This window comes from Camelina sativa, chromosome 9 (assembly GCF_030686135.1).
Source record: "Camelina sativa cultivar CO46 ecotype springtype chromosome 9, ASM3068613v1".
NCBI classification, from domain to species: domain Eukaryota; kingdom Viridiplantae; phylum Streptophyta; class Magnoliopsida; order Brassicales; family Brassicaceae; genus Camelina; species Camelina sativa.
The window spans coordinates 23,517,539-23,799,516 of NC_141888.1; the positions used below are offsets into that span (position 1 = coordinate 23,517,539).

At 36.6% G+C, this 281,978-nt stretch overlaps 29 protein-coding genes, 10 long non-coding RNA genes, 4 other non-coding genes and 5 pseudogenes across 56 annotated transcripts; 24 read left to right on the forward strand and 24 right to left on the reverse strand.

Annotated features, from left to right (window-relative positions):
- Positions 1-3,410: 3,410 nt before the first annotated feature.
- On the forward strand, positions 3,411-5,521 carry LOC104711187 (UPF0481 protein At3g47200-like; annotated as a pseudogene). The gene is made up of 2 exons (XR_015565528.1): positions 3,411-3,903; positions 3,990-5,521. The product of XR_015565528.1 is annotated as a UPF0481 protein At3g47200-like (transcript).
- Positions 5,522-21,440: 15,919 nt separating this feature from the next.
- Positions 21,441-25,767, forward strand: LOC104711188 (phosphoinositide phospholipase C 9-like). Of its 4 annotated transcripts, none has more exons than XM_087464273.1 (8): positions 21,441-21,838; positions 23,492-23,682; positions 23,793-23,931; positions 24,030-24,319; positions 24,434-24,551; positions 24,804-24,953; positions 25,030-25,113; positions 25,212-25,767. In XM_087464273.1, the coding sequence occupies exons 1-8, from the start codon at positions 21,536-21,538 to the stop codon at positions 25,503-25,505; spliced, it is 1,569 nt and encodes a 522-aa protein (XP_087320399.1). In that variant the 5' UTR covers positions 21,441-21,535; the 3' UTR covers positions 25,506-25,767. The 4 variants fall into 4 exon arrangements, 2 of the variants coding, with proteins under 2 accessions (XP_087320399.1, XP_087320400.1); XR_015565633.1 differs by having other exon boundaries at positions 21,493-21,838; positions 24,434-24,547; XR_015565634.1 differs by having other exon boundaries at positions 21,493-21,838; positions 24,434-24,547; positions 25,052-25,113.
- An 888-nt stretch (positions 25,768-26,655) lies between these two features.
- On the forward strand, positions 26,656-27,213 carry LOC104711189 (protein PSY2-like). Its single transcript, XM_019230189.2, has 2 exons — positions 26,656-26,861; positions 26,964-27,213. Exons 1-2 carry the CDS (start codon positions 26,774-26,776, stop codon positions 27,092-27,094), a joined length of 219 nt encoding a protein of 72 aa, XP_019085734.1. The 5' UTR covers positions 26,656-26,773; the 3' UTR covers positions 27,095-27,213.
- A 55-nt stretch (positions 27,214-27,268) lies between these two features.
- Positions 27,269-28,419, reverse strand: LOC104711190 (selT-like protein). The gene is given in 6 exon segments (XM_087464922.1): positions 27,269-27,481; positions 27,579-27,859; positions 27,862-27,896; positions 28,077-28,141; positions 28,233-28,300; positions 28,303-28,419. Coding segments are annotated over 6 exon segments (636 nt in total). The 5' UTR covers positions 28,397-28,419; the 3' UTR covers positions 27,269-27,388.
- A 214-nt stretch (positions 28,420-28,633) lies between these two features.
- LOC104711191 (asparagine synthetase [glutamine-hydrolyzing] 1) lies at positions 28,634-32,341 on the reverse strand. Its single transcript, XM_010427872.3, has 10 exons — positions 31,756-32,341; positions 31,174-31,312; positions 30,986-31,081; positions 30,559-30,891; positions 30,300-30,461; positions 29,889-30,191; positions 29,666-29,800; positions 29,410-29,577; positions 29,207-29,314; positions 28,634-29,106 (listed from the first exon to the last, which is right to left on the reverse strand). Exons 1-10 carry the CDS (start codon positions 31,833-31,835, stop codon positions 28,873-28,875), a joined length of 1,758 nt encoding a protein of 585 aa, XP_010426174.1. The 5' UTR covers positions 31,836-32,341; the 3' UTR covers positions 28,634-28,872.
- Positions 32,342-44,081: 11,740 nt separating this feature from the next.
- Positions 44,082-44,884, reverse strand: LOC147938609 (uncharacterized). Its single transcript, XR_015565059.1, has 3 exons — positions 44,764-44,884; positions 44,512-44,560; positions 44,082-44,201 (listed from the first exon to the last, which is right to left on the reverse strand). It is a non-coding gene; the product is annotated as an uncharacterized LOC147938609 (long non-coding RNA).
- Positions 44,885-49,072: 4,188 nt separating this feature from the next.
- LOC104711192 (11-beta-hydroxysteroid dehydrogenase-like 2) lies at positions 49,073-52,440 on the forward strand. Of its 2 annotated transcripts, XM_087467570.1 has the most exons (4): positions 49,073-50,904; positions 51,018-51,208; positions 51,320-51,405; positions 51,691-52,440. In XM_087467570.1, exons 1-3 carry the CDS (start codon positions 50,818-50,820, stop codon positions 51,393-51,395), a joined length of 354 nt encoding a protein of 117 aa, XP_087323696.1. In that variant the 5' UTR covers positions 49,073-50,817; the 3' UTR covers positions 51,396-51,405; positions 51,691-52,440. The 2 variants fall into 2 exon arrangements, with proteins under 2 accessions (XP_087323696.1, XP_087323695.1); XM_087467569.1 differs by having other exon boundaries at positions 51,320-52,440.
- Positions 49,421-49,506, forward strand: LOC147938610 (small nucleolar RNA SNORD25). The gene has a single exon (XR_015567723.1). It is a non-coding gene; the product is annotated as a small nucleolar RNA SNORD25 (small nucleolar RNA).
- On the forward strand, positions 49,544-49,700 carry LOC147938611 (small nucleolar RNA snoR136). Its single transcript, XR_015567731.1, has one exon. It is a non-coding gene; the product is annotated as a small nucleolar RNA snoR136 (small nucleolar RNA).
- On the forward strand, positions 49,747-49,821 carry LOC147938612 (small nucleolar RNA snoR64a). Its single transcript, XR_015567674.1, has one exon. It is a non-coding gene; the product is annotated as a small nucleolar RNA snoR64a (small nucleolar RNA).
- On the forward strand, positions 49,957-50,050 carry LOC147938613 (small nucleolar RNA R38). The gene has a single exon (XR_015567705.1). It is a non-coding gene; the product is annotated as a small nucleolar RNA R38 (small nucleolar RNA).
- A 7,859-nt stretch (positions 52,441-60,299) lies between the features above and the next one.
- On the forward strand, positions 60,300-100,295 carry LOC147938614 (11-beta-hydroxysteroid dehydrogenase-like 2). Of its 2 annotated transcripts, XM_087467567.1 has the most exons (6): positions 60,300-60,514; positions 98,976-99,168; positions 99,275-99,360; positions 99,639-99,770; positions 99,864-99,990; positions 100,087-100,295. In XM_087467567.1, exons 1-6 carry the CDS (start codon positions 60,332-60,334, stop codon positions 100,293-100,295), a joined length of 930 nt encoding a protein of 309 aa, XP_087323693.1. In that variant the 5' UTR covers positions 60,300-60,331. The 2 variants fall into 2 exon arrangements, with proteins under 2 accessions (XP_087323693.1, XP_087323694.1); XM_087467568.1 differs by lacking the exon at positions 99,639-99,770.
- On the reverse strand, positions 77,569-78,450 carry LOC147938615 (uncharacterized; annotated as a pseudogene).
- LOC147938616 (uncharacterized) lies at positions 80,561-90,932 on the reverse strand (annotated as a pseudogene).
- LOC147938617 (uncharacterized) lies at positions 93,284-95,843 on the reverse strand. Its single transcript, XM_087464055.1, has 11 exons — positions 95,695-95,843; positions 95,487-95,553; positions 95,280-95,403; positions 94,976-95,066; positions 94,814-94,903; positions 94,586-94,726; positions 94,372-94,489; positions 94,063-94,226; positions 93,856-93,970; positions 93,561-93,746; positions 93,284-93,478 (listed from the first exon to the last, which is right to left on the reverse strand). The coding sequence occupies exons 1-11, from the start codon at positions 95,841-95,843 to the stop codon at positions 93,284-93,286; spliced, it is 1,440 nt and encodes a 479-aa protein (XP_087320181.1).
- Positions 100,296-101,251: 956 nt separating the features above from the next.
- Positions 101,252-103,503, forward strand: LOC147938618 (11-beta-hydroxysteroid dehydrogenase-like 3). Of its 2 annotated transcripts, none has more exons than XM_087467565.1 (6): positions 101,252-101,553; positions 102,218-102,410; positions 102,553-102,638; positions 102,762-102,893; positions 102,979-103,107; positions 103,205-103,503. In XM_087467565.1, the coding sequence occupies exons 1-6, from the start codon at positions 101,371-101,373 to the stop codon at positions 103,409-103,411; spliced, it is 930 nt and encodes a 309-aa protein (XP_087323691.1). In that variant the 5' UTR covers positions 101,252-101,370; the 3' UTR covers positions 103,412-103,503. The 2 variants fall into 2 exon arrangements, with proteins under 2 accessions (XP_087323691.1, XP_087323692.1); XM_087467566.1 differs by having other exon boundaries at positions 103,064-103,107.
- Positions 103,504-104,168: 665 nt separating this feature from the next.
- LOC104711194 (small ribosomal subunit protein uS10y) lies at positions 104,169-105,481 on the reverse strand. Its single transcript, XM_010427875.3, has 4 exons — positions 105,280-105,481; positions 104,995-105,128; positions 104,633-104,746; positions 104,169-104,485 (listed from the first exon to the last, which is right to left on the reverse strand). The coding sequence occupies exons 2-4, from the start codon at positions 105,104-105,106 to the stop codon at positions 104,343-104,345; spliced, it is 369 nt and encodes a 122-aa protein (XP_010426177.1). The 5' UTR covers positions 105,107-105,128; positions 105,280-105,481; the 3' UTR covers positions 104,169-104,342.
- Positions 105,482-115,626: 10,145 nt separating this feature from the next.
- Positions 115,627-116,387, forward strand: LOC104711196 (pectinesterase inhibitor 11). The gene has a single exon (XM_010427877.3). The coding sequence runs from the start codon at positions 115,694-115,696 to the stop codon at positions 116,297-116,299; it is 606 nt and encodes a 201-aa protein (XP_010426179.2). The 5' UTR covers positions 115,627-115,693; the 3' UTR covers positions 116,300-116,387.
- Positions 116,388-117,846: 1,459 nt separating this feature from the next.
- LOC147938619 (uncharacterized) lies at positions 117,847-118,905 on the forward strand. Its single transcript, XR_015565031.1, has 2 exons — positions 117,847-118,141; positions 118,593-118,905. It is a non-coding gene; the product is annotated as an uncharacterized LOC147938619 (long non-coding RNA).
- Positions 118,906-121,215: 2,310 nt separating this feature from the next.
- Positions 121,216-123,252, reverse strand: LOC104715360 (ribose-phosphate pyrophosphokinase 3, chloroplastic). The gene is made up of 7 exons (XM_010432773.2): positions 123,117-123,252; positions 122,580-122,895; positions 122,374-122,469; positions 122,204-122,272; positions 121,827-121,955; positions 121,637-121,736; positions 121,216-121,534 (listed from the first exon to the last, which is right to left on the reverse strand). The coding sequence occupies exons 1-7, from the start codon at positions 123,245-123,247 to the stop codon at positions 121,401-121,403; spliced, it is 975 nt and encodes a 324-aa protein (XP_010431075.1). The 5' UTR covers positions 123,248-123,252; the 3' UTR covers positions 121,216-121,400.
- A 3,213-nt stretch (positions 123,253-126,465) lies between these two features.
- On the forward strand, positions 126,466-127,450 carry LOC104711197 (uncharacterized). Its single transcript, XR_755218.2, has 2 exons — positions 126,466-126,830; positions 127,164-127,450. It is a non-coding gene; the product is annotated as an uncharacterized LOC104711197 (long non-coding RNA).
- On the reverse strand, positions 127,226-127,725 carry LOC147938620 (uncharacterized). Its single transcript, XR_015567025.1, has 2 exons — positions 127,605-127,725; positions 127,226-127,403 (listed from the first exon to the last, which is right to left on the reverse strand). It is a non-coding gene; the product is annotated as an uncharacterized LOC147938620 (long non-coding RNA).
- Positions 127,726-128,393: 668 nt separating this feature from the next.
- LOC104711198 (uncharacterized) lies at positions 128,394-129,557 on the forward strand. Its single transcript, XR_755219.3, has 2 exons — positions 128,394-128,523; positions 129,223-129,557. It is a non-coding gene; the product is annotated as an uncharacterized LOC104711198 (long non-coding RNA).
- A 347-nt stretch (positions 129,558-129,904) lies between these two features.
- On the forward strand, positions 129,905-133,266 carry LOC104711199 (riboflavin biosynthesis protein PYRR, chloroplastic). Of its 2 annotated transcripts, none has more exons than XM_087467334.1 (10): positions 129,905-130,337; positions 130,554-130,929; positions 131,021-131,160; positions 131,240-131,339; positions 131,424-131,549; positions 131,637-131,950; positions 132,100-132,219; positions 132,304-132,555; positions 132,643-132,768; positions 132,856-133,266. In XM_087467334.1, exons 4-10 carry the CDS (start codon positions 131,327-131,329, stop codon positions 133,114-133,116), a joined length of 1,212 nt encoding a protein of 403 aa, XP_087323460.1. In that variant the 5' UTR covers positions 129,905-130,337; positions 130,554-130,929; positions 131,021-131,160; positions 131,240-131,326; the 3' UTR covers positions 133,117-133,266. The 2 variants fall into 2 exon arrangements, with proteins under 2 accessions (XP_087323460.1, XP_010426181.1); XM_010427879.3 differs by having other exon boundaries at positions 129,932-130,337; positions 131,026-131,160.
- Positions 133,267-133,959: 693 nt separating this feature from the next.
- LOC104711200 (putative pectinesterase/pectinesterase inhibitor 33) lies at positions 133,960-136,470 on the forward strand. Its single transcript, XM_010427880.3, has 3 exons — positions 133,960-134,836; positions 135,236-135,571; positions 135,657-136,470. The coding sequence occupies exons 1-3, from the start codon at positions 134,092-134,094 to the stop codon at positions 136,352-136,354; spliced, it is 1,779 nt and encodes a 592-aa protein (XP_010426182.1). The 5' UTR covers positions 133,960-134,091; the 3' UTR covers positions 136,355-136,470.
- A 521-nt stretch (positions 136,471-136,991) lies between these two features.
- Positions 136,992-137,774, reverse strand: LOC104715361 (uncharacterized). The gene has a single exon (XM_010432774.3). It carries the CDS (start codon positions 137,727-137,729, stop codon positions 137,070-137,072), a length of 660 nt encoding a protein of 219 aa, XP_010431076.1. The 5' UTR covers positions 137,730-137,774; the 3' UTR covers positions 136,992-137,069.
- Positions 137,775-139,464: 1,690 nt separating this feature from the next.
- LOC104711201 (putative glycerol-3-phosphate transporter 1) lies at positions 139,465-142,619 on the reverse strand. The gene is made up of 3 exons (XM_010427881.3): positions 142,142-142,619; positions 140,322-141,360; positions 139,465-140,218 (listed from the first exon to the last, which is right to left on the reverse strand). The coding sequence occupies exons 2-3, from the start codon at positions 141,322-141,324 to the stop codon at positions 139,641-139,643; spliced, it is 1,581 nt and encodes a 526-aa protein (XP_010426183.2). The 5' UTR covers positions 141,325-141,360; positions 142,142-142,619; the 3' UTR covers positions 139,465-139,640.
- Positions 142,620-167,094: 24,475 nt separating this feature from the next.
- On the reverse strand, positions 167,095-168,732 carry LOC147938621 (uncharacterized). The gene is made up of 5 exons (XM_087467437.1): positions 168,597-168,732; positions 168,214-168,343; positions 167,832-168,125; positions 167,529-167,750; positions 167,095-167,443 (listed from the first exon to the last, which is right to left on the reverse strand). Exons 1-5 carry the CDS (start codon positions 168,665-168,667, stop codon positions 167,111-167,113), a joined length of 1,050 nt encoding a protein of 349 aa, XP_087323563.1. The 5' UTR covers positions 168,668-168,732; the 3' UTR covers positions 167,095-167,110.
- A 2,597-nt stretch (positions 168,733-171,329) lies between these two features.
- LOC104711202 (uncharacterized) lies at positions 171,330-172,305 on the reverse strand. The gene is made up of 5 exons (XR_755220.3): positions 172,085-172,305; positions 171,869-172,005; positions 171,732-171,774; positions 171,521-171,623; positions 171,330-171,423 (listed from the first exon to the last, which is right to left on the reverse strand). It is a non-coding gene; the product is annotated as an uncharacterized LOC104711202 (long non-coding RNA).
- Positions 172,306-174,602: 2,297 nt separating this feature from the next.
- LOC104711203 (peroxisomal membrane protein 11B-like) lies at positions 174,603-175,926 on the forward strand. Its single transcript, XM_010427882.3, has 2 exons — positions 174,603-175,086; positions 175,337-175,926. The coding sequence occupies exons 1-2, from the start codon at positions 174,899-174,901 to the stop codon at positions 175,833-175,835; spliced, it is 687 nt and encodes a 228-aa protein (XP_010426184.1). The 5' UTR covers positions 174,603-174,898; the 3' UTR covers positions 175,836-175,926.
- Positions 175,927-176,083: 157 nt separating this feature from the next.
- Positions 176,084-177,300, forward strand: LOC104711204 (putative aquaporin TIP5-1). The gene is made up of 3 exons (XM_010427883.3): positions 176,084-176,365; positions 176,460-176,710; positions 176,800-177,300. Exons 1-3 carry the CDS (start codon positions 176,227-176,229, stop codon positions 177,178-177,180), a joined length of 771 nt encoding a protein of 256 aa, XP_010426185.1. The 5' UTR covers positions 176,084-176,226; the 3' UTR covers positions 177,181-177,300.
- LOC104711205 (NO-associated protein 1, chloroplastic/mitochondrial) lies at positions 177,264-180,517 on the reverse strand. The gene is made up of 13 exons (XM_010427884.3): positions 180,022-180,517; positions 179,734-179,919; positions 179,564-179,650; positions 179,405-179,484; positions 179,226-179,307; positions 179,088-179,108; positions 178,804-178,849; positions 178,501-178,619; positions 178,296-178,409; positions 178,110-178,211; positions 177,931-178,020; positions 177,724-177,833; positions 177,264-177,641 (listed from the first exon to the last, which is right to left on the reverse strand). Exons 1-13 carry the CDS (start codon positions 180,412-180,414, stop codon positions 177,392-177,394), a joined length of 1,680 nt encoding a protein of 559 aa, XP_010426186.1. The 5' UTR covers positions 180,415-180,517; the 3' UTR covers positions 177,264-177,391.
- Positions 180,518-180,646: 129 nt separating this feature from the next.
- LOC104711207 (structural maintenance of chromosomes protein 2-2) lies at positions 180,647-187,469 on the forward strand. 2 transcript variants are annotated; one of them, XM_087467438.1, is made up of 21 exons: positions 180,647-180,745; positions 180,857-181,197; positions 181,287-181,967; positions 182,046-182,189; positions 182,271-182,561; positions 182,651-182,836; positions 182,908-183,072; positions 183,153-183,212; positions 183,306-183,368; positions 183,820-183,911; positions 184,029-184,125; positions 184,572-184,688; positions 184,823-185,041; positions 185,173-185,313; positions 185,391-185,558; positions 185,824-186,008; positions 186,145-186,238; positions 186,318-186,406; positions 186,490-186,715; positions 186,892-186,966; positions 187,093-187,469. In XM_087467438.1, the coding sequence occupies exons 2-21, from the start codon at positions 180,880-180,882 to the stop codon at positions 187,204-187,206; spliced, it is 3,525 nt and encodes a 1,174-aa protein (XP_087323564.1). In that variant the 5' UTR covers positions 180,647-180,745; positions 180,857-180,879; the 3' UTR covers positions 187,207-187,469. The 2 variants fall into 2 exon arrangements, with proteins under 2 accessions (XP_087323564.1, XP_010426189.1); XM_010427887.3 differs by having other exon boundaries at positions 180,659-180,745; positions 180,828-181,197.
- Positions 187,454-188,882, reverse strand: LOC104711206 (chlorophyll a-b binding protein 4, chloroplastic-like). The gene is made up of 4 exons (XM_010427885.3): positions 188,577-188,882; positions 188,232-188,380; positions 187,880-188,146; positions 187,454-187,788 (listed from the first exon to the last, which is right to left on the reverse strand). Exons 1-4 carry the CDS (start codon positions 188,786-188,788, stop codon positions 187,655-187,657), a joined length of 762 nt encoding a protein of 253 aa, XP_010426187.1. The 5' UTR covers positions 188,789-188,882; the 3' UTR covers positions 187,454-187,654.
- Positions 188,883-189,853: 971 nt separating this feature from the next.
- LOC104711208 (putative calcium-binding protein CML47 pseudogene) lies at positions 189,854-190,570 on the reverse strand (annotated as a pseudogene). Its single transcript, XR_015567079.1, has one exon. The product of XR_015567079.1 is annotated as a putative calcium-binding protein CML47 pseudogene (transcript).
- Positions 190,571-196,697: 6,127 nt separating this feature from the next.
- On the forward strand, positions 196,698-199,342 carry LOC104711209 (uncharacterized). The gene is made up of 4 exons (XM_010427890.3): positions 196,698-197,304; positions 198,469-198,507; positions 198,845-198,929; positions 199,038-199,342. Exons 1-4 carry the CDS (start codon positions 196,840-196,842, stop codon positions 199,118-199,120), a joined length of 672 nt encoding a protein of 223 aa, XP_010426192.1. The 5' UTR covers positions 196,698-196,839; the 3' UTR covers positions 199,121-199,342.
- Positions 199,343-203,532: 4,190 nt separating this feature from the next.
- Positions 203,533-205,665, reverse strand: LOC104711210 (cyclic dof factor 3). Its single transcript, XM_010427891.2, has 2 exons — positions 205,242-205,665; positions 203,533-204,911 (listed from the first exon to the last, which is right to left on the reverse strand). Exons 1-2 carry the CDS (start codon positions 205,395-205,397, stop codon positions 203,700-203,702), a joined length of 1,368 nt encoding a protein of 455 aa, XP_010426193.1. The 5' UTR covers positions 205,398-205,665; the 3' UTR covers positions 203,533-203,699.
- A 1,307-nt stretch (positions 205,666-206,972) lies between these two features.
- Positions 206,973-208,302, reverse strand: LOC147938622 (uncharacterized). Its single transcript, XR_015565509.1, has 3 exons — positions 207,995-208,302; positions 207,633-207,712; positions 206,973-207,503 (listed from the first exon to the last, which is right to left on the reverse strand). It is a non-coding gene; the product is annotated as an uncharacterized LOC147938622 (long non-coding RNA).
- Positions 208,303-209,913: 1,611 nt separating this feature from the next.
- LOC104711211 (uncharacterized) lies at positions 209,914-211,769 on the reverse strand. Of its 4 annotated transcripts, none has more exons than XR_015567092.1 (6): positions 211,394-211,769; positions 211,039-211,175; positions 210,631-210,749; positions 210,384-210,451; positions 210,214-210,296; positions 209,914-210,107 (listed from the first exon to the last, which is right to left on the reverse strand). It is a non-coding gene; the product is annotated as an uncharacterized LOC104711211 (long non-coding RNA). The 4 variants fall into 4 exon arrangements; XR_015567094.1 differs by having other exon boundaries at positions 211,039-211,318; positions 211,394-211,676; XR_015567091.1 differs by having other exon boundaries at positions 210,062-210,296.
- A 10,414-nt stretch (positions 211,770-222,183) lies between these two features.
- Positions 222,184-223,232, forward strand: LOC104711213 (uncharacterized). Its single transcript, XM_010427892.2, has 3 exons — positions 222,184-222,534; positions 222,633-222,691; positions 222,812-223,232. Exons 1-3 carry the CDS (start codon positions 222,450-222,452, stop codon positions 222,923-222,925), a joined length of 258 nt encoding a protein of 85 aa, XP_010426194.1. The 5' UTR covers positions 222,184-222,449; the 3' UTR covers positions 222,926-223,232.
- Positions 223,233-228,030: 4,798 nt separating this feature from the next.
- On the reverse strand, positions 228,031-231,116 carry LOC104711214 (uncharacterized). The gene is made up of 4 exons (XM_010427893.2): positions 231,032-231,116; positions 230,018-230,097; positions 229,621-229,932; positions 228,031-229,525 (listed from the first exon to the last, which is right to left on the reverse strand). The coding sequence occupies exons 3-4, from the start codon at positions 229,696-229,698 to the stop codon at positions 228,158-228,160; spliced, it is 1,446 nt and encodes a 481-aa protein (XP_010426195.2). The 5' UTR covers positions 229,699-229,932; positions 230,018-230,097; positions 231,032-231,116; the 3' UTR covers positions 228,031-228,157.
- A 2,532-nt stretch (positions 231,117-233,648) lies between these two features.
- On the forward strand, positions 233,649-234,518 carry LOC147938623 (uncharacterized). Its single transcript, XM_087465691.1, has one exon. The coding sequence runs from the start codon at positions 233,649-233,651 to the stop codon at positions 234,516-234,518; it is 870 nt and encodes a 289-aa protein (XP_087321817.1).
- A 5,794-nt stretch (positions 234,519-240,312) lies between these two features.
- Positions 240,313-242,118, forward strand: LOC104711216 (malate dehydrogenase, chloroplastic). Its single transcript, XM_087467440.1, has 2 exons — positions 240,313-240,561; positions 240,850-242,118. Exon 2 carries the CDS (start codon positions 240,868-240,870, stop codon positions 242,083-242,085), a length of 1,218 nt encoding a protein of 405 aa, XP_087323566.1. The 5' UTR covers positions 240,313-240,561; positions 240,850-240,867; the 3' UTR covers positions 242,086-242,118.
- Positions 242,119-242,256: 138 nt separating this feature from the next.
- LOC104711215 (uncharacterized) lies at positions 242,257-243,036 on the reverse strand. Its single transcript, XR_755224.3, has 2 exons — positions 242,817-243,036; positions 242,257-242,684 (listed from the first exon to the last, which is right to left on the reverse strand). It is a non-coding gene; the product is annotated as an uncharacterized LOC104711215 (long non-coding RNA).
- A 3,167-nt stretch (positions 243,037-246,203) lies between these two features.
- On the reverse strand, positions 246,204-247,197 carry LOC104711217 (uncharacterized). Its single transcript, XR_755225.3, has 2 exons — positions 247,083-247,197; positions 246,204-246,941 (listed from the first exon to the last, which is right to left on the reverse strand). It is a non-coding gene; the product is annotated as an uncharacterized LOC104711217 (long non-coding RNA).
- A 521-nt stretch (positions 247,198-247,718) lies between these two features.
- On the reverse strand, positions 247,719-249,598 carry LOC104711218 (pentatricopeptide repeat-containing protein At3g47530). The gene has a single exon (XM_019230358.2). The coding sequence runs from the start codon at positions 249,517-249,519 to the stop codon at positions 247,750-247,752; it is 1,770 nt and encodes a 589-aa protein (XP_019085903.2). The 5' UTR covers positions 249,520-249,598; the 3' UTR covers positions 247,719-247,749.
- A 15,577-nt stretch (positions 249,599-265,175) lies between these two features.
- Positions 265,176-267,947, forward strand: LOC104711219 (uncharacterized). Its single transcript, XM_010427897.3, has 8 exons — positions 265,176-265,365; positions 265,602-265,887; positions 265,985-266,056; positions 266,423-266,487; positions 266,908-267,061; positions 267,178-267,261; positions 267,373-267,462; positions 267,565-267,947. Exons 2-8 carry the CDS (start codon positions 265,630-265,632, stop codon positions 267,688-267,690), a joined length of 849 nt encoding a protein of 282 aa, XP_010426199.1. The 5' UTR covers positions 265,176-265,365; positions 265,602-265,629; the 3' UTR covers positions 267,691-267,947.
- An 8,888-nt stretch (positions 267,948-276,835) lies between these two features.
- LOC104715365 (putative pre-mRNA-splicing factor ATP-dependent RNA helicase DEAH2) overlaps positions 276,836-281,978 on the reverse strand; it is a 10,977-nt pseudogene continuing 5,834 nt past the window's right edge.

Genomic DNA, 281,978 nt, shown 5'->3' on the forward strand with positions numbered 1-281,978 from the left:
GCCTGTGACAGATCATAAAGGGGACACCATCGCTGAGCATCTGAGTGCATGTCTACAAGAATGGGGCATTGAAAAGGTATTCACCGTGACAATGGATAATGCTAAGGCCAATGATAAAGCACTTGGGAAATTCACAGATGCTTTTAGGATGATGGGGCCTGACGCATTAGTCAGAGATGGTTCATTGATCCATATGCGTTGTTGTGCGCATATACTGAACTTGATAGTCAAGGATGGTTTAGCAAAGGTAAATAAGAGCATTCTGGGCATTAGAAATGCAATCAGGTATGTAAGGTCATCAGGGGACAGACTGAAATCATTTCAGTTGAGGGTTGAGACAGGTAAATGCAGTAGAGGAAGCTTGTCTTTGGATTGTGCGACTAGGTGGAACTCTACATATCTCATGTTGACTGCTGCATTGAAATTTAGGGTTGCTTTTGAGAAGTTACTCGCAGAGGACAAGCTATACAATGATTACTTCGACGAAGAAGTGCAAGAAGAAGGGAGTGACCGTAAAACTAAAAGGGTTGGACCTCCAACTTCAGAAGGCTGGGATGAAGTGCAGCGGTTAGTCAAGTTTTTAAAGATGTTCTTCAATTGCACTTTAGCATTTTCAGCCACTAAAACGGTGACATCTACAATATGTTACCATGAGATAGTGCATATTGAGAGATGTTTGATAACATTGAGCAACAATGAGGATGTTTTTTTACGGCTTGCAGCAAAGGAGATGAGGACTAAGTTTGAGAAGTATTGGGATGGCATCATCAATATGAATCCACTTGTGATCATCGCAAGTGTGTTTGATCCAAGGAACAAGATGCAATTTGCTGGTCTCTGATTTGATAAGCTCTATGGAAAGGACAGTATAGAGAGCAATCATCTAAGAAGTTCAATTCGGAAAGTGATGAAGAATATGTATGAAGAGTATGTGCAGCGATTCAGTCCCCATTCTCAAGCTGAAAGTACAGGAACTCGAAGTGAGAATGTGCCTGAAACAAGTCTCCTTTTCGAGGATGATGATGATGACTTGGAGAGCAGAGATTCTTTGTATGAAGAGATGGAAACAGAGACAGTAAATGAAGTAGTTACAAGTGAGCTTGACATTTACTTGATGGAGAATCGTGTGCCAAGAAAGAGAAACCCTTTGGGTATGGATTTTGATGTCTTATCATGGTGGAGATGCAATAGTCATAAGTTTCCAACATTGTCAGAGCTTGTAAAAGATGTGCTTGCCATTCAAGTGTCGTCTGTAGCTTCAGAGTCGGCATTCAGTACAAGTGGAAGGATTTTGGATCCTTTCCGGAGTTGTCTATCTCCTCACATGGTTGAAGCTCTCATATGTACTCAACAATGGCTGAGAAATACCATCCAAGCAGAGAAGCTTGCAAGTTTGGTTCAAATGTTGGATGAACTGGATTTTCATGAGTCTTTGGGTAAGAAAGTTTGATGTTTGTCAATCTTTCTTATGATATACAATATATGGCTGACTTCTTTTATCTTTAATTGCAGCAACTAAGACGGTGGAGGATGTTGATGGAGGATGTTGATGGAGCCATGGAGACCAAACTTCTCTTTTACTTAGTCTCTAACTCTCTATTCTCTATTCTAAGATCAAATGGTGGATTATGACTTGGTTTGTTTTTTTTTTGGATATTTTGCTTGTGATTCAGTTTTTTAGATTTGGATATTGATGAACTTATGATGACTTGTTTGAGTAGAAAGGATATGATTTCAGTTGCATTTAGGTGATGAAAACATGAATTAGGCAGCATAAGTGATGAAAATACAGGTTTTCGGTTCAGTTCGGTGGGTTTTCCAAAATTCAAATTACCCGAAACCCGAACCGAACCGAACTGAAATGAATTTCGGGTTTTTTCAAACATTTTTCTAAATAACCGAATAACCAAAAAACCGAGAAACCCGACCCGACCTGACCCGAGAACCCGAACTTGCAGGGCTAGTACTACCTTTCTCGGGACCGAATATACCTCTTAAACTTCCAACGTTTTTATAACTTAACAGTTCAATTAGTAATAAACTAATGTGTCGTTAGTGTTGGAATTGACTTCCCAACTAACGATTACCGATAAAATTCTGTTCGACGATAGTCCCTTGTTCAAAAAAGTGCTAGGAATTAGTTGGGTGTTTGGAGTGGACCTAACACTTATGTATATATATGTATAGTTCTACTCTTATTAGTAAAAGGAAAACAAAATAAAATACAAAACTATAATATATATTGTTTATAAAATGAGAAATTGTTAGAAATATCGATTTGCAAATATTTTTTTTTTAAATACTATTTTTTGAATATTTTCATTTTTGCCATTTTATACACAGTTACAATATGTTAAAGTTTTAGATTTTTTTTTCGGTTCATTTATGATATAGTTTTGAGAGGGTATAGGATTTAGTATTTAGATATTAGAATTTAGAATTTAATCATTTTCTACATAGAAGAATGTATTATTGAAAATAGACAACAAAAAAATATTTTTGCAGAAAGCTAAAGAAACAAAAAAATTTGCAAATGCCCCTTTTAAAATTGCGGTAAACTCATGAAGACAAAATTTTATCATTTTTATTAAAAATTTTAACATAAATTATTATAAAACATCACCAATTCTCAAACACAACTCGGGTTTACTTATCATAAATTCATATGCCAAATGAATTTTTATTTTTAATAACGTGAATTCATATGTTCTAACCCAGGGGTTCTAACATAGCTAAATTAATCTTATTGGTCTAGTGATTAAAACTTTAATTCTTACACATGTGATAGATGAAATCTAATCTATGGTCCAAAGAACAAAATAATGAGATTCCAAGGAGATTTTCGGTGTTTGATCCTATACGACCATGACGTCATTCTGAGTCTCAAGACGAATTTGTCGGCAAACTGGCAATTAAACCAAGCGACAAGTGGGTGCACAAAAAAACAAAAAAAATAAAAATAAAAATAAAAATAAAAAAAATAAAAAAAAAACCAAAGCGACAAGTGAAAAGCAGTCGAGTGTTTCAAAATGATCCACGCCCGACTTCGTACGCATGACATGATATCCTAGGCCCTAGAACCAGAACCGGCCCAAGACCCAAGTTGATGAAGCATCAGCTTGCGGCCGCAAATTATATAGTCTAAATTCGGCTCTATTTTACAGAAATTTTGTTTAGCCTAGTGGTATAAGCAGTGGAAAAGAGAGTAAGATGTCACGAGTTCGACTCCCAAAACTCATACTTATTTGTGTTTTCATTTTTTTTTTTTTAACAGGCGTAAATATGTTTTTGGGTTTGTGGCCTCATAATTCTCTGCTACGGCTCTGCCTAGAACATGACTAGTTTGTCCGCTAACTGGCAATTAAACCAAAGCGACAAGTGAAAAGCAGTCGAGTGTTTCAAAATGATCCACGCCCGACTTCGTACGAATGACATGGTATCCTAGGCCCTAGCACATGACTAGTTTGTCGGCTAACTGGCAATTAAAAAAAAAGCAATAAGTGAAAAGCAAGTGTTTCGAAATGATCCAAACACGACCCGACTTCGTCCGCATGATATGATATCCTAGCACAGGATAGGTAAAATTTTGTATATATTACCCTCTTTCTAACAAGGTAAGTTTTTTACTTTTTACTTTTTACTTTTTACTTTTTTGAGCATTTTCAAACTTTCTCAAAACAGTTCACCTTTTTTTTTTTTTGCTCTCGAGACTTTGGCTCATTACCTTTGCGACTACTTTCCGGTCATCATCATTCTGACTGTTTTTGGTCAAACTGTCAACCACTTTGAGTCATTTTTCCTTCCAAACAACTATTTTCTACTTCTGCCACTTAATCATCTTTTACCGAATAGAGATGTCACAATTATATCATCGCTAATGGAGATGCTCTAGACGAGCTCACGGTAACCCTCACAACAGTAAATTTTTCGCTTTAACTCGAATCAAAATCTCGATTTGATTTTGAATCTGATCTTGTCTCTTAACTCAGGAAAGCAGGATCCTGTAGTGGAACTAAATCATGGCAGACAAGACGGAAATAATTTCATCACTTTCTGATAAAGCTTCTCTTCCTCTATCACCACTACCTACAGAAAGTTGTATTATATCAACTGAGCTCAGAAACTACTTATCTTCAAGATGTAAGGAACCAGTGCTTCTCTTGGAATCAGCTGGTAAGGAATCTTGTTGCATCTTCAGAGTCCCTGAAAGCTTCGTAGCAATGAATCCCGAAGCCTATAAGCCCAAAGTTGTTTCTATTGGTCCTTATCACTACGGGGAAAAGCACCTGCAAATGATTCAACAGCACAAGCTTCGATTTCTGAAGCTTTTCCTAGACGAGGCAAGAAAGAATGGAGTGGATGAAAATGTCTTGGTGAAAGCTGTAACTGATTCGGAAGAAAAGATAAGGAAATCTAATTCTGAGGAGCTTAGGGTTGACGACTTGGAACCCAAGGAACAACACAGTTTAATGTTTCTAATGGTTTTGGATGGGTGCTTCATTCTCATGTTATTTCTTATCGTGTCTAGCAACATAGGACTGAACGAGGAAAATGATCCACTTTTTACGATCCCCTGGATTCTGCTGTCCATTCAGAGTGATCTTCTACTGTTGGAAAATCAGGTCCTTTTTTTTGTTCTTCAAACTTTGTATGTAAAATCCAAGATTGGTCTCCCTGGTGATCTAAACAGGATAGCGTTTGAGTTCTTCAAACGCTCAATAGATAAACAAGGCAGTTATTGGGAGAAACACAGAAACTTTCAGGCAAAACATCTTCTTGACCTCATCCGTAAGACCTTCTTACCTAACATGAGATCTGTGGGTGAATCTGAAACAACATCATCCCAAGATGTTCAACTCCATGAGGGTAACTCTGGAAAAGTATCCTCCTCAGATTCTACAGGGGTAGTGCCGTTGATATTGTCGGCAAAAAGACTTCGCCTTCAAGGGATAAAGTTCAGGCTAAGAAGGATTGAAGAAGAAGATTCCATATTAGATATAAAATTAAAGAAAAACAGGCTTCAGATACCACTGTTAAGATTTGATGGGTTCATCAGCTCATTCTTCCTCAACTGTGTTGCCTTTGAACAGTTTTACACAGACAGTTCCAACGACATAACAAGCTACGTAGTTTTCATGGGATGCCTTCTAGATGGCGAGGAAGATGTAACTTTCTTGAGAAACGAAAAGCTCATCATAGAGAATCACTTTGGTAGCAATAGTGAGGTATCCGAGTTCTTCAAATCTATCAGTAAAGATGTTCTATTTGAAATACATACAAGTTACCTAAACAATGTATTTAAGGGAGTGAACGAGTACACCAAAAAATGGTACAATGGATTATGGGCAGGCTTTAAGCACACACACTTTGAGTCACCATGGACTTGTCTGTCATCGTTTGCTGTTGTTTTCGTTATATTTCTTACCATGCTACAGGCCATTGTTGCGATTCTTTCCTTCCTAAACGACAAAAAAAAGATGATGGAAACGCAGCTCCTCCATTGGGTCTTCCTTAGTGAAAATCAAATATGCTCGAGTTTATGAAGAAACAATGCAAACAAATGCAGTCTTCTCTTCTGCACACAGCATACCTCATTGTTTTCCACGTCTCTATATGTTTTACCATCAGTTTGAGGTCCAATTGTATTATATATGTTGTGGATTTATCTTCTGTACGTGTATGGTTTTATGAATTTTTCATATATGCTTGTGTAGTTGTATCTGTTACTCTCGTTACTTAGCAGAAATTAATCTCTCTCTCAAATATTTTTAATAATACAGTATTGTATAATAGACTATATATGAAATAGCAATAGTTATTATTAAAACAAATAAAAATTACAAACAACTTAACCACGTAATATTACATATTACACTATATTAGAACCTGCCCAATGTGCCGATTTAAAGTTTTGTAAATAAAATTAAATTTAGTAAAATTATATTAAATTTATTGTAAGTTTGTTATAAATTTTCTTTTTGCTAAATAATATACTAATTTATATCTGTTTACAAAAATCTTTTATGTATGTTAGCTAAGTATATTGTATATTACAGATATATTTTTTACCACAGCCTAGAAAATGTCTCTATGAACATAATAAGCCAACTACCATATATGTCTCTTTACTTTCGCTTTAGCATAGATTCTTTAAGTACTAAAATTGTTGGCACAAAAAACATTTCGAATAAAAAATATATTACATTGTATACTAATCAATGATGTATCATCACAATAGTGTATGACTAACCATGGAGAGAACCTCGGCTCTGCCTTTCTTACTTATGGAGAGAACCTTGCGTCCAACCTCCTCCACCATGGAGAGAACCATGACTCTGCCTTTCTCCATTGTGAAGATAAACTTGTGTCTAACTCCAACTTCCTCCACCATGGAGAGAACATCGGCTCTGCCCTCCTCCTGTTTGGAGAGAACATGTTCACCTTTTTTAGCTATCTCAAAGTGGCTTGCTCCGGCAATCAATGAAACTAAAGACCCTTTTTCAACGTTACAAAATCTTTTGATAGTAAATAATGTTAAATTTCCTAATGTATTCGCGGAAGTATCTTTGACACACCATAATGTAGCCTATGTCTCCTATGGATCTATCAGCAACGATTTATGTTTTTCCAATCTATCTATCTATTAATTTATGTTTGTTGTAAGCTTGTGTTTGATTAGCCTATTGTATCCAACCATTAAGTTAATGATCTTCTACTCTTTATGTCCCTTTGGGATTGAATGAATGGTAACAATTATGTTTGTATATTAAAAAAAAAATCTATGACCAACCAATCAAGATTACGAAATTATAATTATATTAATTTGACATAATTAAAGAAATAATAGAAAATTATAAGCACAGTAATATGAATCTAAAATAACTCAAAAATGAAAATATAAACTAAATAAAACAATCTAAAAATACTATAATAAAATTGACAATACAGTATTAGAAAAATAAGACGCGTATATTTATCTTACACTTTTTTTGGGTCAATATATTAATCTTACATATTCCAAGCTGAGAAAGTATGAGAAAGTATGAGAAACTTTTGGTTAAGAAAAAAAAAATTTACCTTCCCATTAAAAGAGTTTTACCAATATAACAAAGTTGAGAACAGTGTTTTTAATAAGTTATTTTGTTAGATGAAAAATATGAGATAATTTATGAATATTTAGAAGTGAGTATTTAATTTTTTAAAAATTAATAGTTAACTGTATATTTTCCTTAATCATTTATCTATTTTTTAGAATTAATAACTTAAAATTAAAAATAAGTAACAAATGTTATAATTTCGAATTTTATGAAATATATATATATATATAATCTCCTTATAATTATTTTTTTTAAACTGTTTAATTTTTGTATTTTGTTGATAATTTTTTTTTTAATTAATTTAGTTTTAAATAATTTTTTTTATTTTTTGTTGTAATCTCAAATCTCTCCTATTAAATATTAATATATACACATGTCAAAATCTCAGATTGATAACTTGACATGTATCAAAATCATGTTAATGGCTAACTTTCAAAACCCAACTTTATATAATAAGATGAGCAGTTAAATATAAATATTTGTCAGTATTCCAAATTTATATTCATATGTATTCAGCAATTAATTTTAGAATAATAAGAATAAGTCCTATATAGAATCAAATGTGTTTGGTAAGAAAGATAGCATAAAGATACTAATATATAATATTAGATTTTAAATAACAAGAATAAAATAGTATTTTTGCCCCAAATAAAAAAAAAGAATAAAATAGTGTATGACAATAAAATGTTTGGTAACAAAGATAGAAGTATTAAATATCCCACCAAAAAAAAGATAGTATGTAGTATTAAATAAATGAAAAAAAAAAAAAAAAACTGAGAATAACTTAAGCATCAATGATTCTCTTTTAATATATAGAATAGAGGATGTGTGGAAGTTCTCTTGATCTAGTGATTGACCACTGATTTATTAATACTTTTACATCATGTCTACGGTTTAATTTATAGTGAATGCAGATTCTTGCAGAATGCAGATAATGGTATAAACTTTATCGAGAAGTCCATAATGCCGCATGTATAGGCGTTTGTGGTGGTCTCGTATGTTGTGGGGAGAATTTTTCCGTCACAGAAATATAAAAAATGTAAGACCGAATGTTGTAGATCCGAGTATTCGGGAGAGAACTGCACCATGTAATTATTGTTTATTTATGCATCATATCTTATATAATATCAAAAGGTTTTTCTCAACTTCTTCTAATAAGATGACACATGGCTTCTTATATAGTTGACACATGTTCTCATTCTCAATTTAATTCAACTATAGATTAAAAAAACTTAGATCCATCTCAATTCTCTAGCCAACAAGACATAAACTTATTTCCATTTTAATTCAAAACTATGAAGCAAAGAAACCAAAAAAATAGGTCTGTTCCCTAGCCAGCATGACTAATTAAAAAAGTTAAATATATTTTCTTTCTTCTCCACGCCTCTCTGCTTCTACGAACTTGGCATCATTTCGAAGCATCAACTACATAATCTGAGAAGGTATTAATATTGTACTTATGGTTGGTTGTCCCTCATTTCTCACATCATCATCAATTCTATCTTTGATGACCTAATTGGTTAAAAATCACATTATTTATTATATAGAAGTATTCAGATTTATCTTCCTCTACCAAATCTTTAATTATTTTTGATTTTTTAATTTAGTATTATTTCATAGCAAAAATCTCTATAGTTTACTTTTGTTAAAGAAAAAGTAATATATTTTACAAAAATCTATTTATTCTAATTTGTTTTTACGATTTATAAAATTTTTACTTATTTTTTTATCGCAACCGGAACTTTATTACTTAACTATTTTTATCAGTTTCACATGTCAATATTTACTATATATTAAACTATAATAAAGTAGAGTTGTGAGAAGTTGTCATTTGGTACCCCTCTGTTTTTTTTAACATGTGTCATTTTTTCAATTTTAATGAAATAAAAAGACACATTATTGCTAATCTAAAACTAATTTGTCTATACACATTTTTTTAATTTGGGACATTTTATTTGTTCAGTTTCTTTAGATTTACATTTACTTCTCTCAATCAATTACCTTTATGACATTATGGGTGGATGTTTTCTTTTGTTCAAATTGTTCATGTTGCAATAATGCATATGACCAAATTAATTACAATTATTATGCTTTATAACTGTATTTATTGCCATGAATGTGATTACTCAGAATAATGTGTCAATGAAATTCCTTACAAACTTCAAACAATGTTTAGCTATATGTCTTTCTTTCCCAATCATTTCCCATGGTATTTTTTCTTAATATTATTTCTTATGAAGTTTTTTTTTTAAAACATGAATGATGATTAACAGATTAATTTCTCTAGACTATTTGAAGAAATCGTTTACAAAGCCATGTCAATGTTTTTTTTTTTTGGCATCAGAGTCTTGTCAGTATTTATTAGCCTCTTTCAAAGGATTATGTTTTATGATAGTCATGATTAAAGTTTTTGCATTGTTTTGTAATGTGGTTTTTTTTAACTTTCAAACTATAGTTGGAAGTCTTAAGTGATGAAGATGAGCCTAATGCTTGACTCCTAAAGCACAATCTCTTTGGCTTTGAACATTCACTTATAATATTTTAGTTGTAAGTCTCTTAGATTTCTCCTCTTAAGTCCTCTGATCTTCAACTACAATATATTTCTAAGTTTATGTTTTGTAAATTTGATTTGCTTTTCATTTTTAAAAGTTCTTTATCCCCATTACAAAAAAATATTTTACTTTGCATATTGATAAAAAGATTGAGCCTAATTTTACCGTGTAATGCATATATAAATGGTCAAAAGATCACATATTTCTTTATATCTTTTTGGAATCACTTCCCAAACTTTACAACATCTTTTTGCATTACACGAAAAAACATTACAAAGACCTATTGTAAAATATTTAATATATACATATATATATATATATACATATTGTAACCTCAATACTTTCATCAAAGACATATGTCAATCATTAAAAGTGGTCTAAATTACAGTAGATTAACCTGTACAAAAGCAAAACTACTTTTATATCGCATTGGTATTGTTTGAGTTGCCAATCATACCTCATGTATATTTTTCTGTAACCCTTAATCCATCCGTCATTATACCAAAGCTTACACCATTTCCAATAGTTATCTATATTTTTATATTTTATATTTAGGGTATAGTTTTGAAGAGATTTGGTTTAGTATTTAGAGTATAAGATTAAAAGCATGATGCTATTTTAGTATTTTTAGAATTTAGAAATGATTTGCTAAATTTAAAACCAAAACTTATTTTTATGCAATATGTGAAAATTGTTCTTCTTTTAACACACTTCATAATTATAAACTTATAAATGTATGTATTTAAATTCTTTTCAAGACATATCTAAATAATACCATGAACGTTTCATATATAATTTAATGAAATTTTATTTTACATACAAAATAATTGATTTTATAACACACGCATCGCGTGGGTAACTTTCTAGTATGTATATAATGTAATGTAAGTAGTTGAATATCATCATAATTATATCAAATATTCTTAATTATAGTTAATATACAAATATGAAACATATATATATATATGAAATAACAATAGTTATTAATAAAACAAGCAATAATTTAACCTCATAACAAACATGGGTCGCCCCAAGCACCCACTTATGTACTTACTTATTGATGAAATCTATTCTTTTAATTCTTTTTAGTTAAACGAGCATCAGATGTCCAAGATTAAAAAGAGCGAGGAAGTATCGGTAGAGAGGGAGAAAGAGATACAACATGCTAGTGCTTTAGTCTGTGTTCGTTGTTGTTTGTTGCTCACCGATCGCTTTTTCTCACGCAATCAATCACAATCTATTTTCTTGTTCTTGTTCTTGTTCTCTATCATTGTCCAGGCTGTAGCGTCACAAGATTTGTGGATATGGCACACGTTTTTTGGACCTCCAGGTACGTTAAACGATATCAATGTTCTTGATCGCTCTCCGGTTTTTGATGATATATTACAAGGTCATGCTCCAAAAGTTAATTACTTTGTCAACTGTTGTACCCACGATCTGCCATCTCGGGCAATAGGCAGGAGGGCCTAGGCCGGGCTCGTCTACTGGGCCAAAAGCGAATTAGCGATCGGCCCATCAGGCCCAGAGAAGGGGAGAGAGAGCGGAGATGCTTCGTGCTGGTCAGCTCGCAGCTCGGTCCCGGTCAAAGATTCCCGCATTCAAGAGGATTAATTAGACCGCGCAAATCGCGTCCTATTAATGGTGCATTAATTTAGTAATAAATTGGTCGGTATAAATATGTAAAGGGGAGGGGGGGGGGTCAGTTGTAAAGGATCGAATATTTTTTCCAACAGTAGCAATACAAGTTCAAATTCTCAAATTCTCTCAATTCAGCTCGGAACTGTTTTACGGCGATAAGCTCCTCCACAATTTTAATCACTTCAGAAGGAGAAGCTCATTCTCAGTTCTCACATTTGGCGCTAGAAGGAGGGGAGTTATCGCCTGACTCTCGTTAGTTCCGACTTCATACGCAAGTACGCTTCACACAACCACCGCTATGGCAACCAGCTATCCCAATGAGGCATCCTTGGAGGTGATCCAGAAGCTCCTGCAGGACTTGTCCGAAAAGTCCGACCGTCAGCAAGCCGCTTCTGCCGCTCTCATTGAACGATTCGACAACTTGGAGGGTCATATCTCCACTCGTCTGGAGGAAGTTACGACGTCCGTAGCAGACCTCTCAGCCTCCCACCGCGCGTACGCTGCTCGGGTCGATCTCCTGTCCACTGACCAAAACCCACGTCGACGTGCTTTGGATTTCTCCAGCGTGACTCCACCTTCCACCTCGCAAGTGGCAGCAACAGATGCCACTCCGGGAGATTCGTTCCCACCTCAGACCAACACGCAAGCAGCGCCGCCGCTGGTTGGTGGTGGCCACATTCCGTTGCAGCCCGGCGTCGTCCGATCTTCCGAGGTCCCAGTCCGCCTTCCTCTCCCCGTGGATGGAAACATTTCGACTTCGGGGTATGCTACCAATCCCGAGATCTTCCGCATGCAGAGCGAGATCCGAGATATGCGGTCTGTGATGCACAGTGCAACCACTTCTGCTCCAGACATATTTTGAGTGATCGAGGAGTCGAGGCGAACTCCTTTTTCCGATCAAATAGCCCGGGTCCGAATCAAGGATACCGGCAAAATTAAGTTCTCGAGCTACGAAGGAAAAGGAGATCCGACCAATCATCTCAAGACTTTCCTGCTGACAGCTAGTCGGGTGGACCTCGAGCCCCACGAAGCAGACACTGGGTACTGCAAGCTGTTCGCAGAAACATTTAATGGACCGGTACTGCTTTGGTTCGCATCTTTAGCAGCTGGTTCCATAACAAACTATACCGAGCTGTCGACCTCGTTCGTCAAGCAGTATTCTAGCCTAATCGAAACTGCGGTGACGGACGCTCAGCTTTGGAACTTAAGCCAAAAGGCTGGAGAATCTCTCCGGTCTTACATAACAAAGTTCAAGGAGATCTAGGTCAAGATTCTCGGACTCTCGGACTCCACAGCCCTGGCCGCGCTTAAGAATGGCCTCTGGCACGAATCTCGCTTCCGCGAAGAGCTGTCTGTGAATCGGTTCCCAACCATTCAGGACGCATTACACCGGGCTTCGAACTGGATTATCGCGGAGGAAGACAAAATCGCCGCTGCACAAAAACAAAACGCTCCGCTGACAGGAAAACCACAGTTCGAAGCGCCCGCCAAAAAGACTCCGCCTACGACTCCGAAGTCCGGGCCGAGCACATTCGCAGTCACTCAATCTCCCAAAAAGAATTCTCCAAAGAATTCACCATCCAAACCTCCATTCTCACCGCGCTCCAAGAGTGGTGAACTCCCAAGTAACAAGTGGGAAATGCCAAACGTCACAATCGAGGAATTGGAGCAAAAAACGATTCCCGAAGTGGATGAGGATGCTCCACCTTCAAAGAAACCAAAGCAGTCTGATGGAAATGAAGCTCCCAAGAAAAGGATCGACGTGATAAAGGGAGGATCGCGTCTATTTCGGAACTCCATCAGTGCGATCAAAGACCATCAGCGGAAGCTCACTGGTCCTCAGCCGAAGCGAGCTAAGGTAATAGCAAGTGATCTACCTGAAATTTCTTTCTCCTAAAAGGAAACTGAGGGGTTGGACACTCCGCACGATGACGCGCTCGTCATCTCGCTTGACATGGCGAATCACAAAGTCTGCCAAATCCTAATTGACACTGGGAGTTCGGTAGACTTGATATTCCTTGAGACGCTCACCAGAATGGGTATCGGGAAAGAGCACATCGTCGGACCGCCCTCACCTTTGGTCTCGTTCACTAGCGAAACGTCAATGTCTTTGGGCACAATCACATTGCCGGTGTCCACTCAAGGAGTGGTTAAAATGGTGGAGTTCACGGTTTTCGACCGGCCTGCGGCCTATAATGTTATTTTGGGAACTCCCTGGCTCTATCAGATGAAGGCAGTGGCCTCGACGTACCATCAGTGCGTCAAATTTCCGACCCCGCAAGGAGTCCGGGAGGTTCTAGGAAGTCAAAGGACGGCAAGGAGCTGTTACCTCGCAAGTCACAAGCTCCTGATCCAATAGCAACCACAGCTCGAGGTCTCCAAGAATCAAGTTCGGAAGCAGCTAAAAGGTGACCTCACTGAGTCCATTTTCATCAATGATAAGTTTCCGGACCAGGAAATCAAGATCGGGATTGGATAGCGAGCTCCGCACCAGTCTGGTAACCTTCCTAAAAGAAAGAATGGCCACCTTCGCGTGGTCCGTAGACGAGATGCCTGGCATCAGCCCGGAAGTTATCTCCCACGAGCTGAATGCGGACCCTACGTTCCGACCTGTGAAGCAGAAGCGAAGGAAGTTGGGCCCCGAGCGAGCTGAAGTCGTTAACAAAGAGGTCGAACGTTTGCTGAAGGCGGGACAGATACGCGAAGTGAAATATCCTGAGTGGCTCGCAAACACAGTGGTAGTCAAAAAGAAGAATGGAAAGTCACGAGTCTGCGTCGATTTTACCGACCTGAATAAGGCGTGCCCCAAAGACAGCTTTCCACTTCCGCATATTGACCGCCTAGTTGAGTCCACTTCGGGTCACGAGCTGATGTCTTTTATGGATGCTTTCTCTGGCTACAACCAAATCCTAATGAACCCCGATTGACCAGGAGAAGACTGCATTCATTACGGACCGCGGGATTTTCTGCTACAAAGTGATGCCTTTTGGGTTAAAGAATGCGGGAGCAACTTACCAGAGATTGGTGAATAGAATGTTCGGGCATCAGCTCGGGAAGACCATGGAAGTCTACATCGACGACATGCTTGTAAAATCAATGGAAGCTGGCTCGCACCTTGCTGATCTGAAAGTTTGCTTCGACATCCTTGATCAGTTCGGGATGACGCTTAACCCCACAAAGTGCACCTTTGCAGTCCCTTCAGGGGAATTTCTGGGGTACATCGTCACAGAAAGAGGAATTGAAGCGAACCTGAGGCAGATTAATGCTTTCCTGTCTACGAGTTCTCCTAGAACCTTGCGCGAAGTGCAACACCTTAACGGACGGATCGCAGCTTTCAACCGCTTCATTTCTCGATCTACGGACAAATGCCTCCCTTTCTACCAGCTATTACGGAAAGGGGGAAAAACTTCTTATGGGATGCGAAGTGCGAGGAGGCCTTCGCTCAGCTCAAAGCCTACCTATCTGAACCACCGGTCTTGGCTAAGCCCGAGTTCGGTGAGCCGCTCTTTCTTTACGTAGCCGTATCGGACAGTGCAGTCAGCGGAGTCTTGGTTCGTGAGGAAAGGGGGGAGCAGAGACCAATTTTCTATATCAGCAAGTCCTTCACTGGGGCAGAGTCCAGGTACCCTATGATGGAAAAATTAGCCTTAGCAGTGGTCACTTCGGCAAGAAAGCTGCGGCCTTATTTCCAGTCCCATACAATCGTAATCCTCACGACTCAGCCACTTCGAACGGTGTTACATAGCCCGAGCCAATCTGGGCGGTTAACTAAATGGGCCGTCGAGTTGAGTGAATACGACATCGAGTTCCGGACTCGAACCTGTGCTAAGGCGCAGGTATTGGCTGATTTCTTGATCGAACTCCCACTAGCCTCTTCGGTTAGCGGCAATGTCGAAGCCCCGTGGACATTGTACGTTGATGGTGCTTCTTCCAAAACGGGAGCAGGAATTGGGGTCCGCCTCACTTCTCCTGCAGGCGAAGTGATTGAGCAGTCATTTCGCTTGGCTTTCAGCGCGTCCAATAATGAAGCCGAATACGAATCCTTCCTAGCTGGCTTACGCCTCGCAGTGGGGATTGGTGTCCGAAGATTTCGAGCTTTTTGCGATTCGCAGCTGGTCACCAACCAGTTTTTGGGGGAGTACGAGACAAAGGATGGTCGTATGGAAGCTTATTTGACCGCAGCCCGGGAGTTAGTCACTAAGTTCGAGGAGTTTGAAATCACTAAGATCCCACGAAGTGAGAACTCCGCTGCGGACGCTTTAGCATCTCTGGCATCCACCTCGGATCCCGCGATGACAAGGATTATCCCCGTCGAAGTCATCCAGTTCCCAAGTATCCGTCTAGAGAGTTCAAACGTCGTCACTCGGGCGATTAAAAAACAGTTGGCAGCTGAGGAAGCAGCTCGTAAGGCGGCTGTGGACTCCTTACCCTCGGAAGATCCGACTCCCGTTATGCCCACTCCGATGGAAGTTCATCCACCTCAAGCTGAGCTAGACGTGAGTTCAACTCCGGACCAATCGAGCTCACCAGTTGACAATCGAGCTATTATCCCACATGCTGCTCCGAGCGGCACGAATTCTAACAGCTGGGGGGCAGATAACTGGCGGAGCCCGATCTGGGCTTACCTGGAAAAAGGGGAACTCCCAGCTGACAAATGGGCAGCCAGGAAGCTTAAGGTCGTCAGTGCGCGATACTGCGTTCACAACGGAATACTTCTATGCCGAAGTGTAGCTGGTCCTTATTTAACTTGTGTGGCTGGTAGAGAACCCACCAGGCTGATGCGAGCTGTCCACGATGGTCCCAATGGAAATCACTCCGGAGGGCGGACTCGGGCTTTCAAAATCAAACGGCAAGGTTACTTCTGGCCTACCATGGTCACGGACTGCGAAAAGTATTCTCGGACTTGTGAGAAGTGTCAAAAGCACGCCCCGTCAATTCATCAACCTACCGAGCTCCTGTCTTCAGTGTCCGCACCTTACCCATTTATGAGGTGGTCGATGGATATCATCGGTCCGTTACATCGGGGACCAGGAGGAGTTCAGTACGTGCTTGCTCTTACTGACTATTTCTCCAAGTGGGTGGAAGCGGCAGCCTATGCGAAAGTAACAAGCGACAAAGTGGAACAGTTTGTGCTAAAAAGTATAATCTATCGCTACGGGGTCCCTCACGAAATCTTCACGGACAATAGTCCGCAGTTCATCTCCTCGAAGTTCGAAGAGTTCTGCGCGAAGTGGAAGATTCGACTCAATAAGTCAACTCCGCGTTACCCGCAAGCTAATGGGCAGGCCGAGGCGATGAATAAGGTTATCCTTGCTAACTTGAAGAAACGGCTCGACTCTCGCAAAGGGCGCTGGCCAGACGAGCTGCAGGGCGTTCTTTGGGCAATCCGAACAACACCTCGCCGGGCCACTAGTGAAATACCTTTCTCCCTGGTCTACGCAGTCGATGCCGTAGTCCCAGCTGACATAGAGGTCCCTGGAGTCCGTGCCTCGCTGAACCCACTCCGAGCTGAGAAAAATGAGGAGTTCCTACAGGATACTCTCGATACAATCAACAAGCGTCGGGACCAGGCATTAGTTTTGATCCAGAATTACCAGAACGCGGTAGCTCGATACTATAACTCCAAAGTCCGAGGCAGACCCTTGGCAGTGGGCGACCTCGTCCTCCGGAAAGTCTATGAAAATACCGAGGAGCTCAATGCAGGAAAACTAGGAATTAATTGGGAAGGACCATACAGAATTTCTCGCGAAGTCCGAAATGGAGTTTACCAGCTCGAGGATTCAGAGGGAAAACCAGTCCCGAGGTCTTGGAATTCTCTACACCTTAAACTTTTTTACAGCTAATTTATTTGTATCGAACTACGATTCAGCTTGATCCCGATAAGGGTACGTAGGCAGCCCACTTCGGGTCCAGCTATCCATATTAATAAAACTTAAAGTTTTCTTAAACTTTTTTGTTAATAATGGTACGCAAAAAAAAAAAACAAAAAACCGAAGTCTGACTTCGTATCCATCAAAGCCGAGGTTTAACCTCGCAAAACCTAAACCGAAATACTCACTTCGTACTCAGCTTTACTTTAAAAGCTTATTGTTGCGAAAACTCTAAACCGAAGTTCTCACTTCGTATTCCGCTTTAAAATCAAAGCTTAGTTTCGCAAATTTCTTTTTAAACCGAAGTATTCACTTCGTACTCAGCTTTACTTATTAGAGTTGGGGTGCCATTTTCGAACTATTTAACCGAAGTACTCACTTCGAGTTCATTTCTGCTCGTCATCTTTTCAAAACCAAAGATTGTGGAAATTTAGTTCGCATGGCACAATAAAAAATTTTTATGGAGTGGTCACCACGACCAAAACACTCCAGAGAAGTCTGAAAACAAAAATTACAAACGGGGGGCAACTCGTGCCAAAACAACCCCAAAGTAAAAACTAAGGGTTAGGGAGAGCAGGATCTGACGCCGCTTCGGATAAGGCCAGGCCCATTTCTGCGAGCTCCCCTTCCGACCTGGTGTTCGCTAGATAGTCGTCCACCCCCTGATTCGAGATTTGCCCGAGGTTAGTACCAGACTCATCGATCGTGACGCTAAGCGGATGCTCGTTACACAAGAGATCGGGCGTATCCGCCAAGAGGTCTGAGAATGCAGCGAGGTCGAAATCACGGGGGGTTACCTTTGAAACCTTTTCGTCGGCTTCCTCCTCGTCAGTTTTCAGGAGCCCGAGCTCGGCCTCCATATCTTGGATCTCGCCCCTGGAGATCTCCTCGACCAGCATTCGGTTAGCCCTGATCTCGGCAGCTCGGATCTGGAGCGGGGCTAGTTTCTCCCTCTCTTCGAAAGTGACCTTTACCTCCTCAACCAAGGGGCGGAGAGTTCGCCTCATCGCCTGCCTTTCTTCCCTCCGTACCCTTTCAATCTCGCAGCTGTTGCCAGCTTCGAGTAACTGATTGCGGAGTTCGATCTCGAGCAGTCTGTTTTTTGCTGCCTTGGCATCTTCCGCCGCCTCAAAGTAAAGGTCCACCGCCTTCTTCAGCTTGTCGCGGAGGTCTTCATTAGCAACCCCGGGTCGAATGTAGCTCCTCATTAGATCGGCTGGGGATGCAGGGGGGACTGAAAGATTTTCGAGCAAAGTCGTTTCAGTCAGGTATAAAAGTAAGAACAAAATAAAAAATAAAAAATATTCACCTCGGGCGGAATGACGTTGTTCCCTCAGAGGGTTTCTTCCAGAAGAGTCTCCGGAGTCCTTTGGCGGTGGGGCCTCCTTAGATCTCCTCTCCGAGGAGGGACCCCTGTCTTTCGAGCTAGATCTACTTCGCTCATCCCCTGATGGGCCGGTCCGGGCTCGCCCCTTTTCACGAGAAGAGGAGGCGGTTTCAGGCTCCTTCCTCTTCTTTGATGAATCAGTTTGCTGACAGGAGGCCTCAGAAGAGGTTTTCTTCGGCGCTGGGGGGGAAGCAGCGATCTCCCGTGGTTCATCACTAGAATCAGCAATGACAATCACAGGAGGAATCGAGGGGCCAGCAGGACCCCTGGTTGATTCTGTACCAAGCTCGGGAGAGCCAGTTGGAGGCACGGAAGTCCCACTCACCTCGGGAACGGAGGAATTCCTGTTAGAAATGCGAGCTTTGCCTTCGGCGAGGGCCATCGCCATCTGTTTCTTTGCCTCTTTTTCGGCAGCTCGGCACGCCCTTTCTTCTCTGTAATTCATCTCCGAAACGCTTAAGGGGGTGGAACAGACGAGAGAACGCCTTCCGAGCCTCGCCGTGGACTCTCAGATTCTTTCGCAAGAAAAAGAGTCCCAAGCAATCTGTCCCTGGCTGCAGAACCTCGAGAAGAACTCTGCGAATGTGGGGCAAAGCAATCCGCGCTCGAAGTGATCTGAAAAAGAAACAGCAAAAAGGTGAGACGGAACGTCAAGCAACACCTAACCTGGACCTAGCAAGGAACTCCATTCTACCGATTTTCGAAGTCCACTTTGATACGTGCGAACTCACGTGGTGGCCGAAAGTGAGCTCGTTAACCGGGAAGAAGAAGTAGGACTTCCGCCACTTTTCATCCTTCTCGGGCAGGTCGTCAAAGACCTTTAGCACGGAAAGCGGGCTTACGTAAAGCGTGCCCTTGGTACGACCAGTCTTCACCGTGTATACCTGGAGGAAGTCGGCCAATGATAGCTGGTAATTGAACTCCTCCCCCAGAGTTTGAAGGCACAAGACAGTCCGAACAAAGTTAGGGCACATCTGAGGAAGAGCGAAGCCCAGTTCGAACATCATCTTCACGATGAGTTCGGGAAGGGGGAATGACAGACCGCACGCAGAGAAGAAAATCTCGAACGCGCAGCAGTACCCTGGAGGGGGGTTCTCCGGAGACTCATGCGCCTCCGGGAATTTGATTTCTACCTCCGACGGAATCCCGGTGGATCCTCTAATCTCGGCTATGTTCTCCGCAGAAAGATTCGACGGTTGGTGGGGGCCGAAAACGCCCGGAATCAAGGGTTTTGCGGTTTTCCCCGATGAGGATTTCGGCGGAGACATGCTTTTCCGGTAAAAGTAGCAAGGAAATACAGGAAGAGTGAAGGGTTTTCCGGCGAAAGTAAAGAAGTTTACAGAGGAAAAGAAAGAAAATTGGAGAATGGAAAATACAAGCACAATTGGGGATTAAGAGTGAAAGAGAGAGAAGCCGAGTTTACCTTTATACACGGAACCAGGGAGCAATGATTATCTGGGGAAGTGAAAGGTCTCGCACCTTTTTCTCTCTCTCTTCTAGTTAACACGCCACCTAGTGGGCCCCGAGTCTTGTTCGGGAAGGCAAATCCCATCATTACCACGATCAAATCGTGGAGATATGGGGAATATTCAGTTTCCCGAAATTGACCGCTTGAAGGTTAAAAGTCCCCCAAACTGTTCAGCTCGGGAGACTTGGGGGGCAACTGTTGTACCCACGATCTGCCATCTCGGGCAATAGGCAGGAGGGCCTAGGCCGGGCTCGTCTACTGGGCCAAAAGCGAATTAGCGATCGGTCCATCAGGCCCGGAGAAGGGGAGAGAGAGCGGAGATGCTTCGTGCTGGTCAGCTCGCAGCTCGGTCCCGGTCAAAGATTCCCGCATTCAAGAGGATTAATTAGACCGCGCAAATCGCGTCCTATTAATGGTGCATTAATTTAGTAATAAATTGGTCGGTATAAATATGTAAGGGGGGGGTCAGTTGTAAAGGATCGAATATTTTTTCCAGCAGTAGCAATACAAGTTCAAATTCTCAAATTCTCTCAATTCAGCTCGGAACTGTTTTACGGCGATAAGCTCCTCCACAATTTTAATCACTTCGGAAGGAGAAGCTCATTCTCAGTTCTCACATCAACGGCCGCAAGTATCATTTGGCTTACTATCTTACCGATGGTATTCATCCAAAATGGGCTACTTTTATCCAATCTATTCGGATTCCACAAGATCCAAAGGCATCCTTGTTTACTACATATCAAGAAGCTGTCCGTAAAGATGTCGAGCGTGCTTTTGGAGTCTTGCAAGTTCGCTTCGCCATAGTCAAAAACCCGGCTCTTGTCCATGATAAGGAAACAATTGGAAAGATAATGAGAGCGTGTATCATACTTCACAACATGATAGTAGAAGACGAACGAGATGGGTATAGACAGTTGGATCCAACAGAATTCGCACAAGTAGAAGCACACGGAACTTCACATGTGGACTCTACATTTTCAACTGATATACCTTCAAATGTCATACCTTCAAATGACCATGCTCAGCAAGCGGAAGGAAGTTTGTAGTCAGAAAAAACATCAACAATTGAAAGATGATTTAGTTGATAATATCTGCAAAAGTTTGCCACAAATCAAGATTACAACTAAACTTTTTCCCCATATGTTATTTTTACTTCTATTTTAATATGTTTTTGTGTTTTGTATGTTTAAAAGTTTATGAAATGCAATAATAAAATTTTCATTGTTTAAACATTTAAACATTATTTTTCTTTTTCAAAACTAAGAACCTCATTTATAAAAGCTTACCATTGGAAGAGTACAATTTTAATTAACAAACAAAAAGTTCTTAATTTATAAAAATATACTTTTTAATACTAAAAATTTTAAGAACCCAAAAATAACAACCTACCAATAAAGATGCTCTTACTTACTTTTTCATTATGCCTCGGAAAAAAAAATAAAAAAATTCTGTCAACAAAAAACAAAATAAAAAACAAAACAAAAACAGCTAGAAAAAGAAGTTTGGATATCGTCCATTTTAACATGGTGAAAATAAGAGTGAAGTTTGAGCCGAGACAGGCGAATAGGCGGGATCGCGTCCCAACTTATTTCAAGAATGAATTCCATGGCTACGATGACGATATGCCGAAGTCGTTACAAAGATTCACGGAGTTGCTGGATAAAGAGAAGGACGGAGATGGTGCCGGATTGAAGGCCGCAAAGGATATCGTGGCGGCGTTGCGCCGACAATATGGTATTCCCAAGTTCTGCAACTTGACTCTCGAGCTTCCTCAGTTAAAAGAGTTTCTGTTTTCTACGGAACTCAATCCGCCGATCGGTGACCAGGTGAACATTTTCTTTTGCTTCTTCTTGTCAGATAGGCCGGTTTGCTTCAAGAGCGGACTCAAGTGAGAGAGATTACCATTAATTAAAAAAAAGTTATATAGTGTAGATTTACCAGTTTTTAATACAATTTATTATAATGAACCCATAAAAAAAGAGTTTTTTTTTTTTTTTGTCAACCATTGGGCCACAACTGGCCGGCCCATTAGCCAAATTCCTACATTCGTAGGAGCCGGGACTCGATCCCGGGTGTGATGGTGCCTTCTACAAATGGACTTACCTCCTGCCACTGCACTAAGGTCACTTCACCATAAAAAAGAATTTATTAAGTCTAAAAACCATAAATCAATTTGTTTGTGTTTAAAGAGGTGAAATTCTTAAATAAAAGTCAACATGTGTAATTCATTGTAAATTCTTTTTTCTTTAGTAATGTAATCATTTTCACTAACCAAACCTAATTAATAGTATAAATTAACTTAAATTTTCAGTTCCAAATTTTGGAGATATATATTTAGAAAATGCTTTTGACATTCATAAGCATTTTGGTCTCACATATTGCTTCAAAAAAATCCAGTTAAATAAAACACAAAAATATCTTGAAGAAATAATTGATACGATTGGAAAACTATATCAAACAAATGTTAGATAAATGTTAAATATGAATGAATCAATGTCAAGGAAACAATTCTTTGATTTTTTTTAGTCTCCAAAGTTTGAAAATAATACTCAGAAAAAAAACAAAAACTCAAAACTTATTTTAAAGGTCAAGTTTTTATATATAAACAAAGAAGTGTAAAACAAAAATGTGTGAAAAATAATATGTGCGAACATTAAAACTTGGGGTACGACGAAGAAACACAATTTTTGGAAGAAAAAAATCTTGCAACTTTTGGGATCATTAACAAATCTAAACCGATATATGAGAGAACTAATCTCATCCGTTAGATTAAAGTTGACACAAAAAAGTGGGTTTGCTATTATATATAGATTTTTCATTAGCCCATTTAAAAAAAAAAAAAAAAAAAATTGTATTTCTAGTTAACATAAATATAGAAAGAAAATAAAAATCGTACTCTTTTTGAATTATCTTTTTTTTTTGGTGAAAGAGAGAGGACAAATTCCCTTTATTTTATTAAACTATAAAGAATTACATTCGAACTCGACGTGAAAAAACAGTTTCATTTGCATCCTCCAACATAATCGGAAGAATAACATCCGGACAAGATTTAAATAAATGCAAACCTTCATTCAAAAAAAACATAGTTTGCTAACTCATCCGCTATGCGATATTAACTCTAGTATTAAGTGATTTTACATATTGTCATATCACATAAAAGCAAAAAGTACAAATAAAAAAAATCAATATTTTCTAATTTTCTTTCTTCAACAAATCAAAAACTTCTAAACATATTTGACAAAAGAAAAAAAATAATTATGTCAAAAATTGATTTTTTAGAGTTACGTTTCGACCAGGTAAAAAAAAGTTTCTAGGTCCGGCTGCCATACATTGAATCTTAGCTTTTTGTTTCACCTGAAGCTGATTCCATTGTTGTTTTCTACGTATTGGTTGTTTCCTGCTTGCAATGGAACCCAACTTCTGAGTTGATTTTTGAAAGTAAGGACACACTTTGTAAGAATTTGGTTTATGTTCTTCAGGTTCATCATGACATGAATGCTCCACTATCGCATTACTTCATTCACACTAGCCTCAAATCCTACTATACGGGAAATGTGTTTGGGAGATACAGCATCTTGCCCATCATTGATTCACTTAAACAGGGTGTAAGAGTGGTTGAACTAGATCTGTTTCCGTGTGGTAAAGACAGCATTTGCGTTAGGCGAAGATGGTATTCGGTTTCGCACTCTTTTACTTCATGAATTGAAAATTTGTTTTGAGTCAGATTAGTTCTTGTTTTGCTTTTGCTATGAACTTTTGTTTTAATTATGCACTTTATAGGAAATTTGAGAAGCCTCTGGAATTGCAAGAGTGTTTCGATGCTATCAAAGAACATGCCTTTACTCCCACGAGGAGTTATCCCGTGATAATTACATTCAAGGACGACCTGAAACCGGATCTTCAATCCAAAGCTATTCAGGTTTAGAATGTTCTTTTTTTCCTCATTTTCCTCTTTATCATAATATATGGTGTATCTGATTACCTTGACATGGTATGAATATGTTGTTGCATATGTAGATGATAGATCAGACATTTGATAATATGGTGTATCACCATGATCCTCATAGTTTGGAGGAGTTTCCTTCACCAGCACAACTACAAAATAAGATACTAATATCACAAAGACCCCCAAAAGAGTTGTTATATGCTAATCACGATGAGAATGGTGTTGAAATACGACAAGAGCCCACAGATGAGAATTTCCAGAGTCTAGTTGGCTTTCATGCTGTGGAACCAAGAGGCATACTACAAAAAGCTTTAACAGGCAACATCCAACAACCAGGATGGTACGAAAAAGACGTTATAAGGTACTATGGAGCAAAATAAGTTTATACCCTTACTCTGGCCTCGACATGTTGAGAGTAGTTGGCTCGCAAAATACTAAAAAGTCAACTGATTAGGTAATACTTGACAATAAACAGCTTCACCCAAAATAGATTCTTGCGGACACGTCCAAAACGCAGTTTTTTTAGCAATGCCCCCTATAAACCTCAGAGAGCTTGGATGCACGGTGCACAAATGATTGCACTAAGCAGGCAGGTGTGCCTCTAAATGTTTATTTCTCGCTATTTTTGATGGTTTCTCTTGCTCACTGATATATAGTTGCACAAGCATGTACGCCACTATGGCACTATGTGGAATCAGGGCCAGTCCATAGTAGTGGGATGCCTAAAGCAAAAAACAAAAAAAGATTGCCCATAAATATAAACGGTTCCTGTCTTTGTTTTGTTTCGGGCTTACCTATTGGCCTCCGTGTCATGAATACTAACATGTTTTACCACATAACTACAGGACGACAAAGAAAAACTTTGGTTGATACAAGGGATGTTTAGAGCAAATGGAGGGTGCGGTTACGTCAAGAAGCCGAGTTTCCTTTTGAATGCAGATTCTAGTGGAGTTTTCTATCCAACAGAGAACCCAGTGGTGGCGAAGACATTAAAGGTTGGTCATCCTACAACAATTACATTATGCTTCTATTTTTCTCACTTAAGATGGGGGATGAAATTATATCTTGCAGGTCAAAATCTATATGGGAGAAGGATGGAATGTGGACTTCAAGAAGCGCATAGGTCGACTGTCTAAGCCGGATTTATACGTTAGGGTAAAATATTATCGGGAGATAATTATATATGCATAACAAATAACTTTCTTGGTCTGCAATGAGTTTGATTTTGGTTCTTTCAAAACGCAAATGCACAGATTAGTATTGCCGGTGTGTCCCATGATGAGAAGATAATGAAAACGAGGGAGAAAAACAACGAATGGACTCCTACTTGGGGAGAAGAATTCATATTCCCCTTGACCTATCCTGACCTTGCTTTGCTTAGTTTTGAAGTTTATGACCACGAAGTATCGAGTGCAGATGTATTTTGTGGTCAGACATGTCTACCGGTATCTGAACTAATAGAAGGAATTCGAGCTGTTCCACTCTATGATGAAAAAGGTGAGGCATGCAGCGCCACAATGCTGCTCATCCGTTTTAAGTGGGCCTAACCTACAAGTTTCTTCTCATTACCAAGAGGCTCTTGGTGTAGTGGAGTTTCTTAGAACCTTTCAAAAGTTACGCTTTCTAGAACCCCTAGTTCAAGTTCCACTTGGAAGGGGGAAGGGGTTTAGGCAAAGCTTAGACTCCAAGACTGAGAGATAAGGTCTTGGTCCAGAACTCCTTGTTATTATCATTATTCAAGTTTCTTTTTTTCTTTTTTTTTGAATGAATGTTAAATTATATTCAAATCAAAAAAAGTCCTTGGTACAATATATGCATCCTTTGTGCTGAAAGTTTTTGATAGTGCTTAAATCTGAAAAAAAGGTCTAGAGTTTAGGTTCTGGTAGCCAGCCAAACTTGCAGAGCATCGGCATGCTTGGTAGGAGAGACCCGGTGAAGAGACAAGAGCTTGTTTCGAATAAGTCGGTCGAGGAACTGAATCATACGATCTGGTAAGGTCGGGTTGTCCCCATGACGTCGGTTCCGCTCTAGCCAAAGAGTGTGGATAGTTGCTTGGAAAAGAAGCCGGAGGACATAACTAGTGGTCCCAGAGAAAGTTGTTGACGACACCAAGTAGAGGAGCTGAGGGAAACTTGCTTGTATTGTTGAATTTCGATTACTATCTTTTATTTTGTTTCTTTTTCTATTTCCTTTTATTTGTTGGTTTTGAAGACTGACTTTTTTAAGAAAGGAAGGATAGTTACAAGTGTTCTGTTTTACTTGGGGCTTCACTTCAAAAACTATTTATCATTCTTCTCCAAGTTCTTATCGAGATTGGTTCAAAACAATAATTTTTTTTTGGGGTCATACTTCTTTAGGTTCAGCCGTTCAGGGTACCAACTGCTGATGAAACTGAAACCTAGTGATGAAGTAAAATACCCGTTCTTCATTTGTGGTCTTACTATACATATATTTGTAAAGGTTCAGATGAAAGTTCAAGTATTAATTTTTCATAGCAGATCTATTTAGGTGTAGAATTTTGGAAATTTTGCCCCTCCAAGATGTGACAAATGTGGCGACAATGCTAAACCACATGTCACTATTTCCTTGGTCATCATCTGACCATTAATACACCATCTCCCAAACCAACACTCTTCTTTAAGACACACAGAAAACAAAAACAGCCTTAAATGTTTAGTCTCTTGTTCACGTGAAAAAAAAAACAAAACAAAACAGATTGCATTTGGATAGCCACAAGCAGAAACGATTTTGATATCATCATATCTATATATATATATATACGACGTATACATATTACCTCTCAAACCAAACTGAGATGAGTTTTGGATCTCGTCTTCTTTTGTTTATCATACTAACCCTTCCACTCGTTACATCGTCATCCCGTAACACTCTTTCTATTTCAGGTTTCATCTCTTTTTTGTTAATATTTCTTGCTTTATGTTCTGATTCATTGAATTGTGATATTCTGATTCTGTTTTTGGGTTTGAATTGGTTTCATTTGTCAGGAATTGGGAAGACAAGGACAGATCATAGAGTGTTGATGGTGAGCACCGAGGATTATGGTGATCCATCTGCAAACACCAGACACGATCCTAGCGTGCCGACCAATGCAAAGGCTGACACAACACCACCTTAAAACTCTTTTGAGTTGACTTGTTTAGTCTTTGTTGAATACTATATGTTATTTACTTCTGAATGAGTTGAATCTGTAATATATTTGTCTGAGTAACAAAGCAAAAAAAGCGTTAGAAACCATGTGAGCTCTGTATTAACCAGACAATTTAGCAAAATATTCAGACATGGTGTCGGTGCTAAGACAAAACATGGACAATTCCTGCAGCTGTTAGACATAAACACTGGTGGTCTCTATGTTGTGGAGCTTGATGTAAGGGTTTCAGAACCTTCTAGAGTGGAAGACTACATAGTAGCTTCATGTGACGAATGGTTTCGTAAGGGTTCTGCTGATGAGATCTCTCAACTCGATCTCCCCTGGAAAACTACCTTCTTTCAATTTAGAGAACACCTGTGCAAAGACCAAACATCGGATTAGCTTTTACCAATAGCACAGTCTCAGTATTATAACTAAAGTCATACATACTGACAAGAGAAAGACAACTGACCAATTCCCCATTGCAACTAACTTCAAAGGCGCCTGAACTTTGCAGGAAAGACTGCAGAAAGTTACCAAGAAGCCAAGTGGAGGCCATGGACCCGAATCTATTCGCTCTCAAAGAGTGGTACCAAGCAGGAGGATGTGCAATTCCCATCATAGGAAATATATGTTCACCTCCCATTATAAGACCAATGACTCCCATCTGAGCAACTGGCACAACCTTAGCGAAAAGCCGCTTCACCGCTGGTGCAGGGTAGTTCGCAAGAAGTACATCTAATCCAGGAAAGCCGTCTCTAACATCTTCTTCATGGTTACTGCAGTTCCCCTACAATAAAAACGAATGTGCAGGACACATCAGAACCAGTCATCCAACAAGGAAATGAGAATCTGATCATTTCAAGAACTGATGCAGCTAAAGAATAAATCAAAAAGTGATGGGTTTCACCATTTATAATACATAAAGTGGTGAAAAAGCCAATGACTTGTAAAAGAAGTCGAAACTTACTTGTAAGAGCAGGAGACGCAGAAATTGATCTCTACGGTGTTTCCAACTCCAACACCACTCGACTTCTGCAAAAACAGAGGAATGATTATTAACAGAAGTGGTGTGAGACATTTAGTAGGAAACAAAGAGAGAAACTGTCTATGAATTTGAATTTACCTGTAATGGGAAATCTAGGGTTTCTGGAGTGATCACAGCCTGACGCTGCGGTTGAGAGATGGGTGGTGTTGAGATTTCGACAGTGGAGGAGTGAATAGATTGAAGATATCAGTGCAAAACAAGAAAAACGGTAGTCCTAGCAAGATCAGTTGTGTTTTGTCCATGGCGGAAATTGAAATCTCAGAGAGGGGAAGAAATGAAGTTTGAATTTGAAGAAGTGAGATCGATCGGGGAAGACAATGTAAATTGGTGACAACGCCCAATATTTCTGTTTTATTATACTCTTAACCAAACATAATAACCATGTTTTGAAATTCCAATCAGCACCCCCACCATTGTGATTAGATTACCAACACAATATCAATATCATGAAAAGTTTTGTGAGACAAGAACAAGTGTTATTTTTCGCCAATCAATGCAATACAATATTAAATAATTGATACAAAGATTGATGTACGTAGAAGCGGTACATACGAATCTTACCCATAAACAACAAACTTTTACAAGATAACTAATACATTCAAATCTTCATAGGAAAAAAAAGAGCATAATCTTATTATTAAATCATACAAAATATTTCACCCATTGGGAAGATAAAGTGATAAACAAACACACAGCTCCTCCATTTCCCCCTTCTAACTTATGTCTGAATCGCAACTCCTTGACCCATCATCATCGGCATGTCGTCGATGGCCTTAAGTGGCGGGGGCATGGGCAATGCCACGTTGCTGCCATCATAGGCGGAGAGGTGAACTCCGATGGCGGCTCTTCCTGATGGATCCATATTGTTGGACCAGCTTGCATCCCACTCCACTGCCTTTGCGGTCGAGCAAGCCACGGTTGCACCTCCTGGAACAGTTAGCCTTGCAGAGTTCTGCCATAAACACAAACGTAACACAAAAGTTTGTGAATCTGTTAAAACAAAACAAATAGGAGATTTGCTACATCAATAGAGATTTATAAGTCTATCTCACCTGTGGGAAGAACCTCTCGAAGATCATTCTGTAGTAGTAAGCTTCTTTAGTGTTTGGAGTGTTGTGAGGGAAGATATGCGCAGCGTTTGACATCATCTTGTCATTAACCTTAAGACAGAACATAAAAATATCAGACCCTGAACCTGAATCCAGATGTTGTATTTAGCTAATTAGAATGAGATATGAGATCTATTTGTGTGTACATTTCGAGCAGCATGAGCTTTGAGACCATCGATCCAACTATAGCCGACACCATCACTAAATTGCTCTTTCTGTCTGTAGAGAATGTGTTTTGGCAGATAAGGACGTTCTTCATCGTCAAAGGCTCTCCTTAGAACCCATTTCTCAATCCTCCCTTCCTCTGGCTTGATCTAATAAAAGACCCATACAGAAACTTTGTTCAACATGTGTATGTTATAAATTGTGAAATTGAGTTTGTGATCTAAGTTTTATGGTTACCATTTTGCATTCAGGGTCTAAAGACATGGCGGTATTGATGAATTCTTTGTCAAGAAAAGGAACACGGGCCTCTAGACCAAAGGCAGAGGTAGATTTGTTGGCTCTTAAACAATCATACTTGTGAAGAGCCTTGATCTGCAAGGCATCGTCCAAGAATAGTAAGTTAAAGACCTATGTTTTGGATGATATCATTTTGTGTGATTAAACTTGAATAGATAGATACCTTGCGACAGGTTTCTTGGTGAAACTCTTTCTTGTTAGGTGCCTTGTGGAAGTAGAGATACCCTCCAAAGATCTCGTCGGATCCTTCACCGGAGAGAACCATCTTAACTCCTAGAGACTTGATTTTCCGGGACATCAAAAACATCGGCGTGCTCGCTCTGATTGTAGTCACATCATAAGTCTCAACATGGTAAATCACATCCTCTATCGCATCGATCCCGTCCTGCACCGTGAAATGGAACTCATGGTGCACTGTCCCCAAATATTCCGCCACCTCTTTTCCCGCCTTTAAGTCCGGCGAGCCCTAACAGAATAACAAAATGATCCTAAGTTTGAGTTTCAAATTTTTAAAAAGACTATATTTCATCCAACCTCTGCTTTTATAACAGAGTAACTCTGTTCTATATCATACCTCAAGACCGACGCAAAATGAATGGAGCTGAGGACCCCATTGCTTAGCAGCCTTAGTACCAGCCAAGTGACGGGCAGTGATGGAAGCCACAAGGGAAGAATCAAGACCACCGGAGAGCAAAACTCCAAATGGAACATCAGTCATCAATCGCTTAATCACAGCCTTTACATAAAAAGACAAACACATTAATCTCTCACACCACAAACTTTCAAACAAAAGTAAGAGACCTTTAAATTTGTTCAAGGGTATGTTTTCTTACGTTTTCAAAGGCGCGTCTAATAGCGAGAGGCTCATAAGGTGTGGAAGGAACAGATTCATTGAACCAAGGAGGATTGTACCATTGCTTAAACCCTCCTAATTTGCTTGAATAAAAATGACCTGGAGGAAACGCTTCGAAATGCTCACAATCATCGTTTAAGCCTTTCATCTCCGAAGATATCCAGACAGATCCGTCTAATCCCCAACCAATGTAGAGCGACGTAACACCAACCGCATCACGAGCCACCATGAAGGAGTTATCTCGTGTGTCAAGCAACACAAAGGAGAAGATTCCATCCAACATATCCACGAAGTCCACACCGTACTCCTCGTACTACATATCCCACAAAGACACATCAAACTCTAATCAAAACTTAATAAACCAGTTTAACAAAAGCAAACATAACGAAATACACACAAATACATACCAGGTGAGCAATGACGTCACAATCACTACCAGTACGGAACTTGTGATTCTTCAGACGTCTTCTCAGCTCCTCATGGTTGTAAATCTCTCCATTAACCTTCCAAACAAATCAACAACAGAAAAAGAAAAGTGTCAGCTTCAAAAATATCAGAGGAGTTATTGTATGACACCATAAATTTAGGAGCGTACCGTGACAACAATGGTCTTGTCCTCGTTGTAGAGAGGTTGATCACCGGAGGCAGGATCGATGACAGCAAGACGCTCATGAGCCAAGTAATTGTCTCCGTTCTGATATAACCCACTCCAGTCAGGTCCTCTGTGCCTCAACCTATAACAAAAAAATAAAAAAATTAAACAAAAAACGATTACATTTATTGAAATTCAAACCATATACTATACCATTTCTGATACCAAAATTTGAAATTTTCTTGGGAATATTCCACCAACAAACAAAGGTTAGATTATTTTTTCACACATAAACTAAAAGGGTGACGTTTGATTTGATCAACCATTACTGTTCATGTCACGTTCATCAAAAAGGTCCCGGAAAAAAAAAACATTGTTATAAATACTACAAAGTTATCGTGTAATGAAATGAGGTCACAAACAAATCTTAGTCAGATTTAACATGAAACAAACATACGATGTCTTGTCTTATGTCAAACATTAAACTAGTCCTAACTTTGGATATGCAGAATTCAGAATGTTTTAACGTGACAAAAACCCAAAAGAAATTGAAAAGAAAAAAAACAGAGGAAAAAAATGTATTGCCTGCGAGAAAGCTCAAGAACACGAACTCTCTTGGCCTGAGAATCATCGGAACATCCTAAAACGGCAAGTATTCCACACATGTTTATTTTTTACTTTTTTTGTTAGGTAAAGAAAATGAAAGATCGCGAAGAATGAGGAAAAAGAAAACAGAATATTCCGAAACTTTAGGGAGGATGGGATATCAAAACCCAAGGAAAAAAATAGAACAACAAAACAGACAGATGTCGAGGAAGAGAAATGAGAAAATTGCACGTAGTGAGAGTGTTTTATCGATATTTGAGTTTTCTGATGTCTTGTTTCTCTACGACCGAGTGCTCTATTTATAGACACTATACGGCGCCGTGATGTCGCGTTTTGGTTCTGAATGAGTCGTGCCTTGGGGGACCAAACTTTTGTATTACCTGAAACCGGATAAGTTACCGGATAACTCTGACCACCTGTTTCCACGTGTTCATTAACCCTTCTTAGTTCTTACGACTTCTCCGATGTGTGTTTTTTTTAATTATTTTACGTTCTCGATCGGTTTTCTCTGTTTTTTCACTGTGGGGTAAACTCCGGTTAAGGTTTATCCGGGGGCTGAGTCAGCAAGTGGATATGTACTATCTGACGGTGTATGAATAGTCCAATGGAACTGTTTTGATTTCTCTGGAGCCGTACACGTGTTATCACAAACTAGTGGTGGGGTCACTTGTATTTTGATTATAGATAAAACATTTTTTTTTTATCATAATGTTTGTTTCGAAGAGTAAATACATTTTCAACTGCAAATGACTCTGTTTTAAAAATCTTCGTCTGCCACCGATTACACTCCACAAAATCGTTAGGTTTATCTTAACCGTTGCTTCGATTAATGACTAATCCCCATCTACCATCAATTATTTGATTATACATATTTAATTCAGTTGTATCTACTTAATTCGATTATCACCCACCTAAAATTTAGTTTTAAGTTTACGATTTTATGTGTTTACTGTAATTTTAAAAATAATACTATAGTTTTATATTTTATTTGATATTTTTTAAACATAAATAGAATTATACCTATATTTAATACTATATATTATTATTTTATCATTTATTTAATAAAACAACTTTAAAACTAGTCTCCGGTTAATCCCGTTTAATCTCTGATTTTCTCGCTAGGCACTAGGTCCACCTCAACCGTCCGACTAACGCCTAACAATTTTTAAAACATGATAAATAAAACATTAAAACTTTAGAGTTAAAGACTATAACAAATAACTTACTTATTGATGAGGTTTAATATTCAGTATTGTTTCACAAATTACTAATCTGTATATGGTCTTTAATAGTGCACATATATTATCAAGTTGGGGATTGAGTTAATAACATTATACAAAATGTGATTCAAAACAAGACCCTATATGATGACAAACTAAGGTGTGGTTACTAATCATATTTTGAAAATACATTTACTAATGATATAAACAAATATCTTTGTTATAAGTAATATATTGGTAAATTTAGAATTATAGTATGCAAGGGTGAGAAGATAATTATATTTAAAATTTGAAAATACATTTACTAACAACATAAACAAAGGTCTTTGTTATTTATTTTATAATTAACCTTGCTTTGGACATGTGTTACGTGGCTGGTCGCCATTCGAAACCGAAACTTGAGAACGATATATAACAATTAATTATATAAGAGATATAGGATCATATGATACTTCCGGAAATGAACAAAGGAGAGCTGTTCCGTATTCGAGTGTATCCATAGATGTAATATTATAAATTAAATCACATGTTTATTCTATGTATAGGCATCGCACATGCCTCACACGTTGCTACAATGTGCAAGGGTAGAGACGAGAGGATGAATCTCACTTTACAACCTTCGAATTTGGATAATGCTAAATCAGAAAAATACATCATAATTATTGAGCAAAATAAAAACAGATCGACATATTTTTTCTTGATTGGCCAAAATGAAAAAGATCGGGATTGCTTTATTCTTGAGGTAGCAGCAAGCCCCAATCGCGAGATACTACATTTTGACCCTAGTTCTTTTACTAAGACTGTAAAATACATCTCCAACTAGTTGGGATTCTAACGAAGAAAATATATAACCATAGTAAAAATGATATGGTGATGATTTAGGGGATTTGACTATTATTATTGTTTTATCATTACAAGCTTGAATGACGCTAATAATTGGAAGACCCATGGCGTGTATAAGGAAGTTTTGTTATCAAATAAACAAAAAGAATGAAAGAAGATTCGTATATTTTAGAAAGAAAATAGATCAATACTTGGGTTCACCCCTAGGGGTGAACCTTATCATTCACCCCCCTTATAAAATAAGGAAAGAAAATCTGTAGATATTATTTTAAAATTAACTGACAATCTTATTTGTAAACCCAAACCGACATATAATTTCGTTCTAATTATAAAATATAAATGCTAACCATCTCATTTGTAAACCCAAACCGACATATAATTTCGTTCTAATTATAAAATCTAATCCCTAACCATCTCATTTGTAAACCCAAACCGACATATAATTTCGTTCTAATTGTAAAATCTAAACCCTAACCATCTCATTTGTAAACCCAAACCGACATATAATTTCGTTCTAATTATAAAATCTAAACCCTAACCATCTCATTTGTAAACCCAAACCGGCATATAATTTCGTTCTAATTGTAAAATCTAAATCCTAACCACTTTATTTGTAAACCCAAACCGACATATAATTTCGTTTTAATTGTAAAAACTAAACTACCCAAACCGATATATAAAATTTAAACCAAGCCAATATTTGACTTTCCTTAAATAAAAGTATACAGAATTTGTTTCCTTAATTTTTTTTGTTTTTAATTTAATTTTGATTTAATTTTTAAATGAAATATTAAATAGAACATTCTGATTGGTTAAGAGGAGAGGGGGTGAATACAAAGGTTCACCCCTAGGGGGTTCAAGAAAATAAAAGAACAATACTTGGGTTCACCCCTAGGGGTGAACCTCTCCACTCACCCCCTTATAAAATAAGAAAATAAAATCTGTATATATTATTATAAAATTAAAAATCTTAAACCGCTCTTTAATAAACCCAAACCAACATATATAAAATCTAAACCCTAACCATCTCATTTGTGAACCCAAACCGATATATAATTTCGTTCTACTTGTAAAATCTAAACTCTAACCATCTCATTTGTGAACCCAAACCGACATATAATTTCGTTTGAATTGTGAAATCTAAACCCTAACATCTCATTTGTGAACCCAAACCGACATATAATTTTGTTCTACTTGTAAAATCTAAACCCTAACCATCTAATTTGTGAACCCAAACCGACATATAAGTTCGTTTGAATTGTGAAATCTAAACCCTAACATCTCATTTGTGAACCCAAACCGACATATAATTTTGTTCTACTTGTAAAATCTAAACCCTAACCATCTCATTTGTGAACCCAAACCGACATATAATTTCGTTATAATTGTAAAATCTAAACCCTAACCAGCTCATTTGTAAATCCAAACCGACATATAATTACGTTTGAATTGTAAAATCTAAACTCTAACCACTTCATTTGTAAACCCAAACCAATAAATAATTTTATTCTAATTTTAAAAATCTAAACCAAGCCAATATTTATCTTTCCTTAATTAAAAGTATGCAGAATTTGTTTCCTTATTTAGTTTGCTTTTAAATTTAGTTTTGATTTATTTTTTAAATAAAATATTAGATGGAAGATTCTGATTGGCTGAGAGAAGAGGGGGTGAATGGAGAAGTTCACCCCTAGGGGTGAACCTAAGTATTTTACAAAATAAAAAGAGATGACGTATAAATTGTTTGTTTGGTGAATCTTCCCACACTTTGATCTTATGTTAATGTAACTAGGCTTGAATCCAAACGGTGACATGCATATAGCCAACATTATTACAATCCGTTAGGCTACATGGAGAATATATATGTGTGCATGAGCCTTTTTATATGTTTTTTTTTTTTTACTTTTTTTTTTTTCGGCAAAAGTGAACTTTATTAATAGTTAAATTTGTCAACATACAGAGGCTCCAACATTCAAGGAGGTGGATTAGTGCAAGCAGTATATAAATCCGTGTTATTTTTTTTTTTTTACTAAGAGGTTCTGGGTCTTGCTTTTCATCCGAAAGAGTAAGTAAGGATTTAAATTACTCGCATGCATTTTTGGGATTGATATAATTGAGCCAAATCGTTCAATTTTTTTTTGTTAAAAAAATAAATTATAATAATTTTATCATTTTTATATTTTTAATTAATTAAGCTCAATGGGGATGTAGCAAAATAATTGCTTTTATAACACTATCGTGTTGTGTATTTTATGATATCCTCTAGTCAAATATTATGATGTAAAATGCAAAAAACATAACGAATATTGTGTATATTTTTATTTTAAAAAGAAAAAATTAGTTAAAAAGGTACCCTACAGTGTTAACCAAAAGTAGGGAGTTTTTCACAATGTCCCTACTTGAGTGGCTGTACCATAATTTGGAGAAGGGTATAGGCGTAGGTGAGGGAGATTGGGCCACTATGTTTGCACTGGCCGCTTGGTGGGGGTGGAAATGGCGATGTTGTGATGTCTTTGGGGTGAAACTGGTCTGCAGGGATAGAGTTTCCTTTGTAAAAAAGCTTACGATGGAGGTGACTAAGGCACAGTCGCTAAGGGGGAACCAGGCTGGTGTACGAATAAGGGTGGTCAGAGATATAGGCTGGGTGGCACCAGATCCTGGGTGGTTCAAACTCAATATTGATGGAGCGTCAAGGGGGAATCCAGGTATGGCATCTGCAGGAAGGGTACTGAGGAATAATGTGGGTGAATGGTGTGGTGGTTTTGCAGTACGTATTGGGCGTTGTTCAGCGCCGTTGGCAGAGCTGTGGGGCGTCTATTACGGGTTGAGCTTTGCTTGGAAGGCAAAGGTTACGCGTCTGGAGGTGGAGGTGGATTCGCAACTGGTGGTTGGTTTCCTTACGACAGGGATAGGAGACTCTCATCCGCTGTCTTTCCTGGTACGCATGTGCCATGGCTTTCTTACAAGGGACTGGATAGTCCGTTTTCGTCACGTTTATAGGGAAGCTAATTATCTTGCCGATGGTTTAGCTACCTATGCTTTCTCTCTTTCTTTAGGATTTCATGTTTTTAACACGGTTCCAGAGTCTGTTGCTGAGCTGTTGCGTGCAGACGTTACTGGCCGCCTGTGCCAGAGGTATATTAGTGTGTAATTGTCTTTTGTTGTTCTAATAAAATCTGGGTAATACCCCGGCCGTTTACCCCAAAAAAAAAAAAGTCATTTTGAAAGTAAAAGACTTTTTAAACACCTCATTGTTCTCACAAAGCGTCATCAATAGTTAATTTATGTAAATCAGGTCAATTTTTAATTAAAGTAAGTGGGATTGTGAGAGAGAAGACCACGGTAGTTAAAAAATACTGTAAAGAAAGAAGAGATTAGCACGTTTATAATAAGGTTGGACATAATTAGAAAACGACTCGTCATTCGTCATTCATGTGGTCACGATTCTAGTCCCGCAAATCATTTATCTACGAGCTCTCTGGCTAGTAAGAAATAGACGCTATGACACGGCCGTGCCATGCTAATTTAATTTCCTTACCTTGCTTTTCTAGAACCGGGACTCCTCTTCGGACACAAAACAATCCGAACATAGTTAAATTAGCTGTTTTTTTATTTTTTGTTCTCTCCTTGAAGTTCAATATAATTGTTTCTTTGTGAGTTATATTGTTGCAAAAAAAAAAAAAGATTTATTCTTCCTTATCAATTAAGAAACCCAATATAAAAGTTAATTTCAAAGATTTAAAAATTATTTTTAGAAAAGGACCAAATGGTGATAAAACTCGGTCGTCACTTAACACTGATACAAAAAAAAAAAAAAAAAAAAAAAAAACTTGGTCGCGTAGTCCATTAATTTCGATCTCACTGTTCTATATTGAAGATTAATTTCTGTTACTTTGATAGAAGCAACTGTAAAATACTTTTCCCTTAGTGGCGTGCGGTGACACGGCCAAGTTTCAGATATCTCAGCTCTTCTTGATATATGATAGTATGTCATACAGTCATACAGTCATATGAGTCATATCCATTTATTTTTGCTTTATAAAAGTCAAACTAATGCCTCTTTTATCAAACAGATATTTTATCCATTCAAACTGTTGAATTTTTTTTTCTAAAAAAGGAAAGTAGAATCTATATACTTATTTAAGCAATCATTTAAACAAATAACCTTACGCCGTGTAAAATATTACACAAAATGTCATTGTATTTTAATATAAAATATAATAACAGAATCTTAATATTAATTTGTTGTAACCTGAAAATGATTATCTAAAAAATAGTAATTATTAATTTATTAGATTACAAGAAATCATTAATAAAATAATTTCGAAATTATTTAATAAAATAATAATAAAATTATTTTGAAGTTATGTAATAAAATAATTAAATAGATTCTATTTATTGTTTCAGAAATTTTAGGAAACAATAACAAACTATTTAGAAAATTATAAAACTTAAATTTATTTATAAAACTAAGATTAAATATTTACATATCTAAATCATTTAATAATAACAAATATATATTAAAAATTAGGATACAACATTGTTTATATTTTTAAAATATATCTATATACTTATTTATGCTATGTTGTTAAAAATTTAACCAGTTCTAATGTGACATATTACGAAAATACTATTATATTTTAATTATTCTAATAACTAACAAAAGAAAAGTTTAGATTTATTTACAAAATAATAAAACTCTATTTATTGTTTCATAAATCTTAGGAAATAATAACAAACTATTTAATTGGCTAAAACTTAATTGTTTATACACAATATTCACTATATAAACAATACTAAATGTATAATATTGATAATATACATAACCTAATTGTAATTTTCACCTATAAAATTAATATACAACATGTTATACCAATAACTTCAATTTGTAAATTTGGTATATTAAGATCTCTAAACACGATCACATCAATTTGTAATACCAAATCACGGGTCAATACATGTTTTGTTAGATTTTTTTGGTTTTACCGAATGTATAATTAACGAATTTGATATTGCACCAAACCAAAATAGTAGTACCAACTACAGGTCGAAATCAGAGTATGACCTTAAGTAAATTAAATATATGATTTTATAAAATGTATAGAATTAATAAATTTTCTACTATTATTTGGTAACAAACAGATTCAAATTTACATAAATATTTCCTCACGCTGGTAACATTATTCTACAAAATATTAACATGTATTTATGAGTCGGGTAATAAAACGGGTAATGAGACGGGTAACGAGACGCTCAAAAATTAAATTAATATTCGATACTCGATCATTATTCATGGATAATATAATTATTATACCTTTCACTCGACCCTAAAGCTGCGGATACCATTTTTTGGGACGGATACAAATGGAAAAACGGATCCAATATGAGTATTGGTAGTAGTTTCCAGGCCTACTTATTAGTAGTTTAATATGAATCAAAATTCACCATATAGTACTATAATATAAAACATGTAAATGAATGATACAACATAAACATAATATTAACAAGGATGAGTTACTAGAATATTGCATAAAAGCTTCCTTATTACAAAAGTAACATACAATTGTTTGTAATTACTAGACTAACACATTGTACCTATACTACCCCTGAAACTAGTGTTGGGAAAAAACGTAATTACGGCTAATGCCATTAGAAAAAAAAAAAACATTGGAAGTTGGGACTAAGTCTACCGATCCTTTGATGGTAGATTTATACACGTGGACTGATTAAAGGTGTACGTCAGATATTTTTGGTATACTTAGTTGTAGTCTTGGTACACTTATCGGTCAACGTAGATGGCACACTTAGTTGTAGTGTTGGTACACTTATCGGTGGACGTATATGTGTATCAAAAACTAAGTGTACCAAAAATATCTGACGTACACCTTCAACAGTCAATATGACCCAAAAGATATTTATGGTAGACTAATGGTCTGTTGCGACAGATTTATGCGACAGCCTTCTCTCGTTACAGATATTTTTGGTATACTTTGTTTGTTTTTTGAAATAGTTTTCGTTGTGTTGTGGTAGGCTTCTTGTCGGTGGTAGATTTAGTAAGCAAGATTGACAGCTGTAAAGTCTTACCAGAATAACACGAATTTGTTTGAGCTAGCAAAGACAGTCTAGCGTTGCGATAGACTTATTGGAGGAAGATCTAAACACGTTTGCTGTTCTTCCGAATAATGGTGTTCATGTAATAAAGTTTGTAGCAGATTCATCAATCGTCTTCTGTTTGTCGGCCGGGGCAAACGTCTTTTCCTACTCAGTTTCAAAAATCTTTCCTCTGGGTTCATCCATGGAAGAGCAAGATATCGTTTCAGAAATCTATATAACTCACTTTTTATAGGTTTTTAATTTAGAAATTAGATGTTGAGACGAAAATCTATAATAGTTGAGTAAAAACCCCACAAGTGAAACCAAAAAAATAGACAGAAGTCGTGAAAAAATAAAGTGAGACAGGGGAAATTAGGGTTTTCAGTCGTATGTTAGAGGTATAAGACGAGAATATTATGGTAATTTCGGGTTCATTAAGCCTTAAATCGAACGTGTACGTACATATAAACTTGTACGTACATATGAACGCATACGTACATAACGTTCTTGAGATTAGTCTACGTACATAACGTTCTTTTGCTTAGTGTATAAATCCGTTTTAATGAACGATATTATTGTAATTTTGTAGTCATCTTCAACATATCTTCTTCTGTAACCCTAGCTAATTGTTCACCGGAAATGGAACAAGTAAGAGATGTTGCTAGAAAAAGTAAGAGATGTTAGTAGAACAACCTATGTAATTCGTAATTGTTTATTTATTTATTATATTTTCGAGAGGTAATGAATAATAATCAGACAAAATTACATTTTAACTATAGAGGGTAATATTTAGATAACATAAATATATAATACTCAGTTCAACTAGGTACAACTAAATATATATTTAAATTTGCATTTATATTTAAAATATGAAAATGATAATTAAGGTTTATACGAATTTCTTTACATATTGAACTATTAAAGAACCATGTTTAATCAACAATACAAGAATTTATCACTTTCTAATACATACTATCGTTTTCACATAAGACACTCTTTATAGTATAAGGAAGACTTAGTAAGTGATCACCTCAAATGAAGCAAAAGAGGTGAAACCCAAGTTTTTATGAATATTGTGTTATGAAAACCTTGTACATGCTAATTAATAGTGTTAAATCTTGTGGCCAACTGCTAATTAATAATTTATATTATAGTCCAACTGGAAATACGAAAAAATGCAAATGATCAACTATGAATATGAGAGTACAACTGGACAACTATGTATAAATTATGTGTATACCAAATAACCTAACAAATAGTTTCATAAGTTATAAAATCCCAAAATATCAACTCATCTCTAATTAGTCTTAGAATCAGAGTTGGCTTGCAGAAGGTGCAGTTGATGATATGTCTTCAACGTGAGCTTCCTTAGCTTCCTCACTGAGCCGCCTTCTCTTTGCCTTCTTTAGACTGCCAAAATATAAATATAGTCAAGAGTCTCTTCTGAATTGGTTAATTTGAGCTTTGATAATATTAGTAAGGTTTATTGCTCTGCATATATATAAGTCTTTGAATTTCTGCAATACTTAGCCATTTTCTCTTCTGTTATGCAATGGATATTCCTAGTTTTGCGGCTATGTTTTCTGTTCGTCAAAATCTCTTCTTTAGTCTCAGGTCATATGTTTCTTCTCTTACAAAGAAAGCATATTTATTGTTCTCTTGCTTTCTTCACAAGTTTGTGCCTTTTGTCCCCCTAAATAACGTCACTTTTGAGTTTTTATCAGTTGAGATGTGTAGTATCGTTTCTTGTGTTTACCATGATTTTACCATTGCCCACAACGTAAATTTAATTTATTTTCAAGAATGATGGATTGAAGGAAGAGAATAGTCTGTAGAATGTAAAGAACCTAAATAGAAGAACGTTCCAGTTCAAATATTCAAGATGTTCCAGGTTGTAATCACTCTGAACATAACATGACACAGATTCAGGATCTCTTTTGCTAGGCTAGAAGAAAAAAACTATGTGCTTGATTACAACCACCATTTTGGTGCAACTTTCTCTTCGCTTCGGTTCACAACCACCATTTTAGTGCAACCTTTAGCAACCAAGTGCTTGATTACAAGCTTCCCCATCTTTCCAGCACCAATTACTAACATCCTAGCAGATGATGCATGTGAAAAATCTGGAAGCTTCATGAGAGCAAGTTCGACTGCAGCAGAGCTAACGGAAACAGCTCCAGCAGCGATATTTGTCTCTGTTCTCACACGCTTCCCAACCGTGATAGCGTGTTTAAATAGCCCACTAATGTTCCTCCCAAATTCATTGCCTCCTTGACCTACTTTAATAACTTGTTTAACCTGTGCAAGTATCTGACCTTCTCCTAGGACAAGGGAGTCCAAACCAGCTGAGACTTCGAAAATATGTTGTGTGACGTCCTTGTTGTACAAGAGAAAACGGTGCTGACAGATCTCCGAAACTGGGATTCCACTTGTCTAGCAAAAAACATAACAAACGTCAGCATTTTGCCATTGAGATTGTAATATAGCGATGAGAACATTTGAAAGAGAAATCATCAGATGGGAGTTGTTGTCACAGGTAATGAAAAGTGCAATCTTAATGACCGAGTGAGATTAAAGCATGGTAATAAAAGGGAAAGACCTTAGACATCCACTCAGTAACTTCTTTGACACCACGATGCTGAGAGAGAGCCAAGACATAAATCTCCTTAGAAGATCAGCCTTAGGAGATCAATAATATATCGTAAAGATGATTGCTTTTACATCACTTTACCCTGATCATCTACCTGCAGATCTAGAGGCCAAATTTGCTTTTGACTAGCTATATCTTTCTTGATACCTGAATCACCATCAGTGCCAACAATCTCATGTTGCCAGACTTTTGAAACAGTCAGATCAGGATAAGGTTCAATAGTAAAACAATGTATGTCACAATCTGTCAACATGAAAAACTGCCAACAAGACTCTCTTGCCAATCCTTGTGAAAAACGCCAGATCAAGGACCTTGGATCCCCTCACTTACGGAGGAAGAGCTAATGTTCAACTCTACTTGATTACTTTTAACACCTGTAGGACTACAAGTATATTGCCATAGCTCACCATTAGAACTGCAAGCAACAGCAATACAAAGGCGTTCGGCTGCAGCTACTGCAGTAGTAATCAAAGAATTGAGATTGCTATATTCTGCTCTACCGCTTCTAATCCCACTGTAGGTGAACGATAAACAACATGTTCATCAGAAGATCCAATACTAGTCAAAGGAGCAGCTTCCTGACCAGAAAAGATGTCAGACCAATACACAACAGCTCTAGTTTTCCTGCTACACATAACAATACCAACATGACTACGAGATCGAGCAGCCCTACTTGCTGCACCAGCAGAGGTATCCCAAGGAACAACACTAACCAACCAGCTTTTACCATCTTGTAAACCACTACCAGACTCTTCATTAGTCAAAACACAAGAAGGAAGTTCAAGAACAACGCATTTTCTCGACGGTAAGGTCGTCAAGTAGACTCCATACAAAAAGTTTACTTCCAGTGATAAACCAAGAGAGACAAGTTTCTGTATCCATACTACCAGAGACACAAGCATCACCTGGAGAAGATTGAAAACCACAAACTAAGTAACATTCCTCAAAGAAACTGTTCCTACTTCTATCTTAAAGAAAGGCAAAGAAATACTAACCAGGATAACTTTGTTCATCTCGCAACAATTGAGGAAACTCTCCAACGAATACAGGCTTCAATTGATCTGTATCATCTCCTCTTTCACCATTGTTTACAGGAGAAACTCTTAACGACCATGAACAGATAAAATCAATACGCCAAATCGAAGGAACAAAAAAAAAAAAGTAGAAATGTAAGCAAAATTCGTCACAGGGAGAATGATATACCTAGCGAGAACAGATTAACGAATCTTTTAACTACACAAACCAGACACTACATTGAATCTTTTAAATCCATTTCAACAACTCACTTTTTGCTCTAGAGAAGAGTTCTTGGCGAAAGTCTCAGTCCAGTAGCGAGCTGTTGATAAAAGTATTTGATAGTTCTTGATATACTGTAAACATCAGAGATAATGTATTGCTTCAAAGTGACTAAAAAAACAGGGAAAAACAGAAGATTATGAAGGTTGATGTAGAATATTATAACCTGTTCAGCTACAACATCATCTTGAGGGTCTTTGGGCTCTGGTGCAGAGAGTAATGCCTGGACTGAAACAAGAGCAGTCTTCAGAGTAAGAGCTGGACTCCACTGGTCTTCCAATATATCGAAGCATATTGCACCGCTCTGGCTACTAATATTTGGGTGCCTGTAGGTTCGATTAACATGAATTATCAACAAAGATTGAACAAACTAACATACAATCACATCAGTAGTAACCCTTAAAACAACTTTACCAGAGATTGAACTTTTGACCACAGATAAAGACAATTATCAAACAAATACCACAAGGACATAGATAAACAGTTGTGCATCATAACAATGATTCAATCTCTATGAACTTCTATAGTACCAAGCTTAAGTTCTCTTACACATTTATCAATCACAATAAGAAAACTACACAGATTCATAAAATTTGCAAATGATTAACATAAGAATCAGAGTCAACATCTTCTTACCAAACTCTGGTTGAAAACTGCATCTTTGGAGGCTCAAATGGATACCCTTCTGCAATTTTTTATAAAAAAAGATCGATTAGGAACACCAACACAATACAAATCAAACACCCATAAACCCTAAAATCTCAACTCCTACACCAATCGAAACAAAATCAAGTGAATCCAATAACTACATAATCCCCAAAAACTAGGTTCTGGGTATTAGAATTTTCACAATCAAAGGCCTTAAAGTAGAAGAATTTGGGATCGGACCTGGCATGGTGATATCGATCTGAAAGGTTCCGCCTTCCTAAGGAGTACCGATAGGACCAGGGATGGTTCCGGTGAGTCGGGTGAGATTATCGGCTTTTGGGCTGACCCGTATACCCGAAGAATCGTTGTCTCTGACTGAAATCTATCATCTTTTTTGATATCTCTCCTCCGATTGAAATATCCCAAAGAAAAGAGAGAGGAAACCCTAACAAGAAAAAAAGATTGAAACTTTTATTTGGTGGAGAAGTAAAGCTTCTTTTCTTGCATCTTTTAGGGAATTTATCCAACAGTCCATTCTTTTCTTGCAGAATCAGAGTAAAGGAGACAAAAAAAATCAAACAAACATCGATTCAAAAAGAAATAAAAACAAAAACAGGGAAACAAGAGCAAGAACATGAGATCTCAAGTTTTTTTTCGACCAAATTTAATTATAAATGGCAATACAGTAATAAAACACACAACTCAGATATAGAAGTAATTTGCAAACTTTTATGTGTTATTCTAGTAAGTCGAAAATTTCAACGTGTTAGTCTAGTAATAAACCTACTTTTATGTAATATTCTAGGTAATTTCCCTATTAACAAATAACAAAATAAAAAAAAAAAATCCGTGCTACCAGCGCGGGTTATTATCTAGTTGTATTTATAATTTTACAATGGAAGCAAATGTTGGTAGAATATGGCCCAGATTTACATAACACCATATTCAGTAATATTTGGTATACTTTAAATCATTTGATACAAATAATATAGTCTTATATGATTATGTACAGTAGAACCTCTATAAATTAATACTCGTTAAATTAATAATCTCTATAAATTAATAAATTTCTCCGGTCCCAAGTTGGGACTATTGTAATTTTAGACACTATTCGATAATATAATAAGATAATAATTTTTTTGAAAATCCTTTGTAAATATATGGTCCCATCAATAATATAAATTAATAATTATACAAAAATTATCTAAATATATGTATATATATACACATTAACTTTTATTAGAGTTTATTTTTAATATTTTTACTATATAAAAATCTTTGAGTGATATCTTCAAAACATGATAATTGTTATTTTCCTTATAATTGATTTTATAAATATATTAGTTATAACGACTAAATTTTATTTTTAAATATTTTTTACTAAATTAGGAAAGACTCTCTATAAATTAGTAATTATTAATTTATCGATAAATTAAAATCTCTATAAATTAATAGATTTTCATTGTCCCAAAAATATTAATTTATAGAGTTTTTACTGTATTTGTATTTTATCTCGATCAGAATATTCTGTTCTTCAAATGGGGGATGTATACTAAGGTCCACTGAATAATTACGAAATGCACTTGATTCGGACTCTGCAGCTTAAGGTCTTGCAACGAGATGGTACATTCTGCAAAAACATCACGTTTCCATGTATATGGTGACTAGACAATGAGTCGAGATCTACTTTGATCGTTCAACAGATATGTTACACGGAAACTCACATAGTTTAAAAATTTCATTAATAACAATGTTTTCCCAAATTTAAGATAATTGACAGCCGGATAATGACATTGACATGTTCACCAATGTAAACTTCCAAAAGTTTGCACAAGTGAACCAAACAAAATTAACAACAAAGTGTCCACGCTTTAAACAAAATTGATTAGCAATTTACATTAGTGGTGCATGGTACTCTTAACACAATTACAAGTGAAATTGTTTCTTTCATGGTTGATGAAAAATGGCTTTCGCTCTCATACACAATTGTTGTTTGAATTTGATTCAATAACTTGTCATTGTACGTATGAAATAGTTGGTCACCGTCCGTGTAAATATAACAATCACACATCGATGTATACAGCTAAGGGTAACCATGTAACAGAGTATGTCATCGGAGAGATATATTAACATGTTTTTTTCTTTTTTTTTTTTTTTTTTTTTTTTTTAATTTCAAAGCACCCTAAAATCCTTATTTTGTGGGTTAAAGTCGTAATCACAAAAAACTTAAAAAAATCATTGTTCAAATCTTATTATATAAACTTTGGTTCTCAAAGTTAGTAACTCACCAGATCGTGACACGTGTTAGTTTTAACGATCCGAAATCAAAATTAAAAACTCACCAGATCGTGACATGTCAATTTTAACGATTATAAATTACAGTTTTCAAGTTGGTAAAACAAATCATTAGATAATTGTAATCTTATTATATTAAAAAAACAACTAAGGTAAAAATACTATGTGCGATCCAAATCAAAGTTTCACTGTAGACGGAAATAAAAGTATACCGATGAGATGTTGACACATGTCAAAAAATAATTATTTTTCAAAACAGCTAATTAAGAAAATAACATTAAATCTAAACAAAATTTACATGTTTATGTCTAAAAAAAATTCCAAATCAAAAAGAAAAATTAACAAAACTAATATATTTTCCATTGTACACTACTTATATTATACATGTTTTCTTAATAAGATTTTGACATGTATAAACAAAAAAGTCAGTCACTAAGCATGTATATTATTATTAATAAATAAATAGTGAATAACAAATTTAAAAAGAATAACATAAGTTATGTCAAAAGAATTATTATTTTTGAAACATAATAGAACATCTAATTAAGAAAATAACATTATATCTACATGATATTACATGTTTATATCGAAAACTTTGATCTTTGATTTTTTTTTCTGATAAAGTTTTACCGATCTATTGCGTGGGTCTTTGATTCGTGCGGGTTTTTCAATAGAAGCTATCAGATGCAATAAAATGAAATCAAAGTATATAATGTCAGCTAATTTAATCGAGGATGGAGACACTAATGGAGGTTCCAAAGTGATTATACAGTTAGTAGCATTATAAGTTTGGAAGATAAGTCGGTGGTTTCTGGTCAAAATTTAGAGTTTTCTTTTCTGAATAATGTTGATGATTCTGGTACTGAAACAATAGCTGCTTGATCGAGTAATTGAGAAGCGGTTTCAAATTTGGGAAGTTGGAACGGTATACCATTTTAAAATTGGTTTCAAACCGAACTTATGTGGTTTTCTAACAAATTAGGTTCGTAAACCGTTTAAACCAGGTATATGGAGAAATATATGAGAACTTTTGATTCGGGTAAAAATAAGTTGAGAATTTATGATTCGAGAATATTTGAGACGAGGTCATAGCTTTAAGTTGTTTTGGTACATTGGATACTTTTAAAGAGTAAATAGGTCGTTGATCCTTGATTATGACATAAGTCATGTTTTGGATTGTATATAAAGTTTCTATTTTGTATATCTGAATTATCTAAGATATATATACCATCATGATTATAATTTTCAAATTTTTATTTTATTATATTATATTAACTTTTTCAGGTTCTCAACTTTTATTGGGTTAGTCATAAAATCATTGTATTCGAGTAGATAATTTTCACCAGTTGTTCATTCAATATCTTTGGAGTAAAAAATAACATCATGGTTAAAGAAATTATGTCACAAAACAATTTTAGTAATTATAAGCACTATATATGTTGGCAAAAAAAAATAAAAATAATTATAAGCACTATAATTATGCCAAAATGAAAATAAAGCAACATAGAATTTGTTTAATTTGTTTAGAAGACATTTTATAGGTGGTGATAAAGACCATACTTTAACAATAAAATAATTTTGGGTGTAAGAACATGTTTTTAATGGTAAAACATAGAGTAAAATTGTACATGATTACTTATTAGATGTTGCTTTGATAAATTTGTTGCATGTAAAATATTTTGTGAATAAGTTGTGAAACGTTTTTGAAATTTGAAAATAATAATATTTGTAATGATGAGTATCTGGCAAAAAATTTTAGTAGGATATTATTTAGCTTTAAATTATTGTAATAATTGTTAAAATATATTAAAAAAATATATATATAAATAAATGTATGAAGGTAAATACAAATATTCTCTAACTTAAATTATTTATATATTTATTTTAGGAAATAAAATTTCTTTATATATTTTTAAAAAATTGTTTAAGATTTAGAATTTATTTTTTTCAATAATTTTTGAACCCGCACATCGTGCGGCCCCTTATCTAGTCTACCCTAAAATTTGCCTATCTAATTCAAACCGTACGAAAAAAAAAAAAAAAAAACCAATTTCAACACAATATTGGGCTTCAAATAAAAGACAAATACCTTCAATACTGGGCTGTAACAAATAACCAACCACAAAAAGAGGATTTAACACAACCTCAGCCCAAGGTTACTTTCGTCATTTAATCCGCCACCTTAAAAAACCCTAATCTCCAATACCGACTTATAAACCTATATAAACACTTCCACACACCAAACCTAATCTCACACTTCTTCAGCCGATTCATCCTCTAGGGTTTAGTATAGCTTGTCTTCGAATAAATGTCTCTGTTTGCTTTGTTCTTGATGCGATTAGTTCTTAGATCTGGAATAGTTTTATATATGGCTTCATCAGATAGTCGATGTGGATTTGTCCGTTCCCATATGATTCGTTCCCTTGAAGCAAAATGAATCGTGTTGCTCGTAGTTCTATATAATCGCTCTCTAATCACTTTAGTAATCATTACTGTTAATTCTAGTATTGATACTACTGATTAGGAAGCAGTACTTGAGCAGCTACATATCTCTTTATTAGGTTTTGTCTTAAATTCGTGTTTTTATTTTGTTTGGTATGGGAAGAACAGTGATGAGTCAAGTTTACAGACCTGTAATGATTGCGGTAATGATCGCATTATTATGAACATCTAAGGGACTGAGTTCTTCCTTGTTTGATTTTGATTTTGTCTTAAAGAGTTTAGGGTGGCTTTTACATGATAATAAAAACTCATGCTTTGAATATTTTTTATATGTGAAGCTTGTTGTGAAGTGTATTAGCCTACATCAAATTTAGTTTCCCTCGCTATCCTGTTCTTCAAATTTTCAATGATGTTTTTTAGGACGTCGGGGAACAATATTTTTTTTTTTGATTTTGTAAAGTATTTGCAATGGGATTCAAATGATGAACACTTTGCCAAGTTGTTGAATGCTCAGAGATTTCTGAGTATTATGAATAACTCTTGTATAGGAAGATCTGATGATTTCCTCTGTTTTTTAAAAGTTTTTGTTTGTTGTTGGTTTGGAAGCCTGTGATGATTAGATTGAATGGTTGCTGAAACTTGAGTGTTGAAAAGCATCTTACTTGACTAGGACGGTCTGAAGTTTATTTGTGTGGTGGTTGTGAATGATGAGAAACAAAAATCAAAATACAGTTATCCCTGGCTTAGGCTTTTAAAGCCGTTGCTGAGTCTTTTGTAATCTGACACACTCCACAACGTTTTCCTAGCTTAATCGGTTTTATGTTTTTCCATTTCGCTATCTTTTTTTTTACAAATGAAATATCATCAATTCCTGGTTTTGATATCTTCATAATGTCCTGATACCAAGTGTAATTAACTAATTATTGCCTTGTATGAATTGCAAGACAAATGGGTTTGCTGGCTTAATGTAGAAATTCCATTTCAGGTCAACTATGTTTCAATATCGAATTATCATATCGTTTCAATATAGTCGCGTTGTTACAAAGTTTTCAAGACGTGTCAATTGTCATACACAGATACTCTTCTTGAGCTGTCGGGAGGAATTCTAAATTCTTTTGTACTTCAGTAGCATACATTTCTGGAACATTAGTAGTTAAATTATTTTGTACTTGTAAGTCATGGAATGTGAAAATTGAAAATTCAATTAAATCATGTTGAGAATTAAAATGTCGTGCTGTATTACTTTGCATATTAATACTCTTCAACACCATGTCGTTACCAATAAGTTCGGTTTTAAAAAATAACCGTAAATAACGGTTCATTACAGAGGAACGTTATTTCGATAGGCTACCATACTACAACTACTTAATGGGGTTGAACCATCTCTGTATTTACGTCATCTACTCGGCAATAACTAATTTTCCTCTCTTGTGATTTGTGAAGTAAAAGTTTGAACAAAACATGGATATAATTCACACCATTCTCAATCTTCTTCTCCCTCCTCTTACCATTAGTTTTCTCGTTCTATTTTAGCCTCTTTATCTTTTTATCAAACTCATGAGTTGTCTTTACAAGCACCTTTGGTTTGAAAATGTTGCCGGAAAAGTAGTTTTAATCACCGGAGCTTCCTCCGGCATTGGAGAGGTTAGCTTGTTTTGGATGCTATGCTTTTATTATTATCATGTTCAATCATTGTTATTATAGTCTTTATGTCTAAATATTATTTGAATTGTTTTGTTGGGTTCCAAAAACTAAAGCATTTGGCATACGAATACGCAAAGAAAGGAGCATGTTTAGCTCTTGTTGCTCGAAGAAAGGATCGTCTAGAGATAGTAGCAGAAACACTACGTCAATTAGGATCGGGTGATGTCATTATCATACCTGGTGATGTTTCTAACGTTGAAGACTGCAAGAAGTTCATCGATGAAACGATGTCATTTCGGAAAATGTAAGTACTAAATATTGTTGTAATTGTTATGATTATGAAATTCTAGCTTCTTATGATTTTTTTAGTCAAATTGTAACTCATTATGCTAATCAAGTTATCATATCTAAACAGTGGACCACCTTATCAACAATGCTGGGGTACCTCAAACTATACTTTTCGAAAATTTCACCCAAATTCAAGACGCTAATCATATAATGGTGAGTTTCTTTTGAAATATCCATTTACAATTTTATTAATAGTCCCTATATTAAGAAAAATGCTTAGCTGTTGTTGAACATGATTTTGATTGCTTCAAACGCAAGTATTAGTTTGTCCATTGTAGTACATTGGCTTAATTTCTCTTCGAAGGTATTAGTTTGCTTTTGCGATTACTCGTGAAAATGTTAAGTTCATAAAAATACAACTTTTTCAATAAATTCTAGTTTTCTATACAAAAACATTTCACCTCAGTTTTATCTAATTTGTGTGTATTGTACATTAAGGATATCAACTTTTGGGGCTCAACATACATAACTTATTTTGCCATTCCTCATCTTCGAAAAAGCAAAGGAAAAATCGTTGTGACTACTTCTGCTTCAGCAAATATACCTTTGCCATCGGCAAGCGTCTATTCAGTAAAATTTTCTTTACAAAATATTTTTCATACTTCTCATATACAGAAATGTTTTGTATATTGATATATCTTTGGTATGATGTATAGGCAAGCAAAGCAGCTTTATTAAAATTCTTTGAAACGTTAAGAGTTGAGATCAGTCCAGATATCAAAATAACAATTGTTATCCCTGGATTCGTATCTACTAATATGACCACTCCTCTATTTATAGACATGGTCAGTAGTAACATTTGTACAATTGTACATAACATTTTTTTTTCGCCTCATTTGTAATACCTTATATATATGACATTAACTAATGTCAGAATCAGTGAGTAAATGCACAAAATCGATCTTCAAAGGTATTGCTAGAGGAGAGACATACATAGAAGATCCATCTTGGATAAAATGGATCTTTATGATACAAAATGTTTGTCCTGAAATCGTTGACTACGTACTCAACTACATATTTGTTCGCTATGGCAAACCTTACTTCAAGCGTGATTGATCATAACGGTCTATCCAAGATCTCTGGTCTTCAACTATGGTTGTCTTACGTTGTCAATTTGTTCATATGGACATGAAGCAAACACTTTGTGATATATTACGTTATTGCATTTAAGTGACTAAGTCTTTTACTTTATCCTTTTCCCTTTCTTCTGATTTGTTTCAAGTTGTTTTACTGTTGTTTGTGTGTGTTTCAAATAAAACGCTAAATGTTATCATACTAGTATTTACCCCGTGTTATACCACAGATCCATTTCTTTTATTTTTTTTGTTTGTTTTATAAATCAAGAGATAATCCCATGCATTATGAAGAAATTAATTCAAATATTTATAACAAATATATCAAAATTTAAGTTATATTTATGTGTTAGTTTTGTTTAGTGTAAGATTATATAATTGTATTTGACTGTTAATGATAGGATTTAACCCACAGTTTACTGCAAAATAATGTGTTCTCTACATTATCATAAATTACTCAATTTAATATATCTAATATTGATAATGTTAGTAAAATAATGAAATGATAAATTATCTGTGTAACATCAAATTAATGATAATTAAATTTATATTCATATTGATCCAAATCATTCGCACAATATAATTTTATTGCGTGTTATTTAACTTTTAATTGTAAATATTTATTATATATTAAAATAACTCAAATGTAAAATAATATATATATATATATATATATATATATATCTGGAAATACTTGTTTAGTTACAAAAATCCTAAAACAATTTTTAAAATATATATCCGTTTTTAAAAATTTAAATCATATCATATGCTGAAAAAATCTAAAATTTAATTAACTCTATGTATTAAATAGTAATTCAAATAATTAAATATAAGATTTAATACCCATAAAAAACAAGAGTCTTAAAATGTTACCCATAAGTTATTGTATTCGTTCTGCAAAAGAACATGGATCTTAAACATGAAGTTCGGGAAAGAGTTCTTGTCTCGGTTGGTGCCAGAGTGGCAACAAGCTTACGTGGCGGTGCCAAAGAAATCATCAGATTCAACCAACAATGCACATCTTCCTCATGGTGGTGCCAAGAACAGTGGAGGATTAAACCCAAAAATGACTCTGTACATTGTGTTTAGCGGTTTAGTCTCGACCCTGGAAGACATAAACGCGGTCATACTCATGATGTCTAAGAAGGTGTACAGTTGACAGCAACGTCGACGATGCCGGTCGAGCCCGGTTCTTGTTAACACAACCTCGAGTCACGGTTGCGAGACAATCTATGGCGACCGAGGAAGGAGGAGAGTACAAGCTAAATATGCTCGCTAACAAGTGAGACGAGTTGTGATCTTCAATAAATTATTTTATTTGTCCACTTGAACATGAGTATTTCACATATACTTCCCACTGAACTGTTTTTTTTTTTTTTTTATTTTTTTTCTAATACGGTTGGATTTAAATGAAATCCTCATTTTAGTTAATGATTCTATAGTATAAACTTTAAAGTAAAAGAGTGCCTATCTGGTGATTATATTCACCACAAGGTGCCGTTCTAGTGGTGCTTTGGTGTTTGATATTGATTTTAACAAACAGTATTTTTAAGAACAAACTCTTCTTATGAAACCTTTATTGCTTTAGAAAAATAACTCAAAAATTAAAGCTCTCCAAAACTCTCTAATCTCATAAGTTGTGTCACAACCTTGACACCTCCTTATATATAGAGAAGCTTAACACAAAGTCCTAATCATAATAGAATTAGTTATGTAGATAACTCCTAAATAAGTTAGAGCTAATCCTATTCCATAACTTGGTAGGATTAGTCTTTTCTCTCTTTTACCCTTACTTGTCTTTCAAACTTAAGCCAATATTCTCCCCCTTAAGCTTGATCCCTTCTTTGGTTGTGTCCTTTACACCAACAAGTTCTCTCATCTCCAAGAACTTAATCCTCCCTAATGCTTTTGTGAGTATATCAGCCATCTGCTTGCTCCCAGGTACATGCTCCACCTCTACTAGCCCATTCTCAACACATTCCCGGATAAAATGGTAGCGTCAATGTATATGCTTACTTCTACCATGGAAGACAGGATTCTTAGAGAGAGCTATAGTTGATTTATTGTCAATCCTTATCAATACCATCTCACAATCTCGTCCTGTTATCTCCCCAAGAAGCTCCTGAAGCCAAATGGCCTGCTTTGCCGCCTCTGTTGCCGCCATGAACTCTGCCTCACAAGAAGACATTGCCACAGTGTCTTGTTTTTGCGAGCACCAAGTGATCGGGCAATGGTTGAAATAAAAGATGTGACATGTAGTGCTCTTCCCATCGTCCTCATCAACATTATGGCTGCTATCGCTGAAACCAACCAACCCTGTTTCATCATCCCGAGTCCGACTAATTTCGTTGTAGCCAACTAACTCTGTTCCCTTTGACCGAGTGTAGTTTAGTCCAAACATGAGTGTTCCTCGCAAGTATCTCAGTACCTGTTTCAACGCTGATCCATGTGATACTTTAGGTTCACACATGTATCTGCTCAACACACCTACACAGAAAGAAAGATCTGGTCGTGTGTGTAGCAAGTATCTAAGGCATCCAATGTTTCTTCTGTACAGTCTTTCTTCGATTCCTTCTTCCTCTTGTGACTTAGACATTTTCAAACCAGATTCCATAGGCGTGAGTACTGCATTACACTCCCTTAATCCTGCTTCCTCGAGAATCCTCCCAACATATCTTTCTTGTTTCATCATAATACCATTCTCATGTTGAATTACCTCGATCCCAAGGTAGTATGAAAGTTTACCAAGATCACTCATTGCAAACTTTGCAGCCATCTCAGCTTTAAAATCATTAATCACTTTCAAGCAAGATCCTGTGATAAGTAGATCATCAACATACACTGCCACCAGCAGAAGATGATCTTTCACCAGCCTGCGATACAGAGAAGCCTCCTTCAAACATTTCTCAAACTTTAACTCTTTCAAAGTTTGATTCAATTTCGCATTCCAGGCCCTTGGTGCCTGCTTTAAGCCATACAAGGCTTTCTGTAACTTGTATACCTTCCTCTCACTTCCTGCAACCACAAAACCATCAGGCTGTGAAACATAAACTTCTTCTCTCAGATCGCCATGAAGAAAGGCTGTCTTGACGTCAAGATGATGCACTTCCCATCCTCGTGAAGCAGCCAAAGCTATAATCAGTCTAATAGTTTCAATACGAGCCACTGGAGCAAAGACTTCATCAAAGTCTATACCAAACCGTTGAACATAACCCTTGGCGACTAAACGTGCTTTGTATTTGTTAATACTACCATCTGAGTTTCTCTTGATCTTAAAAACCCATTTTAAACTGATTGGTTTTGCTCCTGGTGGAAGATCAACTAACTTCCAAGTGTTGTTCTTTACTATCGAAGACAATTCTTCTTGACAAGCATCACGCCATACCTGCAGTTCTTTCGCCTCTTGATAGTCCCATGGTTTTTCATCGAGTGTAAGTAACAGCCTTTCACTTTCTAGTTCTGCTAAGAAATCATACTTCTTCTCGAGCTCAGCTAAAAGGATATAATCTTCAAGATACCCTGGCTTGACTGATATTCGTGAGGACCTTCGGAGTGTAGCCTGTGATTCAACATCCTGTACTTGTTTTCCATCAATCTATGTCACATCTCTCGCAACAGACTCCTCTTCTTTACCAGGACTAGAATCCTTATCCAACATGGTAAACCTTTTATCATCACATATCTCATCTCTTCCTTCCTTAGACGCTTCTGCTTCTTCAACTTCAATCAGGTCTCTTATGCCATTATTACCAAATTGTCCGAACACAATCTTGAACATACTTGAGTCGATATCAGTCTCATTACTATTCCATCTCCAACTTGTATGTTCATCAAAAACGACATCCCGATTCACAACAATCCTCTGCTTTAGCGGATCAAGTAATCTATAAGCCTTTGATCCAGGTTCAGTGCCAAGATGTACCAAAGCTCGAGACCGATCATCCAGTTTTTTCAAGTGCTGATTCTCTATCTTAGCATAACCAATGCAACCAAACACACGTAAATGTTCCAGATTTGGTTTCTTGCCTTTAAACGCTTCATACGGAGTTTGTGCTGACAAAGCCTTTGTTGGCACTCTGTTTATGAGATAAGTAGCATGTCTCACCGCCTCTCCCCACAAATAATTGGGTACTTACATATGTTTAAGGATGCTCCTAGTCATGCATAGTAGAGTTCTATTTCTCCTCTCAACAACACCGTTTTGTTGTGGAGAATAAGGAGCTGTTAGATGTCTTTGTATACCTGAAACCTCACAAAAACTTTTAAATTCCCCTGACAGAAACTCTCCACCACGGTCAGTTCTAAAAGTTTTTATTGCAGCTCCGGATTCTTGTTCAACAGTTGCCTTAAACCGTTTGAACCGTTCAAACGCATCACTTTTGTCTTTCAAGAGCAGAGTCCACATGTATCTTGAATGATCGTCTATTAAAACAAAAATATAACGATTTCCAGCCGGTGTTGCAGGTGAGATAGGCCCACAGAGATCACCATGAACAAGTTCTAGCACTTGTGAAGCACGATACGTTGCTGCCTTTGGAAATATATTCCTTGATTGTTTACCGAGCAAACATGAAGAACACAAGTCCTTATTGACCTCAAAACTTGGTAGCCCTGTGACCATATTGTTTCGTATCATAGTTTTCATCCCTTCACTCCCAATGTGTCCAAGTCTAGCATGCCATCTTGAGGAATCACTAGTGACTTTAAGCTGTAAGCAGCGAGTAGTAGTTTCGACTTCCATAACCACCTTGTATAAGCGATTCTTGAAACGATTAGCCCTTACTAGTAGCTTGCCATCTCTATCATATACAGTTAAATAATCTCTCCTCACTGACATCACAACCAGACTCTGTTGCTTGACCAAGACTGATAATATTGCTCCTAAGGTCTGGTATGTAGTAGACGTCTATTAAAATCTTCTTCTCACCACCATCACAAACAAATAAGATCGATCCCTTCCCTTTGATATCAATTCGAGAGTCGTCACCAAAACGGACCTTTCCTGTAACATTCTTGTCGAGCTGAAAGAAGTAACTAAAATGTCCACACATATGATTGCTGGCTCCATTATCTAAGTACCAAACGTTGTCTTCTGCAGAGTGTTTCTCAAGTTTATCTGGTTTGACCTTCTGTTCGTTTAAGTACACAACCTCATGCATCATTAATTCATCAGCTTCCTGGGTATTGTCCGCTTCATTTTCCTCTGTTTCTTGAAGTCTCAGCAGCCTATCTGGGCAGTTGGATGCATAATGACCTGGCTTGTCGCATCTAAAGCAAATAATATGAGATTTATCTTTCGGTTGATAGCTAACACGTCCACGTCATTCTTCCTCGCCCAAATCTTCCTCCAAATCTTCCACCGCCTTGTCCTCTTCCTCTGAAACTCTCCATGTTTCCTTGAAAAGACTGAGATTCCATGTTCGAATACATAAGTTTTCCTTGATCATCCTCTTGTTGATCCTCTTCGTCACAAATTCTCTCTTCGTAGGCTTTGAGTCTGCCTACTATGTCTTTGAAACTAGTTGTGTTTAGATCAAGCACTTGTTCTAAAGCCGCGATGATGTGTATATAGCGCTTTCTTGGTAAGCTTTTAAGAAACTTCTTTACAAGCTTTGATTCTTCTATTTCTTCCCCTAACGCTGCAGATTTAGTAGATATCTCAGACAATCTGCCGACAAAATCATCAATCTTATCACTTTCTTTCATCTTCAATCGATCAAAATTGGCCATCAAAGTCTGTAAACGTGCTTCTCGAACCCTATCAGCACCAACATGTCTTGTTTTCACCGTATCCCACACAGCTTTTGCAGTAGGAAGCTTACCTACTTGTAAAAGTAGAGCCTCGGGTATGGACTGTTGGAAAAGAAGTCATTTAGCCATGTCATTCTTATCTTGGTTCTCGGAGCTAGATTCTATAACTTCCCAGACCTTGTGAATTCGTAACAAGATTTCCATCTTCATGGACCAGACGGTGTAGTTTGTGGCGTTGAGCATTGGACATTGAATTGAAGAAGAACCACTCTCTCGTGCCATATTTGCTAGGGCAACAATAGCTCCTGCATCTTTCTCTGAATCACCCATGTTTCTACCGTAGACTTTGTCAAGAGCGACTTCTCTTGGTTTTGAAGAATACGGTTTCTCTCTTTAGCTTCACAGATACTTTGAATGAGAAAATCAATAGAAGCTCTGATACCAAATATTGATTTTAACAAACAATATCTTTAAGAACAAACTCTTCTTATGAAACCTTTATTGCTTTAGAAAAATAACTCAAAAACTAAAGCTCTCCAAACTCTCTAATCTCATAAGTTGTGTCACAACCTTGACACCTCCTTATATATAGAGAAGCTTAACACAAAGTCCTAATCATAATAGAATTAGTTATGTAGATAACTCCTACCTAAGTTAGAGCTAATCCTATTCCATAACTTGGTAGGATTAGTCTTTTCTCTCTTTTACCCTTACTTGTCTTTCAAGCTTAAGCCAACATTTGATTGTAAGGCAAATGATATGATGACGTTTTAAGGGATCTAATTGTCCATGTGTAGCTGTTCCATTTCAGGCTTTGAACCAACACGAACAGAATTAGCAATTCTCCCTTGAGAATTCCAAAAATTGCAAAGTAATCCCAATATTAATGACTTCCGGATGTGAGTTGACAAATTTATTTGTACTAGTCTTCTTTTTGACGGAAATTTTTTGTGTAACGTTTTGATTATCTTGATTATTTTGATCTTCAAAATGGCGTACGTTTTGTATTGGCACTTGCACATTGCTATCAAATTTTTAACTCTTTTCAATGAAGGTTCTAAGTTCTAACTGCCTCCATTATGTCAAACGCATGATAGTCACACACATCAAGGCATATAGATTAACTTCTCATCACTTGATATTCTTTTATAAAAAGATATTATCGATGAAGGTTCACTATATGAGGTCCAAATATTTAGGGGGTTATTGGTTTGGGATTTAAGGAGAATTTTAATGACTTTAAAAGTTATGTAAAATATGTTGTTATTCAATCAAGACTTTTTAAAACTCTTTTAAAATTTGGTGTTATTGGTTGTGGATTTATAAAAAGTTATCTAAAATCTTGATAAATCTAGTGTTATTGGATTAAGAGTTTTATAAAGTCATCAAAAGTTTTATGTTATTCAAGTAAAACAAATAAATCTTGGATTGTTAATGAATTCAAATTTTATGTTATTGGTTTAGGATTTTATATCATTTTCTTCATAACAAAAGTTATGAAAACTCTTTCATCAAATAGAGAGATTGTGACATAGAGTCCATGACTTTTTTTTTGTGTGCACTTCGTGAAACAGAGAGGTCAATGTATAATATATTCATCTCTCACTCTTTCTCTCAATTTTCACTTCGAGTACCCTCTCTCTCATCTTCTTTCTTTATCTCTCTTTCTTCTGTGTGTGTGTGTGCATGTTTGTTTATGTAAGGATCATGACACCCTTTTTGTATATAATAATGACACACACAACGAGATCGCCACAATTTATGCAATTTATATAGATCAGAGAAGAAGAGAGCCTCCGTTTATGGCTACCACCACCGTCGTGTGTGGCGATGTTGAAGGTTGCGATGTCGAGAGAAGAACCCTGAACACAAAGAGATTTTTTTTTTTCACAGAAGTGTTGAATCAAAAGAATATTGTGCAATATTTGTTGAGCAAGAATTTACAAGATTTTATGAGAGATTTTACAAGATTAGGAAAAAAAAATCAGCAAAATTTTAAAAAACTTTCTAAACAATCAATAAGAATCCTCAACTTTATACTTTCCATGATTTTATTTAAAGTCATTAAACTCTCTTAAAATCTCAAACCAATACCTCCCCCTTATTGAGGTCCAACAAACACCTTTTCATTTATGACTCGGCAATAACTAAAATTCCTCCTTCGTTTCTACTAATAGACTTCTATTGTAAAGCACAAGTTTGAGACATCGAAAAAACAAGTAGAGTAGTAGGTTGTGTAAACCAACAATAATAATATGGATATGCTTCACATTATTCTCAATCTTCTTCTTCCTCCTCTTACCATCAGTTTTCTCGTCCTGTTTTATCCATTTTATCTTTTGATCAAACTCTTGAGTTGTCTTTACAAGCACATTTGCTCTGAAAATATTGCAGGAAAAGTAGTTCTAATTACCGGAGCTTCCTCCGGTATTGGAGAGGTTAGCTTGTTTTGGATGCTATGCTTCTTTTTTATATATATAATTATTATCATGTTTAATCATTGTTATAAGTCTTACATAAAAGTTTATCAACGGATGCGCGCTTAAGCAATTATTGACTAGTAATTCTAGTCGTTACATTTTTGTTCACTATATAATTTGAGGATTATCATTTTAAAACGATATATAGGTTAATATATACATTATTATCGATTTAACACAGTTAAGAAATTTATCATTTATATATCACATGAGATGATTTAGATTTGGTTTATATATATACTAGCAATTGACCCGCGCTACGCGCGGGAGTTAGATGAAGTGTACTTTAGGGTTTTGTTGTTTTTATTATTTTTTGGTTATGTAAATTCATATTTATGTCTGTTTTTTATTTGATTTGGGTGCTTATGTTGTTTATTGGATATTTTTAAAAATAATAAGTTTTGCAGGAAGTATAATTTAGTGTGTTTTATTTTCTTTTCAAAATTGTAGATCATCTTCTGTGTGTTTTTAAATGTTTTTAAAATAATTAGATTAAAGTGTATTACCAGTTTTGTTGTATATACTATTATGATGGTCTGGTTATTTATTTTTTTTTCTTTTCTTTTTTTTGTTAGATCTTGGTTCCTTATGTTTTTTTGGTTGGCCATTTGTTTTTTTAAAAAAGCTTATGCAGGAAGTTTACTTTGGTTTGTTGTTTATATTAAAACAATTTTGTTTTTTTTTGTTTCAATGTGAGTTGTATTTTATGGTATACTTATGTTGTCCTTATCATTAGTATTTCTTAATCTCTTTAGTTGAGTAAAGGTGTGTTCATCTATGTCCTCTAATATTCGCCGACTTTATTTTTTACGACGATTGTGAGAAGTTTGTTCAGATAATACTTGAAGACTTTTGAAGGAGAGTTCTCGTTATGTTTAGGCTTCATATTTCGGGCGTTGCTACATTATTTGTCTACTTAATTCTCATATCCTAATAAATTAAGTGTTTTTAAGACAATGAGATCCGATAATATTGAAAGTTGACGAAATCTAAACATACATGTGGGAAGTTAACAAAGTTGACAAAATAACAAAGAGAATAAATTTTAACAGTACAATCTTCAATTAGCGTTTCCATATCGTGAGGATCCTTCTACTTTTGGGCGTTTGTTTTGGATGTCTCGGACAATTCTCATGTATATTGGATCAATGTCTTCTTCGTCTTCCTCGATGCGTATTAAGTAGCCTAGGTGAGCGAGAGATTTTCTGTACTGTAGCCTTGTTATCTCCCTCACATCATCATCCGCCGGACTTTCTTCACCTTGCTCACCTTTTTGTTTGATTTTCGGTATCACGTTCTTTGCTGGGAGGCCACATATGATTCATTTTGCTTCCATTGAAATCCTTTTACAATCAATAACACTGATTACTATAGTTTCGGTTTTTCTTTCTATCAACAATCAATAACAGAGATTAAATCGAAACAAAATTAAGAAAGTTAACGCAACCAATAATTACATACTTTTACAATCGATGCACCAAAAGAGAAGAACGACAACCTGAAAATGATATGAGAAGTTCGATTACAATCAATTGACCAAATGAGATAAAAAAAGAGAAACCTAGTACATGAGATTTGTATTGAACAAAGAAGGAAACTATAAGATTTCTAGATCCAAAACTTGAAAAGGATAAGAGTAGGAAAAGGGGGATGAGGCAATCGTCAGATTTTGGAGAGTGAAGAAACGTAATACCTTTTTTTAATCCTGCAGAGATAGGCAGAAATCGAAGATAACCTTTTGGATCTTGCAGAATTGCGGCGAAGTTTAAAAATCAGAAGGAAGATAACATAAGTAATTGTTTTCGAGTTGTTTAAAAATAAGAGAAGAAGGGTTAGGTAAGTGTTGATTTATGACCGTTATATTATTTCTAATTGACGGTAGATATGTAAAATTTGGTGATCCACACATTATTTAATTAGCCAATGAACATTATAGCTTTGGATTTTTTTTGTTTTGGTTGTTGTTTGTTTTATATTTGTTGTAATTTCTTGTCTTCTTTTGAGGTTGGCTGGTCTGTGTTTGTTTTTAACAATATTACAGTATGATGTAAGAAGTCATAAATCTATATATATATATATATATATATATATATATTTTTTTTTTATTTTTTTTATTGCCTTTTAATTTACAAATAATAATAAGTAATTTATAATATCGGAATTTTGAAGACAAAACATATAATTTGTAAACCAAAGAGACGGAGTTGTTAAGCAAATTTTTTGGATATTAATTTTACCATGGTTCATAAACTGACCGCTATTTTATATTTTGGGTTCATATATAATTTTTGTAGGTTTTATTATTATATTTTGGTTGCTTATGTTGTTTTGTTGGATAGTTTTTTTTAGAAATAGGTTTTGCATTAAGTATAATTTAGTTTATTTTATTTATTTTTTTGTAGAGGAATATGATTATTTTTATGGATTTTTTTTTTTTGTAAATTAGTTATACTAAAGTGTAGAGACAGTCAAATGAGTTGGTATCTTTTATAAATATGAGAATTGATTATTTGTGTTAAAAGTACATAAGATTATATTTTTGATATATGTATAATTTACTAATTACAGTTAGTATTGTTTACAAACTGATTAATTTACAATATGTGTTTGTATTTTTTTTTTAATTAATTTACAATAAGGTTTTTAATTTTTATTTCATATCTAAGATTCTAAGGGAATCTAATTACATAAAATTACATTGCAATTGACACGCGGTACGGGCGATAGTTACTTTAAGGTGTACTTTTACTTTTGTTTATTATTTGATTCTGTTTACGTTAGATAAAGATATAATATATGGTTGTTGTTTAATTTGTTTTTTAGTCTTTATGTTGTTTCCATTGATATTTCATATAAGTATCGGTTTTGGATTAAGCTTAATTTACTGTGTTGGTATTTCTTTTAAAGTTGATATTTTTCCTATAATTTCTGCTAGTATTTTCTCTCAATACTTGTGTATTTGGATTAATTAGTTAGTGCAGTATTCTTAAAGTTTTTTAAAAAATTTTATTGCTACGTTTTTTTTTTTTCGCAAAGTTTTTTATTGGGTTGACGGTGTTGGACCTTTAATTTCATGTCGTTTTAGGCCCTTGAGTGGTTCGATTTTTGTATCCGTAATACTTATGTTACCTTTTTATAATTTGTGGCGTCGTTAACGGTATGCCGACCATCGATTCTTCTGATGTACATGAGAGGTTGAGCTCTCAAATTTTGATTGTTGCATTTTCATAAGGACCATTGTAAGGTTTACAATTCTATCCTCTTTCATATTCGCTCTGGGTAACCGTATTTTGTTATTTGGAATTAGTAATTATTTTCTTTCTCTGTTTTTTTAACGAAATGAGAATATAGATGTCGATCTGTACTCTTGAGCTGCTCTTGATAAGTTTTCGAAATCTACTATTTCCATCAATCTCTAACAATTTCTGGAAAGGCTGATTTTTCATACATACTTTATGCATTTTGATTCCCAACAGGCCGCAATTTGATCTAACTGCGAGCGATTTGATCATCGGTCTGACTGCGAGCGATTTGATCTTATCGTTTTATGGCCAGGTAGAGTTTCGTAGTATTAGTTAAATTGTCAGCTTTAATTTTGTTCGGTTTTTAATTATATTTAACTTCACTTTGTTTATTCCACCGGCGCAGCAAGAGAAGTCCTCTTATACGAGCTTAGGTGAAGATATAAATAATCAGGTCGGAACATGACTTCTACTGTGAAATTCATCTCCATATTTTACCCGGCATCGTATCCTTGAACTAATGGTATGCTGATCTTTTTCATTCTCTATGTTTGCTGATTATTTTCTCAATTGGTGGCAAGTTATGTTAATTTTATTTTGGTTGTCCTGATGGTCTGTTACTTGGCTATTTTTTCTTGCCTGAATTGGTGGCATTTTTTCCAAATTATGTTGGTTATCTATGTCCTGTTATTGTTTTCATGTTAATCTTTGTTATTTTTCTCACTCGAAATTGTCTCTTTTGTTGTCATATTTTCAGATTTCGTTTGCTCCTCCTCATCTTTATTCTTGTTTCTCTCATTTTGTTAATGTATACGAAAGACGATGAGAAAAAGATTTTATAAATGATTTTCTGATTTCAAAATAGAACATAACATTGGTTAACCTTTTTCTCAAAGCTTAAACTAAACGAAAAAGACAAACTTGATCATTTGTTTGAAGCAGTAGCAGTCTGGGCATCTAGCATTCATGTTATTGATGTTGCAGTTGATATTTGGTTGGACTTCTGCCAATGTATTGTAATAGCACTGCAGTTTGCGTACATTCACTCTGTGCAATGACTTCTTGATATCAATCCAGCATTGATCACCCTTTGCTTTGTTTTCTTTCCAGCCTAGCTTCTCAAGCCAATATTGCCCTTATGCTGTGTCACCCCTACACAACTTGACGATTCCAAAAAGGTAAATACCCTTCTCGTAGTTACCTTCTGCTGCCTTTTTCAAGTGTGTCAAGCCTTCTTCTGTGTTGTTTTTTTGGAAATATTCCTGGATGCCTTTGATGTAGTGTGCCTCCACATTTCCACTTGCAATGCATTTCTCCATGAAGTCTTGGTATTTCTTTAAGGCTGCTAAGGGATTGATTGCTAGCGGCTGCTGGTTGATTTTCTTGTAAACTCTGTGATCTTGAGCTGCTTTTGCAAGCTGTGGTGATGCTTGCATAACATGTTTGACTGTCAGCCTTGAAACCTTACCAACTCGAGAGATGATATCTCCAAGGATGTCGTTTGGTAGTTCTTGAAGGGAATAGGGTTTTATGGTATTCATTTTTTGCAAGTAGTGGGTGATATTGATCTTTAGACTTTTTGCAGAGTTATTTATAGGGTGGAGTTGTTTTTCTGTGCCGTTTGTGTTTCTTTGAGTACTTTTTGTTGGCCTCCCTTTATTCCCTTACAGTTCTCCCTTTCATATTCACATCATAATTAGCTTGGACGTTTTCTAATGATTCATTAATTTATGGCATAATTGTGTGTGTAATTTGTAGGTGTGGGGTTTTGTCTTTAATATTTCTCTATTTCTTATAAAATTGTTTTAATGTTGATATCATGTTGTAGATAGTTTTTCAAGTGAAATAGTAACAGCTGTGATTAACTTATAGAATCCCTTGCCTTGGTATATTATCTTTTGTACATTACAGTTTCTAATGTATGATAACATTGGGTTATGTTTGGTTTGTTTAAATAAACGAACAACACTAGTAGACAGCATTGCGAGAATTAGTCTAATTTTTTGGGTGTGTTTGTTAACCGTTGATGGTTATTAAAAAGCTGGAACTCCATTTCTTCTTATTTTAATATAGTATTGTAGCAAACATTCTGTGTCTTTTATTCATTCCGTAGGTTCATGTTTGTTTGTTTTTAATTAGGGCCTCGTCTTATTTAAATTAATGGGGTGGTTATTTGTAGGACTTTTGCAGAATAATGATATATCATGATTTTTATGGTTTTTAACCATGATATAAGGAGTCTTTTAGTATCTTTTCATTTGTTTCTAGATTGTTTTTGAGTCTTTACAGGTTTTTAGCATGAAAGGAGCAAAGTGGAGCAATTTGGATCAGTTTGGAGCAATAATCCGCAAGAAATCAACTTGGAATCGATCAGAGGAGATGGTGTCGATCGACACTGCCTTAGCATCGATCAACACCCAGTCCAAACCGACGAGAGAGCCAAATTTGGAAGTTTTACAAAGTTGCCCAAAGTTTTCCATATTTGCAAGACTAGTCCCTGACGTGTTTTAGGACATATATATATAGTTTTTAGGTTTACCAAACCCTTAAGTTTTATTCTATCAAGTTTTATTTTTCTGGAACCCTGAGAGATTTTTGAGAGCTTTTGGAGAGAGAGAGATCAGATCTGCTTTGTAGAGAAGAATTCTTGAACTCCTTCTTATTCTTTTAATCTCTATTGCTTATTATTCAGAATCATGTCTTGTTCTTCATTGATTATGTCTGAGTAGTTTGCTTGTTAGGTTTAGGGTTTTTCACAGGGATTTTATGAATTATTAGATCTGTTATTTAGGATTCATTATCTATCAAGATCTTCATCTTAGGTTGTTCTTCATATTAATCCTTGATTGGCCATCTAGAATTAATACTTTAGGAAAATAAATTGATATGAGAATATAATTAATTTTCCTGATAAAACCTTTTGATGAGCAAATTTACTTTTACAAAGAGATTTGATTAAGTGATTTTGTGGACAATCTAAACCTAATTTTATTGCAGATTTTTAACCTAGAATTTTACAAAGAGATTTGGATTTTCTGGTTTTAAATTTAGATAATATTTGCAGTGAGAACTGATTTATTTTACAAAAGTGTTTAGAGTTCTAGATCTGTTCTTAATTGTTTGAATCCTAATTTATTGATTGATTTAATATTTCATAATTTCCTGAGAAATTCCCTAGGCCTAGCTGTTTGATCTTCTGAATTTTCACAGCTCTTATTTAATATTTTGCATTGCTTTTCTTTATTTAAATCAATTTGTTTAGCATAATTATAAAACTCTATAATCCATTGTGTGTGATCTTGAGTCTCTGTGGAATTCGACCCCTAAGTACTGCAGTGATCTCTTAATTTGAGAGAGTAGCTCTAGGGTTAATTTGGGCATATCAAATTTTGGGGCCGTTGCCGGGGACTCTTTGATCTACCATTAGATTTGAGTTTTAGATTTTGTCTAAATTTTTCTTTTTATTTTCAAACTAACACGCTTTTGTTTTCTTCTCTCTTGTGTATTTCAGGTGTATGCCTAATAAGCCTAACACAAGGAGCAACAAGACTGGTCCAATTCTCAAGCTTTCAAACCAAGAGTTGGGAAAACTAGAGCGTGAGAACAGAAAAGCAGCCAAATTTCTGAAGATGGTTAATACGATCATTCTGATGCGTGATGAGGCTGGTGTTTTGAGGGATCAAGAGGGCCATTTGCGCAATGAGCAGGGCCAAAAGCTTGATGCAGAAGGAAACATGATTCCTGAACCTGTTGTCAACGAGCAGGCTGTTGTGAACCAGCAAGCTGGTGTCGTTGATGATCCAGATCTTGGTGTCGATCGACACCAACTAGGTGGCATCGATCGACACCCACCTGCAGACGTGCGTGGAGCTGCCAACCACGTACAGAACCCCGTTCGACGACAGGAGAACAACCGGGATCTGATCAGGACCATTGCTGACTACAATCGGGCTGATCTAGTGTATGAGAACCGGTCTGCTATTGTTCCTCCCCCTTTTCAGAGGAATGATTTTGAGTTGAAACCTGCGTACTTTCAACTAGTTGGGCAAAGACCTTTCTCTGCTTTGCCCAATGAGAAGCCTCTGGACCATATTGAGCATGTTGAGGATCTTGTGACCAGTATCAAGGCTAATGGAGTGACTGAGGACTTCATATTCTACAAGCTCTTCTCTTACTCACTTGCGGGAGAGGCATCTCAGTGGTTGAAACAGCTGCCTGCTGGATCATTGACAAGCTGGCGTGATGTCAAAGTGGCTTTCCTCAACCATTTCTATGATGATGAGTTGAGAATCAAGCTGTCTTCTTTCAAGCAAAGACCAGATGAAGCCTTCAAAGCAGCTTGGGTGAGATTCAAGGCTTACCAAAGGGACTGTCAACACCATGGTTTCTCAAGGGTTCAATTGCTAAGTATCTTCTTCAGAGGGTGTGACTGGGAGTATCAGTTAGCTTTAGATGCTGCAAGTCATGAGAATTTCAAGACAAGAATGCCAGAAGATGCTGAATTGTTGATTGAGAACTTAGCTGCTAGCAATAGTACAAAGAGAGCAGATGCTGAAAGTAAGAGATTACATGGAGGATATGATTCAAATCAGCTAGCTTCTGTTAATGCTAAGCTTGATTCAGTGCACAATCTTCTTGTGGGAAAGAAGTCAGTCCAATTTGCTGCTGAAGTTGAGACATTTGAGCCAGAGCCAGAGAATTCAGAGGAGAATGTCAACTATGTGTATGGAGCTGGGTATCAGGGACAGAGATTCGGTAATCAGCAAGGAAACAGGCCTTACATTGGTGACCAGAAGCAGCAACAGAACAATGGCTATACAAGGACCTATGGGAACTCATCTTATCAGTCTCCACCTCCTAAGAATTCTTCAGAGAGTAGAATGGAAGCCATGCTTGAGCAGCTTTTGCAAGGACAGAAGCATTTGACAGTGACATTCAATGGAAAGATTGACAATGTCTACACTGAGCTGAATGGAAAGATTGAAGCATTGAACATTCATGTCAAGAAGTTGGAGAATCAGGTTATTCAGACTGTTGGGTCTGTCAAACGACAAGAGGGTTTTCTTCCTGGAAGAACTGAGTCAAACCCTAAACATGCTTGCAATGCCATATCTGTGAGGGATGAAGATGCTGTTGAAATTGCTTCTGCCGAACTGGGTGAAAAATCGACAAAATTCTCGGTTTCAGATGATGGTGTCGATCGACACCACCAGGGTATCGATCGACACTCATCTCAGACGGAACCAAAAGCTGCGAAATCTCAGGTTCCAACAGTTGAAATGGTCTACAAGCCTAAGGTTCCATTTCCCAAGCCAAGAAAGTCTAAGCAAGAGATGGAGGAAGCTAGATGCAAAGCAATGATGGACAAGGTGATGATTGAGATGCCTTTAATTGATGCAGTAAAGCTTTCACCACCTCTTAAGCGGTATGTGAAGAGAATGGTATCCAATGGTTTGAGCCCTGAAGAAGGAGCACTGCTTACTAAGGATGTCAGTGCAATTCTGTTAAACCAACCTTCACAGAGGAAGAAGGAGAGAAAGCAGGAGGTGGTTGTCTCTAAGGAAGTGAGTGAAATCATTCAATGTAGGACTGCTAAGAAGTTACCAGATCCTGGAAGCTTTGTACTTGATTGCTCTATCTCAGCAGGAAGGTTTTCTCACTCACTTTGTGACCTTGGCTCTAGCATCAACTTGATGCCACATTCTGTTGCTGTGAGACTTGGGATGACAGAATTCAAGCCAACTCAGATTTCTCTTATCTTGGCTGATCGCTCCCGAAGAATTCCCGAAGGTGTTTTAGAGGATATTCCAGTTAAGGTTGGCAACTTCATGATTCCCACTGACTTTGTGGTGCTGAAGTATGATCAAGAGCCTAAAGATCCTCTCATCTTAGGAAGATCTTTCTTGGCTACAGCTGGTGCCATCATAGATGTGCAGAAGGGACACATAACACTGAATGTGGATGGATTGAGTATGCATTTTGAGATGGATAAGCTGAGGAGGGCTCCTACTATTGATGGATAGACTTTTTCTGTTGAAAAAGTTTCTGCAACACGGGCATCAGGCTCAGTGTCGATCGACACCAACAAGGAGGCATCGATCGACACCCCTCCACATCCGAGACAAAGCTTGTCCAAAGTTGAAGCTCCAAGACAGAAACCTGTTCCCAAACAGAAAGTCTCCCATTCCACCCTCCAGAGTCCTCAGGTAAGGCAAAGGTACACCTCTTCTGCACCTAATCCTCCTCCTACAATCAACAAGAATTTCAAAGAGAGAAAAACTGTTTTGCAGTTAACCAAGCCACGAGATTATCGTAGAGCGCTTGTTTCTTCTGTTGATGATTTTGCAGGACATAAGAGATACCCTCCCATACCTAAGTTCCGCCCTGGTCCTGTTCCTCACATCCTTGGCAAGTCTCATGCACCTAAAGCTTATACACCACCTTGGATGAAGAGGACTTCAATGCCATGTTTTGCTCCTACGGATGCCTGAACTCCAACACAGTCAAGCTAATGACTGAAAACAAGCGCTTAGTGGGAGGCAACCCACTGGTAGGTTTTTCTTTTTCTTTTGATTTTGATTTTTGTTTATTTTCTTTTTATTTTTGCTTTCCTCTTACTTGATAACACTGGGGACAGTGTTGTTTAAGTCTGGGGGAGGTTAGTTACTAACTATGATTTCTGTTTTTGAGTTTCAGTTGTGTCAGTCAAAACCATAAAGTTTGAGTCAAATTTTTCAAATTTTTCTTTTTATCTTTGGGAATTATGATCTTGACTAATGATTTCTCTTATTTGGCTAACACTCTAATGATTACTTGTTTATGCTTGATCTCAGAACTGAAGCTTAGAAAGACTATGAGCCTTATCAACAATCCTGAAAGCCCTTATTCAATGGATATCTGATTGATCTAACGTTGTCTCAACTTTTATCAGGATTTTAACCGGACTTAATCGCTTACTTTGGTGTTGGAAATCAGTGGACTAGAATTTTTCTTCAGGCCATACAAGATAATGCAATTTTTCAAAGTATGTCTCCCCTCTCTCTTCCCTTTAGTGCTTTAAAAAAAAAAAAAAAATCAGAAAAGAGAGAATAAAAGATGAGATGATTTTGATCAGTTTAGAGAGGTAGGTAAATTACCATTGACCTCATTATTCTACTCTTGAGTCAAATGATCACACAAAGCTTGGAAGCGAGGGGTAGGTAAATTACCGATGACCCCGATATTCGCTTACACCTTTGATTAGAAGAAAAAAATATTCAGAAAAAAAAAATTGGAAGGGAGAGGAAAGGAGATGTAAGAAGAAAGTCTTGACCTGAAGAGAGTCCACATGCCACTGATCAATACACCCAAGATAAGAATTCACCTTATTTATGCTTTAATATTGACTAATGAGATGACAATGGAGATTTCCGAGATTCCAAGGGATTGTGGGATTTGAGTAAGGAATGTTGATGCTTATCATGGTTGAGTATAAGAAGTAAGTTCTTGGGTTAGGTAAATGAAGAGTGTGAATAAGAATAATCTGCAGTTGAGTGAGTTCCCTGTTTTCAAACCTCTTTCACAGGTCTAAGTTTATGTTTTGCTTGAGGGCAAGCAAAGGCTAAGTCTGGGGGAGTTGATATATCATGGTTTTTATAGTTTTTAACCATGATATAAGGAGTCTTTTAGTGTCTTTTCATTTGTTTCTAGATTGTTTTTGAGTCTTTACAGGTTTTTAGCATGAAAGGAGCAAAGTGGAGCAATTTGGATCAGTTTGGAGCAATAATCCGCAAGAAATCAACTTGGAATCGATCAGAGGAGATGGTGTCGATCGACACTGCCTTAGCATCGATCGACACCCAGTCCAAACCGACGAGAGAGCCAAATTTGAAAGTTTTACAAAGTTGCCCGAAGTTTTCCATATTTGCAAGACTAGTCCCTGACGTGTTTTAGGACATATATATATATATATAGTTTTTAGGTTTTCCAAACCCTTAAGTTTTATTCTATCAAGTTTTATTTTTCTGGAACCCTGAGAGATTTTTGAGAGCTTTTGGAGAGATAGAGATCAGATCTGCTTTGTAGAGAAGAATTCTTGAACTCCTTCTTATTTTTTTAATCTCTATTGCTTATTATTCATAATCATGTCTTGTTCTTCATTGATTATGTCTGAGTAGTTTGCTTGTTAGGTTTAGAGTTTTTCACAGGGATTTTATGAATTATTAGATCTGTTATTTAGGATTCATTATCTATCTAGATCTTCATCTTAGGTTGTTCTTCATATTAATCCTTGATTGGCCATCTAGAATTAATACTTTAGGAAAAGAAATTGATATGAGAATATAATTAATTTTCCTGATAAAACCTTTTGATGAGCAAAATTACTTTTTACAAAGAGATTTGATTAAGTGATTTTGTGGACAATCTAAACCTAATTTTATTGCTGATTTTTAACCTAGAATTTTACAAAGAGATTTGGATTTTCTGGTTTTAAATTTAGATAATATTTGCAGTGAGAACTGATTTATTTTACAAAAGTGTTTAGAGTTCTAGATCTGTTCTTAATTGTTTGAATCCTAATTTATTGATTGATTTAATATTTCATAATTTCCTGAGAAATTCCCTAGGCCTAGCTGTTTGATCTTCTGAATTTTCACAGCTCTTATTTAATATTTTGCATTGCTTTTCTTTATTTAAATCAATTTGTTTAGCATAATTATAAAACTCTATAATCCATTGTGTGTGATCTTGAGTCTCTGTGGAATTCGACCCCTAAGTACTGCAGTGATCTCTTAATTTGAGAGAGTAGCTCTAGGGTTAATTTGAGCATATCAAATAATAACTAAACTGTAAACGGGTAGATCTCCTTTTAGTACGTATCTAATAAATATTATATGTCTGTTAATTTCTTTGCCCTGTATTAATATTATATGTCTGTTAATTTCTTTGCCCTGTATAAATATTGTATACACTTGGAGGTTTCCTTTGAAATTTATATGTTTGTATTTTTGTGCCGGTTTGTTTTCCATCGAACCTTGCTTCTCCTTTTCCTTGATTAAATGGCAAATTAAGTTCACATTCATCTCAATAACTGAGTAAGACAATGTAGGCACAGTTGCCTATATTGTTTCTTACACTATATCTTTTATAGATTAGTTGCCCTACATATAGGACAATTTCTACTCTCATATAGCCAAGTGATAATACAGTGATGGTCGTAAATATGGTTACATTTTAGTGTGTTAATTTCGTCTTCCCCTCTAAATGTTTCCAAACAAATTACGCAGTCTTCCTCTTCCTCTGTTTTGCTTGGTGTCCTGATTGATGATTGTAGATTGGCAATGACCATCCCAGTGTTGAGAACGTGGTTTCCCTGGAAGTTGTAATCTTTTACTGTGAAGTGTAGAAGGAAAGTCCTATTGCTTTGAATTTTTGTTTGTAAAACTGCACCTAGAAATTGCATGAACCATCCTATCCTTCTTCTTGCTTCGCTAACTTGAATTGCATTTCTTGCAAGATGGTATAGTAAGTTACCTCTGAAGTGTGCCAATGTTGGCTCGTCCGCGTTATGTGGGTAAGGTATGTAGACCTCGGTTGCTTGTCCTCCCGTCAGTGGCCTTTGGATTGATAAGAGGATGGATATTTCGCTCAGTAGAGGGGTCGGCACAGTTTCATATGAGAAAGTATACTCCCGATTTTGGTTGGTGGCCATTTTTCTGGTTTTTTATGTTTTCTTTTTGTGCCTTCGCTTATAATTTTACGAATAAAGTATAGAGTTGCCATATAAATAGATCTAGTCTACTCGTTAGTTAAGAGTCCTCCATTAATTAGATTCTTAATGTTGGATGGATTTTCCCATATTTTTCAACTCTTGGGCGTTTCTAATTGCTGTAATGGTGGACTCGTGATTTTAAAGTGACTATCATACGTGCGTCAACTTTGTAACCGATTTGAAGATTTGGTTAATAATAATATATTTTTGGCTTACTATTACCTTTTAATTTAAATATTTCCTGTATGTGTGTCTCATTTAACATGGTTCAACCGGTTCCTTACAATTTTAAAATAGTTCCCTGTGGTTTAATTTATGATCTATGCCTTTGGTTAATAGTCATCAGCCCAGTTATTGTCTTCTCCTCGAGGGTTTATAAAGTTTGAAATGGCTGTTTTTGTAAAGCTTTGTAGTTGAGGTCCATCTTTTATAGTGTAGTGTCATTCTTGGCCCAAAAGTGATATATTTTTCCAAGATTTTCTTAGCATCGATCTTTATTCATTGATGTTGTCTTTAGTTTGTGCTTTGTGTTTATTCATTTTCTGATGTTTATTGTACTACTTAGTTCTTTAAAATAATTCGTATTTGAGTTTATTAGTAGAAGATGTTATTTTTCTTGTACTAATTTTTATGTACAAATGCTCAATCATTATCAGCAAGATGTTATTTTGTCTTTAGTTTGTGCTTTAAGTTTTTAAACCATTATCAGCATTGCAAGTGTACATTATGTCTGACAAAAATGTTGTATGTCCACCACTGTGGTAATGGTGTCTTCAGTAATACCTCGTATTTGAGCTAAATTCTATTTTGTCATGGTTCAATATACGTAAGTAGGAGCGAACCTGTTCTTGGCGGATATTAATATTTGTCCAACTCTAATTTTTAAACTTTTAAAATCAAAACAGCTTGAGAAGAAACTTGTTATTGAAATTTAAGATGCAAGTATTTCAGACATTTGGTTTTCTAAAACTCTTTTTCAAATACGGTTTACAAACTTTCTCATCTGTTTGTAGTAGTAGCACTTCTTGCACCTTGTATCCATGTCGTTAAGTTTGCATATCTTGTTTGGTTTGATGTCTCTTATGGATTGGAAGTAGATGGGTTGCATGGTGATATTGATGCCTTGGAGTGATAATTTGATATTGGTCCAACAACGATCAGACCTTGTTGTTGATTTAACCCATTGTAGCTTATCCAAATATTGTTTACCCGTGTCTGTTTCTCCCCTGCAGAACATGAGAATCCCATATAGATAAATGCCTTTTTCATACAAACCTTCAGCAGATGCTTGGAGATGATGAAGTCCTAAGGGTGTGTTGTTGTGGTAGAAATACTGTTTCACACCTTTGATGAACAGTGCTTCTGCATTACCGTATTGGAGACATCTCTCCATTAGTCTTTGGTAGTTGTGTACTGTTGCTAATGGATTCATGGCCAGCTGCTTGAGGTTGAGTTCTTTGGAAACTCTTTTATCCTTGCAGGCTATTGCTAGTTCATGAGAAACTTGGAAGCACTGACGAACATGGTTGCGTTCAGATTTTGCAACCCTGGAGATAATCTCGCCTAGAAGATCTTGTGGGGGGCTTTCTAATGGTGATAATACTTTGGAATGTGGCATTTCTCTTTCGTTTTGCTGGTGTGACTTTGAGTATTGCTTTCTTCGTGTGGTGAGATTTAATAGTGAGCAAGCCCTTGCCGTTTCATTACTTTAAAATTTGAGTAAAGAATGTTATTGATTTCTTGGTGTTAGTGGCCTTTAATTACTTTCATGATAGTGGTGGTGGTGGGGAGTCCTAGCGAAATTGAGGTTAGTCGCTTTGTATGTGTAATATATTAGTCGTTTGAAGATCTGTTTGCTAGTTTTTGAGAGTTGAATATATCAGACGTTTCTGTGTATGAATCGGAAATTCTTTCTATTAATCTGCATTATTAAAGATGATTATTATTTCAGTAATTGAACATTATAATTTCTGATTAGTATTCTATAATTTATTTGGCGTTTGTTTATGATATGATTGTCTGACTAATTGTGGTTAGTGGTGTTTTGTTTTAACAATAAGAGACGGCCCATTTTATTTGTTAAAGGCAATAGTTATTTAGAGTGGTGTTTATTTGTTTTCTTTTGGGCTTTCATTATGTTAAAGTTAGGGTCCATTTACGACATTTTTTTTAAAAAGGGTAAGGGCTCTGTTATTTATCTTTCTTTCGTTGATCGTAAGTAATAGAGTAAGTTAGTGTGTATAAGTGTATATGTTTGTATTCATTCATGTGGTGCATTTTTGAAACTTCTTCTAATGTAAGATTTGACATGGGTTGGTGATATCTGTAATGGTGTTTGTTGTGAAATTAGATTTTAATGCTTTCTTTTACATTCTTTCATTGATGATGGAAATCGTATAATTAAACAATTCAACGTTGGTTATTTGGGAACTCGTCGACTCCATTACCATGGACATACTAAAACCCAGTATTGTATTATGTTGTAAATTTGCTAACTTTTAAAGGCTGAGTAGCTACTGCTATTTAGAGTTTTGTCATCGTTGATCATTCCTTTGGCGCAATGTAGGAGAACTTATTGCAATATAAATTTTGGCATCATTTTTATGAAATATTGGAATTAGCAAGCTTGAATATGAAAAGTTATTGTGAAAAGGAAACTAAGTAGTTCAGCAACATGCTGTAGATTTAATTTAATGGTGGTTTACAAACATCCTCATCTGTTTGTAGTAGTAGCACTTCTTGCATCGAGTATCCATGTCGTTAAGCTTGCATATTTTATTTGGCTTATTGTCTCTTAAGGATTCAAAGTAGCACGGTTTCTTGAAGAATTGGGATGCCTTCTAGAGATTCTTTGATATTTGTCCAACAACGGTCTGATCTGGTTGTTGATTTTGCCCATTCTAGCTTATCCAAATATTTTTTCCCTTCCTCCATTCGTCTCCTGCATAACATGAGAATCCCATATATATATATATATATATATCCTTTTTTCGTACTCACCTTCAGCAGATGCTTGGAGATGTGGTAGGCCAATCTCTATGTTGTCGTTGTAGAAGTACTCTTTTATCCCTTGAATGTAGTGGGCTTCAGGATTACCAGCTTGTAGACATTTCTCCATGAGTGGTTGATACTTGTTTAATGTTGCTAATGGATTGATGGCTAGCGGCATGAGGTTGAGATTCTTTGAAACCCTTCCATCTTGACATGCGATCGCTAGTTCATGAGAAACTTGCAAGCAATTACGAATATCTCTGTGGCCATACTTTGCAACCTTAGATATAATATCGCCAAGAAGATCTTGTGGGAGGCTTTCTAAGGATGATATCTTTTGTTTTTGTGCCATGTTTTGCTTGTATTTTGTGGTTTGAATCTATGTTTAGTTTTTCTTCACTCGGTTGGTTTATATAGTTGTATCTCTTTGCCGTTTCAGTGTTCTAATAGAGTAATTGACGTCTTTAAATTACCTTGTTAGTGGCAGTGGCCATTGATTACCTTGATGATAGTGGGTATGGCGGGGAGGGGGTGGAGAGTCCAATATTAATTGCTGTTTAAGGTTTTATTTGTATAATTGATCGTCTCTAGTTAGTTCTTTTTGGTCGTAAGTTTATTGAGGTTTATCTTATTAAATGCGATGTAGATTGTTTCTTAGAAGTGGGCTTTTTGGTTAATTTGTCATAATCCGTAGTGTTTTCCCCCTTCTTAATGTATTTGAGCCCATTAATTTGAGACATCTCAAATAAGAATGGGAAACTATTTTCACTTAGTACGTTGTTGTTTAAAAAGTCGATTGATCCAACTACGATTAGGTCTATTTTAAATAAAAAGTATACAAACTGGCTTTGGTAAATATGTAAATGTGAGACTAAGAGCGTCGACATATGTTGTCTGCGTTCCCTCTTCTTCATATTCCTGAAATGTAAATTAAATCAGAATTAGTGTCATATTGTTTTTTTGTTGAAAACAGTACCTGTTATTTTAAAATGTGGTGTTCTTGTACATTGCCTTTGGTCATTACCTGTTTAAGGTTTTATGTTGTTGAAAACTTCTTTGTAGACGATATTCATGACCCCTCCAGTACCATTCTTCTCTGATGTGGCATCTAGGATTTTCAAGCCTGAATTTGAGGTTACACGCGATAAAGCCACATACAACTGCCCATGAGAGAACACTGATTGAGGTAAATAGAGAGCAACTTGTTTCAAACTTTGTCCTTGACTCTTGTTTATCTTCATTGCGTAACACACTCTTATTGGAAATTGCTTTCTTCGCAGGGTGAAAGGGTGCTTGCTGTCATTGGGAGACAAAACAATCCTAGGGATGAGGACCTTTTCACCAACATGGGTGCCTGTGAGAATCTCAGCTTCTATTATCTTCTGACCGAGTCTGGTGGTAAGAAGCCTTGTCCCATTGCATAATCCTTTTTTCTGGTTTAGGTTTCACAGCAACATTATTGGCACCCCTACTTTCAACCGTATTTGATGGTTTGGTAGCCCTGGAAACTCTAGTGAGTTTAAGTATTCTACTGTGTAAAGGTTATTCCAGTCGCCACCTGGTGCAAGCTCTTTCCGAATTGAATCTGAGCTTAAATATTCTTTAGCCTCACCTGGCACCATGGACAGCTGATAGTCATTAATTTCACGGACTGTCTCATTCCGAGGAGTTAAGATTGCCCTTTCCGTTAGGTAGTGACGTTCCTTGAAGGATTGAGAGAACAATGGATACATAACAGTTGTAATCTCTTGTAGATGGTTGCCTGTGTTTGGTAGAATTAGACTTTCCTCTATTGCTATTATGCAACCTCCAGCATGTTCATCAGGTGTAGTGCTAGCTGAAATTGAATTTCCATCTCCAACTTTTAAAATCCAATTTGCAAAAGCTGCGTCTGAATGTTTTAGTCTCATGTTTATTGTCAACTTGAAGATTTGACAGGCATTCCACAGATGAGATCGATTGATAGAGGCTTGTACAGTGTCCTAACGACTCCCTTGGGGAATAACTGGTAATATCTGTCTGAAATCTCCTCCTAGTAAAACTGTTTTCCCTCCAAATGGTTTGTTCAGTGCGGTTTCATCTTCTAACGCCATGAGGTCTCTGATTGTTCGATCTACAGCCTCAAAGGCATATCGATGTGCCATTGGTGCCTCATCCCATATAATTAAATCAGCCTTTGTAATTAAGGTAGCTAGCATTGTTCCAGACTTGATTTCACAGGTGGACCCTTCGTTGAGGTTTATTGGTATCTTGAATCGTGAATGTGCTGTTCTACCGCCAGGTAAGAGTAGAGCTGCTATTCCAGCTGATGCTACTGGGATTACGACTTTCTTCATTGAGCGTAACTTAGCTATTATTGCCTTGTAGAGGTATGTTTTCCCTGTACCTCCAGGACCTTGTAGAAAAAAACAGTTTTCCTGAATTGTCTTCCATAGATTTGACCACTGAATTGTACACCATTATTTGATCTTGATTCAGCGTTGGAAATAATCTGTTATGTTCAACAATCTCTTTCTGTACGTCAAATTGCAGGTCTTTTGTGAGGCTACTGTGGCTGATTTTTTTCAAAATAGCCTTGTCAGGCAATGGCATATCTGGGAAATTCGTGAGGGACTTCTCATTTTCCATTAATAGCTGCTCTATTTCAATCAAAGCGTATTTCTCCAGCTCAACATCGTTGAGATCCAAACCATTGAAATCAAAGACCTTTCTTCTGTTATGCTGCACATCTTCTGCAAGGTATCTCCAGTTTTTGTTCCACAGTTCTCGTGGGTTAGCTACTTCACAGTAAAACAGTAGTGTCACAAATAAATGGCGTATTTGATACGCTGTTGCCCATTGTGACACCTCTTTAAGTACATCATGCCACTCTTTATCATCGTCTAGGATTCCTCTAATGTAGCATGCTTCTTTATATGTAGCATACAGTACTCCAGCCAGTCTTAATGTCTTCAAAGCATGTCGCACCTTTCACTATATTCAATAAAATTCTGAGATAAAACAAATCGCCAGCTGATGGGTGGATATGTACTATCCTGCCAATAGCAAAACCTTGTTTCCTCCTTGTCCAGGTCTTTGTAGAGCTCCACACATAATATTTTGGGAATTCTACATATGTAAGGTCAAAGGCCTTCTTTTCTGATATGTATCCTACATCAGTTGCCTCTTTCTCTCTTTTGTTTGTAGCCATCCATTTAGTGAGCATTGTCTTCTCAACATCTTCTCTAGATATAATGTTCTCCAAACGTTGCAACTGGTCAAAAAGCAATCTCTGTTGATCTTGAAGATGTATATGTAGTCGTATCACTGCTGGCTTGTGATAATGGATGTGGAATGCAAATATTCTCCAAATTGCTTCACATGCAGAGACGTAGCGACAATCAAGGTACTCACTAATCTCATCAACAGGTTCAGATTCTTCTTTTTTAAAGTGTTTTTTTTTCCCCTTCTCTCGGTCTCACTATTACAAACGTTGCTTTGTCCACACCTTTTGTGATATATTTGAATAGATACTTCACTGCGCTTGTCTTACAACACCACTCAACATTTATATGTGCTTTATACTTTTTCAGCAGGTTGAGGTTATGTGGGACTACATGGCGATTGTCTAATCTTGTGACACCTTTGAAACCAAATTTGGACTCATCGTTGCGTTGCCGGTAAAGAACGTAACCAGAGTTGTCAACGCTAGTGTTGTCCACAAATGATCTAGGGAACTTTTTACTGCATGCACCATTCTCCATGCATGGTGAGAACGGTCTTTCTAAACCACAAGGCTCATGCATCATATGCTGCTCAACCAGTTCAAAGCCTTCCGTATCTGTTTCCTTATATGGTAATTCAGCTGATATGAATTTGTCAATCACAACTGGTTCTGGGTTTTTGCTTGTACCTTCTAGCCACAATAGAATGTGTGCGTGGGGGAGACCTCGTTTCTGGAACTCTATTGTGTACACTACTGCAGAATTGAAAGTCAAATTCATTTAGGTTTTAATGTTTTTCTCTGTGTGTATATGTTAGTTATGGATTAAGAAAAATTATTATACCTGCTACAGGAACAGGAAAGAAGAGTCCTTTGTTAAAATCTCCCAGCATCTTGTCTAGTTTCATTTTGAAGACTCTTGATTGAAGGTCAGGCCTTAAGTTCGATCCTTCTGTAGTATAAGTTTGTAGATGCTCTGTCAACTCTGGCCAATTTGGATTTGCTGTGAAGGTGATAAATAAATCAGGATTTCCAAACCATCTACATAAAGCCATCGCATCATGGTACTTCTCTACCATATATCGTGGACCTGCAGTAAAACTTGATGGTAATATTATTCTTTTCCCAATCCGTTTAGCATCTGTTTCTCCTCTTTCAACAGCATCGTAGACATTGTTATATAAATCAGCTCTTAATTTTTTTTGATTCAGAGCTATAAAACGTAGTCTTTCTTGTTCTGTCGCTGTGTAGGCATCAACAATGTATTGATGAAATAATCTGCCTCCCTTAGTGATAGTCATACCTTATGATAATCTTGTCTGAATCTGGTAAGCATAATACTCTCTCATTGTCATATATGATCTCTTTACTTGGCTCTGTCCTATTGAATGGTATGGAATTTCATCATGATATCCTGATTCACCATAAGGGAACAATAGAGGGTACTGAAGACTCATATATAGAGGATGAAGATCACTAATTCTTTGTAATTCAGAAGACTTAAATTGCAAGATGACATCTCTTCCAGCAGTCGCTGTACTAAAATCTCCAACTATTAATCTAGCAATCTCATCTGCAGTAGGTAAGTCATACTGTTTTCCTTTCTTTGCTTGGCTTATCAATCTGATATTGAATTCAGAGTTTGGTCCATCTTTGTAACATCTGCGAACCAATTTTTAAGGTTCTGGTGTGGGTGTCGATCGACACCCTTGGTGTATCGATCGACACCATGTTTTCTGGTTTGGTCCGGTTCGTTTTAATTGCTGTTTGGTTCGGTTTGGTTCAAGGAAAATCCCTAAATCGTGTTATAAGTGGAGAAGCGACAAATTAAGGGTTTTAGGGTGTCTTGTTGCCGTTTTCAGAGATAGAGAGAGAGGAGAGAGCCTATTGTGGTGTGAAGGAGATTAAAGGAGAAAGATCAGAATTGTTAGGTTTTGGGAGGAAACAGTTTCGGCATATCAAATCGTTCTCAAAGGTAATGAAATTTGGTAGGTTTATTTCCAAGTCTTTCATCGTCATTCGCCTTTTTACAGAAGTAGATTTGGATTTAAACTCGATGAGTTATTGGCAGTACTAAGATGAGGTGGTGCTCGGAATGCGGGTTGATGGATTGGATTGTTGTATCTTATTGTTTCTGTTGTATTTTCGTTGAGGTTGTAACGATTATGACATTTTGAGATTAATAAGATGAGTATTTTTCTTTATGTTTGACTGTTGTCGTCATGGGAAAAAGAGAAATAGCTCGGGTTTCTATTTTTGGAAGTTTCCATAAATAGAAAGTTTCCACAAAAGGAAAGTTTCCAGAATTAGAAAGTTTCTAAAAGGGAAATATTTGTGGGAAGTGTTGAGGTAGATCTAGCCGGGAGATACTCGATGGCATCAGGTTTGTTTTGCTCAAGGCCGTGTGGGCCCAACTCATGTGATACCGATAGCTCGATGGACTTTGTGGCCAGAGAGTGGGAGTGGTATGAGGCTTCGGATGACGATCCGAGAGCGTGCTTGAGGGTGACGACCCAAGAGCGGGATATTTGAGACTCCCTGGATACCGTAGCTGTGAGCCGCGGCTTGGCAGTGAGCCGGTATGTCTCGAGGGTTGCGACCCGAGAGCGGGGGGAGTGTGTGTGAGTGACTTCCTGGATGTCGTAGTTTAAGGCGGTTGGCCTGATAGCGAGCCGGCATGATTCGTTGATTGCGACCACGGACGGGGGAAGCACTGAGTTGTGAGCAAATAGTGTCTTTGATGCGAGTATATTGGCTAGAGGGAGACCTCATGGTTCAGTCGGAGGTGTGCGGGCTGTTGCGACAGTGCACGGGAAACCTTGGCTGACGGTATTTAGTCCAGTCAGGGACGTGCGGGCCGTGTTGACGGTGGCACGAAGGTCCTTGACAGTTAGACGGTTTTGCGGGATTCGAGGACGAATCCTTGTTGGTGGGGGAGAATTGTAACATCCGCGAACCAATTTTTAAGGTTTTGGTGTGGGTGTCGATCGACACCCTTGGTGTATCGATCGACATCATGTTTTCTGGTTTGGTCCGGTTCGTTTTAATTGCTGTTTGGTTCGGTTTGGTTCAAGGAAAATCCCTAAATCGTGTGATAAGTGGAGAAGCGACAAATTAAGGGTTTTAGGGTGTCTTGTCGCCGTTTTCAGAGATAGAGAGAGAGGAGAGAGCCTATTGTGGTGTGAAAGAGATTAAAGGAGAAAGATCAGAATCGTTAGGGTTTGGGAGGAAACAGTTTCGGCATATCAAATCGTTCTCAAAGGTAATGAAATTTGGTAGGTTTATTTCCAAGTCTTTCATCGTCATTCGCCTTTTTACAGAAGTAGATTTGGATTTAAACTCGATGAGTTATTGGCAGTTTCGTGAGACACGTTTTCTCAGACGCGAGTTGGGATCATCGGAGATTGTAACTGAGATCGTGGTCCCGTGTAGTGCCTGATCGTGCTGAAATTTTGTGGGAAGCTTCGTGACGTCTAGGGATAGCGTTTCACCGGAGCGATTTGATAGTTAACGGTTGGTGTTTATTTTAGGGTTTCGTCTTTGAGACTGTTCTTTTCTGATGTTTCTGTCCAGTTTTGCTATAAGTCGTTTTTGGTTGTGTGGCTTGTTGTAGGGCGTTTCTGGGCTGTTTCATACGTTAGGAGGGTCTCAACTGGTTGTATTGGTTGTTATAATCAGTTGATAAGGTGAGTGCTTGACCATGGTTGATCTAAGCATGAGATCTCTCTTGTTTGGGTGTTTTCTTTTCTGTTTGTGTTGTTTTGTTGCTTGGGTTCGTTGCTTTTGTGATTCCCAGTGATTTCCGAGGTAATTGGGTGAGTTTGAGACGGATTCGAGATGATTTGGAAGGGGAGTTCGACGTTCGTGTTCGCGCAGATCGTGTCTGCAGAAGAGGCATCGGTCGACACTGTTTAGCATCGGTCGACACCATTGTTTGTAGTATCGATCGACACCGTGAGGCATCGGTCGACACTGGTCTCAGCCGAGACTTGTTTTCCTGGTTTGATGTATTGTTGTGTGTTGTTTGTTTTGCTTAAACATGAGGGTCTCATATGCTTGTGTGTATAACCTAGTAGATGGGAGGACGGCCTCACTAAGTATTTATGATAATAATTACGCATCTCAATTGTTGTTTGTGGTGTGCAGGTAAAGGCAAAAGTGTGATCATGGAATCATGGCGATGAGGAGGAGGATGATCTAGGGTCTCGTTTGTGTGTTATTGGATTTTTTGGTTATGTTGTTGGAACCTTGGTTAGTGTTATGGTAGGTTGCCGGATAGAATGGTTAGGAATGTTATTGTATTGATGATTTGTTGGTTTTGTATTATTGGTATGTTTCCGCTGTGCTTAATGTTATTGCTGGTTTAATGTTGAGTTGTGGTTTGGGTTGGTTAATTAAGTAGTATGGGATGCTTAATTATATATTGTTTTCAATTATTAAAAAAAAGGGGTCGGGTTGTTTCATTTTGGTATCAGAGCCCTTACGGTTCTAGGTTTGGGTTCACTAGGCTTTGTGCTGTAGATGTTTGGAATTTGCATGCTTGAATTGATTATGTGAGTTAGTCAATTTTGTGTGGCATGGAGTTTGAGATTTGCATGCTTACATCCTCTTCGAGCCTTCAATGAGATTCCACGGTGAGTTATTGTTATGTTTCTTTGTGTGGTATTGATTTGTTTTCTGCTTGTTAGCCTCTGCTCTTGGAAGATCAGTGGTTAAGGTGTTTGAGTAGTTGGTCGTGGACGGGGACGTGGTCGTGGTCATTGTCGGGCGGGTCCCGAGGCCAGCAAGTGTGTGGTCCAGAGTTCCACGAGGAGGTACGTCAGAGGGTCGCAAGCGTATCAGGACCAGAGGGGATTAGCCGGTGAGCGTGCCGGGGGTGCTGGGAACCCAGGTGTGGGGTTGCAGCAGGTGGAGCCCAGGGTCGAGATGATCGCTTGGCGGATCTGTTGGCGTGCTGTTGGAGCGGTTACCGAGAGGGGTACCAGTGTAGGCTCCAGTTGTGCCGCATGTGGCGGGGTGCAGTCGAGGGCTGCGGATGTTGAGGACTTTCCACCTTATGTTAAGAGGATGGAGCGGTTGTAGATGACCGGTATGAGATTATTCTCAAGAGGTATCGGGCCTAGAGAGGCGGATAGGTGGACATATGCAGTTGGAGCAGATACTTCTCTGCTTGGTGGTTAATCCAGTTGGATATAAGTTGAGTGGGCAGGTGTAACATTGCAATGTTATACTCGGACCACAGGAGGTAGTTGTGTCGAGAGATGTTTATAGTCGTTAAGGATTATTGCTCCTGAGGGGATGGTGATTCCCCTGAATACCGATAGCTCGAGGGGCTGAGGGCTCCGAGAGTGGCAGAGGGGATGTTGTTCTCCTGAGGGGATGAGTAGTTCCCCTGATACCGAGATCTTGAGGATTGTGGTCCAAGAGTGAGACGGTATAACTCGAAGACGGTATAACTCGAAGACGGTATAACTCGAAGAGTGAGATCGGTATGACTCGAAGGTTGCGACCTAAGAGTGGAAGAGTTGGGAGCAAGAAATTCCTAGGACGTGAGTATAAACATAACGATTGAATGTAGACCTTGAGAGATTGACGGTGGTTTAATCTCGGGTTTTGAATGTGTTGACTTTTGGGACAAGGTTTTATGACCATAGCGTTTATGAATGTTTGGCTGTGTGCCAGGATTGTGAGGCCGGTGGTGCCGGAGTTCCGGGAAGGGGAGTTACAGCAGGATTGAGCCGGGAGAGGCATGTTTGCCAGATACATAAGTTCACGAAAAGCCTTCATGGCAGGATAAACTAATCGTTGTAACGATGCTGGATGAAGTTCATTGGAGTTGGACAGGGTTGCTAGATCCAAGGTTTTGGTAAACTTGTTGGAGGGAATAAGTCAAGTGGTTTGAGTTAGCTGCCTGCAAAGCATTTGACGCGGTGAATCAGAATATGCGAACGTATGGTACTTGTTTGTTTTATTACGCTCGTATTGATGATTTACTGTGGAAAATTGCCAAGTGGAAAAGCTATTTCTGGAATAAGTTATCTTGGGGAAGTTTCCCTAAGTGGCAAGTTACTAGAGGTTCTTGGACGAACAAGAGGGTTGATATTTAGGTGGCGGCGAGTTGATGTCGGCATACTTGAGTATTTGTTTAGTTGAGCTGAGGAAGCAACTAGAGGATTTATGCAGCAAGGGATTTATACGTTCTAGTGTATCACAGTGGAGAGCACTGGTGTTATTTATTAAGAAGAAGGATGGGAGTTTCCGCTTGTGCATTGACTAATTGGGTTTGAACCGGGTCACTGTCAAGAACAAGTACCCTCTTCAAATGATTGATGAGTTGTTGAATCAGCTGGGAGGTGCTACTCGGTTCTCTAAGGTAGATCTGGCGTCGGGTTATCATCAGATACCGATAGATGAGGCAGATGTGAGGAAGACTGCTTTCAGGACGAGGTATGGGCACTATGAGTTTGTGGTGATGCTTTTTGGATTGACTAACGCGCCAGCAGTGTTTATGAGATTGATGAACAGTGTGTTTTAGGAGTTTCTGGATGTATATGTCATCATTTTCATCGACGATATCCTGGTTTATTCTAAGAGTCCTGAGGTGCATGCAGTGCATTTGAGGGCAGTTATGGAGAAGCTGCGGGAGCAGAAGTTGTTTGCTAAGTGGAGCAAGTACAGTTTTTAGCAGCGTGAGATGGGCTTTCTGGGTCACATTGTTTCTGAAGAGTGAGTTTCTGTAGATCCGGAGAAGATTCAGGCTATCAGGGATTGGCCTAGACAAGAGAATGTCACTAAGATCAGGAGTTTCCTTGGTTTGATAGGTTACTACAGGACCATGAGATGAAGTCTCTGGTAGGAGAGATCAGTGCGTTGAGCTTGTGTGTGGTTCCTCGAGAACCATTGGGTTAGGAGGCGGCTTATGGAGCGGATCTTCTGAGCAGGGTGTGGTTGGCTCAGGAGAAGGATTTGGGGCTGGTGAATGTCTCTAAGGATGTTGATTCAGAGTATCAGGTCTCAACTAATGGTACTATCTTGGTGCACGGTCGGATTTGTGTGCCCAAGGATGAGGATTTGAGATAGGAGATCTTGAGGGAGGCTCATGCGAGCATGTTTTTCTATTCATCCAGGAGCGACTAGGATGTACCGTGATCTCAAGAGGTACTATCATTAGGTCAGGATGAAGAAGGTTGTCGCTAGTTGGGTCGCGAGGTGCGACGTGTGTCAGCTGGTGAAGGCTGAGCATCAGGTTCCAAGCGGATTACTAAAGAGTCTACCCATTTCAGAGTGGAAGTGGGATATGATCACAATGGATTTTGTGGTAGGATTGCCAGTGTCACAAACTTTTGATGTTATTTGGGTTATTGTGGACCGGTTGACTAAGTCAGCATATTTTCTATCCATTAAGAAGATTGATGGAGCAGCGGTCTTGGCTAAGAAGTATGTGAGAGAGATAGTCAGATTGCATGGGGTGCCAGCGAGCATTGTGTTTGACAGGGATTCTAAGTTCACTTGGGTGTTCTGGAAGGTATTTCAGGCAGAGATGGGCACTAAGGTGCATATGAGTATAGCTTATCATCCCCAGACAGATGGACAGTCTGAGAGGACGATCCAGACGCTGGAGGATTTGTGTGTTGGATTGGGGTGGCCATTGGGCAGATCACCTGAACCTGGTAGAGTTTGCTTACAACAACAGTTATCAGGCAAGTATTAAGATGGCTCCTTATAAGGCTTTGTATGGGAGACCATGTCGTACACCATTATGTTGGACTCAGGTGGGGGAGAGGAGCATATATGGTGCGGATTTTGTTCAGGAGACCTCAGATAAGATTCGGGTTCTGAGGCTGAACATGAGGGAGGCTCAGGATCGGCAGAAGAGCTATGCTGATAAGAGGAGAAAGGATCTTGAGTTTCAGGTTGACGATAGAGTGTACCTCAAGATGGCTATGTTGCGGGGTCCGAACAGGTCATTGTCAGAGACTAAGTTGAGTCCGAGGTACATGGGTCCGTGCAGAGTGGTTGAGCGGGTGGGACCAGTGGCATATCGGCTGGAGTTGCCTGAGGTTATGCGTGCGTTCCACAAGGTATTTCATGTGTCGATGCTGAGGAAGTGTCTTCACGAGGGTGACCGGCTGTTGCCTAAGATTCCTGAGGATCTTCAGCCCAACATGACGTTGGAGGCGAGACCGTTGAGGGTACTCGGGAGGAGAGTCAAGGAACTTCGGAAGAAGAAAATTCCTTTGATGAGAGTCCTGTAGGACTGTGATGGAGTAGAGGAGCAGACTTGGGAGCCTGAGGCGAGGATGAATGCAAGGTTTAAGAAGTGGTTTGAGAAGCAGGCCGCAACTTGAGCTTGTCTAGCCGGGTCTGAGTTGTAGTCCGTGGCTGGAGTGGGTACGGAGTATTCCAGCCCATCTCTCTTGATACTTGGTCGCTTAGGGGTGGTTGGTTGGGCGACTCAGTACTAAGATGAGGTGGTGCTCGGAATGCGGGTTGATGGATTGGATTGTTGTATCTTATTGTTTCTGTTGTATTTTCGTTGAGGTTGTAACGATTATGACATTTTGAGATTAATAAGATGAGTATTTTTCCTTTATGTTTGACTGTTGTCGTCATGGGAAAAAGAGAAATAGCTCGGGTTTCTATTTTTGGAAGTTTCCATAAATAGAAAGTTTCCACAAAAGGAAAGTTTCCAGAATTAGAAAGTTTTTAAAAGGGAAATATTTGTGGGAAGTGTTGAGGTAGATCTAGCCGGGAGATACTCGATGGCATCAGGTTTGTTTTTCTCAAGGCCGTGTGGGCCCAACTCATGTGATACCGATAGCTCGATGGACTTTGTGGTCAGAGAGTGGGAGTGGTATGAGGCTTCAGATGACGATCCGAGAGCGTGCTTGAGGGTGACGACCCAAGAGCGGGATATTTGAGACTCCCTGGATACCGTAGCTGTGAGCCGCGGCTTGGCAGTGAGCCGGTATGTCTCGAGGGTTGCAACCCGAGAGCGGGGGGAGTGTGTGTGAGTGACTTCCTGGATGCCGTAGTTTAAGGCGGTTGGCCTGATAGCGAGCCGGCATGATTCGTTGATTGCGACCACGGACGGGGAAGCACTGAGTTGTGAGCAAATAGTGTCTTTGATGCGAGTATATTGGCTAGAGGGAGACCTCATGGTTCAGTCGGAGGTGTGCGGACTGTTGCGATAGTGAACGGGAAACCTTGGCTGACGGTATTTAGTCCAGTCGGGGACGTGCGGGCCGTGTTGACGGTGGCACGGAGGTCCTTGACAGTTGGACGATTTTGCGGGATTCGAGGACGAATTCTTGTTGGTGGGGGAGAATTATAACATCCGCGAACCAATTTTTAAGGTTTTGGTGTGGGTGTCGATCGACACCCTTGGTGTATCGATTGACACCATGTTTTTTGGTTTGGTCCGGTTTGTTTTAATTGCTGTTTGGTTCGGTTTGGTTCAAGGAAAATCCCTAAATCGTGTTATAAGTGGAGAAGCGACAAATTAAGGGTTTTAGGGTGTCTTTTCGCCGTTTTCAGAGATAGAGAGAGAGGAGAGAGCCTATTGTGGTGTGAAGGAGATTAAAGGAGAAAGATCAGAATCGTTAGGGTTTGGGAGGAAATAGTTTCGACATATCAAATCGTTCTCAAAGGTAATGAAATTTAGTAGGTTTATTTCCAAGTCTTTCATCGTCATTCGCCTTTTTACAGAAGTAGATTTGGATTTAAACTCGATGAGTTATTGACAGTTTCGTGAGACACGTTTTCTCAGACGCGAGTTGGGACCATCGGAGATTGTAACTGAGATCGTGGTCTCGTGTGGTGCCCGATCGTGCTGAAATTTTGTGGGAAGCTTCGTGACGTCTAGGGGTAGCTTTTCACCGGAGCGATTTGATAGTTAACGGTTGGTGTTTATTTTAGGGTTTCGTCTTTGAGACTGTTCTTTTCTGATGTTTCTCTCCAGTTTTGCTATAAGTCGTTTTTGGTTGTGTGGCTTGTTGTAGGGCGTTTCTGGGTTGTTTCAGACGTTAGGAGGGTCTCAACTGGTTGTATTTGTTGTTATAATCAGTTGATAAGGTGAGTGCTTGACCATGGTTGATCTAAGCATGAGATCTCTCTTGTTTGGGTGTTTTCTTTGCTGTTTGTGTTGTTTTGTTGCTTGGGTTCGTTGCTTTTGTGATTCCCAGTGATTTCCGAGGTAATTGGGTGAGTTTGAGACGGATTCGAGATGATTTGGAAGGGGAGTTCGACGTTCGTGTTCGCGCAGATCGTGTCTGCAGAAGAGGCATCGGTCGACACTGTTTAGCATCGGTCGACACCATTGTTTGTAGTATCGATCGACACCGTGAGGCATCGGTCGACACTGGTCTCAGCCGAGACTTGTTTTCCTGGTTTGATGTATTGTTGTGTGTTGTTTGTTTTGCTTAAACATGAGGGTCTCATATGCTTGTGTGTATAACCTAGTAGATGGGAGGACGGCCTCACTAAGTATTTATGATAATACTTACGCATCTCAATTGTTGTTTGTGGTGTGCAGGTAAAGGCAAAAGTGTGATCATGGAATCATGGCGATGAGGAGGAGGATGATCTAGGGTCTCGTTTTTGTGTTATTGGATTTGTTGGTTATGTTGTTGGAACCTTGGTTAGTGTTATGGTAGGTTGCCGGATAGAATGGTTAGGAATGTTATTGTATTGATGATTTGTTGGTTTTGTATTATTGGTATGTTTCTGCTGTGCTTAATGTTATTGCTGGTTTAATGTTGAGTTGTGGTTTGGGTTGGTTAATTAAGTAGTATGGGATGCTTAATTATATATTGTTTTTAATTATTAAAAAAAAAAAGGGGTCGGGTTGTTTCAATCTTGATACCTATCCCTTGCTTTTCTGAAAACCTTTGCTAGTTCATTTGTTCTATCTAGCATTTTTATTAAAATACCTACAGTTTCTTCATCAACTGGTTTCCCTTTACCTCCCGCTGGCATCTTCTGCATACGATTTTTGATTTCATTTGTTGTATCAAAAATGTAAAGCTGTAGAAAAGACGGGTGCTTCCCATCTTCTGGTAATAGAGACCCAATAGAGTGGTAATTTTGGCCATGGATTCTGTAAGTATAGGGTCCTTGTGTTCCTGTCACTGTATGATCAACTTTCCCACCAGTTGATGTAAATGCTAGCATCGAGTTCAGTACACGCATGTTACGACGATAATCTGATGATTCATTGTACAGCTTCTCTAGTTCAGGAGGTGGTGCACGAACTTTTGGTAGTCTTACGCGACCTTGTTGACAACATAATGTTTGATTTCTCGTTTCTTTTTTCCATAGCAGGCATCACAAAATTGGCAGGTCACAATACTGGTGGCGGTAGATAGCTCTGCAATCGTTATAGAGGTTAGTTGGAACTTATGTTTAGTTAGTTTATGAGGGATGTAAGAAAGCATAATAATAACAGTATAATTATTAATTAAGTATGGAAATTAGAATATTTATTTCAACCTTTTGGTTTCTTTTTTTTGAGTTTCGCCAACCTGATTGCAAGTCGTAATCTTCGAGCTCTTGTACATTGACCTGGACATTGTCATATGGAAATATGAGACCTGAGGATATCTAAGTGAACCAATACTGTTGTGTATAGAGTGGTTATATATACTTTTTCTCTTTAATGATTCATGGGAAAGGTTTGTAAAATTTGGTGATTCGGTGAAGTATTTTTCACTTAGCCATGGTTGGCGTAGCTTTCCATCTGTAAGAGTAACATGAGCAATGTCAGAACTTTTAAAATTTCTAAAGTGACTATCTATGTGAAGCTGAAATGTCAGATTTTTAGCAAAATAACATGAACAATATAGAGCTTACTTTTCTTAAATAAACTTCTGTCTGTGTTCAATTTTTCTTTCTCTTTACTGGATTTCTGCTTTCTCTTCCTGCTGCCTTCACCGCTCACTGTTTCTTTCATTTTGGTAAAACCTTTGCAGGTTTCCAAATTGACTACAATTGTTGAAAATATGGAAAAACGGAAGAAGAAAATAATGTTAACAATCCCTTTGTTAAATTTGAGAAGAATCTTGAACACAATAGCTAAATTAGTGTTAGATAATGTGCTTCTTAAATTTCTTAGTAAGCTGTTTATTATTTGTAACCTCATAGGTAAGATGGAAAGGTATGTATAATAATAGAGTATCAATATTTATTTAGCGATACATTTATTAAGCAATGATGGTTGTATAAGATTTTTGCTTCAGTATATGACTCAAAACTCTGTTACAATACTTAAAAACTCTGTTTTTTATCTATGGTCCTTCTCATGCATGTAGGCTATTTTTAAACCATTCTGGAACACATACGGGCAAGACTTTGTGTTTTTAAAATTTTTTCAAACTCAACGACAACACTATTGGATTATATTAGTTGAGATTTATTTGCATTTTGAACAAACATATGAACAAACATAACACTTTATTGGAGAAAATATGTGGGAACTGATGTCAAAATAACACTATATTATATTATGTGGGAACAAACATAACACTATATTAGTTGTTATTACAGTAAAAATGTAAGAATACAACATAGCCACACTAACTTTCTTTATTTACATACACAAGTTTCACACTACAGGTTTGAGAAATGAAAAAGAGCTGGGATAGATCATCACAAAGAGCACTAATGGAAATCTGTAAGCTGACGATGGTCCACGGTTCAACAGAAGGGAAGTCAGTCTGTAAGCTGACTATGGTCATGCTTACATGTTTTTTCGTTACAAACAATCTCCATTGTTTCTTCTGTCACAACCAAGTAGAAGATGACCCTGAAATGCAGTATTAATTTCAGACTAAATACATGTTGATGAAAAGGATTTGTTCTAATTTGGGAATCTACGTACCTTTGACATTGGCCATATGCTGAAATGGAGTAAATTCTCTTCTTTAATCGTCCCGCCATTACCCACTTATGCTGACTATGGGCTAATACATGTTTCTTTGTTCCAAACAATCTCCATTGTTTCTTTCGTCATGTTTCTTATGTCACAACCTAGTAGAAGATGACCCTGAAATGCAGTATTGGTTTCAAAATTAATACATGTTGATTGAAAGGAGTGTTGATTGTATGAGAATCTACGTACCGTTGACATTGACCATATGCTGAAATGGACTCTGTTAGCTTCTTTAATCATACCTCCATTACACAATTCAAGCATATCCAGGTCTGCAACCATCAACAAACTCAACAATGTTTTCTCCTTAATCGTGAAAGATACAAAAATGCTCCCCATTCAGCGTAAATATACAAAAAGCTCCCCAAAGATACATAACTTCCCTGATAACAACACATTTTGAAAGCATATATTCTAAAGGATTAGTTGATTACAAAGGTAGAGCATGTCATCTAAGAAAACACTCATAGAATAACTCAAGAAAATTCAGCTCAAATCAAAAGTAACAACACTTGTCCACTTATGAAATGCAGGAGAGGTTGTTTCAAATAAGGGATAATGCATGAGAGGTTTTTTCAAATAAGAAATGGCGAAAAATAGATAAGCGAATAGGCTAATTGCATTTTTGTTTCTTCTGCTTCTTGTTCCTTCCACTTGAAGATGAAGTTTCCTCAGCTAAATCGCCAGAATCAATGCAAAGTTCCTGTGATTCTTTTTCAATTGATGAAGATGTGCTTGACATCTGGAGATGTGTTGGATTGGTAGCTGGTGATTTAACTCCTAAATCCACAATATCTCCACCTTGTGCCTATGTATATTAAAACTAATTAGTGAACAATAAAATGAGATCATTTCTTCCAGGGTTGTTAGAGAAGGTGCCAACAGATTACCTCTTTGAAGGTTGGGCCAGAAAGGACTTCGGTAGTCTCATAGATACGTGATACAGTAAATGATTGGTGATGAGGAGTGAAGTTGAAAGAAGTGAGCTTAATCTGAAATGTGAATTTCTTTCCAACAATTTCAGAAACGACTTTGGGTATAGAAGCAACAGTTTCTAAGTTGTGCTCATTGTCAGCCTGGCGAAAAGGAAAATTGAAATTCAGACCGACATAACTGGTGAATTTTGAAATTAAAATTGTTGAAAGAATAAGAAAACTTCAAAAGATTCGTCTATTATATACATACCAGCTGGGAAGCTACGGTTGTTGCATGTATGTTGGTTAACTTCACCATGTCCTTATCAAAAGCTACAAAGACGGCGGTGCTTATCCCATCGTGAACAACCAGTTCCACACGGTATCTTCCAAATGATGGCATGGTTAGACTTGATATCGGTTTCAAAAACAACAAATGATTTAAAAGGGAAAGAAGGATAGCAGTTTGTAATATTACTTGACATCTCCTATTGCTGTCGTTGAGCCGCATTTGAAGTTGTTGCAAGTTAGTGAGGACAACTTCTTCACCATTTTTGTCCCACATGCGGCACATGAAATGAAACTCCAGCCACGTTGAGCTTGTATGTCAGTCACTGTTGCGTTGCAAAGGAATTCAGCCTCCTAATTTTTTAAAAATACAGAAAGATATGGGGTTTGTTAATGGGTCAGTTGTTTGATCTAAAACATTAAGATGAAAATGATATTGATATGACATTAATGGTTCTCTATGCACAATCAAATGATACAAAGATCTACGGAAATAGACCTGTGGATCTGCAGTTGCAACAAACTGATTAAGTTCATCAATGGATACATGTTCAATCTTCTCTACTCCATGAGATGGTGCAATAGAGTTGGTGCCTTCTGTTTCTTTCAGCTTTAGGCTGTTTGGTCATGTAGTTAGGCAGTGATGTACGCACATTAACTACATAATATGAATGAGTAAATATAGAGGAATATTAAAGCATCCCTTTCAATACCTTTCAGCGTATTTTCGTGTGGTTGCAACGTCTCCATCAGTATAAAATTTAGTACCAGACGTAGCATTGAGGTAAAGTTCAGCTGAAGAGAAACGTTGAGTTAGCTGTGGTGCAAGGTTAAGATCACTTGAAATTTGAATACTAAATGAACAGGGATTTAACAACAAATAATGTAGAATATGAAATGATTCACCTCCAAATATCTTAGGATCAATATTCGTTGCTAACAAAATATGAGTGCCATCCTCTTTCTCGTTGAATACCTTCTCCAATGAGGTTGCATGTTCATCAAATGCACTTAATCGAACTTTCTCACCACTGTCATAAAAGGGTAAATGTGGTGAAGCTCATAAAAAAAAATGTAGAAGCCAAAATCAATGAAGAACATACCTTTCAAGACTGATGTGGACTAACATCCTCTCCAAAACTTGTGTCATCCCATTTCGATAAGCTTTGCTGGAACATACTTGGCCGATGATATCTAATTTAAGTTAAAAAAACAGAATCAACACCAGAACATCAGGTTTTAAACAACTGTATTATATTGGCGACATTATGCATACACAAGAAAGATGAATACTTAATTGTTTGACGAAAGTAGTTTTTCAAAAACCCAACTTTTCATAAACAAATTAAGAAAACAGAACTTATTAGATCTTGTCTGTGTATTGAAAGTCTTCAAACATGGACAAACCTGGGAGCTCCATGTTGGTGTTTGCAAGAGAGACCAATTGCTCATAACTCCGAAAACGGAAATGTTCATTCGGAATTCGAGAGACAGACTCGTCAACCTCATCAAAGACAGTGGTAGGTGTGAACTGTATTGAGAAATGAAAATCAGTGAGCTTAAAACGATAATTGCTTCTAGTGACTTCAAAGCCGGAAATTTGATATATTGCACCATCACGCAAAGAATTCTCGAATTTTGAAAGGTAGGTGACATTGATCGACCCTTGCATGACAGTACTCTGGAAATCAATATTGAAATAGATGATGTACATAAGTGAGAGTCATTTAAAAGGATATTTATTGTCAAAATTGTGAAAATTTGGAATAGATCACGTAAATAAATCAGATGAAATGAAGACAATATTTGATATGGAAGGTACCTTCTCATCAATGAGAAGGAAATCAACACCCATAAGTTGGCCTCCTTTTTGACATTGCGAGCAGGCCAGTGACAGAGCATCCTTCCCACAATCTGTTGGTGAAGACGGCCAGCTTTGAGGTCAGCGAATGAAACAACAGAGGTATTCATATTAGTCAGAAAAAAAGTAGAAGACAAAGTATAATTTGAGCATCATGAAGTTGCAAATGGTAGCTTTATAGAAGACTGCGACTTACCTCAATTGAAGTAATGTGTAGTGGGCTAAGCATTAGATGAGAGACCTTTCAACGACACCCGTTACAATGAAAATTGAAGAGACAGCAGCCTATGGGTCTCGAGGAGTGGGAGAAACGGTCACACATATGAAGACGGCAAAACCCGTTACAATGGAAATTGAAAACACGGCAGCCTAAAGGTCTCGAGTAGTGGGAGAAAGGGTCGCACATACGAGTAGGAGAGAAGGTTGTTCCAAGGGCATCTCACAAATTTGGGTTTGATATGGGCTTTAAAGTGTTAATGGGTTCATGGTTTTTAACTGCTTCATGAGTAAGTTTTTAAAATAGGCCCAAAAAATTAAATCAGCAGTTGCTGACGTGGCTGCATAAGAAGTGAGAAAAAGCCAACTTTATATATATAGATATATATATTTATATATATTAATATATATATATATATATATATATATATATAAGAGAAGGTTTTTCTCAACTTTTGCTAAGCAGATAACACTTGGCTTGTTATATTTCTAACACATGTATTTTTTTGTTTGGACCTAATTAACTACATGTCCATTAAAAAAAAACAAATTCCTCCTTTAATCAGAAACATATGCAGTCCCAAAAATCTAGAGCCATCTTATATATTAATATGTGGTTGGTTTCATCTTGGAACTATACCAACATTAAATTAATCTATAGGTTTGAATTCTTGGGTTTAATTTCTGTATTTAAATCTATATAATTTTCACGGAGACAAGCGGAATCAAATTTAAGTAAGATGGTGGGATGGTATTATTTAATTAAATTAGTTTAAATTTAAAAAAATTGTTTACATCAAATTAAATTTTTGAGCTTACTTTCTGGAAAATTACCTAAGATTGTGAGATAGTTTTGATCTAATTCTATAATTATTTTGTTCGATTTACACTTATTATTTCAAACATCATGGTATTTATAAGTTTTCATATTAGGAATTTCAGAATAAATTATGAACATAATCAGTTACGTTTTGATTTGAAATAATACCATTATTTTATGCATTGCCTTATATCTACCCACTATTTCCTCAATTTTTATTTTTTGTTTATATTACATCTCATTTTTAGCTTATTATTTTGAAACTTGCGAATTTATGATCATACATATTTGATTTCAATCCCTTCTCTCTCTTGAAGGCTCAAACATTCTATAAAGTTTAGTTTTCTAAAAACAATCTATTACCATACAAACACATCCACTTTCAGATTATTGTGAAAAGTAAAATATTTACTTTCTATTCTATCCTCGATTCAATCTCCAACAAACAACAAAACACCGGTAACAATAGTATCGTTGTTTGGATCATCTGTTTTTTTGGAAGTTCCTAACTTTAGAAGAGATATTATCTTAGTAAGTCTTGAATATTTTTTTCCACAAATGTAAATTATTTTTACTATTGTTCATCTTTTGATGATTTATGCAATCGTTTTAAAATATTTATAAAAGAAAATAAATAATTTCATGTGTATTTGATTTTAAAAGAATTTTTATATATAATGATGTTTGGCATCGGATTCTTAGAGTAATAGTTGAAAGAAACCTTACTATATTATATCATCTAATAATAAAGTAAAGTTTTCTTTTGGAAAGCTCTAAAAGATTGTCAATTGATGCTCTCTTCTTTCACAATTGTCATTTTGTTTCTTTTAATGTTTAGTGTAACAAATTTATTCAATTGAATTTGCATAATAAAATTTTTGCTTAACAAATAATTTGATGATTAAATAGTTTAAGGATATAAGATTATAATATTTGGGTTGTATAGGATAATGTCGAGTAATAATTGGCTGTTTTATTTCCACACTTTAATATAAATAATTCACATGATCTTGATATTATATTATTAATTTCATTTTCAATCCATTTAAAATAAACTAAAATATATTTTAATAATATAATTTCTAAATAACTAAATGAGAATTGAATATATTTTTTTGATAAAGAGATAACTGTATATATTTCTGTTTAAAGAGAGAAGTGAATATATATTTAAATTAATGATTTGATTAGCTAAGATATCCGTTCATAGATCTATATATATAATATATAACTCTTGAATACATATTTTAAACAATAGACAATTTTAGTTATTAATTCACAATAATGTATTTTTATAAACCTGACATATTTTCTTATTAACTTTTCTATTTCATCTCATCAATCCCCTATTTTGTACTAACACTCATTTTTGTAACTTTCATAATATTTATAGTAATGCAATGAATGATTAATATTAGTATTTAGAAATATTACATATATAAGAAAATTTATTAATATGTAATGATTATTGCATATCTATAACTCTCACATAGTTTATGTGACTCCTATAACAATGAAATACAACCTCTGTTTTAATTTAGTTGTCGTTTTAGGTTTTCAACGAAAATGTTAGGTGAATATTCCAGTTTTATTCCTATTGTTTAAAAGTTTTGACCAATGAAATATTTATAAACTATATTAATAAAGGGTAAAACAGACAATTTAATAATTTTTTAATTTGTGTAAGATACCTTAAACGACAAGTAAAAAACCAGAGAAAGTATAAATTACATTTACCTAATTGATATAAAGATTAGTGCATTTATTATCCAATTAAATAATAAATTTTTCATATGCTCTTAACTACAATTTCTCTTATAAATAGAAAGATACACATTTTAGTATTTTACTAACCCTCATATCTCAAATCTTATATAATATTTTATTTAATTAATATTGTTTTAACTAACAATCTCCGAAATTACAAAAAAAAAAATATATCTAAAAACAATGTAAACTAAATTCATGCATAGCACGGAGGAGTGACTACTAGTATATATATTGTTTCTTGAGGCTCTAACGTGTTATGGATTGAGTTGTCTCTTTATTTATTTGATGGATTGAGTTGTCTCTTTATTTATTTGATGATAGCTAGACGACTATGCGTCGTGATATTGTTTTTTTTTTTTTTTTTTTTGTAACAATTTCGTATAGCATGATCCTATTATTGATGTTTCATTGTTTTGTTGGGTTCCAAAAACTAAAGCATGTGACACACGAATACGCAAAGAAAGGAGCATGTTTAGCTCTTGTTGCTCGAAGAAAGGATCGTCTAGAGATAGTAGCAGAAACACTACGTCAATTAGGATCTGGTGATGTCATCATCATACCTGGTGATGTTTCTAATGTTGATGACTGCAAGAAGTTTATCGATGAGACAATTCTTCATTTCGGGAAACGTACGTACTCGAATAAAAGGATTATTATCTATATTACTGTTATGATTATGAACTTCTAACTTTTTATGATTTTTTGGTCAAATTGGTAACCATTATGCTAATCAAGTGGACCACCTTATCAACAATGCTGGGATACCTCAAGCTGTTCTTTTCGAACATTTCACCCAAATTCAAGATGCTAATCATATAATGGTGAGTATCTTTCTCCATTTACAATTTTATTAATAGTCTCTATATTAAGAAAAATGCTTAGCTGTTGTTGAACATAATTTGGATTGCTTCAAACACAAGTATTAGTTTGTCCGATGTAGCACATTAGCTAAATTTCTCTTTGAAAGTATTGGTTTGCTTTTGCGATCACTCTTAAAATGTAAAATACATAAAAAAAACAATTTTTCAAAATTCTAGTTTTCTAGACAAAAACATTTCACCTCAGTTTTTATATAATTTCTGTGTAATGTATATTTAAGGATATCAACTTTTGGGGCTCAACATACATAACCTATTTTGCCATTCCTCATCTTCGAAAAAGCAAAGGAAAAATCGTTGTGATTACTTCTGCTTCGGCAAATATACCTTTGCCATCGTCAAGCGTCTATTCAGTAACTTTTTCCTTACAAAATCTTTTACATACTTCTCATATGTACAGAAATATTTTATATGATATATTGATATTTCTTTGGTATGATGTATAGGCAAGCAAAGCAGCTTTATTAAAATTCTTTGAAACGTTAAGAGTTGAGATCAGTCCGGATATCAAAATAACAATTGTGATGCCAGGATATATATCTACGGATATGACCACTCCTCGATTTATAGAAAATGGTCAGTAATAACATTTGTACAATATTTTTAGACCTTAATTATATATATGAAAATATATTTTTTATGTGTGTTAATGCTTTATATAAAATATATAGCTTGGTTCAGATTTCATCCTTTCGGAATCAGTTAGTAAATGCGCAAAAGCGATCTTCAAAGGTATTGGTAGAGGAGAGACATACATAGCAGAGCCATCTTGGATAAAATGGATTCTTTTGACACAAAATGTTTGTCCTGAAATCGTTGACTACGTAGTCAACTATTTATTTGTTCGTTATGCCAAACCTTTCTGCAAGCGTGATTGATTAGATCGATCTATCCAAGATCTCTAGTCTTCAACTATGGCTGTGTTGTCATTATGGACATGAAACTTATACTTTGTTATTACATCTAAGTCTTTTACTTTCTCTTTTTCCCTTTCTTCATATTTGTTTCAGTTTGTTTTAGAATCGAACATTTCGTATAAATAAAGGTGATTCAATTGGATATAATTGTTCTGGAATTGGTATGTATCATTATAAGATCTTTGTACATACATTTATATTAGCTTCAAAATGTGTCGCAAATTCTTTCGAGTCGACTTAAACTCGAAATCCCACTTCGTCCTACTAACGATATATTGTGTTCTCCGCGCAGTCATGTGATTATTTTTTCCATTTTTTAGTTGAGTTACAATGACAATCTCTTGTCATCCCAAAGACATTTTGACCAGTGTCAAAGTTCCACGTGTCTTTTGGTCCCCAGAGTTCGAAACATGGAGTCGATACGTCATCAACCTCGAACACGTGCATAGCTAAATATGCTACTATTGACTAATGGATTATTGCGATACATGAGCACTAATCGTAATGCTTAATTCATGAATGTCACTTTCACATGTGTTCATAAACAAAATCTCAAGTGTTGACATAAATATATTTTATGTTGTCTATTCTCAACATTAACTTTTCGAGCGGAAACTATAAGATTTTAGTAGCGCATCAAAAACATTCGTTTTACGTTGAACAAAACTCGTATGTTTCAAAAAAAATAAAAATCAGTAAAATCTCCTACGTTATATGTGAATGGAATTTAAGAAAAAAAATATTTTTGTTAACTAATATTCTATAAAATAACTAAACATTACAGTCCTAACTCCTAACAATATCAATTTATATGATTTAAGTTTTGATATACTTTCAAATCGCTCAACACTTTAAAATCTCCTAAACGTAATTAAAAGTTTAAGTAGGTAGGTGCACCAGCCAATTCCACTTGCATCTATTTCGTCTCCTTTTGTGTCTATTAAAACAGACTATTTCTGTAAAGTGAAAGTTTGAACATTTATAATACCCATAGACAAGTAGAGAGGTAGTGGTATTGGTTCTGCCAAAGAACAACATGGATATGCTTACCACCATTCTCAATCTGCTTGTTCCTCCTCTTACTATCATCTTTCTCTTCCTCTTTTATCCATTTTATCTTTTGGTCAAACTTGTGCTTTATCTTCATAAGTACCTTCGCTTCGAAAACGTAGCCGGAAAAGTAGTTCTCATCACCGGCGCTTCTTCTGGCATCGGAGAGGTTAGTTAGCTTTGAATGCTATATGGCCTTTTGTTAACATATGTTTAATTCGTTTTCTTTTATTTTTGCGTTAAGTGAGTTTCTATTTATTTTTATTGACCAATACCAAGTAATTTACGATAGTAGTCGAGAAGACATACTTTTGTAGAACTTTTGCAAAAAATTCTACATGTATACTGATTTAATTACTAATCTTTCGTAATCATGTGTGCTGTTGGATAATCATCTATTTGAACTACATGTATACGGATATATAACTATATTTTTTTTTCCTCAAAAAACATACCTTATGAACGATATATTGCTATTTATATTGCTATTTCTTATTCTATTACTCATTCAATTATATGTGTATATGTGTGTATATGTATAATAAAGAATCACACGTGAATTGTTGATTTTGTTTATGGTTTCGAGGTCCTAAATTGTCGTGGAGTCTCTTGAAATTATATGTGTACTGTCTAAAAGACATAGATCATTTATTTGATGATATATCTAGATTATCAGTAGTGAGCTGTAAATCGCTACTTGTAATAATTCTAAAGCATCATATTTATAATTCATTTACATACAGTAGATCCACATAAATTGATATGATATATATTGGTTGAGATTATTTATGTTTGTTTTGTTGGGTTGGTAAAAAAAAAAAAAAAAACTAAAGCATGTGGCATACGAGTACGCAAAAAAAGGAGCATGTTTAGCTCTTGTTGCTCGAAGAAAGGATCGTCTAGAGATAGTAGCAGAAACATCACGCCAATTAGGATCGGGAGACGTCATTATCATACCTGGTGATGTTGCTAAGGTTGAGGACTGCAAGAAGTTCATCAATGAGACGGTTCATCACTTCGGGAAACGTACGTATACTTTTGTTCCACTTTGTTACATACAAATCCAAACTAAGTTATAATTAACTTTTGATATGTATACAACATAAATAATAATGAAACTGTAGATAGATATACATATTCTTCTAATCAAGTTATCATATTTGGACAGTTGACCACCTGATCAACAATGCTGGTGTATTTCAAACTGTTCTTTTCGAAGATTTCACTCAAATTCAAGATGCTAATTCTATAATGGTAAGTTTCCTAACAAAACTTATATTGATGGTAATCCATAAATTATCAATTTCTTCAAACACAAAATCAATAATCAAACTCTATATTGACTACTTTATCTAATTTGTGTGTATACACGCTAAGGACATCAACTTTTGGGGCACAACATATATCACTTATTTTGCAATTCCTCATCTCCGAAAGAGCAAAGGAAAAATCATTGTGATTGCCTCAGGTTCAGCAAATATACCTTTGCCATTGGCAAGCATCTATTCAGTAAGATTTGATTTAAATAGCACAAACAATTTTTTTTCTTTTTTTTTTCAACTTAGTATTGATGTTACTTGGTTACTTTCGTAAGGCAAGCAAAGCAGCTTTATTAAGATTCTTTGAGACATTAAGAATAGAGCTCAGTCCAGATATCAAAATAACAATTGTTCTTCCAGGCGTTGTATCAACAGATATGACCACTCCTCACTGTTTAGAAAAGGTAAGTAAGAAAACACTTGTACATGAATCTAATACCATAATATACATGTGATATTTTATTAATTATGTCTTTTTGTTTGCTTTCTTGAAAAATATAGTATGGTTCAGATTTTCTTCTATCCGAATCAGTGAGTAGATGCGCAAAATCAATCTTCCGAGGTATTGGCAGAGGAGAGACATACATAGAGGAGCCATCTTGGATGAAATGGGTGTTTGTAATGAAAAATGTATGTCCCGAAATCGTTGACTACTTGCTCAACTATCTATTTGTTAGTTATCTCAAACCTTATTTCAAGCGTGATTGATCATACCAATCTCTAGTCTCAAGTGTTGTGTTGCAATGATTGCTATTATTCAGTAAGACGTATAATTGTTGATTCGTTTGATCTTTGGAAAACGCATTTTGTTTGATACTTTAAAAAGGTAACTTGATCGATAGAAAATCTCATTAGCTTACAATATGTCACATTAAGTGATTTTGATATACGATTGCATCTAAATTTTTTTTGACGAACGAACAACTTTGTACTGCGATACAACTGCCCGATGCAAAAACTGATTCAAAATTTGAGGATGCATCTGAATGTTGAATCTAAATGAAGAAACGAACATGACCTCATATGGATAGGTGAAGCTTGAAGTTCCTTGTTTTAAATCACCAATCATACATAATAACCAAAAATGTATGAAAGTGTGACACTCTCTGATGTAGAGTGGCCAGCTGAATCCAGAACCAAATGAAGGTAAAATAAAGATCTAATCCTACTGCTACTTAAAATACAGTCTGATCTCTGCTTCTTTATACTACCCTTATACATATCTCTCTACATCATCTACATCAGTTCAGGGATGTTGAAGATTTTGGTTCATGGAAAATGAGACCATTGGTCACAAAGTACATGCGTGATCTTGGAAGTCTCAAAATCTATTTGCACAGTACATTGTCAACAATCCTTCAACTCAAAACAATCTTAGTTCTATTTCCGTTTACCACATTGAAGATAATATTTTTACTCTTTAGTGTAACAAAATGAAATTATGTAAGAAATCAAGATCTTGAAATGGTTCATTAAGGTCTCTTAATAGATGAAGAAAATATGATAGACAAAACCACCTCAGAACTATCAAAACCCAAGAAGACATAAGGTTGCGCTAACCAGAAACAAAAAAAGTAGGACCAGAAACGATGAAATACATTCTTTCTTTCTTGAAGCGGTTTTTGGAACAAGTGTTCGTCTAAGAGTCAGCAATAGTGACCTCGACCTCGACACCAGGCTCAATTGTGATCGAAGTGATTTGCTTAACCACGTCAGGGGAGCTGAAGAGATCAATCACCCTCTTGTGAACCCTAAGTTCAAACCTGTCCCAAGTATTGGTTCCTATACAACGAAACAGCCATAAGTCAGTGTAAAGATTTCCAAAAATTAGAAAACAGCAAATAGCTCTATAGCATTTTCCTTAGAGGTAAGACCCAGCTATCATCAAGCCAATTATGTAGAAGTAGAGGTAATGATGTGAGAGTTTACCTTCACCACAAGGTGCCTTTCTGGTGGTGATCTTGAGAACCTTAGTGGGCATTCTCACTGGTCCCTTAACTCTAAGCCTCTTGTCCTTAGCTCCACGGACCAAGTCAGTGCACACTAATCAAACAAACGCATCAGAGACTAACCAATCAAACAAATGCATCAGAGAGACTATTCAGTATTAGATCCTCTTAAAGCTCTTTGAATCTTGAGCCATTTTAGGATCGATTTATCTACATTTCTAAACACTGAACAGAGAGCTTCAACCAAAAAAACGAATCTTATATACCAAAACTCAAATTCTCTAGGACTAGGAGAGATACAGAGAATCAAAGGATGCTTAAGGAAGGGTAAAAAGATGAAACCTTTCTCCAAGTTCTTGACATTCTTGGAAGAGAGAGTGATTCTGATCTTATGAATCTGCTCAAGGGGTTCCTCCAAACCAGCTTTCGTGGGCTTCATCGCTTGATACGCCATGTTTTTTTTTGTTACAATCGCTCTGCAGAACCCACAGATATATATATATAAGTGACAGATTCAATCAAGACAGAACTAAAACAAATCTCCCAACATCTTATGTTCTGCGAACCCACAAAATTAGGGATTCAGAGAGATATATAGATGAAGTAGAAGAACTATGAAATTTTTACCGTTTTGGCCGGAGAGGATTTGTTTTTGCCGTTCAATTTAATCTGCAACTGCTGCGGAGAGGCGTTGAGAGAGAAGAGAAGACCTTTATTATCTAGGGTTTTTATTTCTATGTTTTCATTTTTTTTTTTTTTCTTCCAAATGTTCTGAAACGTTGTCGTTTTGTTTCCGGACCAAAATTGTTTTGTTTGGTTTTATGAATCTAGGCCTGTCAAAACATGCTAAACCTGTTTCTGTTAGGCCCGCTCTACATTTTTTTTCTTTTTTTGTGTTTTGGTTTATACTTTATAGTACAGTTAACATCAACTCCAAAAATATCTTATTATATAAAGTTGGGTTTTGAAAGTTAGCCACTAATAAAATTTTGACATGTGTTAAATTATTAATCTCAGATTTTGACATGTGTAAAGGTTAATATTTAATAGGAAAAATTTGATTACAACAAAAATAAAATATTTTGTTTTAAAAAATATTAATAATGTAAAAAGATAATTATCAAAAATTACGGAATTTATAAAAAAATACAGAGTTTTTTTAAATAATTATAAGAATATTATATATATATATATCATGAAATTCGAAATTATATATTATTTAATTATTTTTAATTTTAAGTTATTCAAAAATACTGCTTTTAACTTTGTTTAATTGTGAATTTTTTTTAATGGAAAGGTAAATTTTTCTTATTTTCTTAAACAAAAATTTTCTCCTACTTTCTCTTTTTCAGTTAAAAACAAGTAAGATTAATATGTTGACCCAAAAAAAATTAATATATGCGTCTACTTTTCTTAATATTGTATTTTAAAATTTAGTGTAATATTTTTAGATTATTTTATTTAATTTATATTTTCATCTTTGAATTATTTGGGATTCATATATTATTGTCCTTATAATTTTCTATTGTTTCTTTAATTATGTCAAATTAATTTTCTTCTACTCAACCTTGATTAGTTGGTCAGAAACCCTTCTTTATTTTGCAAACATAATTGTTACTATTATTAATTCAATACCAAAAAGAGATAACGAGTAGAAGCTCATCAACCTAATGGATGAATAAAATAGACTAATCAAACACAAGCTTATAACAAACATAGATAGATATATTGGAAAAACATTCATCGTTGTTGATAGATCCATAGGAGCTCAAAGACTGTGTCACCCTGGTTTGTAGAAAGGTTTAAAAGAATTGATTTTGGCTACATATTTCACCAAAATGCATTTATTTTTTCGGTCAAGGGTCTTGAGAGAATTTCATGATAGGTGACCTTCCTGGAAATGATTGTCGGAACTGTGCGAGTGAGGACAAAACACAGGAAAAGATCATTTGTTGATTTGTAGGATCGGTAAACAAGTTTTTAAAGCCTCTCAGACGTAACAAATCGGTCATCGAATATGGGTGGGTCCACGAGCCAGGAATAGATGAAGGCCCCACTTAGGAAGGTGAGCACATGGACTGAGAGTGGATATGAGCTCACTGAGCAAGGTGGCGGTTGAGGCGTTACAGAGACAGAGGCCACATCATGGTGTGTCAAAGACACTTCCATAAATACATTGGGAAATTTAACATTAGTTACTATCAAAATATTTTGTGACGTTAGAAAAAAGGTTTTTTACTTTCATTGATTGTCGGAGCAAGCCATTTTGAGATAGCGAAAAGACGTGAACATGTTCTCTCCACACAGGAGGAGGGCACAGCCAAGGTTCTATCTATTGTGTAGAAGGTTGGACATAAGGTTATCTCATCAAGGAAGGATGGTGTAGGAGGTTTGACGTAAGGTTATCTCCCCAAGTGAGGAAGGCAGAGCCAAGGTTCTCTCCATGGTGGAGGAGGTTGGACGAAAGGTTTCTCCATAAGAGATGTGGGCGGAGCCGGGGCTTTCTCCATGGTGGTCATACACTATTGTGATGATACATCATTGATTAGTATATTATGTAATATATTTTTTATTAGAAATATTTTTTGAGCCAACAATTTTAGTAATTAAAAAACTATGCAGAAGTAAAAGTAAAATAGTTGGTTTAATGTGTTCATACAAACATTTTCTAGGTGGGTGAATATATTTGTAACATATAGTATATTTAGGTGTAAAAAAAATATTTTTAATGGTAACATACATAAAAGATTTGTAAATGGATATAAATCAGTGTATTATAACAAAAATAAAAATTATAAATAACGTACAACAAATTTTAATATAATTTATGAAACTTTAAACCTGCACATCAGGCGGGTCCTCATCTAGTTAAAATATATTAGTGGGATTAATTTTTGTTAATGATAGCAAACGTTTCAAAGTTGTGACACTAGAGTATTCTCGATGTTTTGGCGGTTATACGAATGAATGAGTAGGAAATGAGACGTGTTTGTGTCGTGCCAAGCAATTTATTACAAGGAAGAAGTGTAGCAGATCGAGAGGCTGCAACATGAAGCTTCAATTTTTTTTTTTTTTGTTTCCATAGCAAGTGGATCATGGCTTGAAATAAAATTTGATGAATGCGAGTTTCACATCCTAAGAAGAAAGTGAATGAGAGTAGACCTAACATCTCGATAATGATAAGGAGGACTATGTAAGGAAATGATATGCCACGATTTTGAGACAAGGACTTGAGTAAATGTTGCGACCAAGGAGATTTTATAAAATTGAAGGCTTTGTCTGTCTAATTATCAAAAAAAGTAAACGAATCCCCATCTCGAATCCAACAAAAACCCGAGCTAAAGCTCAAAACATTATCATGTTTTTAAATCCAAACTACCTTTCACATCCAAACTTAAATCCTAGAAGTTATTGGCAGGGTCGGTATGAAGTTATATTATATGATGCCTAAACCGTACCAAACAAAAAATGCTGTCCCCTATTAATAGCTAATTTTCTCTAAGAGATTAGCTTTTATTCTCTACAAAGTTTAAAATGAATTTAACCTTCTTCCTACATGAAAACGACTGACCCTTTTTTTTGATAATAAATAATAAATATAATATAATAAATAACTACAACTAGTGGTCACATACCCACTAGCCACCTAACCACATTCACAACCAACAGCGGAACAACATACTAATAAATATCCAATAAACCAATAACCAATAACCAAATAATTAATATCCAGTATTAATTCCAAACAGCATAAATCAAATAACCAGCAATCCTAACAATGCACTAAGACTCAACTCTAGCAACCTAACAATGCCAGGTAACCAATCAACCGAGTCCCTAGAACATCCTCCTCTTCATTGCCTTTGATTCCACGATCACACTTTGCCTTTACCTGCACACCACAAACAACAATTGAGATGCGTAAGTATTATCACAAATACTTAGTGAGGCAATCATCCCATCTACTGGGCTATACACACAAGCAATAAGATCTCTACATGCCACAAACAACAATCAATAAAACAAACCAGGCAATAAACCAAGCATGCAACATCCATCATAACTAGAAGAGGGGTGTCGACCGACACCAGATGGTGTCGATAGACACTGACTATCTGGTGTCGACCGACACCAAACTGGTGTCGACCGACACCCTGCCCGACACTCCCGAAAACCCTAGTTTGTGTCGACCGACACCTCCACATGGCATCGATCGACACTCGCCAAAGTCCCGAGCCGTCCTCGCGTTGGTGTCGACCGACACCCCAACTGGTGTCGACCGACACCGATGCCGAGCAGCGATTTCCCTCGATCAGAAACTCCGAATCTCGCCTCCAATCTTCTCCAATCCGCTCCATGCACTCCCAGAAGCCAAACCCAGTCCAGACAGTGACGAAATACCATAGAGAACTCAAAGAAACAACCACATAAGCACCAAATCACATAGAATCTAGAGATCTTAGCTTAGATAAGCCATGGTCATGCACTCACCTCTTTCAAGAAGATTCTGACCAACAAGAACGAATTCCCTCACTCATAGCAAGCTTCTAACACCTTCCAAGCCTTAGATCTCCCAAGAACAGCAAGGAATCTCTCAATCTCTTCCCAAAAGCTCAAGAACACTCTCTCAATTGTTTTTCTCTCAAAAACGGCGAATAACACAAAATAACACGACCCTAGGTCGTTTTCTACCTCTAAAAACTCGATTTTAGGGATTCCCTAAACCAACCACGCAAACCAGACAATTAAAATTGAACTGACCAAACCGGCCACAGCTGGTGTCGATCGATGCCTCACTAGAAGGTGTCGATCGACACCCTTACCAAATTACCAAAAATTGGTTCGCGGGTGTTACAATTCTCCCCCACCAATCTAGATTCGTCCTTGAATCTCGAACAACCATCAGTCAAGGACTCCCGTGCAACCGTCTCCACGGCCTGCACTCCTCCGACCGAGCTACAGAAGGTCACCTCTAGGCGATAGACTCACGTTCCAGGCGTCATTTGCTCTTGACTTTTTAGACTTTCCTTTACTCTTCGGCCTAAACCTTGAGTTTTTATTGGCTCCTCATCAGACCTAAGTCTGCATGCCAAAATATATAAGGAAAAGTCCAAACTCGTCTCTCGGGTTGCCACCCTACAGCACGCCCCCGGATCATTATCCGAAGTCGATATACCAACCATACTCCCGAGCCACAAAGTCTCTGAATATGGTGGTACTAGGAGAACCTAAGTCCCCCAAGTGTCACGAGCAAACGATTCTGAACACGTCTGAGTCCTATCCCTATCCAGGTTTCCTTCCCGTGGCTCGCGTAAAACATCTCAATGTCCTACCAACCACATATCCCGTCACTGGGATACCCCATGACCACACAAGGATCATATTCACGCCACAAAGGCCAAACAAAATGTCCTAAAGAGGACCGCCACCAAGGCCAAACAAATGTCCTAAAGAGGACCGCCACCAAGGCCAAACAAATGTCCTAAAGAGGACCGCCACCAAGGCACTCTGGCTAAACAGCCCGCCACAAAGGCCATCTGTCCCGAAGGACCGTCACAAAGACCATCTGTCCCGAAGGACCGTCACAAAGACACTCTGGCTAAACAGCCCGCCACAAAGGCCATCTGTCCCGAAGGACCGTCACAAAGACCATCTGTCCCAAAGGACCGTCACAAAGACACTCTGGCTAAACAGCCCGCCACAAAGGCCAAACAAATGTCCTAAAAAGGACCGCCACCAAGGCCACACAAATGTCCTAAAGAGGACCGTCACAAAGAAACTCTGGCTAAAAAGCCCGTCACAAAGACCACACACGGCTAAACAGCCCGCCACAAAGGCCACACAATGTCTAAAAAGACCGCCACACACGGGCACACTGACTCAAAAGTCCGCCATTAAGGCCACACACAAGCCCCTCCCAGGCTCTCCACCGCTAAAATGGACAAATTCTAACTCCCGTAAAACTTTCCATAATTAGCACTTTCCATTTTGGAAACTTTCCACTTTTGGGAAACTCCTGATCTTTGTGACATTCTGTTGTCTAGGCCAATCCCTGATAGCCTGAATCTTCTCCAGATCTACAGAAACTCACTCTGCAGAAACAATGTGACCCAGAGAACCCATCTCACGCTGCCAAAAGCTACACTTGCTCAACTTAGCAAACAACTACTGCTCCCGCAGCTTCTCCAGAACTGCCCTCAAATTCACTGCATACTCCTTAGGACTCTTAGAAAAGACCAGGATATCATCGACGAAAATGATGACATACACGTCCAGAAACTCTTGAAACACACTGTTCATCAATCTTATAAACGTTGTTGGTACGTTAGTCAACCCTCTTGTTTGTCCAAGAACCTCTAGTAACTTGTCTCTTAGGGAAAACTTCCACAAGATAGATTAATCCAAAATTAGCTTTCCGCTTAGCTATTCTCCACAGCAAATCATCAATACGAGCGTAATAAAACAAACAAGTACCATACGTTCGCATATTCCGATTCACTATATCAAATGCTTTGCAGACCGCCAACTTAACCTACTTGACTTGTTTCCCCCCAGCAAGCTTACCAAAACCTTAAATCTAGTAACCTTGTCCATCTCCAATGAACTTCATCTACCATCGTCGCAACGATTAGTTTATCCTGCCATGAAGGCTTCTCGTGAATCTTATGTACCTGGCAACCATGCCCTTACCGGCTCATATCTGCTGCAGCTCTCCTTCCCAGGACTCCAGCACCACCGGCCATTCAATCCTGGCACATCAGCCACACATTCTTGACCACTCCGGTCATAAAACCCTGGCCCACCGGCCAACATAATCCTAAAATCGAAGATTAAACCATCATCACTCTCGAGGTCTACATTCCGTCGTTATGTTCATACTCACGTTCTATACATTACTTGCTCTCAACTCTTCCTCTCTTAGGTCGCAACCTTTGAGCCATACCGATCTCACTCTCAGACCAGCGTCTTCGAGTTATACCGTTTCACTCTTGGACCACAATCCTTAAGATCTCGGTATCAGGGGAACTACTCATCCCCTCAGGGGAACATCATCCCCTCTGCCACTCTCGGAGCCCTCAGCCCCTCGAGCTATCGGTATTCAGGGGAATCACCATCCCCTTAGGAGCAACAATCCTTAATGACTATAAACATCTCTCGACACAGAGTACCTCATGTGGTCCGAGTATAACATTTCAATGTTACACCTGCCCACTCAACTTATAATATCCAACTGGATTAACCACCAAGCTGCAAAAATATCTGCTCTAACTGCATATATCCCCCTATCCGCCTCTCTAGGCCCGATACCCCTTGAGAATAATCTCATACCGGTCATCTACAACCGCTCCACCCTCCTAACATAAGAAGGAAAGTCCTCAACATCAGCAGCCCTCGGCTGCATCCCGCCACATGCGGTACAACTGGAGCCTGCCCTGGTACCCCTCTCGGTAACCGCTCCACCAGCACGCCAACAGATCCACCAAGCGATCATCTCGACCCTGGGCTAAACCCGCTGCAACCCCACCTCTGTGTTCCCAGCACCCCCGGCACGCTCACCGGCTAACCCCCTCTGGTCCCTCCTGATACGCTTGCGACCCTCTGACGTACCTCCTCGTGGACCTCTGGACCCCACACTCGCTGGCCTTGGGACCCGCTCGAACATGACCACGACCACGTCCCCGTCCACGACCAACAACTCAAACACCTTTAACCAATGCACTTCCAAGAACAGAGGCTAACAAGCAATCTTAACATAACACAAAAACACAAGAACACAAACTCACTGTGGAATCACACTGTAGGCTCGAAGAGGATGTTCTAGGACTCCATACCACACACAATTGACTAACTCACATAATCAATCCAGACATGCAATCCCAAACATCTACAACAGAAACCTAGTGAACCCAAAACCTAGAACCGTAAGGGCTCTGATACCAAAATGAAACGACCGACCCTTTTTTTTTGATAATAAATAATAAATATAATATAATAAATAACTACAACTAGTGGTCCCATACCCACTAGCCACTTTACCACATTCACAACCAACAGCGGAACAACATACCAATATATATCCAATAAACAAAAAACCAATAACCAAATAATTAATATCCAGTATTAATTCCAAACAGCATAAATCAAATAACCAGCAATCCTAACAATGCTCTAAGACTCAATTCTAGCAACCTAACAATGCCAGGTAACCAATCAACCGAGTCCCTAGAACATCCTCCTCTTCATTGCCTTTGATTCCACGATCACACTTTGCCTTTACCTGCACACCACAAACAACAATTGAGATGCATAAGTATTATCACAAATACTTAGTGAGGCAATCCTCCCATCTACTGGGCTATACACACAAGCAATAAGATCTCTACATGCCACAAACAACAATCAATAAAACAAACCAGGCAATAAACCAAGCATGCAACATCCATCGTAACTGGAAGAGGGGTGTCGACCGACACCAGATGGTGTCGACCGACACCCTGCCCGACACTCCCGAAAACCCTAGTTTGTGTCGACCGACACCTCCACATGGCATCGATCGACACTCGCCAAAGTCCCGAGCCGTCCTCGCGTTGGTGTCGACCGACACCCCAACTGGTGTCGACCGACACCGATGCCGAGCAGCGATTTCCCTCGATCAGAAACTCTGAATCTCGCCTCCAATCTTCTCCAATCCGCTCCATGCACTCCCAGAAGCCAAACCCAGTCCAGACAGTGACGAAATACCATAGAGAACTCAAAGAAACAACCACATAAGCACCAAATCACATAGAATCTAGAGATCTTAGCTTAGATAAGCCATGATCATGCACTTACCTCTTTCAAGAAGATTCTGACCAACAAGAACGAATTCCCTCACTCCTAGCAAGCTTCTAACACCTTTCCAGCCTTAGATCTCCCAAGAACAGCAAGGAATCTCTCAATCTCTTCCCAAAAGCTCAAGAACACTCTCTCAATTGCTTTTCTCTCAAAAACGGCGAATAACACAAAATAACACGACCCTAGGTCGTTTTCTACCTCTAAAAACTCAATTTTAGGGATTCCCTAAACCAACCACGCAAACCGGACAATTAAAATTGAACCGACCAAACGGGCCACAGCTGGTGTCGATCGATGCCTCACTAGAAGGTGTCGATCGACACTCTTACCAAATTACCAAAAATTGGTTCGCGGGTGTTACACTACATGTAATTACCTAGTTTAACATTGACATGCATGTGACAAATAACGCGATCAAACTTCCTAGTCAAAAAACATAAAAATAAAATAATGCGATCAATACTCACGACCACGTGAACATGTGGCAGTGGCCTCCACATGTACCGTTCGATTTATGTCAAATATGAAGAAACACAATTATATTATGTAGAAAACAGGTTAATAAATTGATATTTATATTGTAGTAGTCGACTTAAACAATATAAAATGAGATAGATAAAGATAAGAATTGAGTTTTTGATATATCAGTTTCGAATCTATATAGCCGGGTATCGTATGGAAGTTAGTAACCGTACCCCAGAACTATATGGATCGCATTTACGCATGACGCATCACGCCCATATAAAACAATCGTTGTATTCTCCCCATTTTGCCGTGCCTTAATTTCTGAGAACATTTCTAATACTCAAAAATGAAGTTCAGTAAGAGTATTAAATTGTCGAATAAAATGTTAAGAGTTGAGTTTTTAATACATCAACTACAAAGTGATATATGTCGGCCGTATGGTAATTTCGTGACCTAAAAAACTTATGGATCACAATTGACGCATCACGTGCATATAACTATCGTTGTCTTCTCCTAATTTGACGTGTCTTTGGTACGAAAAGCGAACCAAGAAATTTTAAGAGACGTTTAATAAAGCAACGTTAAATTGCTAATACCATGAAAAAACTTTCTTCCAATTTTTAAACGGAATGTGAAACTCCAAAATTTTGACAATTGAAAGAGAGTTTTGAGACAAGTGTGAACGATCTTAAATTTGACGATTGAAAGAGGATTGAAAGTAAGTGTGAGTTGACCCAAAAAAATGTTAAGTGTGAAACTCTATAAAATTTTGAAAAAAAAGAGCACTGAGATATCAGATAAGTGCATGTGAAACCAAGTCCCAGCTCCCAACTTCATTTATTTAATTTGTTATATATGTAGTGTGTGTATATCTAACAAATTGTGAAGAAGTTCATATCTTTGGCCGACAGTCTTTGTGAGAGCCCACCCGAAGCAATAGTTATCTTATGTAGTTTACCTTTAATTAGTCGCCAAATGAACATTATTCTTATATGTGAATTAGTTAATTGACATCGCCTCTATGATTCTATGTTACTTTATAATTTAATTTGTGCATCTTTTTGTGATTATATAATGGGATACATTAGTCGTCTAATTTGGTTACATAGCATCTATTTGGACGTGGACCAGACTAATTAGAATTGTACATATTGTTGCAATTAATTAGAATGTTTTCAGGTTCAAATCCACTCTCCACTCTCCATTTTTTCATGTACTAATTAGTCGCCCAATCCAATTTCTCTCTTTCTTGTTTAGTTGCCTGATGAACATAAAATACTTTGATATATTTAAGTAAAGGTGAAAGATATACGTACTTTGCGTGATCCCCATCCTCACATATTTGTGACTAATGATGATAATGTTATTCAGTTTCACAATACAAAAGATAAAACTGTGTTCACACCACAAGTCTATTCTGATGAAATTTTACGGAAAGGCCTAGAAATTGTTCTTTAATATTTTCATTCGCATGTTACTTTTGGTACAGAGAAAAGATATAAATATAATTGCGGTAGTACATATTCTGGTTAATTCCAACTAATAATCGACCCCAGTTGGAAAAAAATAACCGAACCAAGAGTCAAGGTCAAGCCTATTAATTATACTAATATTATAAACCCTACGAAAAACCAATCGTACACCAAAGAGTACGTACTAATAAACCTCTATAAAATCTCAAAACCCAACTCCCTTACTTCTCCACAATCAAATTATCTAAATCAAAAACACTTCAAACACAATGGCAAAACAAATATTCTACGCTCTCTTTCTAACCCTCTTATCCACGACAATGCTCACCGCGTCCTCAGCCCCCGTAGCCGCAGGAGCTTCGAAACGCGCAATAAACTTCGTACAATCCTCTTGCAAAGCCACCACATACCCAACCGTATGCGTCAACTCTCTCTCCGGTTATGCCAACTCCATCCAAACAAGCCCTCGACGTCTAGCTGAAACCGCACTCACCGTGACCGTGAGCCAGGCCCAATCCACAAAGCTCTTCGTCTCGCGCTTGGCCCGTTTCAAGGGTCTCAAGAAACGAGAGGTTCAAGCCATTAGGGACTGCCTCGAGGAGATCAATGACACCGTTGACCGTTTGACCAAGTCGATCCAAGAAATGAAGATGTGTGGTAGTGCTAAAGGTCGTGACCAGTTCTGGTTCCACATGAGCAATGCTCAGACTTGGACCAGCGCTGCTTTGACTAATGCCAACACTTGCTCCGATGGGTTCGCGGGTCGAATCATGGATGGCCGGATCAAGAACTCGGTCCGGTCCAGGATCGTGAATTTGGGTAGAGGAACTAGCAACGCCTTAGCCTTGATCAATGCCTTTGCTAAAAAATACTAAATAAATTACGACTTTTCTCTTTGTTTCTTAATTATGTAATTTGAGCTACGAATATATGTGGAAGCTTGAGGGAATCTTGATTCTTGAATTGTTTAGTGCAAATCCTTAGTTTTTCTGGATATATAACCTTTTGATTTTTGTTACGTCGTTTAATATTTTAGCGTCCAGCGATCTAAAATTGCGTATTAGCTGAGATTTCTGGCGGGTAGAGAATAATTTACGTTGATCTTTAAATTACCATTCACGTTAAAGTGAGTCGTTGACGCCGACACATTCGTTGAAGTTTGGGACGGTGTTGCGTTTTTGAGTGTAGATCTCACTCGTTGATTACTATTATACCCTTCTATATTAGAAAAATTACTCATCAACCAGACTTTCAATCATCTCACGTTCACATGTCTCTCTACTGGACCATCGCCACCATATAACGTCATCTCCGCCGCTTATTTTCTCATAACTTTTTTTTTTCTTTTCTCTTTTAATGTTAGAATCTATTTTCCCATTCGACAAACAAAAGATTTGTAGCTAAGATTGATCATAATTAAATTTCATGATGTGTTTATGAGTTTGTAGAATGTCAATGGGTTTAAATTAATATAGTCAAAATAAATTTATGTAAGAAAACTATTTATATATTATGGTAAATTTACTTCCCTTTCATTCTGGAGAGGAAAATTTATTAAAAATTGAATTTGTTTAAATTTTCAGTTTTTTTATGACTTATGATCAAATATGTTTTATCAACCAATAAAGTCATTATATCATGATTCCAGATTCATCAGAAATAACAACGACACAACATATGATGATATGAACATTTTCTTTTGACTCAGTGACTATTGGCCGGCCTATTTTTTTTTTAATTTGTTGGCTTCATATCATATATGTGGCCCGTGAGAGCCGCACAACTCTTAAAAAAACAAGACACGAAGATTAAAAAAAAAAACTTCAGTAAATATTGTGAATGGATAATAATTATTGAAAGTAAACTTAAAGCTAAGAATAAGAGATATACAATAAATTTTCACAAAAAAAAAAAAAAGAAGAGATATACAAAAAATAATGAAAGTAAATAAACTGGAACATATTAAATTCATGGCCAATCAATTTCTAGTGTTTTACAATAATGGAGAAAATAATCAAAGGTTTTAATTTATATACTGAACGAGCAAAAAAATTGGATTAGTGTAAAATAATATCCTACTAGTTACTAACCTACGGTAGACCGTGATTTTATTTGAAGTAAATTTGAAATAATTTTGTCTGTTATTTTGTTATTCATAATTTAAAAAAAAAATATCTGATTTTTTTTGCGTTACTTTTTGTTGTCATCCAAAAAAACTGTATAAAATTGGATTATATTTATGGTACTATATCAGAAAGAAATCTTAGTTGTTTAACTGAATGCATATTTCTAAATATCTTTTTTTAGCAGCAAATTTAATAACCTAATATTTTGTTTACTCTAATTCAATGGTCTTAATTACCCTTAATGATCATACCCTTTTTTGTAGTATTTATAATGGCATTCTAGTGTAATTTTTTACACTTTTAATATTACTTTTATAAACGTAATTCTCAATTAATATAGTAGGATTAACTCAGAAATAAATCTGGAAATAATTTTTTTTAAAAGAAGATCCTTTCAAATGAAATTGAATCAGTTTTGGTTGAATATGATACACTTGAATGTTGAATATATACAACTATATATATTTATATACATGTTCTGTGCAATTTTTAGAACATCTCACTTTCTTTCAAATATTGTATTATCACAGATGAAGAAATTCTTTCAAGTCTTGTTTGCCATTCTCACTATCCACATCCTTCTTATGCAAGGTTTGTATAATCATTTAGAAGGGTTGTTATTAAAGAAATCAATTACAAATTAAAAAATATCATATTATATCTTAATAGTACGAAACTATCTTATGTAAAATAAATATGTTCAAAAAATATTATTCACTATTTTTTTTTAGTTTAAAATAGAATTTTATAATAACAATTTTACTTCTTTTACATGTCAAACTGTTACCAAAACTTTATTTATATATTATATGATCTTAGTGGAAACACATGATGGAATATGTCGAGATTTATAGGAGAAAAATATGATGAAATCTCATATCAAAAAGATGTAAAATAACTGATAAACACATTAGTCAATCCAATTTTGAGTTGTACATGCTTAATCTAACTATACTTTTTATTCAAGAATAATTAATGAATCAAAGTTATATTATTTTTAAAAGTACAGAAAGACTAAGATTCTATGTTATATATATTACAGGATATGAAATACAGGATAATAAATATCAATGAATGTGATGACACATTGGCATAAGATTTTTTAAAATAAACAAGGGACATGTCCTATTTAAGAATATAAATCTGTATGTACAAGGACTTGAAAAGGAACCGGTATTTGCGAGCAATATTGGCACAATTATGGTTTGTGGACGATGGACCAACGAACGAGTCTTTAAAATAAATGATAAAAACATTTGTTATGTGTTTGTGGAACAACACAATAGTTGATAGTTCATATTATTGTCATGACCTTAAGTTTCTGACTATTATGATGTTGGCTTTCACCCTATGGATTTCACATTTTCCCACCGCTTATATGCTACTCCAATACTTTATTTCTCATTATCTAAATTATATGTTTGAGTAGTATTTTTAATTATCTAAATTGAATTTGAACGTCTAATAAGTCAAGCTTTTTGCTCACTTGGATCAGGATTCCTTTCATTCATGTTTTGAATAGACTCGCAAGCATTACTCAAGTTTTAAACCGATGTGAAACGTTGAACACTTTGTTTCATTAATCTATTTTGTGTAATATATTTCTGTTTCTCAAAAATTTGAATAACAATATATGCATAACTTTTATATATTTTGATTAATCATATATATGTATGATAATTCAAAATAATTAAAAAATAAAATCCAACAAAAATGATAGAAGAATCATAAATTTTAATCTTATAAAAATCTTGAAAATAAATTATCTTTAAAAATCTGGAGTAATTTAAAACAAGATCTCTTAAAATGAAAATTTTATTAAATTGGATTGAATTAGATACCCATGACTGTTGAATAGATATAACTATATATATATATATATAAGTAAATCGTTCTTTTTATATTTTAAAACAATTCCAATTCATTTATGGTATCTAGATGAAGAAGTATTTTCAAGTCTTGTTAACCATACTAAGTATCTACATCCTTCTTGTGCAAGGTTTGTATAAACATTCATAATTATTTTATTATATTTATAATCATTATAAAAGAAACTGATTATGATTACCATATTATTTGTTTAACATATCAATTAAATTTTCTCATATAAAATATGTATCAAAATTATTATTTTTAGTCTAAATTCTATATATTGATTTTACTTCTTTTCTGTCATATCGATACTAAAATTAAAGATATTTCCGTTTTTCACCTAACATTCTCCACTCTCTGTTATAGAGAGCAAGTGAGGTGATTACAATACATTTTTTAATGTGTTAGCTTAAGGGCAATTTGTCTTCTAACTATGAAACTATATTAGGAATATGAATTTCCAACCCAAAATAATTGACAATAAATATTGGCTCATGTCCTTTATATAATAGTGAATTCACTTCAATATGGTATTCGTGTTAGGGAGAGGTCTGGGGTTGATGGGGTTTTCTAGATTAATACTACTAAAAGTGCTATTATGTCGAAAGACCGTGTGGATGAAAATGTCATGTCAACTATATGTGAAAATATAATTAGTATAAAAGCATATTGACCACTTCATGCATTGCCTATTAGTATTGAGTTAAAACTTATAATCTAACTCGTATACATTTTTAAAAACATAATCAATGAAGCAAAGATAATATATTTGATTTATAAAAACAGAATATTGAGATTCTATATTTTTTTATGTTACAGTAATAGGAGCGTCACTGAATGACACAACATATTGTTATAAAATCTTTTCAAATAAAGAATTGACATGTTCTATCGAAGAGTGTAAATCTGTGTGTACTAAGACGTGGAAAGGAGTTGGTATTTGCGAGAAAGTAAGCGCAAAAGGAGACATGAAGTGCTACTGCCTATATAATTGTCCTAGAAGACCAGTGCCTTAGCAATATATTATATAGGATCGGAGCAAATGTGGTCTCGTAGACCTAATGAATACACCTACCTTTATCATTGTCGTTAAATTTATTATTATTCAAAATAAAACTCAAAATAGTAATGCATTATAATAAAATGATCCATGCTAGTGTGAGTGTCATTAACAAATTATAAGTGTAAAGTCTCCACCAATTTCAAAGCCGAAATCGGACTTCATATGTTGCTTATGGTTTGATGATATTCTTAGAGTCTTGAAGGGTTTATTTACAGTTTTTGCGTTAATAATCCATTCCAATGTTTAGATATGTCAAAATAGTTCCAAATTTGGGAGTCAACTCAACCAAACCCAAACCAAGAACTTATTGAGTTATGAATTTGGGTTTTAATGAGTTAACAGAACAAAAAGGTTGATGATTTTAATGAGTTTGGTTAAAAAGAACTGATGACTGAACTGATGTGATTTTAATGAGTTTGGTTAAAAAGAACTGATGACTGAACTGATGAGTTCACAAAAACCAAACCACCACAAATGAATCGATTGTTAAAAGTCACAGACTTTTAACAATCACAGACTAAGCAAATTTGAAGTCACAGACTAAAGATAGAATATATTTCTTCTGTTTCTTTTTTTTTTGTTGGAGAATATAAAAATACATATTATTACAACTTAAATTTAACTAGCTAAAAATAGTAATAAGAAAATCCAAATAATGCAGTGTCATTAGTATACGTTTGTCACTGCATTATTTTCCAAAGGAATTTATATGTCTGTCAAGTATACACAAAAAGAAGTGAAATGAAACATTATTTATTATTACATTATTGGATTTTCCTACATAAAAATTTTAAACAAAACAACCTCTTTCAATGGAAAATGCTTCAATCGAGACTATACACCAAAGTTTATAAATCAGCTTTGTCCAAACCCAAAAATTACTCGCAGTTGGATTCCTACTCGAATATCAGAAGCTTAAACTTGAAGAGCAGAAGCGATGGAGCCAGCCAGGCTAAGAACTTCAAAAGGAGGTTTATTCATCACCTCTTTCACAGTCAACCCACACGAGTCTGTGATCCAGAAATAGCTCAGACCTTCCGCGGGATCACCTGCACCACGGAAAGATGAATACAAGGTTTTAAGTATTGTCGCAAAGAAACAGACATGATTCTGTTTAGACTGAGTTAAAACATTTGTATAATAGTTGTCACCTTTAGTGTCAAGCTTGAAACGATTCCATGAACTCTTTGGGAAGATCCCGTGTGTTACATATGCGCTAATTTTGGCTGCTCCATGTGCAGCTAAGACTTTCTGAAGGGAACAAGAATTACTGGTTAGTTTATGAATAAGTGAAGTGAGAACAGAGTTAAAACTTTTGAGAGTTGAATCTGAGTACAGAACCTGGCATTCAATTAGTGTGCCACCTGATTGAACCAAATCATCGACAATCACAACGTGCCTTCCCTCAGCGTCTCCCTCTTTGATACGCACTATCCGTTTGTCTCCCATTCTTACCTTGTTGCAAACAATCTGAATGACAAAGGGGATACTACTAGGTAAGTCAAGGGATAATAATGTACTAATTTGCTGTTCTAAGATTGGATGATGCAATGCTTGTTTTGGAGTTAGATCTAACGCAATGCTTGTTTTGCGTTAGATCTAACGTGAGCTTGAAGTACAAGCTCATGATGATAATAACCAAGCTTGCTAAGTTCCAAAAATGGTCAACACTGTAAGATGCTAATGAAGGAGCAAAGGCGATACGGTCTGTGTATTACCGTTGGATAATGTTGGAGTTGTTTGTGGAAACGTTTCCATGCTCCATCATCTGGGAATGCAATAGATATCTGAAACATACAGCAACCAAAAATGAATTACATCTTGTTAAATGTCTACTCTACATGATAGAGCTGATAGAAATGTGACAACCAGAGGGAAAGAGACTTACGTTATCGGAATCAGGTAGACTCTGGAGTCTGCTCTTGAGCAATGGTATACCACTTTCAAAACAAGGAAGTATAGTATCACCAAAATAGAATCTTTCCTACAAAAGCCAAACAGAGAACAGGCAAAATCAAGATGAAATCATCGAGACAGAGAACAAAAAAAGAGAGAAGTCATGAGCATTGATTGATCATGGTTGTAAACAAAGACCTGCAAGGCATGTATATCAAAGGTAACTAAGCTAGTTGGTCCTCCTCTCGAAGTCGGTATATTTGAGAGTATCCTAGCGAGAGTGACAGCAGTCGCCACATCTCCTTCATCTTCCATTCTCTCAAAAGTTCCAGTGGGGAAGAAAGGAAGAACAAGTGTAAACGAAGAAACGAAAAGCTTAGGCAGAGCATATATAACCGAGAGCTGCTCGAAGATCACAGCAGGTGAGCTGAATGAAGCCAAGAAGGCAACGTGCTGCCCACGAATGCCTCGAGCATTTGGTATGAACAAATTAGGGAACCCATCATCAAATTTCCTATAAAAAAACAAACAACAATGATTGTGATTACTTTAGTGATCAAGAACCTAAATAACTCATCTCAAGGAATCGAATTTGAACTCGCATGGTCAAAAAAACACAAAGAAACTCACATTCGAAAGTCCAAAAAATAATAATAATAATAATAATCAATTTTTGAAAACCAAACCCACGAATCTGGAATGAATTAGATAGAGAGATGAGAGGGTTTTAATTACTTCCAACTGATGCTTCGTAGCTCGATGCAATCAGATTGCGATACAATTCTCTCGGCGAGATCTCTAGTCTCGTCGCTGTGGAAGAGACAGACGCTCTTGGAACACTTGGCACCTGATTCCGACGTCGCCATGGAATATAGTCAAAATAATTTTATGTGGGAAACTTGTTTATATATCATATGGTAAAATTTACTTCCCCTTTAGAGTAATTTTTTAATTATTGAAAGTAAAGTTAAAGTTATGAATAAGAGATATACAATAAATAAAATATTTTATAAAAGTACAATAAACTGGAATAAGATACAGTATTAAATTCATGGCAAATCAGTTTCTAGTGTTTTACAATAATGGAGAATAAAAATCAAAGGTTTTTAAATACATAATGAGCAAAAAATCTGGATTAGTGTAAAACAATATCCTATTAAATCAGAAATAAATTTGGAATAATAGTTATATAAAAAATCATTTTAAATGGAATTGAATCAATTTTGGTTGAATATGATACAAATATTGAATACATAGTAAAATATTGAATTAAGCCAAATATTGAAGCTTATTACGGGTATTAAGGTTTCTACCGCTAGTCCTGCTATTTCTCATCTTTTATTTGCGGATGACAGTTTGTTCTTTTGTCGAACAACAAAGGAGCAGTGTGAGGTTGTTCTTCAGATTCTTAAGAAGTATGAGCGGGCTTCTGGCCAGCAGATAAATTTTCAGAAATCATCGGTCCAATTTGGGCATACTGTGGACCATGGTCTCCGTGAGGAGTTAAAAGGGATCTTAGGGATTACGAATATAGGTGGTATGGGTACTTATTTGGGAATTCCGGAAAGTCTAGGTGGAGCTAAAACGCAAATCTTTTCTTATGTTCAGGACCGGTTACAATCACGGGCTAGTGGTTGGCCAGTTCGCCTCCTTTCAAAAGGAGGAAAGGAAGTCATGATTAAGTCGGTGGCAACGGCAGTTCCTACCTTTGTGATGTCGTGCTTTCGATTGCCCAAGACGGTTACGCGGAAATTAACTAGTGCTATTTCCAATTATTGGTGGAGTTCTTCTGGTCAATCGCGGGGTTTACATTGGGTGGCTTGGGATAAGCTATGTCTGGATAAAAAGGAAGGAGGTTTGGGTTTCCGCGGTTTGGATGATTTCAATACCGCCCTGCTGGCGAAGCAGCTATGGCGATTAATTTCTGTTCTGGATTCACTTTTTGCACGGGTTTTTAAAGGCCGGTATTATAGGCATTCGGATCCCTTGGATCCGATTAGATCTTACTCACCATCCTATGGATGGAGAAGTATTATCTCAGCTCGCTCTCTGGTTAACAAATGACTTATTAAACGGGTAGGGTCTGGTGCTTCCATTTCTGTGTGGAATGATCCGTGGATCCCTGCTCAATCCCCGAGACCAGCTATCGGCACAGGGTTGTTGTGTGACCCTTTTCTCTCTGTTCAAAATTTTATTGACAGGAACTCAAATTCCTGGGACATGGCTTTACTTTCGACTACTTTTGTACCGGAAGACGTTGCCTTGATTTCTGCTTTACCGTTGCGGTTGCCTGACAAACCAGACTCGCTAGGTTGGCACTTTACTAAGTCAGGAAATTATACGGTAAAGTCAGGGTACCACCTTCTTCGGTCTGGCACCACGGATGCGGCTGCCCCGTCGGTGGTCGGGCCGAACTATGTACCTCTTCAGGCTTTCGTGTGGACGATCTGTTGTCCGCCTAAACTACGTCACTTTATGTGGCAAGTAATTTCGGGTTGTGTGGCGGTTTCAGCTAATCTATGAAAACGTGGAATTAACTGTGATTCAGTATGTGGCCTTTGTGGGTGTGACGAGGAGAGGATAAACCATACACTTTTTGAATGCCCGCCAGCCAGACAAGTCTGGGCACTGTCGCAGTTCCCGACGGTCCAGGGTGTTTTTCCCTCGGCATCAGTGTTCACAAATATGGATTCTCTTTTTTGGCGGTTCAAGGATATTCCCCTTCAGGATAGATTCCCATGGATTTTGTGGTATATTTGGAAAGCCCGTAATGATAAACTTTTCTCTAATTTGGATTCCAACCCAATAGCAATATTGCGATTAGCGGAGGACGAGGCTAAAGATTGGTTCCAAGCTCAGACAGAGGTCGCAGGGCCTCTAGAGGACCAACCTTTTTAGGGTATAGCTCTTGCTGGGGGATTCAGAGTCCCAAGGTTATCTAGGTTTCACTCGAGTTTTCGTTGTTTTGTGGATGGTTCATGGAAGTCGACGGATCAGTATTCTGGCCGAGGATGGTTCTGTCTCTCGCCCACAGGAGATGAAACTACCATGGGAGCTTCAAATACTCGTCGCAGTCTATCCCTGCTCCATGCGGAGGTTGAAGCTCTTCTTTGGGCAATGCGTTGTATGATTGGAGCCGACAACCAATCCGTTGTTTTTCTTACTGATTGCTCTGATCTGGTGAAGATGGTGTCTTCGCCTTCCGAGTGGCCAGCTTTCACACCTTATCTGGAGGACATCCAGGCGGATAGAAAGGAGTTTACTTCGTTTTCTTTAGTCTATGTCCCTCGTACGCAGAATGGTAAAGCGGATAATTTGGCTCGACGTGTTCGAACAGTTCTGTATTTAGTTACCTTTGTAAACAATTTCCCTTCGCATTGGCTCGTTTGAGCTAATCTTGTAACCTGTTGTCAAAAAAAAAAAAAAAAAAAAAAAAAAAAAAAAAAAAAAAAAAAAAATATTGAAGACATACAACTACTAATCTGGATTAGTGTAAAACAATATCCTATTAAATCAGAAATAAATTTGGAATAATAGTTATATAAAATATCATTTTAAATGGAATTGAATCAATTTTGGTTGAATATGATACAAATATTGAATACATACAACTACTAATCTGGATTAGTGTAAAACAATATCCTATTAAATCAGAAATAAATTTGGAATAATAGTTATATAAAAAATCATTTTAAATGGAATTGAATCAATTTTGGTTGAATATGATACAAATATTGAATACATACAACTACTAATCTGGATTAGTGTAAAACAATATCCTATTAAATCAGAAATAAATTTGGAATAATAGTTATATAAAAAATCATTTTAAATGGAATTGAATCAATTTTGGTTGAATATGATACAAATATTGAATACATACAACTACTAATCTGGATTAGTGTAAAACAATATCCTATTAAATCAGAAATAAATTTGGAATAATAGTTATATAAAAAATCATTTTAAATGGAATTAAATCAATTTTGGTTGAATATGATACAAATATTGAATACATACAACTACTAATCTGGATTAGTGTAAAACAATATCCTATCAAATCAGAAATAAATTTGGAATAATAGTTATATAAAAAATCATTTTAAATGGAATTGAATCAATTTTGGTTGAATATGATACAAATATTGAATACATACAACTACTAATCTGGATTACTACTAATCTGGATTAGTGTAAAACAATATCCTATTAAATCAGAAATAAATTTGGAATAATAGTTATATAAAAAATCATTTTAAATGGAATTGAATCAATTTTGGTTGAATATGATACAAATATTGAATACATACAACTACTATATATATTTATATGTATTACATGTTCTTTGCAAAACATCTCATTATCTTTCAAGTCCTGCATTATCACAGATGAAGAAATTCTTTCAAGTCTTGTTTGCCATTCTCACTATTTACATCCTTCTTGTGCAAGGTACATTTGTATAATTATTTAGAATCAATTACATATATTATATTATATCTTTATAGTACGAAACTATCTTATGTAAAATATATTACATGATCTCGCTGGAAACACATGATGGAATATGTCGAGATTTATGGGTAAAAAATATGATGTAATCTCATATCAAAAAAATGCAAAATAACTTATAAAAACATTAGTCAATCCACTTGTTGTTAATCACTTATGAGTTGTAACTGCTTAATCTAACTATACTTTTCATTTAAGAATAGTTAATGAATCAAAATTATATTGTTTTTAAATGTACATAAAGACTAAGATTATGTGCTTTTTATATTATAGGGAAAGGAGTGTCACTGAATGCGATGACACATTGTCATAAGATTTTTTCAAATAAACAAAGGACATGTCCTATTGAAGAATGTAAATCTATATGTACAAGGACGTGGAAAGGAACCGGTATTTGTGAGCAAGTAAATACAAAAGGGGACATGAAATGTTATTGCATATACCTTTGCCCTGAAAAACTAATGCTTTAGCATTGTATAATATTGGCACAGTTATGGTTTGTGGAAGGTAGACCTAAAAGTTGAAAAGTCTTAACAGTTAATAATATTTTAATTTTTCTAGTGTTTAGATGTTATTATATATTAAAATTTTATAATTTAAACATTCATAATATTTTATAAATTTGAAAATATTTTTTATATTCGATAAAATTATTAGTTCAACTAAAGAACTAAAAAAAAATTGAACGCATGATAAGTCAAGCTGTTTGCTCACTTGGATCTAAACTACTTTTAGTCATGTTTTGAGTAGACTCGCAAGCGTTAGCCAAATTTTAAACCAATGTGAAACATTGAAGACACTTTGTTTCGCTCATCTATTTTGTGTAATATAATTTTGTTTACAAAAATTTGAATAACAATATATGCAGAAAATTAAAATTATATGTATATGTATGATAATTCAAAATAATTAAAACATACAATCCAACAAAGATGATATAAAAGTCATAAATTTCAATCTTATCCAAATCTTTCAAATATAATAACTAAAATAATTAATGCATTTGTTTGTTTTGGAAATCACAGTTTCCGCATAAGTAAATTGACTATTTTTCTTTAATTTGATATTTTTTGCTCTTTTTAATACAATAATGTCAATATAGCATCATATGTAATATTTTACATTTTAAAGATTATTTCTTTTTTGTTTATTCAAAAAAAAAAGTTATTTATTTTTTAAAATTTTCCCAATTAATATATATATATATATGTGCAAAAATATGGATTAATTTAAAACAACATAACTATTTTATATCCACATCAGAGGGAAGGGATTAATTGGCTTTGGTCATTGCATACAAAAGAGAAAGGTGGTGGAATACTCGCTGATGACATGGGACTAGGGAAAATCCTTCAGGTAACTAAATCTGCACTTTTTTTTTTTTCTTTTTTTTCTTGTCTGATTAAATCAGAATAAAATCTGGATTATTGGAAACAAGATCTCTTTAAATTAAATTTAATTAAATTTGGTTGAATTAGGTATCCATGATTGTTGAATAGATATAACTATATATATAAGTAACATGTTCTTTGTAAAATTTTAACCAACTCCAATTCATTTATAGTGTCGAAGATGAAGAAACTTTTTCAAGTCTTCTTAACCGTACTAACTATCTACATCCTTCTTGTGCAAGGTTTGTATAAACATTCAAAATAAATTTGTTATACATTATCATTATAAAAGAAATTGATTATGATTACCATATTATTTGTTTAAAATATCAATTAAATTATCTCATATATAATATGTATCAAAATTATCAATTAAATTATCTCATATAAAATATGTATCAAAGTTATTATTTTTAGTATAAAATTCTATGATACTGATTTACTTATTTTCTGTCAAATCGATACCAAAACTAAAGAAATTTCAGTTTTTTTCACTAATAAGCGAGGTGACTAAATACTATTTTATGTGTTAGCTGATTAAAGGGAAACTTGTCTTCGAACTATGATATTATGTTAGGAATATGGATTTTCAACTCAAAATTGTTGACAATAAATAAATTGGCTTATGTCCTTTATAGAATCATAAAATCATGGTATTCGTGTTAAGGGAGAGAGGGTTGACGGGTTTTTTCCATACTAATAGCTAAAAGTGCTATTATCTCGAAAGAGAGTGTATGAAAATCTTACATCAACTATATGCGAAAATATATAACTAGTATAAAAGCATATTGACCACTTGATGCATTGCCTATTAGTATTGAGTTTAAAACTTATAATCTAACTAGCTAGTATACATTTTTTTAAACATAATCACTCAAGCAAAGATAATATATTTGATTTATGAAAAATAATATTGAGATTTTATGTTGTATATGTTACAGTAATAGGAGCGTCACCAAATGACACAACATATTCAAATAAAATATTGACATGCTCTCTCGAAAAATGTAATGCTATGTGTATCAAAACGTGGAAAGGATCAGTCGGTCTTTGCGAGAAAGTAAGCGCAAAAGGAGACATGAAGTGCTACTGCATATATAAGACCAATGCCTGAGAAATATGTTATATAGGAATAACTGTGGTCTCATGGACTTAATGAGTACACCTACCTTTATCATTGTCGTTAAATTTATTATTATTCAAAATAAAACTCAAAATAGTAATGCATTATAATAAAAAGATCCATGCTGATGCTAGTGTGAGTGTCGTTAACAAATTATAAGTGTAACGTCTCCACCATTTTCAAAGCCGAAATCGGACTTCATATGTTGCTTATGGTTTTATGATATTCTTAGAGTCTTCGAAGGGTTTGTTTACAACTCTTGCCTTAATACATTCCAATGTCTAGAGTAGAGATGTCAAAATAGTTCCACATTTGTGAGTCAACTCAACCAAACCTAAACCATGAACGTATTGAGTTAGTCAATTTGGGTTTTAATGAGTTTGGTTAAAAAGAAGTGATGACCGATGAGTTCACAAAAACCAAAGCAGCAGAAAATCAATCAATTGTTAAAAGTTAAAACTTAAAACCATATGAAACCGAAAATAATCTCAACTGAATGTATGTAAACCGAAATTAACAAATCCAAACTCTCTCTCTCACGCATCTTATCCCTAACCCTCGATCCAACGTAGTAATTGATTCGCATCTCTCGTCGTCGATCTCTCCTCTTAGATCACACTCACGGAGATAGTGTAATGAACAGAATTCTGGCTATTGGGCCTAAGTGGGCTTCTTCCTTATGTGTCGTGAGCCCAAGTGACTGACTACACCTCTGCTTTCATCTCTCTGCTTCAGCTTTTCTTCTCTCTCTCGCAACCCACTCTTCGTCCCCTTCTCACTTGTTTTAAATTTTCTTAGTTATGGAGATGAGGAAATGGATGTTCTAAAGTGATTTCGCATTTGGATTGATGTCACTTTAATGCTTTGAGGATCTCGCTCTCTCTCTCTTCGCCGACTTCGATCTCTTCAGTTTCTTATACCCTTTTTTCTCAGGTCAGCGACATTGATAGATTTTGAGAATAGGGTTTATACGGGTTTCTGTTTTGATTCAGGGAACACGAGTAAAGTTTTGATCTTTTGTTTCTGGGTTTTACTTACGGTTTAGGGAACAAGACGAAAGATTTGATTTTGTTTAGAGCTCTGAGTGAGTTACACGATTTTGACATTTAGGACATTGCATATCTTTAAACCCTTCTCTTCTTTTCACAGATTAGGCCAATTGATTCCAATTATGGCTCTTTCATTACGAATTAGTTCGTCTCCCTTAATCTGCAGAGCCACTCTAGCTAACGGCGACAATGGTCGTAACCACCACGCGAAAGACGCCGCCTTTATCCGACGCACTGTTGATTTGGCTGAAATGTCAGCCGGACTTACTTCACCTCACCCTAATTTCGGATGTGTAATCGCTACTTCCTCTGGTAAAGTCGCTGGAGAAGGATATCTCTACGCTCAAGGCACTAAACCGGCAGAAGCGTTGGCTGTTGAAGCTGCTGGAGAGTTCTGTAGAGGCTCCACGGCTTATTTAAACATGGAGCCTGGTGATTGTCACGGCGACCATGCTGCTGTATCTGCTCTTGTTCAGGTTTTGCTTCTGAGTATAAATCCAATGATATGTGATAAATGATGAACAATGTGATAATATTGTGTTTGAGTCGAAGAAATGCATTGTGTAGATTAGGCAGGAATTGAAAGAGTTGTTGTTGGAATAAGGCATCCTTTACAACATCTAAGAGGATCTGCAATTCGTGAATTAAGAAGTCAAGGGATTGAAGTGAATGTTCTTGGAGAAGACTTTGAGAGTAAAGTTCTTGAGGTAATAATCTATGTCTGTTATTCTTCAATTTGAAGTGAATTATGTATTTTTTGGTAACTAAATGTGCAAGTTCTTACAGGATGCTCGGAAATCGTGTCTTCTTGTGAATGCTCCTTTGATTCATAGAGCTTGTTCTCGCGTTCCGTTCTCTGTTCTTAAGTATGCCATGACTCTTGATGGTAATTATATCAACCTGCTTTTTATATGTTAGTCCTAGAGTAGATGGAAGTTGGGGCTAAAGGTTTTTTTTGGTTTATTGATAGGTAAGATTGCAGCAAGTAGTGGACATGCAGCATGGATAAGTAGTAAACTCTCTAGAACCCGAGTGTTTGAGTTGCGAGGAGGAAGTGATGCTGTGATAGTTGGAGGCAACACTGTACGCCAAGATGGTAAATATTTTACCTCAAATCTTGAATCTTTATGGGTACCTAAAACTGAAATATAACAACAGAGTTGTACAATTTTTTTAACTGCAGATCCTCGATTGACTGCAAGACATGGACAAGGTCACACCCCTACACGAATTGTGATGACTCAGAGTCTTGATCTTCCTGAGAAAGCCCATCTCTGGGATGTCTCGGAAGTGCCTACCATAATTGTTACACAAAGAGGTGCGAGAAAGAGTTTCCAGAAATTTCTTGCGTCCAAAGGTGTTGAAGTTGTGGAGTTTGACATGTTGAATCCAAGAGAAGTTATGGAATATTTCCATCTTCGTGGGTATCTCTCCATTCTATGGGAGTGTGGGGGGACATTAGCTGCATCTGCTATATCATCCAGCGTCATCCACAAGGTACCCATTTTACTATTTCCATACTTCATCTTATGCTTTTGTCTGGCTTAATCTCATTTTTTACCTGTGAGATTTGTATTTATAGCTTGCTACTTATGAAGGTGTAACTGTGTAAGACTGTATTTCTTTCAATGTAATTCGTTTTTCAGGTTGTTGCTTTCGTTGCCCCAAAAATAATCGGTGGGAGGAATGCGCCTTCTCCTGTTGGTGAACTTGGGATGGTAGAGATGACACAAGCATTGAATCTAATGGATGTTTGCTATGAGCAGGTAATATTTACGCTTCTTGACTTAAACATTAACTAACCTTGCCTCTTAGTACCATGGGTTAATCTAAATCCTTGAAAACTACAGGTTGGCCCCGACATGCTTGTCACCGGGTTTCTTCAACCCATACCAGACCTTATACCTGTTATCCCATCAGAGGACGCAACTGTCGAGATTGATCCTAGTGTTAACCCCTTTGAATCTAGTATCATATTCTTCTACAAAACATGGGACCTTTATGGAAGTTTCTCGAATTTTTCTCCGCATCCAATACGAATGCCCTGTGGAGAGGAGAATGATGATTACATGACCTGGCCCAGTGTTGAGCATTACTATCAGGTACCACTCAATGGTCCATGTAAAATGATATCTTGCTCTCTTTCATTAAATAACATAATCTCTGAATCCTTTTCCAAAATCCTGAAGGCAAACAAGTTTGTTGGGGTCGAAAATCCGATGGCACATGACTGCGTTGAGAAAATTAGAACAGCTAGAAGTCCAGAGGAGGCAGCTCTGATAGGCAGATCAACGCTGAGACAGAAACCTGAACTGGTATGTAGAAAAGTTCAGTTGTCCAGTTTCGAGCATCAAAGCAGTTTTCGTTGATCTTGTTAATGATTGTTTTAATGATTGTTTTAGGTTCGGAGTGACTGGGAAGATGTGAAGATAGAAGTAATGTACATGGCTCTAAAATGCAAGTTCTCGACTTATCCTCACTTGAAATCAATGTTGCTCTCAACTGCTGGATCGGTTCTTGTGGAGTCTTCACCGCACGATCTATTCTGGGGAGGTGGCCGAGAAGGAGAAGGGCTCAACTATCTTGGTCGACTACTTATGCAACTTCGGTCTGAGTATTTGGAAGATTCCTCTGTTTCAGCTGAAAACACTTCTTCGACCTGATGGATGATGAGAGTTCTTTCATATATATTCCAAAATGTTATCAAGAAAAGTTTCAGTTTTGGCATTTACATTGTTGTAATTCTGTAACGTATACAAACATCATTGTAAGTTTGTAACATTATGATAGTTTGCCTAGGTGATTCACCTCAACCCATATCGAGTATTTTAAATGGTAACGGTAGAATTATATATTCAAGAAAACTTTTTGTTTTCAACAATGCCATTCAAACATTAGTATTTGGTTCGTTCGGTCCGGATCAGTGAATATACCAAGGTTTTATATGAACACCTTCCCTAAGGAAGAGACACTAGGTGGTCATAACTCACAACGCTTTGAGAAAAACCAGACACTAGGTGGTCAATAAAGACACTAGCTGGTGACAACGTCAGAACATAAAAGTAAACTCTAAAAGTTACATACTCATCGGAGATATTTAATACAAATATAAAATTATGTAGAATAAATAATCAATTTAGTAACATAAACAAAGATTATTGTAAGAGTTTGCGTATGCTTGAAACTACAGGAGTAGAAACTGAGCTAAAAGCACATGGAAAGGTTACTTTAACATTGGAAAAACACTTCTTCTTCTTATTCCTTTTAAGTCACCTTACCTCCTCTTTTTCATTTTGACATTTTTTTCTAACTATTTTTTATAATTGTAATGGAATCAATTATGGACATCTACATAGGTGTTTCATATTTTACGATTTTATAATTATATGTTGCTAAAAATAAGAATATGAGTCATGATATCATATGAATACAATCCCAAGCAAAGACAACACACATCATCATGTTCTCCCCTCAATAACAATCACTTGCAAAGTACATACACACAAACTCAATAATAAGAATAATTTCTCATTAAAATAATTTAATATACGAAACTAAAATCCCTTTAATTAGTTAAGACATCACACCATGACATTTCCCAATTCCCCATACAAACTGATAGCCAAGAACTTCAAAAAATGCTTAGAGGCATCTTTCACATTTGCCTCTTGGCCTCATTTCTTCTTCTACCGTTCTCCTCCGCCGTACACCACAGTAGCTTCACCGGTGGAACCGATGCTCCTCCTCCGTGGGATCATAATGTTACCCCACCACCGGAAACCGCACCATCCCCAACCCCATCCTCGAGTTCCCCTACTGCCTCACCGCCATCTCCCGGACCAGTGGCTCCACCGTCTCCAACCAACAACGGCTCTGTCTCCGGTGACATGACATGGTGGTGCGACAAGACTCCACACGCCGAGACATGCAATTACTACTTCAAGAAGAGCTCACACAACAACATTAACCGACCACCAAGGTTCCGGTCCGAGTTCTTACGAATGCTTGTCAAGATAGCACTTGACCAAGCCGTGATTACACACAGTCAAACCGTTAAGTTCGGACCGAGCTGCACCAACAACCAAAGGAAGGCCGCTTGGTCAGACTGCGTAAACCTGTTCCAAAATACGGTGGCTCAGCTGAACCGAACGCTCAAGGGACTTAACCCGGCGGCTACAAATGATGTCAAGTGTACGGACTTCGACGCACAGACGTGGCTAAGCACGGCTCAGACCAACATCGAGACGTGCCGTTCCGGATCCGAGGATCTTAACGTCTCAGATTTCGTCATGCCGGCGATCTCCAACAAGAACTTGTCAGATTTGATTGGAAACTGCTTGGCCGTCAATGGAGTTCTCATGAAGCAACATAATCAGACGACTGGTATGTTCTATTATACTGTATTAGTATTATAATTACTTTAGTGAAAGAAAAAAATATTATAGTTACTTCAACTGGTTAATCAGATTTTCCTCATTTAATTACGAATACACCAATCTGTTCCACAAATCAATCTTTGTTGCTTATAATAAGTGTTCTCGGCAAAAAGTATAAAAAGTGTTACGTTCATCGTAATCTTTGTTCACACGTGATCAGATTAATCATGAATACTGATTAACATCTTAGGTTATGTACCATTATTATTTTTTTCTCCAAAAGACACCTTTAGCTTTTTCCATCTTAGACGGTAATTTTTTTTTTTTTTTTTTTTTTAAAGGTTATTTTGTAACATGAATTTTTCTAACACAGTCAAATTAATTCCAATCTGTTTGGTTTGTGAAGCAAACCACAAAGAATTCTTCCCAAGCTGGGTCTCAAGACACGAGAGACGTTTGATCGTATCAGCCTCTTTAGCCAAAAGGAGGCCACACCTAGTGGTTTCACTAGACAGGTCTGGCCATTTCCGGTCAATACAAGCTGCCATAAACTTCGCAGCAAGAAGGAGATACAAGTCAAGATTTGTCATATATGTGAAGAAAGGTGTTTACAGAGAGAACATCGATGTTGGCAACGATAACCACAACATCATGCTCGTCGGCGACGGTGAGAGAAAAACAGTCATCACCAGTGGTCGAAGCGTCCAGCACGGATACACCACCTATAACTCTGCAACCGCCGGTTCAAACTCTTATCTTAAAATCTAAATCCGACTTAAGACTTCTAATATGGTACTAATATGTTTTTTTCTAACTTCTTTTTGAAGGCTTTGGAGGCCAAAGGTTTGTAGCAAAGGACATGACATTCATCAACACGGCAGGACCATTACGCGGCCAAGCTGTGGCGGTTCGATCGTCCTCTGACCTCTCTGTTTTCTACCGAGTTGGTATCCATGGATTCCAAGACACTCTCTACATTCACTCACAACGTCAGTTCTTTAGGGAGTGTTACATCTCAGGCACCATCGACTTCATCTTTGGAAACGCAGCTGTTGTGTTTCAAAACTGCATGATTCTCGTACGCCGACCCCTCCATGGCCAAGCCAACATTATAACCGCCCAAGGCCGGGGTGACCCTTTCCAGAACACAGGAATAACCATCCATAGCTCAAGGATAATCGCGGCTTCTGATTTGAAGCCTGTGATTCGATCTTACAAGACTTATTTAGGCCGACCGTGGCAAGCTTATTCTCGTGTCACAATCATGAAGACCTACATCGACAACTCGATCAGCCCCTTGGGATGGTCTCCTTGGTTAAGAGGATCCAATTTTGCTCTCAATACTGTTTTCTATGGAGAGTACAAAAATTTTGGGCCGGGGTCTTCCACGAGATGGCGGGTCCGGTGGAAAGGATTCCACGCTATAACGAGCACTCAAGTTGCTTCTCGGTTTACCGTGGGAAGCCTTATCGCCGGCGGTTCATGGTTGCCAGCCACTGGCGTGCCTTTCAAGTCAGGGTTGTGAGGAGAATTGACATGTTCTACACCTAAGACTATACAATTAATGTTGTGTGTATGTGATCTTGTTTATTTATTACTGATTTATTTATCACTTTTTTTTACATTATTTTCAACCAAAAACATTCTAATTATAGAGACAACGGTCTAAAATGCATCTGATGTACGCTACATTTGGAACTTCTTGAAAACTGAAACACAAGCTTTAATCAATCATAAAATGTACCGCTTGCATCATCATATGCGTTGTGAAACCAAATACGTTTTTTTTTTGGAATTTGCTTAGGGCCTTGGATGATTAATGATTTAATATATGAATTTGTCAAAGGGTGCGCGTGCCACTTTCTTCATGGCATTTACTTATTCGGCAATGATCGGTAGCAATGGATATTTCTATAGTATACGCTAAATTTAATACATCTATGTCTAGGTCTATTATTGTGGTGTGAGAAGAACTTACAAGTATCATACCTACGTTTCTTTTCTACCATTTCTCTCTTTGCCTAGTTATTACTGGTTGTTTTTGATCTTTTGAAACAAGGAACCGTTTTGTATGACTTCAACACCAAAATATCTTACATCTGTATTTCTAATGAAGCCAAATTGTAATATGTATTATATATATTTTTGTGTGACTATAAAAGTGAGAAGAATGCTAATTTGGTTGACAAATATGTAAAACAAAGCAAACATAAGTAGAGTAAGACGATACAAAAAGTCATCTAAGTAGGGGTAAGAAAAAATGTGTCATTACTTTTACCAATATAACCAACTAGACTAATCGTACAACCAACCAAACCAATAAAACCGAAACAAACCAAAGCCCTAAAACACACCCGCCCATTCCCATTAACTTTTCTATCCATCACCTCTTCCTTAACCGTGCCCACCACCGGAAATTTAATCTCTCTCATCTCCTCCGATAACGCATCTTGAAACATAAGCCACTGCTCATCAGCCTCTACTACATCATCCTTCTTCTCTTCTTCTGCTTTACAAGACTCGTTAAGACAGGATCCGACCGACGAGTAATCCGCACCGGTATCATCGTTGACAATACCAGCGTTAGTTTCCAAACTTTCCATTTCCGGTTCGATCGATGAACCATTATCATGGTGACCGGGCCATTGATTGATGATAGAAGCCTCTATTTCGGTTAACCTCTTTGCTATGCACTGAAACCTTTCTTCAACGTCTTCTTCTCCTTCTACATGCATCCGTCGGGACGAAATCTCAGCCGTTAAAAGGGTCCTCACAAATAAAATTCCAAGTTGTATCTTCCGAAGATTGGGATCATCCTCGTTGGTAAAAGTGACTACTTCAAGTAGAGACTCGAGTTCTTCAAGTTTCTTCTCCAAGACTGAGTTTATATTTGCCTTCATTCTCTCGATCTCCTTAATCCCAATCAACGGTTTTTTCCCCTCTCGGATGTTAAAATGTTGAAATAGTAGAAACTTACTAATGTAGTAGCCTAGTAAGTTGCGACGGTTACCATGAGATTTTACGTAGGTGCCTTTTCGTGCCCACATAATATGTGCCGTAGTGAATGTTCTGTCCAATGTTATCATATTATGCGTTAGTTGAGGCCCAAGTATGTGGGTTTGAAGTAAGGTCCATTAGCTATTATGTAATTACTCTTCACCAAATAATTATAGTCTCTACGGTGATCTCGTGATAATTATGATTTACGTATACATGAAAACTTTTTGTTCAAAAAAAAAAAAAAAAAAAAAAACGTATATATGAAAACTGATGCCATGTCATGTTCAATGAAGTGGTTCTCCTATATTTTCATTGGACTTGGAGCAAATAATATATTCAGTCGTACTCGTTCGGACGTGTAAATTAGTATTATTTTAACAAGTTAATTTTAGTTTTATGATTCAAGTTTTCGTAAGAATTTAACATGTAGCCTCAAATGAGTAAATGATATTGAAAATTTGTTATTAGTACACCACAACACAAACCAAGTAGTTGAAAATTAGAATGATTGTATCTACATAAAATAACATAAAACCACTAGAGTTTGCGGTTTAATTGGCTTTAAAGAATCAATTTTAACTCTTCGTATAAACAGTACATCGAAGTGATTGTTTAAATAAAATATTAAGCTTTCTCAATCGAGAAATTTCGTACGTCATGTGTATAATTACGCAGCTTCTAGTGGGATCCGATTACTTAATTTGATTATAATGTACCTAACCTATCATTATCAATTACACGGTTGTGTGTGTGTGCATTTAATTATTTTTGAATTGTCAAGAATGTGGTCCATGCATATTTAGAAGACACACTAGTTAGTCTTATACATTTTATGCTATTATTAAACAAATCACTAATCAAATGTAGTGGTCTAAAACCACGATATCAAATACTGAATATCAGAAGCTGTGGTCCTTAGTGGTACGTAGATTTCCACCTTAGTTAATGTCCTTAATTTATGTTTATTTATTTATATTATAATCAGAGTGCTTACAGTCGTTATGATATAAAAATGACTATAATTATAGTACTGAAGGTAAATTTAATACAAATGACATGATGGATTGATGGTATATATTAATGTTTTGGTTCGTATCGATTATATGTGTTCCACTTGGTTGTTCTGACGTCCACGCATATTTGATGAGAATCCTTTGCCGAGTGGCGTACCAATTTATTTTGAACTAAGAAAACATATGAAAAACATGGTCGCATGGTATCCTCTATATATTTTTGTTATACGGCCATAAAAGATCTCCCCATTTGATTCTGAACTGCTAACAAAAAGTGGACCAAATAATCAATAGACTAGACCATTTGATTTATAGATTTGACAATAATTGGTAGCGGATCAATTTATTGTTGGTCCATGGCAGTTTCTTTTCTCTCTTTTTTGGTTGGTCCATACTACTTTACGAACAAATTTATGAATGGTAAATAAAAAACAGTTCCATTCCACAAATGATTTTGTTCACCTCATCGGCTGCAAACATAAATGAATTTGTTAGTATTAACAAATTGTTAACCGTTGAACTACTATCACTTACATATCGTTAATAAATTTTGGCATAATTTTATGTGTCATTTTGCAGAACCAAGTTAATCTTCTCGAAGCCACGGCAATTTGGAGATTCATTTCTTGAGAAATTGATCAAATCAAGATCGGTAATATATATTAAATTATTTACATCACAATACAGATTACATGTTTACAAATTCCCACAGACCTGAACTCCGGTCCGAGATCTCCCCTAAGAAAATTACACACAACTTAAAACGCAACCAAAAAAATGGCGATCATAAGTTGATGATCATACTTCCATCACGTGACCCTGTTCGTGGTCCACGGGAGTTCTACATTCCTCCGATGGCCTAGACTCGGCTATCTTCTCGGCTACTTCGGCCATAACCAGCCTAGTCAACAACAGTCCAGCCACAAACGCAGCTCCCATCAACATTGTGAAAACCGCGGTCCAGCTACTCCTAGACGATATGTAACCCGTTAGCAACGGTCCAACCGCCGCGCCTACGGATCCCGTTCCATCGATTATAGCCGTTACCGTAGCCAAAGCTCTCGAGTTTCCTTTCAACGAGCTATGTGTTCCAAGATCAGCTGAAACGGCCGTTGTAATCAAAGCGTAAGGTCCGTTTACCAACATCCCGGTTAGGAACATGAGTGAGGCGTTGGCTAATAACGATACATGTCCGTAGCTACGGTAGAAGAACAAAGCTGGGATTGAGCAGTACATGAAACTAGCAGCTGTAATCGCTCTTGCTCCAATTCTGTCTGAAATGTAACCAGCCATGATTCCTCCAACCACACCTCCTACATCGAACATTGTCGAAAGATTCCCCGCTGTTTCGTCTGATAAATACTCACCTTCAATAGCTGCAAATTTTCACATACAAAAAAAATCTAATCAGTTACATAAACAGAACAACTAGTCTAGCTAGTGGTTTTGTACTAACTCAGTAATGTGCACAAAAATCACCTGTATGGCTAACGTAGAAAGGGAGCCAGTAGAGGAAAGTGTAAGCAACCAACTTAGCAAAGAATAAACAGAGCGCGAAAGGCGCAACTCCTGGAATCTTCCAGGCTTCAATGAATCCAACAGCTCGTTTCTTGTCATCGGTTTCCGAATCCGACGAGCTCAATAGTAACGGCTCGTTAACCGAGTTTCCGATCTTCTCAGACGAGGAAACAACATCCTCATCTCGCTCTGCTCCAACAAGCTCTGGACTAACAGGCAAGAAAGCGAAGTTCACCAAACCAATCAACACGATGACAACACCAGGAACAACAAAAGACCATCCCCAACCATATCTCAACATAGCAGCAGCGATCAAGGAGCCAGTAATGTTACCAACAGAAGTATGAGCATTCCATATTCCCATGATCAAACCTCTCTTTTTCTTGTTAAACCAGTTTCCAACCACAGCAACAACAGATGGCCAACCCGAAGATTGAAACAATCCAGCTAACATTTGCATAATCAAGAAATAGTAAAAGCTATGAATGTTCGCCCAGTAACCAACTCCAAACAGAGAAGTAAACAATCCTGTACCAACCATTCCAACCGTCAAAAAGATCCTTAGATTCATCCTGTCTCCTAAATGACCAGCGAAATACATCCCGAAAGCGTAAACCGCAAGAAACGCGACATCGATCTCACCGAGCAATACCGTACCATTTGGTCCATTAAACGGAGCCCAACCACCACCTTCTAATTTACCAGAGGAGGAGGATCCAAAAGAAGTGAATCTCAAAAGAAGTGAGTTAAGACCTGTATCTGGAGACTGAGGATCAAGAGCACTCTTCACAATGCTTGTTGTTTTTCTCGCAGCGTGGTAGCTAGCGTAAGCGAGAAACGTCACGATTAACACTACGGCTTGGTAAGCATTGTAAGAAAGCTTTGAGCCTTTGATACGTTCCAAGAATCGAATCCCTACTGGTTTCTTCTCCATCTCTGGCTCAGATTGCATCAACGAACCCATGAATACTCTGTTCTTCAATTCTCAAATCTCAAATCTCTGAAAGGTTAGATAAATAAATATTAGTATTAGATGAAAAATCTCAAAAAGAGAGTATATTCCATAATTTTCATAGAGAATTATACTTTTACAACTCTTGGCGTTACGCAAAGGTTACATCTAGCGAGGAATCTCTTGAAACGTGTCGAAACTAGTGACAGATCATTGATTGTACTTGTACTGTCTCTATAAATCTCTCAAGAGGAAACTATTATTGAAGTGTTTTGGATTTACTTTAATAATTAATCAGATTTGTTACCTTCATTATTTAAATTTTTACCCTAAATTTTCTTTACCTTTAATAATGAGTTATGACTACCTCTAAATTGGTATATTTTAAGGAATATTCCTTAGAGTGCAAATTGCATAGCTTGGAAAATTCATCAAAAGTATATCGTGATATTTAGAAGTTTATCTATGTGGATAATTATTATTTTTTATTGATGCAACAAAAACAAAAATATCCTTGAAATATTCAAATTAAGTTTTATTAGTACAGATTATAAAAATAAAAATAGAACAGAATCAATTGAGATTCGAATCTAGAAAAAAAAATGCTAAAAACATAGAAAAGAACCCTCGAGGACGATGAAGAAAGAGATCTAAACGACGAAGACGCACGTATATTACGATTTGAAGAATTCTTCATAATCTGTAACAATCTTTAGAATATACCATATTGACCATCGGACGAGAAAATATAAGAAAACTTAAAAACTCTGTTTTATAATTACCCAAAAAAAACACTTTGTATAACAAAACAAAAAAAAATATGAATTACCTTAATATGTTCGTCAAGCTCAGAAGCAAAAAAGTAACGTCCGATGAGCTTTGTGTACGGATCTCTCAAGACTTCTTCACACGAGCTTTATCTATGTAACCAAATATGTTGAGTAGTGTGACTATAGAGAAGATAATGAAAAATATGGAAACTGAGGATTTGGTATTGAAGAAGATGCAAAGAAAGACTTGAGAGACTTGGACACGCCTTGGAGCTTGAAGCAACGGCGACGAGTTTATAGCATTTTGAGTTCAATAGTCGATCCGATTAAACAATTGTTTTTTTTGTTGTTTCTTGAAATTACAATCTCATCCTTTTTGTCAACAAATCATATGACTCGAAGCTGGAATGACGAGTCTAACCTTGCTAGTTGCGTCTCTACTTGTCAAACCACGCCAATGAACGATGGTTATTTCCTACGTAATATACCTACAGCCTCCCTAGTCCCTACATTATTATTATATAGATATATTTTGGTAGATTTTATTATCATTTTAATTTAATAAATACGTTTACATTTAGTTCTAGATTTACATATATGATCATAACATTTAAAGGGATTATACATACTAAATCCTTCTTAAGCTCATTGAATACTAAATTTTTTATATTTTGTAAGAGTATAACTAAAATTGATTTTTTCTTTTATACTTTATAAAATTTGAAGCTGAAAATAAATATGACATTATACAATATTTGTCAAATTTAATTCTTCTATATTTTGTAACCAAAACTTTAGTTTCATTCCTACTTGTGTTTTGTCGTCATCTTACTTTTGGTTCAGAAGTTAGAACTGTACTTTAAAATTGTTGAGAATTAGTTTAGTGATCCAAAAAATTCGATTGGTGTACTAATATTTCTAGGTCAAGCTTTTTTTTTGTTTTTTTTTTTAAATGATTAAAGGTGAGGATTTATATGTGGTCTACATTTAAACTACGATTTCAATGGATGATAAAAAGAAAGAGGTAATAGTTATGCTGGTTTTTATCATGATGTCAGAAACATTTTCAATACGGTAAAACATTTGGTTGGCCCCTTTTTATGCAAAATACTTTAACACGAACGCATAATTTATAGATTTTTCTGTCTTTTTTTTTCAAATTGTGTAGTGTGTACAATTAAGAATATATGATGCGTGGTCCTCACCTCAACCTCGGCGACATCTACTACTTCTTTGTACTCTATTCATTGTTTTTTGTATATTAAATAGTTATTCCTAGGGATTGTTATCTTAAAGACTAAACAATAAAATTGTTCTCGGAACTTAAGGACATAGCACATAATACAAGTGGGTTGGAACAAAAAAACTTTTGTAAATTCAATCGTACAGGATTGGCCAGAACTAAGGTGTTAATTTGGATTGAAATCTGTGAACCCAATATGTGTTGTTTACTATTAAGTTCGGATTAATCTGAGTTCCGGGGCATGGAGAATTCTTTTGGCCATATAAATGTTTTTGTTACTCTCCTAAGGAGAGAATACAAGTCCAACAAAACTATTAGAATATGAAAAACAGAGTGTTAACAAATTATGTAGAATCAAGAACAGAACACAAGTGCTATAATAAGAATCACTCTCTTATTAATCTTAAGGAAAATAGCTCAAAACCTTAAGCTCAAAACTCATAAGTTGTGCTACAAACTAGCACCTCCTTATATAGAAGAAAACCAAAAACAAAACCCAATAGGATTAGTACAACCAAATATATTTTAGATTCTCCCAAAACATATTAATCCTTATCTCATGTATATTTAGATTCTCCTAAATATACTTTGGCTTTATCCTCAAGTTATTGCAAGCTTACAACATTTTCCCCCCTAAGCTTGGAATCATCATCTTCACTCAACTCATACACTCCCATAAGTGTTCTCATCTCTTTAAACTTCATCCTTCCTAAAGCCTTGGTCAGAACGTCCGCTCTCTGTAGACTGCCAGGAACATGCTCAACACTAACCTGCTCATTCTCGATACACTCTCGTATGAAGTGGAAACAAGTGTGTATGTGTTTGCTGCGGCCGTGAAACACAGGGTTCTTGGTGAGCGCAATAGTTGATTTGTTGTCGACCCGAATGACCACTTTCTCGCTTCTATGTCCAGTTACCTCATCGAGTAGTTCTTGAAGCCAGATTGCTTGCTTGGCTGCTTCCGTAGCTGCCATAAATTCTGCTTCACAAGAGGACAAGGCAACAATCTCTTGCTTTTGTGAACACCAAGTAATAAGTGACTCACCAAGATAAAACATATGACCCGTGGTGTTTTTCCCATCATCAACATCAACATTATAAGAACTATCACTGTAACCCACAAGCCGTACCTCATTAGTGCGTTTGTAAAACAGACCAAAAGAGCTTGTTCCTTGAAGATACCTAAGAACCTGTTTCAAGCTTGCTTCATGCGAAACCTTAGGCTCCTGCATATACTTACTCAAAACACCAACACTGTAGGCAAGATCCGGTCGTGTGTGAATCAGATATCGCAAACAGCCTATGCTTCTTCGATATTTTTGTTCTTCAGTCGCTAGTTCTCCTTGTGATTTAGACAGCTTCAAGTTCATATCCATCGGTATATGAGTAGGATTGCACTCTCCCATTCCAGTTTCCTCCAAAATCCTACGAGCATATCTCTCTTGCTTTATAACAATTCCCTCTTCAAGCTGTCTCACTTCAATTCCTAGATAGTATGTAAGTAATCCGAGATCACTCATTTCGAATTTCTCAGCCATTGCTTTCTTAAACTCGAGAATCGATGCTTGAGAAGAACCAGTGACAAGCAGGTCATCCACATATACTGCAACCAACAGAAGTTCATCTTTCACCTTCTTATAGTACAAAGACGGCTCCTTAGAGCATCTCTGAAACCTCATTTCGATCAGAGTTTTGTTCAGCTTATCATTCCACACTCTTGGTGCTTGTTTCAGGCCATAGAGAGCTTTATGCAACATGTAAACCTTTCTTTCACTTCCCTTGATCACAAAACCTTCTGGTTGATGAACAAACACTCGCTCCTTAAGATCACCATACAAGAACGCCATCTTTACATCCAAATGATGTATCTTCCATCCGTTTGAGGCTGAGTAAGCAATGATGAACCTGATTGTTTCCATTCGAGCCACAGGAGCGAAGACTTCATCATAGTCAATCCCATGTTTTTTAACATACCCCTTAGCAACTAATCTTGCTTTGTACTTGTTTATGCTGCCATCGGAGTTCCTCTTTATCTTGAAAACCCATTTTAGTCCAATAGGTTTTACTCCAGAAGGTAGCTCAACTAGGTTCCAGGTATTGTTCTTCTCAATCGACTTGAGTTCATCCTCACACGCTTTTATCCAAACATCTGAAACAGAGGCTTCTGCGAAGTCCCAGGGCTCTTCGTTAATGGACAGAAGAAGACGATCAAGGTCTTCATCATGCGTGACATAATCAGACAAATGCCTCGGCTGTGACTTAATTCTTGAAGGTCTTCCTCGCTTCGTGTTTGACTGCAGTTGAACATTGTCCTCATCATTCGACTCATCGCTATGTTCGTCTGCATCAAGATCTTGGCACTCTTCTGTTTCTGCGAATGTTTGATCATTCTTACCATCTTCGTCTTCGCTAGCTTGATCTAAAAACCGAACTCCTCTGTTCCCATATTCACCGAACTTAACAGAGATGTCTGCAGAGTCCTCATGTTTCTCTGTTTCAACTTTTGACCAGTCCCAACCTTTGCTTTCATTAAAACGTACGTCCCTACTCACAACGATCCTCTTACTTGACGGATCGAGTAAACGGTAGGCTTTTGAGCCTGGTTCAGTTCCCAGATTTACCAACATTCTCGACCTGTCGTCCAGCTTTCTTCTCCCCACTGACTCTGTTTTTGCAAACACGATGCAACCAAAGGTTCTTAAGTGATCAAGGTTTGGTTTCACGCCTTTCAGCATCTCATACGGAGTCTTATCTATCAATGACCTTGTCGCAATTCTATTGATCAGGTAAGTTGAGTGCCTTACAGCTTCTCCGCACAGATAATTTGGTAAGTCCATATGTTTCAGAATACTTCTTGACATCCCTAAGAGCGTTCTGTTTCTCCTCTCAACAACTCCGTTTTGTTGAGGTGAATACGAAGTTGTTAATTGCCGAATGATTCCGTTTTGCTCACAAAAGGAGTTGAACTCAGTTAAGGTGAACTCACCACCCCTATCGGTTCTGAACGCCTTGATCATACATTTAGTCTCTTGTTCTGCTATTCTTTTGAATTTCTTGAACTTATCCAATGCTTCACTCTTCTCTCTCAACAGAACTGTCCACATGTAGCGTGAATAATCATCTATTAGCACGAAGATATACCTTTTCTGAGCTAGCGTACACGGTGTGATAGGCCCACAGAGGTCATCATGTATGAGTTCCAGAGTCTGCTTAGCTCTATACGAAGATGCCTTCAGGAAAGGATCCCTTGCTTGCTTACCGAGTAAACATGACATACATGTTTGTTTTTCAACTTTAATACTCGGTATGCCAGTAACTAACTCTCTGTTTATCATTAGCTTCATCGTGTCTGTGTTGATATGACCCAATCGTGCATGCCATGTATTCGAAGGTGAGTTTGTCGAAACCAGATGAAGACATTCGACTCTCTCGACTTGCATCACCACTTTGTAAAGTCGGTTTTTGGACCTTGTTGTTCTTACAATAAGCCTACCTGTTCGATCATAAAGCATCAACTTATCATCCAACATTCGCACCTCACAACCTGCTTCAGGGGCTTGGCCTAGACTCACTATATTGCTTCTCAAATCCGGTATGTAGTATATGTTATGCAAAGCTTTCTTCTCACCATTCTCAAGCAAGAACCTTATGGATCCCTTACCCTTTATGTCAACCCGAGAGTCATCTCCAAACCGAACCTTTCCTGTAACATCCTCACTGAGCTCATAGAAAAACCTTATGTTTCCACTCATGTGGTTACTCGCTCCATTGTCAAGGTACCATATATTGTAACGCCCGCGAACCAATTTGTGTATTTTTGGTGTGGGTGTCGATCGACACCCTTGGTGGCATCGATCGACACCACTAATTTCTGGGCTTGACCGGTTTGATTTAATTCGCGATTCTTCGATTGGGATGGTTTGGTTAGTGGTTTAACCGGGTATTTAAAGGGGAAATCGACAAAATTAGGGCTTCAGTCTTTTTCCTCTGTCGCCGTTTGTGTTTTTGGAGAGGAAAAGGAGAAAAGAGTGTTCTTGAGATTCCTGAGAGAGATTTAGTGAGATTGCTGGCTATTCTTGAGTTTTCTATTGCTGGAATCGAAAGGGGAAGCTTCTGGAGGTGTTGTTTTCCACGTTTCTCAATCCAATCTTCCTGTTCTTGAGGTGAGTGCTTGACCATGGTTGATCTAAGCATGAGATCTCTCTTGTTTGTGTGTTTTCTTTGTTGTTTGTGTTGTTTTGTTGCTTGGGTTCGTTGCTTTTGTGTTTCCCAGTGATTTCTGAGGTAATTGGGTGAGTTTGGAACGGATTCGAGATGGTTTGGATTCGGGTTTCGTCGTTCGTGTTCGCGCAGTTCGCGTCTGCAGACATGGCATCGATCGACACCGTTCGAGCATCGGTCGACACTGTTGGTGACAGCATCGGTCGACACCCTAGTGGCATTGGTCGACACCTTTGGTTCAGCATCGGTCGACACTTTCTTGTGGCATCGGTCGACACTAGTCTCAACCGAGACTTGTTTTCCTGGTTTGATGTATTGCTTGTGTTTGTTTGTTTGCATAACTTGAGGGTCTCATATGCTTGTGTGTATAACCCAGTAGATGGGAGGACGGCCTCACTAAGTATTTATGATAATACTTACGCATCTCAATTGTTGTTTGTGGTGTGCAGGTAAAGGAAAAGTGTGATCGTGGGATCAAAGGCGATGAGGAGGAGGATGTTCTAGAGGCTTGATTGATTGTGGTCTAGCTGTTGTTAGGTTGCTCGATTAAGTCAATGGAACATTGTAGGATGTTAGCTTTTGGTTATTTCTTTATTTGGATTATGTTGCTTTTGAGTATTGGTTAATTGATGTTGGAATTCTTTTGGTTAATGGAATTTGTTTTGCTTGGTTATTCCGCGGTTATTGATTGTTGTTAGGATGTTAGTGGGTATGGGACCACTAGTAAATTAAAGTATTAAAAAAAAAAAAAAAAAAAAACGGGAAGGGTTGTTTCATTTTGGTATCAGAGCCCTTACGGTTCTAAGTCTAGGGTTCATTGTGCTTTTGCTGTTGATGTTTAGGATTCCATGCTATAATTGATTGTGTGATTGGCAATTGTGTGTGGCATGAAGTCCTAGAACATCCTCTTCGAGCCTGATTGTGATTCCACGGTAAGTTGTGTTTTTGTGTATTGGAATTATTGTTTGCTTAGCCTTCTGTTTTTGGATGATACAGATGGTTAGAGGTGAGGATGCTGTTGGTCGCGGTCGTGGTCGTGGTCGTGGGCGTGGTCGTGGTCGTGGTCGGGGATGAGGTCAGGTTCCTGAGGCCAGTGTGAGTGTGACCCAGAGCATGGCCAGTGAGGAGGTGGCGGAGTCACAGGTTCATCCTAGTGTGTCTGGAGACCAGGCTGGTTTGGGTGACGGCAGGGCGGATGGGCCCGGTGTCGGTCACGGTGTTGCCCCGGGTGTGAGGGTTGCAGCTGAGGGTGCTCCGGGCTGGGAGGATGTCTTGATGGACTTGCTAGCTCAGGTAGCTCAGGCTTTGCAGCGACTTCCAGCAGTTGTGCCGCCAGTGGTTGGTGGGCAGGATCCAGTAGTGCCGCCAGTGGTTGGTGGGCAGGATCCAGTAGTGCCGCCAGTGGGTGGTGGTCAGGTTCCAGTGGTGCAGCCTGCTGCGGGTTTGCAGGCAGGTGTGCAGCCGGGGGCCGAGGTAGTGGATGCTCAGTATGTGCGGATGATGGAGCAGCTGCGGCATGTGGGAGCAGGGTATTTCTCAGGGAGTACCGATCCGAGTGTAGCGGATGAGTGGAGAGAGCGGATGGAGGATATTTTCCTTTCGCTTAGGTGTCCCGACCGGTACAGAGTGGATCTGGCAGTGTTTTACTTGTCAGGAGATGCACTTGTGTGGTGGAGGTCGGTGACAGCACGGAGGGTGCAGCGGGGTATGTCTTGGGGAGATTTTGTGAGGGAGTTTAACTCCAAGTATTTTCCTCAGGAGGCTCTTGATCGTATGGAGGCACGGTTCTTGGGTTGACTCAGGGAGACCGTACAGTGCGAGAGCTGGATGCAGAGTTCAGTCGGCTTGTGGGGTATGCAGGCAGGGCATGGGAGCCAGAGGCGGCTCAGGTGCGGAGGTTTTTGTTGGCTCTGCGGGATGATTTGAGGACTCGGTGCAGAGTGAGGAGCTATGCTACGAGAGCGGAGTTGGTTGAGGTTGCAGCTGGGATAGAGGATGACTTGAGATCACAGGTGGTTGTGGTCGGTTCTTCAGTGCAGCCACAGCAGTCTCAGCCGCTTTCTGTTCCTAGCAAGGGCGGCAAGCCTGCGCAGGGGCAGAAACGGAAATTTGATGTTATGCAGAGGTCGAGGCACGGGGGTGCGAGATGCTTTGGGTGTGGTAGCAGGGACCACAAGGTGACTATCTGTCCACAGAGGGGTGAGCAGCGGGCAGTGACAGAGTAGCGGGCAGTGAGATTCCTGAGAGAGATTCGAACTTAGTCAATTCAATAGTTCAGATTATATTTGTTTTTGCTTGTGGTCAAGTGTTAGGTTCTCAACACATGAGATTTGTGTAGGGACCTTGTTGGTGGGCGGGTTTAAGTCCCATATTATGTTTGATTCTGGAGCTTCTCATAGCTTCATTACTCCGGAGTGTGCCGAGAGTGCGGGGATCAGAGGGGATTCTGGAGAGCGTTCAGGAGTTGTCAGAGTTGCGGGGGGCAAGTTCCTGAGGGTTGTTGGACGAGCTGGAGGAGTTGATATTCAGATCGCAGGAGACTCGTGGCCAGCGGATTTGCTTATCAGTCCAGTGGAGTTGTATGATGTCATTCTTGGTATGGATTGGTTGCATCGGTATAAGGTGCATTTGGACTGCTATCGGGGTAGAGTGGAGTTTGAGCGTCCAGGAGGGAAGTTGGTTTTTCAGGGTATTAGACCGACTTCGGGGAGTCTCGTGATCTCAGCCGTTCAGGCAGGGAAGATGATCGAGAAGGGCCGTGAGGCTTATCTGGTTACTATATCTATGCCAGAGTCAGTGGGGAAGTCTACGGTTAGCGGTATTCCGGTTGTGGAGGACTTTGAGGATGTGTTCCAGTCATTGCAGGGATTACCACCATCTCGGTCGGATCCTTTTACTATTGAGCTGGAACCGGGGACGATGCCGTTATCCAAGGCTCCTTACAGGATGGCTCCAGCAGAGATGGCAGAGCTGAAGAAGCAGCTGGAGGATTTGCTGAGTAAGGGTTTTATCCGTCCTAGTTGTTCACCGTGGGGAGCTCCGGTGTTGTTTGTTAAGAAGAAGGATGGGAGTTTTCGGTTGTGTGTCGACTATCGGGGTTTGAACCGAGTTACTGTGAAGAACAAGTACCCTCTCCCGAGGATTGATGAGTTGTTGGATCAGTTGAGGGGTGCTACTTGGTTCTCCAAGATCGATTTGGCATCAGGATATCATCAGATTCCTATACATGAGGCAGATGTGAGGAAGACAGCCTTCAGGACGAGATACGGGCACTACGAGTTTGTGGTGATGCATTTTGGGTTGACAAACGCGCCAGCTGCGTTTATGAGATTGATGAACAGCGTGTTCCAGGAGTTTCTGGACGTGTCAGTCATCATTTTCATCGACGACATCCTGGTATATTCTAAGAATCCTGAGGAGCATGCAGTACATTTGAGAGCAGTGTTGGAGAAGCTGAGGGAGCAGAAGTTGTTTGCTAAGATGAGTAAGTGCAGTTTCTGGCAGCGTGAGATGGGGTTCTTGGGTCATATTGTTTCAGCTGAGGGAGTTTCAGTGGATCCAGAGAAGATTCAGTCCATCAGGGAGTGGCCGAGGCCGCAGAGTGCCACTGAGATTCGGAGTTTCCTGGGGTTAGCAGGTTACTACAGGAGGTTTGTTCGGGGTTTTGCGAGTATGGCTCAGCCGATGACTAAGCTTACAGGGAAGGATGTCCCATTTGTGTGGTCACCAGAGTGTGAGGCAAGTTTTGCAAGTCTCAAGCAGATGTTGACTACCACGCCGGTGTTAGCACTGCCTGAGCAGGACGAGCCTTATGTTGTGTATACAGATGCTTCTAGAGTGGGGTTGGGGTGTGTACTTATGCAGCAGGGAAAGGTTATAGCTTATGCTTCGCGGCAGTTGCGGAAGCATGAAGCTAATTATCCTACTCATGATTTGGAGATGGCAGCAGTGATCTTTGCTCTTAAGATTTGGAGATCCTATCTGTATGGTGGGAAGGTACAGGTATTTACAGATCACAAGAGTCTGAAGTACATTTTTACTCAGCCTGAGCTGAATTTGAGGCAGAGGCGTTGGATGGAGTTAGTAGCGGATTATGATTTGGACATAGCTTACCATCCTGGTAAAGCTAATCTGGTTGCAGATGCCTTGAGTCGGAAGCGGGTGGCTTCGGCTCAGGAGCAGGATATGGAGGCATTGGTAGGTGAGATTAGTGCATTGAGTTTGTGTGCTATCTCACAGGAAACTTTGGGTTTGGAGGCAGCTGATAGAGCAGATTTGTTGAGTAGAGTGAGGTTAGCTCAGGAGAGCGATGAGGGGCTGGTGAATGCCTCTAAGGCTGCGGGTGCAGAGTATCAGGTTTCTGCTAATGGTACTATCCTTGTGCATGGTCGGATCTGTGTGCCCAAGGGTGAGGATTTGAGGCAGGAGATACTGAGAGAGGCTCATTCGAGCAAGTTCTCTATTTATCCGGGGGCGACCAAGATGTACCGGGATCTTAAGAGGTATTATCACTGGGTCGGGATGAAGAAGGACGTAGCTGACTGGGTGGCGAAGTGTGATACTTGCCAGCTGGTGAAGGCGGAGCATCAGGTTCCTGGTGGTTTACTGCAGAGTTTGCCTATTCCTGAGTGGAAGTGGGATTTGATCACGATGGACTTCGTGGTGGGTTTGCCTGTGTCGAGGACGTTTGATGCTATTTGGGTCATTGTGGACCGTTTGACTAAGTCTGCGTATTTTCTGGCCATCAAGAAAACTGATGGAGCAGCGGTTTTGGCCAAGAAGTACGTGAGAGAGATAGTCAGACTGCATGGTGTGCCTGCTAGTATTGTGTCTGATAGAGATTCCAAGTTCACTTCGGTGTTCTGGAGGGCGTTTAAGGCAGAGATGGGCACGAAGGTGCATATGAGTACAGCCTATCATCCTCAGACGGACGGTCAGTCAGAGAGGACGATCCAGATTTTGGAGGATTTATTGAGGATGTGTGTGCTGGATTGGGGTGGTCATTGGGCAGATCACTTGAGCTTGGTGGAGTTTGCTTATAACAATAGCTACCAGGCTAGTATTGGGATGGCTCCTTATGAGGCTTTGTATGGGAGGCCGTGTCGTACACCGTTGTGTTGGACTCAGGTGGGGGAGAGGAGCATATTTGGTGCAGATTTTGTTCAGGAGACCTCGGAGAAGATCCGGGTTCTGAGGCTGAACATGAAGGAAGCTCAGGATCGGCAGAAGAGTTATGCTGATAGGAGGAGAAAGGATCTTTAGTTTCAGGTTGGTGGTAGAGTGTATCTCAAGATGGCCATGTTTCGGGGTCCGAACAGGTCACTGACAGAGACTAAGTTGAGTCCGAGGTACATGGGTCCGTTCAGAGTGGTTGAGCGGGTGGGGCCAGTGGCATACCGGCTGGAGTTGCCTGAGGTTATGCGTGCGTTCGACAAGGTATTTCATGTGTCGATGCTGAGGAAGTGTCTTCACGAGGGTGACCGGTTGTTACCTAAGATTCCTGAGGATCTTCAGCCCAACTTGACGTTAGAGGCGAGACCTTTGAGGGTACTTGAGAGGAGAGTCAAGGAACTTCGGAAGAAGAAGATTCCTTTGATGAGAGTCCTGTGGGACTGTGATGGCGTAGAGGAGCAGACTTGGGAGCCCGAGGCGAGGATGAAGGCAAGGTTTAAGAAGTGGTTCGAGAAGCAGGCCGCGACTTGAGCTTGTCTAGCCGGGTCCGAGTTGTAGTCCGTGGCTGGAGCAGGTACGGAGTATTCCAGCCCATCTCTCTTGATATTTGGTCGCTTAGGGGTGGTTGGTTGTGCGACTAAGTATCAAGATGAGGTAGTGCTCGGGATGCGGGTTGTTGGCTCCGGTTGTTGTATTTTTGGATTTTTCTGATGTAATTTTGTTGAGATTGTAACGATTATGACATTTTGAGAATAATAAGATGAGTATTTTTCTTTATGTTTGACTGTTGTCGTCATGGGAAAAGAGAAATAGCTCGGGTTTCTATTTTTGGAAAGTTTCCATAAATAGAAGTTTCCACAAAAGGAAAGTTTCCAGAATTAGAAAGTTTCTAAAAGAGGAAAGTTTTGTGGAAATGTTGAGGTAGATCTAGCCGGGAGATACTCGTTGGCATCAGTATTTGTTTTGCTCAAGGCCATGCGGGCCCAACTCACGTGATACCGATAGCTCGATGGACTTTGTGGCCAGAGAGTGGGAGTGGTATGTTGCTTCGGATGACGATCCGAGAGCGCGCTTGAGGGTGACGACCCAAGAGCGGGATATGTGAGGCTCCCTGGATACCGTAGCTGCGAGCCGAGGCTCGGCAGTGAGCCGGTATGTCTCGAGGGTTGCGACCCAAGAGCGGGGGGAGTGTGTGTGTGAGTGACTTCCTGGATGCCGTAGCTTGAGGCGGTTGGCCTGATAGCGAGCCGGCATGATTCGTTGGTTGCGACCACGGACGGGGGAAGCACTGAGTTGTGAGCAAATAGTGTTATGATGCGAGTATATTGGCTAGAGGGAGACCTCGAGGGTCAGTCGGAGGTGTGCGGACTGTTGCGACAGTGGCACAGGAAACCTTGGCTGATGGTGTTTAGTCCGGTCTGGGGACGTGCGGGCCGTGCTGACGGTGGCACGGAGGTCCTTGGCAGATGGACGGTATTGCGGGATTCGGGGACGAATCCATATTGGTGGGGGAGAATTGTAACGCCCGCGAACCAATTTGTGTATTTTTGGTGTGGGTGTCGATCGACACCCTTGGTGGCATCGATCGACACCACTAATTTCTGGGTTTGACCGGTTTGATTTAATTCGCGATTTTTCGATTGGGATGGTTTGGTTAGTGGTTTAACCGGGTATTTAAAGGGGAAATCGACAAAATTAGGGCTTCAGTCTTTTTCCTCTGTCGCCGTTTGTGTTTTTGGAGAGGAAAAGGAGAAAAGAGTGTTCTTGAGATTCCTGAGAGAGATTTAGTGAGATTGCTGGCTATTCTTGAGTTTTCTGTTGCTGGAATCGAAAGGGGAAGCTTCTGGAGGTGTTGTTTTCTACGTTTCTCAATCCAATCTTCCTGTTCTTGAGGTGAGTGCTTGACCATGGTTGATCTAAGCATGAGATCTCTCTTGTTTGTGTGTTTTCTTTGTTGTTTGTGTTGTTTTGTTGCTTGGGTTTGTTGCTTTTGTGTTTCCCAGTGATTTCTGAGGTAATTGGGTGAGTTTGGAACGGATTCGAGATGGTTTGGATTCGGGTTTCGTCGTTCGTGTTCGCGCAGTTCGCGTCTGCAGACATGGCATCGATCGACACTGTTGGTGACAGCATCGGTCGACACCCTAGTGGCATCGGTCGACACCTTTGGTTCAGCATCGGTCGATACTTTCTTGTGGCATCGGTCGACACTAGTCTCAACCGAGACTTGTTTTCCTGGTTTGATGTATTGCTTGTGTTTGTTTGTTTGCATAACTTGAGGGTCTCATATGCTTGTGTGTATAACCCAGTAGATGGGAGGACGGCCTCACTAAGTATTTATGATATACTTACGCATCTCAATTGTTGTTTGTGGTGTGCAGGTAAAGGAAAAGTGTGATCGTGGGATCAAAGGCGATGAGGAGGAGGATGTTCTAGAGGCTTGATTGATTGTGGTCTAGCTGTTGTTAGGTTGCTAGATTAAGTCAATGGAACATTGTAGGATGTTAGCTTTTGGTTATTTCTTTATTTGGATTATGTTGCTTTTGAGTATTGGTTAATTGATGTTGGAATTCTTTTGGTTAATGGAATTTGTTTTGCTTGGTTATTCCGCGGTTATTGATTGTTGTTAGGATGTTAGTGGGTATGGGACCACTAGTAAATTAAAGTATTAAAAAAAAAAAAAAAAACGGGAAGGGTTGTTTCATATATTGTCAGTATCAATATCAGTTTCAAAATTACTCGGTTTCACCTTGTCTTCCTGCAAATAGACTACTTCATTCATCATCAACTCATCAGCTATATGAGTTTCTTCATCCTTCTTCTCCACTATCTCTTAAAGCTTGAGTAGCCTATCTGGACAATCCGAGGCATAATGACCTTGCTTATCGCAGCGAAAGCAAGTAATATGAGACAAATCCTGTTCTTTGTCCTTCTGTTGAAAACCGAACCTGCCGCGTCCTCTACCTCTGGAAGAACGACCTCCTCGTCCCCTTCCTCTGTATCCTCAAAACGGGTTTGTATTGACAAACATAAGTTTGCCCTGATCATCATCATGGTCTGCTTCCTCTTCTCCAATCCTTTCTTCATAGGCTTTTAGGCGTCCTACTATGTTCTCGAAACTTGTCTTGTTTAAGTCGAGCACTTGCTCAAGAGAAGCCACTATGTGGATGAACTTCTTTCGAGGAAGACTCGACATAAACTTCTTAACAAGCACGGGTTCTGCTAGCTCCTTGCCTAAAGCTGCAGATTTTGTTGAAATTGCAGAAAGTTTTTCAACAATTTGTCGATCTTCTCATCTCTCATCTTTAGACGATCAAACTCTGCCATCAGTGTTTGTAGTCTCGCCTCTTTCACCATATCAGCTCCTACGTGTCTTGACCGTATAGCTTCCCACTTCTCCTTTGTTGTTTCCTGAGCACCAATCTGGAGGGTAAGAGAGTCGGGAATAGATTGAACAATCAAAGCAATAGCTAAGTCGTTTTTAGTCTCATCAATGTTTCCCTTCTCAATAACTTCCCAAGATTTGTGAACTCTGAGACAAATCTTCATCTTCATAGCCCATACTGTGTAATTGCTTGAGTTCAGCATAGGGCACTTAATAGACGAAGATCCTCCTCCTTCAGATGAACCGAGGTTGTCATCTTTTCTTGTTACCAAAGTCTTATCTTCTCCACCTTCTGTCAACGATTTCACATCTTCTCCCGCCATTGTTTCTTGTTATTGCTCTGATACCACGTGTAGAATCAAGAACAGAACACAAGTGCTATAATAAGAATTACTCTCTTATTAATCTTAAGGAAAATAGCTCAAAACCTTAAGCTCAAAACTCATAAGTTGTGCTACAAACTAGCACCTCCTTATATAGAAGAAAACCAAAAACAAAACCCTATAGGATTAGTACAACCAAATATATATTTTAGATTCTCCCAAAACATATTAATCCTTATCTCATGTATATTTAGATTCTCCTAAATATACTTTGGCTTTATCCTCAAGTTATTGCAAGCTTACAACAAATTATATAAGTATATATATTTCCAACAATTAAAATACACATACTTTACCGGATTTGAATTTGAATAGTACCACGAAACAATGTTATAAAATATAGGCTACGTGTAATATGGTCATATGTATTTCTTATAGAACTATCATTTAGTAAATTAGGTAAGTAAGCGATGAACTAAGGAAAAAACTTCAGGTTTTATTTTCTTGTGAATAATAAAATGTAAAGGGCAGCCTCTAGAATTATGATATGGTTCGTCATCGCCGAACATGGCAGTGTTTTCCTCCTTGGTTATCGCCGATAAGCAAGTTCTATTACTATATTCAAAAACTAGTGTTGAAGTTTTCAATTGAAGCGAACACAAGCAACAGTGCGCATATATATATACTTTATTGTACGGAATGTTTTTATGTGCACGTATAAGATTTAAACCCAAAAAAAAAGCAAAGCAAACTGATATAAGTTGACAATAAAAGAAAAAAGGAGCTTCAACTGTTTCAGCGTTTCTAAAATTGTACATTTTCTCCAAAGTTCTTTGCAGATAATTATAATTAGAACAAACACAACTCTACAAGGTGAAAAATATATATATGAAATTTGATTATCAAAAATAGATATGATTTATAAGGGGAGTTTTTGTAGACGCCAATTTTGGTGATGGTAAATATTTTTCCCTAGAACAAAAAAAGCTAACACTTGAGAATTATAGCGCCAACCAAATAGATAGTGGAAAAGATTTATACGTAACTCCTCCGGTCCTGTATTAACTATCTGTGATAACAACGTAAACATTGACATGTATAATCATACAAAGACTTAATACAGTATTTTATTTTTCTACAATCGTATATCTACGTTGACCTTAGAGGCTAATTATGCACTATCCACGTTGAGAAATATTTTATGAATATAATAGTATGAATTATATTGATGACAAAATGTAGAATTATAGCGGTTTACTAATAATTTTAGAACAGTTTTCAAATTCAGATTTATAAGTCTTCGTCAATAGTGATAAGTTTTCTTTGTGATCAGAATGTACGTTGTATCACATTTTAACATTGAAAACATCAGTTAAAAACTTAAATCTTAGTTTAGGGCACAAACTGTTGAATGCTATCGAATAAAATACCATACTACAACTAAATTTTATAAATTTTCAACATAATAAACTCATGCATAGCTTAATGGTTGAAAGATTCGTAATAAACTACGAGAACTAGGATTTTAATTTTCTTACTACGATTTCCATCAAGATTGTCCATTGATAGGCGAAGACTAAGTGATAGGAGAGGCAGACATAAAAAAAAGCCGAGCAAACCTAACTTGAAGAGATTGAGAACCTTTGATATATAGATCATAGAAAAGAAGAGAAACTTATAAAGATGTCAAAAATAGTTTCCCCTTATATGTCATACTACTTTCTTTATAAGTTAATTTTAGAATATTGGATATGGTGGGATGTGATCATCTGATGATGTAACGAGAGCTCCCAAACGCAATCCATCCAACACTCGTGGGCATGGCCGCCCACATGGCACGCCGTTCTTTCAACTCTGACGACTCTCTGAAACTTTCTCAAAATCTGGACTCACACACCCAAAAGGACATTTTCGTCAAACACATACGAATTCACAGCTTGGCCCACCCACCTCACCTCAGAAGTTTTAGAAAACATGAGAAGGGTACTTACGTAACTCGTAGGTCAATATGGAGAGGCAATGGCATATTCGCATATACCCAAAGAATGATACTTAACGTGCAGTGGATATTCTATCAACATGTCAGGGCCCATATCAGGCCCCATTTGGTGCCACGTCTTTTGTACGGAACCTCCCGACGTGGTAATAATAGTTGCGTTGTGGATCTTTGTTGTTTCTCACCCTCTCATGATGACTCGACCAAATATGTCTTCAATTGATTCTAGCCTTGGGTTCGAACCGACGTGCTGTTATTTCCATTATTTTAATTCGTTTTAGACATTTAGTTGTCATACACTCGACACGAGTTTCTACTTCTAGATTTTAAATAACAAATCTTAGTTAGGTCATATTTGTCTTGGGGGGGTCTAGCTAATTACAACAATGTCAGCAGAATTAAATGCGATAGAAAGAGAAACTATAATATATATGAGAGGTTTTTTTACCTAATGAAAGCAAAACTTTGTACTCAATTATCAGAGTTTAGTTTTTTTTTTTTTTTTTTTTTTTAATTTAAACAATTTTAATGACTACTGATGACTGAAAGATATGAAAGATATGCAAATTTTGATGTCGACAGAAAAAAATATGATAGTTTTGGCTTTTACATTCTTGGTTATTCAGAATCTTGACATCCACATATATATGGCTGTGTGGCTTTATTAGTCTCATTACAATATTAATTAGTCTATCTGAAAATTTCTTGACCACATGAAAACTATTTCTTCCATTTCCAAATGTTCAGTAAGAAACAAAAAATAGAATAATCGATATACATCACTAACTTCTACGTGTGGATTGTGACCTAGACAAATAAATGACTGTATAAAGAAGTCCAGCTCGTAAGGATTTCGAATTTTATATGTCTAGGGCTGGTATTTGATATGGAAAAAAATCAAAAATGATGTGACGAAGTATTACTTTACATTTTTTTCTAACCGTAGAGTTTGCGGTTTCTATTGGCTTTTTAGAATTAGCGTTTACTATTACCATTTATAAATTTATTTATATTTTACAGTATTCTGATTATATGAACCGATAGAAAAGAAAAAAAAAATCAGCCACAGATTAACGATAAAGGTACTTCTACATAGAAACAAAATTTTGATTTGCGACGGATTTAGAAAGATGGTCTAGCCGTCTAGATAATTTGGTCCACTTTGTTAGCAATTCAGAATCAAATGGGAAATCTTTTTCATGGCCGTATAACAAAAACATTTAGAGGACTCCATGCGAACATGTTTTACAAATATCTTTTTACTAGGTAATAATCCGCACTATGTGCGAGACAAATCAATTTAAAGAAAATTATTAGAAGTAAAATTATTATTCTAGAATCAATATATGTTTGTGTCAAATATAATATGTAACTAAAATTTTTTATTTATTTATTTAAAGCTACGTTTTTCGTGTAAAAAATATGTTTCACCCGTGAAATATTTGAATGTGTAAGAGGTTTTATGGTAGAGAAAATATTGATAAAATGTTACTATTTGTTGTAACATGTCTTTTGCGTGGTTTAAAAATCAAATTCATATCTTCTTATATTTTATTTTGTAGTCATAACAATTTTACATGTTTCTTATGTAACATAACAACATATACTAAATTACTGAAACTTTTCTTAAAATAAGTAGTGTTTATTTTTTTTTTCTCCCAGACACAAGAATCGAGGACCCCAACCACCAACTCTTCTCCTCCGACGCCGGTAAAGGAAATCCTTGCCGGCGTCAGGAATCAACCCGAATCTATTCTCCTTGTACTCGATCTCGTAATCTAGTTTCCCTTGTTGTCTTTTCTAATCTTTTTTTCCCCTTTTATTTCTTCTTAATCCTCCCCACCGACATGCACCCAAAAGCCGATCTACAATCCAAAGAGGTCAGATGCCAGTCGGAGTTCTCCAACTCCCTACCGCTACTAACCTCTTTCTCGGAGATGCCATATGATACCCTATTGTTGGTCAGATCTGGTTCCTTGACCCACCAAGAGGAGCTTTCAAACCAGGTGATTTCGATGGCAGGAGCAGATCCCAGCCCATCGGATGCGCCTTGCCTGGCGGAAGAGTCGATGGCGTACGACGACTTCCTCTTTTTGGTATCGGTTTCCAGTACCGGAGAATCCAAGCTCCCAGGGTTCCCTTCAAGAGCCTCAGACCCCGTTTCAACCGTCCAACCACTTTCCCTCCATCCACCGGAGATGTTCGAGCCCCTGCACCAGACATCTGCTCAGACCGGCCGCCGCGTGAACCCTTCTCTCCCCCCGACTGCGAAACTAGGTTTTCAGTTGTTGGGCCCAACTTTCCTCGGCCCACTAAGGTTTTTGAGCCCGTTACAAAAAGATGTTTTATTCGATCCTTCACTGCTTTTATCCAGGTTTGAGCGGAATTCAAATCCCTTCCACCCTAGTCAATTTGTGTGTAGATTTACGGTACCTTTTGTTCGAAGACTGCATTTGGGAAGTAAACCACCAGTATTGCTAGCTTGGTTAGGGAATGTCGTAGGAAACCTGCTTTTAGATCGAATTAGTGTTTCAGCTCTTGAAGTTAAAATCATGAATGAACTCGGCATTATGATCCAGACCATATGGCGCTGTGATTACCGATGTATCTTCAGGTCCTTATCTTCATCATCCCGTTTGCTTATAGAGATCTGTAAACTGCATTTTATCAACTTACTGAAGTATCCTCCTAAGAACCTGAAGCCAAGTGGCATTATGACCCCATCTCCATGGAGTGGGTGTTACCACTCAAGCTATCAGGCTTCTTCACCGAAGCATCTAAATCTCAGAACCATCACCACCAACCGGGTTACAACCCACCGAATCCCTGCCAAGGCAATGCTTATGCCTCTGCCCCTCTCTTCGGAGAGCTCTTTGGCTTTGATTCACCCATCAACGTCACCAAGTCGTTTGACCGTGACTACTTTGTCAGCTATTGGATTCTTCGATGCTGATCAGCCTTGCAACCATGATCTCTCATGTCTCAGCTTGCTTCTTAGCGACTGTCTCACAGCTCTCTTGGACTATTGCTTGATGCTCCTTATCTTTCTGTTTATGACTTTGGGGAAAGTCTATCTTTGTAATTTTAATCATTTGAACTCTGAAATTCCTTTTCCTTCTCCTTGTACTGTTTCTATTTGAATGAATGGAAATCTATCTTTGTCCAAAAAAAAAAAAAAAAAAAAATACTAAATTACTTGGTGGTTTAATTAATTTTATTATATGTTAGTAACAATCAGATTCTAAAATAAATTTATGAAGATAATATAATTTTTTGATTTAATATTTTTGATTAGGCTATTTAAGTCTTTTGAGTTAGTCCGTTTGTTAATATTTTCTATAAATGACGGATTATTACCAAAAACCCATCATGAAAAAATTAATGAAATTCCAAAATTAACATACTAGTGTAAGAATACATTTTACCCGTGAATATGTGAACGTGGTAAAGAATATAATTATAAAATGTTACAATTTATGGCAATATAGATTTTGTGTGTTTTAAAAAATCAAATTTATATTTATTGTTTATCGAGTAACTATAACAATTTTTTCTAATAATCACTCATTTTAAATATATTATGATTATTTTTTGGTAGTAAGTTTATTTATAATGATAAGGGTTACTGTCTCATTCCTTTTTAATAGCACATAGATGAATATACAATTAGAACGTATATTCCTATTTGTTATCAATATTTCCATTTTTAAATGAATATAAATGTTGATATTAATTAGTTTACATACTTAGATATATATAAATAATCACACATCATGACATCCTCTAATTTGTTGTCATTTTTATATTTATTTATGAGTTGGAGATAATTCAGGGTAATATTTTTTTTTTATAATCAATTATAATAACTATTGAAAGCTTGTTATTTAAATTATTATGGTAATAATATTAACATAAAAATAACATTTCACTTTTATATGATTATGTTAATAAGTTATATGTTTTTTATTTTTATTAACTTTATATTAATTGATATGTTTTATACCTTTTTTAGAATATTTTACTTATATTGATTTTAAGAAATAAATATCTATATTGATTTTAAAAAGTCAATATAACTTTGACTTGTAGTATATTTGTAAGTAAATTTTAGTGAAATTTTAATTTAAAAAAATATGTAATTATTTAATTAGTTTTAATATGTGATATTTAAATTTGTGTGAGAAATGATGACATTTCTAATTATTATTCAGTTAATTGTTTTAAAAATATATATAATGGCATGTTAATGTAATAATGTATAAAATTTAATGGTATTTTGCTAAAAAGTGCACCGAGCTCTCTGGCGGCGACACATCAACTTTTTCAAGAGTGTGCTTCTCTATTAATATATAGGGGATATCTTTCAAAGTATATTGTTACGCCTTCGGCCTTTCGGCAAATGACTCATGTCTATGCATGGACGTCTGAAAGTGGAACTCATATAAATGTACATATATTGATACGAACCAAAAAATTTATATATACTAGAAAGTAGCCCACGCGATGCGTGGGTTATGTATGCATTATTAATTTGAAATAAAGAATCAAGTTTCTATTCAATTGTATATGAAATGTACATGTAATTGTTAATATATGTCTTAAAAATCAATTTTTATAATATTACGGTTTAACTATAATATCTTAATATATAATTTTTATATGATGCTTCATAAAAGAGTCATTTTAAGATAGAAAAAATTAAAAAGTTAAATTACACAGAATTAGAATTGTTGAAAATATTTCGACACTATGTTACTATAATAATAGGACCATTGTTTTAATTACCGCAAAATCAATTTAATTTTCTATTTTCGTTAAGTAATTAAGATAAATTATAATTATTTGCATTTTTGTTTTTTTTTTGAAAAAAAACTGATAAGTAGTCTAAAAAGAAAATTGTAAGACCTTTCTATATAATTACTTTGATAGATAATTTAATGTTGTTCTATATATTAATTTTACTTTCATCATCTAAAAGTAATACTTAACAACAAATAATTTTAAAAGAAATACCCTCTCTTGTAATCCATTTTCAATAATATCCTTATATATATACAAAATAACTAAATTATAAACCCTAAACTTCAAATACTAAACATACTAAACATTATCTCTCCATCACTCTTGAATGAACTTGCCTCAACTTTTTTTTTTGTGAATGATTTCGTAAATAAAACATTTGACTTTTATAAATTTTATACTATGGAGTATTGATGTACCATTTTTTCTATTGATTGCTTTTTTTACGACTCACCTCTGTATAATTAACTTTTATTTTGCTCGGTCCAAATGTTTGAAGTGCCTTTGATATGCCTCCATCTTCATGGATAGTGATTCTCCACAATCCAGCCTGGCCAATATTGTAATATGAAACAAAATCTCTTTCATCCAACAAAATGAAAATGTTGCCACAAATCATAATCCGACCTTCTTTCCATTATCATTGAAAATTTTAAACAGTACATTAGTTTTAAAATTATGTGGAACTGTATTAAATTGTTATATTAGACAATACTTCCTCTGTTCATGATTAATCCATATTTTAGGATTTTCAAACATATTAAGAAAACATATTAGAAACTGACTTTAGTCGCATTATTTTTTTCGATTAACAAATTTCAACCAATAATATTCAGTTTTTTTTTTTGAAGTTTACAATTTGTCATTAATTACTTATTAAAAATATATAGAAAACCTAAAATTTGTTTTTTTTGTGCAACATTTTTTTTTCTCTAGAAAATGGATTAATTAATAAGGAATGGATGAAGTATATTTTAGTGAGAAAAACATATTGTTTAATAGGAAATTATTTTACGAAATGTACTTTGTCAATGCATCTATGTAACCATTCTACCAAAAATAAAATGAGTCTATGTAACTATAAAAGTTGGAAAAGACTTGGCCATGTTTTTCACTCTTCTTCGCATTTGTGAAACACAGAACACATGAAGTATATCTTGATTATGGAGAAAAAGAGTAAATATATTTTGATTAATTATAAGGACTCTTTGCTATACATCAAACCTCTGTTTGATCATCGAGGATTGGAGGAGTACCATCATATCAAGAAACTTGACGATCTGTTATCCTCTTGCAGCGATGATGATACGTTAGAACAGCTCTAGAATTTGAGAGTAAATTTGAGTCCAAGTATTTAAGTAATTGTCTACCTATGGCTATATATACGTACACTATTTGAATGTTAGATAGATGTTATTCTTAGGTTCAAAATAATTTATTGACAGTTACAAATTTGGGAATTATGAAATTTGGTGTCATAACTTTTGTAAGATAAATATTTGGAACGGAAATCTTTTCCTTAGATTAAATACAGTTCAATGCATGGTTATTGAAATTATAAAAATGCATCACTCTTTAATACATGGTGAAAGAAATTTATAACCCACTACATGATATTAAATATAAAGTTTCAATATATTTTCCATATAAGAAATAATCAAACTTAATGATTTAGTTAATACTATTTTAAATATGTCACTTACAATTGTGTAATGAAATTAAATAGATAGAAAATCAAGAAAAGTCAGCATATATCAAAATCTTCTTTATATATATATATATATATATATATATATATATATATATATATATGATTTTGAACATGACAACAATTCTGAAATGCTCTTGACAGATCGATTTTATGTTGATATGTGCATTGATATCAAAGGAAAAGCTATTATTGTGTAATTTATACATTATAATGTAATTTATCATAATTTAATAGGATTTTAGTGGAACTAACTAACTTTATTGCCTACTCAATTAACAAAAGAAAACATTATATGATTTTAAAATGTGTAATAATTAAGGTTTATAAAATTACATAAAGGCATAATCATAATCATGTATTTAAACTATTTCATTTCTCATCCAAGATATGGTTTTTATTATGATATTTTCTTTTATTATAAAATAGTGTGTATTTTTTTCACTTAAAAGGATGAAAGAAAAATTAAATAGAATGTAAGAAAATGTTAAAAAAGATGTATCAAATATCAGTTAATATATTAGTAAGTGTTATAGAATATTAGATTTTGTATCAAATATATCATATGAGATTTTATTATAAAACAATCTGATTTTGTTTAACAAAAGAATTTAAGATATAAAAGTGGATTTAAAAATATATGTCAATTGTACCAAGTGGATAAGAGAAGTATGATTATTTGGAATTGAAAATGATAAAAATTTATTGAAGAAAAAAATAGAAATAAAAGATAACTGATGCCACTAAAAGAGAATGCAAAATGTTGCAATGTGAGTAAGAGTTAGGAAAAACCTTCTCATGTTATATAAGATATATATATATATATATATATATATATATATTCATTCTTTTGTATAAAATTTACCTTCTATACTTTATTTTATATTAGAACGAGTGCAAGCCCTCTGTTTATAATATGAACATTAACTAATGTGGATATCTACGTACCACTAAGAATCTAAGATTAAGGACCACAGCTTCTGATTTTCAGTATTTGATCGTGGTTTTAGACCACTACATTTGATTAGTGATTTGTTTAGTAATAGCATAAAATGTATAAGACTAACTTAGTGTTTTCTACATATGCATGGACCACATTCTTAACATTCAATAACAATTAAATGCACACATAACCGAGTAACTGATAATGATAGGTTGGGTTATATAGTCAATCGAATTAAGTAATCGGATCCCACTAGAAGCTGCATAATTATTATACACATGACGTAAGAATTTTTCTCGATTGGGAAAACTTGTAATTATTTTGTAAATCACTTCTATTGTTCTTTAACACTTAAAACTTGCTTAAGTCTCTAAAGCCAATAGAAACTTCAGACACTTCTTTTTTTGTCAAACCGGAAGCCACAAACTCTAATGGTTCGTGTTGATTGTGGGTTCATTAGTCTTTTTAAAATTTCATGACCACATGAAAACTATTTCTTCCATTTTAAGATATTCAGTAACAAACAAAATAGAATAATCGATGTACATCACCAAACTTCTACATGGATTGTGACCAAGACAAATGACTGTATATATATAAAGAAGATCCAGCTCGTAATGAATTCAATTATTATATTTCCAAGGCTGATATATGACATGAAAAAATCAGAACAAAAAGAAAAGAAACTGATGTGGCAAAATATTACGTTTTTCTTAACAGTAGAATATATCACTACAAGAAAACATGGATTTACCGACTGCAAAAACTGTAACTATACAGTCGCTAACTATTTAGTCACGACTGCTTGGCGACTGACATACGTAGTCGCTAAACAGTGCGTCGCTAAAAAAATCAGTCGCTAAAAGGTCGCTATGGAGCTACTAATTGGCGACTGATAATTGGGGTCGCTCTTCCCTCGCCAAACAGTCGCTAAAATTGCAACTGAATTGCAACGCTTTAGCGACTGATATGGTTACTCATTTGCGACTGTTTGAGTACTGTTTTGATTACGTTTTGGTGACTGTTTTGCAACTGTTTAATTATCATGTTTTTTAAAAAATTATGGTAAAAATGCATTATTTGATTTTGTAATACCACAAACAAATTAAGAAAACAGGTACTAAAACATAACAAACATGAAATTAAACAACGACATAAGTACCATGTTTTTACAAAAGTTGCAAAAGTTCCAAAAAACATCCAAATATCCAAGATTGTTGCAAATATTACATGAGGGAACCTAACTTTGAAAATCAGCAGGGTTTGGGTCATTGGTTTGAGACTCAAGGAAGGCGACATAGTTCGGGTTGGTCTTGAGGAAGCTCACCAAGCGTGAGATCTCTGCTTGTTGCTCAGATGCAACCCGCAAAGCCTCAGCTGCAACCCGTGAAGCCTCTGCGTCACGCTCTGCTTGTAGAGCTGCTTGTTCCTCTATCTTGCGGTTAGCGTCTTCAAGCTGTTGTTGCAGGGTTGTGAAAGTAGAAGAGCTTCCAGGGTACTTCCGCTTCCCGTTGATGTAACTTCCTAGGCTTCCAACTCGAAAGTATGTTCCTCTATCATTTACGTAAGTAGACTTCATACACAAAACAGAGAGAAAAAGTTATTATAATTACTTAACAATGAAAAACTTAATAGCTTATTAGAAAGAAGCAAATTACCTGAAGAAAGAGCTCATCATCCTCCTCGTGAGATAGCTCTGATCGACGTGAAGTACCATCTGAAGACTCATCATTATCCTGAGCAGCCAACTTAGCTTCCCTTCTTTTCTTATATGCCTCATGAACTGCTTGCGCTTTCTTATCCACAAAAGTACCATCTTTTTTGGTATGAGTCATGAGAAAAACTTCAGGAATAGTTGGCGGTCTTCCCAATTCTACTTCCTGGAATGTTAGACAATGAAAAGGTTAGAAACCATTTGATGTCAAGTAATTAAACAATGAAAAGGTTATGATGTAACTCACCATCTCTTGTTCGATTTGTAAGTAAGACTTTGGCCCTGATACATGTTTGTGAGGGCCAAGACCATTACGGTCAGACATTCGAGCTGCTGAAGTGGTTGCACTCTTTGCCATGGCTTCTTCGGTGTCCCAATAGTCACACATTTCTTTCCAAAGAGTTCTCTCAATCCACCTCGGTTTCACTTCCTCTCGCTGAGCTGCTGCCTTGGAAACCATGTCTTTCATACGGTTTTGACAAATGCTATAGAACTTTGCTTGAACCACACCGGTTAGAGAGGGATCCCAGGTGTGTGTTTTCTACAAAAGAAGACTAGTGTTAGTGATAAAAAAAACCAAGAAAAAAACTATAAATACAGAAATCAAATTGAAAGGAGTAGAAGTTTACCGCGAATTCCAAGAAGTAACCTTCTCTTCTTGCATTCGGAACACAACCCCAACTGTAAAATGGACCATCAAACTTGTTTGTAAACACTTTTGTAATCTGTCGGGTAAGTGATGACTTGTCTTTACCAAACCTTCAAACACAAACAAATCAGTAGTCAAATTCTAATCAAATACAAACAAATCGATCAATCCAAGTAAAATTCTAATCACAAACAAACACAAACAATCCAAAATTCTAATAATTCTAATCACAAAAAATCCAAAATACAAAATTCTAATCCAAACTCTAGTCACAAACAAACAAACACAATCAAATTCTAATCCAAACAAACAAACACAATCAAATTCTAATCCAAAATACAAAATTCTAATCCAAATTCTTACCAAGTGGTTCCACGCTCTAATGAGGGAGAGAGGACAGTGGTATACTTCTCACGGCCTGGTTGGACAAGCATGTCATGTAAAGAAGCGAGTACATCAGCTGGGAGATTTGATTCCCTTGCACCATCATCCTCCGAATTAGCTTCTTCCTCATGTGAGTTTTGTGCCTGAGAACTGTGAAGCGATGCATAAGCTGCTCGAGGTTGACCAGGTTGAGAAGAGGGTGGTCGATGAGACTGTCGAGGTAGAGGAGACTCTCGTGGTAGATTCGCGACTTGAGGAGACTGTCGACGATGATTCGTGACTGACGGTTGAGGAGACTCTCCAAGTTGACTCGAGAATTCTGGTGGATTCGTCGCGGAGGCCAGAGGTTGAGGGTTTAGATTTCGCCTGGTTGGATCTATGCCGGAAGGGGATGTTCCGGGAAAGGTCCTCGAGTGGTGGAACAGATTTGTTGGAGGTGGATAGTCTCGGTAAGAAGGTGTAGGTCTCACTGGAGGCTGAAGGTTTGGGAGAGGAGTTCCCTGAGAATCAGTCTCTGGAACTCGATGGTTCGCCGGCGTGAAGGTATACTGGGGAGGAAGATTGGCGGGTCTGTGATTCGCTGTTTGTGAGGTTCCAGAGGTTCGATTAGAGGGGTTTCTTCTTCCTCCGCCTCTTTTCTTTTGTCCAGCCATCAAGGGTTTACGGTTTCGTCGAGTGAGAGGAATTTAGATCTAGGGTTTTGAGGTTTCGCCGTTTTGTCTCGAAGAAAAAGAAGAAGAAGAAATGAGAAAATAAATGAGAAAAGATTAGGGTTTGTTCGGGGAAGAAAACGAAATTAATGGGTTTTCGTGTTTTGTTACGGCCCAAATTTTGTTAAGGTCCAAATTTATTAAAGCAGTCGCTAAATAGTAGCTCTTTAGTTGCAATCTTTTAGCGACTGTTAAACTGGTCTCCAAATTAGTCGCAAATTGGCGACTACACTACGACAATATGCATCAGTCTCCAATTAGCGTCTACTAGGCGACTGATTTATTTTATTAGCCATTCAGTAGCTAAACAATCGCAATTCAGTCGTTAAATTTAGCGACTGTGTTTTTAGTCGCAAATTGCAGTAACCAATTCCATGTTTTCTTGTAGTGTATATAATACCGAAGTTAGAACGGTATTTAGTATTTGCAAGCGATACTTAAAAAATGACGATGACAAAAGTTTAGCAAAATTTTAACTGACCCCTTAATTGGTGACTTATGCTCTTCCTAGGTCTGCCATTGTGTGCATGTAGAATTTGACTAACTTCTACGTGTGGAATGTGACCAAGACAAAATGACTGTATGAAGAAGTCCAGCTCGTAAGCGATTCAATTTTATATTTCTAGGGCTGATATTTGATATGAAAAAATCAACAAAAACAAAAAAAAATGATGTGACAAAAATATTACATTTTCTAACGGCAGAATATAATTCATACCGAATTAGTATTTGCAAGCTGTACTTAACTTTGTAGAGCCAAACAAAGCTAGCTAGGAAAAAATGGGAAAAAAAAAAATTGACTATGACGATGAGTCGATGACTACAAAAGTTTAGCATTATAAAAATACTAGTATTTGGCCCGTGCATACGCACGGTTTTTAAACTGCTGAAATCATATAATATATTCTTAATTATGTGCTACTAAATATATTTTTTGATAGAAATGTGACATAGCTTTAAAGCAAAATTATTTAGTTAAACTTTAATCAGTTTTTGTTTTTGTTACTACGCATGGTTACTGTTGGCTTTTATTAAAACTTTACTAATATTATTATTACTATGAACTTAGATCAAAGTCTATAAAATTAAATTACAGCCAAATATATGTATGTAAAAATCTAGTACGGGTCAAAAACAATATATGTATGTATTCCCAAATTCAACAAAGTTGGTGGCCTCTTGTATATCTCGCCCGGTGTAAAAGGTGAATGCTTATTCGAATTTCTTGGTTAAGTCTCTTGTAATTTCTAAATAACACATGCTTCTTCCAAGATTTGATCAGTTTCTTTTAATGTTTTTTTGCTTGGAATCCTGTCAAGATCGTAGGCACAAAGCAATTGAACAAACGTTTATTAGTTCTGGTGAAAAACAAATGCCTCATTGTAACTGGACTATTAAGGAAACTTGGAAGTAATTGTATGTCTACTATACCAAAAAAGCATAGAGCATGAAAACTAATGTAAACACCTCTGAAAGTTCTCTTTTGTGGATTAAGAATTAATCTACAGAGACATGGATATATCAATATGATGCAAGTCAAAGATAAAGTGAAATGAAATCTGTTTAAATTTATTCGTAAAAACAAACCTTGTTAAATTAGGCATGCTTTTTTACTCTTGAATTTGCTACAACCTAGATTGGTTAATGAGAACTTAACTTCTGCAAAGGAGAGTTTATTAGAAAATCCGAACAAAAAAGAAAAACTTAAAGGAATGAGTTTTTATGTTATACCACAAACACTTATAAATTACAACAATCAACTTGAAGAATTTCTTTGGCTTTATAAATGAAAGCTAAGACTCTAGTTGGTTTCAATGTCATTCGTTTACTCCACTCTGCAAAAACTTTCCCGCAAAAAAAAAACAAAGCGTATCAAAAGTAGAGAAACAAATTGTTCATCAATCAATTAAGTGGTTCTAAATTAGAAACGGGACAAATTTTTCTGTCAGGCTATTTGACAAATAGTTAGTAGACAGAAACTCAAAGCAAAAAAAATACAAACCTCGTAGCATAACACATTTCCGGTAGCCTTCACAGCAACTATATGTGTAAATTTAGTGAAGACTTTTGTTGCAGAACAGGACAGGGATACTCTCCTATAATGATAGCAACACAGATTTGTTTCAGGCTCATCTCAAGGATAAAAAATCACAACAAATCATATTAGTAGGTAAAGCAAGAAAAAGAAGGAACCTTCAGAGTACATGTGAAAGATGAGAGGAATCAAATCTTTCCTTTCAGTGGTGCTCTTGTAACTGAATTTTTACCAAATTTCCTGATGTAAAGCACATTCCTTCTGCAAATTCAAAAATCCAATTCCCAAAATCAGAATGTGGTAAAGAAAAAGTACGCTTTAATACCTAAGTAAAAAAGTTCAGTAGAAGTAGATAAATATACTACTCACGTTATCTTGAAAACACTCTCCTGGCTTGTACACAAACGTAAGCCTGAATCAGAAGAATAGATTAATATAAGGGACTGAAGCCAAAATTGCAAACAAAATCATATGAGTGGTTATTATCAAAAACAGTTAGTACATACTTGGATTTCTTTGATCACGGCCTAGCCCCTTTCGTTATAGTTGGACTATGTAGATCCAGACTTTTGAATTTCACCGTTTAGAATCGGAAGCAAATAGAGGCTTTTAAAGCTCTGATATTCCATTCTTGTTTTCAAAGCTGAAACAATAATAGAAATCATAATTAATATGCATTGAAGAAAAAAGTAATAGATATGAACAAAAGCTAAAGAATTTACCTCCAAAGATAATTGTTGTTTTCAAAGGGATTTAGCTTTCTGAAGTTGAAAGAGGTTTTCGTGTTTGATCTGGTGGTGCATTGGTAATTGAAATTAGAAGAGGTTTTTTTTTTTTTTTTTGGTAACAAAATAGAAGAGGTTTTGAGATGCGTATTTTGTGTTTAGAGAAAGTTGAAGAACATTTATATAGAAGATGAGAATTGTTGTAAGTTGTAACTACCATGAACGTGGATCTGTTAGTGGAGTTGTGCTTCCGTCGAGAAGATGAAAAGGTGAACACACGTGTTCTGATGCTTAGGGTTATTCATTGGTATGTTTGTGGGCTTCATATATTGTGCATAAGCCCAAAACTCACTTAGAGGTTCACAAAAAATTGGGCTTATGACCTTGTACTTGAGCTTAATATACATATACAACAAATTAAAACTCTATTTAATAGTCCAGATATTTGCTATAAAAGATTCCTATTTTTTTACACGATTTAGGTTACAGTTTTCTTAACAAAATCTGATGTGGCTTTATTCTATTGTTATTTTTTTTTTTTCTCACAGAATTATTTATCCACGATCGGTGGAGTTTTTTTTTAGGAATTTTGTTTTATTTTTTTGACAAATTAAATTGAAAAGAATCTGATGTGGCACAATCTTATTGGACATGTGACTTGTGCTTTATAGGATAAAGGATACTTATCTTTGCAATTTATTCAAAAAATATGCATGTAGATTTTGACATTTTCTAAAACCGGGTTCTTTCAACATTAGAATTTTTTTCTATGCATCGTAATAATTGTACAAATAATTTCGAATTGCAAGAAAATATTTTTTAAAATAAGAATAAGAAGACTTCAAATGTTATTTTATAAAAATTATTGGTAAATATTGTTGGTCACGGTAGGATGTGTAGAACATACAAGAAAAAAAAAATAAGTGGCATCAAATATATATATTTTGTGAAAAATCATGATGTTTTTTTGGTTGTTTTATCATATGGGCCAAGATGTGAACTGCTAAATGTTGGAAGAGTCTCTCCATTTCCAAAATACAGATACAACCGAAGAAAAATTAAAGGATAAGGTATAAGGAGTATATACAGTCTTGGTTTTATATGAACAAAATCGACTATTGAGAAAACGAAACAACCATTAGAAATATTTATTTTATCCATCTTCAATTATTTTGCCTAACTTGATGTGTCCTTTTAAGTGACATATCAATGAACGATGTATATATAGCCTCTTGTTGTTTTATAAAGACTGATCGATTTTGATTTATCCGATCTCTATCGACACTTTTTTTTGTTTGTTTAAAAATGCCAAAAGTTTGGGTATCTAGGAGGATGAGCGTCGGACGTGTATGTGGTGATGTATTTCATCGTCGAAAATCGATGGATCTCTGCCCAGTACAATTATAAAGAATTAAAGTTTTAATACCAAAGATTTTTTCAATACAAAAGCACATATATAGTATTTATGTTTGTGTAATCACTGATTGAAATCTAAATTATTATGTTCATACTATAAGAAAACATATAGTATAGTTTTTATGTTTGCAAATATAGCTTACACTATAAATATTATTGTTTAAGTAAATATAATAATTTAGCAAATACAATATGAAACGCTAACTAGTAATAGGAGTAGAACAATTAAACCGTTATTTGAAACTTGGACTTTGTTAAACCGTAGTCAGCCCAAATTTATCTACCAAGAAAATTAGATGACAAATTTGGCGATTATTTATTTCTTGTTTATGCATGCGCTCATCAAGCTTAAGAGATAGGCACATTTATTTGTGGTAATCATGCACGACCCCATGTTTCAAAATTGTCATGATTCATGTCTAATCTGTCATGCTCCTCCGACTTGTTGGATGTTATGTATGTGATGTTGCACTTCGTCTAGATATCTAGGTACGTCCAATATCTAGCCTAGTCCCTACCTTGACCTTTTTTCTTTGATTTAAATGAGCTACACTTTAGTACTTTTCATTTGAATCTTATGTAAAAAGTAACTAAAATATTTTTTCGATTATGCTTTAACCTTTCATAGTCTTCGACTCTTCATAGAATTCAGATTGGTTAAAGCTTTAACCTCCCACTTCTTGAACCTATCAACTTATACGTTATATTTGGTGTTTCTGAATGTAGATGTGCGTGGTGCATATTATCGTATCCACAACATTAGATAATCATAATCCGATACTGTAATGAAGTAACCCTCGATGCCAAATTGCCTGTGAAAATGGACATTAGAAAACTAGGTGGTTCATGTAAATCATTTAGCGTATAAGATTGTTATTAATTAGCTCTTCTTATATGGTATCACTTTTGTGCATATAACATTTTTCTGTTCACACAATGAAATAATTTCTCAAAGTACAAGGATTCTGGCTTCCAATTTGGAGCTAAAGGCCCAAGCTCCAACCTAAAATCAAGCCCATTTGTATAAACAATTACACTTCTGTGCACACATTATCCAACTGACAAATAAATTGTAAAATAGAGAATTATCTTCAGTCTCGTTTTACGAAACCCAAAATATAATTAAAAAAAATTATTTGTGAATATTTCTTCCACACATATCAAAGAGAAATATTTTTATTTATCCCAAACCTTTGATATCAAAACATGAGACAACAAGCGCAAGTATTAGCAACCACAAAGCAATCATCTCAAACTCAAACCTCTCAAAACAAACAAAAGACAAAACCTCGATTATTTCGAGTACAAACGTCACTTGTGGTTTATATCTTCTTCATCATCTCCATAACTTCTCTCTCTCCCTCCTCTTCTCCTTCCTTTTGCCACCGTTAGGCGATGGCGTCGGACACGTTGGACAAGCTGGTTGTGTTCTTGGCCAAAAGAGACGGAATAGACAAGCTTGTTAAGACATTCCAATATGTGGCAAAGCTCGCGTGCTGGCACGTTGAAGCCACACGACCCGAAGCTGCCGATAGGTTCAAGAAGTGGGAGGTGGCTTCCGGTCTCAGCCGCAAAGCCTTCAGGTCCCACATCTTTCTAATATCTATCACTTTATCTACACAGTGGCATCATCGTAAATATAGTCTCATAGATGAATTGAAATGAAATGTTTGCTTTATTTCACTTCTTGATTAATATCTTATCTCATCTACCAAATTTGAATAGAGTGACTAATGCTAATACACTTTATATTAAATGACAACAAGTAAAAAGTGAATATATTTACAATAACAACCGTTGTTAATTTATGGTCGGGGGATTATGGAAAAACAGGACAGGGAGATCTCTCACGGGGTTTAATGCGCTGAGACGAAACCCTGGGGCAACCCCGGTGATCCGTCTCTTGGCGGTCCTAGCCAATTCAGGAGAAATGGTTTACTTCTTCTTCGATCATTTTCTTTGGTTATCAAGAATTGGATCATTAGACGCCAAGCTCGCCAAGAAAATGAGTTTTATCTCCGCTTTTGGCGAATCTTTCGGCTATACTTTCTTCATCATCATTGATTGCATCTTCATAAGGCAGAGACTCGACTCCTTGAAAAAACTCCGGTATCCGTCCGATGAAACAAAAGATGAAATCAACGCCAAAATTAGCGAAATCCGTGGCGATATAGTGATGAGGTTGATGGGAATATCAGCCAACATTGCAGATTTGATTATCGCATTGGCGGAAATTCAACCGAACCCGTTTTGTAACCACACGGTTACACTTGGTATAAGCGGTTTAGTTTCGGCTTGGGCTGGTTGGTATAGGAATTGGCCCACCTCGTGAGATGTATACTCAAATGTATGTTGTTGTTTTGGAATGAACATAGCAAACGTGTATAACTTTCTTGAAATATATGAATACTTCTATTTTTACATTGTGTTATGTGTCAAATATATCAAACAAAAACTAAGGTTATACACGTTTGATATTTTTGATTTGTAACACTTGTGATTTATTCACGTAAGGGCATCTCTGAAAATTATGAATCGTGATAACTGTAAATAATAACTTCCCACTCTCTCACTCTGATTGAGGAGACGGTTAACTAAAATGTTTTCTAAAAACTCATTTTTATCAAAAGTCGTTACCTTCTCGTAATATTTATAGTTTTTACTTACGTTCATTCAACAACAAAAACAGAGAAAAGAAAGAACAAAAAACTTGAACGTAACTGATGAGAAGAATGATTCCAACATCGTTTTCAAGTAAGTTTCAAGGAGTAATAAGTATGAATGCGTTGAGATGTTACGTGTCGGAGTTTATCTCCACCTTCTTCTTCGTCCTCGCTGCCGTTGGTTCCGTCATGGCTTCAAGTAATTTTTAGTCTGTTTTCTAAATATGTTTGATCCTTCTTTTTTTTTGTAATGAAAAGAAATTGTTAATTGTGTTTTTATTCTTATAAATCAGGGAAGTTGATGGCGGGTGATGTGTCGGGTCCGTTTGGTGTATTAATACCGGCGATTGCGAATGCGTTTGCGTTGTCTTCGTCTGTTTACATCTCTTGGAACGTCTCTGGTGGCCATGTGAATCCAGCGGTTACGTTTGGGATGGCGGTTGCTGGTCGGATTAGTGTTCCAACCGCTTTGTTCTATTGGACTTCTCAGATGATTGCCTCTGTTATGGCTTGTCTTGTCCTTAAAGTAACTGTCGTCGAACAGGTAACTAAATATTTAGATTGCTTTTTTTGTCTGCAGTGTGATCTTTGTTTTGTTTGGTTTTTCTGATTTGTGTTTGGATTTATTATCAGCACGTACCGATCTATAAGATTGCCGGAGAAATGACGGGATTTGGAGCATCGATTCTTGAAGGTGTTTTAGCGTTCGTCCTGGTCTATACCGTGTTCACGGCTAACGATCCGAGACGTGGTTTACCTTTAGCCGTGGGACCAATATTCATTGGGTTTGTTGCGGGAGCCAATGTTCTAGCCGCTGGTCCCTTCTCTGGAGGGTCCATGAACCCGGCATGTGCCTTTGGGTCAGCGATGATTTACGGAAGCTTTAAGAACCAAGCTGTGTATTGGGTTGGGCCTCTGCTTGGAGGAGCCACAGCCGCGTTAGTGTATGACAACGTGGTGGTTCCAGCAGAAGATGATCGTGGCTCATCTACTGGAGATGCCATTGATGTGTAATGACTTGTTTTTTACTGTTTTATATGTTGTTGTAGAGCTTTTCTAGTTTTCAGTTTCTGAAATGTTGTTCACTTGATGTTTAATTTATTGAATACTACTTTAGTAAAGTTTCATTACAAACAATTTTCTATTTTACCATTATGTTACATACTGTATGTATTAACTCTGGTTTGAGAAAACTTAGCCGATACTTTTGCATCTAAACAAAAATTTAGAAGTGCCATTTGGGTCTTACTTCTTCTTCCTCATCGGTTAAATCACGGTACTGATACCATTCAGCACCTGTAGCACCAATTGGTAATGTTGGTCGGAGAAATACTTCAACTGGTTTTGGCACACTGACACAAATACGTATCTGATGCTCTGCTTCGTTGAGATCTCTCGGTTCTGTTCCACGTGTTTTGCGAATTGGTTCAATTGAAATCCATCCTAACCCAGAAATTGCAACATCACTAGCCGGTCTGATCAAGAAGTGTGTCAACGTTAGATGATGAGCATTCGTTTTATCAACGATAGATAAGGAATAAAATATGAATACATCACCTTTTTGCATCAATGATTTCGATTTGGAGTAAACGATGAGATTGTAATCCTTTCCACTCTTGAATCTGATCTTTCCCTGATGGAGGTGTCAGAAGCACACCCAGTTCTTTCTGCACAATAAATGGGTACCAAGTAAATGGTAATTAGAAGATTGAATTTATCTTCATGTTAGCTACAAAGTTGTTACTGATGGTGAAAGAAACTTGCCTGGTAAAAGTCCGTAGCTGTTTTGGTTGGTACTACATGAATATCAAGAGCCTTTGGACCATAGAATGTGATACATGTTTCCGGTAGAACCTGCAATATGTCAAATATGTAATGGTATCAAAGAATCCTGATACCCACTGTGAAACATAATTCAGCATTCATTCTGGTTCTAATGTTACCTTCAAGATGTCGATCCTGACGAGACCTCCCCAGAAAAATGTATAGCCATTTAAGCTCTCACCCTTGGGACTACTTGACAGTGAAGTTGGCAAAGTTGAAATCTGTAAGGAACAAAAGAATAGTACAATCATCATACTATGTTACGGTAAAATAATCTTTACCTGGCTATAATATAGAAAACTTACATCGAAAGACTGGCCTCTGAGTCGATTTTGAGGAGCAAGGGCTGGTAAATCATCTGAATGAACAACAGCTGCTTGTCTATGGTGTAGGTGCACACCCGGTGTATCATACAACTTCTATGGTAATAAGGTATTCTTTTAGCAGATGTCTACTGGTGGCAAAATTTCAGAAATTTCTAGAAACAATGGTGGAGGTTTAAGTTTATACCTCTCCACCGAGGAAGGCGTTGATCTGAATCGGACCCAAGGTGGTTCCAGGGACAGCAGATTGAATTGGTTTGTACTTTTGCGCCGCTGCTGCAACAGGGTCCCTTTCGGCCATTGTTTCTGTATAATGAAGTACATATACAACCATTCAAACTCGATTTATAGATGCAACCTAAACTGTAAAGAAAGTAGCCCTACTAGAATAAATCAGCACGTAGGCGTAGACAAAACGAAAGGAAGTATTCCAGCAGACACAAACTGTAAAGACAAGTGACATAAACAAAAGAGTAAACAAATGACTTACTCAGCAAAGCATTGATGAATGCTGACTTCCCTACGTTCGCTGCACCCTGTGAAAGCATGGACAAATGATGAATGAATATTTGTCAGACAGTCAAACAAGTTGCTATAAAATGCACAGCCTCTATCTCCTGTATGAATTGGTGTTTCCTATAGAGCAGGGTAGTGTAGACTTAGTAGTTCTACTGGTCATAAAAGAAAATCAGTATTGCATCTCTCATTTAAGATGCGTCTAGCTAAATCAATAACTATCCCCAGTCAGCTAAAATCTTTGTAGAAAGCACATACCAGAATGTAGACATCTCGTCCCTGAAATAAAAACAAAGATGGAGAGGTTAGGTTGCAGAAGATAAATCAAAAGAAGGTTATACTATCCGATAGTTAACCATAAAGGAAACAAGATGTACGCCAATTCATGGTATATACCTTTTTCTCCTTCTGGATTTCTGATGCAACTCCGCTAACTCCATCCAGAGATTTTGAACTTGTGAGATGGACACTCAAGACACTGTTAAAGTTACATCCATCCATATCAGTCACTAACTCCAGAAACATTAAGTCACTGTTATGATAACAAACCTAATAGATAAGTACTTGATACCTACTTAAGCTTTTTCCTCGTGGTCATTTCTACAACCCAATCCCCAATACAGTTCATATCTGTTCCTTTCGGAAGAAGATCAATCTAACAGTACAAAACACAGTTCTTTATCAGAGAAAAGTTGAAAAGGATTGAAGAAGTAACCAGGCTGTAAAAACCTTACCTTAGTTATAACTAGTATAATCGGATTAGCTCCAACTAAGTCACGAACACGAGCTAAAAAGCTTCCATTAAAATCCACAATGTCAACCTGTGACACCACAAAATGCATCAAACCATTACATCATTTTAATGAATTCTTGGGAGTTGCATGCTAACTAACAAACTACTCACCAATTTGACAATCAAAGCTTTCTCATGGCGCAAATGAGAAAGCTTCTCCCTAAGTTCATCAGCTGAAACAAACTGTTTCCCACCAGGGTATCCTCCGTTACCACCAACTGCTGTAATCATATGTCCATGAGACAAAAGCTGACACCTTCCACATATTATAGTTCTTAACTGATGATGCTTCTTCTTCTACAAGAATAACAACAAAAAATTCAAAAAAAAAACTCACTTCAATTGCAATCAATCAACTAAACTAACTAAAATTGAGATTCCAAAAGCTCGAATTCATACCAAATCGTAAGTGATCAGATCAACAAATCCAGGAGAATCAACTTCGGAAGTCTGTAACGGAGCTCCGCAGCCGTAACAACACGAGACCGAAGTATCAACAACTTTTCGCACAACTTCTTCCTTTATCTTCTTCTTCTTCTCTTTTTTAATCTCTCTCTTCACCACTTTCTTAGCTTCATGAGCTCTTTGGTTCTCCAAGAACCTCTCTCCAGGAGTCGGAGCAGCCGCAGCGAATCCATCTCGTTCTGAGAGCGAAACCGGAGATTCAGAACTAGCGATGGATTTACACACAATTGAACTCGCTTGCTTCCGGTAAATCACGGAGAAATTTGGTTCACGTCTGGTGAGACGACGAGGAAGAGACGGAAACGTTGAGAGTGTCCGTAGCGCCATTGCTGAGATTTCTCCCCCACCAGCTCTGTGAAGAAGATAGAACCCACGAGAGTTAATGGAGAACCGAACCGAACCAAACCAAATCAAAATGGGTTTATTGTTAAACCTCTATTTCGATCGAGAGGGAACCTTCTAGATAAGTTAAAAGGTTAGGGTAGGGTTTAGAAATTCACTTTCCCGCTCTTTTGCTACCAAATCCGAAAAAACCCAATTGTTTAAAATGAGAAAATTCACCTTTTTAATTGTTTTGGTAAAATTGAAAAAACAAAAACAAAAAAATCGAATTCGCTCTCTCAATTTTGAAGATTCGTCTCTGCTTTCTCCTGCAACGGTTAGATTTTGTATCTGCGAATTTCAATTTCGGAATCAAGCTTGTTGTTGTGATACTTAAAAATCTGGGTTTCAATTTCTAGGGTTTATGGGTTTTTAGTTTCTAAATTAGGGTAAAATTTTGGGGAAGGAGAGATGCATATAAAGGAGATATGCTTGGAGGGTTTCAAATCGTACGCGACGAGGACGGTTGTTCCGGGTTTTGACCCGCATTTCAACGCGATTACGGGTCTAAACGGGTCTGGGAAATCAAACATCCTCGATTCGGTATGCTTCGTTCTGGGTATCACTAATCTCCAGCATGTTCGAGCTTCTAATCTACAGGAACTCGTTTACAAACAAGGACAAGCTGGGATTACTAAAGCCACTGTCTCGATTACGTTCGATAACTCCGAGAGAAATCGAAGTCCTTTAGGTTATGAAGATCACTCAGAGATTACCGTAACTAGACAAGTAAGTACTTATTTCACTTAAGGTTTCGTTTTCTTTATAAGTGTTTGCTTAGAGTGACTTTTTTTTTTGGTTTTGTGTGTGTTTTGAAGATTGTGGTTGGTGGAAGGAACAAGTATTTGGTTAATGGGAAGCTTGCTCAACCAAGTCAAGTTCAGAACCTATTCCACTCGGTGCAGCTTAATGTTAATAATCCTCATTTTCTCATTATGCAAGGGCGTATTACTAAAGTTTTGAACATGAAACCTATGGAGATTTTATCGATGCTTGAAGAAGCTGCGGGGACAAGAATGTATGAGAACAAGAAAGAAGCTGCGTTAAAGACGTTAGAGAAAAAGCAAACAAAGGTTGATGAGATTAATAAGCTTCTTGAGCATGATATATTGCCAGCTTTGGAGAAGCTTAGGAGAGAAAAGGCGCAGTATATGCAGTGGGCTAATGGTAATGCAGAACTAGAACGAGTAAAGAGGTTCTGTATCGCTTTTGAGTATGTTCAAGCTGAGAAAGTTAGAGACAATTCTCTCCATGGGGTTGAACAAATGAAGACAAAAATGACAAGTATTGACGAAGAGATTGAAAAGACACAGGGTGAAATATCGGAACTGGAGAACCAAGTTAAAGCTTTGACTAAGGCAAGAGAAGCCAGCATGGGAGGAGAAGTAAAAAATTTGTCTGACAAAGTGGATTCACTGTCTAATGAAGTTACACGTGAAGTATCCAAGCTTAATAATATGGAGGACACCCTTCAGAGCGAGGAGAATAATGCTGAAAAGGTTAGCTGACAGTTATTACCTTGGAGTGAAATTGTTATTGATTCTCAGCTAAAATCTGACAACTTTTGGTGTTGCCAGATTGTTCATAATATGGAAGATTTGAAGAAATCTGTAGAAGAGAGAGCTTCTGCTCTCAAGAAGTGCGACGAAGGAGCAGCAGATCTAAAACGTAAATTCCAAGAATTTTCCACCACACTGGAAGAGTGTGAAAGAGACCACCAGGTACAGTGGTACACTAAGAAGAATCTTTAGTTACTGAATCAATCATGTTTGTTTATTGGATGTATGCCCCTTGATAATTAGGGTGTGGTAGCTGGTAAGAGTAGTGGAGATGAAGAGAAATGTCTTGAAGATCAACTACGTGATGCTAAGATTTCTGTTGGATCAGCTGAAACGGAGTTGAAGCAGCTGAATACCAAAATTAGCCACTGCGAAAAGGAACTAAAAGAGAAAAAGTCCCAGTTAATGTCAAAACAAGCAGAAGCTGTTGCTGTGGAAAACGAACTCGATGCTAGAAAAAATGATGTTGATAGTGTAAAAAGGGCACTTGATTCTCTTCCTTATAAAGAGGGTCAGATGGAAGCATTGGAGAAGGTTAGCATTTAGCATGCTTTTTCTAGATTATTTTATTTTCTTCTTTTGTTTGCATAAAGAATACACCCGTGACTGAAATTTACTCTTAGGATCGAGGATTGGAACTTGAAGTTGGGCGAAGGCTGAAAGACAAAGTGAGCGATCTTTCAGCTCAATTAGCAAATGTACAGTTTACATACCGTGATCCTGTGAAGAACTTTGATCGATCAAAGGTGAAAGGTGTGGTTGCAAAACTGATAAAAGTGAATGATAGGTCCTCAATGACAGCTTTGGAAGTAAGTAGGGAATTATCATGTCATTATACTTTGTCGGATCATAGGAGTTCTAAGGTGACTATTTTTTTCAGGTTACTGCTGGTGGGAAGTTATTTAATGTTGTTGTAGACACAGAAGATACTGGAAAAGAGCTCCTTCAAAAGGGTGATCTTCGGAGGAGAGTTACAATAATTCCTCTTAACAAAATTCAATCTCACCTAGTTCCACCTAGAGTGCAGCAAGCCACTGTTAGATTGGTATGTGGATCTTTTTTTTCATTCCTGTCAAATTCAACTCCCTCTTCTTTGTTCCTTGCTGATTCCCTACTAATTTTTAGGTTGGAAAGGGTAATGCGGAATTGGCACTTTCTTTAGTTGGTTATAGCGAAGAATTAAAGGTGGGTTGGTTGCCTGCTCACGGTACCAAAATTAGCTGATACCATGAGTTCATGACTATTTATTTTCGTTTGAGATGCTCTAATTTTTTGCAGAATGCTATGGAATATGTTTTTGGTTCCACTTTTGTTTGCAAAACTACTGATGCGGCAAAGGAAGTAAGTATTTTTCCAGCCATTAGAGTGCATGTGTGCTGACTCTGTGTTTGTTAAGGATGTATGTAGTAGAGATGTAGTTTGATTTCTAAGCTGTTTGTATAACAACCTTACTTGACATGTATATTCAGCTGGGCCTTTGGTTATATTGTCATAGCCTCAATCTTCTCTCAAAATTTCAAATGATGATTTCCCTTTTTATATTAGTGGATGGGATATGACTCTGGCAAAATCTAAATCCTATCAATAATATATAGTTTTCTACCAGAGAGAAAGGGTTCTTATGTTTATCGGTTCTCAAAACTTGATTGCTTTGCTGGGTTGTAAATGCATTTATCAGACATAACTTATTTTCGTTACTGTCTTCTCGACTATTAGACACCTATATTTTGATGGCAAGACAACTCAATTTTCTTTAGATCTTTAATTTATCTCTCAAATGCTTGTTCGGCAGGTAGCATTTAATAGGGAAATTCGAACTCCAAGTGTTACACTTGAAGGTGATGTATTTCAACCAAGTGGTCTTCTTACTGGTGGAAGTCGCAAGTATGTCATTATTTCTATTAGACCTGTAAATATCTTCTGGGTTTCATACAGATATGGTTCAGCAATGCCTATAACCTGACCAAAAAACATTGTATATTTCGTATTCCTCTGTTGTAGAGGTGGAGGTGATCTGCTAAGACAACTTCATGATCTGGCAGAAGCTGAAGCAAAATTTCACGTACATCAGAAAAGGTTGTCGGAAATTGAAGCGAAGGTATATTCCTTCAATTATATATATGCTATTGCAGCTGAACTAGGCATCATATAATTTCTGACAAACCGTTTGAAGTACATACGCATATCTTATACATGTACTTCAGGTTAGAATTAGATCTAGATCATTGGAACTCGAGGCTCATGTTAGTTTATTGGTGATCTAAAGAAAATATAATCTGAGCTGTTGAAATTGACACTTTGAACCTTATTTAGATGTCTCGTTATCTCAGATAGTTGATCAGTTTGGTTTTTTCTGGCTCAAATGAAACAAATGTTTAGTTGCAGCATATTTATATCTCATGTTTGATTTTCTAGGATTTATGGGTACCTCACATATGCTTGTGAAGGCTCCCACAGAATGCTGCTATCGGCTGTCTCTTTGGGTTTCTTGGTAAAATTAAGTTTTATGGTTGTGTTAAACCCTACTGGTTCTTTAAACTGCAGATCAATGAGCTTCAGCCTCTTCAAAAGAAGTTCACAGACATGAAAGCACAGTTGGAGCTGAAAATGTATGACATGTCCTTGTTTCTAAAAAGGGCTGAACAGAACGAGCACCACAAGGTTTTTGTATCTCCATTTGGCATCCTTTTTTTTGTTAACGTATCTCCCATTATCTACATCCTTCTAGCTTAAATTTCCGAATTCGAATTTTTGCCTTCTATCGTTGCTAATAGGCATATCGCTTCCTTATATAGCTTGGTGAGGCGGTGAAGAAACTTGAAGAAGAGGTTGGAGAAGTGAGATCTCAAATCACAGAGAAGGAAAATCTTTACAAAAGTTGTGCTGATACTGTCTCTACGCTGGAGACATCCATCAAAGATCATGATAAGAACAGAGAGGGAAGACTCAAGGACTTAGAAAAGAATATCAAAACTATCAAAGCTCGTATTCAGGCATCCTCAAAAGATCTAAAGGTATTCCAGATTTTTCATCAAAGACTTTGAACTTTTTCAATCTTTTTTTAACCTGGTTTACCAACTTTTTTGCCTTTTATATTTTTAAAATGGCTTCATAGCTTATGCTATATGTTTCTCTTGCTCAATAGGGTCATGAAAACGAAAGGGAGAGGCTTGTGATGGAGCAAGAAGCAGTGTTGCAGGAACAGTCATCTTTAGAGAGCCAGCTAGCTTCATTGAAGACGCAAATTAGCACTCTGGCTTCAGATGTGGGCAATCAACGATCCAAGGTACTGCGATTATTTTTATTCGTGTCTTTTAAAATTAGAAAATATATGAGTAACGTGTGGATGTGATACCCCTGCAGGTGGATGCCATACAGAAGAATCATGATCAGTCTCTCTCTGAGCTCAAGTTGATACATGCAAAGATGAAGGAATGTGATACACAGATTAGTGGTTCTATCGCAGACCAGGAAAAATGTCTGCAGAAGATTAGTGACTTGAAGCTTGACAGAAAGAAGTTAGAAAATGAGGTATATTGTCTCTTCAATTCTTGCGGCGTTCTCCCTATTTAATGACAGATGTTCTGGGTTTACTTAATTGCTTTGACATTAATATTGAAGTAGGCCTGGATGTTGGATGATAGAGGTGGATATAAGTGTTAGGAGTTCCTGGTAATTCGACTGTAATCAAAATTGAAGATGTTGTATACTCTATTAGTTGATAAGTAGTATTTACTGAAATTCTACATCTTAAGAAATGCACACTGTTCATGGGCGAACATTTTACTCTGCATAGGTAACAAGGATGGAGATGGATCAGAAAAATTGTTCTGTGAAGGTAGACAAACTTGTTGAGAAGCATACATGGATAACATCTGAGAAGCAGCTTTTTGGTAAAGAAGGGACGAACTATGATTTTGAATCCCGTGATCCTTACAAAGCAACACAAGAACTTGAAAGGCTCCAGACAGAACAATCAAGGTATGTTTCTGATATAGTTTTTTGTAATCGATATAATATTTATACCTATACAATGCAATATCAATGAAATGTGTTTTCCTGTTTTTTCTCTTTAACTAATTGAGAAATCACTCGGCTATTCACTTCTCTTATAAAGTCTCGAGAAAAGAGTAAACAAGAAGGTCATGGCTATGTTTGAGAAAGCAGAAGATGAATATAATGCTCTTATGACCAAGAAAAATATAATCGAGGTTAGTGTTGGAAGGTCTGTACGACTTAGTTTAACAGCTTTACACGCATCTACTAACTATGGTTTTTCATTTTCCATAGACTGATAAATCCAAAATCAAGAAAGTGATTGAGGAGCTTGATGAGAAGAAAAAAGAAACACTGAAAGTTACATGGGTTAAAGTTAATCAGTGAGTCGCTTATTTAGTTTTCTTTGCTTGTTCAACCATGTGATTCACTTCTTATAACTTCATTGTAATTTCATCCTCATCAGGGATTTTGGTTCCATCTTTTCAAGTCTACTACCTGGCACCATGGCAAAACTAGAACCTCCAGAAGGAGGTAATTTCCTTGATGGCCTTGAGGTCCGTGTTGCTTTTGGAAGTGTTTGGAAACAGTCTTTATCTGAGCTAAGTGGAGGGCAAAGATCTCTTCTTGCACTATCTTTAATCCTAGCGTTGCTTCTCTTCAAGCCAGCTCCTCTTTATATCTTAGATGAGGTACATCTCGATTTTACATTTCTATGAATTATTGCTCTCCCTTTACATTTTCAATACGTAACGACGAAGTTCATGTTTTCAGTGATCTTGACAATGTTCACAATAACAGGACCTTTTTTAAGTTTGATGACATTCTCAAAAAGACATAAGAGAACTCATGGCTTTAATTTTTTCAGGTTGATGCAGCTCTTGATCTCAGTCACACGCAGAACATAGGAAGAATGATAAAAGCTCATTTCCCACATTCACAGGTCACATAAATTTGCGGATTTCGTTGATTTTGTGTTCACTAGCTATACCCATGATTCAGAAAGCTCTACTTATCCATGCATATCTCAATCATTGCTGCTCTCTGTCTGATATGACTTCTCTTACAGTTCATCGTGGTTTCGCTGAAAGAAGGAATGTTCAACAATGCCAATGTTCTCTTCCGAACAAAATTCGTGGATGGTGTTTCAACAGTCCAGAGGACAGTAACAAAACAGAGCTAGTAACCTGCTTATATCCTTAACAGCACTAATGATGTATATACTCTTCTCTCTTCAATCAAAACGGCTTCTATGTGTGTACTACGTATCTTTTAAGATCTGTAGCCAATGATTTGTTGGTACCTATTGTCTAAGTCTAGAAACCGAAGCTTACCGAAACTTTAGGCTTTTTTGTTGTTGCTGCAAATGTATTAAGAGATTGGGATTCTAAGTTATGGTGTGCTTAAATCACTGTTACCACATGAATATATAAGTATTAAGGACTACGACAATGTTGATTAACTTAGTTCCTCTGTACATTGAAGATTTTAAATTTAATCATGTAGCGACAACGATGCAACACCAATTCAGGCTCAAAATCCAAGAACTCTAAGATGAAACACACTCGCTGACAGACATGAAAATGATGGAAGATAGAGAGAGATGAGATTCATAAGTCTGACTTAGATCCTTAGCCGCTGAGGGTTTGGACAATAGTGTTGTGCCATGGATCAGACAAGTGCTGCAACAGATTCTCAAATGGTCCCTTTCCAGTCACATTGTGTTGAATCACAAACCCCAAGAATGCCAACATAGCCAACCTCCCTGCAAAATAAACAAATGGTCTTTAGTCTTTTAACTCTAACTACTAGTTTCTTGCCCGACAAGATAACGAATTAGCTTTTCCTAAGCTTACCGTTTGCGAGCTCTTTCTCCTTGGCCTCGAGCGTAGGAGCAAAGTTAAGTGGGTTAAAGATTCCACCAGGGTAACCGACTTCACCCTTAGGTAAGCTGTATTGCTTAAAGATAGGGTCTTGGTTCACACTCCCTGGGTTCTTGATGTCTTGCCACCGTCTGATCTCAACGTAATGAAACAAAATGAACTCGATCACGAACAATGTCGAGGACGATGCGAAGTACTGCTCTTTCCCAGCATCGTACCACTCCGGAACGTTTATGATTCCTACCAATAGTTTTGACAATCACTGTGTTAAGTTCTTGAAAAAAATATTACAAATTGTTTTAGGTCATGTTAATTGGTAACTCACCGATCTTGGTGAAAACTTCAGGCAAAAGCATCCCTGCGACACCGAGCATGGCCCATCGTCCGTTGACAAGCTCTGCCTGGATGAACCATTTCAAGTTCTCTGGATCCTCTGCTAGCCCCAACGGGTCAAACCCATTGTCTCCGGCAAGACTGCAATATGTATGTGTATAAGAGTGAATGAGCAATTTACCATACCATTCAACATCAACTAAACTGCCACCGAACCAACTCGGTCTAACCTAACCAAGCCTAATACACATTAACTAAATCGGTATCGGGTTGATTACCAAGGTTGTTCCGGTTGTTTTAAACCAAAATTTGAATGTAGTAGTTTGCAAAAAATTACCTGCCGGTGAGATAGTCAGGCGAGGCCAAACCGGGCAACCATTCTCCTTTCTTAGCTTCAACCTTAAACGACGACGTTTTGGAGGGTGAGCCGATGGATTTAAACGACAAGTCGCGGTTCAACTTACCGGAAGAGCCGGTGAGGAATCTTGGCTTTGAAGTAGTGCAAGGTCGGAAAATCGAGGCCGAGGCATGAGTAGTGACAGTCGCCATTATCACTAGTCTCAGAAGATCCGACCCAAGAACCCAGTACTGTAAAAAAAGAATGGAATCAAGAGAGATTGAAAGATGAGTTCAGAGATGATTGTGAAGAAACAAGACTTAAGAGGAGGGGATTTGTAACTTTGCTGAAGATGAGTTTTGTGGCTGTGGTTTAATCACTGAGTATCTACCGTTGGATTAGATGACGTGGTTGTTCTGACGGATGAGATGGGTTTAAGGTGAGATATAGGCTTATCAGTTTATCTTCAAAGCGTATCTTAAAAGAGGATTTTTATGTTCTTTGAGATTGGTCGGAACAAGATAATGTCGGGTCCATTGATGTACACGTGTCAGTGGTTCGGATTAACATATAAGACTGAAGTGAGTATTCTTGTCAACCAATCAAATGGAACTGAATTGGCATTTGGGAAACCAAAAAAATCCAGAGTCTGATTTTTTCCTAATCATCAAGATAAGACTTTTTAACCTCTCTTCCTAATCCAGGTCACAAATATCAATATTTAAAATAGACTTTTTAAATCAATTTCTCTGGTTATAAAACATAAAACCAATTTAGATATGGTTTTATGGGCTTGTCAAGGTTTTGGTATCCGGACCGTTTTAGGCCCAAGAAGAAGGAGGAGAATGTGGAAGAACTTCGATCCTTGTTGTTCTTCAACCTCTCTTCATTCAAGATCGTATTCATATTTCTTGTAAACTCGACAGAGACAATGGAGATTACCTTTAAATTGAAATATAGCAAGAAATAAGACGATATCCAAACCAAACTGGACACGACCATGCATAAATAAGTCACAAATTTAATTTGTGTTGTTACATGTTGAATATTCTCTCGTTAGTCGTTAGTATTTACTCTTTTTCTTCTAGCACTTTAGTCTTAACTCCTGTATAGTTGGACTGGTAAGGGATACTTTTCCTTGTATTATCAATTTCTCCGAAATTCACAGAAGCATGAAGATATTATATACATCAACGTAAATAAGTTTATTAGAGGACGACCAACACAAAAAAAAAAAAAAAAAAAAAAAAAAAATGGTATATTAGACAAGTCACCAATTAGAATTTAGAACATAGTTAATTTTTATTATTATTCCAATCTAGCACTACTTCACGAAAAGCTCTTCTCTATGAGCTTCACAAACTCATAAAAATCAATGTTCCCATCTCCATTCTCATCAAAAACCTTAATCATCTTCCTACACTCCATCTTTGTACACTCATTATATCCCAACAAACTCAACACATGTTTTAACTCATTTTCATCTATAAACCCATCTTGATTTTCATCAAATAACCTAAACGCCTCTTTCACTAACTCCTTACTCATCATCTCATTTTTCTCAAACAAGTACTCTTCTCCTTCTTCTATCAAACGTTCGTATAAAGCTTCCGAGTCGTCTATCATGGCTTTGACTTCTTCCACGGACGTCTTGTTTACTACTCGGTTCGGGACGAATGCTTTCTTTTTGATTGGGAGCTCGGTCTTCTGCTTATTGTTGCTTAGTGAGGCGAAGAGAATGTAGGCATTAGAGAAGAAGAGATGGAAACGATAGGGAAAATAAGAAGAGACGTCTTGAATAATCATCATGAGATTGAGAATGAACAAGAAGATGACAATGGTGAAGAGAGAGATTGGGCTAAGAAGAGACGAATCCTCCATATTAATCTAAATTTATGTGTGTGGAATACCATAAACAACTATCTGTAAATCTTTTTCTTTTTTTTTTGTCTTTGGGTTTCAAATTGTTGGATAATGAATGTGTTGAGTTGGTCCTATTTTATAAGCGGTGTTGCATTAATTCTTACTTAAGTACGAAGACCAAACACATATCTTACTCGCAAAGTCTGCGGAAAGAGTCTCTCTCCATGGAAATTGTTGAGAAACTTACCAAAATTCCTTAAGAAGAAAAAGAAAAATGCTACTTTAAAATTCACCGCAATTGATCAAAAGTGTTTTATTTATATTTTTAAACCAATTGAGAAAAACTAAGAAAATACCATCAAATCAAAGTTTGACTAAAATTATCATACTAACAAATTATTATGCTTGTAACTAATAGAACTAGTTTGTATTTTCCTTTCAAAATTATATTGTATGCATGTAATGCTTGTGATTCAAAATATTAGGAGTAAACTACACACAAAATTAATATTTATATCTGTCTCAAAATCAAATTGAAATTTTGGACTGAACCAAATGGAAAACATGGTAGATAAATCTTGTCGTATAAGAAAAAAACAAATGTTTATATATATATATTTTGGTCATTAAATAATAAAATGTAATCAACTTCTCATCATACCCCAAACAACAAAAAACAATAGAGTGAGAGCATCTTTCATTATCTTGGATTCCAATTCATGGAAATTTCCATGCAATTTCCTTGTAACGTTTTCCTTTAAATTTATTTATTATCAGGTTGCTTTCACCGACCCCAAGTGCCCTTTTGGCTTTTTGATATGTGGAATATTGAGACTCTTCGGGGTAGTTTAGTTTCAAACCCATTGATCAGGTTTTAGTTTAGGAAACAATTATTTTATTTTATTTTGTCAACAAAAGATCAGTTCAAATGAGCCAGTTGGATGGGAAATTATTTACAAATAAAACATGGTGCGAAGAGGTATGCGTTTAGCATGCCAAAGAATATGCACTTACGTTAACAGTTCTATAAACTAAAGATAAGAAAAAGATGAAAATTCCTCCCTATCAATTTTAAAGTCGTCAAGATACGCCGAGAAAACTGGACAGTCCGAAAGAAAAGACACCATCTTCGTTTAAAGAGATTTGAAGAGCTATATTTATGTAAAGTTCACGTTGTAGTTTTCGTTTGTTATGGAAGTGTTCATAAAACCATCTAGTGTATTAACTTTTAAGAGAGAATCTAAAAAATATTCATTTTCATACCAAATGCCATTTTTAAAAATCTTTATCAAAAATGCTTGTAAAATTTTGAGATATACTCAAATAAGTATAAATTATGTAATTTATAAAAACATATACTAACTACTTTTATAAGTGTATAAAATCTTATAAATATATATATTTTATAAATACTTTATAAGTAAATATTTTATAAAAACCTTTTAAAATAACTTGTAAAACCTTATAAAAACCTTACAAAACTTGGATCAAGTCTCCAAGTAAAATTATCATCAAGAATTCTAAACCTTATAAACTATATAAACTTTTCATATTTAATGAGATGTATTTTTGAAAATGGATAGCTAAAATGGACATAATAAAAAGAACATTTTTCAAAATTTCTCGTAAAAATGTTTGAGAGAGCTAAACTCGTTTGTCTAGCTAAAATTAAATTAAATTAAATTAAATTAATTCTCTTTAATTTTATTTCATTTAAATTTATTATTTTCAAATAAATTCTATTTTAAAATTCTCTTTAAAATGTTTGAGAGAGCTAAACTCGTTTGTCTAGCTAGAATTTATTAATTAAATTTAGTAATTCATTCTAATTTTAGTTAGACTCGTTATTATTTTATTATTTTATTATTTTAGTAATTAAAATTTATTATAAAATTAGATTGTTTATAGAATTTAAAATACAAATAGAATTTAAAATTAGATTGTCATAAATATATATATTTAGATTGTTAGTCTTTTTATCAAAATATAAATAGAAGGCTAACATATGAATTAAACATAAATAAATTTGAAAATAATTAAATCTACGTCTACCCATCTGAAACATAGATAGAGCTTTCATTTGCGATAGGATTTAGTAAATTTATATATATAAAGTTAACTTTTCTCTCTTCTCCTTCCTCCACATCAGCATCCACATAAATAATATTATTTTTTTAATATAAAAATACTATTTTAAATATTTATATATTATTTATAATTAATAATTAAAAAAATTAAGTGAAATTAATTAAATTTAAAATAGTAAAACAAGAAAATAAATTTGTTTTAGTAAATAATAAAATAATAACTAAATAAAATGAATTAAGTAAAATAAATGAAAATTTTAAAAAAGTAAAAATAATACTATGAATTTGTTTTAGTAATAATGTTATTATTCAAATTTTAACCAAAAAAACTCATATCCCAAAATTTAGAATGGTTAATAATTAGTTTTAAAATGGAAGTAAGATTTTAATGCATGGTGTACTAAGAAACATATACTACGGGGGGTGTATTGAAACAATGATTTTGGAGGATTTGATGGGATTTAGTAAATTTGGAATTTCTGTAGATTTTAGGGAAGTTGATATGATTTATAGGAAAATTCTTTCAAATCCCACCTAAAACCATGAGATTTGGATTTCTGTATTTTTAACTAAACAAATCCTCTCAAATCCTCCAGAATCCCTAAAACTTATTAAAATCCAAATCCACAAACTGTTTTGAATAACAGTGGATTTTAAAGTAGATTTTTAAATCATCAGTTCAATAACAGTAGATTTCAGGAGAGTTTTTAAAATCCATGATTGAATAACATAGGATTTGTAACTTTTACACAAATCACTTAAAATATCAAGTTGAATACACCCCCCTACAAAGATTTATTATTAAATTTCACTTAAAAAAATAAAAGATTAACTACTTAACTCAACTTAAAAGTTTTGATCTAAAACGAAGACATTGTAAGGGTCACACTTTTTTTTGGGAAAACTATGAAAAGAGTTTTGAAAATAATCCATCTAAAAAAACAAAATCAGTGGTCACAAAATATAGAAAAATGATATGTAAGCCGTTATAAAAAAGTGACATGTGATTTGTGTGACATATTTCAGAAAATAATATAAAATATAAAATAAGCTTGAGATTTTATCAATTTTATCAAATGCTTTTAACCAAAAACATTGACAGAAACAACATATTTAAAGTATACTATATTTTTTTGAGAAGACGAAGCTGAGGTTGTATCATAAAATTAATATATGAAAATAACATATGAGTTTTTAGAAAAATATGTAACTTGGATTAGTGAACGGACATTCATTATTGGATTTAACCGTTTCACCATCTAAGCATTCTTGACTTGGTTGGAAATTCTATTATGGCAGGTGATGCACTTAGACAACCCGTTGTAGCGTCATAAGACTAAAAATATTTCTAAAACTTTGTATATTTGTATTTAATTTAAGATATCGATATGTTTAAATGATCTGTATAATTAGGCCAATGATCGACATTTGACGTTAGAACTTTTAAAAATATGTTTTCATGAGATATAAATATGAAATGAGCTCTTCTTATGATAAAAGGTCAGGAGACTGTCGACAATGTTGTTTACTCTTCCATTGAGATTCTTAAAACATTTTTTGTTACCATGTAATATATTGTTGATTTGCCAGGAAAAATTATTGTAACACTAGAAAATATATGTTATATATATATATATATATATATATATATATATTAATCTCCATTTGTGATATTTTAGATGTTCGTACTCAAGGTCATAGATTCTCTTGGACGGGAGAGAGACATACATATACGATTCACTGTTGTCTTGATCGTGCGATGATTAATTCTTCTGGTCGAGCACACTTCCCAAATGCAGAACTTGAATTCCTAGACTATACTGGCTCAGATCATAAACCCATAGTTCTCCATCTCAATGAAAGACGGCCTCAACGTCGAAGAATTTTCCAGTTTGATAAAAGACTTTGTGATCTACCTTCTTTCAACACGGTTGTAAGACAAGGTTGGTCAATGGAGAATGATAATCTGGATATTCCTATAAACCAAAGAATATCAAACTGCAAACAAGCAATGGCTAAACTAAAACATCAATCCTGTCTAAACGCTGAGAGAAGAATTAAAAGCTTACAACAGAAATTAAACTTGGCGATGGAGAGTCCTGATAGACGAATGAGACAACAAATACCTCTACTTCAGGATCTTTTAACAAAAGCTTATAGTGACGAGGAGAAACATTGGCAACAGAACGTTACATAGGGCAATTGAGATTCAGAAGCTTATAGTGACGAGGAGAAACATTGGCAACAGAACGTTACATAGGGCAATTGCCAATCCTATGGATGGTCCTCTTTACTACATGGACTGAATTTGATTAAAAAAGGCACTCGATTTTTGGTTGGAGATGGTAAAACTATTCGATTGGGTAAAGACAATGTCTTGGAGGGCACACCGCCTCGAGAAGTAGGAACGATCGATTCAAATTGTAATATGACTCTGGACGTGTTGATAAAAACAACCGAGAACTTTCGTGAGTGGGACACAGAACAGATAAATAACATCGTAAAGCCGACTGATATTGAAGCTATCAAACAGGTGTACATATCTCAAGTTGAAGTAGAGGACAAGTTAATTTGGAACTACACAATTTCTGGTGATTATACAGTTAAATCAGGTTATTGGTTCCTTACTCATAATCCGTTTGATCTCATTCCAGCACCAAATATACCTCATGGCTCGATAGAACTAAAGAACAGGATTTGGAAACTAAAAATATTACCTAAAATTAGACATTTCTTATGGAGAGTTCTTTCTAGAGCTTTACCAACAACTACCCGTCTCCGTACTAGAGGTATGAATATCTCTGCTATTTGCTCAAGATGCAACCGTGAGGATGAAACAATCTTCCACGCCTTGTTTACATGTCCTTTTGCACGAATGGTTTGGAGCATGTCAGGCATTTCGACACAACACACCAGCAAGATGTTTACAGACGTTGAAGTTTCTATTCAAACGATACTAGATATACAGACACAGCACAACAACTCTTATGATTCTTTATTGCCTTTCTGGATCTTGTGGCGGATATGGAAAGCTAGGAACTCCTTAGTTTTTGAAGGTTTTCGTGAAGGTCCTACAGTCACGATATTGAAAGCTCAATCTGAAACAAAAGAGTGGATTAATAAACCTCTACTTTCTGGAAACAATATTCGAACAAACCCATTACCACACACACTTTCCTGGTCGCTACCTAGTTTCCCTATGCTGAAATGTAATTTTGATGCGGCTTATGATAGTTCTACTCATGGTACAACAGGAGGATGGATAATTAGATATCATCAAGGGACTCCCTTGTTTGGGGAGCATCAAAACTACCATCTTCAGGTTCACCTTTAGAAGCAGAAGCAAAAGCTCTACTACTAGCCCTCAAACATGCTTGGATTAAAGGATATACTATGATAATCTTTGAAGGAGACTGTGAGACACTTTCTAAGCTGGTCAATGGACAAGAAGTGAATGCTGCTCTATCAAACTTATTGAGAGATATTCAATTTTGGAGATCAAAATTTCTTTACTGTGATTGTACCTTTATAAGAAGATCATGTAATTCAGCTGCACATTCTATAGCTAAATTTGGATGTCAAACTGTTGATTATTATGTGGAATCTGTCATAAAGCCTCCTTGGCTTATACAACAACTTTATAATGACTCAGTTTAAATTAATATAATTTCTTTTGCATAAAATATATATATATATATATATAAATAAAATAAGTATGGCGTTTATATAGATTTATTTTTGAATTTTCAAATAATTATATTTATATTCAATGATTCTTATTGATAAAAAATTTAAACTAAAATCCCGCACAAAGAGATATAACAAGGAAACATTATCTTCTACAGTATGTTGTATATCACTTAGTAAAATAAGTTTAGTGTTTATATAGATTTATACTCAAAAATTTCAATGATTATATTTGAGTATTAATTTATATTGATAGAAAATATTTAACCGCACATGCGCGGGTTCAAATTCTAGGTAAATTATAAACTAATCTTATAATTAGTTTTATTAACCTACAAAAGAACTAAAAACAAAGTTGTAGATTGCTAAAACATTGTGCAGTACCAAAATAGTTAAAACAAGAACATTTCAACTTAATTTACAAAAAGGAAAAAAAAAAAGCATGATGCTTGATTTATAAAAATATCCTAATCAGAAGAATATTGACAAAGTTTGTACCTTTTAATTTCATGTATACTGTACTTGTTATCTTTGTAGATAAATATCTTCAATACACGTAGGAGCCCATAAGTATAAATAGATTTTGTACTCTTATTATTTATGGGCCTAAAGAGATAAAAGAGAGAATGGATTGGCCAACGACGACACTTATCTCCCGAAGACTCTGTAATCTTTTGGTTTTCTTCGTCAAACTAAACCACAAAGACCTCTCTACCTACTCGGATCACTCGGCCATGAGATCCGACCCGACCAGACGCAGAAACAGAGCCTTATCATCTTCTTCTTCCCCATCGAAGACCCGACCCGGGTCCGGTGAAGTCCGCGGTGGAAAGGTGAAAACTTCGGCCACTTTAATCGACCGGGAGGAGATGGGTCTTTTTCCCGGGTCGGGTTACGATGACCCGAATCCAGAACCAAGGAGCTTTCCTTACAGTGTGAAGCAGCAATGCTGGGAGAAAGCAGAGAAGATTAAAGGGAGAGATCCTGAGCGTTGGAGGAGAGATCATTTAGGGAATATTGTGTTTAGGAAGCTCGTTGGTTGTCCTGGTTGCTTGTGCCATGATTATGATCACATTGTTCCTTACTCCAAGGTTTGTCCTTTACAACTCTCACTTCATGATTCATTGATACTCTTTGTTTTCTGGCCTATGGATTCTGGTTGTTTGAGTTTATGATTGAGCTCAAAAAGCTTCAAACTTTGTGAAATATTTGAGGAAAGTTTTGCTTTTGGGTGATGTCAATATAGTTTATATAATATGTGATTGATCATTGTGAGGTTGAGCTAATTACTTATTCCAAGGTTTCACATCATGAGACTTTGTTTTGCCTATGAATTCTTGTTATTAAGGGTTTAGGATTGAGTTGAAAATGAGTAATTTGGGCTCTTTCATTGTGAAATATATAGGGGATTTTTGGTGTCCTAGGCCATTTTAATATAGTTTCTGAAAGGCTTTTGATCACTGTGAAATAAATCTTTCGAATTTGTGATATTTATTATTTATATTCTTGATTTGGGGTCTGAGGGAGTGAGGGATACGGGAATGAGTTCTTCTCTTCTGCTCTCATGTTGATGCCGAACAAAGTCTGAAGTTATAATGCTGGAAGATGTAACTTGATGACTTAACAGTTTTTATATATTGCTGGTTTGGATTTAAGAATTTAGTGCACCAATTAAGTTGAAGAATGAGCGTGAAAAGGGTATTATGTTCTGCAGCATGGTCTAATAGGAACTATTGTTTGTTTTCTGAAGTTTTTTCCGTTGGCATTTTATAGGACATGTATCCTTAAGAACACTCATTTGGTGAATCAACACGAATTCTTGTATCTGAAAGTTTTCAGTATTCACTTCGAGATTGTTGGTACTTGGTAGGGACGTAGGGTTTCACATTTATCGTTTGAATCTACAGTTAGAACTTACAAGATTTCATCTTCAGAATCAGGACTGTGTCAGTGCTACAATTAATACTGATAAGCTATAAACAACAATAGTAGAGTTTATGAAACTTCTCGGAAGGGAAAAAATAGTGTCTAAAATATTTGATTGTCATGTTTCCTGCTTTCAGTCTGATTGATCTGATTATGACCCTAATTTTCCAAACTGAGATTTATTTGAATTGATGATGAATCTATCTTCTTTGTTCTCGCTCAAACGCATAATGTAACTGGAAGATATCGTCATCTACATGTAACATTAGTCATTTAGTGCTCATGCTTCTTCTAAAGTATCTGATTGAATTCATTTTCCAATTTTTTAGGGCGGTAAGAGCACTCTGGAAAACTGCCAGGTTCTGCAGGTACGCTGTGGAAATTTAAACTAAACTTATATATACCTCTTAAGGTTTTAGATGTCTACTACATATCTGTGTTTTAAATCAAACCTATAGTCACTATTGTCTTGTATTCTGAGTTTCTGACTTATGACTGGTATTTTGCTTAGTGGAGGTAACTCTTAGACAACCTATCTTCCACAAAACAGTCTCTTGCAAATTCTCTTTCGGTTTACTTATTAACCTCAATCCCAAACTACAAACTAAACATACACTTTTAGGCTTCTTAGCTTCTTTCTGTTCCTTGGAATCAAATAGGGAAAAGCTCTTGGGTCGCTAAGTTTGTTTTGTTTCTACGTTTTAGGCAAAGGTAAATCGATCAAAGGGAAATAAAACCGATATTTCTCGAGCCGAGCTTATCCAGAGGAGTTCTTATTGCCGAGTTGCTGGTAAGTCTGCTGTATCTTTCAATTCCATACGCTTGTCAGTTGTCACTCTATAAATTAAACTATAACTGAGTAAGACCCTAAACTGTTATTTGCAAAAAAAATTTGTAGGCAGGGATATGGATCTCATTGAGCTAACAGCTTACGGGAATGTACAGCGCGCACCTGAGTCTAGTGGATGCAGGATTCAGTGATCTATTATTGATGGAAAACGAAGATGATAAAGTGTCTCAATATATAATTGACTCGGACAAGATTCTGCAGATTTTGTCAGTTCTGATCTGAGTTACTTTGTGTACTCCTGTTATCTCTCAAATATTGTGTACATTAATGTAACATTTAGTTCATTTAGTGCTTTCTATTTTAGCTTTATCTATTGTATTTTTTCACATAATAATGCCTTCTACTACTTCTAATTTTGTTATTCTTTGTAGGTTATATTATATTGCAACATCCATGATCAAATATTCAAATGGAAATGTTAAAAGTAATCTTTTTATCTTCTAGAATCTCACTTTTTCTTCCTTTCTTTTCATTAATTTACAATATAAATTCTAATTTCTTTTTCCAACTTGTGTTTTTTTTCTTTCACGTTCGGATTATAGTGTATATTGTTCCTTCTTCCGATTTGGTAAAATAAAAAATCTGAGCAAGAGCAACAAACAGATAAATTAAAATAAATTCATAGACGAACAAGTACATTTACATGTCACTTTTTTTACCTGAAACATTAAAAAAGAAAATAAAAAAGAAAAAGACAAAAATCAAAAAAGACATTTCTTTTTCTTGTCCTTTTTAATTTGCTTATCCTTTAGGGAGGCGTGTCAGGTCCTTTGCTCAGAGAATCTAAAGTTGATTACACGTGTCAAGATCATAGAAGATGCCTTCCTTTGTGGGAAAGTCCTTTTTTATTTATTTTTTCTTGTGTTGGAAAATCTACTCACAAAAGTTTTCTTGCCACTCATTGTCTCTTGCTCGACTTTTCATGTTTCCCTTTTTATGCGTTGTTGTTAAATTACAATAATAAAAATAAATAAATTACATTTCTAACTAATTGTGAATTTTGTGTAGGGATATATATCATGGAAAACAACAAGTACTTTTGATCGGAAAATTATTATTGGATAGTATCATCTAATATGTGTATATAAACATATGATTATGTTCATAGATATTTGTGGTTTGTGTTGTCTTGAATGGGCATACGATATTTTGTTGTTTTGTTTGCAATCATTTTTTTTTTTTGGATGGACTCAAAAGTATGTTTCGAATTAAAAGCATAGCTAATGGATAATTTGATTTTGTGGTGAGAGCAGTATTCGTTTTGGTATACCACAAACTTTTATGGTACAAACCTTCTGGCAAGAGTAACTTTTCACATTTTGTCTGATGGACCAGCGTGTCAATTAAATGTTTAACAAACAAATATTACCAAATTAAGTTCGACCGCAAATTAACCAAAAATTTATAAGATCCGTATATATTTGACGAAAAACTGAATGTAATTTCTTACAGATAATTCAGCTGTAAATTTTAATTTACAAAGAAAAGTAAAAAGAAAAAGGACGTAGATAATTAAAATTTACAAACTATCGTGGCTTTCTTTGAAGTGGATTCATTAAGAGATGAGGTTTTAAAAAAAAAGTTTTAGTGGAGGGTTGACTCCAACTCCAAATTGTTGAAGTGGTTTACTTTGATCATTATCAAAAGTCAAAACTATATTATTCTCCCAATGAAATCATCCTATATACTAGTGTGTGTAAAACCTTATTGGTTGATCTCAATATTTTCTTGAATTTTTTTCTATCAGTGCATTTTCACTTTATCCCCCCCCCCCCCCTCTCTCTATCTCAGTCTCTCCTCAAAAAAAAATCATTATGATGAGGGGGAAAAATCATATTCTGTAAGAAGTGTTTATCTTCTTCTTATATATTTATGTCCTATCGAATTTGGTTAACGGTAATGATACAGTCATACAAGATGATGATGGCTGTTCACATTACAAATCTAATGTACAAATCCAATAAAAAATGCCTTTAGTTTATAACTATTTACATATATGCTTAATTGTAAAGAAAGCAAGAGGCATCATATCTTCATTTTCTTTTCAAAATTTATCATATCATAGTAACTAAGAGTTTATTATGAGATAAGCATTTTTTTCCAGAGGTATTGTTCAGTTGGGACTTTCTGTCCGTGCTTATGGATTTAAGCATTTATTTGGCTATAGAATGACATATTTATCCTTCTTTTAATTGATGAAAAATTGAGACAATTTTTTTCCTCTCGACGGAAGAGATGAGACGAAGAAAAACAATGTTGTAAATGAGATGATGATGAGATCCAGTGATGAAGATGGTTGCGCGGTGGTGAGAAATACAAGATTAATAACGATCAAATTTCGAGTCTCCACTTATGAACGGTGCCAACGACGATGGTGAGCTCCGTCCTAATGAACAGCGGCAACCTTCAGTGATGAACTCCGCCTTTATGAACGGCGGCAACAACGATGCTGAGCTCCGTCTTAATCAACGGCGGCAACGACAAACGGTGAGCTTCGCCTTAATGAACGGCGAGATGGTCGCTTGTCAATAAAGGCTTTCATAGCTTCGTATGGACCGATTGCCGACAGTTCCTTTCACGATTCTCCAAAATTTGTCAATTTACAAATATGTAATTTCCAAGTTTAGCTTAGATCTGAAATTTGTTTGATTCGACTAAGTTTATTATAGGAACCCTTGGATTCACTAAACATTATCTCCTTAGGGTTTAGTTATTTTAATTCAAACGAAATTAATTAAAATCATTGAGTTTATCGGAGCATGGCAATGGTGGTGCCGGAGACGTTTCCTGGTTTTGGTCGGAAGAGAAGAAAGCAAAGAGGAGGCAGAGAGAAGGATAGTTTTGTCTTTGTATGTTAAAAAAAAGCCTAAAAATGAAAGCATGGAAAGAAATGCCTATTTTGAAAGATTTGGCTGCACAAAGGTCCATATGGACAAACACCCCAACTAAGAGTTTATTATGAGATAAGCCAAACAAAGTAGTTGAGTAAGGGCCAAACTAGTAAAATAGCGTTTACACTTATATATTTAGATGATTAGAAATATAAAGGCGAAAGCAGTTAAGAAGATTTAACTAGGCCTAATTTTAGTTAGTTGTTTCCTTTTACTTGAAATACTTCCATTTTATTTTATTGTTATGAGAAAACAACAGAAAACAGAAAGGACTTCCTAATTTTTTTGTTATATTGGTGTAAACATATTAACGACGTAGTTGTCTCATATTTGGAACCATTTGAGAAACGGAAGTAGATATTTTGTATCAGTCTTCTCTTAATTTTCCAAACCCTCTAACTTTTGGTAGGCCAATATCTTAGTGTCTTCAATCAATGATAATAGTGCGTTTGCGGTTGAAACGCGTTTGGCATGAGTCAATGTTTAATTTGGTGTCAAACTTATTTCTTCAACTTTTTGAAAAGGCCTTTGTGTGATGGAAAAGAAACACAAGAAGAAAAATCTCACTCAATTCATAATATACTTTACATATTGTATAATAAAAAAAAGCAATTAATGTTAATGCAAGGTAGGGGGAAAAACATGAAAAAGGAACAAAATAGCTTTGCCACAAAATGAAAAAAGGCAGAAAAGAACAGTATTATAAAAAAAAGGAAAAAAGCAACTTGACATACTTTTTAATGTAATTGTGTGCAATGGTGTAAAATAGAAAGAAAGAAATAAAATAAATAAAATGTGTGGCTAATAACTGTTTAGGCACTCTAAAATATCTAAGTTGCTTTCGAAGACACAGACCAAAATAATAAAATATAAACTGGAAAAAAACATATAGTGGCCAATCTTTTTCGGCATCAATATAAAAAAAAAAGCATACAAATAAGAAGAACTTTTTCAACACATTAAATTCTGATTGTCTGTACGTGGAATGGGACCAACCAAGTTTCTTCATAATACTGTAATTTTTCATCTAAAAATCTGAAGGGATTTATATATATCTTTGTAGAAAAAATTTAGAAATCAAACTTTTTAACCTTAATGGATTTCTTTATCTTTAAAAAAAACCTTAATAATTTTGATTAAATTTTGTTTTGCATAAAATGAACAGAATAAAATGATCATAAATTTTAATAGTACAATATCAATTAAATATAATACAAAATTATTTCTTAGTTGATTAAGAGATAAGTTATTAGATTCGATATTTATAAATTATACTTAAGAGATTTTAAAATGTATCTCTATTAAAAACCAAAGCAAATTAAGAACTTTTCTTAGTTTTATATACTATTGAGATTTGAGAATGTGCCATAAAAATAATTACAAGATAAACAGAAACTATAACACAAAGAATCAATACTAATGACAGAAGAGATAATTATTAACGTTTTTTTGAGATCAGTCATTAGAGCATTATTTATTTTACCATCAACTATTTTATTTTTTTGGAGTATTGATTGAAGGACTTCACAAGACAAAGAAGTTGTAAAGAAGAGTCAGAAGAGTGTCGGTTGAAATGCCAACGCAACAACGGCCAACACCAACTTTTTTGCCATTACTGTTATCTTTTTCTTACACATTTGACAAATGAAAGATGGAAAGCAAATAAATAGTGTACATTGTTGTACAAAAAACATCTGAAGGAACAATAAGGTTACGAGGAAGAAGTAAAGAGTTTGATTCTCAAAAACTCATCACTCTCCAATATCTATACATTACAATCAATCATACATACATACATACATACATACATGTGTAAACCCTAGTTCCGTTCATGGAAATTGTGTGATCTTGATAAAGCAGCAGGGTTAGCAGAACGAACAGGGGAGTTCTCGGCTTTGTTGTCGTTGTTTTTATTCATCTTCGCCTTATGATCAAACCCTTCGAACATACCACCGCCTTTGCTCATCCTCTCGTTCTTGATTCCCAATGTTGTCCATATCGAGCTCTTTGCTGCTTCGTTAGGATCGTCTATTCTCAACGTTTTTGGGACCAGAACGCACCCGTTCCTCTGTTTTCGCTCTGTTTCGTTGTCCATTCTTGCGGATTCTTCATCTCTCGGATGCTTTCCGAGAGCAGGGGAGTTTGTGTTTGAACCTTTTTGGCTCATAGGGGATGAGGTTTGATGCGGTGAAAGCATTGGGATTGTCCAGTAAGGGTAAAACGGCATTGGATACCCTGGAGGCGGGTAAAAACCTGGTGGAGGCATCGCTGGGTTCCACGTGTAAGGCCATGGAACACCTGGGATGCAAGCATAACCATTCATGCTATTATTGTTGTTGTTATTCATTTGTGGCTCAACAACTCTGCAGCTTTGTGCTCTTGATTCATCCACTGAGTGATGATTGTTAGAGGTGGTCACAGAGGAGCCACTCGAGCAATCATCTCCATTCTCTACCCGACGAGCCACGAGCCGCTGATCCGGTACACCATGAAACCCGTTTGAGACCTTTTGGTTTCCTTGTAGCTTCATCACAGGTGTCATAGGAGCAGCATGCTGTTGACGAGCATCTAAACCAAAACTCAACACCCTTGTATTTGCCTGCAAGCCCGGATCGAGCCTCGCAGCTTCAAGAGCCTCGGTGATAGTGATGTGACGGTAATGAGACGATGAGGAGCTTTTGTTCTTACGCCGACCTGCACCTACGGGAACGTTTCTCATAGTTCCTCCAGCTGTCCAATATCTCTGACAGGCCTTGCAGAAGTGACGAGGCTGGTTGATGTTGTAGTTGTTGTAATAACAGAACTTGGTCTCCATGCTTTTGCATCTCGGACAGGGGAGAATCTTGGTAGGTTTCTTCAGGGTTTTACCGTCAGCTGTGGTCTGCTCATCAGGCGAGTCGTTGCTCTCTATCTGATCCGTTGAAGTCTCCTCCTCTTTGTCCCCTGTTTCGGGTTTGGATTCATTCGAACTGTTTAGACTTTTGTTGTTACAGTTCTTGTTCTTCTTATTATCTGATAACTCTGGAGTTACCTAAGATGCAATAAAACACTAAATTAAGAACTAAACACAATCTTAATCAAACAATTATATCTTCATCAGAACCAAGAAACTCTTAAGAATTAAATGAACTAGTGATGTCTTAAAGACAAAACAAGATAAGAACTTTGCTTTTAATAAGATTCGTAGATCCGAAGATCATCATTTAAAAACACAACAGAAAAGAGATGTTAGTTGTCCGTGATTAATGTTTCAGTTACGAATTCAATCACTAGTTAAGTAAGTTACTACTACAACAAAAACTAATTAAATCGCATTTATTTTTTTTAGGTCAACAAAATTCCAAATTTCTCAATCAAATACCTTATTATATTCTGATTTATCATCTCCACCATCACCGCCGCTCCAATCATCTTCTTCCTCCTCCTCATCTACAGTCACCGGCAACTGAACAACCGCCGGAAAAGGGATTTTTGTACCAAAGAGCTTAATAGCTGGATCTCTACTCTCCATCATCATTTTTTTTATTTTTTTCCTCAACAAAAAAAAAAAAAAGCAAAGGCGCGAGAAAGCTTCGTGTAGTCACACTAGTCAATTTTTTTTTTTTTTTTTTTTTTTTTTTTGTTGTTGGGGGAGATTTAGTTTGGGAGGAGTGTGAAAAGATATGAAAATTAGGGATTAAGGGGGAGAATCCGTATAAAAGAGAAGGAGGGTAACACGTCAGCATCACATTTGTATTCTCAGCCACAAGTTTATGTGGCCTCCGATATTTTCCTTTTCCCTCATTACTACCGGATCGGGTTGTCGGGTTCTTTTAAAAAAAATATATTTATTGTATAATAATAATAATAATAAGTCCCTAGTAATAATTTCTAACTTTACTCGTATCAATAATTTTTTTTGTCCAAAAGTGTTTCTGATATATATGGGATTACAAATATACAAGATAAACCTTTTTAAAAAAAATTAAGTAATCTTATTATATAAATTAATTTTTTTTGAAAACCCATAACACAAAATCATAAATATGGTTTTTTTAACATAACGACAAAAGAATATTTTGAATACAAGCTTTCTAATAGATAACAACTGAATATTCTACTTCAGTTGATTTACACATGATAATCATATATTTAGATGCAAGATTTTTTCAACAATGGAGAAAACTTTTTAGGGAGACATTATATTTAATAGAAAATAAAAATAAAAGCATTTCAACATGGCAAAACAAAGCTCAAAAGTATGTTAAAGTTTTTAATTTTGAAAGCCTCACAATCATACATCTTTTGTACAAATGTTATAACATCAAAGAATTCAAAAACATAGAGTTGGAGAATTGGTATTGTATTTTAGTGCATTACTTATCTCTCTCCCTTCATCAGATCCCAGATAAAGGTAATCTCATTTGTTAGCTTGTTATAGTTTGTGATTTGTTGATATTTTGTTCTTTTTAAACCAATGGATGGATGCAGTTGATATAAGAAAAAGAAAAATTTGATCAACATCATACAAAGATCAATATTCAGATAATTGAGTTAAGTTTATCCATTTATGAGTAATAATTTAAAATAATATACTAGTATCACAAACCTAATTGTGATGGTACGAATAGTAGAATTGTTATTGGAGAAGTGATTTCTAAACCCATATAGAATTGTAAATTATGAAAATCAAAACACATGGATTTTGAAATAACATGATTTATCCTTAGATTTGAATCCTTTTATACTATACTTTCAAATCCATTTAAAACATAATGTGAATTGTGAAATCCAAAAACAAATCATTAAATGAATAATCTGAAATTTTACCAAGTATATGTAAATCATAGTACCAATAACATATGATTTTTGTTTGGATTTCCAAATCTATTAAAATCATAAAATTAATAACCTCCTCTAAAACTACGAGGGAGGTATTGAACTTGACATTTTAAGGATTTGGTGGGATTTTAATATTTTAGAATTTTGAAAGATTTTAAGTGAATCTTTATATTTGATTGTGTTTTAGAGTTTTTATATTTTTAAACAGAAAATAAAATGAGATTCTATGAGATTTTGTTATTAGACTTTGGGTGATTTTAAAATATTTTAGAACACAAACAATAAAATTTTATACCAAAACAAAATCTGATCAAGAGTCTGCAGCTATTTCCTCAATTCATATATGATATAGTATATACGATCGTAGAACATGTCTCAGTTCATATATTGAGTATCTTGTCACAGTTATATTTCATGTTGCTCTGTTTCACCTTTCGCTGCTGAACCTCCTCGACGATCGCTTCAGTTCATATATAGAGTATCTTGTCTCAATTATGGTTCACCTTGCTCTGTTTCACCTTTTGCTGGTTTGATTCCCCTTGACAATCACCGCCTCCACCGCAGCGACAACAGTCTTAAATGCAGCAACAACCTTCACAATCGCAACAACAGCGTTTACAACCGCAGCCCAATGATGAAAATCTCAGGGAAGTCATGTATTTGTGAAGCTGCAGGAGATGAAGGACGTCACTTCATCGCCACCACCACCATAGTTTTAATAACATATTCAATGCGTTAGGAAGTGAAACTTCACATCCAAGTGGAGTAGGCAAAGGGAAACCGCTTGGTTCATGATCACAAGCTTGGAAAGTAAAAATTGGGAATACATCATTAAAACGATATAACAAAGACCAAACTAGAATATTGGAGCTGAATAACAAAAACCAAACTAGAATACTTGAGGTGAAGCTTGTGCAAGATGTATTCTTACCCCAATGTTGATAGAGACTTGTTGATGTTGGTTGCTTCTAAGGCACTCACCTTCAGCTCATGAACTCTGTTCCGATATTCCTGATGTTAGCAGAATAATTTAAAAGAGAAGGGTAGTCAATTTTTTGAAGTTAATCGCTGATACCTTTCATATCAAGCTAAGTCAACAAGATTAAGCTGCAGAAAACGATGTTGAGTTACACCTTGAGATACCCACTAATCGATAACACATGTCAGGTTAATTTTTAATTTGACAAATTGATAAGATACATAATATCAATTCCATAAATACACAGACTGCAAACTCACTTTGACAAGTTGAGTACTATGGAGATTCAAATTAAGAGAGAGAAGAGAGCTTACTGAACAGAGTAGGTGGTGGTTTGATTCACAAGAAGAGACGAACCGAGCTACAGGTTCACCGGTGGAGAAGGTGATTGGTAATAGACGAGGATTTTTGGCTTACTGTCGTCGGAGTTGATGTTGGAGTTTATCTCTGTTCGGTTGTCGACTGTTTTTTTTTTCCTCTATAATCCTTTAAAATTCTACCTCAATAGGTATGATTTTGTGACTCATATTTTTCAACTAAAAAACAAAACAAAGTCTTGTAGAATCATTCAAAATAACATTTTAAAAAAAAGTTGTGATATTTTGAATAACAGTAGATTTCAAGTAAGTTTTATAAATTATTGATTGAATAACAAGAGATTTTAGGGGGGTGTATTCAAATTGACATTTTAGGTGATTTGTATAAAAGTTACAAATCATATGTTATTCAATCATGAATTTTAAAAAGTCTCATGAAATCCACTGTTATTGAATTGATGATTTAAAAATCTACTTTAAAATCCACTGTTATTTAAAACAGTTTGTGGATTTGGATTTTAATAAGTTTTAGGGATTCTGGAGGATTTGAGAGGATTTGTTTAGTTAAAAATACATAAATCCAAATCTCATAGTTTTAGGTGGGATTTGAAAGAATTTTACCATAAATCATATCAACTTCCCTAAAATCTATCAAAATTCCAAATTTCCTAAATCCCATAGAATTCTCCAAAATCATTGTTTCAATACACCCCCTTAATTTTACATAAATTCTAAGTTGAATAACATAAGATTTTATTAGATTTTTTAAAATCATCAATTGAATAACAAGTGATTTTAAAAATCTTTTAAAATCTTCTAAGGGGGGTGTATTCAACTTGATATTTTAAGTGATTTGTGTAAAAGTTACAAATCCTATGTTATTCAATCATGGATTTTAAAAACTCTCCTGAAATCCACTGTTATGAACTGATGAATTAAAAATCTACTTTAAAATCCACTGATATTCAAAACAGTTTGTGGATTTGGATTTTAATAAGTTTTAGAGATTCTGGAGGATTTGAGAGGATTTGTTTAGTTAAAAATACAGAAATCCAAATCTCATGGTTTTAGGTGGGATTTGAAAGAATTTTCCTATAAATCATATCAACTTCCCTAAAATCTACAGAAATTCCAAATTTACTAAATCCCATCAAATCCTTCAAAATCATTGTTTCAATACACTCCCCTTAAATATAGGTTCAATACCCCCCTCTACATCTCATAGAGTCACATCTATCTAATACTTTACTTTTTAAAAATAAATTATTTATCTATATCTAAATTCAGTTTTATAGAAAATATAATATAGAAATCTTTTTACACATAATTTCAAGTTCCAGAATGGAAAACAAAATCCTCAAATAAAGAGATTGAAGTCATGATTTGGTACGTTTGGTTGGATAAGGAAAAAAGCAAAGAAAGGTAAGATTTAGCGACGTGTCGATAGACCATTGATTGTTAACAAAAAGGTTATGTAGGTATGTCTCACTGCCACATTGTACAAATTTAACCAAGTTGAGGTATTTGGACTATGGAGGATCTATATCAAAGTCTGTGCTTTGCCACGTTGGATTCTGTCACACCTGCTCATGGATTTCATCAACCCAAAAAGATCGATCGATGCATGTCTTTTTCTCTTGCTCAAGTCTCAAGATCTAACCACAACCCTTCACGTGTTCCTCTGACATCGCATCTTTTTTTTGGGTTCATTTTACAGTTTATTAGGAAATGAGAAAAAGAAAAAGAACAACATGTGGGTTCATCATTCATACAGCATGGCCATTGGTCATCCTCATTTAAGTGTTTCTAACTTTTAGTAATATTAAAAATAATATTTAGAGCTTCACACCCTTGTTTTTATTTTTTCTCCTCCCATTAGTCATCCCTCCCATTAGTCATCCCTAAGTGTCTTATAATTTTTATTAAAAATGGAAAAATATTGCATTTTATTGTGTTGCCAAATGAAACTAATGTCTTTGAAATCTTACAGAGAACTGAACTACAACTTCATAGATGTTAAGCAACTTAACAAACCGTTTTCTGTAGTTGAGGTGGAGCCTTAACTTGCGTTGCAACAAATCTTTTATCATTCTTAAACGGCAAAGACTCTCTAATATGACAAACACAAGTAGAAACAACACAAAATCATGTAGACATGGAACAAAAAAAAACAGTGGTTTCACACCCAATGATGAATCTGATAGTTTTTTTTTTACCATAGTAGATCGAAGCAAATGTGTGTTGACGTTATGGCTCTCATATAAACGTGAATACATAATTATCCCATGAACTTCAGGAACTGGAAAAATGTCAATTACATAACTAAAATTACTCCCAAAAGCATCAATCAATTTCAGTCAAAATCAAATATAGAAATTGTAATTACCGTGAGAAAGAGAAGAGAAGAATGAAACAAATGATCTGCAAAGCAACAAAAACACAGTACCAAGTGATCTGCAAAGCAACAAAAACAACAAATTAAACACCAACCTTTTTTGCTTTCTCGACATTTCTATACTTAATACTTACAAGACAATGATCATAACCAAAACTGCAACAGAAACAGAGAAGCCATATCCTAATGTATATGCTCTTCATTCATTAATGTCTAAAACAAGTTCTCTTCTTCTTACCTCGTCCTCTACAACTCTGTCTGCTTTTACTTGCCCTATAGTTCCCCGCGCCCTGACCTTTATTTAAGAACCACCAAAGAATCACTCTTCTCTGAGTCTTTAGCTTCAACTTGTTTGTCCTGCACATCACATAACGACTTATTTATAAAAATATGCATCCTCTATGTTAATGTATGTATGCCTCAACTTTTGGAATTGGTACCAAAATCACAAAGAACACATCAAAACCAAGGAAGACCTATACACAACCTATAAAAAACAAACAACGCCATTCAAACAAAAGCATAACCCAATATGAAGACAGCAATCTTTTTAGTAACTTGAGGCATCTCATTTCGTAACTCCACTTAGAGAACTAGACAAAGAAAAAAGAAATTACTAATCAGAAGAGAATTACACAAGACATACCATGTGGCAAGTATTTTAAAGCCCACTTAGTCTCTGCATCCATATCTTCATCTGGATCATCCCTCCGCCGCTTTGCACGCTGAATCCTGACAGCAGCTCTCTTGATAGAAAACTTGACTCACATCACCAGACCAACACTAAACCAAATCCAACCAACACTAATCACTCAGAAAAGAGGAAGCAGGAGCACCACCATGAGGAAGAAGGAGATATGCTCCAAGTTTCGTTCACATTACGAAGGAGATATGATCCAAATCGACAAAATCAAAATTCACCAATACTAAAAGACGGATGTCACAACAAATAAAGATAGTCCCACAAAAACTTTAAAACTAGAACGAAACAAGATCCATACCTGATACAAGGTTTCGTGAAACCAAGAAGGAAAAATCTCAGGACGAAGAAGAAGACGATGACGAGATATGTATTTGATCTGGAAACCGATCAAAACTTCTATTGTTTTGATTAAGTCGATTTGGATGACGACGACGATATATGTATTTGGTCCGGAAACTCATCAAAACTTCTGTTGTTCTGATTTCGTCGATTTAGATAAATCGATTCAACTTTCTTCCTTTCAGTGGTATCGAGAGAGAGAGAGGGGGAAGCAACCGAAACAAAAGAAAAACAAAAAAAACAAAAAAAAACAAAACAAAGAGTAACCACTAAAATAATGACACGTCTAGTGTCTCTGGGTATCTAAACGCATCTGTGCAGAGACACGGATCTGTGTATTTTTACAATTAAAACTTTATTTTTATTTTGTTTTATTATTAAAAAAACCAAAAGACATCCCACAGGATGTGCAATGGCCTTGCTCTTGGGGTAAACCTTTTCATTCACCTTTTTATAAAATAGGAAAATAAAATCTGTATACATTATTATAAAATTAAAAACTTAAACCGCTTTTTAATAAATCTAAACCGACATATAATTTCGTTCTATTTGTAAAATCTAAACTCTAACCATCTCATTTGTGAACCCAAACCGACATATAATTTCGTTCTACTTGTAAAATCTAAACCCTAACCATCGCATTTGTGAACCCAAACCAACATATATTTCCGTTCTAATTGTAAAATCTAAACCCTAACATCTCATTTGTGAACCCAAACCGACATATAATTTCGTTCTACTTGTAAAATCTAAACCCTAACATCTCATTTGTGAACCCAAACCGACATATAATTTCGTTCTACTTGTAAAATCTAAACCCTAACCATCTCATTTGTGAACCCAAATCGACATATAATTTCGTTCTACTTGTAAAATCTAAACCCTAACCATCTCATTTGTGAACCCAAACCGACATATAATTTCGTTTTAATTGTAAAATCTATACCTTAAGCATTTTATTTGTAAACACAAACCGATATATAATTTTGTTCTAATTTTAAAAATCTAAACCAAGCCAATATTTAACTTTCTTTAATTAAAAATATACAAAATTTGTTTCCTTAATTTGTTTTGATTTTTAATTTAATTTTGATTTATTTTTTTTAAATAAAATATTAGATGGAAGATTTTGATTGGCTGAGAGAAGAGAGGGTGAACAAAAAAATTTACCCCTAGAAATGAGCCTAAGTATTTTAAAAAAAAAACAATAAAATGGATGAATGCACACGAAAAAAAAACAAAAAAATGGATATTATAACTTTTAATTCATAATCTCTAACTCTAAGGCGCGAAGAGATATCAATATTGGAAAATAGTATCGTAAAGAACATTTATAAAATACAAGTGTTTTTGTTTTCATTGGTCAACACAGAAATCTTGAAACCCTGTAAAATATTTAAATCTTTGTACCATGAATAAATGTTAGTTATTTGGACAACTGTTTAAATTAGATCACAATTATTTTTATTTTGTTTTGAAAAGAGCACAATTATTTGAAACAAATGTAACATACTTGTTTTCTCAGTTAACCCAGTAGAATTATCTGATTAAGCAAGATAAAAGAAGAAAATGAAAAGCTAGATAGAAGAAAAGGTGTTGTTTTTTATGTAAATCCCAAAGAGACGTAGCGTCCACATCTCGCCAGTCGTGCTGTGTAAAGGGCAAGGGTTAAACACAAATTAAGATGGCTTATCTACACATATATTATTATCTTGTATATATATATTTATATAAACAATTTTATTTAATAAATAGAAAATGCTATGAATTGAGAAGTATAAATGTGCACACTTAGATCAGAAAACAAGTATGTTACATTTGTTTCATCAACCCAAAAAGATAAGATTGACATGTATACTAATTCACTTACTGATGAACATGTATCTCTTAAAAATTTTAACCAAAAAGATAAATGTATCTCTTAAAAATGTTTTATATCAATATCGCGAGTTGCGGCCAAGTGTTAGGAGAAAGGTTGCAACCATCTCTTAAAACGCTTATGCATTTTATCAAGCACACCTTCTTACAGTGTTATGTCAACATTGCAAATTTAAATATACTTAGAAAAGCCTATATGTATAAAAAGGTTTTATTTGTATATAGGATCTAACTTTTCATTGTTACAAAGCACACGAGACAAAAAAAAACAAAACAAAAAATAAGAACCCCTAACTTTCTATCAAAAGACAGAAGGTTGAATCCTGAAAACCACCTCTCATAGTTTCAGCGAATAACAAAAATTGTCATGTGAGATCAATTACTCCAAATCCCGCATTGAGCATAGTATATAGAACTCGACTACATTTCTTCTTTAAAGCCCATTAAAGGTCCAGGTTTTGGCCCATTTAAAGCCACGAGCATTCTTTTTTCTTTCCTTTTACTTTGACATCTTTCAAGTTTCAAGCCTACTACTCCATATTACGCTCACTGTTTGGGTGATTTGGTGAAAATGGCACCAGTCCAGAATATTCTTTTAACTCAAATCGGATATACTTTCAAATTTCTACTAGTTACTGTACTATGTAATAATAATAATAAGACATCATCTCACCAAAAAAAAAAAGGAAAAAACTATTGAAGTTTTCTTACTTTTTTATTTACATTCGAAACATTTATAATCATCATCCTAAAATGTTTGAATAATCTATATTAACATTTTTGAATTATATTTTGATTTTTGAATTACATTTTGGTTTACGCCCTTTAAATTTTGCTTATTTAATTTGTTTTATTTACAACATTAACCCCTAATGATTTTCCTGAAATAACATTTCGTAGAAACTTAATTAATGAAACTTTTTAAATTGACTTACGGGGGTGTATTCAAACCATGATTTTGGAGAATTTGATAGGATTTAGGAAATTTAGAATTTTGATAGATTTTAGGGAAGTTATATGATTTTCTGTAAAATTCTTTCAAATCCCACCTAAAACCATGAGATTTGGACTTCTGTATTTTTAACTAAACAAATCCTCCAAAATCCTAAAATTTATTAAAATCCTAATCTATAAAACTGTTTTGAATAACAGTGGATTTTAAAGTAGATTTTTAAATCATCAGTTCAATAACAAGGGATTTTAAAGTAGATTTTTAAATTATCAGTTCAATAACAGTGGATTTCAAAAGACTTTTTAAAATACATGATTGAATAACATAGGATTTGTAACTCTTACACAAATCACTTAAAATGTCAAGTTGAATACACCCCCCTTAATTTGATACGTTTATTGCCATAAATAGCTTGACAACATGTCAACATCTATACATTTCGATTTTTCCAAAAACAACTCTACACATTAAATTTTTAATCTCATAAAAATCTTCAAACCTATTTTAATAGATCTTTAGAGACTGTATGATCTCTTAAATTTAAATGACACAGCCGAATTTGAGTAACAAATTATTACAAGCGCAATAATTATTATAACAATAATAAAGTTCATGAAAACGAGAACCCAACTTTAGAAACTCAATAATCGGGTATATTTAACCTTAGCATCGCATTTAATATAGTATATATCGCGTTAAGAAACTGATTATTATTCTGCGATAATGTTATCAACTCAAATAGGAAAACACTAAAATCTCTCTTTTATTGCTACGGATCGTAAACTCCTTGCTCATCAAACATTTTTCATGTATAAATATTAACTTCACAAACGAAACACAACACCCACAACCAAAACCACTAATATGACGGTTTTCAAACACTGATTAAACCACTAATATGACGGTTTGTTGTTATATGGCGGGACATGTTATTAACATGAAGGTTTGAATTAACATTAGTATAAATATAAAATATTATTAATTCGGTTTGAAACACGGGTTAAATCTTCATTTAATTATTTGGTCAATACCACTAATATAAGAATATTAGACATATTAAATCAGGGTAATTTAACTAAAATTTTGTAAAACAATTAAATCATTGGTAAAATTGTGACTTAATCTAACAATAACTTATAAATTACATATTTATGTATTTATTTCCCCTATTATTGTTCTAATAATTGACAATCCAAACAAAATTATTATTTAACTAAACAAAACAAACTAAATATAAAAAACAAATAAAAATAAAAATGTTATTATTTTTTAAAAATATGTAAAATCTAGTTTTTAATAATTCTTAAGTTTAAAGATTATCTCATACTAATTTGAACAGATATGACTTGTTTGAACTGCAATTTAACCAAATTCTTACCAAAAGCAGTTGATTTTTTTCAGAAATTGTTAATGAAAGTAGAACCATTCGTCCACTTAAGATGATCCAATTTTCTAAGTGTTGTCTCTAAAGATCGAGGAGCTTTCCTCAAGACTCAAAAGTAAAAAATATCCCTTTCTAGTGGTTTCTTAAAATGCATTTCCTGCGCTAATGTCAATTAAGAAAAGGATATGAAATGATTAGTAATATTATATTGGTGATCACATTGAGAAGGTGTGAAGTTTCCCACTAGTGTATTTTTATAATTTTTCTTGTTGACTTAAAATACAAAAAGGGAAACCTTTCCAAGAACACAAACACAAACACAAACGCATTGCAATTGTGCTTATAAACTTTTCGATATGGTGATATATATATTTTTTACATTTTGCAGAAAAAGCAGTGCATGCATATGGCCATAAAGCTAGGCTTCATTTAGTGGATTGCGAAATATATGAATATCTAAGGTATGATTTTGTAAAAGATGTTAAAAATAAAAAAAGTTGTCTCTCTAATGGTACCGTATATATTAAGGTACTTAAGAATAAGCGGTATGATGTATTAGCCACTACAGAAGCCAAATTCGTGAAGTAATCAGAAAAAACATCATTAAGAGTTAGTGCCATGACTTTGACAAGCATGTATCATATCCGCACTTACATATATTATTTAAATGGACTACTATACATGAGTATCTATACTTTGTAAACATGACAATAAGTTGTAGATAATTTTTTTTTAAATACTGTTTGTGCTTAGCTATTTTCCATTATAGTGATTGCCGTGTAATTTAACGTGAACTTGTAAAGCAGAATAAACAAAGCTTCCCTTGGACTCGACCCATTTTGTCAATGACTAATGTAACTAGACACGCGTAATTAAGTAGTTATGCCCATTGCCTCCCACAATTCCACCACTTTAACCAACATCGATCATTTCTCGACGACTACAAAGTTTCTTATCGATCATATACACATGAAAAATGGTTTTTTACTTCGAAGACAAGGAGAAAATTCTACAAAAAAAAACCCAAAAATATTAACATTGACAAAATCAATTCTGTATGTTTTATGTAGGAACATTTAAAATTCCTAGCTACGGATAAAATTAAAACTAAGAAATATCCATCTGATCTGAGCATCTGAATTGTTAGAATTCACACCTGAAGTAACTCCGAACACTTCTCTAAACCTAATCGAATTCAGCTCAAGAACTTTGTAAAGCAAAGAACAAGAAACGCGAGACACAATTGTTAACCCAGTTCAGTGCAATCGATGTGATTACACCTACGTCTGGGGCCGAATCAATCCGGCAAATTCACTATGAGGAAAGGTTATAGCTCAGAACCGAGCTTTACAACAATGGTGAAATCTCACTCTCTAACAACCTCTCTCACTCTTGATAACAGAAGAAGAAGAGATAGAATCTAATAAGATTGAAGAAGAAGATGTTAATCTATGAAACGCAACGTTTCAGTGATATTAGTAAACTCTCCACTGCAGTTGGAGACTTCACATTAATCTTCTTCCCTCCGGTTTAATCAGCAATAGACGAACCAGAGATAATCAGCAACTCAACTCATTAATTTCTGGTTTAGAACCAAACCATCATCAACCCAGAATTGAATCAGTCTAACAATCTCAACACTCCACCTTGATTCAATTCCCCTTTTCCTCTAACCATGAATTTGCACTTACTTGGATTTAACCTTCAGCTGAGATGCACTTCATCTCACTTGATTAGCTTTAGAAAATCTAAAGCTTCATCAAACTTCTTGACCGGAATACCTTTTGTTAGCATATCCGCAGGATTCCTTGATGTATGAATCTTCAGAACCTCAACTTCTCCAGACTCAATAATGTCCCTGATGAAGTTATACTTTGTTGCAATATGCTTTGTTCGCTCATGAAATGTATTATTCTTTGACAAGCATATCACAGACTGAGAATCACACCAAACTGTGACCCTTTCTTGTTCGTAACCCATATCTTCCAGAAGCCCCTTAAGCCATAATGCTTCTTTAACTGCTTCTGTGAGTGCAATATACTCTGCCTCTGTGCTTGACAAGGTCACGACTGACTGTAAGCTCGACTTCCAGCTGACAGTATTCCCACCAACTGTAAACACATAACCACTGGTAGATCTTTTACGATCTCTGTCTCCAGCATAGTCTGAGTCACTGAAACCTTGAATCTCCAGCTTGTTTCCTTTTGTGAAAACCAAATTCAAATCACTAGAGCCTCTTAGATACCTCAGTAACCACTTCACTGCTTCCCAATGAATCTTTCTAGGTTTCTTCATGAATCTACTCAACAGACCAATAGCCTGAGCTATGTCAGGTCTTGTACCTACCATCAAGTACATTATACTTCCAATGGCACTTGCATATGGAACCTTCTTCAAATCAACACACTCGCGATCATTCTTCACAGACATCAACTTGAAATGTGTTCCAACCAGAGTATCTGTCTCATGAGCCTTACTCATGTTAAACCGACTCAGTACTTTTTCCAAATAACCAGACTGAGACAAGTACAAAACTCCTTCTTCTCGATTTCGAATTATATCAATTCCCAAAATCCTACTAGCAGGTCCCATATCCTTCATCTCAAACTCTAAGCTCAAAGCCTTTTTCAATCTACTTATCTCTTCCTTACTTTTAGCAGCTAATAGCATATCATCTACATACAGTAGCAAGTAAACAATTTCACCAGGATTTACCTCTTTCGCATACACACAAGAGTCATGCTCACTCCGGTTGAACTCTTGTTTCATCATGAATGCATTAAATTTCTTGTTCCACTGCCTGGGAGCCTGTTTCAAACCGTAAAGAGATTTCTTCAACAAGCAAACTTGATCTTTGTCCGGATCTACCTCATAACCTTCGGGTTGCTCCATGTATATTGGTCGATCAAGTTCCCCATGCAGAAAAGCTGTCTTGACATCCATCTGCTCCAGTTCTAAATCATCTTGAACCACCAATGACAACAAAGTCCTGATTGATATGTGCTTCACTACAGGTGCAAACACCTCTTGATAGTCAATCCCTATCCTTTGTGTAAAGCCTCTAGCCACCAATCTGGCCTTAAACCTCTCAGGTTCTACCCCTGGAATACCTGGCTTCTTTTTATAAAGCCATATACAATTGATAACCTTCTGATCAACTGGTCTATCCACCACATCAAAGGTCTCATTCTTCCTCAATGAGTTCATTTCCTCATCCATACCTGCATCCCATTCCTTACTGTACTTATCCTCTTTTGCTTCATGATAGCACTGAGGATCTTCGCATATGATCTCTTCTGCTGTCATAAGTGCAAAAGCAAACTGCAAGTAATCAGAAAACTTCAGTGGAGCCTTGATTTCTCTTCTAACACGGTCTCTAGCTAACTGATAGTTTCTGAGACTTGGAGAACTCCTTGGAGCCTCAACTTCACCTTCAGGCTCAAAGTAATCTGAATCTGTATCTGTATCACTCTCATCAACTATTGTAGCTCCACCTCCATTAGAACTTTCTCCAATCAATTTACCTTCCTTCTTAATCTCTGTCAAGGTCTTATCATCCTTCTTGATTTCTGCAACCTTCTCTTCACCATCTTTACCACAAAGATCCTTATACAATACCTCTTCGTGAAACACAACATTGCGACTAATCACACACTTTGATTCTTCAAGTAACCACACCTTATAGCCTTTTGTGCCTTGTGGATAACCTAGAAATACTCCTTTCAATGCTCTAGGTTTGAGCTTTCCCTGATCTTGATGCACATAGGCAACATAACCAAATCTCCTCAAGTGCTTGTATCCTGGCTTCTTGTTTAGCCACAGCTCTTCAGGTACATTGTGATCAATCGCAGATGCAGGGGACCTATTTACGAGATAGGCTGCAGTGGCTGCTGCTTCAGCCCAGAAACGTTCTTCTAACCCAGATTCATTCAACAAGCACCTTACTTTCTCCATAAGTGTTCGATTCATCCTCTCTGCAACTCCATTTTGCTCTGGAGTATAGGTGCAAGTCCGATGTCTCTCAATACCATGCTTCTTACAATATTCATCGAACTTCAGATTGCAAAACTCCAAACCATTGTCTGTTCTGAGGACCTTTACCTTCTTACCAATCTGATTCTCAACTAATCCTTTCCACTCACAAAACCGGTCAAACGTTTTGTCCTTTGTCTTGAGGAATATAAGCCACACCTTGCGAGTTTTATCATCAATAATAGACAAGAAATATTGTTTACCTGACAGGGATGGAGTCACATTCGGTGAACCCCACAAATCCGCATGAACATATCCCAATGCATCCTTAGTATCTTGTCTACCCACATTGAAGCTTAACTTCTTGGACTTTCCCATTACACAGTGCTCACAAAACTCCAAGTTAGTGACATCTTTCTTCTGTAATAGCCCTTTCTCAGATAGCACTTTCATACCATTAAGACTTAAATGTCCAAGCCTGCTATGCCACAACACAGTGCTGTCTTTCACATTCTCAGTGTTGCAATTCTCACTCATAACAGTCTCACCATTCAGGATATATAAACCATTGTTCAAACTCCCTGACAAAGCAGTCTTCCCATTTTTGAAATACCTCACTTTGCCATCTCCACCTTCATGCTTATAACCCAACCTGTCAAGAGTACCTGTTGAAATCAGATTTCGCCTCAAGTCTGGTACATATTTAACATTGTTCAACACCTTAATTGAACCTCCTTGTATGTTAACGCGAATAGAACCTATTCCCTGTGACACCACAGCTCGATTGTCACCCAACAAAATGGTTGTTTCACCATTCTCTTGAAAACTACAGAACCAATCTCTCCTTGACGTCATGTGAGATGTACACCCAGAATCCAGAATCCACAAGTCTCTTACAAGCTGATTGTTGACACTAAGAGCCTCAGAGAATACCAACTTTTCTGTTATAACTCCAGCTTCGTTCTGACCCTCACTTTCAAACTTTTGTTTCCTGGCATAACAGTCCTTCTTAACATGCCCTTCCTTCTTGCAGAACCAACACGTGACTTTCGTCTTGGAGTTTGACCTGCTTCTACCTTTTCCCTTAGAGCCATTCTGTTGACTTCTAGTCTGGGGTCTGCCTCTCTCTGTTGTGTACAATGCTGCAGACGATCCCTTCTCAGACTCTTTTGACTCGGCAAGTTCCCTTTCCAGAGACTTAGCTGATGAAATCACATCCTGAAGTGACAGACTCTTGTTACCATATTTAAGCGTATGCTTAAGCTGACTGTAGCTAGATGGCAAGGAATTTAACAACAATATTGCTTGAACTTCTTCAGAAACCTGAATCTCCAAGCTCCCTAACTCTGCAACAATCTTCAAGAAGTCGTCTACATTCTGATCTATAGTCTGAGCATCAACCATCTTGAAAGAATAAAAGTTCAACTGCACATAGATCCTATTTGGCAAAGAGGTTTCCATGTACAACTTATTGAGCAAAGCCCACATCTCTGCAGCTGTCTCACAATGATTTACCTTTCGCAGAACCTTATCCCCAACATGATTTATGATTAGTGTCAAAGCTTGTTGCGATTGATCGATCTTGACTGGATCTGGGACCTCTTTAGTCTGTGATAAGGAGGAGTCTGATGATTCTTCTGTGGCAATCTTCTTTTCTTCTTCTTTCGTTAACGGAACTGTCTTGGTCAACTTGAAATCGGTGAGGATGTTCTTCAAACCAAGAACCCCAAGCTGTGCCAAGATCCGAATCTTCCATAGCGAGAAGTCACTATCACCATTGAACGTCTTAATCTCAACTCGCGCCGTCGCTACCGCCATCGATCAGATCTGGGAGAAGAACCTATGCTCTGATACCACTTTGTCAGAATTCACACCTGAAGTAACTCCGAACACTTCTCTAAACCTAATCGAATTCAGCTCAAGAACTTTGTAAAGCAAAGAACAAGAAACGCGAGACACAATTGTTAACCCAGTTCAGTGCAATCGATGTGATTACACCTACGTCTGGGGCCGAATCAATCCAGCAAATTCACTATGAGGAAAGGTTATAGCTCAGAACCGAGCTTTACAACAATGGTGAAATCTCACTCTCTAACAACCTCTCTCACTCTTGATAACAGAAGAAGAAGAGATAGAATCTAATAAGATTGAAGAAGAAGATGTTAATCTATGAAACGCAACGTTTCAGTGATATTAGTAAACTCTCCACTGCAGTTGGAGACTTCACATTAATCTTCTTCCCTCCGGTTTAATCAGCAATAGACGAATCCGAGATAACCAGCAACTCAACTCATTAATTTCTGGTTTAGAACCAATTCATCATCAACCCAGAATTGAATCAGTCTAACAATCTCAACATGAATGAACATTTAAAACAATAAAATTAGTGTATTGCTTATGAAAGATCTGAGTACACACACAGATTTTTCATTCTGTAATTTTATAATTAGTATTTTATGTTTCGAACAATTAACAATTTAAACAGCACTAGCTAGACGTAAAGTGAAACCGCGTCGATAGCTTGTTTCTTCGTATTTGTTCCTTTTTAAAGAGTTTAGAAGACATTTTGGTTCTTTGATACAAAAGACTTAGCACTCTAAATTAGATTAAAAAAACGGTTCATACTTAGTTTAATTTAGTTATTAACACCCCACTATGATAGTAGTATAAAATGCGCAAATTGGAAAAATAGAAATATAGAACTATATAAGAGAGGCCACCACAAACACAAAACTGAAAACAAGTTCGGGGGAAAACGAGAGACAGAAGTACACACAACAACACTTAAGGTTTTAATCTATACATTTTGTCTTAAATCATCGTCTTCAAATGGCCAACAAAGCTCTCTTCCATCTCCTGGTGATCTTCTTCTTGTCTCTATCTCACATCTTCATATTGCCTTCCCATGCTTCAAGTAAGATCATCATCTCTCTTAGATCTTATTTTCCGTAATTAATATTTCCATCATATATCTTGTAACTTATATTATCTATATTTTTCGTATGCATATAGGACCTTGGAGTTTTATGGAAAAACCCACTCATCATATTGATCTCCCTCAACATGATGTGGTTAGTTCTAAAGTTATGTATATACTGCATAAGAGAGTATATGTGTTCTTGAAAAGTTATAATTAGGTTTATTAAAGATTCTAAATTTGGTTTTGTTCAAAATGGATGGTTATTAATTAGAACGTGAAGGAGGAGGTAGAAGAAAGGATGGTGATGGAGTTAAATGATTATCCAGGTTCCGGTGCCAACAACCGCCACTTGCCGCGTCAGCGAGGCTGTGTCATCGATTGCTGATAAATGAAGAAAAATCAATTAATATAATTATAGTATCGATAAGGTTACTATTATGTATAAGTAAAACTTAACATATTTACCCAAAAAAAAAAGGGACTATGAATTGAGTTAGTTAACATTGGAGTCTATATATAGACGATTAGACATTTTACTCTAGGGATAAAAGCATAGTTTTTATGTAGTCCAGTTGTTAAATCCAGTTATACACTACTGTTAATAAACTACATATATGTGGATGATATATATGTACAAGCCTTTAATTTCAATTTGGTGATAATTACGATATAATTGAATTATTTATTCATAATCCTTGTCAAAATCAAGCAATTCGATCTAAATTAAGCACAATAGAATTCTAAAAAAAAAAAACTCTATCGTACTAAGTAACATTTCTGAGTGATTAGAGAAAAAGAGAATGGGAGATGAAGAAAACCACAAAATCAAGTTGAGATATGATTCTACGCCATTGGATCTGAACCTTGAGGAATGGAGATGTTGAGCCGGAGCGATGAAGTTTCTGAGGTGAACTATCGTGATTTGTATTTTTAGTCTTGGACAATGTTTTCCAAAAAAGGGGATAAGCTCACATAGTCATATGAATACACACATTAGGGATTCTAACGTTTTAAATCGGCTCCAAAAATGAGATCACAAAAATATTGATGTACCATATACCGTTTTTGTTGTAGTATTGTCTTTATTATCTCTTCGTCTCCCATCAATATTTTCACATATTCTGGGAACTCAGCCACCAAAAAATGTGGCAATATAATTGTGAATGCCACGTACCACTCCTAACTCATAAACGTCTATTTATTAAACCAGAAAATAATAGTTTCACTTGTGAGCAAATGAACGTAGATTTCAGCTCACAAATTAATTTATCCAATATTCATGAGACCATGACCATACATTTTTTTTTTTTTTTGCGTGACGAGTATCCTAGAGAAGTTTATGCCAATACGGGCATTATTTACCTTTTTGAATATTTACTTTTGTCAAAACATATATGATTTTTTTTAATTTTATTTAATTAAGAATACTATTAGGAGAAGCTAGCTGAGAATGGCAACTATGTTGCATATCGCGTAGAAAAAGTTGTGACTTGTAAAGACTGTGTAGTGTTCCTAATGCATTTGGCCTGAAATTACAAACCATCAACAGTTACAAAATAGAAAGAAAATTTTGGCGAACAACAACAAAAAAACAAGCTAGATTTAGGCGGTTAAACAGAGGCAGAGAACCAGATCTACTAGCACCGACGAATACAACGTCCACAGCTTTGTGATATTGTCGCCGGGTCGGATTCTTTAACCAGAGTATTTGAATCCTGTCTCAGAGCCGTCACCAACGACAAGTCAGACCAACCACATACCTTCCGAAATAGATCAATTCTCTAACTCTCCGCCATCCAATGAATTCAAATCCCCTACCTAGCAAAATGACATACTTAGATCCAAGCCCTTGACCTCCGAAAGCCATGAACCAGAAAACCTTCTCGAAACAAAGCAATCTTCAAATCTAGTCCAGTAGAAGCAAAAATACGGAAGCTAGAGAAAGGTGAAGGCTCAAAAAACCTTTCAACAGCTAGATTTCATGAAAGCCATCTAAGATCCTGAAAATAATTTACAATTAACCACCAAAACACTCACCGGAAAACCCACCAATCTGCAAGCGTCTTCTGCTAAGAATCTTCACCGTGTCGTAGCAGTGTACACATTATATTACGCATTTTACCGACCTCAAAACTACTAATTCGAGTTCGAAAAGTTTTGCGATTACGAATATGGTTTACAAATATAATTGTCCTCAAAAAACAAAATAGTTCACCTTTTGAGCTTACATAATCTCTTTGATCGGAGTTCGGCTTTATTGAAGTAATTCAAACTTGATGATGAAATAACAGAGTGGTGTCGCATTATTGGTATACGATACTTTTCAAATAATTTATTTATCAAAAATAAATTTGAGAATGAATTGAATTGAATTGAATGTGGTCGCATATTTGTCATACGAAGACTTGAAATGGCCCACTTAGGGCGTGGGGATAGGTGGGGTTTGTCATAATCTGTGAACAATCGTATGCATTTATCACAATTTATAAATCTACAATACAAAATACGATAATATTAGCTTGCACAAACATAAAACAGCTGAGGTATATAATATACACATATAATTTGTGTGGTGCACAAACACAAAACCTTTTGAAACCCTGATTTTGGCATATTAAACCCTTCAGTTGAATTGTGTAATTGTACATAGTTTCCGCAAACTAATCCCACAAACACATTATACATGAATATCTCTAAATCTAACAAAAAGAGCAACAATATATACCCATTTTCCCTCCAACTTTGCCCCCACTTCCAGATCCCTTACCGATTCCAGAGAACCCGAACCAGCCAATCTTCTTCTATTTGGATTTGGATTCCCTGTCCATATCTCGGAGGGTTGATCCACTGCGTATTCTCCTATACATTGAGCGGTTATTTGAGGCAAATGGACATAATGGTCCGATAACCATTACCATTGTTGCCAGAGCTGAGAAAAAGAGTGAGATAGAGCGTGTTGATTTTGGTTCGGGAGAGAACGGTGGCGGCGGGGGTTACGTTTCACTTGGCTTCTGACATGGGGTTTAGAGGTAAACAAGATTGAGACATAGCTATTGATCATCTAATCCTTCAGCAGCAGATAATAACAGGGCCACTGACGCTCTTTGGAGCCTAATTAAATAGTTTTTTTTTTCATTTTCGTCAAATAAAATTTATTTATTTCTCAAATCATCCAACATCAAATGTAATAGACTTGATGGAGGGTTTGTTTTAAAATAGTTATTGGATTTAAAAAAAACCATAAAAAAATTACTGCTAATAATTTGAAGTTTTATTACATTTAACAAAACCTTATTACTCATAGAAAAGTACTTTTAATCGAAAAATAATATAAAGATGTATCAACTAATTAGTTTCTTCTATTCTATAATAAAATCGAAAATATATAACTAATAAATTATTTGATTGTTGACAAAAAAAAAAATATATTTGTTTCTTTTTAAAAAATCTTAATAATATTATGCACCAAACAAAAGAAATAACCAAAAAAAAAATAACCAAGAAAAAATGATCTAAATATATAAATTTGAAGTAAACAAGCTATGTAGTTAATTTGTATAAGTTGAGTTCTTTCAAATTATGGCCTTAAGCATATTATGGGATGCTTGTTAATACATAAAAATGGTGTTTTATGCCATTAGCTGTATTTTCTTACTAGTACAAAAAATGAACAATGAATTAACATTTCACAATTCTAAACTAATCTATAAACGCATACGACGTCGTCGTCAATTTCTAATCATTATCGTCTAGCCAGACAACTATCATACACACTCATACTCTTAGGCTCCGAATGGAGATAGTGTATCAGGCGTAGCGGATCTAGCGGATCTAGCGGATCAAGCGGAAAAAAGTGAATCTAGTGGATCTAGTGAAACAAGTGTGGATCTAGTGGATCAAGCGGTTTAAAATTTATGTTTGAATGGTAAAAGTGGTTCAAAGTACTGTACAAATTTAAAATAATATATTTAAATTTTAAAATTTGTATTTAATTTGTCATAAGTAGATTCTATTTAATATTTTATTTACAAAAACCTAATATAAAAATATCTTTTGAAAAAATAATTAATATAATTGCACTTTTAAAATAATTTTCAAATTAAATAAAATTACTACACAATTATTTTAAAAGACATATGTTTGTGCTATAGCGCAGATCCAATCTTATTATATTAATGAAATTAAGACAAGAATACATAAAATAATGTATTTAAAACATTCATTCAACAATCATTTAATATAGAAGATGTTTATTAGCCCATAATGTATCTGCAATTCTTTCTCTGAGATTCGCCATTAAATCACCATCAGCTATAGTTGTTGTTCCAATGACGTTTAAATCACTCTTCGGATCAATGTTGTCAATATGTGAATGCCCCATTGTTTCAGCAAAATCATCATCTATAGAATTTGAAATTCTGATAAAATTGTGTAGACCCATTGTCGCTATGACGACTCTCTTTTGCACTTCAATATTATATCTAGGAAATTCACAAAGAATTCTCCATTTCTTCTTCCACACTCCAAATGTTCTCTCAATAATAGAACGTAGAGATGCGTGCCAGCGGTTGAAAAATTCCTGCTTATTCTGAGGAGGTGGAGCATTCTCAAATAATGACATATGGTACCGAACAACCATGTTTCTTGAAGATCTATATGGAGCAAGAAAACCTTGTTTATTTGGATAGCCAGAATCAACCACATAATACTTATCTTCTGGTGGCAAAGGAAATTCAGGATCATTGTTTTGAGCCATCGTAAGAACTGCTGTATCATGACAAGATCCTGGTGCTCCATTCCAAACATATGTGAATAACATATTTAAATCACATATTGCCATGATGTTAAACGATGTTCTATCATGTCGACTCCAATACATTCCTTGTAAATCAGGAGTGACCTTAACACACACATGAACACCATCCATTGCTCCAACAAACCCACTAAAAAATGGCCAATATTTTCCATCCATTAGCCTGTCCGGAATCCTGTGTAGTTCTTGCCTTGTTGGTGTTTTGATATAATCACAAGCAAGTAACTCAGTCGCTCTAAGCACTTCATAAAATTTTCTCTTTACGGTTTCTTGATTTCTCCCAAATCTTAGACCAACATCTCGTTGGACTTCGTTGTGTCCACATATCCGTAAAAACATTGCAACACTCTCTTCAATGCCTACATTCAGTGTTGGTTTTAATCCATAAGTTGTTTCTAGTTGGTGACACAATGTTCTGAAACAATCAAGTGACATCCGTAGTAACTGAAGACAAGCAGCATGATCTTCTTGTAATCGATGCCAAATATTTCTCCACCCCAATCCACCATCTGTTTGTACTTGTCCTCTTTCAAAATATCGATTGTAATAACTCAATGCTGGTTGAATTATTAACTCTTCAAATTGTGCATTCTCCAGATTCCATAACTCAGTTCTCTCTTCGTAACTTAAAAATTGAATTCCTTGTCACCGCAATTGACATATACGAAAAGCCTGTATTTGATGAAAACAAAGAATTGATAAGAAACTGAAAGACATGATTCAATTACACATAGTAAGTAAAAGATAATACAGAAACATAAATAAAAACAATGCAACATTATTAATAGCAAAGAACTAGAGATATTATGCTTCATCGTCAGAATCATTTTGGTGAGTTTCATTTAAATTTGGCTCCTGATGGGTTCCCCAAATGTTGAATAATCCTCCAGATTTACGTGTTCGTGGTATTGGCCTTGGTGTTGTGGTTTCAGTTTGAGTTTCAGTTTGAGTTTCTAATGAGAATCCATGCTGAACATTTGTTTGAGGAGGCCATTGTGAAATATTTGATGATGATCCCCATTGTTGATCATTTGATGATGAACCCCACTGTGTAGGTGAATTCAATTGTTGTGTATTTTGATACGCTCCCCATTGTGAAACATTTGGTGATGTACCCCACTGGTGACTATTTGGTTGTGTTTCCCATTGTTGTACACTTGGTGGTGTACCCCATTGTTGAGGACGTGGTTGTTGACCCCATTGCTGAGCATTTGGTGGTGTACCCCATTGCTGAGCACTTGGTGGTGTACCCCATTGCTGAGCACTTGGTGGTGTACCCCATTGTTGAGGACGTGGTTGTTGACCCCATTGGACATTTGAAGTCTGCCCCCATGAATTATTACCACCAGAAGATGGACTACCTGAATGAAAACCACTTGCACTTGGACTCCCAAAATTTCTTCTCGACGTTAACCGCTTTCCCACAAACTCATCATAACGTGTATATCCAGTTAAAGCTTGTAAGAAATTTATCTTTTCTTCAAAAGGTTTTTCAGCTCTATCAATGAAATACTTACGATAGAATGGGTCTCCTCCTAATTCGTCAACGCACGCCCAATAAAATTTTGTATCACTTGGAAGCTCCATTGATTCCAATATCTTTGCAGCCTCATCAAAGCCGTCGTAATCATCTTGGTCGAATGAATTTGGGCGTAATTGTTGTAAACTTTGACGTTGGAACTCCCTAAATCCGGTCATTGTATCGGTTAGGGTGGTCTCAAATGACTGTTTCTTTTTACTTCCTCGTGAACCACTCCCATGTACAACTCCAGAATTTCTTGCAGATCTTTGTAACATACTTCCTCGTCTTCCTTGTCCTCGTTGTTGAACTCTGGAACTAGGAATTTGAATCGGATCAACCGTCACAGAACTATGACGCCTATGTGCCTGAATAAACTCATTTGAAGGACGCGTTTCATCGGTAATGTTAACGCGATACACTTCTTCATTTTCTTGTATCTCTGCATCTTGACTATCAGACATTTCACCATCGTATGTTTCTCGGTACAGCTGATCTTCATTATTAGTTGTGCCTTCATTCATCATTTCTTCTCTTCTTTGGTTGACAGAGTATTGAGCTTGGGATTGAACATTATATAATTTGAAGCAACGTTCCATGATTTCCCACCCTTGTGGCGGCTTTCGTCTAAATGCATGTACAATCTTACATACCTATGAATATTATTATAAAACAAATATTTCAGAATATTTGGTTATTTTAATTATGTTAATATATTTGAGTTGTGATAAAGATTATGAAAACTTACTTCACAATTTTTCCACCATGACTCAGATGCATTAATCACGGATGTAATAGGATCAACCGTGATACTAGTTGATCCCATAAGCTCTCGATACTTCTTGTATTTTTTTTTTCATATTATCAAGTTTTTCTTTGAAAATATGAAAAACTTATAATTTATTTCTAAATCGAACTCCTGGTTAAACTTTTCAACCATAAACTGTTTTGCAAAAGGAGTGGGATCTTTTATACGATAATTATTCATCGCAGCTGCTTGATCATATAACTCAAGTAATCTAAAAAGACTGCTAGGAGTCCATTTGAAATTAGCTCCATTCTACAATATTTTTTAGAACAAATTATTATATATTCACGTAATTATAAAAAACTATATTTAAATAAATTAAGATAAAATATTTTACCCGTGCTGATGTTTCGGTTGGAAAGTTTTCAGCTGCTTGTACAGAAGAACTTGTGTTTCGTCGACGATTAGATGTCATATCTACAGTTGTAAAAAAAAAAAATCAGTTTACTATAATCAGTATATATTTTAGTTATATATGACAAAAATTTATTAAACTATTGTATTATGTGACTATTAATTATTTTTACATAATAAATTTGAGTTTTTTATAATTTTGTATTACATTAGTGTGTAGACATGAATCATAAATCTTATATAATATATGTCGATGGTATAAACATTAATAATATTATACTTATACAATTATAAACCTTAGTCAAAAACATAAAAATATTATACATATACAATTATAACTTTTGCTCACTAAAAGTTTACAAACCTTATTTGCTATTAAATTTTTATTCATAATATTGTCTTATTAACCTACTTAGATCTCTATTTTATAAAATAAAAAATTAATTACAAAACTGTTAAATATCTATGTTATAAAATAAAAACATAATTACAAAACATGATATATATTATTAAAATATTTACTAGCATTTCTTTCACATAAGTAAAAAAAAATTAACTACAACAGCATTACTATTAACTTAGTTAAACTAAACAATATACTTGATTATTATAATGTATGTATGTTTATGTAAGGGAAATTAACATATATACTTTTCAAATAATTATAAAAATTTAAATTTATGTTCACATATATAGAGATACTTTTAATATATATATATATAAATTAGAGGTTATGAGCCATGTATAAAAAAATTTAAATTCCATTGATTCCTTATTAATTAATAACTAAAAACATCCAAACATTATGATTAATTAACATTATAACTAACTTAGTCAAAAGCATAAATGTATGAAACTTTTCATTTACTAAATAAAACTAACTACATCAACATAATTATTAATTTAATTAAACATCATAACTAATATAAATTTAATATAAACATTATAACATAATATAATGTATATATGTTTGAAAGAAAAAAAAAATTATATATACCTTACACTCTTACAGCTTCACTAGAAGAAGTTTGGAATCTCTTTTTTTTTTTTTTTTTTTTTTTATCTATCTTTCTTGTTGTTGTGATGAAGAAAGATGTGAGTATTAGATTTATAGGAAAAAAATTTTTGCATTCTCTTCGTCATTGTCCAACATGTGAATTTTGTATTATTTTATTTTATACAATAATTTGTACTATTGGACCACTTGAACCCCTTCTCATATCTAGATAAAAGTGGTTCATGTGGTTCATTCACTTTTGCTACTAGAAGACAAGAAATCCTTATCTATATGTGTTTCCTTCACTTTTTTTTATTTTTGTTTTTGCAGGTGATGAATGGGAAGACATAAATGGAGGAACCACTTGGACTGAAGAACCACCTATTTCTCCACTCCCCATTCAAAGCCTTAATTTTTGGATCTTAAAGAGTCCAATTGTCTTAGTTCAAATTGATTGGCATAAGCATTAGAGTTAAAACTAACTATAAGCTATCCTCACTTCATAATAATATATATGGTATATATATATTTTTCAACTAAATAAACATTACTTAATATTTAACTAAACCTACTCCAAATGATCATAATTAAAAGACGGCCTAATAAAACTACAACAAAGTATCAAATAGACCAAAAATTTGCAGTGGTATCTAAAACAAGTTTTATTGTTTTAAATAACATTCTAATATAATTAAACGAACTAAATATATCTAAATTGATTTGCTACGGCCGTTTATAAACTAATTTCTAAAAGGAGACTGAGGCGGTCGTCTTTTCAAAGCAACTTTACCAACCAAAGTATCTAGTTTACACAAATCTAGTTTTATTAGAAATAACCCATAAAGTAAGGATTATCTTCCCTTGATTAACTCAGGATTAGATGTTATCCGATCACCCAATTAGCACCTAACAAAAATTTAAACATTCGGTTTTCCGATTAAATTACACATTATATTCATGAATATACAGAATGAGAGTTCTTTTTCATTTTGTGATTGGTATCAAATGATATACATCATATGATTTCACTAGTCATATAAAAATGCAAAATACTAAATCTTGTACGCAACATACGGGAGATAGTATGAGACGAGAGCTAAGGCCATCCTTAATGGGGCAACACTTCATGTGTTCTTAGCCCGTTAAAAATATAAAAAATTGGAATAGTAGACTAAGATCAATATTTTGGGTCTTAAACTAGAACAGTTTTAAGCCCAGTTCTTGGCTTACGTGTCATCACGAGAGTTGTCATGTTTTTTGGGTGTTGAGACAATTTTTTCATTTCCTTTCTTCTTCAATATCGCGGCTAGGGTTTGCGATAGAAAGAGAGAAAACGGCGAGAGCTTCGTTTCCTTCATCCTCGCCGTATAAACACGAAAATTTTCCGAATAAAACACCCAAATCGAGAGCTCTAGTCAGTTGAAATCGATATTTCCAAAGGTTTCCCGAGGAATCCGTTTAACTTCCGGCGAATCGATCTTTGATATGTCCGGCGAATCTAAATCTTCTTCCTGATATGTTGTGTCGTCGTCTCCTTTCTCTGGCAAAGATCATCTCCGGCGATATAGAGGTAGTCCTGTCGTTTTCTCATTGTTTGTGGGATGTTTCATCGATTTAGGGCAAAATTGAAATCTGTGAATTAGGTTTTGGTTAAGTAAGATGGTATAGGGTTTGTCTCATCTGTCAATTTACGGTTTTGATTAATCAATCATGGATTTTAGTGAGCTTTTTCTTATGAATGAATTCCGAGTTTTCTTATAACGGTTTTGAAATCGACCACTGATTAAGTTTATTTGTTTTTGCTTTGTTTCGGAGGCTTTTAGGTGAGGCTATCCAGGGCAAATTAAATCAAGAACCATCAACAAACCTGCAATTGCTCGAAAGTAAAAGGTAAGTCACATTGTTAAGTGATTTGGTATGAGTTTTTTTGGATAGTCTCGGATGTTTGTGTAGTAAGTGTTGTGGTTTGTTTGATGGTTTTGTTCGCATATGGTCATGTTCTAGTATTAATTGTTGTGATTGTAGTTTTGTTGTTTCAGGTCTCGGATGTTTGTGTAGTAAGTGTTGTGGTTTGTTAATTGTTGTTGTCATTAGACTGTAGTGTTGTGGTCATGTTTGATGGTCTTGTTCGCATATGGTCATGTTTGATGGTCTTGTTCGCATATGGTCATGTTTGATGGTCTTGTTCGCATATGGTCATGTTTATGGTCTTGTTCGCATATGGTCATGTTCTATTAATTGTTGTGATTGTAGTTTTGTTGTTTTAGGTGTGAGTTGTCTCAAAACTTTAAAAACCTTATTTAAAACTCGAAAATTTTAAAACTTTTGAAACACTTGAAACTTTTAGTTAAATAAAACTCAATGACCCTTAGTTACTTCTGATTTGACTGAAGTAGGTGATGGTTATTGAGAATTAAAAGTCTCTAACAACACCAAACTTTTGATTTAATAATCTCCTAACTTCTCTTTATTACATCCGAGTATTCTATATATCTCTCACACTCTCTTATTACTTCTCTTCTATTACTTCTATCATCCTTGTTTGCGTCTTTCTTGCAATCTCTTACTTCTCTTCTATCAGCCTTGTTAGCTTCTTCTTTCTCGAATTCTGATTGTTATGGAATCAAACAAAACCCCTAACAGTCAGTCTCAACCCTACTTTAGCCTTCTTAACTTCCCATATGACAGCTTTTCTCACAATGTAAACATTGGGAGCTCTCAAATCCCTCCTTTTAGTTCACAACCCTCTTCACAGCCGAGTCAACCTCCTATTCAATCAGAAGAGACAGCAGAGCAGCGTAGGGAGAGACGGTTATGGTCGACACAAGATGACTTAGTCCTAATAAGCGGGTGGTTAAACACTTCGAAGGATGCAATAGTTGGGAATGGGCAAAAGGCAGGGTCATTTTGGATTCGTGTAGGAGACTACTATGAAACAAGTAGTCATGTCCGTGGTGGTGATGAGCCTAGGCGTCCTGACCATTGTAGACAAAGATGGCAAAAAATTAGTAAGGAAGTGAGCAGGTTCTGTGGAGCTTTTGCAGAGGCAGAGAGTGAGAGAGCTAGTGGGATGAACGATCTAGATGTTTTACAAAATGCTCGCCAAATCTACACTAACCTGTACAAGAAGAAGTTTGGTATGGAGTATGCTTGGAATGTGCTACGCTATGAACAGAAATGGACAAGTCTCGAGGCTATGAACCCCACTCCAAAGACAACCAGTTCTAACAAGAGAAAAGCTGATGATGCTGCACCATCTACGGGTTCTGTCGTTGGGGAGCACGAGAGCAGACCCACGGGCATCAAGGCAACGAAAAGAGTAAGGAACAAAGGCAAAAGGAAGGCTGCACCATCTGCGGAGTTTAGTCACATGTGGGAGATAAAACAGAAGGATCTAGAGGGCATGAAACAACTCCAAAAGATGTCCATTCTTGACACTCTCATTGCCAAGAATGAAACCCTAGACAAAGATGAAAAAGCATTGTAGAAGAAGCTAATGGCGGAACTGTTTTAACTAAGTTTGTTTTAGCTATGTATGCGGATGTTTATCTATGTTTAACTATGTGTCCTTTCAGTTGTTTGGTGTTTTTGTTTAGAATGAATCTCGTATATTTGAATCCATGTTTAACTATGTATGGTCTCTATGTTTGTAATGAATCCCATCTTGTTTGTTGTTCAATGTTTAGAATGAATATGCTCTATGTTTTTCATGAATGTGGATGTTTTATATTTGTTGGGAACTTATATATGTGTTTCGGTTTCAGGTTGAAGAAGTCATGGACAGTGAATACGACTATGGTATAAACAGTCCATTAGACTACAGTACTGAGTCAGAAGAAGAGGAGGCTGAGACCTGTTACTATCCTCCGGAACCAGCTCCTGCGATTGGATTCACAAGCCTCCGGAACCAGCTCCGTGAAGCTCAACTGAACCATCTCAACGAACCAGCTCAACGAACCAGCTCAACAAACCAGCTCAACGAACCAGCTCAACGAACCAGCTCAACAAACCAGCTCAACGAACCAGCTCAACGAAACAGCTCAACGAACCAGCTCAACGAACCAGCTCAACGAACCAGCTCAACTGAACCAGCTCAACGAACAAGTCATTCAGCTCAACGACCAAATGATCCAGCTCAAGGTACTTCTGATCCAGCTCAAGGATCAAGTCATCCAGGTCAAGGACCAAGTGATCCAGCTGACTGACCAAGTGAACCAGCTCAAGTAATGATCAACCCGTGATGTGTGGATGTTGTTGTTTGCTTTCGATTGTTGTTTGCTTTCGTATGATCAACCCATGATGTGTGGTTGTTGTTGTTTGCTTTCGGTTGTTGTTTGCTTTCGTATGAACTCCGTGATGATTTGTTTGGATTTTTGTTTAGGCTAGTTTGATAGCTTTGTGAACCCGTGATGTTGCTATGTACTCGTGAATGAACCCGTGATGTTTGCTATGTCTTTCCCTTCTTTGGATTTTAGTTTGATCACTTGTATATATGAGATGAGATGAGCACAAGGTTTTTCATCAAAAACAAACATTTGCTCCTTGCACCAAAACAAACATTTGCTCTCTACAACAACAAAGATTTCTTTCTCTCACCAAATATTTCATTCCTTCTCACCCAAAACAAATATTACATTCCTTCTCACCCAAAACAAATAATTCTTTCTCTTCTTCATTGCTATGGCATCTTCTTCCAACAATTTTCACTATCATTATGATCCAAATAATGATAGTATGAACCAATTTTTTCAAGAGCAATTTAATAATCAATTTGAAGCTGCTGAAGAGGAAATTCCAGAGGAAAAGAATACACGTACTCATATCGATAGACAACGGGAAGAAGGCCACGAACGTTTGTGGAACGATTATTTTAGAGATAATCCGACTTACACGACGAAGCAATTTTGCCGACGGTTTCACATGAACAAGTCATTGTTCTTGCGTATTGTCAATCATCTCAGTGAAGAAGTTCCATATTTTAAACCAAAAAAGGATGCAACTTTCCGGAATGGTTTCTCACCGCTACAACAATGTACTGCAGCAATTCGACTACTAGCATATGGGATTGGGGTGGACTCGGTTGACGAATATTTACGTTCTGAATCGACTTCTCGTAAATGTTTGGAACATTTCATCGTCGGAATAGTTGACTTGTTTGGCGCTGAATACCTACGCCGACCCACACAAGCGGATCTTCAAAGGCTACTATTTTACGGAGAACTGCGGGGTTTTCCCGGGATGGTTGGGAGACTGTATGCATTGGAAGTGGAAAAATTGCCCAACCGCCTGGAAAGGAATGTATTCACGAGGCACCGGTAAACCAACAATAGTTTTGGAGGCGGTAGCTTCACAAGATCTCTCGATATGGCACGCATTTTTTGGAGCTCCAGGTACTTGTAACGATTTAAATGTTCTTGATCAATCACCAGTATTTAATGACATTATTTACGGTCGAGCTCCCGAAGTTACGTATTATGTCAACGGAAATGAATATAATTTGGCTTACTATCTGACGGATGGTATTTACCCGGAATGGGCGACATTTGTTAAATCCATCCCACAACCACAACATCCGAAACATCGTTTGTTTGCAGAAAAACAAGAAGGTGCACGAAAAGATGTTGAGCGTGCATTTGGAGTCCTGCAATCTAGATTCGCCATGATTAAAAATCCATCTCTTTTATGGTCAAAGGGTAAGATTGCATATATTATGAGAGCATGTCTCATACTCCATAATATGATTGTCGAGGATGAACGAGATTCATACACACTCTATGACGCACATGAATTCCAACAAGAAGATGGAACCGGAATTAGTCCGGATCTTTCGTTTTCAGTAAATATGTCAACAAATTTTGAGGGTTTAGGTGATGGCCATACAATAGTTCGTGATCGACAAGCACATCAGAAATTAAAGGAGGATTTGATAGAGCATATATGGAATAAATTTGGTAATATATAATATGTTAGTTTTTTTTTACATTTTATTTACAAGTATATAAGTATGCAATTTAAATGTTATTTTATAAGTTTTTATAATTTGTAAAATGTTTATGAATATTATATTATTAAATCTTATGATCTTAAACATGTTCTCCCAATAACTAGCTTTTTAACAAAAGATCTTAACTATTGATCTTACATTATTTCACTAGATATTTATTCTAAGAACACCATAATTAGTTCCCCCATTTTTTTACCTATGATCTTAACAACTGATCTTAGATTATTTTCATTATATATTTAATCTAAGAACATGAAAAAAAGTTCTCCCATTAAGGATGCCCTAAAGAAAGAGACAGAGTCGTCTTGTCCTTAAGAATTGTTTGGTTATCTCTTATTTGTTAAAAACCCAACTCTGTTCTTGATTTTATTATGACAGATTCTATGGAGACGAGAAACAAACCATAAAAGTAGGAGAGAAGAGAGTGCCATTGTTCAAAACAACAACGGCTCCATTTACCAAACCAGAAGTACCAAAGAAGAGCAAAACCCGTTTGAAAATTATTAATATCCCACATGTGGTCCTTGGTTTGAAGGGGAGATTGTTGGGATACAAACCAAGTCCCACATATGAAGTTTGAATGGACTATCATTAATATATGAAGGATTAGGGTCAATCTACTATTGCCAATTGGTTTTTAGTTAGAAGCCCATAACAAGCCCAAATTTAACATGGTATCAGAGCCCAAGGTTAAAATTCTGGTGGACCTAGAAAAGTGGATACGGACATGCCTCTTGTTAACCCGAGTAATGGGGGCCCAAGAAGGGGTTTATTATCGGTCCAAGTGGGATCGGTTCGAGATGGTTTATCATCTCGAGGAGATGTGTTAATATCCCTAATGTGGTCATTGGTTTGAAGGGGAGATTGTTGGGATACAAACTAAGTCCCACATCTGAAGTTTGAAGGGACTATCATTAATATATAAATGGTTAGGGTCAATCTACTAATTGCCAATTGGTTTTTAGTTAGAAGCCCAAGATAAACCCAAACTTAACAAAAATCCCAAGATTTGGCAGATTCAAAGTGTTTCCAGAGAACTTCGAGATCAAAGAGACAAGATTCTAGATCCTGGTGGTGATGCAGTGCTCCAATGGAACATGATTTTTCTCTTCTGGTGTCTTGTTGCACTTAACGTCGACCCTTTGTTCTTTTTTTCTCTCTTCAGTCAAACGCATTGGACGATCATCTTGTATGACTACAGATTTGAAGCTTGGCATTGTCAGTACTTTCTTCAGAACATTAGCGGATTTGTTCTATGTTTTACACATTGTGATCAAATTCAGAACAGCTTTATGCTTCTCGTACTTCTAGAGTGTTTGGTCGTGGAGAACTTGTTAAAGATCCTAAATTGATTGCTAGAAGATACTTGAGATCATATTTCATCGTTGCTTGTTTGCCTCTTCCTCAGGTATGCAGATATTGAAATCTTGAATTCGTTACCCGTGTGGCCGCACCACTTTGGTGAGGTCCACCACGGACTAGTCGGGACCGGACAACCGGGGCCACATGATTGAAATTTCTTCTTAGAGTTTTGCTTATGTTATAAAGTTTCTATTGTTTGCAGATTGTAAGCTGGTTTATTTTGCCATCAATAAGAAGCTCTCATTTAGATCATACAACAAATGCTCTTGTGCTCATAGTTCTTGTTCAATACATTCCTCGCCTTTATCTTATTTTCCCTCTTAGCGCTGAGATTATCAAAGCTACCGGAGTTGTTACAACCACCGCTTGAGCCGGTGCTGCTTACAATCTCCTCCAATATATGCTTGCTAGTCATGTGAGTTTGACTAATGAAAGAACTCACCAACTCACAAGAGTTACTATCTGCTATGTTATGTTACCATCCTATTCCTATCCATATTCCCCAAAGATATATAGAGTTTTTACTTACTTATTTTACTCCAACCCCATTGCTCTTGCGTGGGATAGTGGACTAGCCTAGTTATATACTATCTCCTCATCACCCATTATAAATTGACGATTTGGCCAATTTTGGAACCCCAATCAAATTAAATTGACGATTGTGGCATAAATGTGAATAATAATCAACTAACCAAAATCACCAACAACGATAGTGAGTGGACCGACACCATAGACGTCCAAAGTATCATCAAACTAAAGGAAAAAAAGTAGTTGAGAGAAAAAGAGCATGTGGGGATAAATAAGGTTAACGCAGCGTTTTGGCTGTCAGTCGTCCGAACTCTACTGCTAAAGGACACAGTCAAGTGACTCTCAGTATCGTATATTCGTATCACGGAGACACCTCTTGGCAAATCCAACGAGACATCCAAAACAAACATCTACAATTTTTTTAATTGTAATTAGGGAAAAAAGCTTAAAAATACCTCATCTATTTTTTATTTGGATGTTTAATACTTCGTCTTTTTTGGTTGGAAGAAAAATACATCATTTAATTAAAAGATGCGATTTAATACATAAACTAATAAATTTTGTTAGTTTCATACTTACGTTTTTTTGACAAAAATATAATTCCGTTTTTACCCTTACTATATCAAATAATAATTAATTTTAAATAATATGACATTAATTTATAAGTTTATTTGAATTATTATTTATTTTAATTACAATTTTGTTTTACTAAAAAATACAATCATCTTCATCAAACTCTAATTCATGTTTATTCTCCTCTCTCGCTTTTACAGACTTGGTCATATCATTTAACATAAAATAAAATTAATTTTAATTCAAATACACTTATAAATTAATTAAAATAAAATTAATTTTAATTCAAATAAACTTATAAATTAATGTCATATCATTTAAAATTAATTATTAATTGATATAGTAAGGGTAAAAATGGAAGTTTATTTAAATATTTAAAATATTTTTTTTAAAATAAAATTAATTCTAATTCAAATAAACTTATAAATTAATGTCATATCATTTAAAATTAATTATTAATTGATATAGTAAGGGTAAAAACAGAATTTTATTTAAATATTTAAAACAAAATTGTAATTAAAATAAATAATTTTAATTCAAACAAACTTATAAAGTAATGTCATATCATTTAAAATTAATTATTAATTGATATAGTAAGGGTAAAAACGGAATTTTATTTTTGTCAACAAATCGTAGGTATGAAACTAACAAAATTTATTAGCTTAGGTATTAAATCGCACGTTTTAATTAAATGATGTATTTTTCTTCCAACCAAAATAATTAAATGATGTATTTTAATTAAATGATGTTTTAATTAAACGTCTAAATAAAAAATAGATGAGGTATTTTTAAGTTTTTTCCCATTGTAATTACAATATTTTTTCTTTTCTTTTTAATTTCCTTTTTAAAAAAATAAATAAAAGATTGGTTCCTTCATCGTGTCACCTAATCCCATTTCTCTTCTCCTTCTTCTTCTTCTTCACTGAGCTCTACAGCGAACAGAGCAAATTCTTTAATCCTTCTCTCTCTCTCTCTCTCTCTCTCTCTCTCTCTCTCTCTCTCTCTCTCTCTCTCTCTCTCTCTCTTGCGTTTTGGTTTTTCAGATCAAGAAGCTTTCTCCAAGGTTAGTTTCTTTCTCAATTCGTTTTCGTTTTTAATAAAAAGATTTGATTTTTAAGAACTGGGTTAATCCATTCTTTGATTCTTACGATTTGCTCCTCTGAATCTTTTGTTCTTATAAGTAGCTGAGTTCTCCTTTAGAGATGTCTCAATTCGATCTGGTTTACGTCTCTCTTCGATTAGGGTTTCGATTTATTTGCTTGAATTCGCTTATAGATAGATCTGTCTCCCCTGTAAATATGTTAATTAGGTATGAACAAGTTTTTTTTATTTATCTCTTTTGTGAAAACAGAGAAAACAGAACAAAAACATGGCAGCAGCAACATCAGCTTCTTTGTTTTCAATTGGATCTTCTTACTCCTCTAAAGCCAGTTCCTTTACACCACAGTCTAGGGCACAAGCTGTGAACTTTAACTCAATCCCTAGTTTCACCGGTCTTAGATCAACCTCACTCATCTCTGGATCTGATTCTTCTTCTTCCTTGACCAAGACTCTTCGCGGTTCTGTGACCAAAGCTCAAACCTCTGACAAGAAGCCTTACGGATTCAAGATCAATGCTTCTTACAAAGTAGCTGTTCTTGGTGCTGCTGGTGGTATTGGTCAGCCTTTGTCACTTCTCATCAAGATGTCTCCGTTGGTATCTACCCTTCATCTTTACGATATCGCTAATGTTAAAGGTGTTGCTGCTGATTTGAGTCACTGTAACACTCCTTCTCAAGTTCGTGATTTCACTGGTCCTTCTGAGTTAGCTGATTGTTTGAAAGATGTCAACGTTGTGGTTATCCCTGCTGGTGTACCTAGGAAACCTGGTATGACCCGTGATGATCTTTTCAACATCAATGCCGGTATTGTGAAATCTCTGGTTGAGGCTGTTGCTGATAACTGTCCTAATGCTTTCATCCACATTATTAGTAACCCTGTTAACTCCACGGTACCCATTGCTGCTGAAGTCTTGAAAAAGAAAGGTGTTTATGATCCTAAGAAGCTCTTTGGTGTCACTACCTTGGATGTTGTGAGGGCTAACACTTTTGTTTCTCAGAAAAAGAACCTTAAGCTTATAGATGTGGATGTTCCTGTTATCGGTGGACATGCTGGAATCACCATTTTGCCTCTTCTTTCAAAAACCAAGCCCTCTGCCAACTTCACCGATGAAGAAATCCAGCAGCTGACTGTTAGGATTCAGAACGCTGGAACTGAGGTCGTGGATGCCAAGGCAGGTGCAGGTTCAGCTACTTTGTCAATGGCATATGCTGCTGCAAGATTTGTCGAGTCGTCTCTCCGTGCTCTTGATGGAGACGGAGATGTCTACGAGTGTTCGTATGTGGAGTCGACTCTTACTGATCTTCCTTTCTTTGCATCACGGATCAAGCTTGGGAAGAATGGACTTGAAGCTGTGATTGAGTCAGACCTTCAGGGATTGACTGAGTACGAGCAGATAGCACTAGAAGCTCTTAAACCAGAACTGAAAGCTAGCATTGAGAAGGGTGTCGCATTTGCAAACAAACCAGCTGCTGCTGCAGCTAATTAGATCTGTTGTGATTTCACTGCAAAAAAAAGAAAACATTCTTCAAAGAAGCTGATAAAACATTGGTCTTCTGATCATTTCGAGTTTTGTTTTGTTTTTCATATTTCTTGCATCGGCGAGACATTTTCTTGTTCTAGAATAAAGAATGTATTAGCTTCAGTTTGAGGATTTTGATACATGGCACTGAAGCAGATTTTATGAATTCATCTATCACCAAAAAATCAATACAGGAGCAACGCTCACTTTTAAATAATACAAACATAAAATAGAGTAAATAAAAGAGTTTAAAAGTTACGAAGCAATACTAAGGTGTATGTATAATTTTCTTTAGTGTAGTAACATGAATATTTACTATTTATATATTAAAGAAAAAAATTGGTGTATAAAATGGTCTTCAAATTTTATAAATCCTTGAAAAGGAGATGTTGGGTCAAATTAGCTTTTTGGGCAAAGGAACCAACAGTCTCTGACATTTTCTATATTATCAATGGCCGCATTGTGAGTGCAGACCAAATAGTTTTTTTTTCCTGGTTTGCATGGCGGTTTTCCTGTCCTTTCTCCTGTGAACGGATTTGTCAATGGCTTGTCACTTTTAAATAAACCTATATATATAGATAAAAATTACACATTTAAAAAATACTATGGTATATATATTGGTAACTAACTAGTGATGATTAATGATGGGCACAAAAAATAATGATGGGCAAAATGTAAACTATATACAAATGACTTACTACATTCATGAAGATTAGCAAGTGAAACGAGGATGATACAAACTATGACAATTTTGGATGATGACATTGTAATTTTTTTTTTCTTTTAGAGAAACGTTTTATTGTGTTATAGTAGAAAACTTTACATGTAAAGTACACATATATATAGAAGTCTCCAACTATTTTTGTAGGGTGATCCCAAAAAATCTGTTTTTAACTGGCTAGTTTTGTTTCCTTCATCATATTCTATAAAATTGATGTTGAAGAGATATATACTCGTTTGCACAAAAAAAAAAAAATTAGCTACTCATTCTCGAGAATCTCCAAATGATCGATATCTGAAACTTACCACTTTTCGGCATTTTTAACCATTCGTTTTGATTTACATCATTATCTTATTATGTAAAGTTGATTTTTGAACAAGATTTTGACATGTGTCAAGTTTATATTAATCTTAGATTTTGACATGTGTAAAAGTTAATATTTAATAGGAGGAATTTGATTACAACAAAAATAAAATATTTTATTTAAAAAATATTATTAATGTTAAAAGATAATTTTTAAAAGTTACCGAATTTATTAAAAAAATACATAATTTTATATTTAAATAATTATAATTTTATAAGGAGATTATAAATATATATATATATATATATATATATATATCATAAATTCGAAATTATAATATTATTTACTTATTTGTAATTTTGAGTTATTAGTTTTACAAAAAAATAGAAAAAGGATTAAGGAAAATAAAAAGTAAATTATTAATTCCAAATTTTGTAAATACTCACTTCTATATAAACATAGATCGTCTTATATTTAAATAATTTATTCAAAAACACTGCTTTCAACTTTGTTTAATCAGGAAATTTTTTTAAATGTGAAGGTAAATTTTTCTTATTCTTTAAAACCAAAATTTTCTCCTACTTTATACTTTTTCAGTTGGGAATATGTAAGATTAATATGATTAATATGTGCGTCTTCTTTTCCTAATAGTGTATTTTAAAATTTATTATAGTATTTTTAGATTGTTTTATTTAATTTATACTTCCATCTTTGAATTATTTGAGATTCATATATTATCGTGCTTATAATTTTTTTTTTTTTTTTAATTATGTCAATTAATTTTCTTCTAATTTCTTAACCTTGATTGGTTGGTCATAAACTTTTTATTTTTGCAAACATAATTGTTATCATTATTCATTTAATCCCAAAAGGAGATAACGAGTAGAAACTCATTAACCTGATGGATAGATAAAATAAGCTAATCAAACATAAGCTCACAACAAACATTGATAGATAGATTAAAAAAACATGAATCATTGTTGATAGATCCATAGAAACTCGATGACTATGACACCCCGGTTTGCGGAAATGTTTAAAAGAATTGATTTGGTCACATATATCACCAAAATGCACTTATTTTTCTGGTCAAGGGTCCTGAGAAAATTTCATCATGGGTAACCTTCCTGGAAGTAATTGTCGGAACTGTGCGAGTGAGGACAAAAGACAGAAAAATATTATTTGTTGATTTGTAGGGTTGGTAAATAATTTTTTAAAGCCTCCTAGATGTAATAAACCGGCCATCGAATATGGATGGGTCCACGGGCCGGGAATAGATGTAAAGCTCACTTAGGAAGGTGGACCCATAGACTGAGAGTGGATATGGGCTCACTAAGCAAGGTGGCGGTTGAGGCGTTACAGAGACAGATGCTACATAATTGTGTGTCAAAAACAATTCCATGAATACATTGAAAAAATTAACATTAGTTACTATCAAAAGATTTTGTGACGTTAGAAAAAAGTTTTTACTTTCATTTGTTGTCGGAACAAGCCATTTTGAGATAACAAAATGACGTGAACATGTTCAGGAGGGTAGAGCCGAGGTTTTCTCTATGGTGGAGAAAGTTGGACACAAGGTTATCTCTCTAAGGGAGGAATGTGGATGAGGTTGGACGCAAGGTTATCTCCCCAAGGGAGGAAAACGGAGCCAAAGTTCTCTACATGGTGGAGGAGGTTGGACGCAAGGTTCTTTCTATAATGGATGAGGGCCGAGCCGAGGTTTTCTCCATGGTGGTCATACATTATTGTGATGATACATCACTCATTAGTATATTATGTAATATATTTTTTATTCAAAATGTTTTTTGAGCCAACAATTTTAGTAATTAAAAAACTATGCAGAAATAAAAGTAAAATAGTTGTCTTAATTTGTTCATATAGAAATTTTCTAGGTGGTATGATAAATAATATATTTATAACATAAAATATATTTGTAACATAAAATATATTTAGATGTAGAAAATACACTCTTAATAGTAACATACATAAAAAATTTGTAAATGGATATAAATCAGTGTATTATAACAAAAACAAAATTTATAAATAATATACAACAAATTTTAATATATATTTGTTTAATTAAATTTAATTTATAAAACTTTGAACCTGCAGATCGGGCGGGTCCTCATCTAGTATTCTATATAAGATATGTAAATATTATCATTTTGTTAGAGGAAAGGACAGATGCATTAAGCAAGACCACATGCTCTCTCATAAAAAGCTTTTGACAAGAACTTTGCACAAATAAGCAAATACATGTTTGACAAAAAGAAAAGGAAAAAAAAAAGCAAATAGATTAAGGCCCTGATTGGTACAAGACTTTTAAGACTTAAAAAAAATTAAAGCCTTGAAAGCCATTTATTTACTAATCATACTTTTTTGATTTTAATTTTTTAAAAAGCTGTGTAAGTCACTTATTTTTTTTTCTTCATTTTTTTCTCAAAATTTTTAAAGCGTCAAAACCAGACTTTAAAATTTAAAAAAATATAAAACTTTATTTTTTTCTCCCCCATTATACTTAAAAGCTCTCCAACAGTTTATATATAAATTTTACATAAATTATTTTTACACATTAATTATTCTTATTTTTTCTCCTTCTTTTAAGATCCATTTTAATAATAATTATTTTTATTTTTTATTATCATCATTTTAATATATTTCAATAATAAAAGTAACAGCTTCAGTTTTAAAAGTATTTGTTACCAATCAAATTTTAACAGTTTAAGTTTCTACAGTCAAAGCATCTACAGCCAAATTCTCTACAGGGGTGGGCAAATGCTTCACTTAGCGAAAACAAAATAGACTAGAAATAACCAGTAACAAAAAAGCCAATTTCCCCGAAAGGTTCTTTTTGACTTCACAAATGGGTATACTGCATCGCTAAAATTTTAAAGTTAAAGTCTTTACAGCCATAAGTAACAGCCGTTACCAATCGGGACCTAAGCGTACGTAAAACACATCATCACCATGCAAAATGTGTATCACCACATACAAAATGTGTTACATTATTTCAATCAACATATAAGTTATGAGCTTGTTTAATTTCATAACATAAAGAATGTATTAAGCCTGAAGATATGAGACATGACATTGAAACAAACCTTTTGAATCATCACCAAAATTCATTACAAGAGCAAGAGCCGCTTTTAAAATGATGAAATCGGGAACGGTCTCTAACGATCACGACACGATCATAAACATCAGATACAAACTTCGCAAAATTATGGCAATCTACACAAGTTCTAAGATTCTTGGTCACTCTAATGGTTGTTCCTGGTGGAGTCACCAGGATTCCAAAGGCAATAGCTAGCTTCTCGCTATGGTATGTCAAAGACTGAAGAATGTATTAGCTTCAGTTTGAGGATTTTGATACATGGCACTGAAGCAGATTTTTATGAATTTATCTATCACCAAAAAATCATTAGAGGAGCAAGGCTCACTTTTAAATAATACAAACATAAAATATAGAGTAAATAAAAGAGTTTAAAAGTTACGAAGCAATACTAAGGTGTATGTATAATTTTCTTTAGTGTAGTAACATGATTATTTACTATTTATATATGAAAGAAAAAAATTGGTGTTTAAAATGGTCTTCAAATTTTATAAATCCTTGAAAAGGAGGTGTTGGGTCAAATTAGCTTTTTGGGCAAAGGATCCAACAGCTTCTGATATTATCTAGATAATCAATGTTTGCATTGTAAGTGCAGGTAAAATAGTTTTTTTTTCCTGGTTTGCATGGTGGTTTTCCTGTCCTTTCTCCTGTGAACGGATCGGTCGATGGCTTGTCACTTTTAAATAAACCTATATATAAAGATAAAAATTATACACATTTAAAAATTACTATGGAGGATAATATATATATTGGTAACTAACTAGTGATGATTAATGATGGGCACAACAAATAATGATGGGCAAAATGTAAACTATATACAAATGACTTACTACATTCATGAAGATTAGCAAGTGAAACGAGGATGATACAAACTATGACAATTTTGGATGATGACATTGTAATTTTTTTTTTCTTTTAAAGAAACGTTTTATTGTGTTATAGTAGAAAACTTTATATGTAAAGTACACACATATATATAGAAGTCTCCAACAATTTTTGTAGGGTGATCCCAAAACATCGGTTTCTATAAAATTGATGTTGAAGAGATATACACTCGTTTGCACAAAAAAAAATAAAAAAAAATAATTAGTTACTCATTCTCGAGAATCTCCAAATGATCGATATTTGAAATTTACCACTTTTTTCGGCATTTTTAACCATTCGTTTTGATTTAAGGTCGTTATATTCTATATAAGTTATGTAAATATTATCATTTTGTTAGAGGAAGCTTGTAACATTTTGATATTCCGAGCTTCATTTCAGAAAAGGACAGATGCATTAAGCAAGACCACGTGCTCTCTCATAAAAAGCTTTTGACAAGAATTTTGCACAAATAAGCAAATCGATTAAGCGTACGTAAAACACATCATCACCATACAAAATGTGTGACATTATTTCAATCAACATATAAGTTATGAGCTTGTTTCATAACATAAAGAATGTATTAAGCCTGAAGATCTGAGACATGACATTGAAACAAACCTTTTGATTGAATCATCACCAAAATTCATTACAAGAGCAAGAACCGCTTTTAAAATGATGAAATCGGGAACGGTCTCTAACGATCACGACACGATCATAAACGTCAGATACAAACTTTGCAAAATTATGGCAATCAACACAAGTTCTAAGATTCTTAGTCACTCTAATGGTTGTTCCTGGTGGAGTCACCAGGACTCCAAAGGCAATAGCTAGCTTCTCGCTATGGTATGTCAACGCGTATCCCTTTGCTTCTTCTGAATCAAGATTGTGCAGCTCCGATGTGATCTCCGCCACGTAACCCGCAATCTTCAGCTGCTGATTGATTTCCGCAAGCTTTTTATATATTTCTTCCTTGCGCTGATGCGAAACATCGTCTACTATAAACTCATGAACGGTTCCTTGTAGCTCGATCGCACTGCATCCTGGTTTGGTCTGGATTCTTTTCTCCTTCATCAAGGAACGCAACTCGGTCACTTTCTCCCATTTCCCAACCGAAGAGTATGTGTTGAGTAACAGAACGTAGTCTCCAGCTTCTTCGGCTTTGAGTTCGATAAGATGAGAGATCACACGTTCCCCAAGTTCCACATCTCCATGAACTCTACAAGCCCCGAGCAGCGTACGCCAAATGGTGGAGTCAGGTTTCACTTCCATTGACTTTATGAGACTGTAGGCTTTATCAAGTAGACGAGCACGTCCCAAGAGATCAACAATGCAACCATAGTGATGTACATTTGGCTTTATCTTAAACTCACCGCTCTTCATTCTATCGAAAAATATCATTCCTTCATCGACCAAACCGGAGTGGCTACACGCAGACAACAAACCCGTGAGTGTCTGTTCCTCTGGAGAGATTCCAAACTTCAACATTTCGTTGAACACTTCAATGGCTTCTTTACCGAATCCATTCATGGCTAAACCCGAGATCATAGCTGTCCACGAGACTACGTTTCTTTCACGCATTCGATTAAAGACTTCGTAAGCCTTATCCATAGACCCGCAACGTGAGTACATCGAAACCAGAGTGTTGCTCAGATTCAAAGCACGTCCAAGTCCGTTTTCATCGATAAAAGCATGAACCTGCTTACCAAAATCCAACGCGCCTAAGTTAGCGCAAGCTTGTAAAGCCAATAAGCATGTTACACCGTCAGGTTTTACACAACCATCGACCTCGTTCTTCATCTTATCAAACAAAACAAGAACGTCTCTTGTACGTTTGTTCCGTAGATAACACGAAACCAACACGTTCCAAGAAACGGTATCTCTGTGGGGAATTTCGTCGAACACTTTACATGCGTCAGTGCTGTTTTCGCAAGTTGAGTAAAGATCCATAAGAGTCGTCAAGAGAAGACTATCGGAGAGAAACCCATCACTGTAAATCTTCCCGTGAATCTGCAAACCGCCGATTAAGTCATTTGATTTGATGCAACACTTGAGAGCAAAAGAAGACGAGAGTGGGTTAGCTGGGAGAGAGGTGTTCTGTCTGAGAGCTCTGAACAAGCGGAACCCTTCGCTTGGTGTTTGGCTGAGAGAGAAAGCTCTGATCATGGTGTTGCTGTGCGAGAGAGTTGGGTTCAATCTCTGGGAGTAAACTCGGCATGAGTAATTGATGTCTCGAGGAACGAGAGAGAGAGCGAGACGAGAGAGGAAATGGTGGAAAACGTCGGAGTTTCTGATTAGGGAAGTGCGGAGTAAGACGGCGTGAATCTGCCGGAGATGGAGTTTTCCGGTGGAAGATACGATCAGAGAGATAAGGTGATCGTCGCTACTACTTATCGACTTCAACATAGTCGTGTATACCCAAACGAGTAAAGAATCAGATTTGTGTTTGAGCTGGTAACCATTTTAAATTAACTAGAAATTTATTAATTTGGTTGATTTTTGATTTTTTATATAAGAAATGTTGAGTTCGCCCAAGCTGCATTTACTCTCTGGCACAACCATCGAGGTTTACTCCTCCGGCGGTGTCGAGGCCGATCGGCGTAGCTGGGCTTTGGTTTTGCCATCTCTGTTCTCTCCTCTGTCTGCTATTCTCGTTCATGTAATCTTTTAACTTCACCGGAGTTCTCCTGAGAGCCCAGATCTCAGCTCCGGTAATACATCAGCTTCATCTCCTTACCTTCTCTCCTTCGCTTCCATCTCCCTCTCTCGGCGAGGATGCTCTTATGAGGCTCCAGCCGCCTGAGTTCAACCCTCAACCCCCTGAATGCTCCGGTATCAATGGCGTCTATCTCTCGATCTGGTCTTTTCCACAGTCAACCTCAACATCTCTCCGCTCCTTGGATTTATATCCTCTCTCCAAGTGTTTTGCTTGGTTGCAGCTGGACGAGAGCTCTGCGTTGATGCTGAAGCCATTGAAGATCTTGACGAAGAAACCCATAACCCCGGCTTGCTCTGTCCCAACCTCGTTACCCTTTTGGCCCAGGTTTGCTCCCCAATCTTATCACAGAACCCTGATAGATAATTTGCTTTATCTAGACTATGTTTCATCCCTACACTAGAAGCTACTCAGACCCGATTATTTTGCTTTATCTCAAGTTCAAATTGGTTAGTACTAGTGTCTTCTGCTTGGTCAAGACGAGGTTTCGTCGATAGCAGAATATTGGTTTCTTCTAATTTGCTTGAGAACCTCTTGTGTCGAGTTCAGTGTGAATCCAGGTTTGGCCTAAACTCCACTCTCTCCCATCCTAGTCAACGTTTGGTTTGCTTAGTGGTATCACTAGTTCGAAGACTGCTTCTGATCCTTAAGTCACCATTGTTACTAGAATGGTATAAGAGTCCTTTGATAACAGTGTTCGTCGGATCTCCTAGGGATGATTTCTTTGATGGAGACAGTTTGGTGAAGTTTGGCATTATGATCCCACCTATACAGAGTTGGGGTTACCGATGCTTCACCAGCCTCCTATCTTTACCTCGCCTGATTGCAAAGCTCCCAAAACCACAATTTATCTACTTTATGAAGCCCCCTCATGTAAACTTGAAGACTAGTGGCATTATGACCTCTACTCCAAGTAGTAGTGGTTACCACAACCTCTTTAAGCTCTCCTCTTTCAACCTTGGAACCGCAACTACCTTTGTCGTGATCGGCCTCCAGAGCTCTATCTTGGCTCGACCGGTTGTCAAAGCTCTACCTAGAGTAGCCCCCCTCACTCCGGTGAGACACCCAGCTTTGATCTTTTCATCGCCACATAGTCTTCGACCAAAGACAATGGCCACCTACTCCTCCACTGACCTGTGATACAAGACTCGGTGGTGAGTCTTATACCGGGATAGAGTTGGTGGCTTCACAAGCTGGCGGTCGCTTCTCTCTTGTGAAGGAAAGATGGTCGATGGTGGAGATCTGACACGATGGCGGTCGCTTCTCTCGTGTGGGATCGGTAGAGGGGGAAGTGCTGGCGGATTGAAGTACACCACAGAGATGTGATTGGTCTCTGATACAGTACACGAACTCAGCCTTGTGGAATCTCACACACAAGACAGAGAACAAGCTTAATTCTCTTAAGAACACTTAAAGAGAAAAATAAGAAAATTCAGTATTTTATTGATAATCAAAGGTGAAATTCGTACAACTGCTGCAGGGGGACTTTATAAGAGTCCTTCAGCTAGCCTTAAGGCCGAAAAATAAATGCAGAAAATGCAACAAGGAAAGAAAATAAAATCAAACACAAATCATTGTCCTTTTGGAAAGTAAATAAGCTAATAAAAGAAAACGCTAATTAGACTTGATCTCTCTTGATGAGGAAGTCTTCTAGAATATCTTGTTCAGTCTCTTGATGCTCGTCCATGCCCTCTATGTCTTGGTCTTGATCTTTGCTATCTTGATCGCTTTCAGAGGTGTAGCTTGTATCACACGTCTCTTGCAGCTCCGATGTCTTCTCTTGGCTTCTTGAGGTTCCTTGACCTGAAAAAGGAGGTTTCTTACCTGGGGAACTGGTTTGATCAAGGCTCATTTGGGTGAAGGCTTCAGCAAGCTCTTCCTCGGCAATGTGATCATATATGTTGTGGCGGCATGATGATGGTACAGACCAGTTGACGTCCTTCAGCTCTAGAGAGCTTATGATGTCTTGAACGGCTAGGTTAAACCTCTTCCTTAGCTGTTTAGCCTTTGATCGTGTCACAGGGCCTTCTCGTACTTCTGGTACAGGATATGGTACAGGATTTGGTTCAACGGTTTGGTTGGTAGGATCGATGTCCGCATCATTCCCTCCCTCTTCAGAATGTTTTGTCCTCAAAACTGAATCTCCTGGATCATAAGCAGACAAGTCAGCTACATTAAAAGTGTGAGAAATTTTTACCTCATTTGGCAGCTCCAAACGGTAAGCGTTATCATTGATCTTCTCAAGAACTCTAAATGGACCGTCGCCTCTTGGTGATAACTTAGAGGCTCGTTGTGTTGGAAATCTTTCAGGCCTCATATGCAACCAAACCCAATCTCCTGGTTTGAACAACATCTCCTTTCTTCCCCGATCAGCCTTGCGTTTGTTGTCGGCATACTTCTTTTCCAAATTTGCTTTGGCCTTGTCATGTAACTTCTTGATGATTTCTCCTCTTCTTAGTCCATCTTGGCAAACCTGTTCTATCTGAGGCAATGGTGCTAAATCTAATGGAGACAAAGGGTAAATTCCATAGACTATCTCGAAAGGAGATAGTTTTGTAGCCGAGTGGACAGCACGATTATAAGCAAACTCGATAAAAGGAATACAATCAACCCATGTTGCCATATTTTTACCAAGAGTGGCTCTAAGTAAAGTAGAGAGAGTTCGGTTTACCACTTCAGTTTGTCCATCCGTTTGGGGATGACAAGTTGTTGAGAATAGAAGCTTGGTACCAAACTTTCTCCAAAGTGTCTTCCAAAAGTGGCTCAAAAACTTGGTGTCACGATCAGAGACTATAGTCCTTGGAAGTCCATGGAGGCGCACCACTTCCTTGAAGAACAGATTTGCGGTTTGAGTCGCGTCATTGGTCTTGTCACACGGAATGAAGTGTGCCATCTTGGAGAACCGGTCCACAACAACAAAGATTGAATCCTTGTGTTTGATCTTTGGTAATCCGAAGACAAAGTCCATAGAAATATCTACCCAAGGGGCATTAGGAATAGGTAATGGTAAGTAAAGACCATGAGGATGTAACCTGGATTTGGCTTTGTGACAGACAATGCATCGAGCATAAAATCTCTCAACATCTTTCTTGAGATGGGGCCAAAAGAAATGTTCCATTACCACGGCCAAGGTCTTGTCGACACCAAAGTGACCCATCAAACCTCCACCGTGTGCTTTGGTAAGTATCAATTCTCGCATGGAACCTTGAGGAATACACAACCGCTTGTCTCTAAATAGAAACCCATCTTGCAAGTAGAATGCTTGATATGCTCCTTTGCCATACTCCTTGTAGCACTCTCCTAGTTCTGGATCATCTTTGTACAGCTCCTTGATATGCTCAAAACCCATTACCTTAGCCTCCATAGTAGCTATAAGAGCATGCCTCCTTGACAAAGCATCAGCAACCACGTTCTCCTTGCCTTTCTTATACTTTATCACATATGGGAACGTCTCAATGAACTCCAACCACTTAGCATGTCTCCTCTTAAGTGAAGTCTGACCCTTGAGATGCTTGAGGGTTTCATGATCGGTGTGAATGATGAATTCCTTGGATAACAAGTAATGTTGCCATGTTTCCAGTGCTCGAACTAAGGCATAAAGCTCCTTGTCATAGGTCGGATAGTTCAACGTAGCTCCACTCAACTTCTCACTGAAGAAAGCCACGGGTCTTTTCCTCTGATGTAGTACAGCTCCAATTCCCAAACCTGATGCATCACACTCTACTTCAAACATGACTTCAAAATCTGGAAGGGCTAAGACTGGTGCTTGCGTGAGCCTCTCCTTCAAGGTGTTGAAGGACTTTTCTTGGGCTTCTCCCCATGAGAAAGGCACGTTTTTCTTGATCACGGCAGTCATTGGTGCAGCCACTGTACTGAAATCCCTGACAAACCTCCTGTAGAAGCTTGCGAGACCATGGAAGCTGCGAACATGTCCAATCGAAGTGGGAGTAGGCCATTCTCTTATTGCCTTGATTTTCTCCTCATCCACCTGTAGGTCCTGTTTACTCACTACAAAGCCAAAGAACACACACTGATCAGTACAAAAGGAGCACTTCTTTAGGTTAGCATAAAGGCCTTCCTTCCGAAGCGTTTTTAAAATTAACCCAAGGTGTTTAATGTGATCAGAATGGCACTTACTGTAAATAAGTATGTCATCAAAATAAACAACAACAAATTTACCAATAAATGACCTTAGAACCTGGTTCATTAGTCGCATGAAAGTGCTTGGGGCGTTGGTTAACCCAAATGGCATGACAAGCCACTCATAGAGACCTTGCTTGGTTTTGAACGCGGTCTTCCACTCATCTCCTTCCCTCATTCGGACCTGGTGATAGCCGCTCCTCAAGTCAATTTTGGAGAAGACGATTGCACCACTTAACTCGTCCAACATGTCATCTAGTCTTGGAATGGGATGTCGATACTTGATAGTTATGTTGTTGATTGCTCGACAGTCTACACACATCCTCCATGTTCCATCCTTCTTTGGAACTAACAGAACTGGTACTGCACACGGGCTGAGGCTCTCTCTTATGTATCCCTTATCCATGAGATCACGCACTTGTTTCTCTAGCTCCTTAGATTCCTCTGGATTCATTCTGTAAGCTGGTTTGTTAGGTAAAGCAGAACCTGGTACAAGATCGATCTGATGTTCAATGCCACGAATAGGAGGTAATCCTGGGGGTATCTCCTCTGGAAACACGTCTTTGTATTGATCTAGCACAGCTTGTACTTCAGCGGGTAGTTCAAGCTCTCTTGTACCTGTACTTAAACATTCTTTGAACAACATTAGTAGCACGGTGCCCTGGGCACTCATGGTTTTACAAATCTCATTGGATCTCAAATAAAGATTAGAAGTCCTTACCTCGACCTCTTTGTTCATGTGTTTTTGCAATTCATGAACTTCAGAGGGACTTAGAGGGGCAAGGTTGAACTTACGGTCATTGTGCGTGAAAGTGTAATGGTTTGTTCGACCGTCGTGAGTTGTAGCTCGATCAAACTGCCATGATCTTCCAAGAAGAAGATGTCCGGCCCTCATTGGAACTACATCACAAACGACTTGATCCTGGTATTTCCCAACGCTGAATGATACAGTGACTTGTTCAGCAATTTTCAGCTCGGTGTCATCATTAAGCCACCTAAGTTTGTATGGCCTCGGGTGCTTTGTTTTCTGAAGACCTAACCTGTCCACCATATACTTGCTAGCAACATTAGTACAAGAACCTCCATCAATAATCAAATTACATACCTTGTTCTTGATTGTGCATCGAGTGTGGAATATATTTTCTCTTTGAACTTTCTCCTCGGGGTCGACAAGCACGCTCAGCATACGCCGGATCACAAGGAGTTCTCCTACATCGGGATACTCCACGTCATTCTCCAGATCAGTCTGGTCATCGTCTTGCTCATCTTGAGACTCATAATCTCCACTAGGGGTGACAATCATCACCCTTTGGTTCGGACATTCTCTCGCCATGTGTCCCCTGCCTTGACATTTAAAACAAGTAATGTCACGGCTACGGGATTGACTAGTGTTAGGAAACTTACCTGGTTCGGGTTTAGAGGTTTTAGGTGCCTCACTAGACTTGTTCTTGAACCTAAAGTCATTGTCTACGGTTTTGCCTTTGTCCATGCTCCGGTTGTTGCTTGCATTCCAAGGCGTGTTGTTTCGAGTACGGTTCCTTAAAGACATCTTACGCTGGATTTGCTGCTCCACTTGTACAGCCTTGTGAAGTAGTTCATGCAGGCTGCTGTAGTTCAATGTCTCCACCTTTCGGGCTATACGCTCTTGTAAGCCATCAATGAATTGAGCCATTAGGGACTCACTCGATTCTTCTAGCTCCAAAGAGTTCATGAGCTTCTCAAACTCCTCAAAATACTCATCCACGGTCCTTGTTCCCTGAGACAATTTTCTAAAACGTTTTTGTAAGTCTCGTTGATAATGATCAGGGACATACCTCAACCTCAAGAGATACTTCATATCTCCCCAACTGCTGATGGTAGCAAACCGCTGCCTCCTCCTATCAGCTACCGTCCTATCCCACCATGACAAGGCATTGTCGGTGAGCTGCGCCGATGCAAGGGCTACCTTTCGAGCTTCTCCATAGCCATAACATTGGAATATGTACTCCATTCGCCTCTCCCAGTCCATGTAAACCTCCGGATTAGATTTCCCTGCAAAAGTAGGAGGTATTAGTTTGACATCTCGGTTTTGTTCTCGTGGTTCTACCTCTCTAGCGCGGTTCCGCATCAAAGGATCCTCTCTCCGCTGATGTTGTCGCCTTAATGGGTCTGGTGGTGGATCATCTTCATCATCCATGTCAATGGATTCGTTCTCCTCATCGCGGACATTCCTTCTTTCTGGATCTGGTCCAACGTTAACCCTAGCCTGAGGTTGCTCCAGACGTCCGATTCTTTCGCCGAGTCCTCTCAACTGCTCTGTGAGGGTTCTCATCATTTGCATCATGGCGTCTTGGGGTATTTCTGCGTTTTCTCCCATATCGAGTGTCTAGAACGGTTCTGTACTCAGACAAAAACAACAAAGGATCAACGTACCACAAAAGTTTAAAAGAAAGAAATTTCAAAGAAAATCAAAGGAAACTTTTTTTTTTTTTTTTTGAAATTTTACGAATGAATAGCAGTAATAAAGCTATGAAACGAAAGCTGAAAAGGATACAATTTTTTTTTTTTTTTTTTTTTTTTTTTTTTTTTTTTAAAAAAAAAAAATGCGAGATGAACTAGTTCAAGATCTAATGCAGAGACTGAAACAGTGAAACAGACGACTTATGGAAACAAACTCTTTTTTTTTTTTTGATTTATGGTTTGTAAATAAACTAAACAACCTAGAGACCAAGCTGCGGCAAACTAGGGTTCTTAATTTTTTTTTTTTTTTTTTTAAATAAAAATAAAACAAAAGCTACAAATCGAATGAAAGTAAATGGAAAAGATAAACCTGGCAAGGGAACAGCGTGAACTGTGCTCTGATACCAGATGATACAAGACTCGGTGGTGAGTCTTATACCGGGATAGAGTTGGTGGCTTCACAAGCTGGCGGTCGCTTCTCTCTTGTGAAGGAAAGATGGTCGATGGTGGAGATCTGACACGATGGCGGTCGCTTCTCTCGTGTGGGATCGGTAGAGGGGGAAGTGCTGGCGGATTGAAGTACACCACAGAGATGTGATTGGTCTCTGATACAGTACACGAACTCAGCCTTGTGGAATCTCACACACAAGACAGAGAACAAGCTTAATTCTCTTAAGAACACTTAAAGAGAAAAATAAGAAAATTCAGTATTTTATTGATAATCAAAGGTGAAATTCGTACAACTGCTGCAGGGGGACTTTATAAGAGTCCTTCAGCTAGCCTTAAGGCCGAAAAATAAATGCAGAAAATGCAACAAGGAAAGAAAATAAAATCAAACACAAATCATTGTCCTTTTGGAAAGTAAATAAGCTAATAAAAGAAAACGCTAATTAGACTTGATCTCTCTTGATGAGGAAGTCTTCTAGAATATCTTGTTCAGTCTCTTGATGCTCGTCCATGCCCTCTATGTCTTGGTCTTGATCTTTGCTATCTTGATCGCTTTCAGAGGTGTAGCTTGTATCACACGTCTCTTGCAGCTCTGATGTCTTCTCTTGGCTTCTTGAGGTTCCTTGACCTGAAAAAGGAGGTTTCTTACCTGGGGAACTGGTTTGATCAAGGCTCATTTGGGTGAAGGCTTCAGCAAGCTCTTCCTCGGCAATGTGATCATATATGTTGTGGCGGCATGATGATGGTACAGACCAGTTGACGTCCTTCAGCTCTAGAGAGCTTATGATGTCTTGAACGGCTAGGTTAAACCTCTTCCTTAGCTGTTTAGCCTTTGATCGTGTCACAGGGCCTTCTCGTACTTCTGGTACAGGATATGGTACAGGATTTGGTTCAACGGTTTGGTTGGTAGGATCGATGTCCGCATCAACCTGTTCATGGAGTTTGCATCGATTTGCCTTGACCTCACAGGTTCCAGCTTGCTTCCCAGCATGTGGTTCATAGCTCTCAAACTCCTACCATCGATTGCTCCTATCTACTTGTGTTTCTTTATTGTTTTATGCTTTGGGCAAGTCCCAATTATGTTGTATCTTAAAAACACTCTCTGCTTTGTTTGTTACCTTCTATTTTAATGGAAAGATAACATCTGTTTGATCAAAAAAAGAAAAAAATAAGAAGAAATTATTTATGATGATTTTTTTTTTACAGAGACTATAAAAATTATTGAAATCTTTTTTACATAGAAATTATTGAAAATTTCTCAAGGTAAACCATAAATAATTTTGTTTTTAAAAGAAACTATAAAAAAAATATTTTTATAGCTTTTGGTTTTATATCAAAGTTATGTTTAGTAAAATGAAATAATATATTAACTTCAAATTTTGTCAAAATCCATCATTAATTTTTTTATCACTTTAATAATTACTACATAATTAATCTATTCGTTACTACATAAACCGATATTCAATATATATATGCCGTCACATATATGATATATTCGGGTAATTAAAGATTCAATTTTAATTTTCTAAAGTAATCGAGAAGGGCCTTTGTTCAAAAAAAAAAAAAAAGTAATCGAGAAGGGCAAAAAAGCAATAAGGGAGCAAACACACTCTATCGTCTGAACCTTTGGGCCTCTTCCTCTATATCTAGCTACTAGTAAGAGAGGACTTCATGATTCCCTTATGATCTTCGTGCATAAACAATCGAATACATTAGCCTACCATGCGAATCTTTCAAATGCTTTAAACCGATTTGAATAGTCATTTAGTACCCGACTGGTTTAAACATAACGGTTGCGGGAGAATCAATCAAGCTCTTAACTATAACAAAAACATTTCATCCTTAAAATCTGTAATACAGCTCCTAAAAGTATTAACTATCAATGGTTCATTCCCACGACATTTCAATTCCTCTAAACCACATTTCAATTCCTCTAAACCAGTATAAGAATCGTATGAATCAAATCATACAATCAATTATTCACAAAAAAATCATAATACTAAGCTACATTTATACTCTGATCTGATGTGTGTCATAGTTACAGTTGTTATCTTTAGAACGAACCGGAGCTTCGGATTTGTATGTATGTATTGGAGATACTTGGTATATGCATAAAATGCAAACTTTAGAACCCAAGTCTTAATTTGAAAACGGTGTCTTAGATTCAGGGCTGGCTCAAAGTTTATGTAGACTCAGTGATATTTTATAAAATACACCCAAATATATATATAAATATATATATGTTAAGATCGACTTCGCCGATTGAGATCTTCTTTGATCAGAATGAAGAGAACAAGAGAAGTAAAGCGATAAAGAACACACACACGATTTAACGAGTTTGGTTAACTGATGTGGTTAACCTACGTTTCGCCGGAGATGGAACTCCGGAATCCACTAATACTGCTCGAACCTGAACTTACCACAACTGTTACAAGATCTCTCTGATCTACTCTCACTCTTTCTCTCTACAATCTCTATCTCTCTCTCTCTACTGTTACAATAGGATAACAAAAGGAAGAAGAATAGACGATAAACCTATAGGCGTAACAACCCTTCTCACGTGCAAAGCGTGTAGACCAACTGAGAGAAGAGAGGACGTGTGGCAAAACCTTAGCGGATCTCATAACCTAAACCGGACCTTAATAAATCCTCGGTTATTTGACTAAACCAGCCAAACCAAGAGAATTAATCCCTTACCAATCTCAGACTATAATCTTCAAATCTCCACCTTAGTCTGAGATTACTATACTTGGTGAAAGTCCTTGTACCCAAACCCGGATACCTGTTTAACGTCCAACAGGACGAGCTCAGTTCCTAGCAACTCGAAGCATCTGCAATGCTTCTTGAAACTTAGCAATAGGTAGAACCTTGGTAAGAATGTCAGCAGGATTATACTCGGTGGGAATCTTCACAATTGCGATCTCTCCTTTGTTAATCAGGTCCCTGATGAAGTGAAACTTCACCGAAATGTGCTTCGTTCGCTCATGAAACACAACATTTTTAGCAAGTGCGATTGCACTCTGAGAGTCACAGTGAACCTCCACCGTCTTCTGAGGAAAACCAAGCTCTTCCGCTAACCCTTTTAGCCAGACAGCTTCCTTTACGGCTCCTGACAAGGCAACATACTCTGCTTCAGTGGAAGACTGAGCAACCACCTTTTGCAGAGAAGATCTCCAACTCACCGGATTGCTTCCCACAGTGAAAACCATTCCTGATGTAGATCTTCTATGATCAAGATCAGCAGCATAATCTGAGTCGCAATAACCCATAACAACAAAATCTCCTTTTCTCCTAAACTATAAACAAGTCTTCACTGAACCACGAATGTACCTGAGAACCCACTTAACTGCATGCCAGTGATTCTTGATTGGTTTGCTCATAAATCTGCTTATCAGACCTACTAGATAAGCTAGATCAGGTCTGGTACCAAGCATAGCATACATAACACTGCCCACTGCACTCCGATACGACATCTTCTTCATAAAAGTTTCCTCCACCTTCAACTGATCTTCTGTAGCAGACTTTAGATTAAGTGAGCTCCCATTGGCGTATCCACCGATTTAGCTTGATCCATTCGAAAGTTACTCAAGACTTTCATCAAATAACCTTCTTGAGAAACTTTCAACTTTCCACCAGGTCAATCTCTAATTATCTCCATGCCCAAAATTTTCTTTGCCTCTCCGAGATCCTTCATCTCAAATTCAGAACTCAACATAGCTTTGAGTGCAACAATCTCCCTCAAGTCAGTAGAAGCAACCAGAATGCCATCCACGTAAAGTAAGAGATAAACATAGATATCACCCGGAGCTCTCTTGTAGTAAACACAATAATCATACTCGCTCCTGACGAAGTCATTTTTCACCATAAACTCATCAAATCTTTTGTTCCACTGTCTAGGAGCCTGCTTCAACCCATATAGTGACTTCTTGAGTAAACAGACCTTCTCAGGATGCATCTGATCAATGAAACCTTCAGGTTGCTCCATCAGAATATATTCATCCAAATAACCGTGAAGGAAAGCAGTCTTCACGTCTAACTGATGTAGCTCAAGGTTGAAGTGAACTACAACAGACAGAATGTATCTTATTGAAACATGTTTCACCACAGGAGCAAAAATTTATTGATAATCAATGCCCTCCTTTTGGGAAAACCCTCTCGCCACCAATCTAGCCTTAAAGCGAGGATCCTCAACTCCAGCAATCCCAGCCTTCCTTTTGAATATCCATTTGCAACTGATAACATTATGCCCTGGAGGCTTATCGACCAAGTCCCATGTACCATTCTTCTTCTGAGAATCCATTTCCTCATTTGCAGCTTCTAACCATTTGTCGCTGCCCGGACTATTCATAGCCTCAACAAAATTTGATGGTTCTGAGTTACCTCCGTCTTCAGCTATACAGCAGAAATAGGCAGTAAGATCCTCATCCTCTGTTCCTACATCATAATCCCGAAACCTGACCGGAGCCTTAGTCTGCCTTCTAGGTCTATCACGAGCCAACTGGTAGTTACTAAGTCTTTTAGAAGTATTCCCTTGACTGTCTGCTTCCTGAACTGGAACATCTGTAACGACTCCACCTTGAGCAACATCCGAAGTATCCCTGTGCTTAACTGCAAAATCAAAACTTGAAAGATCATGAGTACTTAAAGGAAAATAAATGATTACCTGTCTGTTGCCCGAGTCCGACTTCTTTGTACATGACATCTTCCCTGAACACCACATTCCTACTGATGACACACTTCTTATCCTCTAGAAGCCAGATTTTGAAGCCTTTAACACCTTCTGGATAACCAGTAAAAATTCCCTTCTTAGCACGAGGCTCAAGCTTTCCCTCATTAGAATGAATGTATGCAAAACAACCGAACCTCCTCAGACCACTCAATACTGGCATTGCTGAAGTCCACATCTCTTCTGGAACCCTGAAATCAATGGCCGAAGATGGAGATCTGTTTATCAAATAAACCGCTGTAGAAGCTGCTTCGGCCCAAAATCTCTGACCAAGACCACTCTCACTCAACATACTCCTCACTTTGTTCATGATTGTTCGATTAAGTCTCTCAGCAACTCCATTTTGCTGTGGAGTGTAAGTACAAGTCCTATGCCTGACAATACCTTCATCCTTGCAGAAGCTATCGAACTGATGATTACAGAATTCAAGGCCATTATCGGTTCGAAGCTTTTCACCTTACGCTCTGACTGTGTCTCAACCATTTTCTTCCATCTAACAAAGCTCTTGAAAGCCTCATCCTTGAAACGCAGAAAATAAATCCACACCTTCCGAGAGAAATCATCCGTGAAAGAAATGAAGTACTGACACCGACCTAAGCTCAAGGGAACATTGGGAGAGCCCCAAAGATCAGAGTGAACATAGTCAAGTTTTTCCTTAGTAACATGTTGAGCCGGTCCAAAACTGACTTTGTGTGTTTTACCAATAACACAATCCTCGCAAAACCCCATCTCCGTAGACTTGGAACCTTCCAAACAACCCTTTTCCTCTAGAATCTGAAGACCCTTTTGACCGATGTGTCCCAATCTACTGTGCCACAACCTGGCCTTGTTATCACCCTTAACCTCTTCTGCAGTCTTATTGCATTCGACAGCACAAACCTCTGAAACTCTTGCACTTCCTTGAAATATGTAAAGAGACTGACGCCTAACTCCTTTCATAAAGACATTGTCACCCTTGACCACTCTCATAACACCTTTGCCACCTCTAAACTCACACCCTTTGGCTTCAAGAGTACCAACTGAAATCAAATTCCTCGAGATATCAGGCATGTATCTGACCTCATGCAAAATAAAAGTAGATCCATCTGAATTTTGAAACCTAACTGAACCAATTCCTTTAACCTCATAGTATGAGTTATTTTCCATTCGAACTTTGCCGTAGGACACCTCCTTTAACTCAATGAACACATCCCTTCTTGACGTCATATGAAACGAACATGCAGTATCCATGATCCACTCATCTTCAGTAATTTCCCCCATGATCAAATTAACTTCAGACGCCACTAAGCCGACAAGTAATTGGCATCATCCTTGACCATCGCAGCTTCACCAGAGTCATTCCCTTGACCTTTGGTCTTGTTCCTCTCAATCCATTTGTAACACTGCCTCTTGAAGTGCCATTCCTTACCACAGATCCAACAAACCTTCTTTACTTCTTTGGATTCAAATCTTGATCCTCCAGTATTGCTCCCTTGATCAGTTTGATATGTAGAACTTCTTGTAAATCCCTTTCCGCGAACATACAAACCTTTCCAATCTGATTTGAACCACCAGATTCATCCCGGAACTCCAACTCCTTTGACTTAGCAGCGCTGATAACATCCTCCATCTTGATTCCATCTCGTCCGTACTTCAGAGTCTCCTTTAACATGTCATATTTCTCCGGTAGAGAACTCAAGATCAGAATTGCTTGAACCTCATCAGGAACTTGAATCTGAAGATTGTTCAGATTTGAGATCATCTTCAAGAACTCATCTATGTTATCGTCCAGACTCTTGGATTCCTACATCCTATAGTTGTAAACCTTGAGCTGAAGATATACCCGATTTGGTAAAGACTTCACAAGATACAGCCTCTCAAGCATAGACCATGCTTCTGCTGCCGTCGTACACTGATCGATCTTCCTTAGAACCTTGTCGTTGATGTTTAGAAAGATAATGTCCAACGCCTTCTCACACAGCTCCGTTCTTGACTTTTCATCTTCGATTTGTTTCTTCTTCTTCTCCGAATCGTCTTCTTCTGCCTCAGTCAAAGGCGTAAATGGCTCTTGCTCCTTTAGAACATCCTTAAGACCTAGAATCCTCAGGTGACCCAACATCCGTGTCTTTCAAAGAGAGAAGTCACCAGATCCATCGAACACAGCCACCTTGAGTTTCGTATTTGTCATCTTGCTTAACAGATCTGACAGACGAAGCCTAAACCTTGCTCTGATACCAATTTGTTAAGATCGACTTCGCCGATTGAGATCTTCTTCGATCAGAATGAAGAGAAGAAGAGAAGTAAAGCGATAAATAACACACACACGATTTAACGAGTTCGGTTAATCGATGTGGTTAACCTACGTCTTGCCAGAGATGGAACTCCGAAATCCACTAATACTGCTCGAACCTGAGCTTACCACAACTGTTACAAGATCTCTCCGATCTACTATCACTCTTTCTCTCTACAATCTCTCTCTCTCTCTCTACTGTTACAACAAGATAACAAAAGGAAGAAGAAGAGACGATAAACCTATAGGCGTAACAACCCTTCTCACATGCAAAGCGTGTAGACCAACTGAGAGAAGAGAGGACGCGTGGCAAAACCTTAGCGGATCTCATAACCTAAACCTGACCTTAATAAATCCTCGGTTATCTGACTAAACCAACCAAACCAAGAGAATTAATCCCTTACCAATCTCAGACTATAATCTTCAATATATCTATTATTTATATAAAAAAAATTTAACATGTAAATTTTTTTTTTGGACCTTGAACCCTATGCTCTTGCACCTCCAACACATGTGCTAAGCCGGACCTGCTTAGATTATATAAACCGGATAGCTCCTTGACCTCGAATTTCTATGGACACGCCGAGCAGAAACATCCTCTTTAACTTCTATTATGATGGAATAAATATCTTTCATAAAGAATCGTTAAAAAATGTGACAACTTTTTACAGGAAATCCCCAACAAAAAATATGCACTATTCCTTCTTTTCGGTCGAAAAGATCATAACCACTACCCACATTCCACAAAATAGTGCACCACAAATAGCAACTAATACAAGACCTGCGATCCCATCGAAGGATAAGCGACCTTTAATGCACGTGATTTTTAAAACCGAACTGGTTAATTCAATCATGCAAACATTAGAAGGCGGTTCATTTAATTACTGAGTTTTTTTTAACAAAGAGCAAAAAAGTCAAACTAAATTAGGATGAAATAAAGGAACCTCTAGAAGAATTTTCAACTTGTTAAAAAGGCTGCATGCAACTTGGTCCATTTTTGCCTACTCTATTGAAGAAAAAAGAAGCAAATAATGTTATTTTTATATGTCACATAAAATTCTCTTTCAACCAAAGCTTAATAAATTAATTACTATATGGACCAATTAATTTATTTTTGTATCTGATTTAGGTGAAAAAAAAACTTTATTAATATTTAAAAGTTAAAAGTTAAAACCAAACAAAAATCGTAACCAAAATTGACTATAGACAAGACAAGCAACTAGCCGTTTAACAGACGTTAATCTCACCAAGTTCCAAAGCTCCGGTTCGTACTGATGCCGAGCCTAATTCCATGCCTATACATTTTTCCTTTTTTTCTTATAGATATTTTATACTAAAAAAACGCGCTCCCAAAAATATTTAATAATGTTTATCTGATTATTCATTCAGACCGAACACGGAGAGAGAGACAAAAACAAACACAAATTGTAAGAGTTCTCGTTTTGAGCTTAAAAGGTTCCAGATTTCGTAAAAAAATACCATTTTTTTTCCTTCGAATTCAAGAATAATTTCCAGGTAATGTTAATTTTCATCGATTATTATTACTCTTCTATGGTTAAAATTGATTCAATTTTGAATTTACATTTGTAGAATATTAGGGTTTGATTCTAAAGATCAAATCGAATTTGTCTCTGTTCTTTGGTTTGTTAATTGCATTTGGGGCTTTTTTTTTTGATTAGGGTTTGTTTTGTTCCTGTGAGATTTTATCAAATGTTCCTGAATTTAATGTATTTTGAGCTTCTTGGTTACAGATATCAATTTGGTGCTAAGTTTGTAAACATGGCCGATCATTTGAGTTTATGTACCGATCGTCTCATTACTTCTGAGATGGAGAAAGATTCTGAGTCTTCAGATTCTTCTGGAGAAAGCTCTTCCCGGCCTCAAGGCACGGATTTGGCTTCTTCTTCATCATCTGTGGATGAAGCTGAGGAAGAAGAACAACCACTTCTCCTCCAATCTGTTGAGTGTCGTATTTGCCAGGAGGAAGATACCACTAAGAACCTTGAGGCTCCTTGTGCTTGTAATGGTAGTTTGAAGGTAATATATTTTGTGATCTCATTTGTTTTTTTTGTTTGTCTTTTATATGGTATTATTGGTTTGAGAGTTTTTATTGAGTTTTGTGACTTAAACGCAGTATGCTCACCGCAAGTGTGTTCAGCGTTGGTGTAATGAGAAAGGCGACATAACCTGTGAGATATGCCACCAGGTAAAACTCATCAGTTTCTCAGACTCTGATGCTAAATCTTGTATCTTTATGTCAATTTACTTATCTAAAAGTTCATAGCAATTTAAGATGCCACAAATGGAACTTTGGATGTGAAATGGATCAACAGTAATCAATTTATTCATATCTGTAACATTGTTGTAGTTACACAATGTTCCTGAAATTAAAGGTTCTTGTCTTCTTGATTGTTTCTGTTTTAATTATTGGGATTTTTTTTTATGTTAGTGTAGAATTGTTCACCTTGTTATCGCTGCTCAATTTTTTAGTTATCTAACTGCTATTAACTACAAGAGGAATGTCGATTACAACTTCTAAAACGTTCTTTGTTTTGACTCTGATGATGATCAGCCTTATCAACCTGGATATACAGCACCACCGCCTCCTACTCCTGATGAAACGATCATTCACATCGGGTAAGTTTTCCAAAAATCTTATGTTGCTTGCCGCTTTACTGACTTGAACAGCAAATTGATATTCCAGTAGTAGAATAGTTTGTCCTAAACAAAGAGAATTATGACTTGTTTAATGGTTGTACAAGTGGATTATTTGTAACCATTTATAACAAATCAATACCTTCTAAGAAGCCATCAATATACTTAAGTCATGAACTGTGTTCCTCATCTATTTGCTAAGTCTAATATACATTCAATTATATTTTATTTTGGCATGGTATGATTCTGGTAGGGTATAGAGAATTCAAGATGTAGTCTCGTCGTAAGATATCGATAACTAACATTATCTATACATTTCCTTTCCCCCATTGTAACTCTCTTTTTATTTATTTTTTTGTGATTATCTCTTTTATGCTGGAGCCTCATTGTTCTTGCCTGCAGTGATGATTGGGAGAACGGAGTGCCATTGGACTTGACCGACCCGCGCATTCTGGCAATGGCTGCAGCAGAACGCCATTTCTTGGAAGCTGACTATGACGAGTATTCTGAGTCTAACTCAAGCGGAGCTGCCTTTTGTCGCTCTGCTGCTCTCATCGTAAGCTTGCAGTTTTCTTTCAATAATCTTGTCAAGAATATGATTTCTTACCATGTGAACTAAATGTTCTTTTTCTCATTCCAACTGTCTGTAACTCAATACTTCTGTGATGGCAGCTCATGGCACTTTTACTGTTACGAGATGCGCTAAATCTCACTACTAACTCAGAGGAGGAGGACGATCCAACTGCCTTCTTCTCTGTATGTGCATCTTTCCCTACATCTTTGTACCGTCTTTGATTACACTTCTTTAAGTTTCTTGGTGATTTTTATTGATTCTTTCTTTGCCTTTTGACTCTCTGGTTTCAACAGCTTTTTCTTCTTCGTGCCGCTGGTTTCCTCCTCCCATGTTACATCATGGCATGGGCCATCGGTATACTACAACGACGTAGACAAAGACAGGTGTGTATACTAAAAAAACCTCCATATCAAACCCTGTTAAATTGTAAAAATGCTCAATCTAACATATAAGACAATGTACCGCTTTTGTTTTTATGAAATCAGGAAGCAGCGGCTCTAGCTGCCGCAGAAGTTGCTTTCATGATACACGGTGGTGGTCCTCAACGCAGGGGACTGCACTTTGCTGTAGCGCCGGAGCCACCAATATCCAACGTCCCAACACCTGTCTGATCTTTCCTGGTAATGATTCTCCGGTAAGGCTATTATAGTTTGTAGTATATCCTTCATCTTATGTCCTTCCTTCGAACTTGGTTGTAAGAACTTCCAAACCTTCTATGCTTTTTCATATGTTATTATCTTCATCGTATGTTTATGTTATTTGAATCTGTTAAATGTATACTTTGGCTCTCAAATGTTTTGAGACAGAGAGCTTTCACGGCACTATGTATATACGTCTTATTTTATATTATGATTTTTATAATTTTAAATCATCTTTCTTTACTTCTTCGATATGTTTTTGGTCAATTACAAATCCTCTCGTTTAATGCTCAAAGAAACTCCGCAACTTTCGAAACTAAATTGACTTTGATGCGTGGTATAACAATTATTGGTCTCTTTCTTTTTCCCTGAGGTTAAAGTAAGCTTTTCGAAGCAAAAATTTGTAATACTTGCATTGTGTTCTTGCCAATGCCAATGATTACAATATACTTAATTAGTTTATAATAAAATATTTATAATCTAAATGGATGGTTCCATATTTAGTGGATGTTTGCTATTATACTGAATCAAACACATTGCAAGATATTGTATGCAAAATACCAAATAAAAGTTTGTAAGATATGCTTAAAAACCGAAAATTAGTGAAGACGAATACCTCACCTAATTTTGCAATAGTAAAAGACTAAACTTGGTCTATTGGTCGATGTCTAATATTAATGCACAGTCAATTTTTGTGGTTGGGAGTTCTATAGAGACATGGTTTAAATGCTCTGTGTGGACTTGGAATATGAAACTACAATGTCGTCTCCGGAAATACTGCCGGTTCAGGAAATCAAACTGTGAGTCAATGTCAATGTGAATCAAACTTTACTTAATTTTTGAAAAAATCTTGCATTTTCCTCTATAAGTTGCATAACCACCATTTCCTCTATGCTCACTTTCTTGCAAGATAGAAATATGAGACTCTTTCTTTTGCTTTCTTTCATTGCTCCCATGTTACTTGGAGCATATGGTTTTCCTGATGATGAAACCGATAGGCAAGCTTTGTTGGACTTCAAGTCTCAAGTTGCTGAAGACAAAAGAGTTGTCTTGTCCTCATGGAATACCTCATCCCCTTGTCTCTACAACTGGAAGGGGGTCACATGTGGCCGCAAACACAAGAGAGTAACACATTTGCACTTAGGAGGCTTGCAATTGTTGGGATAAGCTTGAAATAGCTTGAGGCCCAAGAAGAGTATATTTAGGAGAAAAGCTAAATATACATATTTGAGTCTTAGGAGATATCTAAGATAAGTTAGTTTTCCTAATTGAGTTAGGAGAATATTGTGTAAGGTTTAATATAAAAGGAGATGCAGAGTCATTGCATAATGTATGAGTTTTAAGAGAGAACAAGAGAGCTTTAGGTTTTGAGAGATTTTCCTAAAGATTAATAAAAGAGAGTAATTCTTTTAGCTTTGTGTTCTTAAACTTAAAGAGGATTCTTGATACAAATTCTATATTTGGTATCAGAGCTTGTCAATCGATACTATGGGAGAGATCACGGAGTCATCAAATACGGCGCTAGCAAACATAAAAGAAGGAGGCTCTTCTTCTTCTTCGATCAAGTGCCCCATGCTAACTGCGACCAACTACATAGTCTGGTCTATGAAGATGAGAATTCTTCTCAGGGTGCATAAGGTTTGGGATATCATCGAAGAATCTTCTGATGATGATGAGAAAAACAACATGGCCATGGCCTTGTTATTCCAATCGATTCCTGAGACACTTATCTTGCAAGTTGGAGAATTGGACACGGCGAAGAAGGTGTGGGAGGCCATAAAGACAAGACATGTAGGGGCAGAGAGAGTCAAAGAAGCAAGATTGCAGACATTGATGGCCGAATTTGATCGTTTGAAGATGAAGGACACGGAATCAATTGATGACTTCTCTGGCAAGCTTTCTGAAATATCCTCAAAATCAGCTGCTTTAGGAGAAGAAATTGAGGAATCTAAGCTTGTCAAGAAGTTCCTCAAGAGTCTCCCACGGAAAAAGTATATTCACATCGTTGCCTCACTAGAACAGGTACTCGATCTGAAAAATACAAGTTTTGAAGATATTATTGGCCATTTGAAAACCTATGAAGAGCGCATCATTGAGGAAGAAGAGGAAGTTCAGGATGATCAAGGCAGACTGATGTTTGCGAACATGGAATCTCAACCATACTATGACTCATCTGGAGATTTCAGAAGTCGAGGACGTGGAGGACGTTTTGGTAGAGGTAGAGGTCGCGGAGGACGGTTCAACAGTGGGCGTGGCAATGGTGGACGAGATACGTCAAGGGTGATCTGTTATCGTTGCGACAAACCAACACTTTGCTTCAAACTGTCCTGACTGTCTACTTAAGCTACAGGAGGTGCAGGAAACCGACAATAAAAGTACAGCGGAAGCAGATGAACTTATGATACATGAGATCGTGAATTTAAATGAAGAGAAGGTCGTGCCAAGCCGTTATGAAACAAACACTGGAGAGGATGCTTGGTACCTTGACAATGGCGCCAGCAACCATATGACAGGAGACCGCAGGTATTTTGCAAGTCTTGATAATGCTGTTATTGGGAAAGTACGCTTTGGTGATGACTCTCGAATCGACATCAAAGGGAAGGGGACAATTGAATTCATAGACAGGAATGGTGAATCAAGAACAATGGCTGATGTGTACTTCATACCGGGACTCAAAAGCAATATCATCAGCTTAGGACAAGCTACAGAATCAGGCTGCGATGTCCGAATGAAAGGAGACAATCTTATAATGCGAGATTGTGATGGCAAGCTGCTAGCTAAAGCAACCAGATCGAAGAACAGGTTATACAAAGTACACATGGGAATTAAGGACTCGGTGTGTTTGTTCTCTGCAGCAACGAGCGACACTACCAGGTGGCATGCCCGTTTGGGTCATCTGAATTTTGGATCAATGAAAGCTATGATACAAGGAGAACTTGTCATAGGAGTCCCACGGATGAACTTTGAAAAAGAGATTTGTGGTTCTTGCCTACTTGGAAAGCAAACACGTCAAGTATTCCCACAAGCCACTACTTATCGAGCAACTAAATCTTTAGAGTTGATTCACGGAGATCTTTGTGGTCCCATAACTCCAAGTACAATGGCTGGGAACAAGTACATCTTTGTGCTAATCGATGATTATTCAAGATATATGTGGACGTCGTTGCTGAAAGAAAAGAGTGAGGCATTTAACAAGTTCAAACGATTCAAGTTTTTGGTGGAGCAAGAAACAAGGGAGCATATCAAGACATTCAGAACAGATCGTGGAGGAGAATTTGTGTCTCAAGAGTTTAATGATTTCTGTGCTAATGCGGGAATAACTAGATATCTCACAGCCCCATACACTCCACAACAGAATGGGGTTGTCGAGAGGCGTAATAGGACTATGATGGAGATGACCCGTAGTATACTCAAGCATATGAGAGTTCCCAATTTTATGTGGGGAGAAGCAATCAGGCATACAACATATCTGCTTAACCGTGTTGCTACAAGAACACTTAAAGATAAGACTCCTTATGAGATGTTTCGAGATAGAAGACCTAATCTTTGTCATCTTCGAGTGTTCGGGTGCTTAGGATACGCAAGAACAAAGGCTCCTCACCTACGAAAACTGGATGATAGGTCGAGAATTTTAGTTCACCTTGGTACGGAACCAGGGTCGAAAGCCTACCGGTTGTATGATCCAGTCACTCGAAAGGTAACAGTAAGCCGTGATGTTGCGTTCGACGAGACAAAGGGTTGGAACTGGAGTCAGAATGTTGCAGAGGAAGATAAAGCTGGAGAGTTTAGGATTCAGTTTGGAGTTTTTGGAAATCATGGTATACATGATGCAGAGCAAGGTAACGAAGAACAGAGGAGGCCTGTAGAACAGAGGAGACTTGAACATGACTCGAGTCATATCCCAACTGCAGAAGAAACCATCACGTCTGACACAGACAGCGATGATGGTAATGAGAGAGAAGATGTTGGTAATGAGGATCACACTACAACGGTGCTCAGGAGATCGCAAAGAGCAACCGTCAAACCAAAATATCTCAATGACTATGTGTTGTTAGCTGAAGTATGTGGTGAAGAGTTGCTGATGATCTTGAACGAAGAACCTAGAAACTTTTCTGAAGCACAAAAGTCAAAGCATTGGATGCTTGCATGTGAGGATGAGATCAGCTCTATCACGAAGAATCATACTTGGGATTTGGTTGACCTTCCAATAGAAACAAAACCAATAGGCTTGAAGTGGGTGTTCAAGCTTAAGAAAAATTCTGATGGAAGCATAAATAAACACAAGGCCAGACTCGTTGCTAAGGGGTATGTACAGAGATTGGGAATTGATTTCGAGGATGTATTTGCTCCGGTGGCAAGGATTGAAACAATCCGTCTTCTTATCAGTCTTGCAGCGTCCAAAGGATGGGAGATTCATCACCTTGATGTCAAGACGGCATTCCTTCACGGAGAATTAAAGGAAACTGTTTTTGTGTCACAACCTGAGGGTTTTGTTGTCGAAGGATGCGAAGAAAAGGTGTACAGCTTAATAAAGCTTTGTATGGCCTTAGACAAGCTCCAAGAGCTTGGAATGAAAAGTTGAATAAAGTTCTCCAGAAGTTGCGATTCAAGAAGTGCTCTAAAGAACCTTCGGTCTATCGGAAAAGAGTGAATCAAGAAATGCTGGTCGTTGCAGTGTATGTTGATGATTTGTTCATCTCAGGCTCGAGTGTGGAGGTCATAAAAGAGTTTAAAAGTGAAATGGCGTCCATGTTTGAAATGAGTGATCTTGGTAAGCTGACTTACTATCTAGGAATTGAAGTATGTCAACACAAGGATGGGATAACTTTGAGTCAGAGACGCTATGCATTGAAGATATTAGAGGAGGCTGGAATGTCTAACTGCAACCCTGTTCAAACACCGATGGAAGCTGGACTGAAGTTATCTAAGTCACCACAGGAGAAAGATATTGACGCCACAGAATACAGAAAACTTGTGGGGTGTCTTCGTTACTTACTTCACACAAGACCCGACTTGTCATTCTGTGTAGGAGTCCTGAGTCGATATATGCAGAACCCGAAGGAGTCGCACGGAACAGCAATGAAGCAGTGTTTAAGGTACCTGCGAGGAACCACCACATTAGGACTGACCTTCAGTAGATTGACTTCAAAGAATACGAGTTTGATCGGGTACAGTGACAGCAGTCACAATGTGGATCCGGATGATGGGAAAAGCACAACTGGTCATGTTTTTTATCTTGGAGGAAGTTTGATCACTTGGTGCTCTCAGAAGCAGGAGACAGTAGCTCTCTCGTCGTGTGAGGCAGAATTTATGGCTGCTACAGAGGCGGCAAGACAAGCAATATGGTTACAAGATCTGCTTAGTGAGATTTCGGAGACACAATGTGAGAAAGTTGTTATAAGAATTGACAATCAGTCGGCGATAGCTCTTACCAAAAACCCTGTTTTTCACGGCCGAAGCAAACACATACACACTAGATACCATTTTATTCGAGAGTGTGTTGAAAATGGACAGGTTGAAGTTGAGCATGTTCCTGGAGAAGCACAGAAGGCAGATATCTTGACTAAGGCTCTTGGAAGGACTAAATTCAAGGAGATGAGAGAGCTTATTGGTGTGAAGGATATTGGTGATGAAGATTTCAAGCTTAGGAGGGAGAATGTTGGGATAAGCTTGAAATAGCTTGAGGCCCAAGAAGAGTATATTTAGGAGAAAAGCTAAATATACATATTTGAGTCTTATATCTAAGATAAGTTAGTTTTCCTAATTGAGTTAGGAGAATATTGTGTAAGGTTTAATATAAAAGGAGATGCAGAGTCATTGCATAATGTATGAGTTTTAAGAGAGAACAAGAGAGCTTTAGGTTTTGAGAGATTTTTCTAAAGATTAATAAAAGAGAGTAATTCTTTTAGCTTTGTGTTCTTAAACTTAAAGAGGATTCTTGATACAAATTCTATAGCAATTGGGGGGAGTGATATCACCATCAATTGGTAATCTTTCATTTCTCATATCACTTAATATATCTGATAACTCTTTTGGTGGAACTATCCCTCAAGAGATGGGAAACTTGTTTCGACTTGAACACTTGGATATGAGCTTTAATTTTCTCAGAGGAGGGATTCCAACAAGTTTGTCTAACTGCTCCAGATTGTTGGACCTTGTGTTTTCTTCAAATCCTCTTGGAGGAGGTGTTCCTTCAGATCTAGGGTTATTGACAAAGCTTGTTACTTTATACCTTGATAGAACCAAACTGAAAGGAAAGCTCCCTCCATCTCTAGGAAACTTAACATCCCTTAGAGAACTTGGCTTAGACAAAAACAATTTAAAAGGAGAAATTCCTGAAGATATAGCTAGGTTGACTCAATTGGTCTATCTAGAGTTAACAATGAACAATTTATCTGGTGTTTTTACTCCTGCTATCTACAACTTGTCCTCACTTGAGTATTTATCCATGTTTGGTAATGGTTTTTGGGGTAATCTAAGGCCTGATATTGGTTATTTGTTACCAAATCTTCAAGATTTATCTGTGGGACAGAATTATTTAACTGGAGCCATTCCAACAACACTTACCAATATCTCTAGTCTCCAAAAGCTGGGAATAGAATACAACAATCTGAAAGGAAGTATTCCTTCTAGCTTTGGAAAGGTAAGGAATTTGCAACTCTTGACACTTCTTGGTAATTCTCTGGGCAATCACTCTGTTAAAGATCTTGAATTTCTTGATGCATTGACTAATTGCACCCAACTACAAGAGTTAGATGTTGGTTATAATAGGCTTGGCGGTTTCTTGCCTGCTTCAATTGCCAATATGTCCACCAACCTTATCTATTTAAGTAAGCCATCAAGAAAATCTCATCTCAGGAAGCATTCCTCATGACATTGGGAATCTCATAAACCTACAAATACTTGGGTTGGGCAATAATACGTTAACAGGACCACTCCCAGTAGCCCTGCGAGTTCGGGTATACGGGTCGGGTCGGGTCGGTTTTTTCGGTTATTCGGGTATTCGGGTTTTCAAAAAATCCACCAAACATAACCGAACAAAAAATCGGTTCGGGTCGGGTCGGGTCGGATGAGAATTGGTCTTGGGTTTATCCGGTTTAAATTTTAAAATCGATTGAAATCGGTACAAATCCGGTTTAAACCGGTTAAATTACGGTATAATTTTTTGTTTTTATTAAAAAAATAAAAAAATTCGGGTTTCGGGTCGGGTCGGTTTCGGATCGTGTACCGAACTAGATTTTCAATCCTTCCGAATAAAACCGAACCCTAAATTTGATTGAACCGAAACCCGAATTTTTCGGGTCGGGTCGGGTCGGGTCGGGTTAAAGTCGCAGGCCGAACTCCCAGCATCTCTTGGAAAGCTTTCAGGATTTGGGGTATCAGATGTGGCTTTAAATAGAATGTCAGGAGAGATACCATCGTCTTTAGGTAACATCACTCTATTAGAAAAACTCAATTTGTTCCACAATAGTTTTCATGGAACCGTTCCTTCGAGTCTTGGAAAATGTAATCACCTACTACATTTGTATATTGGGTCTAAGAGCATGGGCATTGGTTGGGACAAAAATTTGGTCCCTCAAATATCTTAATCTTATTTTCAGAGTTTCTTAATTTTGGTATGAGCATTTGTGTTCCTCATAGTTGGTTCTTTGAAAAAAATAATATTATTTTTTATTTTAAAAATTAATTATGTAAATTAAGAAGTAAAATCATATTAAAGTTTTAATTCAAATAAAACATATAACATTAACATTAAAAATATAAGAAAATTACAAAGTTACAAAAACTTGGAAAAAAACAAAACATACAATTAAAACATTAAAAATAAAAACATAAACCCTACAAACATCATAAGTTAAAACAAACATTTTATTCTCTGCATAGAATTTTTGTAATTAATCTTCATTATGTGGAAGATGTCCAAAGTTTGTCCAAATATGCTCAATCAAATCTTTTTTTAACTGGTCATGAACTTGTTTATCCCGCATATGTGTTCGACGAGTAATCGTACTGCTCATATTTGAACCCAAACTGGCGGCACCGACGCTATATGTTTGATCCACATCTTCTCTGTGTTAAAATTCAGAAACAATGTTTCGCCAACTGTATGTTTCTCGTTCATTCTCCACAATCATATTATGCAGTATTATGCATGCTCTCATAACATTTGCTATTTTGTATTTATCCCATAAAGGAGATGGATTTTTAACAATGGCGAATCTAGCTTGCAAGACTCCAAATGCACGCTCAACATCTTTTCGCACAGCTTCTTGTTTTTGAGAAAATAGAGAATTTTTCATACCTTGTGGAAGCCGGATAGATTGTATAAAAGTGGCCCATTTTGGATAAATACCATCTGTGAGATAGTACGCCAAATTGTACTCCCTTCCGTTGACATAGAAGTTGACCTCCGGAGCTTTACTGTTAAGAATGTCATCAAAAACATTTGATCGATCCAGAATATTAAGATCGTTCATAGTACCTGGAGCTCCAAAAAAAGCATGCCATATCCAGAGGTCATACGAAGCTACCGCCTCTAACACGATTGTAGGTTTTCCGGTTGAACGTGAATACATCCCTTTCCAAGCTGTTGGACAATTCTTCCACCCCCAATGCATACAGTCAATGCTCCCAACCATCCCGGAAAATCCACGTTGTTCATTTTGATAGAGTAGTCTCTGTAGGTCGTCTTGTGTGGGACGTCTTAGTTATATATGAACGTTGAGAGTAGCTTTAGTTAAATTTCACCAACTGCAACATTATATATACTCTCAGCTTTATATAGATAGCTATAGTTACATAAATTAATGCAAATGGAAGATACATTGTCCATGTATCTTTAGTTACATAAATATTGATGTCTAGGTAGCTTTAGTTACATCGCATTTGCATTAATACTTTAGTTTAAACAGAGATCATCATCCAATAACTTTCGTATACTTATAAACTGACTTCAATCAAATACTATGAACTAGTATTTACTACCTAGACAACAACACTAGTCTACCAAATCAATAAATGAGACCACTACAAACCACAAGTATACAACAAACAACAAGAAATTGACATTTTTGATGCTAATGGAATCGATTATTTACCTTTCACTGGCTGATTGTTGCTACTTGTTCTGTGATTTCTCCTTATGTGAGGCTTTCATGAGGTGACGCTGAGGAAACTCATAAACAACAAACAACTACAATGTTAAACTCGCTTTAACATACAAGAATACGGATAGCAGATAAACCTATAGTAATAAGTTCAATTTGGTTGCCTTACCATGTAGGGATTGACTAACGGTTGCTATCCCTTTCGAAATCCGAACATATGCCAAAACTTTATCCTTTGAAATCTGCATCCCCAAAAAAAATTCGTACAATTGGAACCAAGTTTATGATAGTCATAAAATCAGAAACTAAAAGGAGAGAGATAATAAATCTAAACCCTGAATTGAACCCCAATAAACTAAATCGAAACCCTAAAAACTAAATCGAATCCCTAAATCGTAACCCTAAATCAAAATCCAAAACATATTATGAAACCCTAAATCGAAATTAAAATCAGAGGGAAAGTGGTACATAAACACATATACTCAACAATCGAATCATAACTCAGAGACAAATCGATCGAATCACATAAACAAATCCCTTAAAACCCAAAAAAGATAATACATCAAAAAAACTATACCATCTACCATCGGAAACGAAGCACGAACACAGACCTCTTTCTATTGCAACCGGCGAGAGCAAATTGACGGCAGATTTCCCTATGCTTCAGGCAAGTTTCTAGGAAAACATCCTTCGGAATCAAACCGCCGTCGAGAGAGAGAGAGGATAAAGAAAGAGAGACGGAGATAAACAAAATGAGTCGAACCCTCGATTTTTTGGTCTCACCCTACAAAAAAACATCAGCAAATAAGACGGCGCCACGTGTTATGGAGGACGGACGAATTTACGTCCCATATGTAGATACGTTTCTTCGTTATTAATATGATTTTGATTTAAATTTCGCATTTTTATTATAACCCTGGTAATACTTGTGTTACTAGGCTAATAATAAAAATGACGTTGGGGCTGTGGTTTATCCATTGCTGTTGAGCACAAATCACCGTTTTTGTTAACACTCAACTTGTCAACACGAGATTTGTTGTGTATCCGGATTCCTTATTTTGTATGCATTGGAAAAACTGCTGTGAAAAGAAAAAGAAGCATCGTTCATCAGTTCTTTATGATCAAATTTTGGCTAATATTGTCGCATAAAATTCTTGAATAAAGTAGTCTGTATTTTGTCTAATATTATTTAAAATATGTCGTTAAAGCATGTACACAATGAAGTTTAGTATCTAAAATATCAGAAAAATAGGAACAATATACGTACATATCCATTAAATAAGCTTTAATTAGACCTCCAGACTCATCATCTCGCCTATCTTTGTCAAGTTAACTTCATCGTCCACTGCTCCCAGGTCAAACAAATCCATCAAGGCCTGAATAAGGCTCTTCTGTGAAGGAGGATGTGAAGAAGGATCCATAAAATTCAAGGATAACAAGTCCTTCACACCCAGCCTTTTCAAGGCCAGAACTGTGTTTACGAGGTTTGCTCTATACAATCTCAGGAACCTCCTGCGCTATTAAGCCACTGTAAATTTCTTGTGTGTATGGCCTGAACTATTTACCAGGCCCTGTTGTACCTGGACGACGTGCTCTCTGGTCAGCACTTGCCATGGATATTGGGGGCACCACCAAGGAGTCTAGACGAGTTTTTGGGTTGTAGTATTTCTCCATGGAGAAACGAGGATCAACGACGTAAACAATCCCGTCGATGGGTAGAGAAGCCTCTGCAATGTCCGTGGAGACGACGATCTTTCTCACGGGATGTGGTGTGGGATCGAAAACCCTCTGTTGCATGGCAGGCGGCAGGAAGGAATACAGTGGCACGACTTTGACTTGATCTCCGAGCTTATGGGAGATTCTGCTGCAAGCATCTTCAATCTGTTCTTCCCCGGTTAGGAAAACAAGAACATCACCGAGTGGCTCACACATGTGATGTGAATCTAGATAAATTTGCGTATAGCAGCCTCGAAATAGTCAGTCACAGGCTCTCAAGTATAAATGATCTCCACTGCATGGAGCCTACCTGTTGGGGGTGGATCCTCACTCCCACAAAAGGCCCGGTCCAGAAAAGGTCCAAATAAGTCTGCAAGCTAAGGAAGGCTATTTTGGTCTTTTCAGGAGATGAACCAATACGATTACCTATAAATACGGACGTAAGGCGTTCGAGAAAGGATCTGCGAAAAAGAGGAAAGAATACGATTACAAAGAGGACAAGCTCTCTCTTGTTCAAAGTATAGAATCGACAAGCTCGTAGCTCGTCCATAGTATTTCTTTTCGCTATTCTTACTCGTCTAGTCCACTTTATAGTCTGACTTATTGTGCTTCGGCACCGAATTATAAAGAGAATTTTGATCCCCTTCTTACCAAACTAAAACTTTCTAATCGTGACCGATTCAGACATCAACAATTTGGCGCGCCATGTAGGGGGAATCAAGTTAAAGTTTTCTTGAATATTCAAAGGACGGACCTACTAGAACTAGACGAGATGACCGGACTCACAAAATTTGGACGCAAAGAGATCGGATCGTCGAGAGGAACGATAACCCCATGAACGGATCAGGTAGAGCCAACCATCCTTCCGACTCCGGATGCCCCAAGAAAGGCTGTAATGGCGGAGAACCCAGAGACACTCATCATTGCGACGAACCTAACAAGCTCGGCAAACGCAGAAGCGATGCAGAATCCCGCATAACTCATCCTGCTCAATAATCAGCCCGTCTCAAGTATAGACGAGCTATCTTGTGGGATACTGACGCGCCTCGACCAAAAGGAGCAACGAACCAACACTCGTTTGGACGCACTGACCGCGGCACAAGTTAGCTCCCAGGAAGAAATTGACCATCTTTACGCTGCTCGACAGAACCCAACAAAACTCCTCTCGATCGGGACGATGATAGGACCACAAGTGCGAACCAACTAGCTAGGATGTAATCCCGCCACGCAAGTCGACGAGCTAGATAATAGAGTAAAGGAAGCAGAGTTGAAGGAAATGAAGGAGAAAATGCAAGAAATGGAAACGATATTTCATAAAGCAACGAGCAAAGCACCATAGGTGGACCTTGTGCTCGAGGCAACACAACTGACGCCATTTTCTAGAAGGCTCACGACTACACCAGTACGACGAACGGTCATGCCAAGGCTAGGTTACTATGATGGCACAGTCGATCCATGAGACTTTCTACTTACCTTCGGAGTGGCACTCGGCCCATGATGCCGGATCATGTTAGGTCTTCGCTGAGCACTTGACAGGAACAGCCCTGAGCTGGTTCTCGCGACTCGCATCTGGATCGATTGACAGTATCAAAGACCTTATAACAGAGTTCCTGAAGCAGTTTTCTGTCTTGATGGAGAACAAGAATTCACACGTCGATCTTTACTCCCTGACTCAGGAGCGCCAGGAATCACTCCAATTGTTTATTGGACGATTTAATGAGGTTGTAGTAAACGTCTAAATTCCAGATGCAGCAGCCATCGTCGCACTCAAAAACGCACTGTGGTACGAATCTCGATTCAAGGAAGAGCTATCCTTATCGCACGTAGAGACCATAGATGATGCATTATGTCGAGCCGCGAAGCATATCAAGGTCGAAGAAGAGAAGGCCATCTACGCTAAGAAACATGCGGTGGCAAAGAATGTCGTAGCAAAAGAACCAACGGTTGTAGCTCCAAAAGTTGACCACGTCGAGCCCCGACAGCACTTTACTCGTAACCAAGATCGAACTCGTCAAACCTTTGCGACCGGCGAGGATGCACAACCCAACTTACTATGGAATAAGTACGTTCGGAAGGAAGGTGGGGAGAGTAGCGCGGCACAATACTGTGATTACCATCATAGTACCACCCACGTGACCGAGATATGCCGCTACCTCCAAACTATCCTGATGGAGCGATACAAAAAGTGTGCGATAATCGTCGAGTCTGATATAAGTAAGACGACGCGGCTTGGAAGAAACAATACTAAACGAGCCGAAAACATCACCCGTAAATTCATAAAGGATTCCAAGCAACTCGACGATCAGAGTGGAGACGAGATAGAAGTACCAGACGACATCGTTCACGAGAAGCGACCGCGTTTAGAACGACAGCTCGAACAACATCCTACGACACCGAGGCATCGGATTAACATGATCATGGGTGGACTGGCAGGATGCAACGACTCGGTAAGATCGATAAGGGACTAAACCAAAAAAGCCGAAATAAAAAAATCCTAGCTATCAAGGGTTGAATCCCCAAACACGTCGATATCCATCGATAATAGCGATCTGGAGGGATTGGATCTCCCGCATAACGACCCCTTAGTCGTCGCACTCCTAATCAGTGAAAGCCAGGTCACGAGAATTTTGATCGACACCGGAAGTTCAGTCAACGTCATCTTCAGAAATGTCCCGGCACAAATGGAAGTCAGCGAGTGCGACATCAAGCCGGACTGCCATTCTCTAACCGGCTTCGACGGGATTTCATAATGTTAGTTGGCACCATCGACCTACCAGTCTTCATTGGGGGAACAGCACGGTACTCCCGGTTCGCTGTCATAGACAAGCCTACCGTTTATAATGTTGTCCTCGGAACCCCGTGTCTTCATAAGATGCACGCAGTCCCGTCGACATATCATCAATGCATCAAGTTTCCAACCTCAAAAGGCGTGTATACGTTACGCGGTAACTAGCAAGTTGCAAGGCAGTGTTTCCTCATTGAACACATGATTCGCACGGCGAAGAAGTTATAGCAACCAAAGCGCCAGGTCGGTGACAACAACCCATCAATGCGTCGCTGCAACAGAAGAAGTAAAACTTGACGAGACTGATGCAAAGCGATGTGTGAATAACGGGACAGAGATAACTCGAGAATGCGCGATGAGCTGGTCCTTTTTCTTAAAGTCAACATCGCGACCTTCGCATGGAAAATGATTGACATGAGAGGAATCGATCCAACCGTTACGATCAAAAAACTCCTCGGCGCTGGGTCTATCATGGAGGTAAAATACCCTGAGTGGCTGGCTAACCCAATCATCGTCAAAAAGAAGAACGGGAAATGGCGAGTCTGCGTAGATTTTACCGATCTTAATAAGGCCTTCCCAAAGGATAGCTTCTCATTACTTCGGATCGACCAACTCGTCGAGGCAACTGCAGGCAACAAGCTCTTGACCTTTAT

Coding starts and splice junctions, on each gene's coding strand:
- LOC147938618 (XM_087467565.1), top strand. CDS start 101,371: ATGGATATGCTTACCACCATTCTCAATCTGCTTGTTCCTCCTCTTACT. Junction 101,554..102,217: donor CTTCTTCTGGCATCGGAGAG/GTTAGTTAGCTT, acceptor AAAAAACTAAAG/CATGTGGCATACGAGTACGC. Junction 103,108..103,204: donor CTCCTCACTGTTTAGAAAAG/GTAAGTAAGAAA, acceptor TGAAAAATATAG/TATGGTTCAGATTTTCTTCT.
- LOC104711194 (XM_010427875.3), bottom strand. CDS start 105,106: ATGGCGTATCAAGCGATGAAGCCCACGAAAGCTGGTTTGGAGGAACCC. Junction 104,747..104,994: donor TGTCAAGAACTTGGAGAAAG/GTTTCATCTTTT, acceptor TTGTTTGATTAG/TGTGCACTGACTTGGTCCGT. Junction 104,486..104,632: donor AAAGGCACCTTGTGGTGAAG/GTAAACTCTCAC, acceptor TTCGTTGTATAG/GAACCAATACTTGGGACAGG.
- LOC104711219 (XM_010427897.3), top strand. CDS start 265,630: ATGGCCGATCATTTGAGTTTATGTACCGATCGTCTCATTACTTCTGAG. Junction 266,057..266,422: donor CCTGTGAGATATGCCACCAG/GTAAAACTCATC, acceptor GATGATGATCAG/CCTTATCAACCTGGATATAC. Junction 267,262..267,372: donor ATCCAACTGCCTTCTTCTCT/GTATGTGCATCT, acceptor TGGTTTCAACAG/CTTTTTCTTCTTCGTGCCGC.
- LOC104711216 (XM_087467440.1), top strand. CDS start 240,868: ATGGCAGCAGCAACATCAGCTTCTTTGTTTTCAATTGGATCTTCTTAC.
- LOC104711192 (XM_087467569.1), top strand. CDS start 50,818: ATGAGTTGTCTTTACAAGCACCTTTGGTTTGAAAATGTTGCCGGAAAA. Junction 50,905..51,017: donor CTTCCTCCGGCATTGGAGAG/GTTAGCTTGTTT, acceptor CAAAAACTAAAG/CATTTGGCATACGAATACGC. Junction 51,209..51,319: donor ACGATGTCATTTCGGAAAAT/GTAAGTACTAAA, acceptor ATATCTAAACAG/TGGACCACCTTATCAACAAT.
- LOC104711201 (XM_010427881.3), bottom strand. CDS start 141,324: ATGGGTTCGTTGATGCAATCTGAGCCAGAGATGGAGAAGAAACCAGTA. Junction 140,219..140,321: donor TTTCTACGTTAGCCATACAG/GTGATTTTTGTG, acceptor GAAAATTTGCAG/CTATTGAAGGTGAGTATTTA.
- LOC104711188 (XM_087464273.1), top strand. CDS start 21,536: ATGGTGAAAATAAGAGTGAAGTTTGAGCCGAGACAGGCGAATAGGCGG. Junction 24,552..24,803: donor TGATTGCACTAAGCAGGCAG/GTGTGCCTCTAA, acceptor ACATAACTACAG/GACGACAAAGAAAAACTTTG. Junction 25,114..25,211: donor AGCCGGATTTATACGTTAGG/GTAAAATATTAT, acceptor GCAAATGCACAG/ATTAGTATTGCCGGTGTGTC.
- LOC104711204 (XM_010427883.3), top strand. CDS start 176,227: ATGAGAAGAATGATTCCAACATCGTTTTCAAGTAAGTTTCAAGGAGTA. Junction 176,366..176,459: donor TGGTTCCGTCATGGCTTCAA/GTAATTTTTAGT, acceptor CTTATAAATCAG/GGAAGTTGATGGCGGGTGAT. Junction 176,711..176,799: donor AAGTAACTGTCGTCGAACAG/GTAACTAAATAT, acceptor ATTTATTATCAG/CACGTACCGATCTATAAGAT.
- LOC147938623 (XM_087465691.1), top strand. CDS start 233,649: ATGGAATCAAACAAAACCCCTAACAGTCAGTCTCAACCCTACTTTAGC.
- LOC104711214 (XM_010427893.2), bottom strand. CDS start 229,698: ATGGGATCAACTAGTATCACGGTTGATCCTATTACATCCGTGATTAAT. Junction 229,526..229,620: donor CATGGTGGAAAAATTGTGAA/GTAAGTTTTCAT, acceptor TAATATTCATAG/GTATGTAAGATTGTACATGC.
- LOC104711206 (XM_010427885.3), bottom strand. CDS start 188,788: ATGGCGACTGTCACTACTCATGCCTCGGCCTCGATTTTCCGACCTTGC. Junction 188,381..188,576: donor CCTGACTATCTCACCGGCAG/GTAATTTTTTGC, acceptor TACATATTGCAG/TCTTGCCGGAGACAATGGGT. Junction 188,147..188,231: donor TGAAGTTTTCACCAAGATCG/GTGAGTTACCAA, acceptor AACTATTGGTAG/GAATCATAAACGTTCCGGAG.
- LOC147938617 (XM_087464055.1), bottom strand. CDS start 95,843: ATGAATACCTCTGTTGTTTCATTCGCTGACCTCAAAGCTGGCCGTCTT. Junction 94,904..94,975: donor GTCCACATCAGTCTTGAAAG/GTATGTTCTTCA, acceptor CTTTTATGACAG/TGGTGAGAAAGTTCGATTAA. Junction 94,490..94,585: donor ACACGAAAATACGCTGAAAG/GTATTGAAAGGG, acceptor ATGACCAAACAG/CCTAAAGCTGAAAGAAACAG.
- LOC104711203 (XM_010427882.3), top strand. CDS start 174,899: ATGGCGTCGGACACGTTGGACAAGCTGGTTGTGTTCTTGGCCAAAAGA. Junction 175,087..175,336: donor CTCAGCCGCAAAGCCTTCAG/GTCCCACATCTT, acceptor ATGGAAAAACAG/GACAGGGAGATCTCTCACGG.
- LOC104715360 (XM_010432773.2), bottom strand. CDS start 123,247: ATGGCGACGTCGGAATCAGGTGCCAAGTGTTCCAAGAGCGTCTGTCTC. Junction 122,273..122,373: donor GTCTACCTGATTCCGATAAC/GTAAGTCTCTTT, acceptor TGTATGTTTCAG/ATATCTATTGCATTCCCAGA. Junction 121,737..121,826: donor GCACACTAATTGAATGCCAG/GTTCTGTACTCA, acceptor TGTTCCCTTCAG/AAAGTCTTAGCTGCACATGG.
- LOC104711218 (XM_019230358.2), bottom strand. CDS start 249,519: ATGTTGAAGTCGATAAGTAGTAGCGACGATCACCTTATCTCTCTGATC.
- LOC104711200 (XM_010427880.3), top strand. CDS start 134,092: ATGCTTAGAGGCATCTTTCACATTTGCCTCTTGGCCTCATTTCTTCTT. Junction 134,837..135,235: donor GCAACATAATCAGACGACTG/GTATGTTCTATT, acceptor TGGTTTGTGAAG/CAAACCACAAAGAATTCTTC. Junction 135,572..135,656: donor CTATAACTCTGCAACCGCCG/GTTCAAACTCTT, acceptor TTCTTTTTGAAG/GCTTTGGAGGCCAAAGGTTT.
- LOC104711205 (XM_010427884.3), bottom strand. CDS start 180,414: ATGGCGCTACGGACACTCTCAACGTTTCCGTCTCTTCCTCGTCGTCTC. Junction 179,485..179,563: donor TTATACTAGTTATAACTAAG/GTAAGGTTTTTA, acceptor TTGTACTGTTAG/ATTGATCTTCTTCCGAAAGG. Junction 178,620..178,803: donor ATTCATCAATGCTTTGCTGA/GTAAGTCATTTG, acceptor TTCATTATACAG/AAACAATGGCCGAAAGGGAC.
- LOC147938621 (XM_087467437.1), bottom strand. CDS start 168,667: ATGCTTGTCCAACCAGGCCGTGAGAAGTATACCACTGTCCTCTCTCCC. Junction 168,126..168,213: donor GTTACTTCTTGGAATTCGCG/GTAAACTTCTAC, acceptor CTTCTTTTGTAG/AAAACACACACCTGGGATCC. Junction 167,444..167,528: donor ATGATGAGCTCTTTCTTCAG/GTAATTTGCTTC, acceptor TTGTGTATGAAG/TCTACTTACGTAAATGATAG.
- LOC104711189 (XM_019230189.2), top strand. CDS start 26,774: ATGAGTTTTGGATCTCGTCTTCTTTTGTTTATCATACTAACCCTTCCA. Junction 26,862..26,963: donor TAACACTCTTTCTATTTCAG/GTTTCATCTCTT, acceptor TTCATTTGTCAG/GAATTGGGAAGACAAGGACA.
- LOC104711196 (XM_010427877.3), top strand. CDS start 115,694: ATGGCAAAACAAATATTCTACGCTCTCTTTCTAACCCTCTTATCCACG.
- LOC104711191 (XM_010427872.3), bottom strand. CDS start 31,835: ATGTGTGGAATACTTGCCGTTTTAGGATGTTCCGATGATTCTCAGGCC. Junction 30,462..30,558: donor TTAGACGCGCCTTTGAAAAC/GTAAGAAAACAT, acceptor TTTTATGTAAAG/GCTGTGATTAAGCGATTGAT. Junction 29,315..29,409: donor AAGCTCATGCTGCTCGAAAT/GTACACACAAAT, acceptor TTCTGTCTTAAG/GTTAATGACAAGATGATGTC.
- LOC147938614 (XM_087467567.1), top strand. CDS start 60,332: ATGGATATGCTTCACATTATTCTCAATCTTCTTCTTCCTCCTCTTACC. Junction 99,771..99,863: donor CATCGTCAAGCGTCTATTCA/GTAACTTTTTCC, acceptor TATGATGTATAG/GCAAGCAAAGCAGCTTTATT. Junction 99,991..100,086: donor CACTCCTCGATTTATAGAAA/ATGGTCAGTAAT, acceptor TATAAAATATAT/AGCTTGGTTCAGATTTCATC.
- LOC104711213 (XM_010427892.2), top strand. CDS start 222,450: ATGGCCAACAAAGCTCTCTTCCATCTCCTGGTGATCTTCTTCTTGTCT. Junction 222,535..222,632: donor ATTGCCTTCCCATGCTTCAA/GTAAGATCATCA, acceptor GTATGCATATAG/GACCTTGGAGTTTTATGGAA. Junction 222,692..222,811: donor ATCTCCCTCAACATGATGTG/GTTAGTTCTAAA, acceptor GTTATTAATTAG/AACGTGAAGGAGGAGGTAGA.
- LOC104711199 (XM_010427879.3), top strand. CDS start 130,576: ATGGCTCTTTCATTACGAATTAGTTCGTCTCCCTTAATCTGCAGAGCC. Junction 131,340..131,423: donor GTATGCCATGACTCTTGATG/GTAATTATATCA, acceptor GTTTATTGATAG/GTAAGATTGCAGCAAGTAGT. Junction 131,550..131,636: donor CAACACTGTACGCCAAGATG/GTAAATATTTTA, acceptor TTTTAACTGCAG/ATCCTCGATTGACTGCAAGA.
- LOC104711209 (XM_010427890.3), top strand. CDS start 196,840: ATGGATTGGCCAACGACGACACTTATCTCCCGAAGACTCTGTAATCTT. Junction 197,305..198,468: donor ACATTGTTCCTTACTCCAAG/GTTTGTCCTTTA, acceptor CCAATTTTTTAG/GGCGGTAAGAGCACTCTGGA. Junction 198,508..198,844: donor AAAACTGCCAGGTTCTGCAG/GTACGCTGTGGA, acceptor TCTACGTTTTAG/GCAAAGGTAAATCGATCAAA.
- LOC104715361 (XM_010432774.3), bottom strand. CDS start 137,729: ATGAAGGCAAATATAAACTCAGTCTTGGAGAAGAAACTTGAAGAACTC.
- LOC104711210 (XM_010427891.2), bottom strand. CDS start 205,397: ATGATGATGGAGAGTAGAGATCCAGCTATTAAGCTCTTTGGTACAAAA. Junction 204,912..205,241: donor ATAAATCAGAATATAATAAG/GTATTTGATTGA, acceptor ATTGCATCTTAG/GTAACTCCAGAGTTATCAGA.
- LOC104711207 (XM_087467438.1), top strand. CDS start 180,880: ATGCATATAAAGGAGATATGCTTGGAGGGTTTCAAATCGTACGCGACG. Junction 183,213..183,305: donor GTTATAGCGAAGAATTAAAG/GTGGGTTGGTTG, acceptor AATTTTTTGCAG/AATGCTATGGAATATGTTTT. Junction 186,967..187,092: donor CTCATTTCCCACATTCACAG/GTCACATAAATT, acceptor CTTCTCTTACAG/TTCATCGTGGTTTCGCTGAA.